Raw genomic sequence first — 225,686 nt, forward strand, 5'->3', positions numbered from 1 at the left:
AATATTCTCTGGATAAATGAGACAGCTATGTGATAAAATGCTGTATAGTCACAGTGACAAAGAGGAGAAGTGTTTACTAAAAGCGGAGTCACCACTGATTCAGTGAAGTGTCTATTTAATGACTGTCCTTTGCACTTCTGCAGACCCAACAGCAGATGGCAGAGTGCAGCAGAAAGATAAAGCTTTGCAATGTGGGAGCAGAGGATCCTTTCTCTCCTCTTCAAACATGCCGCCACGCTGCCTGAGGCCTTTTAGACGCTAAACCTTCTGAAGGCATGCTTTATTGTCACCCCCCCACAGTGAAAACAGAGCTCACAGAGAGATTACAAGCAGAGCATCGGGAATGGCTAGATAGCAATCAGCGGGAAGTGAGATTTGGGATTACATTCAATGCAAGATGATGCTGGGAGTTAAGGTGGACTGAAACGGACCACACCTGTAAAACAGGACCACACCTCGAGTTCGGGGACATTAATAGCAGAGCGCCATTAATGTGGAGGGAGCCTACAACGGTCAAAAGGAGGGCAGACAAGCCTTGCTTAGCATCACTGTTTATCTTGCAGTGCAACACCTGACACAACTGGTGAGTTGTCTGTTGCAGATGCTTATGGGTAATGATTTTTTTAATGACACTATCAGTTTCAGTATTAACACTGACATTTTGATGCTGTCTAACAAAATTTTCACGGTACAGCTTTGTTTTGTTGACATTGAAAATATTTGACTCTTATACGTTTAACATTTCAAGGTCAACTTGAATACAACGACTTGACTCTTGTACCTTAAGGTTTTCTTGTGGAATTAGGCAGGATGAACCCATAACAGCGCAGTATGACACCATAACGATAACATCTGCACATGAGTCCAACCTGTAGCGTGTGACGTTGGAAGGATGGAGACCCACATGGGCACAGGCAAATGGGCACACACACAGGTCTGAGGTCAGATTTAATACCATAATCCTGGGAATGGGAGGCAACGACACGATCCACTGAATCAGAGTGTCCCCCCGGGCTTAAAAGAAATTTCAGAGATGATCTTCAATTATATAACGCTTATGTAAGATCTTATGTGAATAAATAAATTGGGTCATTAAACCAGAAGCATACTTTACATATTCCCTAAAATGTTTGGCATCCACCATCCATCCATCCATCATTTAGCCATTGCCCTTTGCTTTCTATGTTGACGTTTCTTCATTGTAAGATGATAAATAATAATCAGTATTATAATAATATACAGGAATTATGTTAAATTTATATAGTACTTTTCAAGACACCCAAAGCACTTTACATGTCTTGCTGAAAGTTAACCTCCCCTTTCTCACTTCATACTGTACGAGGATGAAGAAAAGTCTCGCAGTGGAAGGTTGGGTCGTCTGCAGTAAGAAAGTACTATGAATGGCCAGATTTATATTGTGGCCCCAGAGTGGAACAGGAGCTATTCTCTGTCACGGAAGGAAGCCGCCACCGTAAAGGAGGGATCTCATTACACCAGCAGTGTTTTCTGTTTGAACAACAATCCTGCAACCGAGTCGTGAAAGTTCTCATAGACAAGATGATATTTGATCCTCTGGTTGAACTGTGGATTGACAGATTGACAGTTTGCCCTCAGTGTTCTTTAGCAGGCCCATCCCTCTCGGGAAATTTCAGCACCTGAGAAATACAGAAGCATTCTTTCAAAAAGTCAGGTCAGAGACACATCTCTCTTTCTGGATGAAGGCCTATTAGTTATCTAGGACAGCTTTGATGCAGCTGAATCTAAAATTAAAAATTCAACGCAGTTACTAACACAGTTCACATCATACAAAAGCAAATATTTGGCAACTGAATTAAACTGAATTAAACCGAAGTTTAATCAACATGCAACATTTTCAGACATCAGTGATAAATATGCAGAGCTATTTTCAAAGCCAGGACTGAAAGCTCTCCTAGAGACTGTAGACCAGCACAAATACATGTTATAATTTTCTTCATTGTAATATTAAAAATAATAATCGGTATTATAATAATATACAGGAATTTATGTTATATTTATATAGCAATTTTCAAGATACCCAAATATTTTTAAAGAACCAATGGGGAGGCACTTCAGCCCCCACTGTGCAGCCCCCACCTGGATGATGCCTCACAGCCATCCTGCACCAATCCACAGGAGAGTATTCACCAGTTAGATATAGGGGATGAGTAGGAGGCCGGATCTGATAGGGCCACGGTGCGCAGGTTTAGCCAGGACATCAGGGTACCACCCTTACTCTTTCAAAGGATGTCCGGGGATCTTTTATGACCTCAGGGAGTCCAGATCTCATCTGAAGGATGGTGCCAGTTTTACTGCACTGGGGCACTGGGATCCACACAGACTACAAAATGCACTAAACTGCTGGCTACACTAACACCTCACCCAGAAGCATCACTGGTTTTTCAGTCAGTCTCCCATCTAAGTACAGGCAAGGCCAAAACGTGCTTAACGTCAGACGGAGTTCCGAGGGTGAACTGCAGGTGGTATGTGTACTGACATTTTGAGATGCCAATTATCCTGCATGCGTTTTTTTTCATTGTGGTGGGAAATCAAAGCAGCTAACTAAAATGGGGAGAGTTTGTAAGCTCCACACACACAGCAGGGGTAGGATTTCAATCCCCAACCCTGGATATGAGAGACCACCATGACTGAATCATACCTAATAGACGTTATGGCATGGATTATGTTATGGATTTAGGTTATGTATCTTACCTCTTATTTGGTTTTCACCTAGGATTAGGTCCAACCTTTTTAACGTTCAATTCATGTGTCCAGGGGTGCCGTAAAGAGGGGGGAAGTTCCAAAAAAAATTTGGAGCACCATTGATTTAGTCTCATCTGAGGGCCCAATATGATACGCTTTCATGCAGCACAGAATCCCTAGCAGCAGCCCTGCATGTGTGCATTTTACACCCCTTCCCTGACTGCTGACAAAATCACAGTATGAGTCTGTATTCCAAGGGATACCCAACTATTTTCCCCAAATGCCAAATTCCATCAGCAACACAAAACCAAGGTCCACTGCACCACGTATTGGACAAAAAAATTGCAGAGCGGTGCTGGGGGTCTATGAGGCAGTCTGCATTCAATTGTATTTCAATCCAAAGTTCACCAGTTGGTGACCACTGAGCTAATAACAATGCAATGACTCACCATGACCAATGGTTTGTTTTTGAATTAATCGTTTCTGGACTTGCGAATGCTGCCTATGAAATCCATTTCGTCCAGCTTTTTGTAACAGAATAATATATGCATTCACCAACATACAGAGCAAGAAGAACATGCAAATTCCACACATCTGACAGGATTTCATTCGGCTAAGAATGGGTAGAAAATACAGAGATGTTTTCTGTTACTTGTTGCTGTGGGATAACCTGCATTTAGTCTTGACTCTGCATCCCGTTAACCCACATCCAGAGTCAAAGCCAGCTGCTTCTCACCCCCTGCAGGTCGCTGCTTTCATCCTGTTTCCAAACTGTGTGCCAAATCAGGTTTCCCACGTAGATGGTAATACTGACTGTATGCCGAGGGAGGAAGCTTTAGTCTACTAACATCACCTTTGAAAGGTGTATTTGAAAAACAGTAGAGCAAATTTCCAAAACATAATCCACAGATTACATTTTCAAGTAAATTTCTGTTGTCTTACTAATTTTCTGGAATCTAAGGAAAGTCCTTTGGTGGATTACATGACTGATTGAGTTTTGGTTCCCGACACTGTAACATATGATAAGGAAGCCTGACATTTAGGTTCTCATCAGATAAACAGTAAAAAAATGGATGGTGTGAGTTCCAGAAATTTGCTCTTCAGCTATTTGGAAAATCAGGGCTAAGCTTTTGTGTCTTTTATATAGATGCACTTTGCATGGGCTTTTTCATTTTTCTGCATAATTTTGATTATTTTCTCAGGGGTCTCTTGGGATAACATACTTGCCTTTTTCTTTATTCTCCTGCTACATAAGTAAGTGAATAAAAATTGCCCATCATATTTTAACTAAAGCTGCCTTTGATTCAAATAAAAGTGTATAGTGACGTAATATGAATACTGATGAATTACATAACAAGAGAAATGCATCTGTTGATCAAGTATGACAAGTAATACGTTGGGAAAATTGTAAAAATTGAGTGCATGTACTAGTATATAGTAACTCCGATTTCTTACCAGTGTATTTAAAGTCATTTAAACTGAGAATTCTGTGACTTTGCGTGCAGATTTAGGAATGTTATTGCTTAAAGATGCCTGCAGAGCACATCAGATATCGTCAGCATTATTTTGGTCATGAGGTCAGAAATCGGTGCAGATGTTAGTATTTCACTATTAACATGCCTGCTGTATAAGAATCTGTCTCCTCCAACTCCCCCTCATGTGATCAGAACTTTAGCAGCTCCTATGAACTTGTCGTGAATCCAGCACCGACCCTGACTCCTGATCCACTTAGCGTTCCCTCTCTTGCTGGGTCCATCCGGTCCCTACAAACCCTAGAAAAGAAGCCACACCCCTGAGCATTTTGCACCGCATCACTTTGGCTTATTAATACAGGTAGAGTACATGGCCAGACCAGGTGAGAGTCTCGCAAACACATGCAAACTGCAGACAGAGTTGGGCATCTAATTGAGTTCACAACCAAAGAAGGCTGAGGTGACCGTGAGGGGCTGAGGTGACCGGGAGGGGTTGGGGTGAACGTGGGGGGCTGAGGTGACCGGGAGGGGTTGAGGTGACCGTGAGGGGCTGAGGTGACCGGGAGGGGTTGGGGTGACCGTGGGGGGCTGAGGTGACCGTGAGGGGCTGAGGTGACCGGGAAGGCTTGAGGTGACCGTGGGGGGCTGAGGTGACCGTGGAGGGGTTGAAGTGACCGTGGCCGGCTGAGGTGACTGTGGGGGGCTGAGGTGACCGTGGGGAGCTGAGGTGACCGTGGGGAGCTGAGGTGACCGTGAGGGGCTGAGGTGACCGGGAGGGGTTGGGGTGACCGTGGGGGGCTGAGGTGACCGTGAGGGGCTGAGGGGACTGGGAGGGGTTGAGGTGACTGGGAGGGGTTGAAGTGACCATGATTCTTGCTGAGCCTCCACACCACACGGACATCAGTGCATTTAGGCAATGTAACAAATTGTCATTGTTACGTGAGGGAGGGCAAGTTTGGACAATGCCTTATGGTTTTGCTGCTGTATTTTCATATTGTGTTATATTGTGATATGCAATACTATATTATGTGTAATAACAATGTTATAAAACATTTAATATGTTTGACATGTCTTATTTAGTGTCAATGTAAAATATGGCAGTTGACATTGATTAAGGGACATGATTTGAACAAATATCCAAAAGGGTATGTGTCAGGGGAGATCTGGCAGGGAGACACAGACCCCGAGATGCTGGATGAAACGATCTTTATTAGATCTTCAAGGCTAAGGGCTTTCCGAGGGCGAGACAGGTAGAATGGTCGGGGACAGAAGGTTTGGTCAGAAGCCGGGGTGGTCAGTCCGACGGGCAGGCACAGGACACGGAGACGGAGGGGAGGGGAGACGAGAGGTCCGGGGCCTGGCAGGGAGGGCTGGACAGGAGGTTCAGGGTCGAGGGCTGGTCTGGGGAAGGAACACATGGAAGGCAGACAGGAGCGGGTAGGTTTGAGGGTAAGACAAGAGACAATGGAGGCTTGGTATTGCAATGGAACATTGGCAAATACTTCACAACCACGGATGAGTCCTTTTCTAGCTTCCCATGTAATTGGTCACCTCCGTGGATCGGCTCCCGGTGGGCGTGACAGTATGTAATTTTAATAACAGCCGGCACAGTTTACAGAAAGGAACAAAAGATTTTTAGGAAGAGGTCTGTTTAAACATAAAATTAACCAATTCACATTCTAGGGTCCTAATAAGCTCACGGTGTAAATATAGCTAACAGACCTTTTTACTGAATGCTTTGCAGTCTGTCATTATTGACTACTTAGGCCTCAAAGCAGACCTGTTGTTGCCATAGAAACAAGGCCACTTCATGCCAGATTATGAAGTATTATCGTGTTGTAGTGGGTTTTAAAAGGATATGTACTTTTTTCATCAAGGTCTAAATCAAATCCCTGTTTTGTTCCAAGAAAGCATAACCTTTGTGGTAGTAAAGCACAAAGGAGATTATGTCCCTGTGTGATCCAGTTAGGCCATTGTTTTAAATTTCACCAGTTTCCATAGCGGAGAATCTTTTTTCATTCTCTGAGGTCGCAACATGGCCAAAATGCTTTATAGGTAGTATTTTAAGTTGGCCGGGGAAGCTCTTAAGTCAAGAAGGTTTATGTTGATCTTGCGTATGCATCTTTCATAAAAGGAAGCACAATAATTACCCATTTCCTGCTCAGAAATGTAGCTGTGAATCTTTTTTTAGCATTGCAAATTCAAGTTGATAGTCGTAGGCTGGCATCCCATCCACGGTGTCCCCTGCCTCGTGCCTGGCACAGCATCCAGGCTCACCACAACCGTGTCCTGAAGCGAAGCGACGGAAATTGGATGAATGCACACATAGATGATTGTAAACTCAAGCAGAGTTTGAAATCTCTCTGGCACATAAACTCCTGTGTGAATATTAAATGGGGCATTTTATATTTACCACAAAGTAGAGTTTAGTGAAATTTTCTTATGAAACAGTTTGCTAGTGTCCAGTTTTGAGTGATGTGAGTTAGCAATCACTGATTAAAATTTCCATTAGAAAACCTAACGTCAACCACACTGGGCTACACTGAGCATTTTATGTTGTATGAACCTTATCCGCACACCTGGCATCAGTGTTGGGGGCTGACTGCTGGGATCAGACCCGGTAGCGATTAGCCGGAAACGCTAATCCTCTTTGCGGCCAGTCAGTTTATCTCACCTACGTCAAGCCCGTAACCACGGAGCCGAGTCCGACTGCAGGCCGGATCCTCGTTTTAACCAGTGCTGTAGGCACAGAAAATAAGTGTTAATTTAACGGCTGAACAAAGAAAAAAAGAGTTAACGATGATAAAATCCTGCTTGCGAGTTTGATGTGCTGTGCTAGGCAATACGGCAACTGCCTGGTTAGTGCGAATATCTGGTTTCCTTGGTCATCTGGAATCTGTAAATTCCTCATAAGGTGTGATGTTGGGCATCCGCGTGATCTTTGATGGACAGGTGTTCCTCACAGGGTGTCCTCTTGCCATGGTTCGTAGAGAAGCTCAAGCCCCCCCATACTGAATAAATGGTAGGAAGATGAATGGGGACCAGCATAAACATTACAAATATTTTGGCCAAATATGAAATAATACCTTTATTATCCATCCATCTCTTCCTCTTCTAACTGCTTATCTTGGTCGGGCTTGCAGGAAGAGGGGCTGTAGCATACCATTTATCATAATACAAATTATTATTTATAATCCCACAGAAATTAAAATATATAGTTGTGTTGGCCTACAAGCTAGAGATATAACTTTAGTTCTAAGAAATTAATTAATGAAGTTTCTAAGAAAATGGGAGATGAATTAGAAGATGGGCACGTATTCCGTTGTGTTCTGTTAGAAATACGCCAACAGCCATTTTCTATATATGAGTGATCTGCGTAGATGAACATGCAAAACAAAACAATCTATTCATTCATCTCCCAGAACTGTTTATCCAGTACAGAAGCACATGGAGGCAGGAGATTACCCAGAATGCACAGGTATTAAGACAGGGGACACCGTGGATGAGATGCCGTTTCATCTCAACAAAGACAAACCTATGTTTACCAGTTTGCCAGCAATTTTTTGTTTACAGAGGTACCTTAGTATTGTAGCAATGGGTATAGATGAGAGGACAAATGAATCAGTTTTGATGAAACAGAAACTGTTAATTAAATAATTGTGGGGTTCAGGACCAGTAGCAGAAACCCTGCAATGACTGTTGTAGTTATGATTGGATTACTGCACCGTAAACTTGATATGCGACAAAAAAGCATCTCACCAAACTAAATGCCTAGTCTGCCTCTTAAGACATATTTAACAAACACAATTACAACACAACTTATACATACCAACAGACACAATTAACGAACATCATTACAAATAGCAAACTCATTAATTTCTGAAAGAAAAAAAGATATTCCTAAACATGCATAATTAAACCCAACAACCACTGAGGCTTGTGGGAGCCCAAATTTTTATCAAATCCCTGCTCAGACTGTCCAGAACAGGAAGTGCTGCTCAGACATGCTAGCATGTAGCATCTACTACAGTATTTATTAGGGTCTCGGAAAAAGACGTAATTATACTTATGACTGTAATGGTACTGAATGGCTGGTGCACAGGGACTGGTGGGATCATTCTGGTCACAGTTTCTAGGAGTGGCCTTATTGCTCATAATGGCAGGGGAGTGGCCTGCTATTATAGCTCATAATAAAAGAGAGTGGCCTGCTGTTATAGCTCATAATGAAGGAGAGTGGCCTGCTGTTATAGCTGATAGTGTAAGGGGAGTGGCCTGCTGTTATAGCTCATAATGAAGGAGAGTGGCCTGCTATTATAGCTCATAATGAAGGAGAGTGGCCTGCTATTATAGCTCATAATGAAGGAGAGTCGCCTGCTCCTATAGCTGATAGTATAAGCGGAGTGGCCTGCTGTTATACCTCATAGTGTAAGGGGAGTGTTATAGCTGATAGTGTAAGGGGAGTGGCCTGCTGTTATAGCTGATAGTGTAAGGGGAGTGGCCTGCTGTTATAGCTGATAGTGTAAGGGGAGTGGCCTGCTGTTATAGCTGATAGTGTAAGGGGAGTGGCCTGCTATTGCAGCTCGTATTGCACGGGGGTGGCCCGCTTTTCTCGATCATGCTGTGAAGCAAGCTGCCTGTTCAAATACCTCAAACGGCGAGGGAAGAGGTCTGCTCTTATAGCTCACACTGTGAGGACAGCAGCCACAAAGCAACCGCATCAAAGCGACCACGAGAAAGCAGGGCTTGGCGCTCGGGGGAGGGGCGATGGGCACTCTGACGTTATCCTTCACTTTGATCTGCTGCAGCCACGTTTGCATTTCTTCCTCCAAAGAACTGTCTCCAGCGAGAGGCTTTGAGGGGCATTGAGGGGCTGTGGGCGCTGTCCGCCTCATTGGTCACCCACTGTCGGGGTGTCATTGCTGCAGTAATCGATGTCCGGTCCAGTGAGAGAAGCGGAGGAAAGCTTTAAAAGCTCAGGGAGTGATGATTCGTATCAGGGACGGGGGTCATTTACCACTCGGGAAAATCATTCTACTTTTGAATGCTAAACCAGCATCCCTGCCTGTATGACACAACCTCTGAACTTCGTATGACTAAACATGACACTTCATCAGCTGATTCCTTTGTGGTTTTACTGCAGAGACTAAATCTATTGAGGAACATTGGTGAGAACATTTCAAGTTATTTTTGGATAAGAAGAAATTTAGGAGGGTTATGGGCACCTAATCATCCATCCATCTATTTATCCATCTTCTAACCGCTTCCACCCTGGACGGAATACTAATCCGCTGCTGGGTCACATAATTGTCTATCTGTCCATTTTCCATATCTGCTCCTCCAGTGCAAGCCTGGAGCCTCTTCTAGTCTTTTCCCAGGAGATGCTGGCTCTTGTGCGTGTCTTTATGGGTATGCCTGTGTATTCCAGCATCTGGAATTCTGAGCGACACGCCTTGCGTTCGATTGGTTGGGTCAGGGATGAAGACCTTCCTCATGGCTCCAGCTATTGCCTACGCTGCCAGGCTCAAAATCCAAATTCGAAGAAGCCCCACAGTGTCTCCGCCCACTGCCGTCACCAGTGACTGTCGCCAAGACACACGTAGACACAGTGGGTTTTGTTCAAATGCGTGGTTTGCGCTGGTCCCCGACGAGAGCGGCTCAGCTTTCAGTCTCGTCTCTTTAAAAAGTGCCTGTTTGTTTGATCTGTAGGTCTGTCACTTAATGTCTACTTGCCGAGCTGCAGTTCCTGCTTCTCTCTTTTCGTCTAAAGTGACATATGCAGGTATTTTTCCTGAATTTATTCATGTTGAGCGCTTCTCTTTAGGGTCCAACAGCAGGATCCCTCCTTGGGCTTCATAAGCAGCCTTTCGGTTGGGTTCTTAACCACTACGCTTAATCTTTATGTTTGTTTTCTTTCTCTACTGATTTAAATCAAAATTGTATTTATTTATCCAAGGAAAAGGCATTTAACACGCAGCATGTACTGTATGTAAAATCTTAATGATGTTAGTAACGCTGGCAATCAATATTGAGTCCTGCCCCTTCTCTCTCTCTCTCTCTGTTTCCATTTCTCCCTCTCTCTCACTCCTCCTCTCTTTGCTCCTCTCTCTTATGTAGGAGTGACCGCTCCTCCAGCTGATCCTGGCTCTCCTCTCTCTCCCTGCTGCGTTCTGGCGTTTGCCCCGTGTTGAAGGACAGGCCACGGTCTCGGTGCACGGGGCTGTGCAGAGAGAGAGGGCACCCGGGCCCCATCGACTGCGTCATCACCCCGACTGCGCTGCTCCTTATTCACCATAAAGGCAAGTTCAGTGCTGACTGAGTCTGAGACCCCGCTTAGTGCGTAGCGTAAAGACAGGAATCGTTTTACCAAAAGCAGCCCGATTCTCTGCAGATTAACTTGCCTGCTGGTCTGTATGCCTTGTGCTGCATTTTTTTAAATCTGCCATTTATTTATCCAGCATTGTATGGGTGACACATTTTTCAGCAATAATTTACTGCATTTTTTTTCAGGATGCATTTTACATATTTTGCACATTTGCATATTTGACCAAAGTAATTCAAGGATCCAATGGCTTTATTTGCCACGTGCGAGGTAGACTGGGGGGGTTGCCCTGGCAGTGGCAGTTGGGTGCAGTTTATATTGCAACATGACATGGGGCACACATGCAATAGTCATATTATGAAAGGATGCGATGTATAAAAGACTTCAATAATTTTAGAATCATAAAGATTTCATCATTTAAAATACTGTTTAGGGTTTAAACGTAAAAAATAGCAGCTGATCCAAATGATACAATGTGCTTGTCTGATATACTGTAGGCCTGCAATCTTCATTCAGTAGGTTTCATGCTGGTGTTCCTCATGCACAGCAAATTGGCCTCAGTATCACACGGATTCATAAAGAAAGATAATTGTTTCATCTGTATAATGACAGAAACGCTTTACATGGCAAACAGTGTCGTTATGGACAGCGGTTGCAAAAATATCTCAGTGTGCTTTATTTGCAGAATCGTTCAGCCCTAAACAGGTATGTGTTCCTGTGACATTATTGAGGGTGTGGGGAAAGCCGTAGAGAGTGGGGGTCAGACTGGAGCTTCACAGAGAATGAAATGTGATTTTAAGTGGGGGGGAGGGGGGTCTTTTGATATTGGGGGATGTCTCTGCCATATTTTCAACACCCCGGCTTCCAGTTATTCCAGTCAGGGTTTCAGGGGGCTGGTGCTTTTCCCTGAGGATGGGGGCGAGATTCTAGTCCATCGTGGAGCACATGCACAGTTACAGTCATGCATCACATGCTATTCAGAGACAGCAGCCAGCCCAGCTGCAGGTCTGTGGCCTGTGGGGGCACGCCCCCATGGCGCGGGGAAAGCACGCGAAGTGCACGCACAGAACGGAGGCAGAAATCAAACCTGAGAAGTTAGGCGACAGTGCTACACAAAGCGCAGTTAAGATGAATGTGGGTGCATGTGGCTTAGTGCATTTGTCTGTGATCAGATGGTCACCAGTTCAAATCCCAGCAATGGGACAGTTGCTTCACTGTTGAGCCCTTGAGCTAAATCCTTAATCCCTAGCTACTCCAGGATCTGATGCTTTGGTTCCAGTAAAAGTGTCTGCTAAATGAATGTAATTCATATGTTTTTCCTGGATGCAATTTTTAGAACTGAAGGTCACGGTGGCTTAGTGGGTAGTACTGTTACTCACCAATACTCTGTGTGTGTATACATGACCGCGTGTGTCCATGTCTTTGTGTTCTGCCATTGGCATCCCGTCCAGGGTGTTCCCTGCCCTGTGCCTTGTGCTCTATGCTGCCAGGGATCAATTCCAGGTCCCTTAGGACCCTAAACACAAGAAGAAATGGATGGACTTGCATCAGTCATTATCATTATTGTTGCATTCATTTTAAGTGAACTGGCCTGTTTTGTTAGGAGAGCATAAAAATATCGGGGCAGCAGTCCCTCTTCACACTCTTGGACAGCACAGATACTTTATGTTCACATTTTCAGGAAACACCTGTAGTGTTTTTTGAGAGCATGTGGTGTCTTTGCACTGGAGACGTTAATTCAAAGAAGAATATTCTCGGGTTAAAACTGGTCTATGGTTTCTACCTAAATCTTCAAATCTTCACTCTGTATTTCTTTTCATGTCTTACTCAGTTTCTGCTGTGATATTAGTTCTATCGAAATAGACAAAATCTCCATCCACACAAAGGTAGCATTCAAACACTCCCGGCTCAGAAGAGAATTATGGCTGTGAATCATGCCTGTTTTCTGGGTGTTTCTTGGGACAGAGCTGAATTCCTGTCCTGTGTGGCTGTGTACTTCCTTCTGACAAGGAGAGCGGTTTGTGTGTCAGTAGTAATGAAGGTCACATCACTGGAAATTGACATTATTCTGTAAAAGCAAGCGCCTCGGCATCCCCTCCCTCCCTCGTCTGGTCACTAGACATAAGGGGGAGTCAGCCGTGCGACAGACCGAAGGTGGAGAATCTCTTGGCCTCCATTAAGACATTTTGAGCTGGTGGCAACGCCCCGACTAGAGCCTCCTGAATTAATATCCCTTTCCTGAAAGAGCATCGTCTCAGTTTTCCTCAACGCTACCTAGTTGCCATGGATGTGGTAAACAAAGCCCGCCGGTCATCGCGGCGTGCCAGGGTCTCATTCTGCGGCGGGCTGTTACGCCAGACAGCGCCATTTGTCACGAGAGAGCTCTCGTGATTCACCCGCTTGGCCGTGTCTACAGAGCGCTATCCATGGCATCGAAAATGGTGGGAAAGCAAGGTCGGCCGTCCACAGGGCCCCCGCATCCCAGCTCTGGAGAGATCGTTCATTATGTTTCTCTTGTGTGAGTGAAATGTATGTACGTTAAAAGTAGGGCAGCCGCAAATAAAGGGACGATGAGGCTCAGCCGTCCCTCATCCCTGGTGGCCGTGTGTGAGTTTTAAATACGATACATTGTCTCCTACAAGAAAACAAAATACTTGATCTGATTGTGAATGACCCAATGGCTATAGGTCAGCCAGTGATACAGTAGCTTTAAGTCTGACCTGTATGATGTGTCCAGCCCATTAAAAACCGTGCATAAAAGCTCCAGCTTCTCTAGATCAGTATAATTGATAAGACAATCGCATTCACACAGGTATCTACCCACCAAATGATACCTGACAAGGCAAATACACATTTCGATGTAATCTCCCCTACCACTGAAGGCCGTGTTTTCAATGCTGATGTCCTGTAGCCCAATCAAATTATTCATGCTTCAGCATATTAATGTATTAATCCATGTCAGAGCATATCCTTGTTTAATGATTTAATATGTGTGAGTCTGTCTAGTCATCAAAACTGTCCTGAAGCTTCAAAATGCCCTTCGTCGCTCTTTCATCAGAGGTTCCTGAAGTAGGGGTTGGGGGCTTCATGAGATGATTTCCAGAATCTGTTTTTGACATCTTAAAAGTCTGATAATGAATTTTGACCATAACTGCAACCGACTGATCCATCAAGTAATCAGTCTACAGTGGGAAGCCCTGCCTCCCGAATCAGTCAAATGTACTGATGGGGCCCCAGGAAAATGGGGTTCCTGACTCTCTGGCTCTGTCTTTGTTATTTTGGGGGTCGTTTGGGACTCACTACATATGACACTGTATTTTTGGCGGAGAACCTCACCATCTAAATCGGAGAGGCAAACCCCTGCAGCTTCTGAGAAGAGTGGCACGCCTGCTCCCACTGTGAGGCGAGACCTTCTGGTCTCCATGTTGAAGGATGTGCAAGATCCAATTTCTATTTTTCCTTGAAATATAGACCAAGGTTCACCCTTTTCTCTGTGAGCCTCCGTAAAGAGGTTGCCTGGCTTTTGTCCGCTGATGGAAGAGTCTTATTGAACCCTGCGAAGATCTTCGCAAACACCTCAGCTTCACCGATCAGACTTTCCCAGCAGATGACTGAGGTGTCCCTGTGCTTTGTTCATATGACAGCACGCAGAGAGCTAATGTGTCTGTGTTGAGCAACAATCCAGACAACCTAGGCCTTTTTCTACAATATTGATAAAAACATAAGACATTTACAAACGAGAGGAGGCCATTCGGCCCATCAAACTCATTTGGGGAGAACTTAACTAATAGCTCAGAGTTGTTAAAATCTTATCGAGCTCTGATTTAAAGGATCCCAAGGTTTTAGCTTGAGCTACACTAACAGGGAGACTATTCCATATGATCAATACTATGTCTTGTTTTTAGGATTTTGCGACATTCATTAAACATGTAGAAAACGAAAAATCAGGACAGCGATCTTGCTCCTATCCTGATTGTCCTACATAAAAATGACTTCACTACACAGATGTTTTGCATTTTATTCTCACATTTGAGAGTCCCATCTCATCCACAGAGTCTCAGAAAAGTCCTTTCCTAGATGTTTTCCAATGTTTCTTCTCCTGACACTGGTCATTTATTAATATCCAAATTCAAATCTTACTGTAAATACCAAATTTTATAACCACATACTTTGTTTTTAAATTCCAGGTTATTACTGTGGGAGTAAATTTAGGAGTTCTGCAAAATAGGACTGAATTCACTGGCAGTCAAGCATACAGTACATTAGCTGCAGACCTGGACAGACATCATCCTTCTCCATTTGTGATGTGTATTTCAGGCTCGGAGACTGAGGGCGGCTGAAAACATGCGTTTTATCGGTAGGCATCATGAAAGCCACCAGCTCTCAGGGCCCCTTTGCCCTCAGCTTCACCCTTCAGCCATGAAAAGAGGAGAGCAGCTATTCTGTGACATGGCGAAAGGTGTGGCAGCACTGGGTGTGGCCAGGCAGCCGCTCTGTAAGCTCCAGGATAATGACACTGCCAGGTTGGCGACAGAGAGAATGAATCCATTTTGCTTGGGCTTGGCTGCTCTGAAGGCTGAGGAGTCTCTCTGCCAAAGCGGCATGGAGTCCAGCTTGGCATCCTCTCCACCGCTGTAGCTTCTGCCAATTCAGAGAGAGCCGATTTATGCTTGCTTTTCCAATCCAGTTCTTCGGACTAGCGGATTTGGCCATTTGCATTCAAGGGTGGGAAAGGTCTACAACAATCTTTAATGCTGGACAAGTTTGTATAAATTATGCATTGTACCTGTCGGTGTGTGATTAAATGTTGACGTTCGACATTTTGTGTTGCGCAGGTGATCTCTTCCACCATGAGCGGTGGGCTCCACGTCAATGCGGCCCTGCGGACGCAGCCCTGTTCTGGGATCGCCCTGCCCAGAAATGTGGCCCCCGCCTCTCAGCCAGACGCCAGACCCCTGGGTAGCAGCATTCCCCACCCTGGTGCCCAGGCCATGCTGAGCACCAGATCCTCCTCCAACCTTTCCAAAGACCTGCTGAGAAGCTCCATGCAGAAGAACCAACGCCAGCTTCAGCACCACTCCAGCGCTTCCAGCAAGGCTGTCATTGGGTCCCGCTCGGCCCACAGCAGTCCCAGGGTCCCCAGGAAGGAGGCACTCAGGTCCAAGGATACACTGGATGTGCCCCCTTGCATCCTCTCCTACGCGGCTCCGCGAAATCTGAAGAGAGCCGCCAATAATAACTGCCAGCCAGGCCACTCTTGGCAAGAGAGGATCGATAACCACTGTCAGCAGAGGGTCGTCTCCGAAGCAGGACCCTCCAGGATGAGAAGAGGTGCCCTGCATCTCTGGCCACCCGCTGCCGATTACACACACAATCGGAACAAGTTCTTTCAGAACAACGAGTTTGGCGGCTTTGCCGATCAGGAGATGGGTGCTCTGGATGACGTGTCTGCCATCTACCCCATGCCCCGATCATACCCTCTCGAAGATGGACAGGGTAGCAATTTAGCAGGATGGAGGCAGCCATCGAATGTCAATATGGCGGCAGTGGCTCCGTTCGGTTACAGGTCTGTGCCTTTACCTGGCTTTCATGAATTATTAGCACGTGACCATTATTGTATTCATTGAATCGTATTGTGTACTAAGTAAATCGTATTACATCATGCATTGTTCTTCAAATAGTACCAATTAACCTGAAACACATATTTATGCATTTAACTCATTGATATGCATTTAATATTAAGTCCTAATAATCTGTGAATCCATTCTATAAATCCCAGGGCAGGGTCCTCAAAAGAGTCTCATTCTGTGTTTTTCAAAAGCCACTGCCTTTACGTTCATCCTTCTGTTCTCCCTGTACAGTATGTTTCTATTCCATTATTGTGTCTTTTGACTGTGGTGTCTACAATTAGCCCTTTTTTCAGCATGTATAGGAGCACCGGAATCTGGCAGGAGGGCCTGTTTGGAGGTGATGGCAATGTTTCAGATAAACAGGAAAAAAACTGCTTTGCTTTTTGCCAGCTGAGGGTGCAGATAATTGCAGATTTTATTCCAAGAAATGCATTTCCACAGATGAATCAGCTGATAGATTTATGGTGGGTGAATTAAAAGAATTAAAAGAAAACCAGTCAAAACATCAGTAAAGTACAGAGAGTTTTGCTGACTCAATTATCAGAATGACATATTAGACATGTCAGTTAATGGAGAATCCTTTCTGGGGTATTTAGGATTTAGGGTTAAATCATGTCAAGCGGTCGCCAGATGTCAAATAGGAGGCAGTTGCTTTTTGGATTGATAAATAGCTGTTTTTAAAGCCAGCCCTTCTCTCCAGCTGTGACACATTTGGTTGAGATACGTGTGATTTTTTTTCTTTTCTTCTAGGCTGCAGGTAAAGAGGGACGACTTTGCACCAATGGAAGAGCTCGGTCGAAACTCGCAGGACTTCATGGAGGTTTACTGTGAGGACCTGGGTGGGTCATTCTCCCTTCTGTTTATCACTGCAAACACCTGTGAGGGGCAGGTGCTCAAATGGGGGGGGGGTGCTGGGGTAAATATAGCCAAATGAGGGTGTCCTCACTCAGTGAATTTTGCATGAGGGACAGCCAGAACCTCAAATCAGGAGGGGGGGCCTTTCAGTTGTTTGAGCAAAAGGGATGCATGCTCAGGCATGCCCCCCCCTTGCGTCACGCTTGATTCTAAAACTGGTTTATTGGTTCAGTCTTCTTGAGACGTCTCCCACTGCTCTGAATCTCTGGTCCTCTGTGACTTACCTTCCTACTAATCCACTTCCAGTTTATGGATGCACTCCCACTCTGCAGTTAGCTACAGATTAATAATGATATAAATCAGTCTTTTTATCTTTTCCTGCTCTAAAACCCCTCAACTCAAACCCTGTTTCCTAAGGTGTGAGGTGACAGTGTTAACCAGTGTACCAATGAACTCGCCCTTAGAATGTTCCTATGCATCAGATAGATAGATAGATCGTCTTTGTGTCACTGTCTGTGACGATCCCTAGTCACTCACGTATGGTGTTCTGAAATGTTAAAGAAGAAAGGCTGCACCTACGCGTGTTTGTAACAGGCAGGGGTGTAGCTAGACACTCTGAGCCGAAATGTCGCCATGCCAATTCTTTTTTAATCTTCCAAATTTCTACGGCTAATCCAATTCAGAGTTTGATTATGACTTGAAGAAATATGGGTGCCATGTAGGCAGATTTTACTGAGGGAGCTGGCTGGGCTCACACAGCCATTCAGTCTGCCAGTCTGCTGTAGGACGCTTAGTGGCTCAGCCACTCTGTACTGCTGTACTGGTAGTACTGCTGTACTGGTAGTACTGTTGTAAATAGGCTCTATACACACATGTCTTCCAGATTCTCGTATAGCGGCAAATCAGCATCCAGTTTCTAAATGCCTGTCAAAAAGCCGAACGACAAGGCTCTCTTTTATACTCTTTAATCTTCTCGTTATCTGTGTTTTAACAATAGTGCCATACTCCTTTGTCAGAGTCACCCCAATACACCATCAAATGGGTTTATTCTCTTTTCCCTCTTATTAAGTGTTTTAAGTTACGAAATGTACTTTCACCCCAGAAATGTCTCAGTCCCGTATGTTTAAATCTGTTTTCCTGATACACGCTCTTTCCCTACTGAAATCCAGCGTCGCCGCTTCACGCCACGTCTGCGCTAATGAATAATTTTTTTAATCAAAGTGTGACACCAAGTTCACAAGCATAGAAAATAAAGATACCCCACTTGATCTTAAAAGACTCATTCCAGTAATTTATAGCTTAATAGTTCTCATGCCTTTTGACACAACATGGCGGGATAGTGGAACACTGATCAATGGAAGCAGTAATGAACTTAAAATAATTCGGTCATGATACTTTATTCCTCACCATGCAAATATATGGCATACTGTCTAAGGGAAATACATCACAGACGTTGTGTGCATAGAGCCAATAAGCAGAGATCTCTCGATTGGATATTGTATCAATATTCGTTTTCCGATTTCATATGTATTGCGACTTTTAATGGTTTTTGCTGATAATCAGGTCTACATTTAAAGATAATGGTTGTAACTGTGCACATATTTGTCTCGTGCAGTTTGGTTACATCATTTTCTGGTCATAAAGATAATTAAATGCATTAATACATTTCTATTCTTTTTTTTTTTACCCTGGCAAAAGTTGCAGATGGTTGTACTCATGGCCAGGGGTCCGTTACCTTCATAGAATCCAAAGTTTGCTCAGATTTAAATTAAGATGGTGCTGCAATAATCTCTGTTTACTCATTCATGATAGCATTACAGACTCACGCATGTCAGTCCCTTAACATAATGCGCGTGCAACTGGGCAAATATGTTATCAGTAACAAATATGACCAACGTAATTACAAAAAAAATCTATTTTTAACTATCACAGTGGTCTAAAAATGGCCACCTTCAAGAATTGTCATTTGAGACTGGCTCGGTTTGCCCCCCACCCTTACATAATAGTTTGTCGCTGAGGTTGTGCCACATTTTTGTCTTTGCAGCACAGGAAACAATGAGCATCATTCAAGAAACCCAACATGCATACAAACATGATATATAATCCAGTTGTTAAAGCTGTACGGCTGTAAAAAAGTATTTCCGATGACAGATAACCAAAACCAACCGTTTATAGTTTCTGAATGAAACCAGTTTCTAAATGTCACTGTGCTATATGGTTAAAGGAAGCTCACATTTTCTGTAATCTCAGACAAATCACTGCAGTATTTTCCAAAGGATTTATTAAAATCCTTCTTAGAAATTCCAAGTTACATCTGCCAGGAAATAGCCTGCCATTTTGAGAATGACGTAGTAATCCATAACCACACTGATGTGCCTCTATCTGATGAGGTTAATGACATTTCCAGGGATTAAACACTTAAACCTGCTTACACCATCCAAATGCTGTCCGTAAAAGTCCAGGTAGCTGATCTGGAATTTGCACGTTTTTTTTATTCCATTCACATTCCACATTCGGTGGAAAACAAGCAATGCTAATATTAGTGACAGTACCTCGTGTAGATGCTGCTATCTCCTGTGTTTCTGATGACATCATACTGTACTTCATGGCCTGAGAGGGAACCATACAAAAAAATCAGCCGCTTGCTTTGATTTAAGTGCTTTATTGAGAAAGAGACGATCAGTCCTATACTTACAGTATGGCCCTATGACCGTGAACTCGAGGCTCTAATGTCTGAAGGCTTCTTCTCCTCAATGGTGACCATAAACTGGAGAATTTTATCCACAAATCACCCCTCCCTGTCCTCAGGAGTGCAGACAATTTTATAAGTGCTTCTTTCCTCCAATCATGATTTTTCCTCGTAGACGCAATCTGTTAAAAATTGAAAATAAGTGACCATCAGACAGGAGATATCTCTATAGTCTTTCTTAGATACATACAGAAATGGAAATCTTCCTTCTTCATTGGTTCACTCAGTTTCGTCTCGCTCCAGTACACCTTTGGCCTCAAAGCTTGTCATGAAGTTAAACATTAAATTCAGAACACTGGGACCAAACTGAGGCTTGCTGCAGTGATTTGCTGATCTCCAGAGCCTGAGCTCCATGTGGGAAAGTGGACCCACCAAGGCTGTGTCTGAATTCAGGGGCTGCATCCTTCAAGTTACACGGGCTACAGAGGTGCAGCCATTACAGGCTGTGTTTTTCAAATGTCAAACAGAAAGCGCTGTCAAAAAGGACCACCTGGCCTATGGATAATATCCTATTTGCGTCACCAGCTGTTCCCACGCTTACCCCTGAGTCACAAAGCACCACCTCTATTGCCCAACTGGGACACATCCACTTTACCTCTGTTCATGGATTCTTGGGATATTTAGGGCTGTGAAGGATCCATCAGGTAGATCATTTGCGACTCGGCCAAAGAAGGACGGATTTCTAGCCATATTTGAAGGAGCCTTCAAAATGGGCCTTGTCGTGCCGCTGTTATTAGAATGCAGGTTTAGAAAATGCAGCCCCTGAATTTGGACATAGTCTATGTCGAATCTTACCTTGAGATACTTCCCGGTCTTGCTAGCAGCACGTACTGTAACACAAACTGTGTTCATTGGGCTCCTGTTTCCTGTCTGCAACATCAAGTTTTTTTTTCTGCAGCAATTCCGCGTCGTACGACTTCTGGCCGCTACTCTGGCTGCGCAGCAGCGTAGCGTGTGTATGAAAGTTGCATTTATATAGTGCTTTTCAAGAGACCCAAAGGCAATGAGGAGCCACCACCACTATGTAGCCCCCACCTGGATGATGTGACGCCAGCAATTCTGCACCAGTACACTCATCACACAGTAGCTAAGGTGGTGAAGGGGCAGTAGAGAATTAACCAATTAGATATAGGGGTACTCCGGGTACTCCGGTTTCCCCCCACAGCCCAAAAACATGCTGAGGCTAATTGGAGTTGCTAAATTGCCCGTAGGTGTGCATGTGTGAGTGACTGGTGTGTGAGTGTGTCCTGCGATGGGCTGGCCCCCCATCCTGGGTTGTTCCCTGCCTTGTGCCCATTGCTTCCGGGATAGGCTCCAGACCCCCCGTGACCCAGTAGGATAAGCAGATGCACGGGGCACAAGGCAAGGGACACTTTTGAATGGGACGACACAGGACACACACACAAATGCACACAATATAATGGGCTATTTAAAGCGGCAGATTTGGCTAACTAAACATGTTTTTGGGCTGTTTGAGATTGCTTGAGTACCCAGAGGAAACCAGCACGTGGAGAGTAAGCAAACGCCATGCACAGTCAGCAGTGGTTAGCCTATATATTTGATGTAAAATTTCCAGCCATCTGTAAAATACTTTGCTATCTCTTTCAGATGAATGTTATCATGACATTAGCTTGGTCTGTCATAGTTTCTTTTGCTTAAATGTGTATTTTTGTAAGCGTGGAAACAGCTGGAAAATCAGAATCAAACTCTGATTTGGATTAGCCATAGAAATTTGGAAGTTTAAAAATGAATTGGCAAGGCGGACAGAGTGATGTGATGAAATGTGACATTTTTTAAACATGGTAATCATTAATAGAGATCCCTGGCTGATCTCCGCCTCTGTTCCCATCCATTGCCAGCTGCCTTGTTGCAGTTTACGTGGCTTTTCTGTTTGGGATGTTGTGGCAAAACAGTTTTGGATCTTTCACCTGTCCTTATGCTGGCGCTGCCCAGAACAGCCAGATTGTACGGATCGTCTGCTCGTGGGGTCGGCCTGAAGATCATTCAGAAGATGTCGTTGTATCTGCTAAGCTGTCGTGTTTTTTCAGCTCATGTTAAGTACAGTAACAACACACAAGCACTGCAATAAATCACTCACACACTAAAAGTGAACAGTTTTAATTGGACGAAGTCAAGACTAACTGTGGATTTTTCTTCACTCGCCCGTAAGACTTCAACAGAGTAGTTAGCAAAAGGAGACACGTTGAAAAGCCACCTTTCAGTTTCTCTCTGTCACTGATAAGTGCCTCCGCCAAAGCCGGTCGTCCTCTAAGTCTTAAAGTCAGCCATTTGAAGTTAAGTGAAGCAGTCCCAGCGTTCCCAGAATCTCGTAGAGATTTCAGCAGCTCGTGCCATAAGGTGCCATTTGATGAAATGAGCAGAGATCGAGTCGCTTTAATTACCTGCGATGCAACGCGCGCTGCGATCAGCGCTTGTGCATAATGCAAGTTGGTGGAAAATACTCCAGGGAACTGCTCAGAAGAAGCCTTCTTGCCTGTTAATTAAGTCATATTATACAGAAAGCCAGTAAGTGGGCAATTAATTAATATGCTATTAATAGTGCTGAAGTATGGGCTATAGGTTGATCAGGATTATGAGGCCATTCATGGGCGCGTACAGACTATTTATTTACAGGGTGAGGGGATCGGATTATCGCCAGCGCAACACAGCGGCCCGAATCTGCTGCCTTGCATTCAGAATGGCACAACATTGCATTTTCCTTCATCGGCGTTGTGTGTCTTTCAGCTGGCTAGAGAAATCTTTCCGTATTCGCTGGAGTCTCTGTGCATCCAGGAATCGGCCTTGTTCCCTAGTGCCAGATGCGGAAGTGAGGTTATTGCACCCCCCTCCCCACCCTCCACACACAAACCGCCAGTAGGTGGCTCCAGATGGGGGCTCAGCCCAGGGAGACTCTCTGACATCGTGTAGGAAGCTGTTCCACTCGCAGCTGTGCTTTCCCTGCTCTGCCTTGGCCCAACCACAGCCTAGGAGAGACCTGAGATGTGTGGGAAAGCACAACAAAAACACACTAGACACCTTCTTCCCTACTGACCCAGAGAGAGCGAGAGAGAGAGAGAGAAAGAGAGAGAGATGAGCCAGGTCTCTCCTTGCCACCAAATCCATTTCCATTTTCCCTCATTGCAGCAGCCAAAGAAGAACCAACACAGACAAAAAGCTTCTGTACGTACTTTGCTTACCTCAGTTTCTAGCAAATGAAAAATAAAATCCAGCCAATTTGGGGGGGCAACAGTCAAACTGCTTGCCTCAGGCTTCCAGGGAATCAGTTTTGAATCCAGACCTGGCTCTTGATGCCCCCCCACCCCCCCCCCAAGAAACGCCGCTCAGGTATCTCGCATATACTGTATGTGATGGGGTTTCACTGGCATCTTGACAGTGATGTGCCTTCCTTTAATTAGTGTGTCATGCTTCCTGGGGCTGCATTTGTTGGAAGCAACGGGAGAAACAGAAGAAGGACCAGCGAACGAAGGAGACCCCAGGGGAGGAGCTGGATTTAATATGAAATTTTTCAGTACGAGTATCCAGTGGGGGCTTGTAACCACCTGGTAACCATCTTACACTGTGACGGGATGTGAAACCCCAGAAAGGACAGTTGTCAGGGAGCAATAAGTCAAAACAGGAAAAAGCGATCAAGAAAGTCAGCGGACTTCAGCTGAGCTGCGTTCTCCACACGGTTACATGTATGTATCGTAAGCTGAAGAAAATGATTTTGACGCATAATTTATTATTTTTAACACTTGGGATCTCTGATTATATTTACAGGCCCTCGCTGTTTGGAACCAAAGCTCAGGAGTAAGGAGAAAATATACAGTAGAGTAAGGGGGGAAAAAGCAAATGGGCTGATGTGCATGATTTTCACCATGGCTCACGGTGAAATTTATGTGGCTTGCAGCTATCAATCACGCCACGTGCTGGACTCTGTAAGAGAGGCTGTAATCCGCCCGGAGACATTGTTTTATTGTGAGAACAAAGTACAGGGGGATGTTATTGCAATAAAATTATAATCAGAGAGTAAGGTCAAAATATCCATACTACACATTAAATAATTTTTTCACTGTTAATAAGTCATTCATATATGAGAAAAAAGCTTGTGATTTAATGTATAGTATCTATTTTAGCTGCTTTTACATCATAATAAAATATGGACAGGGAGTCATATATTCAAATTGTAATGAGCTTATTACAAACCAGCCAAAGTTACTGTTTCAGAAGAAGACCATTGTAGTATTAATTATAATTAATTAATGAAAAACAGTGAGCATGAGTAAAGATACTTCTATTCAGAAGTATATTTGAAAGTATTTGAATAAATTTATTTTCGAGCAGTCAGTCAGATGCCCTGAGGACCTGTGCGTTCCTCTGCAGCTAAAGTATTGCAAAATATTATTTCTCTTCCCTTTACATGGTTGACAAGCTTGCAGAGATACGGAAGCGTCTGAGGAAACACAGTGTGTGAGGCAGGGCTGCCGAAGCAGCACGTTGGTGCGTCTGCGCTCGATCTTTGTCAAGCCTGACCCTAAAGGGGAAAATGCACTCGTAGTGATCCAAGCTGTGGAGTTTTTGCTATCTTTAGCTGACGTAGGAAAACGTACATAGATAGATAGATAGATAGATAGATAGATAGATAGATAGATAGATAGATAGATAGATAGATAGATAGATAGAAGAACAGAGCCACTGAGGATTCATCCATCCATCCATCCATCATCTTCTACCCCAAAAGGATAGGGCCTGTATGGGATAGTTCAGTACAGGACACACATATACTGTATAATACGTGGAATTTATGGGCTTCACTTTCCATCCCAACTTGTCATTAAACAGTGGAATGTAATCTGAGCACCTGCCGGAAGACCGAAGAAATGGCAGTGAACTTGAAAGCTTTGAGGACACAGCAGGGGTCAGCAGGCAAACGCAGAGCCCTACTGGTGTGAAACCCCATTGCTGCCCACTGAGCCACTACCCAGTTTAGACATTTTCCAAGTATACAGTATGCCATAATAATATAATCAGGAGTTTATTGTATCTATGGATGGAAAACAGTCTTTACATCTGTGGACAGAGGCCAGTACAGTAGCATCACTCCACCAAGATCCAGGGCTATTTAACTCAGAAACATCCTCTCATCAATACAGCTTACAGTATATAGGCATTTGTAGAAAATCAGGACAGTTCCTTCATATTATTGCAATGATGGAAATAGATATATATTATTTAGCATTTAGGTGTAGATAAATTAATTTATAAAATATTATCTGTTTTTTCACTAACAAACCTGCGGTTACCATGCAGTGTCTGATGCTGGTTGCCTGGTTTCCATGGAACATATTACTGCACTGAGGCATTGTGGGATACTCCTGAGACTGCTGTGAGAGGAATACCAAGAAAGGTGCTCTGTTAGGGGGCCGTCTGGAAAGAACAAAACTGCGCTTCAGCATCCAAATAACCAGGCAAGCACGAGGCCGTCAAACCAGGGCGACTAGCATAACGTAGCAAAGCAGAAATAAAATGGTGGTAAAATGCAGCTTTGATTCCTCAGTAGGAGAGTCAGTGACAAGACGGTAACCCAACAGGGTCATTTTACATCCAAGGTAAACATCGTGCTGCTCCCCAGTGTTTTCCACCTAATAGACTTGTTTGCTCTCAGATTAACCGTTACCACCAGTGCTTAATTTGTCAATCATAAGATGTAAGAACACATACTGTAAAATACAGTGCTGAAATCATACTTTGTATTTTTAAGAATAAATTTGTATAAGTGTGACAGTGCCCTAGGCTATAGACTAGGATAGCCTATGCATTTATCCACCCCTATAAGTCACACCCCGACATGAGAGGTAAATGAGAATCATGGGATTTGAACCAGCATCCTTCTGTTTACAGGCCAGCATCCCAACCCACTGAGTCACACACTACCCTCACAAATCCGGGAATGGTCTGTATTATTTTCCCCAAAGGACTGCAGATCATTTGCAAAACAAATAAAATAAATTGTTTTGTTTTATGTAATAGCTTACAAATAAGCCATTTTCACCAAGAAAGGTGAGAATTTGGCGCACAAATGTTTGGTTTAATGACTAGAAATTTCGTTTCAAGAACAGCACATTTTTTTCTAGGAATGTTAAAATTAAAGTTGCTGACTAAAAGGAGGCAATTGCTATGACTGCTTTATTGCACTTCTAGAACTTTTTAATTGCAATTTTTAGCTAGTTTAAGGCTAGTTTAAGTAATTATTTCTTTCCTGAAATACATAGCATTTTATTTATATTTTCCTTCCTAACAACTATGGCTGTGCAGAGATCTTTGTGTTTCTTAATAATTAGCTGAACAGGCACAATTTTTATGAATCTGAACAAAGGCTTGGATTGTTAGGCCAGGTGATTATATTTCCCTAGAAAAGAAAAGACACCTGGTATAATCCTCGTCATAAAGCACGGTAAGAAAACTGTTTTTTTTTTCTGTATCTGTTTTGAGCTTCAGTTGTGCAAAAATTAAATATTAAGTCATTCTGAACACAATTATTAGCAAAAGCCACCATGTACTGTATGGGACTGGGCTCACATACTTACACAGTATCAGCCATTTACTGACACCAGTTTGCCTAGCTGCATGGATATGGACCTCAGGAGGTAACCAGCACAGCAGGAGAAAACACACACAGCTACAGCTCTTCTGATTGCGAGTTCTGTACTCCACTCATCCATCCATCTTCCATCTTCTCATCCCGGACAGGGTCTCGGGGGGGCTGGGGCTTATCCTGGGCAACACAGGGCATAAAAACGGGGGCACAATCTGGATGGGATACTAGTGCAAAGTAGGATACATGCACTCACATGCACAATCTGACACTATGGGCAGTTTAGAAACACCAGTTAGCCTAACTGCATGTCTTACGACTGGGACGAAAGCAGAGTAGCCAGAGAACAGCAGTAACACAGAGGGGTGGCGAACATGCAAACACTCTGAATCTGTCACACTTCCTCAGTCACCCTCTGTGCTTTGAACTTACTTTAGTATTTCTTGCCAATTTGTAGATGCGCTTGTAGGAAGTTTATTTATTAGCATTATTTGCTTTGGTGTGGTTGGGGTGACAGGCCTACCCAGATGTCACCATGTGACTTTATTCTGGCTATGGGATTAAGAAATAAAAACGATTTAAAAACAGCCCTTCTGGCCCCAGAGCAAAGGGAACATGGGGAAACGTGGCTTTGGGTCTGGGGCGACATGCGGTTGACATCAGGCACCAGGCCGGCACTCAGGAAACACACCGCTAGGATTCATCAGGTACGGCTCAGTTAACAGCCTCTTCGCCTGAATTTGTACATGTTTTCATGGCTCTCATGCATTTATGTTTAAGGGGAAAACATCAATTTTGTGCCATATTGTTTTTCATTGATGTTTAGTGCCATTGCCACAGTGACTGGAAAGATTCTAAGGTTCATCATTCAAGAAAAAAGAGTTATGCATACAAAAAAACGGAAATTATTATTTTATGTGTTAATATATGCTTATGTGCAGCTTCTGGTCATGCTGAAATCCATCTATTACAGAGTATCAGAATTCAATTAAACACGCTAATAGGATGTTAATGAGAATTTGATGTATCCTTTCGGTCCTGTAGCATGAACAGCATAAGATAGAAGGTCCTGGCACTGAATCAGTGGGAACAGGCTAATGGCTAATGAGTGTCTCAATTTGACATCCATATTTGCATCCCGTCATATTCAGGGCCATAACAAAGCATTCGACCCCTTCCTAATTCCCTCATTCCCTACAGTAATTCTTATCCATAATATTTGTTTCTGATCTCCAAACTGATCTCCAAACTTATCTCCAAACTGACATACATAAGACAGCCTGAGTAATTACAGCGTAGAATTTTTAAATGATCATGTGATTCATTGGAGTAAAAAAAAATTGACCAACACCCATCGCACCCATGTGACAAAGAAATTGCCCCCCCCCCCCCCAAAAAAAAAAAAAAAACTTAATGCTTGGTTGTGTTACCTTTAGCAGAAAGAAATGCACTCGAACACCTGCGGTCAGAGGGGATCAGAGTTTGGCATCGCTGTGGGGAAACTTTGGCTCCCATCTGGAAAGAATTGCACTAATTCAGCCACACTGGACGTTTTGCGAATATGAAGTACAATGGCTGGCTGGGGGGGGGTTGTGATGATGCAGAGGTTAGCATCCTGCACTTTAGCTCAGCCTCATAAGCCTTTCGTTACCAGCAGAGATGGCAGGTAGTTTCATATCTTTATGCTCTTTGAAATTAAGAAATTCTATCTCTGATGGGTTTTGACCTAGATATTTGTATAAAATGTTATATTGGTGAATCTTAATTTATTGGCTAATGTGCTGACCTAATTTAACTCGAAAAGTCGGTTTTTAATGCGTCCTGGAGTGTAAATATGGTGTGAGTGCTTGTTATTCCGATTCATTCTGGGTTTCCTTTGCCGAATGGCTGTTGTGAACTTTTAACACACTCTGCAGTAAATACAGGGCTTTCACGCGGAGGATCAGACTCTCGGCCCAGCCTTCGCTGTCCTGGCTTCAGGCAGCTCCAGTTAAAGAGGACCACCTTGGCCTGCTACAATAGCTCCTCAGTGCTCCCAAACTTTAACCTCATTCCAGGGAGGACAAAGGGGGGCGGTGGGGGGGCTACACCATATCGGCCGGACGTCCCTGGTCCTGAAGAAAAGTTTCTGGGCATGGGGCCGACTCTCCCCGGACTGAAGCATCTCCACGGTCTGGAGAACGGGGCAGGGGGAGCGCCATGCACACCACCATGTCTGGCCAATTCTATCTGTTGAGTAAAGCTGCACTCGATGACTAAACTGCTCCGGAATAATAAAATTGCCTGAAAAACGATATTGCGGCAAGGGCTGTCACCGCGTCAAGCAAAATCAATGAATGAGCACTCTGGCAGCGCCTGGGAAATACGACCAGCCTCTGTGTAGGCTTGGGCGTAGCAAGTGTAGGATGCACGGTACGGCGTCTCATCTACGCCACGAGGGTGCCGTCGTGGAGGTCGAGGGAGAAGTCGCTGGGGATGGGGGCAGAGGGAAAACGATTAATGGGCAGGGATTGACCAGGAGGAGAGGAACGAGAAATCAAACTGAATTCATTCAGGAAAAACGCAGAACCTTATGGAAGAGATTCCGGCGTGGGCCTTCCTTTAGGGAGATGTGTAACACGGTTATGGGTCAGGTGATGATGTGTAAACCCAACTGTGGGATGTGTTACATTACATACCTTCTTTGTTTTTGTGATGTAATGTTTTTTTTTTGTTTGGGGGGGGGGGTGGATTGGAAAGTGTTCTGTAACCGTTACAGGCCAGCAGGCCAGACAATGAGTTTTTGTGTGTCTGTGAGTGTGTGTGTCTGTGTGCGAGTTTGTGTGTCTGTGTGTGTGTGTGTGTATGTCCGTGCGTTTGTGTGTCTATGCGTGTGTGTGTGTGTGTCCGCGCATTTGTGTGTCTGTATGTGTGTGTGTGTCTCTGTGTGCGAGTTTGTGTGTCTGTGCGTGTGTGTGTGTGTCTGTGCATGTGGGTGTGTGTTGTCTGTATGTGCGTGTGTCTGTGCGCTCAGGTGTGTGTCTGTGCATGGGGGTGTGTCTGTGCATGCATGTGTGTGTCTGTGCACTCAGATGTGTGTCTCTGTGGGCGTGTGTGTGTCTCTGCGCTCGGCTGTGTGTATGTCCGCGCGTTTGCGTGTCTGTGCGCGCGTTTGTGTGTCTGCGTGTGTATGTGTGTCTGTGTGTAAGTTTGTGTGTCTGCACTCAGGTGTGTGTCTGTGCGTGGGGGTGTGTCTGTGCATGTGTGTGTCTGTGCGTGTGGGTGAGTGTCTGTGCGTGCATGTGTGTGTGTCTGTGCGCGCATGTTTCCACACGTTGTGCTGTGAGTCAATAGCTCGAAAGGTGGATGGAGAACAAAGGGATTGACACGGAGGGTGGGAGAATACAAGGGCACATTGCCCCCTGCAAGACTTTCAGTTTTTACACAAGGTTTGCAATTTATCACCCGCCCCTTAGGTTTCATACATTATGCTAAGACACAGTGAAGCATCTTTAAATAGAAGGAAGAAAGAGCGAGCGAGAGTGAGAGAGAAAGAACGAGAGAGAGAGCGAGAGAGGGAGCGAGGGTGGGCGGGTTGTAAGGGGGAGGTATTGTTGCAGCGTCTGGCTCTGCTGTCACTCGCCTGCTGCACGATTCAGCAGCAGGAGGGTCTGTTGAAGGGAGGAGGGAAAGAGAGTGAAGGAGAGAAAGAAAGAGAGAGAGAGAGAGAAAGCAGGAGATAGTGAGGCTGGGCTGCACTGAGGCAGCGGCAGCAGACAGACAGGAGCGGAGAGAGGAGTGCAGGGAAGACTGGATTTACAACAAATACCACCCCCTCAGCAAAGAAGGATTACTGCTTTTCTGTCACTGCAAATCCAGCCTCCTTTTTCGTTTTCCTGTAATATCTGCATCCTGACAAGGGAGAGAGGAGCCTGGGAGAATCAGAGCACTGCCACTGACTGTGTCTGGCCTCCTTCACTGATGCTTTTAAACGGTTCCCTGCAGGAGGGATGCTCGGGGCTAGCGTGAAAGGCAGAAGCATGGAGCTGAAGGCGGAGCAGGAGAGCAACGGCAACACGTACAGCCAGGCGGACACCAAAGGACCAGGAATGGCGGCCAAGAGAGGCAAGCAGGGTGTCCCCCAGGGCCCCCCGCGCAGCGAGCTGCGTGTCTTCCGGGGCGGGAGCTCCGAGGGCCGCCTGCCGGTGCCCTCCAACCTCCGTAAGCAGAGGTCGCTCACCAACCTGGCCATCCTCACCGACGCCGAGAAGAAGATGCACCTCTATGAGAACAAGTGGTGCGATGACATGGCCAAGCCGGGTGGTGCCCACCTCAAGGCGGGCAAGGCCAAGCCGGCAGGCGGGGGCGGGGCGGCACCGCTCTCGCGCAACCTGTCCAAGTCAGAGCACTCGCTCTTCCAGGGCAAGCCCAAGCCCTTCAGCCCGCTGGCGGCGCCCTCGGTCCCTGGCAAGCAGAGTCGCATCCCTCGTGGACCCTATGCCGAAGTCAAGCCGCTCAGCAAGGCGCCCGATGACAGCAAGTCGGACGACGAGATCCTGTCCTGCAAGGCTAAGGCTAACGGCAAAAAGCCGGATGGCCCCTCAGGGGAATCGGGGGCCAAGGGCCAGGGGGAGGAAGGCGAGAAGCCCTTCCTGAAGGTGGACCCGGAGTTGGTGGTGACTGTGTTGGGGGACCTGGAACAGCTACTCTTCAGCCAGATGCTGGGTGAGTAACTCGTCCGCCTGTCTTGAGGCTCCGCCCCCTGCCCAGCCCCTCCATGGGCATGCGCCGTGGGCAGCAGCACAGCCTCGCCGTCTTGGTGATTGTACACCCCCCCCACCCCCATTTCTGCCATGCAGTCACCCCTCCTACCTTCCGTTCCTGCTCGGCCAACCTCTGTCCCACTGTGCGACCCGGTCCGTTTTAAAACGTCTCCCGCCGCCTTATCGCACATACCGGTGCAGCAATGTTTTGTGCTGCCGATTGCAGGAGCACAACGGGACTCGTTTCACTCCCGCGCCTTGCGCTTCTGCATACCGGCCGCGGCGCCGGCTGCAGAGGCAGAGGATGCGCTTGGCTCAGTTGCAGCAGCAGAAGGACCCTCAAGCCTCTGTGGGGTTGGTGCCGGCATCGGCACACATCTTTAGGGCTGCCGGTACTGTGGCTGCTCCCACGCCTGCGCCGCGACCAAAATAGAAGCGGCTCCGTTAATCGGGGCGTGCCGATCGCACCTCTTTTCACTACAATGACTGACGTTTTCAGACACCCTCCCCCTCGCCACCACCGTGGTCTTCAGTGCTTCGCCTGTCCTTCTGTCTCCGGGCTCTGGCCAAAGAGCAGGGGAGACATCTGTCAGACCTTCTTGTCAGCTAGCAGGTACAAAAGCATTTCAAGGGTCTTTTTCTAATACTCGTATTGCAGCTTTATGCTCTGTCTGGCTCGGAATGAGCTCCAGACTCCCCCACCCCAACCCTGATCAGGATAAACAGTTAGAATATCAAAGGATGGATGGACGAATAGAATCAGTCTTTTGTTGCTATGGTATTTACTCATCGCTAATGCTAACGCTAATGATAATGCTAGACTGATGACACCAGTGGCAATGCAGCGCCAGTCACTGCTTCCAAATTACTCCCCCTGCACAAACTGCAGCTTCTGCAGCAGGTCTGTTGCAAGAGAGCGGATGCCTGAATGACGATCTGCCTTCGAATTTTCATGCTGCATCTTTCTTGGCATCGAAGCAACACGCGGATTACTGAGCAGAGTGTTTTCCTTTGGCCTTTGTGTCCAGAAAATGGACCATTCCATGCCGCCTAAGCAGGATGGGTCGGCGATTGCTGCCTCAATGTCTGACTTCAGTTTTAACACTCTTAGTCTCTTTATTTTTCTCCTTATTCAAATAGCTCGTTCTTGCTCCGAGCCTGATCTGTCTGTGTACAAAGGGTCCTTTAAGTGCAAAATGGCTCTCAGCAGGTGTTCAAGGAGCTCTGGTTTTATGTACAAGATCATTTTAGCACAGAAGTGTTCATCCTTTTAGCACTTGTACCGTGCTGACAGGTTTCTGAATTCTTATAATATGTCCAATAGACCTGTTATATTTTATTCTCAAAGAAAGTTCATGCTTCTAGAGTCATTTTAGTGTCTTTTTGCACAAAGCAATTATATGTCGATTTTGCTCTTTGTTTTGGATAGTGCATTGAGGCTGTGGTCAAGGCTATGGGATGAGAAAAACATGTCTGTCAATAAGGTGAAGCCCAGACTTTGATTTTAGATGACAGAGATACGCTGTATTTGCATGGACTGTCAAGGACAGTAGGTGAGTCAGTGACTGGCACTGTGGCCTAACACCTCTGCCGTCTGTTGGTTAATTTCTATGCCCTGCTCTGCGTGTGCAGTGTGCATTTTCCCTACCGGATACTCCAGATTCCTCCCTCAGTCCATTCGCATGCAGCTAGGTGAAGCAGGGCTGCTGTCTAGCTCTTTGTGTGTGAGTGTGTACCTGCTCTGGAATGCTCTCCCATGCAGGGCTCCTCCTGCCTTATGCCTCCTTCTCCTGCCTCATGCTTCCTCCTGCCTCATGCTGCCTCATGCCTCCTTCTCCTGCCTCATGCTTCCTCCTGCCTCATGCCTCCTCCTGCCTCATGCCTCCTTCTCCTGCCTCATGCTTCCTCCTGCCTCCTCCTGCCTCCAGCTGCCTCATGCCTCCTGCTGCCTCATGCCTCCTTCTGCCTCATGCCTCCTGCTTCCTCATGCCTCCTCCTGCCTCCAGCTGCCTCATGCCTCCAGCTGCCTCATGCCTCCTCCTGCCTCATTCCCCCTTCCTGGGATCAGTTCCACTCTCTACATGTCTCTACCAGGTGGAAAATGGATAAAATTAAGGGGAGCCTTAAGTCACTATAATCTGTAAAACTTTTGAGGATTTTATGAAAGAAGCAACTCAGCAAATGAATCACATCAAACAAAAATGTGCTAAGTTGCCAGATTATGTCCAGAAACATCACAAACTGCTGCTTTCAATCCTAAAAATATCATATATATGAGAAAAAAATGGGAGCAGGAGTGCATCCACAATACTGCTCTGAGAACAGGCAGCTTATAGGGGAATAGAGCTAAGAGATGGATGGGTGGATGAATGAATGAATGAATGAATGAATCTTTATTTATATAGCACTATTTTAACCACAGCGTTTACAAACTGCTTTACCTACATTTAAGAGAAAGAAATTGCAATACACATAACAATAAGCACAGAAAAAAATAAAAATAGATTCAGCTTTAAAATATAATAAAATATAATAAATCCTGTTAATAAAATACCACCAAATGTGGGACTTTAACCACCCACATTCTCAGTGGGGAAATTTAGGCCACGATTCTAGTCTCTGCCTAGGGAACCATCCACTCTGGTCCTTGTGCAAGGGGACTCAAACCCCTGCTACACTGGGACCCAAACCCAGTGTCCTCTGGGGGAGCCACCCACGGTGGATGTCGACCATGAAGGGACAAAAACCCTCCTACTGCATGTGGTACGCAATACTCCAAGCTTCATTACCACTCGCATCAGACCACGCTCTTTGGTATCTGTAGGGGTCACCATCTCTGCAATATGAAGAAGCTGTGTTTTGTTGGCCACCCCCCCCCCCCCCCCAAGTCACACGCAGTCACCCTAACCCCATGCACTTCCCCTCCTGCTCGAAAACGAAATGGTGCATCATTTTCTCACCACTGATTAATTCCCTGTTGAAACCGCAAGTGTTTCCATTCTCAGCGACAAGCGAAGGTATCATTGAACACCTTAAGAACATCCAGAGAGACGTTCAACATCTGAGAGTTTTACACTGAATTCTTAAAGTCTTACTGTGGCTGAGCTTGCAAATCATATTAGTGCTTTAAACATTGGTCATGCTTAATAGCTGTTTACAGTCAGGTATTCCTGTTCCACCATGCTGGGGGACCTTTGTGTTTTAAACAGATGCTGTGAATTTTGCATTATAAAACCCTTCTGACGTATAGTAAATTGTCATTAAATGAAATTCCCATCATTTTCAAGACAAAATGATTTGAATGCAGTTTGAGACTCAGTGGCTTCTGAGAGACTGGTCACTCACTCACAGATGCGTTTTCATGATGAATATTCATTCAGAAGAAGTTGCAGTAGAATTAAATTTAGCTCCCCCTTATTTCTATCTTGCTTAGTGTATCTATGCACTAGTGTCTCGTTAAATGCCCCCATCTTACGGCGGTAGCATACTCCTTTAGCGTGTCACAGGCATCTCATAGCTGAGGAATTATGGGATCTCTCCCTCCCTCATACTCTGTGATTTCATCGTACAGTCCAATAACCTGCAACTAGGGTAACTGTTGTCTTTAATTGGCCTGTAGTGTGTGGTCTTCTGAATTTGGGTTTTTTTAGTGTTTCATGCGACAGGTCAATGCGACATGTAGGTCATCCACAAAGACAAAAGACAGATTACTAGGTGCATGCACTGTAGCAGTTACTCGATGGACACCTGCCTCGCCCCCCCCCCTCCCACCCCCCACCATGATTTAAAAATCAGTTGCTCTGTAATGCAATTGCTAGTGGTACTCATGTTTCTGCGACAGAGCCGAGGTTATTTTATCGTAATTTAATTTAGGATAAATTAATTTCAGATACTTCACCAAAGGTTACAATGGGGAAGGAGTCCCCTGAATTAATGGGTAACACTTTACCTGATGGGGCACAAATTCTTAGTAACAACTCAGTTACTATTGAAGTCAAGCCATGAACAAACCGGAAGCCATCTTTGTTTGTTTTTCTCCTGTATTTTTCGTTTACATATTACACATTAATGATGAACAAACATGGGATCAGTATTTCACTTGTGTTATTCATCATTTGTTTCTTCAGTAGTTCACAAAGGTTTGCAGAATTAATAGATATGGTATCTCAAGTGACTGCTTGAGATAAAACGTTTCACAATTCATTAATGGGTTCAGTATGTTAAGACTTAGTTTGTGGTTGATTAATACATAAGTAATAGCATAATAGTATATTGTTTGTGCCCTGTCAGTATGTCAAGTATTTCAGTGTTACCAACATAGATACTAAGCGAGAGCAGCTCATTGCTGCTCCTGGAGACCCTCCACCCTGCAGAGCTTTGCTTCAACATGCCGGGCTCTAATACTGAGATGCTACTGAAGGGTCTGATTCTCTGTATCAGGTGTGTTAAATTAAGGCTGCAGCTAAGCTCTGTGGGGGGGGGATGGATCTCCAGGAGCAGGGCTGGGCATCCCTGCACTAACCTAACAAGCAATATGCAACATTATTCAGAACTGATAACCAGTTTGTGAACTTTACTCTTAGTCTATTTTAAGATGGTGACCTACTTTCCCTGAATAGAAGGCTTTTTCTTCTTTAAATTGAAAATGCTACATTCATTTTTATATTGATCCTTTCTACACTCCTGCCCAAATCCATATTGTATAGCGAGCTTCTTCACGAAACGGAGCTATAGCTAAAAGCTTTTTTTAACACTAGGAAGCATTAGTTATTAGACATAGTGTTTTGTCATGCAATGTACTATTCAGGCTATGTGAGAAAAAATCAGACAGAGGACGTTAAATGTTTGCACACATCTGTAATGTAAGAATGTAACTTCTGCAATTAAATTTGGAATATTCCAAGAGTGAAGCTGAAACACTGAATGAATCAAAGTGTTTGAAAATTAACATCTACATTGTTCTGAGGAGTAATGAGACTCACGAGTCTTAGCAGGCTGGGTATGACTCAATAACACCGCTAGAAATGTTGGAACATGGTGTGTTACACGTTCAGCTTCACTTACAGTCACAAGCAAGCAAAGAGCCCCTAGTAGAGGCCGTGCATGACTTACCGTAGAGCGTATTGTTTTGGTTGACAACCAACTGAAACAAATTTGCACTTGAATAACAGATGAAATCCCATATGAATTTAAAATCTGGCTAATTAACTGCACCGCACCAGCACTACAAAAACTAAAAGGAACTACAGTTGTTTATGATAACTGCCTTAATTACCTAATTACTGAAAAACGCTGCATTTCAAGAAAACTGACTCAGTGAAATCTTCTCATGATAAGTATCCCTGGTAGGCATCTTTAAGTGAAGCAGTAAACGCTGAGACGAATCTCTAGCTCAAAACTGGAGGCTTGTTTTTGTCAAGACATCCCAGCCAAAAATGTTTAATTGCACTGCATGTGTGGTAAAGCATTTAAACTGTACACATGCTTCAATATTACAGTTGTCTATAGATCTTGAATCTTAATCTTGAAATTATCTTGAAATACTTTCACTTTTTCCTGAATGCATAGATGCAAATACATAGAACTGTGTCAAACTTTTCTTTCTCTTCATGCTTGTCCCCAATAATCCATTGTCCAAAACGTCCAAAATGTTTAATTAAATTCATTAAATCGCATTTATATCCTTATTGTCATAGATATCAGTTTTCATCATATTCAGTCATATGCAATCACATGCAATCACAGTCTGCTCCAGTTTTTTTTGTTTCCATGGAAGTACAGTTAAAGTTAGGCCAGTATTTAAACTGCAGTCTCCAGAACACTGCAAGCCATGTAGTCTGATGGTAAAGGGATGAAAATGCCAGCTTTAGCTATGTATGTATTAAATTGACATCCATCAGTTTAATCCAGCAGTGGATGTCTCTGCCTGCAGTGGCCGTATTTATGTGGTAAGAAGACTGATCGTCTTTGCAGTGTCACTTTTCATACAGACACCAGGGATCATTTTTGAAGGTCAGTCGGTAGCCTTGTGGCTACGCTGCACTCGGCCTTTTTGCATCTCTAACCCTTTTTTGGCATTTATTGTGTAATAATCCAAATTACGTGGATCATGCACAGATGCGCAGCTCGCCGCCGTGAGAGAAATGTACTCACACACTGAGACTGTTCCATGTGGGTTTCAAAGCAATTATTGCAGAGAAGAAACTTAATGAGACCCTTCAGATTATGTAATATTGCAGCTGAAGTCAGTGTGTTTATTCTTCCTGTGTTTTTTTTGTTTACATAGTGACACTTTCTTGTGCAGGTCAGACAGAAAAATCAATGTCCTAATTTACAGCACGACAAAATAGGCGTACCAGCATCCCATGCTGACTCCTGGGAATTGAGAGACATATAGTGGGTCAAGGGCAAGACGTATAAATCAAATTTGTGCTGTAAAGAGCCAGACCATGCATGAGCTTGCACTGATGGGATGGGATTGTTTCAGTTCTGTTTTGGCCTCTGCCTTGCAGCCTTTATCTATTTGAACGTCATCAAGCAATAATTAAGCTAAAACTGTGAATGGGTTTCCTGTTGTTGAAAGTCGAATGCGTGACATGTTACACAGTGAGACCACCAGGTTTGGGTTTATATTAATGCTTTGAGAGATTTCACATAACCTGTCTTGAACCATGCATTTTCAGGAGGCTACTCCATCTGATTTTCATGGGGGATGCATGTTACATCACATTGGTGTATTTGCTTATGAATAAAACACCTTTAGGAGCAGCGTAGCTTATAAAATCATGGATAACTGAAATGAGTTCCTTCAAAGAGTTTATTCAATTACATTTTTAGTGTATAGCATCCCCTTTTATATATAAAAACAACATATATCTATATATATAGAAAAACAAAGAGCAAAGCTAGTGTCTCTGGAGCGAGTGGACGTACTGTAAGGGCCTTGCTAAGTGCTGAAACTACTCTGGCCGGCAGAGGATTTAAACCTTCTGATTAGAGAAGTGGAGTGGAGAGCCAGAGAGCTGCAGACTGACCCGTTAATACACTACAGCCCCAACACGCAGCAGAGGCAGCTTGCTAGAGTCCCTTGTTTCTCAAACTATAAGTACATTATTATGTAAAACAATGAAAGGACAATTATGAGTTTCTATAGGAAAAACTGTGGGTACAATCTGCCACACGCTGTGCAGCTGGACTATCTGCTAAAGCTGTCCTTTCAGAATAAGTGTTACAGAAATAACATTTCTACTAGAGCTACTATTTCAAAATGGGATTTTTTTTTTTTTAAATCAAAAGCTATGCACGTTTTTTCTTCATGCTAGAAAAGGACCCTCCTTGTTTCCTAACTCATACGTTGTTAGCACTTAAGTAAGGAAATGAGAGTGAATTTATTCGTCATCTCACAAGGACTTCCAAAATGACATCACTATGCACTGGCACAAAGCAGAAGAGGGGACCTACACCATTACTTCATATGTTTTGCTAACACACTGGGACAGTGTTACTAAATAACAGCATACTGGAGAGGCAGGATTAGATGTTAAAGGTCATGTTATGCAGGCACATTTGACGGGCAAATCCCTGACCTCGCTCTCCCCATCATGATGTTCCCCTACTCAAGCATGTCAGTGTCTCCAGTCATCCACAGAGGTGAATAGTTGAGCTCCAAAAAGTACAAATCCAGACCATGATTTTGTTTCAACCAACCAGTTGAGCATAAAGAGTCACAGTACTCAAGTACAAGTACTCAACCGGTCATCCATTGCACTTCAAATAGCCATGCCTTCTGTCCAGTTTGTACCGAAATACCAAGCCTTGAAAGTAGACCTATATGCTCTAGCTTTTATTCCTTAATTGGGTAACTCGTTCACTCCTAAAATGCTAATTAGGTGTTATCTTTATCTGATACAATGCATCAAGGCACAGTCAGATCTACGTTGGCACTAGAATCTCAGATCATAAAAAACCTGTCATATTCAGTCAAGTCAAATTACAGTGAGAAACATATATCATATTTGTTGAGACCTCCATGGTGGACCATCAATATTTAAAGCTTTTTCTGGTAGTCGATTTATTTATAGAAGAATTACCTAACAGGCTCCCAGAAATGAAGTCTTGCAGTGGTCCTCTTTGTTTAAGTGCATTTCTCTATAGGACAGCTGTTCGTTGGCTTTGCCCCAGGTTTCAAAATCACATGCTGTGGATGGGAAGGTTTGGTATGCCTCTGTGGTGGTAGATGGTATATAATGTGCATTTTTGGGTCATGCTTATAGCATCGCAGAACGAAGAGAAAAGAATTTCAGATCTGAGCTCCGTAATACAGTAATTTTCCTGCTCTATATAAGACTCATGTGTCCATGGCAACAGCATTGCATCAAATTAGGTTTGGAATGTGACTATACCTAGGCCTCTGTGAGCCGGATGGTTGCATACAATACCTGATTAGCATAGACTGCATTGTGTATCATGGTACTCCGGGTGTTGGGTCTGGGATGGAATATGTAACAGAATGGAATATGTTATGGAATTTTGCACAGAATGGAATATGTCAGTTTATCCAGGTCATGGTGCATTCAGAGCATGCTGTCATATCATCGCTACACTCCAAACGTGCCAAGTCATGCTTCCCATGCTCTTTAGTGGGGGGGGGGAGGTCGTGTTTTGCTTAGGTCAGGGGTGTCCAACTCCAGCCCTGTGTAGCTTAGCTCTTTCCCTCTTCCATCACAAACATTTCAGCTTAAGAGCTGTGTGGTAATTAGCACAAGGAGTTTGGGGAAACCCAAAAATGTGTGGGACTCCGGCCCCCCAGGTCTGGAATCTGACACCCCTGACCTAGGATGTATCTAAATTAATTTTGGGTGTATTGCATGAATTTACATCTTTTCCTGATTAAAGGACATTGATTTATTGATGTTATATGGCACATATTTGATGGCAATGTCAGGAAAACCTTCATTAAGAATTGCTAGTGAATGATGCCTGAACTAAATGTAGCGCATGAAGGAAACTGCTTTTGATACTTGAGACATTTACTTCTTCATACATCTGCTGAAGTTAGTGCCCTTGCCCAAAGTTCTGTTAAAGTTGTACACCACGTGTCAGAATAATTCAAAACAACTGCAAAACAAAGGTCAGAGATAATAATTTTCCACTGGAGGCAGCTGTGTGAAAGAGGGACAGGTTTCAGATGTTGTGGATGTTTGGTCAATAGTTAACATTTCACTGCTGCCTTCTCTGTTCTGTTGGCCCGGTTCTGATGGTAAAGCTTGACTTGGGAGCTGGCACTGTGCTTTTGGCTGTGGGGTGACAGCTTTGAACTGGTACTGGTCCAAGCAAGCTAACCTCACATGGGGCTTGCAATAACTCCACCAAAACCCCAAGTCTTAATCCAAAATGTGATGAAAAAACAGACACTCCTTTGTCTCCAAGACTTCTTTTTAATCGCTGGCCGACTCAGTGATTTGAAGAAAATAATCCCTTTTTCAAAAGAGTTATCTTTTAAGGTAATTATTTTAAATCGTGTGAGGTTTTTATAAAGGAGTTACTATGTATGCTGAACTGGGATTCCCGTCCAAAATGTCATGAAAGGTCATTTTCTTTCTCTGCTTATGGAACTGGACATTTGCTGGACCAATTATGAACTGCGTACCATGCTGTAACACGAGGGGAGTAGTTCCACTTTGGGAATTAAATTACTTGAAGATTTAATTCATCCAATGAAATATCCCACCCATGTCATTCCATTACATACGCTTGAAGCTGATTTCTCTGTCTTTAAAGACCGGGGTCTTTTCTATAAGTATTTATCGCAAGTACGCTGACGCTGTCTACAACTGCAGCTTTTACTGCTGCTTATTTTCTGAATATACAGTACGATAAAAAATGTATAGCGTCAGTCATGTCTTTGCTGATATATCCTGGAAACCAGAACTGTTTTGTATTGTTTCTTTGCTGTGGCTTGTGTTCGCAGGGACAATGATCAACAGCTGCCTTATTAGTGACTGTAGCACAGCAGGGGACATAGTCACATGTGGATCCGCCCCCGTACCTATCCTGAGGGTGATGTGCTGTGACAGAATTGCTGGATTCACAGAACTACTTACTAGGTTTTCTGTAGCTTTGCACATTGGCCACAGCGTGTGTCTGATGACGGGAGCTGAACGTTCCCGCGAGGCTGCAGCCGGTACTGCAGGTGTAGCTGCAGCCATATGGCGGTCCTCACTGCGGATTTTCCCCAAGCTGCCGCGCAGGGTGAGCGGTGGGGCGCTTTAATTCGCCTTGTCTGAGAAGTGGGCTTTAGCAGGAACCGTGATTCAGGTCATCTCTTCTCTCAGGAGGGAGCAGCGATGTGCTCTTGACACTCCTCTCATCTCAACACTATCTGTGCTTGCATACAGTGTATTCAGAACTAATTGTTGGTGATTGGCAAGTATCGCTCCAAGAATCAGAACATGACTCATTACGGAAGTCCCCTTCAGGTGCTTGCTTTTATGGAATGATGATGATGATGCTGATGAAGACGATTTATATTGAGTGCACAACAGAAAACTAATACACCCACATTTACTTATTTTTCTATAGCAACTTATTTTGCATGGTTACATCAACTCTAATATGTTCAAACAACCAAACATTTGCATAAAGCCCACAAATCTCATGATCAGCCGGGGCCTGATTTGTAACTTTAGCTGTGGGTGTGCCCCCATTATGGTTTCAGGGCAGCTTGCATTTTAATAGCCCTTGAAAACTATGAGATAATTGGTGAAATCACTGGTTTTAACATGCAAGTTGGATTGACAGCTCACGCGCTGTGACTTTTGGCACTGGAATTTTCCACCCCTGTTCCGTTTTCCACTCCCTGTTCCAGTTCCGTGCTATAAACTCTGTTTGTTCTTTATCATGTTACTTGTAAGACCTTAAAAGAACTCTTTAAAATTTAATTGCTGACTTAGAAACCTGTCTCTTCATATTATTTCTCCTTGAAAGAATATACACCGAGTGAAATTAAGCAAAATAATTTATTACACAGAAATGTTAATTGACAAAACTCCATCTATCATTCATCTTCGTAACTACTGTTCCCGTGAAGCGCTGTAGGCCAGGAGCATCCTGCATAGGGTGCCAGCCTGTTTAAGGGTCCAGGCACACAGTCGTACAAACACCAGTTCTGTGGTGCTTTTCCACTGCCACCAAGAACCGAGTCGTACCTGAGCCATACAGCAAAACTTGCAGTTTTCCTTTGGAGAACCAAAGCAAGCTGGAACCGTCCTGTGACTAGTTTCTCTTCATGGTACAGCTCAGTTCCTGTATGGCAGTGGAAAAGCGGCCATATTTTGGACTACAGGAGAAAACCGATGCAATCGTGGGGAGCATATGGGAGCTTGGCACACATGTAGCTGGGGGCAAGAACAGCGCACCCCAGAGATGGGAGCTGCAATGGACACGGTTACGCCACCATCACCCCCACTAATAATGGCACACAAAGACATTATTTTTTTGGGTTAAGTGCTAATTCCTCCTGCCAAATAGGGAAGACTTTAAATATCCAATATCCAATTTTACTCAATGTAATCAAATGATTTTATACATTCAGCAAGCCCGATATATCCTTTTCATCATCAAAGTATAGAAACACCCAAGTATGTAGAAAAAATTGATTTATGTCATTTTATGTTATTTTAATGCTCATTAACACATTACCTCATGTGTTTCCTCACCCTTCATAGCTTTATACTGCAAACACAGAGGCATCAGTTTCAGTGATGGGGCCAGGTTCCCTATGTACTGCAGCAGAGTCCAGGCTTTTCAGGCTGACCGTGTCTAGCCGCTCTTAAGAGAGTTTCTGTGACTGAAAAAGACCATATTCTTCGAAATACACCAGTGCAAGCATTCAATTTAAAACTGAAATGATAACTCTTCTCACTTTATTAAGTTACTAAGTCGAATATGCTGCATCCTCCGTAAAGCTTTAAAACTTGCAAATCACTTGTTCATGCAGCATCAAACAACAGTAATTTGATGCTAATATTTAGTATTAGGTTTTTTTGTCTTGCATTTGGTTACTATTTAATAATTTCCTGTTTGTGTGTTATTTTCAGGCTTAAAATCATACAATTTTTCAGTTTTTCAGGAAGTACTTTTGATTAAGTTATGTGACCTAACACCATTTCCCAGTGAGGAGTTGTAACACAAAAGGGTGCAGAAAAGCTATTTTTGGCTTTTTATAGTACTGGCTCATGTATGTACAAAAGATTATTCGAATAAAATCGGATGAACCTTTATGAATACTTGCGTGGCTTAAAATGTGTGTGAAGTTACTCCCTTAAAGAATCACAGCTGTAGCTTGCTTAATGTACTGTAAGGCTGTTTTATGTTGAGTGAGCAAATAGACTGAGTGCATTAGCTTTGCATTCTTGTCAGAGTGCCTGCTTTTCTCTTTTTATTTCCTCTGGCCTTCACAGCCAGAGCCCCTGAGGTGATTGTCACAGAGGACTGGGCTCTCAGACCAGATGTGGATGAAGTTATCCATGTTCTTTTTGCCTGCCACTGAAAACAAGCATTTTTTTTTTATTTAGAATTTTAAGTAGGATTCGCGTTTCAAAATTCACATCCCACTGTGCCGAGGGCCAGGGCATGAGCCAGGAAACACTAGAGGGAAGATAATTCCCAGCTGGCTTGGGAACACCTGAGATTCCTCCAGAAGACACTGTAGTCTGTCACCTTGGAGAGAGAAGCTTGGAATGCCCTCCTAGATATGCTGCTACAGCTATCGTCTCCAGGGGAAATGGGCTGTTTATCAATATGTGTACTTGACCATACCTGTGTTTTCGTGTACCTGCTTTACGTAATCTTCCATTGCCGAAGACCAGTTCTGATACTAAAAACAGACGTACGGAGGACAGTAAAAATTCTCAGAATGTCGTTCTTGTCCCGCTCAGAATTTGAAGGACACTCTGGTAGTATCCTCGCCAAACCAGACCAATCACAGGATTCTTTGCACTCTAAGTTCACTTTCGGGAGGCACGTTAGCAAGACCAAGTCTTTCCAGGACCACAAATACAATCTTTGCGTTCTTGGTATTGAGAAATACCCATGGACTGATGATGGAACATGAACGTCAGAATTCTCAGATTTTAGAAACCGTTTGCTAAGTCACTAAAAATGAAAATAAGCTTTGAGATGTCACCGTTTATGAACTGTTCCTCCCTCTAAAGGTATGGTGATGTGGGTTGACTGGGGTAACTAAGACAGCACCCCCTGTTGTTCCCCACTAAGGAGGGACAAAGAGATTCTCCTTAGAGCAGGACCTGCAGGAGTCACAGTGGAAATGGGGTTCATTTAACACCCATCATCTAAGACAGCAAAACAACAGTGAACATTTTGAGTGTTTGGCTACGAAAGCTCTTCGAAACCTTCCCTGGACACTTTCTGTTGCAGCTGTTCTAGTGCCTGCTAATTTTCTGAATGAAAGCTTTAAAGACGTAACTTAGGGCAGGTGATGCCAATTGTGGAGCAACTGTGATGATTTCAACTTTTAATCCTCTCTCCAATCCTAAGTCGCCTTTGTAGATTAGCTTTTACACTCATTAGTATAGTAGCTGGTTTGGTAGAGCGTCCAGGGAAGGGTGCAGGATTTAGGCTCACGAGAAACTAAAGAGACCCATTTCACAAGGACCTTCGCCCTGTGAATACTGCTCTGCAGAATTTCGAGTTCCACGTCAATCTGTTCCCATTTCGTTATCCTGTGAAGTAGACATTGCCTGTATTTACAGAACGATGTGACTGCGATGCAAATATCTTATCTCAAATGTTTTGCTTTCCCCTCTTATTTGTGTCATTTCTTCACTGAAGTTCTAGTATTTTTTGGCAAAATGCTGAATGAGCTCAGCTAGGTCATTTTTAGCAACATAGCCTCACACTTCTGTGACTCTGATTTTTGTCCCTGGATGTGGGTGTTTTCACATTTTCCCGGTTTGCATGTAGGGTTCCCGTTTGGGCATTCTGATCTCTCCAAAACCATGTGGTTAGTCTTTCTAAATTGCCCTTAGGGTGGGATAGTGTGTTCTCCTTCTGACAGGCATCCCAGAAAGAGCATCCTCCACCTTGTGCTGGTTGCTTCCTGGGCTTGGCTCCAAGCTCACCATGACCTTATTTTAGAGAATGAATGGGGGTGACATGTACTTATTTTGTTAACCACTGCCCACCATCAGATTACAGTTAGCTCACCCCTATACTTGACCAGAAATACTTGACCAGAGACGAGCGAAAGGAAGAAAACATACTGATATTCAGCCCAGCTTGGGTGTCTGCAGGTGTCTGAGATCCTTCTCTCTGCCATAAATCTGTGTTAGGAGTTCATTTATGCACCAGTGATTAGTGAATCCCGAGGGCCTGAAAACTGGAGAGTCCTGCATGCGTTAATCATCTTTCACGTTGGTCAGCCAAATGCCACATGTCACTGTGGCTGAATTCAGCTACTCCCCACTCAGGGGTCTCAGATAGATGACCATTGGGCCCCTCATTCCGCTCTCCTCAGCCCACCGATGTTGAATTCCAGATGTCTAGACAGAATGGGGGCAGGTGACCCCTCATTCGTGGTCACCCCCCCCAGCCCACTCCCCAATACATATAATGGTCTCTGAGTCTCAGGATAGACAGAATGCAGACCGATGAAGAGGACGGCAGCTTTCAGTGAGATTTCACTAGTGCTGCACAGCCGTCCTGAATTTAATAAACCGAAGAGCCAATCGGACCACTAGAATAAGAAAAAGGTTTAAGCATGTCGAGTAAGAAAAATCCAATGACTATGATAAAATGTGAAGGTTCACTTGCTTCCAAATGGAGGCCCATCTAACCGTCTTCCAACCAGTAACCAGTTATCCAGTATAATGTGTGTCTGTGAGTGGGCAGCATAGGAGAGAGGGCAGAGGAACATCCCGAATGAGCCAAAGTCACGCACCCCATTATTCACAGTATTAATAGAATAGCTCACTGCCCTCCCTCCCACCCCTATAAGTGGCCGCACTGTGAATTCTCATTGTGTGACTGTGACCCTGCAGCGTTGTGAGAGCGGGCGTGCAGGCTGCATATCATTAGGTAAGACATAACAGTGATCATTATCTGTAAAAAAAAATGTTCCAAAACAGTGACCAGGTATAGTGTTTGGATTAAAGATAATTGCATGAAGCATGTTAAATATAAGTGCAGGCTAAGCTTCTAGTAACGGGTTAGATTAGGCTACAGACTCACACCTGAGTAATTTACAGACCCTGGCTACAGTCCTGGCTGTATCTGAGCATAACCCTTTTACATCCATTGTCATTCTTTACTGTCTCGGAGTGCAGCAGCTGCTTTCCATGGGTCTAATAGTTTTCCCGATTCACTTTTCTCTCTGCTTTCACTGTAAATTCAACTCTCTCTTTGTCTCTTTGTCTCCCCATCTGTGCTGTAATGAATTCCGCGCTCTTAAATCGCCTTCTCAGCAATGGGACACGTCTTCCTGCTGCTCTGAGGACGGTCCCCATTGGACCCCTTGGTCATCACCGCAGGCAGTAAGAATGCAGGCCAATCTGAAAACTCGTGTCTCACCGTGGCCCCGCCCAGCCTCCCCGCTGATTTAGCCAGCCAATGGTAATTCATCACTCCTTGGTGAGCGGAAAATTGACCGTGACTGACACAGAAAGCCTGCATACTTAATGCCCTCTGGATCCCGGGGGTGCGGGGAGATCCAGGGATTGGACAGGGTGTTAAGCAGTCTTTCACATCCACTGAAGTCAGTTGTTTTAACTGCTTAACATTGTTTAACTATGTCTGTTAAAGCGGTTAGCTACGGTCGGGATTAGCCAACCAGGGAGAAATGTATAGAAATTACTCCTTTTTCCGTTTCTTTTACTACTATAAGGTAGGACATCTGTATAGCTAATATTGTAATGCTGATCTCCTTTAGTGGTGTGTAAGTGGCTAAGACCATGGTATCACACCTCCAGGGTTTCCGGTTCAATCCTTAGAGCTGTGTGGGTATGTATTCTTTGTCTGTTTTTGTGCTCCAGTTTCCTACTGCAATCATACATTTTATGTGGTTCATTTTATTTAAATTGTTTGTGATGGACTGGCATCCCGTCCACGGTGTCCCCAGTCCTGTGATGGACTGGCATACCCTCCATAGTGTCCCCTGTCCTGTGAAGGACTGGCATCCCGTCCACGGTGTCCCCTGTCCTGTGCCCTGTGATGGACTGGCATCCCCTCCACGGTGTCCCAAGTCCTGTGATGGACTGGCATCCCGTCCACGGTGTCCCCTGTCCTGTGCCCTGTGATGGACTGGCATCCCCTCCACAGTGTCCCCTGTCCTGTGATGGACTGGCATCCCCTCCACAGTGTCCCCTGTCCTGTGATGGACTGGCATCCCATCCATGGTGTCCCCTGTCCTTTGATGGACTGGCATCCCATCCATGGTGTCCCCTGTCCTGTGCCCTGTGATGGACTGGCATCCCGTCCATGGTGTCCCCTGCATTGTGTCTCGTGTTGACTGGATAAGCCACTTTGGAAGACAGACAGTCGCCTTTGTACAAACCGAAATCTCAATCTGTTCTCATCTTCGTTGTGCTGATAATGCAACTACATTGGACACAAACAAGCACATTGTATCAAAAACTTTTTGAATTCGAAAGGCAAGGTTGAATGAGACATTTCACATGAAACAAACCCATAGTAGTACAAAATAGACTTATATCCATGTTTCACACTGGCTTGCTTTTATGGACCATAAAAATGGGACACTTTGTCCTGCCTGTTAGATTTTAAATTAAAACTCATAGCTATATTCTATGGTTGCTTAAAAAAAATAACCAATCTTTCTATACCTCCCATCTGTAAGCGTAGAATGGTAGAAAAGAACTGAGGACTCAATCCCCTGGAGTGGAACAATTGAAATGATCAGCTGAGTGTTTATGGTCTTTCAATGGCTGCAGAACGAATCGGGCATTTCTGCTCACACCTGACACAGAACGTGAGGCTCCAGCTCCCCGGATGTTCTCTGGCCAGCTGGGTTTTCTGCCGGTGGCTGATATCTCCCCAGTAACCATCATCATTGCAGTTCATCATCCCTTGATAGCTGCTACTCTCTGTCCTCCAGTCTCCACCCTGGGGTTACAGATGGGCCCACCTACCGCTCCAGCACCAGCCGCAGCCCCTGTCTAACAGCAAGGAAGCTGACGGGGAACAAGGCCAGACTGGTTACAACTAATCAGACTCCTCATGTGTGAGCTAATTGATCCCTCTTATATCAATGTCACTTACTAACAGCCCAATGGCACCTCATGATTTATGAGGCAGCCCCGAGTTATGGCAGCAACTAAACAGCCACGCCTAATAAAGCAGAATCACAGCTTTGAGATCATGGTGTGGTGGAGGGCGGGGCGCTTGTGGATGATGATGATGATGATGATGATGTAATCCAAACTTGCCCAGTAAAGGATCCAGTTGCAGCCAACTGCATGAGAACTGCCTTAATGGACACGAGTCTGCAGGGTCACTGTGCACAATATTGGATAAAAGCATCATTTGGAAAGAAACAATATTTTCCTCAAGGTGATGTGGGACAATTTAGCCTCCAGTTTCTCTCTCACCTGTGCAGAAATGAAGAGATGATTCATTTATCCCGACAAGATTAAGGAACTACGTGAACTTTTTTTTTTCCGAAAGAAGCCAAGCGTAAGGAACATTTTTACCATGGACCATTAAACTTCGGTCAGTGCTCAGTAATTGTGAATGTGTTCTTCTCGCTCAGATTACAGTTTTTATCGGGGTTTGCATTACAGGATAGCTGGGTTCCTTCTCTGGACCTGAACCTTTGACCTTTTGTGCAGTTTCATCGCTTTCTTGCTCCCTGCCGCTCTGAGCTTTTTTTCTCATTTTCTAAATGAGCGAAAGAGAAATAATCGGAAGTTAACCCTTTCTTTGGCTGGATATTTTACGTCTTGAGTATCTCACCCAGTTTTTGTCTCAATAATATAAGGATTAAAAGTAAAGCTGAAGCAATCTCAGCCCGAACTCCACTAACCCTTTGTGGGCCAACATTCCAGACGTGTCACCATGCCCACAATTCCCTCACAATTTCCTCAGAATTTCCTCAAGCGCCTTGCAGACTTGCCTGCGGTGGGACCTGTGATTGTTTCGGCTGCCCCATATTTAGGCACCATGGACACTGAGGCTGGGAAGCACCCTGTTCTGCGTTGTGTGCATCTCTCATTTTCATCACGTTGCTGCTTTTACTGAATTGTGTCAAGGTGCAATTCCAGAGGCCCCGGAATGAGCTGCACCAGAAATGCAAGCGTTACCAGGGCAGAACTGCCTGCATCCCTTTGTCGGTAAAAAGTGCATCCCCCCTCCCCCGCCCGCTCAGCAGGGACAGCAGGTGGCCGCATTATTCACAAGTCCATGGCACTGGAGATCTAGGAAGGAAGTGGGGGGGGGGGGGCATGCAATCATGCTCATTGACTCCTCCCTCCAGACTGCAAACAGTGGCCAAGGCATTGGTCGTGTTTGCATGGTGTTTAAATGCACCATTCTTTGCCCAATACTAGAATGTATCCTACGCGTATTTATAGATATAAATATGCATGCAGTTTATTATTATTATTGCTGTTATCGTTGTTGTCGTCCTCGTTGTTGTTGTTCCATCTCGACTGTTCAAAATATGTTGTCTCCGTTGTGGGTTCCTATTTAAGTTTTCATATAATTATATTTACATTATGCTTATATTTAAATTACATTTACAGCAGTTACTCCACGGCTAAAGCACCCAAATCATTTCCTTGACATCCTTTCTTCTCCATGGATGAATTACACTGAAAGTGTGGCTGTGATGTTGAATGTTGCGTGTCAGTCAGGCCCATTTTCTAACTGGCAAAGGAAAGCTTTCAGCACTATACTCTGTTGCATTAGTCTTCTGTCCAACCAAAAGACTTTGAATTTTTTGCCAGTGTCACGGTATAATTGTCCATCCGTCCATCTTCCATTACAGGCTCATTGTAAAGGCAGTGTATTGAAAAAAATTCCCATAGAGTTCCTTCGCTTTTTATGGTCTCATTTTTTCCCTGAAATTCCCTTTTGTCAGGCATAATTATCATAATCATCACAGCAGTATTAGTTGCCCTTTATATGCATTTTATACACACATATGAACATTTCAGGTTCGTAAGACTAGAAAGATTCTAAGGTAGATAAATACAAATTTTTATAACTTTAAATGCGTTTCTACTGGCTGGTCTCCCATGTAATCTGAGGGCTGTTAGCCATCCATATTCTAACCAGTTATCCTTGGAGTTGGGGGTGGGGAGGCTGATGCAGGTCCCAGGCAGCACATGGCACAAGGCTGGGGTACACCCTCAACAGCCTGGGGTACACCCTGAACAGCCTGGGGTACACCCTCAACAGAACGCCAATACCACACAGATGGGATTCGAACCCTGGAGATGTGAGGCAACAGTGCTGAGCACTAAGTCATAAATCGGGGGTGGTAAATTAAATTTGGTTTATTTTGGTTGCTAATACAGACATGACTATTGGTCAGATGATGAATATTGAGTATGAGAATCAACCCTCTGAATGGTCCCTTCCACAGATCCAGAGTCTCAGAGAAAGCGCACTGTGCAGAATGTCCTCGACCTCAGACAGAACTTGGAAGATACCATGTCCAGTCTCCGGGGGTCACAGCTCAGCCAAAGGTGAGTTGAATATTTTGCTTTAAACGTCATGCAGAAAGCTGCTGCTGCTGCCATTTTCTGTCCTACCCACCGATTTTGTTAAACCCATCTGTGCTCCATTGATGAAATAGCATTTTAATTCTCTCATCCCATCGCTGTTTCCCATGGGCCTGCATGCCATCCCTCCTGGAACGATTTTTAAAGATACCTGCTAAAGCAATTCGAGTTAAGTTCACTCCTCAGAGCATATTTTGTGACGGACCTGTTTCTGCAGCATGCCATCTGCTGCCCTTGCAACTTAGCACCTGCATACACTTGTGACACACTGCTGCACATCTAAGGATGCATTTCAAGAAATGTAAATAGACCTGCCAGTAAAGCAGCAAAGCAATACTGTAGCACAGTGTTTCTCAATCAGGTCAACCTGCAGTCAGTCCGTGTTTTTGCTCCCTCCCAGCCCTGAGCTGAGAGGGGTCAAAAATGTGCACTATCTGCGGGTCCCCCGGGACCAAGTTGGAAAACACTGTAGCGAACTGAAAATATATTTAGTAACATGGGCATTCGCAATAGCTATAAGTCAATAATAAGTTAATGAATTCATTAGTTCTGAAGGTATGCTGTAGGATTTGTAAAGGAAAAACAACTAATCTGACAGCAAAGCAGTTCGTCATGGTCAGTTTTCTACATTTAGTTGATATAATACCTTCATAACCGGATTCATTTTCTGATTGATAAATGTCATACATTTTTCTGTTTCTACATTGCAAATGGAAAGATTTCACTTCAGAAAAACATTTTATTTCTGCAGAGTTCTATTTGTTGTTTTGTATATAGTATCCTTTGCGTTGGTTGACCTTTTTCTGCCCGGAAACTTGAGGTACTAAGTAAATCCACAGTGCTGGGCTTTACCAGAGCTGTGTTTGAGCTTTGGGTCCAGCGCCGTGTGTCTTATCGAGAAGGAGTGCTGTTTACATTAAGACACGCGAGGCTGGTAGCATCTATACCATTAACCCAGCCTGTATGTGCTGTCTGCCTGCGCTCTCACTCCAGCGCACGCAAAGTCACTCTGAATTATTCATTGGTGTGAATGTTTGACTGCAGATGTGTTCCTCCTGTTTTGCTGCTGGTTAAACCCTGAATGGTGTGTTGTATTGTAAAGAAACCCTCACCACTCTATTATAGTAAAGCCATTAGACAGAGGCCGTGTTGAGGCACATACTGTATGCCGTAGGCCCCACAATCCCCTTCCTGCCTCTTTCCAAGTCACAGAGCAGGTTTGGCCTGGCCAGAGTCACCAGCCTGTATCGCAGGTGGATCCTCCCTTTGATCTTCAGGCTGGACCTCCAATGCCGTCCTCTGTGATTCCTGCAGCTCGATACGCAGCGGCTCCCCGCCACATGGTGCTGCTCCCTCATCAGACCAGCCAGCTTAGGAGACCAACAGGCCCCCCAGAAGTACCGCTAATCTACCCCCAACTCACTGATTGCTCTCTTTGGCCCTGCGTCCTGCATCCCCCTCCCCCCCCAAAGGGCAGCTCTTGGCAGTTACCCCCATCCTGTCGAGACCCTCCAGGTTAACACAGGCTGCCAAAAATGATCCTCTGGCCCTATTTGCTGAGAGATCATTATATTGAGACACTGGGTGACCCTTCCTCTTCATAAAGGTCTAAATATACTTAAGTCAGACATATGCACTAAATATCCCTGTTTGGGTCCCACTAATACCCAGCTAGGACATCGTAAAATATCACTGTTTTTTAGAGAATGTTAATGTCATAGATATGAAGATATCAATTTTTCTGTCTTTATGGGATGAGGTGGTACCTCCATGTAAGCAGTATGTCGATTTTTGGTCCCCCATGCTTAGATTACTTAGAGCATTTACTGCATTGGGATCTCCTGTATACCAAACATGGTTCTTTCTGATGGACAAATATGTCCTAATTAAATGGTTTAGGATACAGGGCAACTATTCACTAAGTGGCCAAACGTATGTGGACACCAGCCTGCACCTCATTCTGAAACCAAGGATATTAATATGGAGTTAGACTGCTCTTTGTTGCTCTTAATTGTATCCACTCTTCTGGGAAGGCTTCCTGTAAGATGCTGAAATGTTCCAGATGGCATTTGCTGTCCTTCAGGTCGGCTACGGATCTTAGGTGTCCGACCACTTTGCACCAGGACATGTTCCTACACATTTACACTTTGCAGTCACGTCACTTGCTGTTGAGCAGAGCAGCTCTAGCAGGGCATAAATGCAGCCAACTGACTTGCTGGCTAGATGGCATCTTATGATGGTGACAAGCGGAAAGTCACTAACCTTTTCTGTAATGAGTCAGTTCTTTTAATTAATATAGAAGTTAATGATGTACTTTTGGCCATATGGTGTAGATTAGATTTTTGCTGTCCATTTTTAACTATAGGTGTTTGAATCCAGGATGACGAAGCCCAGTTATTGAGGGTAGAACTCCATTTACTCATATTTACATTGTGATGTACACCACAAATCTACGCTACTGTATATACCTGCAATGTCAGAAACAAGTCGTGAATCCACATGAACGCTTATGGTGACCTGACTCTGCTTCATGAGAAGGACAAAGGCCCCTCCTACTGTAAATCTCAGAGGAACTGCTGTAACTTCAGACATCAGCAGGTTTGACTGGGCTGGTTTGGGTGCTACTTGGGTGGGGGGGGGGTGGTTCCTGAAAATACAGGGACTTCGGGTGCCTTATCTGTCGCCATGGTTGCGTATCAGTGGCAGGTGGTGTCCTTCCTGTATAACCTGGATTAGCGATGGCGTGGTCACAAGGTCACCCCCCGTGAGAGAAGTGACCACCAAGTGACCAGCCGATATTTCCCAAACAAATGGCATGATGTGAAAACTGCTTTGTGCTGCGCCTCTGATAAATGGATAAAATGTAATTGTATTTGTTTATCTGATTTTATCCAACAAGACTGACGCTGGGGGGAGGGGGTCACTATTTACGTGTCTTACAAAGGATATAACCCGAAAATCCCTATTAAGCTGGACAGATCAATTACAGGTTGATCGAACTGAGATATATGTTTCAAATAGGGAGATATTGGGGCATTTATTTTGTGCTAAGATCTTACATGCTTTTCATTGAGGAAGATCGTGTGTTTGCAGTAAGCTCATTGGCCTCAGGTTAGGGACAGTCCTATTGAGGTTAGGGATTTTTCAAAGACTTTGCTCTCCCTGCAATGCGATGGCTTTCGTTGGCTAAAGGTGACCACTATGAGCCCAGAGTGCTTGTCCTTAAATAAATTCTGCTTAAATCTAGAACAAAAATGCTGGAGACAATTATTTATTGTTTTTCTCAAGCACTGGAAGTGAGATACATTATGACGTATCTGGGTTCTGTTCTGTTCTCAGTCACTTAGCTATGAATGATAATTTAGACGTGGATAAAGATCTGCGGAAAATTACGTACTTCACATAAAAAATGAGAAGTTAGCAGTGCTGAAAATGTTGTTTTTAATTCTCTAGAGATTTCTGGCAGAAGAGGTGGGTTTTTCAGATGTATATGTTAGACTGAAGTGATTTTTGTGGCTGATCACAGACTCGCTCCCCGCATGTTGAAAGGAGATGCCCCCCTCCCCCATCTAACGCCCGCGTTCTGTATCGCCGCAGCTGCCTGGAGAGCAGTGTGGGTTACGACAGCGACGAGACCAACGCCCGCAGCATCTCCAGCATGTCCAACCGCTCGTCACCGCTCTCGTGGCGCTACGGCCAATCCAGCCCACGCCTGCAGGCGGGCGATGCCCCCTCCTCTACTGGAGGGGGTTACCATGGCGGTTCAGGGGCGGGGCAGTATGCCTCCCACACCATGCCCATGCGCAGCCCCAGCCGACTCAGCCATGTCTCCCGCATCGAGCTCGTCGAGAACCTGGACACCGACGATGGCGTGAAGGCCGGCTACCTCAGTGACAGTGACCTGCTGAGCAAAAGCCTGCATGACGAAGATGATGATGACCTGGCCAATGGGTGAGGGACCCCCCCTTCTGTCTGACTACATATACAGATGCTCCTCTACTTACGATGGAGATATGTTCCGAACGGCCGTTCGTAACTTGAACTGTTCGCGAGTCATTATTCAACATCATTATAAGGGTATACGCAAGTACAAAGACCTAGGATGCTGGGAGTACGCAGGCTACGCTGCTGCGCGACGGGAGTAGGGGCCAGAAGTCATACTGGGTGGAATTGGCGCGCAGAAGTAAAATAGATGTTGTGGACAGGAAACGGGAGCCCAAGGAACATAATTTGGACTTGCAGTCCTCTTCGTTCGTATGTCTGAAAGTTCGTAAGTTGAAAGATCGTAGGTAGAGGAGCGTCTGTACACTACAGTATATCAATGTATTCAGTACATATTACCTCTTCCAAACGCTTTGCTTCATTTCTGCAACCGCCCTGTCAGTCGCATGACCCGAGGAGGTGGGAAATCTGTCTTTTTCCAAGCATATCAGACATAACAGATGCAGCGGAATTGTGCTTCTGTGAGGAGAGGGAAGATGGAACACTATTAACCTACGCTAAGCTACACATACGTGGTTTTAGTAATTTCACGCCCTCTAAAAACCTGTCAGTCACAGTTGCTATCAAATGAAGCAAAAAAAATGGATCTTATCTGAGCATAACCAGACATAACATGCTGTTGTTTGGGTACAGTGGGAAAAAAATTCTTTAGACCAGTGTTTCCCAATCTGGTACTCAGAGACCCACAGACAATCCACGTTTTTGCTTTCTCCAAGGAAGCAAAAATGTGAACTGTCTGGCAGGGAGCTCAGAGGGGGTAAAAACCTGGACTGACTGTGGGTCCCCAAGGACCAGATTGGGAAACATTGCCTTAAACTGTACTACACTAAACACACACTATGTACATGTACCAGAGGAGTGCTGTGTGTGATCAGAAGGTCCCAGGTTCCAATCCCATGCCTGATAAGTAATTTTGGTATTTGTCACATTATATCTATCAGGTTTTACATATTTTTATGGTGAGGGGGATTATGTCAAGGTTGTCCCAGCATGAAACCTACGCAGGTCCAGCTCTGATGGGGAGATTTCTGCAAGTCTTGCTTTCTTATTGCTCCAGACAGATGAAGGCAGATGTTTCAGAGTAAAGCTGAGATCCCCTTCAGTTTCTGAGGATGGATCTTCCGTACATTTCTTGGTTTTGCACTGCCGTTACTGGGATGATGCTTGTAGTGTTTCCGCGGTGGACCCTCGAAGGTGAAAAATGACCTTGGAAATGATGACAGCTGACATTTGAAAGTACCCCAGGATTGGTGGCCGAGCTTATTAATAAACACATGTACTTGAGGTGCCAACTGACAGCCTGTTAATGCACTTAAGCAGCCCATCATCATAACCTACAAAGATAATCTCGGGCCGGAGGAGGGCAGACCGTAAGCTCATTCCCAGCCCTGCCCCCCCCCCCCCCCCACAGGGAATTTTCCTGCTCGCTTTGTTTGGAAATGTGACCAACCTTCGATCGGCGTGCCCAGAGGGTAATATTCTTCCTTTCTAAGGCATAAAATGCAGACGGATGATGTGAGAAGGCAGGCTCCTGGGATTTCCTTTGTGGTAAATTCTGGAAAAAAAAAAAATGGAAGCAAAGTCTGCTCTTTCCTAGATGATATCAGCGTCATATCGGGTCACAGGGACGCATGACCAGTAAGAGGCTGTCATGTGAGAGTTGGGGGCCGTGCGCATTCCACTTCAGAAGCAGGGATGCTCCTGACCTCCCCAGTTCCAGAGAAGGCTTGATTGGAGACAAGCAGCAGTGAGCTTCCTGGCCAAACTGTGGAAATGATCCCATAGGCATTGTTTGTTACAAGGTGCAGCATTGTAGTCCCTCAATGTGTGTCCTTCATAGTCATCACTGTAGTATGGGGGTGGGATGTGGGAATGTCAGAATGTTGACAGTACTGTAGCTCCACAGCATGCTGTACCACATCATTCAGCTCCTCAGCTGATGGCCACAGCGGCCCCAGATGTCTGTCTTGTTCTTTAGCTTGCTTTCCCATCCATCCGTGCCTGTGAAATAGCACCTCACATTTATACATTCAGTTGCTGATGCTTTATTGATACATTCATCTTTCACAAGCACTGACAGTTCAGGGTCATGGTGGACCTGGAGCTTATCCCAGGAGGTACAGGCTATGAGGCAGGGACACCCTGGATGGGATGCCAGTCTATCGCAGGGCACAGGGCTGGGGTATATCATGGATGGGATCGCAGGTCTTTGCTGTGGCCCATAGCCAGCTGTAGATGGGAACAATTAGTTTTCATTTGGTTAGTGATAATAAAAATGAAAGAAACTAATCCTATGGCCTGAACTAAACATCACCTGTGAAAGTGGCAAGCTAATGCATTCTTTCTTTGTTGCGAACCTCAGCGGTGCTCAGTCACGGTAACCGTCAACGACTCCGAGTGGCCCTGAGCAAGATCTGTCCTGGGTGGTGGGTTCCTCGTTGACCCGGACCAGTCCTTTGAGGTTGTGCTTGTCGTGGCTTTGCAGCTCTGTGTGAAGCTTTCTAAAAAACCTGCAGTTTAGCTCTTGTCCTGACAAAGGGGCCACGTCGGGGGAGAAAGACGAAGATCAGAGGATGAGAGAGAACAAGATGTAGATTTAGGCTGCTTCAGTCTTCAGAGCCGTCATCCTGACAGTGTAATCTCCACACACAAGTAAAATGATGCGTATTTAATGGAAATGTCAACCAGGGTGAAAGTGTAATACTCTAAATCCTTTAGATTTAGTGTTGCAAAGATGTGAAGACACACTTCTGGTCATTATGGATGTCTGCTGAGCTAAATGGAAGCACAGGCCTAGATCACTGTCCATTCAGCCGTCACACTCAACGTTATGAAAACTTAGAACTGAAGTGGGAGAATGTGTCCATTTTCCAAATTGAGTGTGACGCAATTGCAGATGGGCTGGCGAACCGCTGATGTTTGGCCAAACTGCTGAAGGACATCTGATAGCTTTGTAGCTCCCCAGGCAGGAGAAATTGATAATTCACTGCAGCTCTTCAAGGGCACGGAGGAACCAAGGCTTAACTGTTCATTAGACAGCAGCAGTATATGCAAGATCAGTCGCAGATGATATCTGGGGTGTCCTAGAACAATTGAACGATCTAGAGCACATTATTCCATTTTCTTTCATGTCAGACGAAAAGCAGGGCCCACCATGCCATCTTAGGACCCCCCTTCAGTGCTCAGCACTTGGCGCCTTTGTGTCAATGGGGTTTTGGAGTTACCATGGATACCATGTTAGCGTCAGGTCACCTGCTGTTCACCGCTTGAGTTGTTAGTCTCCACAGAGAGGTCGCCTTAGGTGAAAGAAACTTTGCTCTTCACAGAAGAACTGCAGAATTTCTGGGAGGACTGACAAGGTTCAACCCAGGAATTGACCATATTTATACCAGGGTTGAGGGTTGATTGCTGATCGTGTCTTTGCCCCTGTGTCTTTTCTCCAGGTAACCCTGTTCCCTTCCCCAGCCCAAAATATGTGGCTGTACTGGTTTCTTTAAGTCGTTTGTCGTGTGTGCACACTGGAATGGACGGATATCCCTTCACGAGTCTCCCTTTGTGTGTCTGTGACGATGCACTTTGTGACCCTGCATTGGACAAGCAGTTTTGAAAGATAACATGACTACAGTTGCATTGCCTGAGTGTTTCTGATAAAGCAATCTTGTAAATTAACTACTGCTGATACACAGAAATTAACCTGAACGGGGATTAAATGCAAGAGATGGATGTTATTTCAAATGCTGACCATTTATGGCTAACCTAATGCTATTGTGAATCAAAAATAGTGGTCATTTTTACAGAAAATGGCATATTAATCCGTAATAATTCATGTTTGTTTAACGCGGCCATTGCACTGTACAATGTTCTCCATTAAATGATGTCACGCAGATCGACAAGAGAATTGGGCACATAGCCAAACTCACTTTGTCCTGTGTGTCTGGTGTCATCTGATGAAAGCAAGCAGAAACCTGCATGTAGCAGCAAGATCGTTTTTAAAGTCTGCTTGGGATCATAGGCCTGGGAAAGGGAAAAAAACCTTTGAAATGTAAGCCTGCTCTCTTACTACTAGAGATGGATCATTTTCCCAAGCTCCTCCTGCGTTTCCATAGAAACAATAGAACTGAGTGTGTGATTGGTTGCAACATGGCGACTGCAGATTTGCAGTAGTACTTGTAATGTGCCAGACTCCACTGACTGAAGTCATGTGACTCCATGCAAATGACCATTGTTCTGATTTTCTGAGGTGAACCTGTTAGCACTCAGGAACATGAAACATAACTGGATAAAACCTGAAAGACCATTGATTTGTCAGGCTGTTTGTTGGAAAGACAACCTTGCTTGTAATTTTGAGATGACTCACCTTGTCCATGACTTGGGCAAATTGGTCTCTTTCACCATAATTAATAATAATAATACAGCGTGTGTTTTTAAATTGTTAGAGAGGAGAAAATGTTTGTCATGCTCATTGGGGTGGAACATTTGATAATCAGTCATTTTCCATGAAGCCTCTCTTCTTGCTGAATGTAGAAATCTTTGGATTAGGCTCGGCGGAGAATTTCCATGCCCTGCAGTAGAAATGATGCAACATGGGGCTAAATTCTTGCAGCAGATGCAACATCTCATGTCTTCCTCTTGGGCCTAAGCTGACCTGCATCGTGGCTTTTGTCTGATTGGTGTGAAGCGAGCTTCTTCTCTTTCCAACAATTATGAAGGCGTGCAATTTAGTTACATTTCAACATGAGGAAATAAGCTTCATGCACCTTGATTACCACTATTGGATCATTTATTTGTATCATTTATGAGCGAAAACAACTGAAATGCTTTCCGCAAAATGAAATGGGGGCAGCCATATTTCCAGCACAGTAATGGCCATGCCACTTCCCCCCCCCCCTTTAGAACGCGCACTGGGGTGCCTATGTTAGCCAGCGCTCACGGCCCTCGGCGGGAGCGGTAATAATGAAGATCTCTCTCTGCGAGACGCTTTCACAGCTGGCCGCACGCGACAGCGCTGGCGGAGGAGAGACCCGCCACCACCGCATGCAGCCCGGGCTGCGTTGCCACGGCAACCCTCTCCTCAGAACCACAGTGGGGTGAGGCGCAGTACGTGTCTGCGTCTTTGTGTGTACGTGTGTGAGTGTGTGTGCGCACGTGCGTGTGTTTGCACGGAGAGGTCCGCTGAAGCACATTCGCCGACACAATGGCGGAACGTCTTAAATGTTAGTGGCAAAAGCATTTTGCATCGACAGGAAACAATAACAGCAACGTGTGATGCATGTTCACAGGTGTCGATTACAGCAGAGCGGTGAGGTGGCTTGGGTGCTCATACCTCCAGGATGTAATTAATATATGACCAAAGGACATTGCCGAGTGACACATATGCATCAAAATAATGGCAATGACTAAACGAATGCTAACGCTCGTCTCCACACCCCTCTACGGAACTGAGGGTTCTTTTGTTAGTTTGATGGAGATGTAAATAAATGAATACAGAATGTCCACTAACAGGAAAGACGCTGTGGTGCCACTGCCCACCCCTAAGAAAAGTACCATGCGAATGCAGGTAGGGGTGTGGGCTGTCCTCTGTCCTTTGTTTAAGGTGAGTGTTTTTCAGAGCAGAGTCACAGGACGGTTAATGTTGGCGTTGAGCATCCGGCGAGAAAATGCCTGATCTGGCAGGTCTGTCTCTGGGGCCCCTGGTGCCTGTCCAGGGTCTAATCTAAGCCCTCCATCACCATCAGCTCTATTAAAGGTCACCCTGGTGGTTTCTGGAAAGACAGATGGCAGGTCGTGGTCTCTTGTGAGGATCATTTGTTTGCAAATTTGTGGGAAGTGTGCAATTCTGCATCTTTTGCAGGCCCATACTGTAGGTGGCGCGGTGCCACTGTGAAACAGGAGCGTCTCGTGAGGATCCCTGTAAGCGTCAAGGCTGATCTCTGCCTGACAACTGAGGCTGGGCTTCTTTTGTTCTGCGCGGCCATCAAAGTCCAAGATGTCATGCTAATTAGCGACGCGCTACGCTGCTTAGAATAGGCGCTCATCCACAGTGACTCCTGCCTCAAAAGCCAAGATTGGCCGCCTCCCTCTGACCAAAGGGCTGGAGGTGATGAGCAATACGACGGCTCTCTTTTGTCAGATATTCCCCGGAAATCCACTGAAAGCTCGGCTGGCTTAATTACCCCAAAGCAAACAGTGAGGATCCTCGACAAGAATCAGGCCAGTCAGTCACACTCCTTGCGGAGGTGCTCAATCAGTCTTCCCTCAACTGGCTTGGGTGATGGGTAACAGAAGCCATTTAATTAGTAGGTGCCTTCTGGGAAAGGGAGTCAATCAAAGTAGCTGCCCCTGGACATTACATAGGATCCCAGTTTGGGCCAACATTAAAATCCAAGGAGAACTGAAATAGCTGATACCATAAAAAGAAGAGTGGCAAAGGAAACAGCCGCTGCATTTGTTTGATACAAAAGAAGCATTTGACTCCCGTTGTCCTGAATGGAGAAATCTGTCAAAATGTAATGAATCCGTAGCTGGTCACGTTTAGTGTTCTGATGACTTACGCCAAATCACAAAGCTTATCTGGCATTCACAGTGTTTCTTATCCAGCACATGATCCACCATCATGTACATATGATTCCAATTTCACCTTCATAAACATTCCATTTGCATCTTTTCATAGCAGCAGATTTTCCTGTCTAAGCTGGAATTAGACACCTAGAAAGACTGGGATCACCCCGTCATTTACTCTGTATATTATAATGCAGAATGTTTCTGCGAAGGCTCCGCTCCTGTAAACAGACCCGAGAGAGAATCGGAAGAGGCTTCGACGTGGAAATCTGAAATATTACTGGGATTTTAGGTGTGACCGAGAAATTCTTCTCTGTTTCCCAACCCGGTCCTCAAGGACTCACAGACGGTCTACGTCTTTGCTCCCTCCTAGCTCCCACAGTCCACATTTCTGCTACCAGCTGGGAGGGAGCAATAACATGTACTGTCTGCAGGTCCCCAAGGACTGGGTTGGGAAACACTGGTCTATAGACTTCTAATGCAAATCAAGACAGAATTGTCTCGAGTTCATGTCAGGGGCTGAATTTTTTTTCCTGGATCCTTTGCATAATAGACCATCAGGTGATTAATAAAATTTACATATTAATTTATTCATTTATGTAATTCTTGGCTGGTACTGCAATTTAAAACAAAAGGTCAATCTCACTCCCTGGGGCACCACTGTCACTACTGTAACACTGAATTCTGAGTGCCCAGCATATTTACATTATAAATGACATTGTACAGTATGTGGACCTTAACATTTAAGGTACTTCAGAGCACACAGGGCAGGATGATGACTCACATCCTCATGCCTGGGGATTTGAATCCCACCTCTGCTCTGTGTCTCTTTGGTTCCCTCTCATACTTAAACCTCAGACTGTCAGACTAAGCGATTGTGAAGAATTGTAAATACTGGTGACCTCCTGGTTCTTAAGGCGTTATGAAAACTTTCTTTATGTCTTGTAAACCACAGAAGCTGCACTCAGAGTTATGCTGTGGTGCTGCATTATGGTGGAGAAAGCTTCCATCCATCCACATGGGAGGTGGTGCACTTAACACATCTGCAGGCAATGTGCTGGGCCTCCCCTGGTCGGGTCCTCGGAAACCATGACCATGGCCGTGACTCAGCAGCTCATCAGTAATGCTTGCCTTTTCCCTTCTTGAAAGCCATGCTGGTTTATATCAGGACAACTCAAAGCTCTGTCTGGCATTTCAGTTTTTATTTATGAACTGGAACAAGAAGCAAAACTTTGCTAGAGTAATTAAAAGTAAGGCCACACAAAAGGGCTTAATGGAAGCTGCCTGTTCAGTGCATTAAGAGATGAAGTTTCTTTAAGAAACAATCTGAAAGGAGTTCTGTGGTGTCGTCCGTTTGTCTTGTGGCCTTGTGTGACCTGATTCCTTTCACAGCACCTGCCCAAAGCTGCAAGTTGCAGCCCTTGCTTTATACATAATCATTTTCTAGCTCAGCAGAGAGGGAAAGTGCATCTAACAGGATGAGAGTCAAGCACATGGCTCGCACATGCTAGCTGTGTCTTCGTGGCAGTTCTCAGCCGGGTTACCGTTGTTTTCTATGAAAACAGTACACTGAAATTTTCATCGAAATTAAAGGACAGCTTCTTAGTTTGACAGCATGCGTTCTTTGTTTATGCAACTACAAACAAACAGTTGAGGATAAAATCTGAAATAGCTAATTTCTCCTCCTGTAAACCTGCAATCTATGTCAGTGTTTGCCGTGTTTATTGCAGGAGGTGTGTGAGCTTTCCGACGCTACGGATGTTTTCCCTGCAAGCCGACCGCACACCTGCTTCATTCTAGTCCCTGGGCTGTTTAATCAGTGGGAAAGTGATCACCTCTATCTGGCTGTTAAATATTTGCTGTTCGTTAAATATTACTCTTCAGCAGATCTTATTCGCTATAGACACAAAATGACATGACAGATGTTTCAGGGCACAATGAAAGTTTTTTTTTATCAGTTCTTACACATTAATTTGTGCAAATAACAAAGATAAGATGAATGACAAGAATGTTGTTGGCCTTAAACAGATCTTCTGGCTAAATAACATTAATGAAGAGCAATTTCTTAAGATATTAAGCGAAAACATTTAAACACCCATAATGCAAACAGGGCATCTGGTAAATGGGGCAGAAATTGTTGTTTATAAATACATACTTTTTCGCAGGAGTAACCGTTGATACACTCAGCTGCTAGTATACTCTGCGATTAGTATACTCAGTCGTTAGTATACTCGGCGGTTATTATACTTGGCTGTTTATATACTCACATGTTCATACACTCAGCTTTTAATATACTCAGAGTCACTCCCTGCAATAGACTGACTGCTGCCTCTTAGAGACACACATAGCCACACACACAAGTTAGCGATGTTAATTACCTAAATACTCTTCAAAGTGGAGTTTCTTAAAATGAATGATAAACTGTCTGGTTAGAAGTTTTTTATTTTTCTCAGTATGTGAATAAAGCATTTATAAGGAGGAACCCAAAGAAGCAGAAAAGGACATGTGTGTTGATTTTAGGTCAGTGTTATAAAGCAAACATATATAAGTATATCTGCTTAATGACCTGTAAGAAGCCCTATCAAACTCACGTTTTCCCCTTATTTTAAGTTATAAGGAACGGGGAAACCATGGATCGGATATGGGAAGCTGATGAGGGAAGGTGAGGGAGCTGAATCACTGATATCGTTCTCCAGCATCTATAAAAGGGAAATGGGTTTAATGAGGCCTCCTGTTTTTACTTATATAGCTCAGAGGTCTCCTAGACCACCTTAGTAACTGTGTAAGGGCTCTCAACAAATTACCCATTTCCTGCCCACAGTATCGCACACATGGTGGAGGCCAGCGAGGTGTTGTGTTCCTCACCTCACGTTCCTGACCCCAAAATGATTCACGCCGTTGCCATTTTACCTGCTTTTCGTTGAGTCTTATTGTCTTATTGCAGCCTTCATTTATCTCGGCACACCACTGACGCCTGTAAACACTTCCTTCTTCTCTTCAACCTCCTTGTGCCCCCCTGTGGTCAAACAGTGAAACTACACCTGCAATGTTTTATCACGTCTAGTCCTCGGGATTAACAACTATGACCACAGAGAGTTGTACACATACAAACATGTGTGTGTGAGACCTTAAGTCAGTAATGTAGATTTGCGAATTTTTGAGTCTTTATTTCTATGCCAGAGGGAGTTCTGTGTCTCGTGTATCTCATTGAAATTATTATACAAGTGCAGCAAACAGGCAGACAGGGAAACATTTAAGTTTAAAGTTTAACTTAGAGCTAAACCGTACTCATGGGTATTCCTTCCCGATTCCTATTTTATTGCAATAAATGCAACCCCACCCTATTCGGCACAAAAACAGACAGAAGTGATCTGAATGGAGAAGCGATTTGGCAACTTCCTAAAAAAATGCAGAATAAGCTTTAAAGAGCCTGATCCCTTCATATGCCTGCAAGCTCAAAAAGACACACATACACACAAATGCATACACAGATACATACATCACTCTGTCCGAGGCATGTGCCCCCACCCCGGTCATATCTATCAGATGCACTGCATAGATTTATCAGTGTTTATGTTGCCAGCCATCTGGGATGTAATCTGTTATTTTTATAAGCTTCCATCCGTCTTGCAGCGACGTAACTGCCATATTTTATGGGCTTTGATAAGAATTCACTTCCCTTCCTGATTCATGGTGTTGATGTTTTATTTGAGCATCGCATTGACTTCAATTCTTATTGATTCTTTTTGCGGAAGTATTTTGGATCTGTAGGCTTAATATAGTCTGCTGTCCGTGGGGTTATCAGGGTATGGGGTCAGTGCAGATGGTTGGGATAACAGGAGATCTACTTCTCTGCATCTGCTCTTGTGCAGTTCTCTGCAAGCTGGATTTCGTGCAGAATGTCCACCCATTTTCCATAACCACTGACACGGTAGGGGACACCCTGAACAGAATGCTGGTCCAGTAGTCAATGCAGGCCACCACTGGACCTTACTGCATGTTTGTGGACTGTGCAAGCCAGAATGCTGAAGGAAATTTATACAAAGAGTGGGACGAACATGCAAAGTCTTCAGACAAGTACGAGGCCAGAAATCAATCCCCAAACCCTGGAGCTTGATACAGTCATCTTACCCAATGAACCGTCGCGTTGCTTAAAACATCATTGAATAGGAAATAAATTAATCATTGATTGGTACCCTGATGTCCTGGCTAAAACTGCACATTGTGGCCCTATCAAATCCAGCCTCCTAATCATCCCTTATGTCTAACTGGTTAATTCTCTCCTGTCCCTTCACCACCTTAGCTACTGTGTGGTCAGTGTACTGGTGCAGAATGGCTGTGAGGCATCATCCAGGTAGGGGCTGCACAGTGGGGGCTGAAGTGGCTCCCGATTGGCTCTGTAAAGTGCTCTGGGTGTCTTGGAAAGTGCTGTATAAAACTGTAACATTCATTCATTCTAAAAAAAACATTAATAACAATCATTTAACATAATATTCTTACCTATTTTTTTGTGCTTGAATGAGGATGGTTTCATCTGGCCTCAGCATCTCTCTGTCGACTGGCGACAGCATAGAGCAAAGAAGCATGAAATCAGTTGCATTTTTGGCCCTAACATTAAAAAAATCTAGATGGGAGGAGAAGGCATTATTATCTTTTCTTGCGGAATGCATGAAACCGATTACGTGCCCGGTTCCACTTCAGCAGGCCTGACCCAGTAGCTTTTGGGATCAGTTTTCCCTTAACTTGCAAATGCAAACTCACATTTAAATAGTGAGGCAAACAGCACTCATGTGTTGAGCCAGAAATGAATTTCAGCCATTATTTATAAAGCAATTTTCACTGTAAAGTTGCTGTCTGCAATTCTGGGTCTTTAAAAAGTTAATGGTCTTAGAGAAAAAAGTCCATCTTCCATATACTTCAGAGTTTTCACTACACTCAAATCACTTTTTCAGTCAGTGAGCGGTAACATAATGAAACAGACCTACTGGAATTCTGGGTGACAGGTTTCATGCAGTGGGATTCAAAATACAAAACTGAACTATAAAATTCTGAAGGGTCCATCTTCACCAGATATTTCTCCGGAAATATAAATTTGAGGTCAGAGTACTTTTACAGAGAAAACATTCGTCTTCTCTGGCTTGGCAAAGGACATCAGTGCTATTGAAGTTACAGGCCACGTCAGATGCTTTCAACGCACCACCAGGGTCTGCCTTTGGACGCCTGGGCAGCTCATCTTTGCATTACCTTTCCTGGCCGGATCGCCCCCCTCCAGGGGGACCACCAGGCTAATGCAGCTCCACGAAACACAAACCTGTGCTCCTGTCCCATAGACCACGCCCTGATTACAATAGTAATGTAGTAAAGTACAATATAACCCACTGTCCCCTGTCTCTTGATCCAGAACTACAAAACAAAACTGAAGATTCCTAATTTGTGGGTCCATACACAGGACCTCAGTAAATGTTCACTATGGTTGGTGGAGATCAGCTTGCTTTGGCTTTTCTTAATTTACGAATGAATCGCTGCTGATTTTACCCTTTGATTTCTTTTTTTTTGGAGAAGATGCAGTCATGTGGTCAGGATGTTAGGACAGATTCTCATAAACACCGTCATCCCACTCTCCATTCGGTATGTGATTGTGGGAGGCCCTCCTGCTTGGTATTCTGGTCTATATATACATATAGACATTGCTGTTATGTGACGGGCCTGTCAAAGGGCAACCTACAGCAAGAGGTGTTCCAGGAGAAAAGTAAAAGAGGAAATGACATCACAGCCTGGTGGAGCAGGACAGAGGTAGCAGGTAGATCTTCCTTATAAAGGGATACTGTCAATCAAACGACAAAATGCACTAAGAATCCCAGCCTTTTTTGGCTGTGCCTTGTCCAGCCTGGAGGCTTCAGAGCATCTTTTCAAATGGTAAATATGCTTCTCCAGCAGAGTTTGCTACTCTTTCTCTCTCTCATCCATCTTCTAAGGTCCAACCCACTTATAAAGTACGCAATCATTTGGGGGGGGGGGTTTGGAGGCTTTCCCAGGCACAATACAGGACACACACACACGCACCGTCATACATTTTAGGGAATTTTAGAGATGCCTTTTATCCCAACCGCATGTCTTTGGACTATGAAAGGAAAATGGAGGACCTGGAGGAAACCAGTGTAACGCGGAGAGAGCATATACAGGTCAGGGCATGAGGCAGTGAGACTTCCCACTGGGTAACCCTGAGTGTGGCTGCTTTTCCCATGGATGTCCTTGAGATCAAGCAAGATCATCAGCGAATGACTGTCACATTCAACTACTGTGGTCTGACATTAAGATTATTGCACATGGGACGATCCCAGACGACTCTGTAGGGTTAGAGAACCAACAGAAAACTAGCTGTAACATCATCCTCGCTGATCCTTCAAACATGATCATGCTGGAGCAGAGGAAGTCAGTGATACATGGCTTTGGGGGAGATTTTCAAGCTGGAGTAACTGTACACAATTTCCTGGTGAGGGGATGCCTTCCAGAAACTAATATCATTGGATGTTTTTGATTTAGAACGATCCACAGATGTCAAAGAACCAATAAACGAAGGTGTAGCAAAAATGAACAAATCGATGTTCAGCAAAAAATGATAACAATAGAGGAAACAGCGAGTGGGCAAATATGAGAACAGCAGTTAGTCTGCAGCAGGCAGATACATTCTTGGTGAGCTGATGTTGTTACAACGACCCTCGTCTGCGAGAGGAACACCCTTTATTGGAACATCTGGTGTTATTTCCATCACCAGTCCCGAAGGCTGTTATATGTTTCAGTCAGAGCGGCAGACAAACAATCGTAGGTCCATCACAGCGAGCCGACCGCAAATATTGACAGAACGGCCAACGGTTAGGAGTTTGCATGCAGGTTTGGCTGCTCACGTTTCTGCGCACAGATGGAAATAGGTCAGTGTGTTTGTGTGCTGGGACATGATTCACATTCTGAGCTGGAGGAAGGAAGTCACCCAACTGAACTTACTGGGAAATTGAAGTTAGTTTAGAAAACGTCCTCTTTTTGTAATGATAATCTTTTTTTTATAATTTTTTAAAAAATGATTGGCTGCTTTTTGAAAAAAAAAATGATTAAAATAACATCTTTTTTCCTACAGAGAAGGTCCAAATTTGTTTGGAATATTATTAAAAATACATGTGACTGGTCAGCTAGTAGACATCTGCAACATCTGCAGCATCAGTGCATTACGTTTGTTTTGGCTTCAGACTGAATACTTAATTAGTAAGTTGTGTTTTTTCCAGTAGGCACTTTTCCGGAACACTCCCGAAAATAAGATTCATGTGCCTCTCTAAAACAGTTTTTGTGCTTTTATGCTAAAGAAGTTAAAGAAAACAGAGTAATAGTCAGTGTTTGCGTTGGTATTGGCTCACAGTATTTGTTGATTTTTCAGGATGGAGATGGATATAGACGGTATTATAGAGTGATCAAAAAATAAATTATCCAGCATTTGCTTATATGATGCTTTTGTCTTCCTGCCCATTGTCTGGGCTGCTTAACTTGAAATCCTTTAATTTTATTTGTGAAATAAAATTCCGTCCGCTACTGACATTTTCAAATTTTTCTGTCCCGTCTTTGCGATTGGCTGCTTTCCCTACTTTAGTCCTTCATGTTACCTTCTCCCTCCCCCTCCTCACTCCCCCCTCCGCCCCTCAAGTGCTGTTTCCTTGGTAATTTCAGAGTCTGTGAGTTTGCTTAGGCATCATGTAAGACTATGGAGTGGATTTATCTGAACATCGCAGCGGCTGCATTTTTAAGTGCTGGGTAACAGTCAGTGATATTTCCGCAACAGGCTCATAACAGTATGTTATGGGTTCAAGTCCTAGGAAGAGTATTCCTTACTATAAGCAAAATCCCCTTATGATCCGAGGACGTACATGTGAGAGCGCTGTTATACTTAAGTGTGCTCTTTCTGGGTTATCTAAGCCCAGTTCAGCTATGGAACCATTGCATCCAAAAGTTACCGTTGGTTTGTTAAACTACTCACCTCTAGCACAACCTAACAGCTCAAAGTTAGTGGTGTGACTGTAAAAATGTCCTCCCTGTAAACAACTTCATAGACACAGAGCCTGCTGGTTCGACCCAGGATTTCTTGTTTAGCCGGATAACTTACTGGATTTAAGGTAGTCTGGGCTAAATGTAAGTGAACGGAGATAAAGTCCATTTAGCCCAAACTACCTTAAATCCAACAAGTTATCCTGCTAAGAAGAAAATCCTGCTTCATGGAACACCCCCTCTGGAAGACACTGGACCTGAAATGCTGCTCTTCCATTAAACATGTAGACTGGTATTATTTTTCTGTATTAATATCTAATTTCCCCTTGCAGAGTTGAGCAGAAACCCCAAATAGCCCACTGAGTGCTTGTCTATTGGGGGAGGTGTGTTCTGCAGTATCAATAGCTGTATTCTGCATCTCTGTCAGGGTTGAATGGTTAGTGTTGGTACTGCCAGTGCCTTGATCGGGCATGCCTGTCACACACTCTGGCCATCCACACCTGGCATGGGCGGGCAACAGAGGAGTTTTCAATAACCTTCTTGTTTCTGAATCGCAGAGCTGATGGTTCAAGGGAGAGGGCAGCGAATGCATTACTTCCTTAATATTAATTCCCGGTCAGAAGAGCCAGCTTGTTCCTTGTTGTGAATGCGCCCTTATTGTTTTGTGGGTCTCTTCAAAATGCGTATAATCTCTGTATGGTTACAATGACGAGGCTGTGGACGGAGGCGCCAGCTGACAACAGTGCTGCGATTTATTTCCCACAAACCCCTCGTACAGTGAAAGCGTTGGCACAAATTAAAATCAAGTTTGTAAAACGTGCCGGCGCAGTACATCAAAATTCATGCCAGACAATAATAATAATGGGGGGAAAAATACGAACGAATTTTAAGATTTCCAAGATTAAACAAACAAAAAAAAGAACGTGTAAACCGCAATAAAATTTAATTCAAAAGAACACTGGAAGAATGGGGGAGAAGGGAGGGAGAAAATATAGGAAATATACCTTGTGTTGACTATAAGCATGACTCGGCACTGTTGTGCGGACACGCTGCATTGCATTGGGTTTTACAGCTGGATGCGATCAGTAGAAGGAAGTGTAGAGGGGAGGCACATTCGGGGGTGTCGCCTATAGTCTCTCTCTACATGGGGGAGAGTGGGCTGCGGATCTGATTTTTTTTTATCCAGCTTATTTGAATGGAGCAGAGCATGGTAGCGTAGTGGGGAAACGTGTGCTGTTCCGGGCAGATCCGTAGCATGCTCTCCCCATGAGCGGACCAAGCAACGGGAGGATGAGCGGACGCGTCCTCGGTGGGAAAATGCTGCAGCTGCCGGCTCAGAGAGCCGGGAGGACGGTGCACTACATTTCAAGGTAAATCGGGGGAGGGAGGTACACCGCAGGAAAACGCGCTGATCGCCGCAGCTGAATCAGGGGGAGGGGGGGAGCCGGTGTAGGTGTACATGAATTGGCTTTATTGTAAACCCCGATTAAGTTAATCATTTAAGGTAGCAGGATGAGTATACGAATATGGTGGGTTTCGTACAGTAAAATGATGCTGCTGTATCCGCACCTTAGGCTGCTTTGTGTAGAGCCGGGAAGAGGATGCGCTGCACGGGCTTCGTTATTGAAGCTTATTACATCTCAGCTCGGACAGTTTACAGAAACGGAGTGTGGGGCACCTCATGGATTAGACGGAGTCTCTTTTAATGGGGGTAATGTGTGACTGGCTATATGGGAACAATTTACAACCCTGGAGAGTCACGGAAGAGTGAGCGTCCGTGAGATGAAGGTAAATCACGGTGGGGATGCGGTGGGTCAGGAGAAACGTGTGGGCAAGAAAAGCGGAGCGATCCTATTGTTTTGGGAAAAGTACTGTGCAGACAAAGAGATGGACAGGACTGTTTTAAAGAGCAACCGGTATCCATCCCCAACGTGACAGGGGAAAAGTATATTGTACTCTGATTATTTTTTGTTAAGTCATAACACCTAGTGTATTGTTTCTGCAATAATTAAAAAATAAGCATTTGTCATATTACCAAAGTCGTATTTAATTAAGAAAACCCAAACACTCAATGTACCCAAAGATGTCTTAACAAACCAGAAAGCGTGCCGTTCATGTTATTTATGACTGAGAATCTGCAGAACCGTACGAACTAGTATCATTTTAAAGGGAATTTGTAAATAATAAATATGGAGAGACATTCTTGGACAGGTATTCTTATTAAGGTAGCCTGAAGTAGCTGTAGACGTCGGAGACATCATACAGTGATATGTTTCTGACTATAATTGTGCAGTGTGACTCAGATTACCTTGTCCCACTAGAAAGTGAGAGATGTTTCACTCACCATAGGGACCAGCAGTAAGGAGACCACACAGGATGTTTGATGGCTTTTCTCCTCAAGCTATTGGCTTGTCTTTTGAAGGAGAAAAAAAAAACCCTGCGAACAGAGTGTTTGTGTAAGTCTGCTAGCTGGAGGATGGGCACGAGCCCTGGGAATGAGCAACAAGTGGAGCGATGGAGTAAGCGATGCCACAGCGTGTCCGTAATGAGAGGCCGTTTCATATGATAAGTATATTTTTCAAGTTAAGTTGCAAAATATTTGATTTCTGGCCAATGTATATGATGATTGCATTTTATGACCAGGCGTGAAGCAAAATCAGATTGTTTTTAATCAAGTTATAATAAAACTCATATGTAATAGGATACTTGTTATAATGACATATGTTATGAGAAAATGGCTCTAAATTCTCCTCGCCATGCATGCTGATGCTGATGTCCCAGAGTTTGATTGACAGCACTATGCTGCGATGACACAAGCTCAGCAATGCATCAATCCCATAGTAGAACCGCCTTTCTTCAGTCGAACCTGTTTTCTGGTTTGAAAGCGGCCCTTACGGACCTCTATCCGCTGCGGGTTCGTGGTTTTGCCTCCTGAGCCACAGCTCACGCTAGAGGGATTTAGTCACGCCTTTTAAAAGCAAGTGATGTCGACCAGCAGACCCGGGCAATGAGCGAAACGCCACGATCCTGTTTCACTGCAAGGTGTCCGCCTTCCCCCTGCTAAGGAGAGCCATCGAGAAAGGCCCCTGTTGGTCTGTGAGCATGCTAACTCCTTCTGTCAGATAACAGAAGCCTCAGGAACCATCCTGCTCACAGGTAAAGATGACACTATCCTGCCAGAGCCTGGTCCCCGTGGGTCAGCCTTGTATACATTTTACAAAATGTCAACACTTAAAACTTGAAACATTGAAACATCATCTGGGTTTAAGCTAATCCCCGAATTATCGCTTAAAGAAAGCAGTTGAGTTTGAGCAGATACCAGAATAACCCATCACCCTTGAAAACACACATCTCCGCCCCACAGTAATTATTAACAGACATCTGTTAGATATTAACCTTGAGTTCTGTCACTGGTTGTTAAAGTCAAAGAATGGAAGTTGACTCTATAGACTCTCTAGTCTCAAGAAATAATATAACCCCGGTACTGACTTCCCCAGTCCATGTTTTGGTTTAAAGTGGCCCATGATTTCTGATATTTTTACTTTTTTGCTAACATGACTGTTATTCTTTAGGGCTTTTAGAAAGAGGACTGAACAGGAGTTTAGAAGGTCTTGTAGTAAATCAATGAAGATGCCTTCCTGCATGGAGCTGAAGTAGGGAGGTAAGGAGGGACTGTTGATGAGACAACAGGAGCAGAGGAAGTCGAGGAGAGTTGCACCATCTTCAAAGTCACAGAGATGGTGAAGTGAAGTACCAGCTGTTAATTTACCTAGTGTTCCATATTTCACAGAAGTCGTTAGGAAGCCAGCATTTAATACGAGATACCACCTGAGAATTTCAAAAATTGGATTCCGGTCAGATATATGAAGCCCGGACTTATACGTTTTATTTTTTAAAGTAGAATATATTATATGTGCACTTTCAAAGAGCCTAGATTTTGAAATCCTGTTTCCTAACTGTCCTGATTTTTTTTAAAAGTTGGAGTGAATACCTATCCTGAGTTTTTTGTAATACATATATGTTTCACATATTCTCCAATCTTAATTGAAGTCCACATGCATAAGGTCTTGACGATCTAATCACCCAAAGATAAGAACTGGTCGCCTGCCTTTGCAAATATTAGTTTTGTACCGACATTTTTAATCATCTTGAACTCAGTCGGAACATGATTACTTTTCTTTTTGTTTCTTTTTGTAGAGAGAATCAAGAGAGTTCAAATGCATTTCTATTTTTGCTTGCCAGCGTTTTAGTGGATGGAGAAATTATCTAACGGAGAAGTTAATGCATTCCGTGTGTTACATCAAGACTGCAGGACTTCCCTGACAGTTCCTGGTTAATTACGGGGTGCTGGCTGTGGTCGTCTCCTGTAGAGCAGCCCTTTGTTGCTGATGCTGATTTCCTGCAGCAGTGTGGGGCAAGAGTTTGAGGGCACTAAGCCACAGGGTCAGCCTTTCCCGACCTGCCCCACCCTAGTAATGAGAAATGAAGGTCCAGTGCGTTTTTCAAGGTCAGGGGAGCCGGTTGTGTCACTGTTGAAGATTTGGACTTAGAACCTGAAGGCTGCTGGCTCTGGTCCCAGAAGAGGCCCTACAGTAATTCCACTGAGTGAGGTACATAGTCCGGGAACGTTTCCAGGTCTGAAAATGGATAAAATTTAAGTCACATTGGACACAAGCCGGGTCTAACTTAATACAAGATATGCTTAATTGAGGTCTGGGTCACGGTCGTTGTTCTTTTTCCACCATGTGTCTGTTAAAAGTCATAAACACAATTTTGAAGGTGGCACAACTGAAAAATAATTACGACAATCAAATGTCAAATTTTGCACTGGGGGGGGGGGGGGGGGGGGGGGACACAGGGGAGGGACGGTTCTTTGTATAGTGAGCAAGGCAGGATCGCTCCCATTATAGTCTATTAATGTGTGTAGATCAGGCCGCCCAGCTGCGAGCAGAGGCACGCCAGGGTAGACCGGAGAGGTCTGACAGCTGCTTTCAGTTTGTGCTGAAACCGTGGAGGACTGTAGAGAGTTTAATGCCCCCCCCACCCCCATCCTGCGCCCCTCATCTTTCAAACCAAAACATTTTCCCAGTGTCTGAAGTTCGAATCGATAGCACGCATGCAACGTCAACCGTCGAGTCTGGAGTCCAGCCACTGACAACAGGAACCCGGAGCCCAAGGCTGTCTGGCTGTTGGGTTTCTCCATGCTCTACCTTTTCTTCTCCTCCCCCCACCCAGTCCTGTGGAATTAACCATCGCCCCCCCCCCTTCCTTGTCAAACATCATTCTCTCGAGGCTTGAATTCTTCAGTATTGCTGCAGCTTCCTGTTTCTCGCCAGCTTTGTGTATAATGAGCTCCTCAGTGAATATGCACTTATTCACCTGCGTCTTTCTTGTCTTTATGGTAGAGATAATTGACACTTCATTTCCTCTAAATGGTTCCTTTAAACACTTTCCCAAGTACTTTCCTGTCTGATCTATTAAAACTTGCCTTCGTCATTGGTTTTAAAGTCATTTGACTTCATGTCAACTGTAAAGACGTGCGAGTCAAGCATGACCAGTGAAGAACAGGCTTCCATACTGCAATACCCAGTCCTAAGCTAAGCTAAGCAATACAAGAAAATATACTCCATAACCCAGCACAGTAACCCTGTCACATAACTGCTAAACGTTAGCAAGTCCAGACCCTTGTTGAATTACATTTCTGCTCAATAGTCTCCATAGACAATGTTCTAGGGAAGAAAGATGCACAGATATGTAACCAACATCAGGCTTTGAAAAGTCCCCGCAAGGCTGACTCACAATGAAAACTAATGCTAACGCCAATGTACATTATGTCAATGAGAATAAACTCTCTTGGCAGTGCTTGTTGGATTATGAACATCATTGATGACATTCATTTAAATTCTCTGAACACATAATTGCTGACCACGAGCCTGTTCTCATTTACGTGCTTTAGAAGACGAAGTAAACATTCAGATACACAGACACAGATCTCAAGCCAGAAACCAAAGATCTGTTTTATTTCAATGGAATATGACTGGTCTGTTCTTATCCTTGCACCACTCACTAGAGTTGCATTGTCAGTTATTTTAACAATATTCCGTTATGTTAGCTTTCCAAGAAAATGGCTTTTTTACTATTTTGGATCTGATTAATAAAGACACACTAATAACTTTGATAAAGCTATATGCTGTGATTTTAATAATGCTATGGACTCCTTTACGGCGATAACATTCTTCGCGACTTCTTTTTACATCATGTGCTTTGTGTTGGAGGCACAAAGCTTTTATAGTAGTCGGTGAGTTATCGTGGGCCATATAGCTACAGCAATAACCCTCTAGATGGAAAAAATGACTGTGTTGGAAAGATGTAGTATGGCTTGCTTACCGGGTCAAGCGACGTGGGGGAGGGATCCATGTAGTAAAAGGCCAGTGAAGGTGGCACATGTATACGAGCTTCCGGCTAATTACATCAGAGTCTGGGCTTATTAACTTGACCAGTATAAAAGGAATAGCTGCATACTGAAGGTGTTATGGAATGGGGTGTTGAGAGAGGGTGATTTAAGATAATGCTTCTTGTACTCTTTTGATATTGTACTGGTTTCTCATCCAGTGGGTCCACCGCCATGTGCCCTCATCTCACTATGACCAGCATATTTATCAGTTATGGATGAATAGTGTTATTCTGAGTTTCTTTGTCCGGCTGTTTCAAGTAAGGCACATCAGATTCCATTGTGGAGTCCTTGCTGATGTAGACTTCTGCTGGAATGGCATGTAGGATCAAGACCAGCTCTAGTTTGAGATATAATCTAATGTAGTCCTTCAGGCACAGACAAGAGCTAGTAATCACAGCATTTGCTCCAGGCCAGCTTTTGCGGGATGGGGGGAGATGTTGCTTTGGTTTGTCTGGGACACTTGCCAAGATGTGGACAAGACTGCTGAAGCAGAATTTGCCTCGTCAGTCATCACGCTACTGGAGTCATCACGTCCATTTAAAGCCATATGAAGGTGTTTAGCCTTCGTCAGCAGTCAAATCAGACAGTGGGTGGAGCTTCATAATTGCACATGAGAAATCTATTGGTCAATGCTTTTTCTTGAGAAAGGTCATCTGACGTGAGATTTGAAGGTGGTCCTTTTGTTGGCCCCTCCCACACCGGTTGCCTGTACCTAAATGTCACTCAGTGTTTAATTTGCAAGCAATGGTTCCGGTCTTTGAGCACACAGTGGTTTCTTTGCATTTTCTTTAAATTTAATGCCTGAATGCTTGCACGCTGGAAGGTCCGGCGTCATGGCAATCTGTTTCCTCAGTGACTTGCACAGCAAGTCGTCTAGCAGCACATATTGCAACCCATCTGTCCATTCATCTATGGCTGCTCCGCCCCTCCAAATTTCAGCCCACCAATTAGCTGTAGCGGCTGATTTTCATTGTGAGTCTCTCGGAAAGAAAAACAACACTTCAGAGACTACAAGTGAGTTAAGCCTCACCGCCAGATCAGTGCTGCCAGAATTACTCAAACCTCCTCGTTACTTTGTACAACTGGGTGGGACAAACGAGGCATCAGACACTGTAGGAGGAGGGCAGCTTAGTAAGGGGTAAGGGGACACGCAAACCTAGTTTGGCCATATTGGGGTTAAACACGTGCAAACTGGGTAAAATTTCCATTACATCTGTTTCTGGTTCTGCAAGGGTTTCCCGGCTTTAAAAAAACGTTTTTTTTTTTTGGCGAAAAGCAAATCCTGGGGCTGCTGGTGATGGGGGGGCTTCTGCTGAATTGGCAGATTATAATCAGGTGGGTTTCTTAGCTTGACACATCCATATCAATTGATTGGAAACAGCTTTCATCTGTGTGCAGAATGACTTAAGGCAGTTTTTCCTTCTGCTTTAAGGTGAAGGTCTGCCAGTGAACACAAGTGTAACTTTTACGTATTGAGCTGCTATAGAAACTGTACAGTACAGGTAATGCACTTTATTTGTTTGCTAGGACTAAATTTCCTGAAAAGGAAGCCTAAGCCTCTGTGCCGGTGGTCAGTCTGAGTCCAGGCCACGGCAGAATAGTCACCGTATGGGGCCCCTAAGCGTGGTGCTTAACCCCCAGCTCCAGAGGCATTGCTTGCTGGCTGAGCCTGTGCTATGCGCCACCCCACCCCCAAGCTTGCTCTCATCTGCATGTGTGTCTCATGAAGGGCAGGGTGGAGCCAACAAAGAAAGTGATCCAATGTACCTAGATGCGTAGTTATGCAAATGGGAATAAAGGATCATTAATATCACTTTATCTTTGAAATTTTAGGAAACCTGATGACATTGACTCTATACTAAGGTGACCAGAAAATCCTTGTCAGAAAGGACACTTTGAACTACTTCATGTTTTACAAATGAAAACTGAAAGGCTCCTGTACTTGACTTATTAGTTCAGTTCTTCTTGTGCTTTAACTGGTTTGTTTCCTTGATTGAAAGACTCATTCATATTAACATTAGTAACACATGCATGATTATAGGAGACTGACCAATCAGCACACAGCAAGAATTCAGTGCTTAAGTCAAATCCAGGTCCTTTTGATTGAAATGGTTGCTTACAAATCCTGTTCCAAATGCCCTCCCTGACATGTTTATCTGGTCACCCTACCCTATACTATACCCGATCCATCTTCCGTAACTGCTTATCCAGTATAGGGTCACAGAAGGCATGAGGTCTGATCTCGGAAACACAGGACCCAAAGCTCAGGAAGCCCCTGGATGGAGGGCGAGTATGAGATGACAGTTTGCATAACTGCATGTCTTTGGATTGCAGTGGGGAAGCCATGCAGAGACAGGGAGAACATGCAAACTCACATGGATATGCCACATCTCCTACCCTGGAGACGGAGCCTGCAGTGATAAGTCATCATGGGATCCGGGCTACTTTATAAATATATTGTTTTGGGGGTGGATTAAAGGAAGGCCCCAAGGCAGTGCATAGCTTCCAAACCACATGTGTGCACCAAGGTGACCCCCACCCAAAGAGTCCATCCTCACCTCTCGGGGGTCCTGCCACCTCATTGTTCCAGAGCAGCTGTTCTTTGTCGTTTCCTCGACACAAACCCGGCTGAGACCCCTCTGTCCTCTGCTCCTTTCGCCCCGAGCCGGTCCACTGGGGCGAGTGAGTGCTGTCACAGACCAGCGGTGCCGCTCTGCCGCTGTTGTGCCCCGGCCGCGCCAACCCGAAAGCAGTGGATGACAGTGTGGCGTATGGAATCCTGAGAGCAGCCCGGTTTCATTAGCATCACGCTGCGGTGGCCCATCATCACCGCCGTCCCGCTCGCTGCTTACGGCTGGATCACCTCCAGTTATCCTTGTAAGATTGGTGTTAGCGCCGCACTATGTAAACGTGGGCCACCCACACCCCCCCCCCCCCCCACTTTCCCACTGGCGGCTCCAGCACTCACACGTAATACAGTAACAATGACGCTCTGTGGGGAAATTCTCTTCCCGCCGATCCCCTTCTTGCTCTCCATGACACGCCGACATATATGTAGCTGGGAGCAAATTTGGCAGCGAAGGGCAGCCATGCTTATGAAACTGGGGGTTAAAAGCCAGGCTCCTACCGGCAGCCTTCTGACCACAAGCACAGAGGCTCCTCCCGCTGAGCTACATGCCCCGACAGGCATGATGTCTCACTGAGATCCGACAGACACCATCATCCAAAGTGACCTGCAGACCTCTCAAGTTTCACTGGCATATTTCGGTTAGTTACTGTAACATGTTCCAAGGACAGTGTTTGGTAAGGGGTCCAATGCTAGTTACCCCCTGGGGGTCTTTTTGATGCTGTTGCCATGTAAGATCTGCTTTGGTTGGGAAGTTGGACTGATCCATGTGGCGTGGAGATGGGGGGGCTTGTTTGTGGTATCTTAACAAACTGAGGCAGAGGAATGAACACAAAAGTCACAGAGGCGACATCAGGCAGGGAACATGCTGGATTCCAGCCGACAAGGACGCAGTGTGTGGTCTGGGCTGGCCGAGGTGTGAGAGCGAAAACAGAAGAGCGTGTTGTATCATTAGTAAACAGCTTCTGCTAAATGGAGGGCTTGTCACACTACATCGCCCCCCCCCCCCCCCAAACGCCCATGGCGTACCCCAACCTGAAGGACAGATTCCTGGGCCACTTTCCCACTTGGTCTCCCCTTGTCTGAGCAGTGGTACGCTCTGCTGTGAAATGGCTGCCAGGCCAGCTCTCACTGGGGGAGGGGGAATCACTGTGGAGTTCGCAGGTTAAGCCAGCGGCCCCCTGCCAACCTTTCATTCCATTTTTTTATGAAAACTCCACCGTTGCATTTACACGTCTGGCTTCTTTCTGCTTTCGCGTAAATCTGCTTTCCCTTTTAACCTTTTAGATGAGAAGCCACAAGAGCGAACGGGTGTGTTGCTCCAAGATAGTTTCCCGAAAAAACAGAAACGGTTCCCAGAAAAGTGGTCAAGGTTGCAGACACCATGGGCTGATCGCAATACAAACCTAGTGTTCACTCTGCGCTTCGCTCACGGTGTTATAAACGATGAACACCGAACCGTTTTCCCGCTCAGTCCCTCGGCGGGTGTGACGGTGCTGTCCCAGGAAGCCGCTCTTAGCTTATCGTTGCTTCCACTACCACTCTGAAGGCTGAGGGGAGGTGTTAAGTCTTGCTGTCATTATGAGGACACACTGACAGCTCCTGTCTGAGAACCAACTGGAAATTCCATCCATCTTCCTGTCGCTTATCTAATATTTGGCAGGAGATGGAGCAAGATTGACGTTCACCCAGGAAGGATGAATGGATGAATGAATGTCTGAATGAGTGAGTGAATGAACGTCACGTTTATATAGCACTTTCCAAGGTACGCAAAGCGCTTTGTAGAATGGGGAGCCCCTTCAACCACCACCACTGTGCAGCCCCCAGCTGGATGATGTGACGGAAGCCATCCTGGACCACTACACTCACCACACAGAAACTAAGGTGGTGAAGGGGCAGGAGACAATTAACCAGTTAGATATAGGGGATGATTAAGAGGCCGGATTTGATAGGGACACCAGGGTAGCAGTTTCGCAGTGTTAGCCAGGACATCAGGGTACCACCCCTACTCTTTCAAAAGATGCCCAGGGGTCTTGTATGACCTCAGAGTCAAGTCCAGAACTTGGTTTTACGTCTCCTGAAGGACGACACAGTGTCCCCATCATTGCACTGGAGGTTTGGAATCCACCCAGACCACAGGGTCGGCTAACCAACCCCTAGAACGGCAGTCCATCTTGGCACGAACACATGGTACTAAACAGGGCATTTCTACAGGCTCAAATTGGCTAAAATCTCTGCATTCGATTCTGTCACACCTCTTTTTTTTAGTTAGAGATGACTTGAGACTGGATGGGGTGTGGGGCTGCACGGGTAGGGTCCTGCAGTGGTTTTATTGAGGCCTCCGAGCCTGTTGTCCCCTGTGGTGGATGAAGTGTTATGCCCTATTAGTACAGCTCACGGCGCTGGCTATCAGTGTTGGCACAATGCTGATCCCTCCCATCCCAGGTGAGCGAATCTGCTTGTAGGTTCACACATGCCTGTTTTTATTTTTGGGTCTGAACACCCGCTGGGCTGCAGTCTTACACGCCTGCCAGCCGGTGTCAAAGCAGGCAGCAGCCACTGAGCACCGAAGCCCTGAAGATGGGGGAGGAATTTTCAGAAATTTGCTTTTTGCAGTTCAGGGCTATGTCCTATTTACATAACTGATAAGAGTGTGTAACAAACTGTGTGTAATATCCGCAGCATTACTTTATCAGGCACCGTGTGGAATACATCACATTTAATGGCCCGTAATAAGGCCATATTCTAATTTAATGCCACGAGTGAATATTGAGTCACTGATCATACCAAATAATGGTCAAATAAAACATCAAGTATGAGTTTAGGAGAAGCCTAGTTGCGTATGCAATGGTCTGTCTAAGACATAGTAAATAGGAATGTGCAGTTGCGTTGTGAATAATAGGTTTGCATGTGACTGCATGGGTGAGGCGACACTAGAGCTCATCACCAAATGGCTTGATCAGTTAAATCATAATAATGTTTTTGTCATACTTATTTCCACTAGTCATCCTTAATGAGCGCTTAAAAAATGCAAAAAAAGAGGTTCTACATGAAAATGTATGACATATATCAACACAATGGATCTATTAATTTTTCTCTTTAATTATATTTCCAAGGGTGGTATTTTTTCAGGAGAATTTCAACCATCCCTTATTCCAAGATGCACATATTCCTTCTGTACTGTTTTATTCGATTGAGTAATTGCTAAAATAAACTGTCTTACATCATTTTAGCCCACTGTTGAACATTAAATCTTAAATCCCCACTGGAAAGTTCATGTGGGTGGTATGCCCGCTGTCTCGTCTGTTAAAGACTGAGAAATCTTTTTTTTTTACCACGTGTTTGTGTGTTTCAGTTTGGATAAGACTGTACAAGCACTCGTGGGGGGGGGGGGGGGGGGTGCGCTGTAGGGTGACGTACTTATTTTGAACTGATTTATTGAAGATGGATTAAACTATAATCAGTGAAAGATGCAGTGGTTGCCCCACAGTCACACACCAGGATTATGGGGTCGATTCTAACCCCCAGCACTGTGTGTGTGAGTGTGTGTGTGACATGGATTTTCTCCCGATTCTACTTCTAAATGTCTGCCCTGAAAACCGGTATAGGGTGTGTTGTGTGGAAAGTGGATGTGCAGAAGATGCTTTGGGCATTAGCGCAGGCTAATCAGAATGCGAGCACGATCCATTATGATGGCAGAAAATCAATGAACTACATGTTGCATTACTGCCGTATGTAGCAGCTTTCAGGGCCCTGTGTATGTATTTCCCAGTGGATGGCGTTGTTGCCCCCCCCCCCCCCCCCCCCCCCCCCATGGCTGGGGGTTTGACCCCACCCCTGATCTCTGTATGTAGGGGCGTTATGTGGGTTTTCATTTGGTACTCCAGTTTTCCCCTACAGTTATGTGAACTGCCCTGTGTGTGTCTTGTGATGGACTGGTTAAATTCCCACTGTGCCATTTATAAGCAGTGAAATGTAATTAAAAACACTTCAGGCCAGCAGGGGGCATAACAGTTAATGACATGGACTTATAATCTAAATATTACATGTTCCTATATTTGCTTGCGTAAACCAGCCTCTAGCTGCTCTGTGTATGTGGTAGCCTTCTTCTCTCCAAATTATTGCTCCTGCATGAATCCTTGTCTCTAAATCGGCCGTGGTGTGTGAGTGTGTTCCTCGTGCTTCAATGCCATCGCTTGCCACACAGTCGCTGTTGAGTGGACGATACTGTGAGGGATCGCCTGCTGTTTTTAGTGCAGAATAGCTGTTAGTGTGATGTCATTCTGTATGCCAAAAGAATGCACACAGTTATGCAATGTCCTGCAACAATCATTATGGACCGTGAATGGATGGTTGTTGTACAGGAGACGTTAGAGACTTTCTACTTGTCACCATCAGAGGATGCCATCTTTCCAACATTTTACCCCTGCTAGAGCTACCTTATATAACCATAAGTGAAGGAGAGAACGTCTGGGAACAAGTTCATTTGTGAAGTGGTCAGGGACATATGCTCCCTGAAAGAGGCCTGATCACCCAGCATCGATACCCACCCTGCATGGCAGCAAATCCTCCCAACAATGTTCCAGCATCTAATGGAAAGCCTTCCCGGAAGAGCGGAGCCTATTACAGCAAAGGACAGACCAACTTCATATTAATATCCTTGGTTTCGTAATGAGATGTTGGTCAGGCTGGTATCCGCATACTTTTGGCCTTATAGTGTTTGTCAAAACCAGAGGTTGAAGCAGATACTGAAATGCAGAGCTGCGATGCAGTTACTGGGGTAAAATAAATCCTCAATTCAGCACCATAGCGTGGCTGAGTGCTCTCTGAAGGGAAAGTGTGGCCAGTGTGACGAGAAAGATGGGGGAATTGAAGCGTATAGTTTGCTAGGAGCAGCGTATTGTGGCAACAAAACAAAACCACACATCTTACAGCGCTATGCATATTACCAAATGGAGTGTCTGACCGCGTCACTCGCCAGATTCGGGTAACACGCTATGGTCCAAAACCTACTACAGACGGGTACTTTTTCCAGATCTTGGAGTCATGTGATCCACGTCCTGAGATTACCCTGAAAACCATACCTCACCCCCCCACCAACAACAACATCCTAGGTTACGTTTGTTTGCATGTTCTAGTGAATGAATGACACTTTCCATCGCGAAGGTCTGTAAGTTCCTTCAGCTGCCCCCCGAAACATTCAAAAAGCAAGAGAATCTTCTCCAGAAGAGTAGCTAATTTAAGTTTCACTTGAATCATAGAGGTATCCATCCATCCATTTCTTTATTTTCCAGTAACATATTCAGATTGGGGGTTTGGGAGGGGTGGGGGGTGGAGCAAAGCATGGAGCACAGACCACAAGGCAGGGGTTCACCCTGGACATTGTAGGGTAGGGTATCAGTGCACCCTAAAATACCCAAGAGGGTACAGGATGGATGGATAAAAAGATTAAACAATTTCTACATCTAAATATGTAATGTGAACGCACAGAGCAAGAACTGACTGCAGCAAAATATGGAACTTAATTTTATTACGTTATTCCTGACAACACTGTGACCACATCCCTCAATGCTGTGCTGGCAGTAGTTTGGGAACCATTGTATGAAATGGATGTGGAAGCGCGAGAAGACAGGGGCAATCAGCCCTCAAAAGTCCTTCCAAAACCTCTCTGCTCTTACGTGTCCTGGTGGCCTTTTGTGTCTTAAAGTTACCAGCTTGCAATTGGCTGACGTACATTTTATTTGATTGGCCAGAATTTTGATTTGATTGGCCATCGCTCATGATGACTGTATGAGAGGTGAACCACAAGGCATTGCATGACAGTAAATCCTCTCCTCTGTTTTCCCATAACCAATTATCCCGCGCAGGTTTGTGGTGAATCTGGACCCTATCCCTGGAAGTACAGGGCATAAGGCAGGAGACATTCTGCCAGGGATTCCAGGTCCTCACAGGACATACACTCACAAACTGTGGATCATTTTGTGTCACCATTCCTCATAAACCTTATGTGGACCCGCAAATCCACAACGCTGGAGGTGTAAGGCCACAAAGCTACCGACCAAAACCGCACTAAGGAAACTGTGGAATTATAAAACGAAATGGAATAGTCACATGGATAGCGGAGTTTAAACGTGCAGACGGCATAAAATAAATCAAATTCAATTGACAGGCACAAAGGTGAACATCTAATCAAAGTCAAAGTCAACTTTATTGTCATCTCTGCTATATACTGTACAGGTACATAGAGAGACGAGATGACATGGCTCCAGTTTTTTTTTCAGTGCAGACGAGAGAAAGATATGTAACAAATAGGCACGTGGTAAACAAAGTAAATAAATATAAGGTATACAAAAAAATATACTATACTTATACAATATACTATAATGAGCATCATTCCTTGTAGTAGTACCTCTGACTTTTGTTGAAGAAAAAGACATCTTGCTGTTTTGTAATTCATTAAATCACCTTCTACCTGGTTGATGGGTGATAAGGCTCATGTTAAAGGGTTATGCTGTCAAGGATGCTTTTTGCATCCCAAAGTTGCCGGCTTGTTTTGTCTTAGGTGGATGACATATTTTTTTCCTTGTGTTGTTGCTTGTTGTGCTAACCAGTTGCTGGATGAGTATCTGTAGAGTAAATGTTCTTGGGGAGAATTTGATGCATACCAAAGATGTTGAAACCCCACCAAAGTGCCCCTTATATGTCCCGCAGAAGCTGTGCTCTAACCGAAATCCCCCTCCCCACTGATTTTTCCAGCTGGGATGAAAGCAGCTCCATCAGCAGTGGACTGAGCGACGGCTCCGACAACCTCAGTTCCGAGGAATTCAACGCCAGCTCCTCACTGAACTCGCTGCCCACCACGCCGGTCGGTTCTCGCCGCAACTCCTCCGTCGTGGTGAGCGAGTAACGCCGCTGTCGTAGCCGCTCGCCGCCGTGGGGCCGGGGGGCAGCCGCTGACTCAGACACTTCAACAGCTTTTAAATCGCTAAGGAAGAAACCGATAGCATGCATTTCATCTCTGAGTGTGTGCAGAGGGGTTGGGATGAGTTCCTGGTGCCACATACTGGGGAGGGGGCGTTGGACAGGGGAAACATCAGAGGTCAAGCCCCTCTACTCACCTGTGACTGATTCAGAGCACCCGGAATGTAAGCTGCTCCGGTTGCCTTTCCTGATGCACCCCAGTAAATCCCCCCATAGCATCCTCTGGGGGGGATTCCATTTTACACAGACTGGGGAGCATAATGAGCTCCCTGGGCCCAGCACACGCTACGGCACAGCCTGTGATGCAATGTGGAGATAATTAATTATATGGGAACACAATGCAGCTCCATCAGGGGTGTCTTTAGGGCAAAGGACAGGCTGTGAGGTTGTGGCAAGGGCTGTAGCTCATCCCTGGGTTATCTTCACCAAAATCACTGCTCTGGTAAAACCCTGCCTTCGCTGTGGAAACACCCCCCATCTACAAGTCACTTGACTATTTTCCTCTGTACTGTGCTTCATGGCTCAGTGCTGAGACTCAAACACAGCATCAGTGATACATCTACATGCATGACTCACAGGGTCTGCTAGGGTCACTGTGACTCAGCCTGGTGCCACGTGATCAGAAACGTCACACTTGACCGCTAAATTTGAAAACACAGGAAAACTTCAATAACTAATAGGGAATGTTATCATGATTACCACTAACAAACACATCTCTACGCAGGAAAAACAGCCACAATAGACCAACAAGTGACAGAATAGAAACAGGCACTTAAATACACTGCTAAGAAGCCTAGACAGTGGACAGGTGAGAACCATAACAAATCAACTGATCATTAAGGGCACAGAGCAACAAGGAACAGGTGGGGTAGTTACAGGCACAGAGAGGTCAATTAACAGATGGGGGAAAAGGATCAAACACTATGGAAAACCTAGACTAGGACAGCCAAATAAACATGGATCAAGGACAAAAACAAGGACTTGTAACAGAAATACCGATACAAACGCTAAACCAGGAGAACACAAAACCAACAAAATTTAAATAAGCAGTTGAGGCTGACTCAGCCTGCCCAGCCTCAAGCCCGCAACCAAAAAAGGGGAATTGGGAATGGTGACCATCCTCTTAGCCTGGTAAGACACGCAGCGGTCCAGGGTGCAGACAAAATATACTGGAGACTTAAGGCTACAAGACAGGGGAGGGAACAGGATGGCCAGCGACACCTGCTGGTCAAACAGGGACAAAACATACGTGAGAGGGCCATATGGATGCCGATCCTGACACCCACAATGAAAATGGTGTCCAGCCTCCTGCTGACGTTGCCACTTCTGCAGAGGACCCTCAGCTGCTGAGGCGGCCCCTGCAACAGCCACACAGCTCTGCCATGGCAACCGCATTTTTCAGGAATACCGGGGCAGGGATGATGAAGGATGGCAGTGGGCTGAGTTTAGCCATGTGACCTAATGAAATGCTTTTGACGAGGCTCTGAGTGCCCTCTGACGGAATGTGGATAAGGTAGGACGGGGCACTCTGGGGTCTCTCTGGAGTCGAGCCATTTGTTCTTTTGGTTTGTCTTTTTTAATTCATCGATGGACTTTGGCTGTGACCTTGACCACAGTTTACACCTTGCCTTTAGCAAACAAACCCACTCTTTTTTTTCTATAATGTTAGTATGCCCGGGGGGGTTCGGCAGCCAGTTCACCTTGGACCCCCTGAGGTTTTGGTTGCTCTCCTCCATTGTCATCTGGCTTGCTCTCTTTCTTTCATTTCTTTGTCTTTCCTTTTCCCTCTTTTTGTATTGTTCTATGTTAATAATACTGTGATGTATCACAGACACCCATGTAAAGCACATTGGAGCGACTGTTGTGAAAGGCACTATATATATATATATATATATATATATATATATATATATATATATATATATATATATATATATATAACAAAAAAATTTATTAAATCGTAGCATTCAGGTCCAGATCTGTATTTGCGCATCTTGCACTAGTTAGCCTTGATTGAGTCATTTATCAAATTAACTGCTCCATTTAAATTGCATTAATACAAGCGCTTAAACCAAACAATGGGTTGCCAGTCCCAGGATTAAAAATCATGTTTAATCGGTGCTGTAAGTTGCCAGATTCAGGATCGAAGATATTAATTTAGACATATTTAGACAGTTTGTCAGTCACAGCCCTGAAATGTTTAGCGTGTTTCACAGCTGAGTCATATTTTAAACTGTTTTCATTCATTCATTTCCCGTCTTCTGACTTCTGTTATACGTTATTTCATGTCTTCTTCTTGAGTTGTTCTGACAGCGCTAAAGCGCTTTTAATTGTCGATGTCAGTTAGGAGTACCAATCACTATTTTTGGAATTTTTTTTTGTCAGAGCGATTTGTCACAAAGCAGAGACCCTAGAGCATGAGTAATAATTAGCTCCATGCTGGGCTGTAAATGCGAATGGGCAGCTAGCAAAATCCATGTCAGAAAATGTGTAGGGGCACATAGAGGAGAGGGTAGTCCTACCAGCGTTTAATGTTTCGTCTTCAGGCAGAAAAACAGATAATAATAATAATAATAGCATGTAATGAAATATGGTAGCAGTTTGACTGATGCTGTGATTTACTGGTGGTCAGTTTTTAGATCATTTCCAAACTGCAGTAGACAAATGCGTCTTTATTCCCCTGCCCCCCCCCCCCCCCCCCATCCTCAGCTGCGTACAGATGCAGAGAAGCGCTCCCTGGTTGAGAGCGGCCTGTCCTGGTACAGCGAGGATGGCAAGGGCCACCGTAAGCCGGGGGCTGGGGGCTACGACACGGGCAGCCTCAAGACGGAGTCTGCCAGCAAGTGGAGGAAGTCCCGCCCCCTGGACACGGCTGGCGAGGACGCCGGAGGGAAGGCGGAGCTGAAGAAGCCGCAGAGCCTGGGCCGGCCCGGGGGCTTCAAGAAGGGCCGCAACCCCCCAGTGGGGGTCACCTCCCCCATCACCCACACCTCCCAGAGTGTGCTCAAAGTGGCAGGTAAGATCCCCCACCTTGTGTTTCCTCTGAGCGTACGTCCAGGAACGCAGGCTGCCGATTGGTCAGCTACCACCAGAAATGTTAATGCCCAGCGGAATGTTCCGGCCTCGCGAGGAGGCTGCTTCACCCAGCGAGCCGGACCCCAAGCGGGCCTTCGGGTTTGGCACCACCACGCTGCAGCTGCAGACAGCTCCAGTGAAAGCTGCGGCACATTTAACCCCCGCAGCCCACGCACTTCCTGCCAGCTGAACACGAAAGCCACTCAGTCTGTTTGTCCAAACACCTCGCTTTCCTGTGGAAAGTGTGTTTATCACAGACAGCTCCGTAGCCTTCAAATGATGTCTCAGCAGTGCCCCCTTTAAATTCGGACCTGGCTGTTTGAGAGACGCTATCGCTACCTGTTACTTATTTTTCTGTCAAAGAAAACACCCGTTTGGTGACTACAGATCTCAGCTGTAGAGCTACTCTGATGTTTCTCCGGCACCATGGAAACGGACTCACCCAGTCGCACAGCTTCAATGACGGGCTGCTAATAAACTGATAAACTACTGTACAGTTTAGAATATTTCCTCCGTAGCTATCAGGGTACCCCTCCCTCGCTTTCCATGGCTGTCAATAACCTGCTTCCGGCACCAGCCCGGAAAACCTTCCCATCCGATAAGTACACATGGTGAATGGAATACTACCTCTACAGAGAGCTTCCCCGCCATTGGATCAGACTGAGCTTTTAGCATTTTTATGAATGAGCCACAGAAGACATCATGCTGCAAGCTCCGCCTCCTCCCCGGGGACAGCCAGTTTTGTTAAATTTAAGAGGCACTGACATCAGCGTGAGCTATAGTACCATGTCGCCGTTTATTTCTATCTACTTTTTTCTTTTATCAAAGAAATTTATGCTTGGCTTTGAATTTACATGCTGAAATAATCCAAACACAGCTGATTGATATTATTGCCAAATGATGTTGTTAATTATAATTTATTCATAGGGAATTGTTATTAAGGTTTATCTGTTTTCATGGACATTTGATGTGAAAGGGACAGTATGCAATGCAAGAGAAGATGTGGCTGTAAAAAGCAGGTTGTTCTTCTCTAGTGTGGGCTTTGAATGTAATTGTAAGTAGAAATTAATTATTTAAACCCCAATCAGGAATGGTTGCTATAATTATGGTCGAGGTGTTATCATGTCTTCATCGCTGTGGGGAGGGTCGACGAATCATCTGGGAGGGAGATGTTATAGCTGTGGAGTGGGGGGGGGGGGGGGCTGGGGATGGACCAGGTGGCCCTGGTCAGCATGTAGGGGATGATCTGGACGCTTGATGGTACGGTCCCTTGGCACGGAATGAGGTATCAGCATGGTCGTTTGTTTTTTCTGAGTGGCGTGGCTTAACCCCCCAGGCGGGGGTGAGCGTTGGGGGCACGGATGCCTTGACTAGGGCATGGTCACAGGCTGTTCCTACGGTGCAGCCTGCTGCTCTGTGTCCACTGCGGTCACTGGGTTGTGGCTCGGGGTCATTGGTCTGGGGGTAGGGGGGAATGGACGGGGGGGGGCTGCCGTGTCTTCTACTCCAGCAGGGCTCCCATTGGCTGCAGGTGGGGGGTAGGGGAGGGGTGCCGTGTCCTCTGCTCCAGCATTGGCTGGAAGTTCTCGGGTGATGATGAGGAAGGCTGTGAAGGTGCCCTGGCCAGTTCCCTGCATGCCACTTCTCTAGCAGTCCAGCCATCCATACAGATGCCCCCTCCCCCCCCAACACTGGCTCACTGGCCGGCGGCCCCCACTGCTTAGAGACTGGTGAGGCTTTTTTTGGCGTTCCTGGAAGGCAGATCTGAATTCACTGTCCCTCCTGACCTGCTGTGTATGTAGATGATGGCTTATTTTACGGAGGAGGACTTATAATTGGCTATTGTTTTCCAAAGTAGGACATATCCACTGTATGTACACTACTGCGCCAAATGAGGTTTAAAAGATCTTCATGTCACCCCAGCATTTGCACTTACCGTCCAATACACCCCTATAGTTTCTCACTCGACGACACCTCGTGTGGTTAATCGATAACTCATTGACTTTTTTAAGCAATTAAATTGCTTAATTAATTAAGTGAGGTGGTTTAAATGTATCAGATACACGGAATAGCTGAGGTACCCATGAGGAGAGGTGTCCATCCAACGAGATATCAGGAACGATTTGGAGGACAAAAGAAATTCTTGTTAGTTTTTATTGTGTTACTTTTAATTTGCACATGTGCTAATGTTAGACTGTGTTTTTTTCTTTTGGTTCACTTACTACCCAAGATGAACAGCTTTAATGTCTTTTGCTGCCTAAGACTTTTACTGAGTACTGCAGTCACTCATATACCTTAGAAACCTACAAGGACACTAAGAATCTTAGTTTTCTTCCTTCAGTAGTGTTTTCTCACTGATAGTGAATTTCTTGTAGCTTTTTATAGAAGTTTTCATTCATTAGTTTTCTAGCTATGTTACATTGATATTAAATATCCTTTACGGAAACAGTGAGGCAGTTTGCTTCTTGAGTTCTTACATGAAAGCTTGACATCACTGGGTGTGGTTCACGGTAACTGTAATGTCAGCTGTCCAGACCTTGGAAAAAAAATCTATTTTTGGTTTCCTGGGAAAATCTGAATTACCAAATAATTAAAGGAGGAATGAAATGGGTCCTGGCGATAATTAAGGTTCTGACTGAGCCCCCATGTCCGTGTGGCCCCTGCCTACAGCTCCAAAGAGTGACCCGAAGGCGGTGGACAAGGCCAAGATGGCGGTGAAGGGGGCAGGCCTGCAGCGGTCCTGCTCAGACGCGGGGAAGGAGCGCGGAGAGCCCCGCAAGCCGCCCACAGGGCTGAGCCGCCACCCCACCGCCACGTCCTTCGGCTACAAGAAGCCCCCCCCAGCCACGGGCACCGCCACGGTGATGACAGCGGGGGGCGTCACCATCTCCAGCGGCTCGGCCACCGTGGGCAAGACGCCCAAGTCTTCAGGCATCCCTATCAAGCCCATGGCAGGAGGGGGGGGCCGGTGGCAGCTGCGGGGGGGGCGGGGGGCGCAAGAACAGCCTGGACGTGTCCAATTGCGAGCAGGGATTCTTCTCACCCAGCTCCCGCAACAACATCCAGTATCGCAGCCTCCCCCGGCCCGCCAAGTCCAGCGCCATGAGCCTGACCGGTCGACCCCCAGCCCGGCCCGTCAGCAGTAGCATCGACCCCAGCCTCCTCAGCCTGAAGCCGGCCCCTGTCCCTGCCCCCTCCCCCACCACTGGGGGACCCAAGCAGAAGGACCTGTGCAAGCCTACCAGCCGGGCGGCACTGGGCCCCGTCAACCAGACTGATCGCGAGAAGGAGAAGGCCAAAGCCAAAGCTGTGGCATCTGACTCGGAGGACCGGGTTCAAAAGCCAGACTCCGCCCAGATGGCAGGGGAGGGCGGACTCAAACAATTGGGCCTGCGCCACTCCAGTGGGAGCAAGTACTCTGAGCTGTCTTCTCCCACGACTCCCAGGTATGCCCCCCCTTCACTTACATCCTCCTCTGTCTGTCCATGTGAGCCATCCTCCGCCATCCATGATTGACCTTCAGGGTCCTAGAACCAGATGGCCTTAGACACAGCCAGCCTTTCTAGAATAGCTCCTAAGCTCACACCCTGTGGTGGCCTGACTCATCAGGCGTGAGCACCTCGGGCCAAAAACGAAACCCTTGTCTTAAATATTAGTGCCCTAGACAGAGCAGCTGTACTGCAGTTTCAGACATTACTGGAAAAAAGTAACCAAAAATCCCTTCCTTTCAGAAATACTTTGTAAAAGAATCAATTTCCGAGAAAGACACTTAAAAACCAGCCGGTTATCAGCACAAAATGTGCATCCAAGTAGCCGGTGAAGCACCTTGAACCAGATGCGGAGATGCAAAGCTGCTAGCTTTCGGACACTCCAGTGGAAGTTCATGAGCTGATGTCCATTGAAAGTTAATAAAATACACATTTTCACTGAGGCGGATAAATTTAACCAATAAGAATATCGACCTGCCTCATGTCTTTAAATGTTCTCTTCAGAAATAAATAGGAGTGGAGGATTATGGCAGTGAGTGTCCTTTTCATGTGGCTCCTGTAGTCGGTCAGCCTCTCGCAGTTCCACTCGAGGAGCTCCTTGGACAGATTCCCCGGCCTGGTTTATTCTGAGGAACCTGTATTTTTCTGTAGCTCTCTTTATATCTTCCTACTCACCAGCCCTGCATTTTCCATTTTCTTCTCTGTTGTTCAGCTTTAAAAAAATAATCTGAATGTTTCAGTGCCCATTAACCCTTCCTAGAGAATAGCATGTAGACTCCTGTCTCAATGGACCTTAACTTACATAAATGGTTGGAAGTTGGATGAATAGAAGTGATGGGTAATGATGCCATTTATCAATATACTGACATATTTTCAGGGTGATCAATAGGAAGTTAACATATACTGTAACTAGTAGTACTGGGAATGATGGTTACTTCTGAAAAAGGGTGTCCATAATTTGGCAAATGTTACGAAGAATGTTTTCGCTCCAAGCCACACTGCTTTCAACCTGCCGCATTCATTATTAGCCGGTTAAGGATCATATAAGCCTGATTAAGGCAGGGATGGAATGAAAACCTTCTGGCAGAGGGTCCTCTAGGATCAGGACTGAGAGTTGCCGTTCTTGGCCCTACGTACGGTTCTCCTTCTTCCTTACCTACCTTGCGGCCGGCTGCTGGCTCCTTCCAGCCCCCACTCTCATTACGCTCTCGTGTGACCCTCAGGCTGCTCTGCAGTAAGTCCCTGGGGAGGCCACCCAGCCTGGCCCACCTGGACAAGGTGAACTCCAACAGCCTGGACTCCTGCGTGAGCCTGCACGACCTACCGCCCAAGGTGCCGCCCTTCTCCAAGCTGCAGGACCTCGCCGACTCGGTGCCGCCCCCCCGGCTCACCCCCAGCCCTGCCCCCGTGCTCCACATCGACTCCCCCAGCTGCTTTTCGGGACAGGCCCTCAGCGTGGGCGGCTCACCCCTGCTCTACCCCAAGCTGTCGGGCTTTCACCGCAGCATGGAGTCCCTGCCCCTCCAAATGAGCGTCCCGTCCAGCCCGGCCCCCACCAGCGACCGCGAACACGAAAGGACCTCGGCGGTCTGGAGTACCGGCAGCAGGGCCTCTCTCACGCTCCCCGAAAGGTGTGTGTCTCCGGTCCATGGGCCAGTTTTCTGATGCATCATAAATTAGCCCCCTATTGGGCTGACATGGTATTACATGTCTCCCCTCCTCTTAACAGGCCTATTGCCTTCAGGCAATGTAAACAGACTCTTCCAGTCTCAACTCCCATGATTCATTGCAGCAACAAACAGCAGGGTTAAAACAAATCATGTGGAGATGTAGTAGTGACATTCTACCTGTCCTCCAAAGGCTTCCGGCCAGATTTAAATCCCTTTGTTCCACTTGTCGTGCTGTGACAGCTCCGGTGAGTGTCCCACGCTTTCCAGAACCTGCTGCAGCGTGTGCAGTGCCACTAGCACCATCTGTTGGCAGGACAGAGAAATGCATTTTTCTTTGCGTACAAATAGATGAAAGAGAAAGAGGCGTTTACCATTCAGGATCTTTAAACTGGGGAAGAAAGACAATTAATTGGCACTAAAAAAATAACCGTTTTTTTTTATTACATTTAAGTGAACACATCAGAGGCAGGATCTCTGCATCTGCTTCCTACGTGTTGATACAGCTGCAAATTCTGGTGTATCAGAAAGTGCTTTATGGGGAATGCAGTCCTGTGCACGGTGATCAGAAAGGTCTTCTTAAAAACGAGGCTCTACCTCATGACATCCAGCTCCCTGGGCGCCCCAACAGGTGGCTGCCCTTCGCGGACAGCTTTCTCTACAAAAAGAGCAAGTTGAGGGAGGCGTAAAAAGACAATTTCCCCACGGGGATCAATAAAAGTATCATTTGTTATTGTTATTCTTATTATTCTTATTATTATTATTATTTTCAGAGAGAATAAAAAGCACGAGGTCAGTTGAGTTTTAGTCCCTAAATCTATCCCCTTGGTATGTGGGCTGATCCCCCCCAGGAGATTCCCAGCCCTGTGCTTCGTGGGATTAATCATGCAGACCCATAAACAGATTAACGCATGAGGATCAGACATCAATCAATGCCAGATTCATTCATATACAAAGTCATTGTCAATGGTGTGGCTGTTGCAGAGCTTGTAATGGGAGCAAATATTAAACAGTCCTTGTTGTCCGGTAGCTTGTATATGTGCATTTAAATTCTCCAGCACTTCCCTTCTGTTATTACCTGACGCCATTAGTTAGATAAAGTGTCTTCCTTGCTGTCATAATCTGCTTTTTCACAAATGCTCTGCCTGTTTACAGGAATATTTCCATTACACAAGGTGAACTGAAATATGTTCACAGAAATAACGCATAAAATACCTATTTATGCTCCTTAATAGATGGGTCTTAATCGCCTCCATATTTTGCCCTGTGGCTGTAATTGACTTAACCAACGTGGCGTACGGGATGAGACAGAAGGTTAATGGTTCCTATAATTTTATTCGGGAGACCAACAATGTTACTCTTTCCTTTCTAGTGGACAAAGAGACAGGAACACTTTGCCCAAGAAAGGACTAAGGTGAGGCGTTTGCCACTGAAGTACATGGGTAACTCTAATGTAGCCTTGCAGTTAAAATAATAATGTCTGCCCCCCCCCCCCCCTCCTCCAACTCGCAGTCGCTATAGTTCTGGTCAGGCCGAGGAAGACGGAAAGGAGAGACGCCACTCGCACACCATCGTGAGCATGACTGACTCGGGGACACCCCCGCAGCTGCCTTCCCCTACCTCTACCCCTCCGGCCACCTCAGGCAAAGCTCCCCTCACCAATGTGGGTGAGTGCCCCCCCGCCCCGCCGTAGCGCATGCCTGACATAGCTCCAGTAGCTGGCTCCTGTCGAGGTCACGGAAAATAAGACACCTGATACAGTGAGAAACCCTTTGAAAAGTCTGAGTCTTCATGCCAGATGTACTTCCTGCTGTGATGGTCACATGACCAGCTTCTGAGTCTGATTGGTGTAGCTTTGCCATGTGACCCAAGCAACCTTTATATTCAAGTATTTTCTATTCCTTCATAAGTAAGGACAAATGTAGACATCACTCTTTGGCTTAAAAAAAAACAAAACATATGATATGTGTTTTATTTGATCCAGTATTTAATGTGATTGATAATATTACAAATTTTCGCTGAACCAGGCCCAGGGTGTCTGATTTACGGTTAGTGGCGCTGACTCCCCATGCGTCTACAACCTCATGACCCTGTTCCCTCCCACCCCTCCACAGTGGCCCCCACCCCCAGTGCCGGCACGCCCCGCATGACTCGCTCCAACAGCATCCCCACCCAAGAAGCCGCCTTCGATCTGTACGCAGCACAGCCTCTGGGGAGCCCCGTCTCGCTGGTGGACCGCCCCAAAAGCATGATCCGCTCAGGCTCCTTCCGCGAGCCCGGGGACGACGGTAAACAGGCGGCCTTCCCTCCCGGGAGACCCCCATCCTCTCCGGATTCCCCCTCCCCTTTCTGTCTCTGCCTTCCCCACCATAAGCTTGCAGTGAATCTCCTATTCTAATGCTGCAGAAGTGTACAAATTCATGGATGGATGGATGGATGGATGGATGGATGGATGGATGGATGGATGGATGGATGGAAGAAAAGGCCCCCCTTCTTGGCACACCATGGCATGGAGTAGACAGCACGGCTGTTTGTGGTGTTTTCCCAAATTTTTCATCATCCTTCTCTCTTCAGCTGCCCCCAGTGCCTCCGTGTCAGTCCCCTATGGCGTCGGCTCTCCTGCGATTTTGTTCATTATCTTGACATATTTTACTTCCCTACCTATTTACAGGCCTCAAACTCAATGTCACAAACTCTCCGATTAACAAGCCATCGGCTAAACCATATGTTCCTCTGCCCTTTGTTTTCGTCATTTAAGTGCAGTACAGCTCTATAGACATACCCACACCTTAATCTACATGCTTATGAACATTTCAGCCGTGACCGATCCTTTTATGTGTATTTTTGATATCAGCTGGGCTTTGGGATATATACATATGTCATAAGCAAATATATTGGCTAAGTAGTTTATATAATTAAAATGTTTTAAATCAGAGAAAGCAAAAGCATCTGTACCTGACAGGATACAAGATGAATGGGATGATTCAAGTGCGAAAACGAAAAACAGAAAATTGTTTTATCTTCATGTTTAAACTGAAACATGTCTGATGAGTTTTTTTTTTATGCATTTGGTTGCGGAAGATATATTATGTCTTATTTTCATTTCATGCTTTCTGTCCTTTTTAATTAGCGCACAGATCTTGTCTAACTCCGTACGCCTCCGCCAAATCGTGTTGAGCAGTCTGGAGACTTGTTATGAAACGCTAAGCTTTTTTATTTCTCTCTCTGTCTCGCTTTGCAGTTCACGGCTCCGTGCTCTCCCTGGCTTCCAGCGCCTCTTCAAACTACTCCTCGGTGAGCTGAGCTCCCTGTCGCCTCCCGGAGGCGCTCCGGCTACCCCCCCCCCCCGGAGGCTGCCCTCCACAGCCGAGTGCCGGCAGCTCTGTCGTTTCGTTGTGGCGGCTGTATTTCCTTACTGGTGTAGAATGTCTCGCGTCTCGGGCAACCTGGCGAAATCCGGAACTTTCGTGCGTGTAAAATTACCGATTTGTCGACTCTGTGTGCTCAGGTGCATAATGAATCCACACTAGATAAATGGTGCTTATTTTACGATTTATGGAGGCGCAGATGCTGCCTGCACCCCTCTGCACTTAACCGCACTTCATGTTTAGCCTCGTTTAGGGCAGTAAACCTCCTGCAAGATATAAACTTGCCTTGATTGACTGGGTATTCGGCTATAGTGTTAATAAATAAATGTGTGCGATTTCCCAAGAGCGCACACAAACATACATGCAGAAATGAGCTTCCTGGGAAATGTGTGAATTGGTTAAAAAAAAGCTCTCGTTTTCTTTAAGAAGTTATTTTAGCACAAGGAAGCTGTGGTCCCCGTCCTTAACTGTACCCCCGTGACTTTCTAGCTTTGCGCACCCTGATCTCAGTGCTGCTCCCCTCCCCTCCCCCGAATCTACCTCCTGACCCCCTTATCTTCTGTCTGCTGTTCTTCCGCTCTCTCACTCTCTCCTTTATCTGTCCTTCATGCTCTCCTAGGCGGAAGAGAGGATACAGGGCGAGGTAAGCCTCTTCCTGTCCCTCTTCCCTTTTTGTTCCCCCTCCTCACTCTCCCCCAAGCTGTCACCAAAGAGCCCACATGTCCTACACAGACTGTCAGAACTTCATAATGTAGCTGCACCAGTTTAACATTAATTACATTAAGTTTAAATAAGTTCTTCTCAACCTGATCTTCTGGAACCCCAAGACGGTTAAGTTTTTGCTCCTTCAGAGCCCCCTGCCCAACAATCCATGTTGTATCTGGGTGGGAGCAAAAACATGAACCGTCTAGGGGGTCCTGAGGACTGGTTTATGAAACACTAGTTTTGCCTGTGGATGATACAGGCAAGGATTGTGAGGAACTTGTAATTCCGTTCATTTAGAAATAGAAGACAGTTGTTGGTTTTTTTTTTTTAAACATAAGTGTTTATTTTCACAGCTGTTATGAAAAGCGCAGCACATGTGGTATCGATTTTACGTGCTGATGTGAAACACACATACTCTTGAAGTGCCACTCTCAGCTCCATGACATAATGTTGACGTGTCGTATGAAGGTAGCTGTAGATCATTAGCCAGCAGACATGGCTGTGACTCCTCTGGGCCAGTGTAGATCTTTTCCATATGGCAGATCCTGTGCAGGGTGTGATTCATACCAAACGTCTTTCTGAGTTATTACGGTGTTGTTAAATAGACCACTGCTATCGCACTTTCCAGCGTATACAGAGAAGGCGAGTCCCAGCCGGTAAAACTCCTCTGTTCCCTTTTCTCTTGCAGCAAATCCGAAAGCTCCGGCGAGAGCTGGAGTCATCGCAGGAGAAGGTGGCCTGCCTCACTACTCAGCTCTCCGCGAACGTAGGTGTCCCAGCGAAAGCCCAGTCCATTCCAGGGCCATAACCCCAAACACACGGCCCCCACCTGACCCGGTGGCAGCCCCCCGTGAGCCCGGCCTACACAGGTTACAAATAGCTCCCAAATGTAAAATGTTATTTTCTCAGATGCCAGACACTTTGAATATGTGGACATACTCCACTATTCTACTGGATGTCCGTAAGTGGAGAGAGTTGTATTATTTTTGGCATCATTTCTTTTGTTGTTTGGCCATTTCTGCTTTAAACTGGAGTCATTTCTATAAGTTTTTGCACTGAGTAACTACATCAGGTGGTTCTAATTAAAAACCGGTAAAAATGTGATAAATAAGTGTTTTTTTTTCTGTGTCACGCCTGTCTGCCCATTTTTGATTGATGCAGGGAGGTGTCGTCAATGACATCAGTCACAAGTGTAAGACTTCATTTTGTGGGCTAATGACTCACTGTAGCTGTGGAGCCCTTGCAGAAACTACAGTTACACTGCCATCTGCTGCTGTCAAACAGTACTGTACAGTACTTTTGCGTACAGTTATACTACATGGACAAAAGCATTGGGACACACCTCGCATTTGGGAAAGAATGGATCATTCTGAAGAGCTCAGTGAATTTAAGTGCTACTGTCATAGGATGCCACCTTCGCAATGCGTCAAGCATCAGTGCCTGACCTCACAAATGCTCTTCTGGATGAATGGGCAAAACCTTCCCCAGACATCCTCCAAAATCTTGTAGAAATCCTTCCTAGAAGAGAGGCAGCTGTTATATCTGCAAAGGGGGGACCAGCTCCGTATTGATGCCTATGGATTTCGAATGCCATAAAAGTTCCTGTGGGTGTAATGGCCTGGAGTCCCAATGCTTTTGTCCATATAGTGTATGTGCGTTTGGATCCATGAGTTTCACTTCACTGACCTGGGACTTTTTTTGGCGCAGCAAAACTTCAGCAAGATTCCCATTGTGTGATACTAGCATGAATGATAGTATTAGAGGATGCTGTACTGCTGGTATGGCATGGTAGGCTGGTGCCTGCAGCCAGGCCTTGAGCAAGTTACTGTGCTTAACAAGACTGATGATGATGGAGCAGGATACGGAGAGCAAGTGGAGGCCCTGGTGATGTCTGTCTGCACAGTGTCTGCACAGTGTCTGCACAGGGTGTGCACAGGGTCTGCACAGTGTCTGCACAAGGTGTGCACAGGGTCTGCACAGGGTGTGCACAGTGTCTGCACAAGGTGTGCACAGGGTCTGCACAGTGTCTGCACAAGGTGTGCACAGTGTCTGCACAGGGTGTGCACAGGGTCTGCACAGTGTCTGCACAGGGTGTGCACAGGGTCTGCCACGAAAACTGTGCAAATTGTACCGACATTCAGCCAGACAGAAGCAGAGCAACTTCATACAGAATAGTAATTTTGGAATTTTTTTTTTTTTTTTTTTTTTTTTTTACGAAATTTATTTATGCCCCAAATTTGTGCTCTCAAAAGAAAGAAAATAAACGTGTTAAAGAACATTTAGTAAAGTCCCTGCGTTAGGAAAATTGTTGTGCCGCGGTAAGAACTGTGGGATGTCTTACAAATTCTTTTTTAAATGTGGAAGCAGAAACCACTGTTTGTGTTTTGCTGAAGGTATCGACCCAAAGCTCGATTTAGCAGGACAGGCTTTGAGTCTGGCGAATACACACTGAGGCGCCCAGGGGGTTGAGATGGTGAGATGATGAAACACGAGGTTCGACAGCTGCCACAGGCGGGACATTGATTTTGGGGCTCTGGCACGTCAGGGACAAACAGGCGACGTGTTTACAGATTCCTTAAGGGTTGGGTTAGTTTTGTGTTCCTCTGCCATGGAGTCAGTTTGCAAGACAATGCGGGGGACTAAGCTTCTTAACGCATGTCTGGAAATTAATATTTACACTCTTTAATCTTAAAGTTTGGAGCAGTCAATCAACAAATTGCATTCATTTAAATACAAACGTAAAACTTGTTGTAAATTATTGAGATGTCTCAAAATCTCAAAGCTGTGGCAATAAAACTGAATATTCTGCTAAAAGATGCCTTGTTTAATCAAACTGACTCCGTGTTTATGATTCAAAGCTAATACTGCAGTTATTATTTTCATGAGCTAAACATTTTAATGTGCTTCAAAATATCATAAACACATTGTTTAATTAATTATGAGTTTACACCTCTCTTAGATCTCTTAGAGCGCAGTTATAAAATTCATCCATTTTTCATAAATCATTATGCCTCACCGGGTCTCAGTGTTAACATGGAGTCTTTCTCAGGAAGTGCAGGGTAGAAGGGAGGGAAAACCCAGATGGGATTCCAGTCCATGACACTCAGGAACCGCTCAAGGACACCAGGAACCCAAATCGGAGTGGGACCATCAGTACTGATTGTTTGCCTTTGATCCAGGCTTAAATAGTGGGCTCTGGTGCTGCTGTGAGTCTGAGCCAAACCTTATCATTTCCATGTTTCTTTAGCCCCTTTGATATTAGCTGAATGTCGTCAATGCTAAATGCTTTGGCGAAGAAGGCAATTTGTCTACTGAACAGTTGTCTGACCTAACCACCAGATGGTGCCAGTCTTGTTTTTACTTAAGTATGAAGTTGTGCTTATTAATAAGTGTCATCAAGTACATGTCCACTCCCGTCCACCCATTTTCCAAACCGCTTATCTTGCTGGGTCACGGGGGGTCCGGAGCCTATCCTGGAAGCAATGGGCACGAGGCAGGGAACAACCCAGGATGGGGCACCATCCCATCACAGGGCACACTCACGCCTATGGGAAATGTTAGTAACTCCAGTTACTTCAACATGTTTTTGAGGAACACCAGAGTGCCTAAAGGAAACCCCACAGCCATACTGTAGAGAGAGTATGCAAACTCCACACACATGGAGCCATGGTGGAGATCGCAACCCTGGTCCCAAAGATACGAGGCAACGATACTAACCACTGCACCATCATCCCACCCCTGGTTGTCTTTATAGCTTTTAATAATTAATCAGGCTGAACACAAATGCTGTAGCAGTCGAAAGCGAAGTTTGGAATGCAGGTGCAGGGTCTGATCGTTTATCCATCGCCCTAGGAGCTAAGGGCCTTGCTTAGACCTAACTATTCTGCCGTGAACAGGGTTGAATGAGGAACCTTCTGATCGAAGAGGTCTAACCCTCTGAGCCACACACAGCCCCCCAAAACGTTTTATTGAAGCCAGAATGAAGCTGCTTGGTTCTACTGGGGCTCGAACCCAGCGTGTAAAGCAGATGTGATACCCACTACACTATAGAACCCACTCAGCAATGATCTGGAAAGCCCCCACAATTAAATGTTTATCACTGCAGACAGGGCAGAATAAAACTGAATAACAGAGATGCTTGTTTTTTGTATCTGTCCAGTTTGAAGCCGTGTCTTTTTCTGTATTCCTTGCTGGGAAAGACATTCCCAGTTTATCATTTCTCTATACAATGACCACAGGCAGCATTTAAATCTGTAGCTTGTCTCCTGCAAGCTGAGTGAATATCGTTGTTCACTGAGTTACTGGGGTAATTTAATGACAGAGAAGCAATATTTTGAAGACCCTGTCTATAGTAAATGATTTTTTCTTACATCCTACAAGTATATCTTCAGTTGATTGGTCTCAGCTCTAATACTGAAGCTCTGCTTTCTAGAGTATTTCGGTACCTGGTAGAAGTAGCATGTTGCTGTATTATATATCTGCTCCATCCTTCTCCTCCCTTCATCATTCTTCTCGACACCCACCCAGCCTCCCCAGTAGCAGCGCAACTGACCTGTGCCCTTGCTTTTCCGTCTCTCCAGGCCAACCTGGTGGCTGCCTTCGAGCAGAGCCTCGCCCTCATGACATCACGCCTGCAGAGCCTCTCCTTCAGTGCTGAGCAGAAGGTGGGTGACAGAGATGGAATCCTACTTGAACTCGAGTGCATTACTCATCGTCCTCGTACCGTCTTAGGAACCCCACAGCACAAAACTCCACCTGGGACTGGATGCCAGTCCAGTTGTCGGTTAATAGCATGTCTGTGTCGGAACTCCACACAGGAAAACTCCAAACACAGCAGAAACCGAACCCACAGTTCCAAAGGTGAATTAACAATGGGCTGTACAATTAACCAGAAGGTGAATTCATGTACTGCAAAACATTAACATTTTAGCCATCATAAGCTTCTCCAAAGGCTTTAACCATATTGGTATAAAAAGTGTTTCAATAGCTGGTGACAAGGCCTTAGGTCTGGAGTCAAGTTAGCTTCAGTCTGTATAACTAATCAGTCTCCAGTGAGCTCTGCGGTTTCCAGAACGTGGAGGTAGCCAGATTTTTGGAGAGTAAATGATGGTTATTCTTCTTGGGGCTTTGAGGTTTCGTATGTCAGTGGGAAGCTTAGGAACCGGAGTATTTATGTCAAAGGATCATAATCTGCTAGTCAGATTGGCTCACCGATGTCTCTGAACTTTGGTGGACATCTCAGAAGTTAACTTCTGTATCTTGAGAGACAGATTGTAGAACCGGGGTCTGTATAGTGTGGTCCAGAGAACATTAACGATTCATCTTAATCAGTGTTCAGCTGCCTAAACTCTGTGGGTTTCAGCAGCAGTTTGTAACACTGGAAGTGGCTACAGAGTTATAAGATCTGCTCTTTCCCCATCTATGTGTATTTGTTCACATTGAAGTAGGTCAGCACAGTGAGAAGACATACACCCCCCCCCCCCAAAACCTCTTCCTGACTTATACTGTAATACTCACGGAAAATGTTTACAGAGTTATACATCTCAAGGGCAAGTTCTGTAAAAGCTGTAGCCGCAATGATTATGTAACAAAATCAGAGGCACGCTTCCCTGTACTTGTGTTCATGTGTACTTGTTTGACATCATCTTCCATTGCCAAAGACCAGTTCCAATACTCAAGAACAGAATTTCAGCGGATGGAAAAAATCCCTGAATGGCATTATTGCCCTGGGCCAAATATCAAGGCCAAATATCAGTTGCATCCTCGCCAAATGAGACCAATCCCATGATTCATTGCGGCCCTTAGTTTTGTTCTTGGGAAGCACGTTAGTAAGACGGGTTTCGACAAGACCACAAGTCCTATTTTTACATTCTTTTTAGATCTTCCTTTTGTGACGAATCAAACAGACCCAGAAATTGTAGAAACATCCTACACACCATTTCATCGTACCATTAGCAATTTATGGCATTCCAGTTCCCTCCAATCCAGGATACCAGCCAGTCTATGATGTCATAAAGTGATCTATTGAAGCTTGCCTTTATTGCTGAAGCTAGGAACAGCTTCAGGCTTTTGAAAATCAGGTTGCCTCGCATGCCGAATGGGGAGTAATGAGGCGTCTCCATTGACATGCACATTTCAGGACTCTGAGCTGATGGACCTGCGAGAGACAATTGAGATACTGAAGACCAAGAATACAGAAGCCCAGGCCATTATTCAGGGGGCTTTGAACAACCCGGATAATGCCCCCAAAGGTAATGCCATTTGACCGTGAAAACCAAAAGCTACAGGCAAAAATACAGTGTTTGACACCCATTTGAAGTTAAGGATGAAGTTAATGGTGTCTCAATCAAACTGGGAGCTTTTAATTGCCAGTAAACCTCCTCCCATGAGGCCTTCAGCATTGAGTAGTGCATTGAATCCAGTAATAATATGTTAGCGTTGATGAAATGTAGTCCCGTGTTTCCAAATGGTCTTCTAATATATGGATAGTTTCTTCATTTTAAGAGCAAATGTCTTCTCTTATTTCTTTTCTATTGGGTTATACCCTGTAATATTTCACACTTTAAATATTGCACTAAAAATTAAAGTTACCCTGAAACATAAACGTTCCCTGACTTACGGTGGGATTAGGTGCCGATGAACTCATCATAAGTGGAATATATTGTGAGTCAAATATGAATATGATATGATAACCACAGGAAAAACAAAACTGAGTACAATGCATTGTAACCACTGTATGAGATGTGTACGTTCGCGATAGCTACAGGTGCAGTAAGTGTGGCTGGCCGGATACGACCATTGCCCGGTATCAGTAGAAAGCACCGTATGACATAGAAAGTCCCAGAACAGAGCAGAATTCAAAGTTTGATGACTACTGAATGTGCATCGCGATCGCATCATTGTAACGTTGAAATATCGTAAGTCCAGCCATCGTAAAGCGAGGAGCATCTTTTCTGTTGTTTTAAACAGTAATACAGTTTAACAGAGGTATTACTTGGTAATAATCACTTAACAGATTCATTTATAGATTGGAGGAGTACATGAATTATTTGTATGATACCTATGTGGTCCACTATCCAACCAATTCTCCTTGAATGCAGTAGAATGTTTATGGACGAAGCAATAAGGCCCAACGACTTGTGCAGGCATCTGCAATGCATCCATATCTTTGACCTTGTCTGAAATGCATCCATATGTTTGGCCTTGTATCTATACAGAGCTACGGATCAAGCGGCAGAACTCCTCAGAGAGCATCTCCAGCCTCAACAGTATAACAAGCCACTCCAGCGTGGGCAGTTGCAAGGACACAGACGCAAAGAAGAAGAAGAAAAAGAGCTGGGTGAGAGAGCAGGGTCTCATGTTCAGAGGACTCTGGGGGAGAGGGTCATGCCACCTGCTCTCACTATCTTTAACTTTTGATAATCAAGTTAAGCTACAGTAGAGAGCTAGGCGACGATTCACACTTGTCCTGTTGAGTCAACTCTACAGAGTTTTTTTGTAATATACACTGTCAAACCTCACTTTTATTAGGAATGACAGTAGCAGTCAGTGGAACCATGGCTAAAAAAACAAAAATACTACAAAAAAATTCTAAAACATAAACGCTTCCTTCCACATCCAGCCAATAAAAGCACCATCCAATGTCAAGGACTGCTAATGATCGTCGGGTCGAGTTTCATTATGCTGAACATCTGAGGTCCTTTTGCATTGCATTTAAAGTTTTCAGAGTATTCAGTTGCTGTCCTCGCCGAGTGTTAAAATCTGGGAACATTTTAAATGCTGATCTAGTGAATCACTGGTATAACCAAGACTATGACGAGGCCCCATGCCGTCGTGAGGAGGCCCGATACCGTCGTGGCGAGGCCCGATACCGTCGTGGCGAGGCCCGATGCCGTCGTGAGGAGGCCTGATGCCGTCGTGAGGAGGCCCGATGCCGTCGTGAGGAGGCCCGATGCCGTCGTGGCGAGGCCCCATGCCGTCGTGAGGAGGCCCGATGCCGTCGTGAGGAGGCCCGATGCCGTCGTGGCGAGGCCCGATGCCGTCGTGAGGAGGCCCGATGCCGTCGTGAGGAGGCCCGATGCCGTCGTGGCGAGGCCCGATGCCGTCGTGAGGAGGCCCGATGCCGTCGTGAGGAGGCCCGATGCCGTCGTAGCGAGGCCCGATGCCGTCGTGAGGAGGCCCGATGCCGTCGTGGCGAGGCCCGATGCCGTCGTGGCGAGGCCCCATGCCGTCGTGAGGAGGCCCGATGCCGTCGTGGCGAGGCCCGATACCGTCGTGGCGAGGCCCGATGCCGTCGTGGCGAGGCCCGATGCCGTCGTGAGGAGGCCCGATGCTGTCATGAGGAGGCCCGATGCCGTCGTGGCGAGGCCCGATGCCGTCGTGGCGAGGCCCGATGCCGTCGTGAGGAGGCCCGATACCGTCGTGGCGAGGCCCGATGCCGTCGTGAGGAGGCCCCATGCCGTCGTGAGGAGGCCCCATGCCGTCGTGAGGAGGCCCCATGCCGTCGTGATGAGGCCTGAGCTGATATTTTAGTGAGGAGGGGCTAAAGGATCAAGCTTGGCTTTCTGTGGCGAAAACTTCAATGTGTCTGGTGACCCACCAAAGCTGCTTATCTTGTTTCTTTGTGTTTTTGTCTGTCTTTGGTAAACATTCCAAGCCTGACATTAAGTATGACACTGATCTCTCTCCCACGCCTACCTTGCTCTTTATTTCAGGTGTTTGAGGTAAGTATCTGGCTTTGCCAAGCTGTGACCTCACCCTCTCCTCTCTGCTCAGCCCAGTCTTACATGCTTTCCCCCAATGAGTCATACTTGGGTACCTTCAGAAAAGCTGCATTGGTGACCGCCTTGCATCAGCATTTCCACCTTTTCATTCACATAGGTTGGAACAATAAGGCATGCTAACATGCTAACCGTTCTGTAAGCAGCTTAAGAATTTAACACAACTTTTTTGTTTGTCTGTGTCTTCTTGTCCTCATGCAAATTCATTCAAGTCCCATGTTCTTCTTTACTAAGAACCTACTGTGAATGAAGGGGGTCTTCGTGTATTTGTCCGCTTTTATATTTTTTCTGTTTTCCCATTGAGGGACTGAAGTAAGGTCTTAATGCCCATCTGGAGCCTTGTCACATGTAAGGCCATGCAGATGCCTGAGAAAAGCATCACGCAAAAGGATAAATTTCCTAAAGCCATTTAACCTTAACAAAATATAATAAATCCCAGTGTAACTACTTCCTGCCATATAAATTCCAATAACTCTTAAATATTAATATTATACAGGTATGATGTCGATTTCCATCAGATAGGGAGGTTGAGAAGCAGCCCTTTCACAAGAGAGGAGATGATTAGAGTACGGCTGTTATAGAAGCGCTGACCACTGCTTTTTCCCAGATGTACTCAGAGGTACTGGGTTCCAGAACTTCCCCCTCTGATGGATTGCATTTATATAGAACTTTTCTACTCTTACAAGCACTCAAAGCACTTTATGCCTCACATTCACCCATCCACACACAACATTCATACACCGGTGGCAGAGGCTGCCATGCAAGGCGCCAACCTGCGCACCAGGGGTAATTTGGGGTTCAGTGTCTTGCTTAAGGACACTTTGATGGGGTCAGGAGGAACTAGGGCTCAAACCTACAACCCTCTGGTTGCTGAACAATAGCACTACCTCCTGCACCACCATCTTCCCCAATAATCATTATGATCAATCAAGTTTAATAAAATAATAATATTATTGATGATAATAATAAATATATTTGATTGGGTTGGAAATATGAAAAATAATGAAATATAATTATTAATTAATGAATCCAGCATCTGTATGCTCTAGATCATGTGATCAACTGATAGCTATTTAGTTTCCGTTCTGATATGCTGACATTCAGTTTATCTGAGCCTCTGTTCTAATGTCCTCCACAGTCCAAAAACATGCTAAGGTGTATTGACCTGGATGGATGGATGGATGGATGGATACACTAATGTCTCAGTCCTACTAAGATTAAACCTAAACAAACATTAACATTTTCAGCACTTTTAGTAAGGAGACTATTTTCATCCAAACTGGCAGGTAAACCAAGATTCTGGATCTGGCCAATAGCATAGAAGTATCAGAATGATCCTCCACAGGCCCCACAGATGGCCCTGCCACACAGCAGCAGCACCTCCTGGAATTGCCTGCGTATTTGTTGCATCCTAAAAGTGGGGGCGTGGCTTTCCCTTCCTCTCTCCCACACACCCATAAAAGTGACCTGACTGTACTCAGTCACATCACAATATGACCACACTGCTGAGAATTTGCTGTTTGCTCTTGCATAGAAATTTCAAGTGTGGTAGTGTCATGCAGTGCGTGAATTTAGTGGAATTTGTTTGGAGGGGAGGCCTTTGATGCACTGCAATCATTTTTTTTGCTAATGTAGCAGCATTATCTGTGCCTGAAATTCTTCAGTCTGCTGGATATACTGGCTTTGTTCTAATCGGGCATTTTAATTATCTGGTCCTTTTTACTGTGATAGCACTTTTAATTTATTTAATCGCTTTATGGAATTCAGTCACAATATTAAAATCGAACGCATCGGTTCCGTTTAATCTGCGGACTCGTTACAACTGTCAAATCCTTCATGAATTTTTTTAATGTAATTTCCTGATATATTTAGTCAATGCTTTGTTGTTCTATGCCTTTAAATAGATAGTCAACAGTTATTTAAACAGATATTGCAGTTTTAATTTATTCTGGTCCGTTAAACATTTACACAATATTGACCGCAGGATATTTTATTAAGGGGAGGGGAGAGCTACAGCTGTGTTTTAATGATCAGATTTGGTTTATCATAATTGAAAATGTATAACTCCTTATGATCCATTAAATAAGATGTGCACGGCTTATCAAAACTGTGCAATTCAATAAATGGTTATTTAAACAAGAGAGCAGCTGGAGTAAAAGAATAAATTCAGTGTATATAGCGGGCAAACTGGATGCCCGTGTCTTGTGACATACTGTACATACAACCTCTGATCCTTCAGCTGAGGAGCTCCTTCAACAAAGCATTCAACATCAAGAAAGGCCCTAAATCTGCAACCTCATACTCGGACATCGAGGAGATCGCCACTCCTGACTCCTCCGCCCCGTCGTCCCCCAAGTTGTCCCACGACGGCGTGGAAAACACCCCCATGTCCCTCAAATCGTCCACCTCAGCTTCATCCTCGGTGTAAGTTACCCAGAATTCCACTGACTGATCGGCCGTCGATCCAGGAGCAGGGCGTGGGGAGGCCCCCCATACATTTCTCAGCGGATCTCCTGAAACTTCTCCGCAGCATCTTCGAGGGCAACGAGGAGGTGGAGAACGACGAGAAGGTGGTGTCAGACCTGCGCTCAGAGCTGTGGGAGAAGGAAAGGAAGCTGACCGACATTCGCCTGGAGGCCCTGAACTCTGCCCACCAGCTGGAGCAGCTTCAGGAGGCCATGACCAATATGCAGGTCTGTGGTATTAAGAGCCGCTCAATGCAGGACCAGAAGCTCTATCCCACAATGCAATGCTCCAGTCATAATCAGAAATTATATTGCTTTTTTTTGTCATTTATCAGAGGCCTTGAATTTAAACTCCGCGATGATACGTTAGGCTTTCGTCTCTTTGCCTTTTGCCTGCAGATGACTGTAGAGAATCTGAAAGCTGAGAACGACCAGCTAAAAATAGGCCCGCCAAGTACTGGCCCTTCCAGCTCTACTTCCCAGCCCTCCGGACTGATGTCACTGGTGACATCATCGCAAAGGCAGTCCATGTCGGCGTCTGTCATGAAATCTTTCAGCCTGAGCCAGAGTGGGGAGCCAGGTAAGGAGTTAATGTCCCATGAAACTGTGTGCAGACGTACAAAACTTTAAACAAGCGTGTCTTTCCTGTCAGGGATTTTGCATAATAGTTAAACAAGAGGGTTGGCGATACTTATTTTCAATTTCCATTGTTTTCTATTCTTACATGCTGTAACAAATAGCCATGGACCTTGTGACTGAGTAAAAAATTCACCACTGACCTGCACCTCGTCCTCCTTCTCCGTTTCTGTACCACATCAGACATCGCTAAGACGGATGCGACTGGCCTGCTCCCCAATCGAGAGGAGACCCGCCTTCGAGTGGTCGTCCACATGACTGATCAACGGGTGCTCAAAGATGCAAGTGGCTCATTCCTCACTCTTTATCGGGATGTTTGCAAAATTCAGCATTTGTGCTTTGCATTGTCTTACCAGACAGGAAGGACGGTAATGCTAAATAAGACCGGATCAGCACCTAAAGAAAGGAACTGCTGTTTGTGCAAATGTTGGCTCTCCATCAGTGACTGCAACAGCCGTTTTTCTGAGTCATCTGCTCACCTATACAGATCTGAATCTGTGCACTTTTATCACGAGCATGCTGTAGATTAGTTTAGGTTTTTATTTTTTGGATGTAAAACAATATTTATGGCCAGACTGACAACATCGTCAACGATTACACGATGAACAAAAATGAGTTTGGCACCAAGATTCAAATCCTTGTGCCGTTATACTACTCAGCTTCGTCAGTTTAAGTCCATTAAATATTAATTTGCATAATTTGTGAATTACAGTTGAAATTAAAGGATAAAATGCTCCCATTTCTTTCTCCTGAGACTTACAGTTTGGTATCAATTTAATGTCCTGTTATCTCATTGGCCAGACAGTGCTGTCTGTAGCACTGTTGTGTCATGTGCAAAGATATTTTACAGCTTCAGAGGTAATCAGAGGCTGTGTTGCCTCTCTTCCTGCAGGAGGTGAAGCAGCAGAACTTCTTCATAGGGTTTGTGAAGGCCAGCAGTAGGATGGACTGGGCGCTGCTGGATACAGCCGTCAGCCAAGCCTTCAAGGTGAGTCTCGGCACAGAAGGACGCCCGGACCCCAGCAAACCCGGCCCAGTGGCGACAGCAGCGGACTCACGCACTCCTCTTTCTTTTTCTAGGACTACGTTAGCAAGGTGGATCCGACCACAAGCCTGGGCTTGTCCACAGACTCCATCTACAGTTACCAAGTGAACCACAGCAAGAGGGTGCTTGGTACCGAAGCCCCTGAGCTCCCTCCCTTCCGCACCCTCAGCAAGGGCCCCGGCTCTGTCACTGTGGTCTTCAAAGGTGAATACAATCAAGGCTTCCTTGCCATTGCAGTTCATTGCTGATCATATGACCGTTTGGCCTTTAAGCAAGGTGCTGAACCGCATGCACTCTGAGGGACGCACGCACTCCGCGGACTCTGCTGTCTGACCTTAAGCTTCCCTCGCTTATACTTAAGTAAATGCTTCTCGTGGTTGCTTGGTGCTCATTTTTTTGTACGGGTCACCTGTCAGGGCTGGCTCTGAATTATCTGTTGGGCCTGGAGGAGTGTGTGAAGGAGTGATTGCCTCATTTGAACATTAACACTACAGCACTAATAACATTTTGGAGGTGTAGACCTCTTGTTGACAAGGAGTTTGAGTATATTCTATTTACATTCAGAGTAATAAAGTTAAAGTTAAAAAACAAACTGCCAGACAGGAATGCATAATTTATTCATTTCAATCTATCATATTCATTGTAGGCATGGTGGTGCAGTGCTTAGCACTGTTGCCTCACACCTCTGGGACCCGGGTTCGAGTCTCCGCCTGGGTCACATGTGTGTGGAGTTTGCATGTTCTCCCCATGTTGTCGTGGGGTTTCCTCCGGGTACTCCGGTTTCCCCCCACAGTCCAAAAACATGCGGAGGCTAATTGGACTTGCTAAATTGCCCATAGGTGTGCCTGTGTGAGTGAATGGTGTGTGAATGTGCCCTGCGATGGGCTGGCCCCCCATCCAGGGTTGTTCCCTGCCTCGTGCCCATTGCTTCCGCGATAGGCTCCGGACCCCCCGCGACCCAGTAGAATAAGCGGTTTGGAAAATGGATGGATGGATTTCTATACAGCTATTTAAAATAGCTATAATTTACATTTTAAAAAATGTTCTATGCAGCTTTTTATGTCAAACTAACTCATAAATACGATTTACATACATGGCAATGAATTAAGTTAAAATGGACGGCAGAGATAATTGTTTATATCAGATCACGTAAAATGGTAAAAATTGGGTAGGAGAGAATATAAAAACTCATTTGAATGTTTATTTCAGTTAATTTACCTTTATCAATAAAATATCGACTAGTCTCAAAAACACACAAAATACAGTAATAGTCATGTCACCTTCCCTGGGCAGTGTCTTGGAGTTAAAAACTACAATTAACAATCAACTGTTGTGATATATGTGTGAAGTATTCTATCCAGCAAAGTGGCTAATGTAGCTATTTAGCTAACAGGTACTAATGTAACAAGGCTGTCCTGTACTGCTGTATTACCTTGAATTGAAAATGTTCAGCGGACTCAAATATGTCATTGTCAATGTTCGTTATAAAGAAAGCCCCTCCCTCTTCTTTTTCAGCCACCAATAAGAAGTAAGCATGACCTGTGTGTAGGCCATAATTGGATGAAACTCGTTGTGAGCTACAGCTAGCCAGTGCTATACTGGGGTCGCTACCCCCTGTTTTTCGATTCTGCATTCTGATGCAGGATGTTTGCGTTTCTTTACCTCCTACTTTCCCCACCTTTTCTTCATTAATTATTTGAAAAAGATATTTGAAAAAATCAAGGTTTGTCCATCTTTCAGCCTATTTTTCAGCTGAACTTGGCAGGGGGGCCGGGGACCAATCCTAGACAACACAAGACACAATGCAGCTTGTTGTAATGCAGGTCTACAACTAAATTGTCATAATAATAATAATAATAATAATAATGGAGGCACTTTATTGTAGGGCTATTTAAATCACAGTCCTCACGGTCCAAACACTTTTACAGCCCTCCTTCACCTCTCAACCAGGTGTGGATCCTCTGTGCCCAATCAGAATTAATAATTATTAACCTAACTACATGGGAGAACTGAAAACAAGGCCTGGATTTGGAATCGAGGGCCAGATCTGAAGAGCCCTGCTTTATTGATCCCCGTGGGGAAATTTTCTTCTTGTCTACCCCATTAACACGCATGTAAATCAGAGCAAGCTTGCCATAGACCACATTCCATTGAGTGGGAGTTAAGGGTCGTGCTCAAAAGCCATTCTACCATAGCAGGGCTCAAACCAGCAATCTTCTGATTGTGGGCACAGAGGCTCAGCCTACCGAGCCACATGAATTACCCCATAAGTTGTGGTGTTATTATTAAAATAATAATGTTTTTAAGGAACATCCCCATCTGCAGTCTCCCTTTGTCAGTCTGATGGGCAAAGGCATGGAGCTCGGAGCTTTTTCAGGGGGCTTTTGGTTTGCCCCCTTTAAGTCAGGCTAATGTGCAGCGTCAACTGGACCCCCCCCCCCCCCCCCCCAACACCCTCCCCTTGGCCTGCCCTAGACCCCTTTCCTGCTTGTCGTGCAGTGCTGTGCATCCAGCCTGGCCTCAGCAAAAGATCCTTTTCTACACCTGTAACCCAAGTCAGCCTCCAAACTGGGTTTCTCTGCCAGTGCTGTACTGAAAGAAACGTATTCCCAACATTAACTTTGTTGTTTAATTATCAAGAATATGGTTCTCAGAGGAACACAGGTGCTGGAAAATGCATTGTTTAATTAGAAAGGTACCTTAATAAAGAATAGAAGTGAACGAGTAATTATATTCATAGCTAAGGTAGTAGCTTTCTTACACGTAATCGAATAAAGAAGCCTCTCTCAAGCTTATTTAGCATAAAGATCCCAGTTCCTGTTGGACGGTGGGAGAACAACACACAAAAGTGGCCAAGAGCTACAGGAACCTGGGACCAGGTTCCAGAAGTTCGGTGTGAAAGCGCCTTACAGCTACAGCTGGGCGTACGGCCAGAGTCAGAGAACTCAGACAGGTGCAGGCATACGAAGCCAGCACTGCTGCACTGCGGTGGCCCACAGGGTGGAGCTGGGAACCTGGGATGCGAACAGAGGGACTGAGGAACACCCAGGGCCGTCTGGGAAACACTATATTACTGCGGGCATGAATGTCAGTTAGCCAAAGGCAGATACCAAGCACCCAGCCCCTGGGGGGGATGAAATGTCACACTTTCCCCCCCCCCCCCCCCCCCCAATCAAGCATTGGTGTTATTATTAGAGCAGGCAAATTTATTCATAGGAAAAATCCAGTATGATATACCAACAAATACCTACAAGATCATATGGATCATATGATATGCATTTAGTACATGGTGCCAAGCTTTGAAGGCCAGGTACAGATGATGGTGGCCCGATGCCTAGTGCCTCCAGGGTTGGCGTTGACTTGCTCCTGCCCCGTGAAGGTTTGCGGAGTTTGCATGTTCTGCCCAGGTGGGACAGCTTTGCTCCGGGTACTCCGGTTTCCTCCCACAGTCCAACGGCTGGTATATTTGAATTGCCCATTAACCCATGGGATTGTGTGCATCTGTGCCCTGCTGTGCCATCCAGAGCATCCCCTGCTTGTGCCCTGGGATGCCTGGGATGTACTCCAGACCTCCCCTTGCAACCCGGTACTGTTTAGAAGTGGTTAGAAGATGGATAGATAAGCAGAGAATATTGTTGTTGGCTCCCTCTCGTGTTATAATGAAGAAAATATTATAATTTTTATGCTGACTATTAGACATGCCACCAGTAAAAGCATCTGGTCATTGTCACCACAGGAGTTGACCATAAGCTTGAAATTCAAGCAAGTGCATCTAATACCCGTGTTGATCTTCTCGGGTTGTAAATAATTTTCTGTTCCCTCGGTGACTGGATGGATGTTAGACCCTGTCCCTGTTTCTCTCCTCTTGGGATCCAGGTTTGAAAGAGAAGTGTGTTGACAACCTGGTGTTTGAGACGCTCATCCCCAAGCCCATGATGCAGCACTACATCAGTCTCCTGCTCAAGCACCGGCGCCTCATCATGTCAGGCCCAAGTGGAACCGGAAAGACCTACCTCAGCTCCCGACTGGCCGAGTACCTGGTGGAGCGCAGCGGCCGTGAGGTCACAGAGGGAATCGTGGTCACCTACAACATGCACCGGCAGTCTTGCAAGGTCAGCTGGGAAACTTTTCTTCTCTTTTATTTTTTTATGTTGTTTCCAGGTTTGCGTTCTGAATGCAACTCCTTGAAGACAGAGCTTGGTCCGCTTTAATTTGAAACTCTTTTTGTTGATAGTCCTCTAGGGAATGTTTCACTTTTGTTCGTTTTTCTAGGATCTTCAGCTATACCTGTCCAACCTGGCCAATCAAATAGATCGGGAGACCAGCACAGGAGACGTTCCATTGGTTATCCTACTGGATGACATTAGCGATGCTGTGTCCATCAGTGAGCTGGTCAATGGTGCCCTCACCTGCAAATACCACAAATGGTGGGTTATAATCATCTGGTTATGATGCTGAATGATGTTAAAGCATGAAAAAAAAAAAAATTGGTGCTCACTTGCTTTGCCAGTTACCTCTGCCTTCTGATTATTCAGCGTTCAATCTCTCTATCTTGTTTTCTGTTTAGTCCATATATCATTGGAACAACCAACCAACCGGTAAAGATGACGCCCAATCATGGGCTGCACCTCAGTTTCAGGTGAGAATCACTTATGTCGTTCCTATGCGAAATCTTTCATATTCTCATTAGCTAAAGATCCACATTTTAATGACTGACATCTGCTATCTTGCAGGCCCGCTGTAAGTGCACCTTTCCGGGCGATGAAAAGTTTCTGCTTTTACGTTGCTGAGCATTTGTGGAGTTTTCCAAAAGTCTTGGGATGATTTTTGTATTTCATTTATGAATTACTACCCAACTTGCTGATTACACAGTACCATCTCTCCAGACCTCTAGGATGCTAAAGAGGATGTACGCAGTATAGTGTTAATATTATTTTATTTTATATTATATTACTGTGTCCTTTTAAACCAGGATGGTGACCTTCTCCAACAACGTGGAACCTGCCAATGGCTTCCTGGTGCGCTACCTGCACAGAAAGCTGATGGAGGCAGAGAACGAGAGCAGCGTTGGTTCTGAGGATCTGCTGAGGGTGCTGGACTGGGTGCCCAAGCTTTGGTACCACCTGCACACCTTCCTGGAGAAGCACAGCACCTCTGATTTCCTCATTGGTATGTCAACATTCACACGTGTCCATGTATACCAAACAAGTCAGCTAGTCCTATGTATTACTTTATGAGGAGCAGTTGTTTCCACAGTGTGATAAATACCTGTTATGTTGACCTTGTGGAGACCATGTTTTGGGTAAGGTTAGGACTGGGTAGGTGTTAAGATTGCCATTGTTGAGGTTAAGGTTTTCCCCTTAGAAATGAATGGATGGTCCCCAGAAAGGTATGAAAACAAACATGGATGCTTGTGTCTCGTACTGCCTGTAGGACCATGCTTCTTCTTATCCTGTCCTGTCACTGTGGAAGAGTTTCGGTCCTGGTTCATTGACCTTTGGAATCACTCAATCATTCCCTACTTACAGGAGGGCGCTAAGGATGGCATTAAGGTGAGTGATGTCGCCGATATCACTGTACTCCTCCAGTAAAGGTGTGAACATCTTGGAGAATGTTCTGAGCTATGTACAGGTTTTATCTGCATTTGAGGGAATCCAAAGGCATTAAGTTGGACATTGCTTACTGTGAGGAATGTGACTGTGGAGCACTTGCTGGAGATGGAGGTCCATGGCAGTGTCCCCGTTTGCAGGTCCATGGACAGAAGGCAGTGTGGGAGGACCCAGTAGAATGGGTGCGGGGCACCCTACCCTGGCCTTCCGCCCAACAAGACCAGGCTAAGCTCTTCCATCTCCCGCCTCCTAGCCTGGGTCCAGATAGCCCAGGTCAACCCACCGAAGAAAGACCCAAGGAGACTCCACCCAGCTCCCTGGAGTCTGACCCACTGGTGAGTCTCTCTTTGAACTCCATCTAAACCAGGACATCTGAACTAACTTTATTCTTTCCCCTAAAAGTGAGCACACAGCCCTCGTCCGTGGGAGCATCGCATTATTAATGCTCCATTTACTTGGATAAGAACTTTAAGGGCTCATGAATGTTTATCTGCTAGATTTCATTCAGAACCATTCAGAACCATTGCCCAAACTTGGTTGTAACTCATCTCACCTTATTTTCATTCATATAATTTGATACATTTTTATCCCACTATACATAAATGAATAGTATATAATAGTATGTCATTCAACGGCATTCCTCTGTGTGTCTGCCTCAGAATTTCAGGGCTGACGAGGGAACACTCAGAAGTCTATTGTAAGTAGGTCAGAGAAAGCTGTTTGGGTTAGATGGGTGAAACAGGTGCTGAAACACCGGCAGCCCCCCCCCCCTTCCCACCAACTGGCCCTCCCCCCAGTCCTGTACATAAAAAGCACCATTATTTTTATCCGTTACAGATGGCAATGCTGTTGAAACTGCAGGAAGCAGCCAACTACATTGAGTCTCCCGAACAAGAAATGGCCACAGACCCAAGTCTACATTCAACACTTTGAACACCGATGTTCTCCAAAAGACTGGATTCTTTTAAAGGCTAAAGCTGTTATTTTGAGGACAAGTAAAAAAAAAATCTCAGACATAGTCTGATCTATTAGAACTCAAATATAGTACTGTTAGGAAAAAAAGCAAACTTAAACAAAGTTTAAAGAACCGAAAATAACTATTTGTACTGTCCTTTTAAAATTTTATTTACTCTAAAGGTGCATGGCAATCGTTACAACATATACAAAAAAGAACTTTTGAACTTTTGTTATTTTCCTCAGAGAAAATTGTATTAGAGGTTTTATCAACTGAAGAAAACTATCTGAGCTGGGAACCTTCACTGATAGACTGCTGCTCACCGTGCCACTTAAGGAAATAGGTGCTGATTGGAGTTTTTGCAGTATTCTTACACGTTATTGGCTTTCACAGCTCGTGGACAGAAACAGCACATATAAAAAGTGAAGGCACATTATTGCTGATTGTAGGTGATGCGATCAGATGATGCTCATGCTCGGTGCATTAGCACGACGATCTGAAAAATATCCTAGCGAATTTTAAGTGACCAGTTTCTAAGATCTAGACGGACCACGGATCCAAGTTATTGATTTCCAGGCAAGAAGGGATTGCAAATGGCATATGTTAAAACGCAGTGCTGTCGTCACATTTTTTTCCAGTGTGATTCTGCAGTGTAGACTTTTGGGTGTTGAAGTAGCCAGATTAATGCCATCTTTTGGTCAGGTGTGGTGAAGGCTAAGCTGCAAGCATATGCAATTTTCAATTAATACACCTGACAAACCCTGGTGCTTAAAATACGCCTTAATATATCCAATTACTGTAGGTTTTCTTTGAGGTTCAGCTACACCTCAGTTTTCTTCAGTTTCAAAACTGATTGACAGCTCAGTTTTCTAGAAACATGTATTGTGTAATGTTAATCTACAAGTACTTTAATAAGTCGGGTGGACACATTGCCTTCAGATGTATGTGGGATGATGTGGAAGAATTGCACTTTAATTTATTTTCTACTTTGACTCTTATGTGTTTGATTGTCTGTGTCTTTGAGGGCAAACGTACAAGATGTACAGTTCTTTAAAAAAAAAGACTAGTAACTGATGCGCATTTCTTTCACCTAAACTGCAGGGGGCAGTATGCATGACTTACTCATGCATGTCAGTTCTCACTTTTATGTATTGCGTTAGCACTTACCAAATGCTCACACCACAGTTTGCAAACTGCCCTCCATTCTGAAATTGTAGCCCTAAAACATGAATAGTTATGATGCCTCTTATGCTTTGGCTAATACTGCATATTATACACTTTTAGATGTTTTGTGTTTTTTATTGTAATGGAGAAAATGCCATCTATAAGTGAGACACGCACACAGAAATGCGCAGTGATGTCTTTAAACTATCTACCTTAATATAGGCAAAAAAATATGAACAGTCATTTCATTATGATGCTAAGCTACCTTTGACAATACTGTGTTTTCCTGAAGAGCGTTCAGCATCAGAGGATGCGTTTCCACATATGACAGTCAAGCAATGATAAATATGAACATGAATATCTATTTTTTTTTCTTCGATTCTTTCTGACCTTATTTCCTATAGGCTGGTAAGGAAAGCCTTCTATTGTCATGCAGATGTTGAATAGGGCATGTTAAAAGTGCACTGAGGTGCTGCAGAATATGTTGCCAAAATCCACTCTGGCGTTTCACCGTCGGCAGATTCTGCAAAATTCAGTCACTGTGTTTTTACCTAGAGGATTTGCACTTGTGGCACCCACACTGAGTTTATGGTGCAGATATTTATGTACTTAACCAAATCATATATTGCTTTCTTGCATTGAGGCTTTGTAGCAAAACACTAATAGGAATGTAAGTGTAAGTGTCGGCTATAATTCCGTATTTTATATAGCATCAAACTCACTTGGGGATGCCCAAGAACAACCTAGAGTCAATGGAGAAAGAGTTCTGGGGTGAACTGATTTGCATGCTGCCACCGTGACCCTCAGCAGAAAAATCAGGCTGACGATGTCATGTTACCCGTATCGTTCTTGATTTTAATTGGTGCTATCAAACTATGCCTATCTTGATGTCGCAATTCCTCATTATAAGAATCTAAGGCCTGATTTCCTCCTACGATTGGCAGAAACGAGTCCTTAGAGCCACCGGAGAAAGAAATTAAACTGCTGGAGTGACTGACTCTATGTCCTCTGTTGACTTTCCAGGGATCTTAAATCAATGCTGCCCATCAGTGTCACACATTGACAGCTGTGAATGGTGCTATTTCCTTGTTAAAAAAAATCAAGCAGCCCTGTGATTCCTCTCTAATTAATGTATTTTTTTTAATTCAGAAGCTGTAAATAATAAGCATTATTGTAAGTTCCCACCCTGCCGAATACTGTAGTAGAGAGATACAAACAGGAAAACATGGGCACAGAAATAGCAAAGACACATCACAGACCACTGATAGGCGATCGCTTCTCATTCATGCAGTCTCCTGCTGCTTGGCAGCCTGAATAAGACAAACTTCTCCACCAAGAAAGATGTGTGTTGTTAATTTCACAGTCACAGGTGCATAAGTCCACTTTTGAGAGTCTTAAAATGAAATTGTATGCAAGTCCATGAAAAATGACAATGGGGTAACTAATGGTAAATAAGGGTCAAATGGGCCATTTTGCAGAAAATTCTTTCAGTGTTGTTTTAATTTTCATATTTTTTTCTGCTACTATCCTCAAATACAAAATTAGAAAATACATTTCCATGTATTCCTAGGTGTACATATAACCAACATGGAAAGGCATAGGGAATACAAAAAGGAAGATATGTTTTAAATTTAAATTTACTTTCTAAATTTAAATGAGCATTAAAAAATGGCATTCTTGTGCTGTAGATTGAATCCTTTGCTTTTCCGTTGTGTATGTACTGTAGGGTTATTACACACATAGACCACAGCTGTTCCAGAAGTAAATGGACATTTAAAAATGCTTGTCAATGATACCTTCTAACAAAGTAGGACTAGCTTTACTTATGCACTGTATATCGCTTAGTGAAGCTTTTGAAATCACCTCCCTTGGTGACATCAGAGGGAAACTGGAGAGAAAATATCAGAATTAACCCATATTCAGAGACAAAGATGCTTCATAATCCAGGTGTATAAGGAAGTCTTGCTAAAGTTAAATAAGAACACGTTCATTCAGTTACATCAAATTTAACGTAATTGGTACTACTTTCAGTTTGAGGATGATATGTCAAATTAACAAAACATTTAGTGGTTAGTTAAAAAATTAACAACGGAAATTAATTTATCATATTGAACATGCCTTAGGGATGCAGACACTTGAGGCGGTGGTCTTGGTCAGGTTGTCCTCCCTGGGTGAAATTCTGATTGTTGTTCTACCTGTTCCTGTGTGGGTGCCGTGCTGTGCTGTGCCGTACCATGCTAAAACAGCTATCCTGTGTTCCGTGACTCTACAGCAACTTCTGTTGGCTTCAGCAAGCACCGCAAAAGTTGTACTGTTTTTCTGCGGCCCTCAGATTGTCAGGCAGGACCACGTCAGTGGGTGTTTCTAAAGGGGTTGATTGCAAGCTTGTTTTCCATTTAATGATATCCATACTGACTGGGGTGAGTCTTTCCAGATTTATTCTTTAGTTTGCCATGCACGTCTTTCAGACCAAAATATCGAGGACCCGTGGCCTTATCTACCTTTTGTGAGTGGAACCTGTGACTCTTCTGCTCAAAGTTCTGCTAAGGTTGTAGTGACTGATTCCCTGGAAAACTGGTGTAGGAAGTACAAGCTAAAAACTCTGGGCCTTGTTTATAGTTTTCTGCAGATTTTGTTTTAAATTGATGCAAAATCCCCAGGAGACACATATCATTGATGACTACGGCCATTATTATGATGCACTACATTCAAAACTGTAGTAAGAGATATTCATTGATACATTCCTGATGTGTCTTTGTGCATTGGGAGCTCACCTTTCCAGGCATATTTTTCTCACATAAAAAAATTTAAAAAATGAGTTTTAAAATTGGGAGCAAACTAATGCATTCTCATCTAATCAAATCCATACATACTTGTGCATTTTTCTTTAAATTTTTACTTATATATAAATAAGGTCCCTGGTGCTTTTCTATCCGTAAGGTGATCGATATCATAGCGGGTGGCAACATTTGCGTGTGTTGATTTGAGCTTTTGTGTTAGCTGTTAGGTTTTGGTAAAACTCTAAATTTTGACCCTTCAGGAACATAAGACGGATTGACTGTAAGGCCATCACATTATTTACGTATGAGGGCAGTTATGCTTTAAAAAGTGTTATCTGCCAGGCCTGATGTAAAAATTGTTGCCTTCTGTGAAAGGCCTTAAAATATCGTTGTTTTTTTTTTGGTTTTTTTTGCTTTTGCTTGGGAAACTAGCAGGGCAGAGGGAAAGTGCTTATAGCTAATTCTTCACTCCGAGGCCAAGACAGGTTGCTGCGCAGTCACACAATCACGCAAGTTGTTTTGGATTTATTTTCACTTTATTATTTTTATTTTTTATTTTTTTGGTAATGAGGGTTAACTAATGTAACAGGAAAATTCGATGGCGTTGTTGTTGTGAATGCATGTCACCGTGGGTGTTAGCAAAGCCTTTTACTGGTCGAAAAATGTTTTCCGTGCAATTTATAAATTATATATATTCTTCTCCCTCTAAGAGACAAACCCTTTTCCCTCTAAACAGTCCTTTGTAAGACTTTTTTTAATTATTATTTTGTACAGGATATAAAAATTGTAAACAATGTACATATTTAATGTGTCCACAGCAACAACTGTTGGAGAAAAAAAAATAAATACCTACATGAAGATTACACTCTGTTCTTGAATGTTGAGGAAGCCTGTATACAAATGGGTTGCATTGAGGCATGTTTTTAAAATTACAAATCCATCTGTCTAACATTGCTCATTTGTCTCAATAAAGCCATGACATAGAGTCAATCCATTTTTTTCCTCAGTTTTTTGAGTATACTTTGACAGTATAAAATGTACAAATTACAAATTTTGATTCCACTATTAATTAGTTTAGTTCTTCCCTATTACATCCTTCCGTAATGTATGATAGGTATTTTTGTTGGTGATAGTAATATCTATAAATTATTTCTAATTAATAAGGGTTACGAAACAGTACCTGGCTCTTTTACTAAAAGAGAATCAAAGACATCCTCTGGTTGTTCATGATTTTGTTGATTAGCAGCTGCTGTGTGTTTGACAGATTCAGCCTCCCCCTGGGACCTGAAACACCCCCACCACCTTTACTCACAACGCTACAAGCTGTTCTGACGTACACTAGTTGGTATGTGACGTCATGGCTTATGATGACTCAAGGTCAGATATAGATGATGACAATGTGGCCCAGTGGTAACACCTAATATACCCCTAAAGCGCCTGTGGCAGGACGGTGGGGAAAAGGCAGTGACTTCCAGCAAAAACAAGTATTTCTTTATACCCTCGGACAATTAAACTAGTCTTAACCTTAAATCATGATAAACAGCGTGATTTCTGACCCAACCTTGCGTCTACAGCCGACTTATTCGCTATCTTCCAAATACGTACATTACAAACATAATAGGCTATTCAAACATAGGTGGTCATGTGACGGGGCTTATAATAATATGCCTATTATTATTATTATTATTATTATTATTATTATTATTATTATTATTATTATTATTATAACAATAATAACAATAATAATGATAATAATAATAATTCATTTTACAGCAAGTGTTATACTTAAACAAGAATACAGACGAAATACCTTCCCGCCCTTAAGGTGAGAAGTCCGTACGAGTGAAAGAGGTGCTTTACCTGAATATTTTAATGGATAAAGCTGAGAAAAATTAAGACTTGAAAAAAGTGACTGTTTAAAAACTTTAATAACAGAAGTACTAGTGGCGTCTCACATGATTTCAACATACAAATCTAAAGAGAAAAGCGCACTTTTTACTTATTATGAACAGTAAAAAAAAAAAAAGTTTCATCCACTACACCAAACGAATAGTTTATACAAAACACAAAAACGTCGTCAGATTAATAGAAAAGATGATTAATATCATTGATATTGGGCTCCGACATATACAGTAAGACATAAAAGAGGCGGAGCCCGCATACCCAGCGCCTTCCCTGTTGCTATATAAAGTTCATTTCCCTAGTCGAAGATATTTATTCCACATCACCAAAGACTCCCTGGGATAAACGAGGATCATGCCGGCCAAACCTGCTCCAATAAAGAAGGGAAAGAAAGCCCCGGCTGCTAAGCCTGCTCCCGCCCCCGAGCCCGCTCCGGAACCCGCCCCCGCCCCGGAGCCGGCCCCAGCGCCGGCCCCGGCCGAGGCTGCTCCGGCTGAACCAGCTCCGGCCGAAGCCGCCCCGGCCCCGGCGCCTGCGGAAGCCCCCCCCGCCGAAGCGGCACCGCCTGAGCCTGCTCCCCCAGCGGCTGAGGCGAAAGCGCCCACGCCCCCTCCGCCAGCAGGTAAAGCGCTCTATGAAATCATCGCGTTTTATCAATGATGCTGCTATACAGGGCAAAATAATTAACAACCACAGCAATTATTCATTTGCCATTTTTTATCTTTCTAAACTTCACTCCCCAAACAGCAGAAATTATATGCCAATACCTGTGCCTGTCAATTAAAATATTTATCAGTAAGAAGCCTGCCACTGAGACAGATGCTCAGAAAGAAGTTTTATTGGGACATTATCAAACATGTAAATATTCAAGTCACTTTGGGTTTATTTCTCCATTTTATTTTAACAAGGTTAATTACAACACTAAAAGAGCTTTCTTTTTCTGCCCAACGGTGATATATAAGGTATATATTCAGGGACTCACATAACAGGTACGCAACTATAAATTCACAGTTTAAAGATAAAATGCGCATTAACTTATTGTCGTAACAGCGGAGACACGCATAAAATAAGTGCGCTTTTGCGTTTCAACCTTTACACAGCGAAAGCGTACTTTCGTAATAGTTCCGTCAATCCCTGTATAATGTATGTATATATCTATATATAGAAAATAATATAGATGACAGACGCTACTCACCGGTTTTAGTCGTTTCTGTTCTCAAATATCACGAAGACGTACGTACAGTATGATTTGGCGTGACATTTACGCACAATCCATCGCCGCTACTGCTGCTTTTGCGAAGGACTTTCGCACTCATGGGTATCGGCATTTTGAGGGGGAGAAAAAGATGTTTTTTTTTTAAAAAAAGGTTTTTTTTCCCGGTGGTTTTTTAAAAAGTTTTCGTTTCCCATTTGTAAGCATATTACAGACGGTGCTAAGCTGGATGTAGACCATAATGAAACTGGGGGATAGTCTGAACCATTCAATTGAGCGGTTCCAACTACATAAGTTGCTAACGAGCTTTTGGGAACCATAGCGCTGGTTAGATATTGGAGCTGAGAAGATCTGAAATGGGACCAATGTCCAGATATATATATATATATTGTCTTCTGTGTGTGTGTGTGTGTGTGTGTGTGTGTGTGTGTGAAATGTATTAAATATGTGTGTGTGTGTGTGTGTGTGTATATATATATATATATATATATATATATATATAGAAACTGTGATCTATTGTTGTTGTTGTCATTAAAATCTGTTTATTTTTGTTTGATGTCTAGTTCCAACAAGTGAACCACTTAACTTGACTGTAGAAGATGTCACCGACGTGTCCGTTACGCTCAAGTGGAGGCCACCAGAGACTATCGGGGAAGATGGCCTAGATGGATACACTGTGGAGTACTGCAAAGACCAAAGTACGTTCACTGCGACCTGTTTACTGCGAACATGCGTAATAACCGACATTGCCATGAAGTGTATGGCTCAGACTGAGGCACCAAACACTAAATGTTACACACAGCATTGTATTTTAGGACAGAGATGCCGTGGGTGCATTCTGTAAATCCTAAGTCTTATGTATGTCCTTTGTATGTTTTATCAGCTACTCAGGAATATAGATCTCTATGACTCCAAAGTGTCTGTGTCAGAAATATTCAGATTTTTGCCCTCGTTAGGTCATTCCTCCGGTATTTGTTTCCTATATACACAGGTCGCACGTGTCCGCCGTAGCAAAATAACTGTGAAAAGTAACACGAGAAGCAAATGAGGCATTAATTATTACTACATGAATGTTTTTTTTAAAACCTTGTGTTTGCTGTAACCACCATGGTCGTATATACTAAGTTACGATGTTAATGGAGAGTGCAGTAAAGTGTACGCATTTGTTCCTGTTTGTCCTGTGTGTGTGAGTGTACTTGCATTTTTTAAATATTAAACAGAATTTTCCATCAAATACGTATTGAGTAATTAATGTGCTATTTGGCTTTGCTGAGGTTTAGCCTAAGGCTAAGTCTGCATTTGCCACTTTTCGGTTTGACGTTCGCCCCCGTCTGTCCTGCAGCTACCGACTGGGTGGTCTCCAACACGGAGCTCATTGCCTCCTGTCGCTACACTGCGAAGAACCTCGCCACTGGGGACATCCTGCACTTCCGCGTCGTCGCGGTGAACCCGGGGGGTCGCAGCCCACCTGCTGCGCTGGCCGATCCTGTAAAAGTGCATGAGGTGGTGGGTAAGTGCTTTGGGAGGGGTGCCGTGAAGCTCCTGGTATGACTGAAAGTTGTTGGGCAGGAGCTGCTTGCATCTTCTCTGGAACCAGCTGTCCAGAACCATGTCAGCATGGCGCAATTATTCAAAACAGACCTACTGTATCTGCTGATGCAATAGCATATATAATAACAATAATAATAAAAATAATAATAATATGGATATGAATAATTGCCCTAATAAATACCCCATCCTGGAGTATTTCCTGCCTTGCACCTGTAACTTACCAAATGGGCTCAGGATACCCATGACGCTACATAGGACAAGTGGATCTGGAAAATGGATGGATGGAATTTGAATAATGAATTTATTTAAAAGGAATACATTTAAAAGGAAGTGCTCTGGCGGTTATCCATGAAGCGATGAGCCCTTTTTTGGTGCTAGCAGTAAATAGGGCTTTAGTCTGGCTCAGCAGACCTTGTTTTCTGTAAGCTAGCACTCGGAGGCTGTGGTGAATGGCCTTTGGCTCATACTGCTTATTTGAATGAGGCCGCCAGCTGTGAGGAGATGAATCTCTTTGACACTTCCTGGCAGATGCGCTTCTTAGCATTTATTTGCAGGCCTGTTAACTTTAGAGAGTTACCCACCTTACTCAGAAGTGTCGTCTGTAAATACAGTGCATGTGTGTGCAAATCAATTATTTTGCAACTAAAATTCAGTGGTGGGTTTGTGGTTCATGCAATGGGTGTTATTAATAAGAAGGAAAGGTATGAAATAAGATTCAGACAGCCTTGAATGTGGTGATTTAACAAAATTAAGAACTCCGATCTAAGATATATGATAGACTGTCTCGCATGTGATGGAGAGTTTTCTGTTTCTGCGCAACGGTGAGCCCGGGGGCTGTCCCAAGAAATATACTGCATGCACATATTTCAGGAAAAATGGTTTTAATGACCTTTGTTTTTTCATGTATAACTAACTAAGTTATCTTTTTATTTTCCAACACAAGAAACGTTTTATGGTAATTTCCACAGCTGGATCTGTTTATATATATTTTTTTTTATTTGGTAGGACCCGTTTGTCCAAAGTGATGTACATGTGAGGTAAATTATAAAGAACCGACTGTAGAGGAGTCAGCTAGACGTAATGGACTAAGCTTCCAGTGAAGTAGCATAGTATCAAGAGTAATGTTACCAGTGACACCAGTTTTTAAAGAACAGCAGTAAAGTCTCTCATGGGATCTGAACCAATGGCCATGTGGCTCTGTGTTGCCGTCTTTAACCGAGCATTTCTGCTGCCTGTCTAGCTGAGCCCCCCCAGGAATAACACCTGAGAACTGTTTAGTCCTGCTTGGCCCTGTGCCAATATCCCCATGTTTACACTTGCCCGCAAAAGCTAAACATATTTTACTTTAAGCTGTTTCCTCTGGAAGAACTACCCAGGCGTTTTTGCAAATGCTAAGAAAGCACCCTGAAAAGTATCCTATTAACGGGGATTAGGTAGGATGGACTGTGCGCTGTGCTGGGCCCCCTGTGACAGGGCACCGCCTGCATTGGCGTCGCCCTGCTCACTCCCCAAAAGAGCGATGGTGACAAATGCGTGTGGAGTTATGCTGGAGGCTGGCCAGGTCGGCGGGAAGCCGCGCGTCTCGCGTGTTGAGTAATCCCTGTAATGCTCCTACACAAGTGTGAAGTTCTCCTCAGAAGGTCTCAGGGTCATATTTTAAGTCGACAGAAAGTGTCAAGTCAGGACACTCTCCAGAGTATATTTAAAATGTTGTGTTTAATTGCCGAGCGAGAGAAGCATGAGGCTGATAGGAATAAATCATGGGATATTACTGCTAGTTGTACTAAACAGGACCTCATTGATGGAAATACTGAAACAATGGGAAGAATAGGCAGGGATAGTGTGTCTGGCTCTTATTGGCAGAGTGATTCCTCCATAGGGCCCTTGAGCGAGGTCCTTAACTCCAATTTCTCCTTGCTCCTTACACGTCACTTTGCATAAAAATGCCTGCTAAACGAATGTATAAGTACGAAAATTTCACAGCGCTCTCAACGCAGAGAGAAAAACACTAGGAAAGGTTATCCTGAACATGTCAGCTAGAAGTAATTAAACTACATTAGATGGAAGACGCAAAACTCCTAGACACAATAAACGTCTGTGAACTCAAACTGCATGAGCGATTGAAGAGTAGCTTAATGCATGATGCTACAAAGTGCTGCTTTTAATGTTCGTTTCTCTGGTAATTGGGTTCTGAATCCTGGATCACATGGGGTACGATTTAGCAAATGAAATTGTCACATTACACATTATACCCACATAGTACTTTGGCCGGTGATACTTCGGAATTGTCAGTTAAGATAAATTACGAATGATCCCAGGGAGAAATGTTGATACATACAGCAGCAATATACATAAAATGCAGTGCAAAACGAGAGAAACTGTTGTTGTTGAGATGTGTGAAGCCTTGTATCTTAGCTGCAGTATTAGCCCTTTGCCATGTTTCCAGAAGCAACTGCTGGTGGATATATTGAGAGCCACCGGGCGAGGGCTCAGTCAATGTGCCACTCTTAGCACGAGCAGTCAATCCAGACATTTCTATAGGCTATGCTGCTGTGAAATATATTCAAATATGTTAATTGTACAGTTTTTAGTAGGAATAGAACAAAGTCTGAAAAATCAGTTGCATATGTGTTAAACACTGTTAAATATCTTGAGATTCTTTTACACAATCAAGAAATACTGACTGACATCCTGTCTAGGGTCCCATGACGTCTTTTGTATGCTGGCTTAAATCAGACATTATGCCAAAAAGCAATCATTTCATTTTGCTATGGATGAAAATGACCCATCCATCCATCCATTTTCCAAACCACTTATCCTATTGGGTCGCGGGGGGTCCGGAGCCTATCCCAGAAGCAATGGGCACGAGGCAGGGAACAACCCAGGATGGGGGGCCAGCCCATCGCAGGGCACACTCACACACCATTCACTCACACATTCACACCTATGGGCAATTTAGCGACTCCAATTAGCCTCAGCATGTTTTTGGACTGTGGGGGGAAACCGGAGTACCCGGAGGAAACCCCACGACGACATGGGGAGAACATGCAAACTCCACACACATGTGACCCAGGCAGAGACTCGAACCCGGGTCCCAGAGGTGTGAGGCAACAGTGCTAACCACTGCACCACCATGCCGCCCCTGAAAATGACCCATATCATTCAAATCTACTTCAAATAGTCAAACGGCGTAAAGGAAAACCACCTTTCCCATCACAGCCAATGATTTCAGAAATTATACGTTTGTAACTACAAACTGGCTTCTATTTTTATGCATGTGCAAAAATATACCTCTTGTGCTTCACAGATCGCCCTAAAATCCACCTGCCCCGGTTCCTGAGGACAAGGTTTGTCCAAAGTGTTGGGGAGAAGATCAACCTCGTAATCCCATTTCAAGTAAGTGCCCTCCAGTACTAGAGTGTCAAATTAGGGTAATACTCAAATAACAAGTCAGTTTTTACGCTATACGGTTGTTCTGTGCTGGGTTCGACTGAGGGAGTAAGAATTACGATATTCTTGTGACACAGGGTTAATAAAACACCTTGAATCTTGAGGTTCAGTGGTTCCGATACAGATCTGGCGACTGCACTTTGAGTTCATAAAGAGAAAAAAACGTAACGGAAATGCATTTCCTGCTGTGACAGTTCTTCGTTTTATCTGAAGGGCAAACCCAAACCTCAGGTGACCTGGACCAAGGATGGCAAGCCCTTGGATCCAAAGAAGGTCAATGTACGTAGCACCGAAAGGGACAGCATCTTGTTCATCCGCAAGGCTGAGAGAGATGACTCTGGCAACTATGAGATGTGTGTGAAGGTTGATAGCTTTGAAGACAAGGCCATCGTCATTCTTCAAATTATTGGTAAGCAAAGGGTGAATATTACGTATTTGTTAGGGATGGGCATGATGAAGGACGGACGATTTATGTCGTAGCTCGCAAAACAGGACTTCATTAAAACTCAGAATGACCATAAGAAACATACCAGAGAAGTCAAAAACAAAGTAGGTAAATGGCAAACGTAAAGCAGGGAGCACCGCAAGAACAACCATAGCAAAAGGCAGCAAATACATGACAATAACAGTTACAGACACACAATGCCCAACTAAGAAACAAAAGCAAGGGCAGGCGCATATATATACACAGATAATGAGGGTAAGAAAAGGGACAGGTGTGGACCAATTACAATCAACCAAACAATAGGGTTTTTAATAACAAGACACAGGTGAGGGTCATAGACACGAAGGACCCAAACACTGGGGAAGGAGTGATCAGCGACAGCTGCTGGTTAGGTAGGGATGGATCCTGACAACATCATTTCATTTCAGGATACTGGAAATAGTTGGTATGTCAGTGGGTGTTTCTTATTGGTGTTATTCAGAGCTGCCTGGTCCACCAAGCAGCATCAAGTTAGTGGATACCTGGGGTTTCAATGCTGCCCTGGAATGGACCCCACCAAAGGACAGTGGAAATACAACAATCACTGGCTACACAATTCAGAAGGCTGACAAAAAGACTGGGGTAGGTGTGAATAGATTTTTACACTATTTGCTCCCATAAACATTCAGCATTCCAGTCATCTCAACGACGAGATTTGTGAAGTATTTTAAGTGCACTGATTCTCAACTAGAGGCCTGTGGGGTCAGTTTTATTGCATCGCGGACTGTGTGTCTTTTTTTCTAATGTTGAGCTTTTTCGTTTTTTAAAAGTGAATGAAGGTAGGTCCTTAGGCTAAGCCAGTTGATAACAACTGCTGTACTGCAACTGTGACAGTGTGGGGAGGAGGGATGTCACTGTGTCAGAGTTCGTTAAGTCTTATGGAGTCGTGGGGTGTTTCTCAATATGCGTACTTGACCGTACTTGTGTTCTCACGTACCCATTTAACGTCATCTTCTGACACATTCCATTACTGAAGACAAGTCCCAATACTAAGAACAGAGGATGGTAAAAATCCCCAGATATCATTCTTGCCTCGCTCCAAATATCAAGGATACATCGGATACATCCCCAACGAACAAGACCAATCCCAAGATTCATTGGGTCCAAGTTTGTTCTTGCGAGGCGAATCTTGCCAAGACCACAAGTACGATGTTTGTGTTCTTGATACTGAGAAACACCCACAATAATGTCTTTTAGACTGTTTGAATGCTGTTCTTCTATTATATATATATATATATATATATATATATATATATATATATATATATATATAAATGCACAAATCTTAGCATGTTGTTTTGGAATTCAGAAAGTTAATAATATCTCCAATTTGACTATGCATTATTGCTTGAGGTACTTATTTAAGCTGCTTCCTTCCTGTTCTAGGAATGGTTCACCGTCCTGGAGCACTACCACAGGACGAATGCCACCATCTCCGACCTTATCATGGGCAACTCGTACTTTTTCAGGGTTTTTTCAGAGAACAAGTGTGGTAGAAGTGATTCAGCTGCTGTGACAAAGAATCTGGCCAATATTCAGAAAACTGGTGAGCAGCAGCCACCCCACCACTAGCCGCTTCTCAGAACGACCCGGAAAGCTCAGTCACGCTAAATGTAGTTCACCGTTGAGAAAAAACAAAACATATACTGTGGTTTAATTTTCCAAGCAAATAGAATGGAGGGTTTGGTCTTGCCCAGAGTGTAACTTGTCTTAACATAATGCATTCAGATATAAAGCAAATATAATAGCTGCAATAGGTCACAAGCAAAAAAAGCATTCCTTCGCCTTTTGACTTCTAGAATATTTCTAGCCTTAGAATACTCAAATGACGCGTTTTCAGTTTTTGTCAACTGAACGCTGGCTGGCTCAAATGATCATGTTTGCCTCTTGTCTCAGCCCCGACCTGTGTGCTTTTTTTTTCACAGGTATAGTCCACAAACCTCCTGAGTTTAAAGAGCACGTTTTCAGTGAGGCTCCTCGTTTCACAACAGCGCTGTCTGACAGAAGCGCCACCGTCGGATTCTCTGTCAAGCTGCTTTGCTCCGTTCGGGGATTTCCCAAGGTAAACCACTCAAGATTGCCCAACTGTGGAGGGGAAAAAGCTGCTCCCTTTTACCAAAAAATTACCCGTAACATCCAAACATAACTTGAAGTGCATTTGTACAGTACCAGTGAAAAATCTGGACATACCTGCTGTATATGCGTGTCTATATTTTAATTATGTTATTCACCTTTGTAGTGAAAGATCTCGAGGCATAATAAATATCAAACACTGCAACGACCAAGAAAGTGGTCAACATATCAAAATGTACTCGATTTTTAGACTTCAAAATGGCTGCCTTTTGTTTCGATGGCAGCTTCTAGAAGCAGCCTACAATGCTTCTCCAGCAGTTCTGAAGGAGTTTCCACGAATTCTGGTCACAAGTTGGCTATCTTGCTCTTACTCTTTGATCAAATTCATCCCATACCAGCTCTATAGGGATTCGGTCAGGGGACTGCGGGGGCCAGGTTGTCTGTTACAGATACATACATAGTACCAGGTACCCTTATGGTATTTATCTTGTTGAAAAACAAATGATTTTAATAGGAGTGTCCAGACATTTCTGTATATATATTTTGGGAATAAATTTGCTAAGCCCTGCTTAAGCACCAGTTAAGTGTTTTGCTTAGTATTTTAGTAGGTATTCATGGATGCAGCATGCCTGTTTGCTGCCACATTAACCTGGCAGCAGTACTGCATTCCTTTCCATCTATGAAGTCCCAGTCTGGTGTTACGATACTGTGTAACCGAGCTGCTGAATTGCGATCAAAGCAACCAAGTAGTTAGCAAACATGCTGCTGCTGTTTGCTGGGCCTCCATTGTGCCCCCAAACCCCATGGTGAAGTGGGTAAGGGGCAGAGTCAACCTCAGGCTTTGTGATAATGGGGAGGGGGACACAGACACAGGATTATCATCTCCACTAAGCTCACGTAAGGCCCCTTTGAGCAGTTTTCTTTTATTAATTGACCCAAATTATTTTGCGTTCGCTGTTCTAACCAATGGGGGGCAGGCACACCCAGCGCAAGCTCTGACATGGAGTTGAGTTAGCTACCAAACTTAATTTATTCTGCTCAGATTTACATATAATGTTAACTTGGGAATTGTCAACATGTTCTCGGTTTGCTGCAAAGCGAAATTCTAGAAAGGAGCTGCGTTCCAAAATCCTGATTGGTCAAAAAAATTTAAAGCCGTCTGTTTATGCTGAGTACGGTAAAAGATGATCTAAGCTCTTGCAACCTGGCAAAATTGCCGTGCATCACGTTCATGAAGATAAGATGTAAATATAGAAAGGCGGAAATGATTAATAGAAAATATGTACACTGAGCACAGTAAAGGCTAAACGGGGAGTGTTATCGTTGCTTAAAATAACCCTTTTCATGAGTTATCACAGTGAAAAGTCACCATGCTGGGTAGTGTACTGACTTGGTACAGTATATCGATATATTTTCAAAAGAGGTATAGGATGAGACAATGTTATACGTTTCATTTCATTAACAAAAATATTTATTTATATATATATATATAGACAGTTTAGAGGATACAAAATATTTCCCAATATTTCTTTTATATGAAGGATAGTACCTTAAAATGTGGGTGTTTTCGGTTGTTAAATGCAGTTTGAATGGTTGTCAGGCTTCTGTTCTCAGTGCCATTTGCCAAATAGGTTTCAGATTTTTTGTTTCCTCCTGTTTTGAGAGCAGTCTTCTAATCTGAGGGGATGGTCTGTTGGTGATATAGTGCAGTGCAAGGATTTTATATCAATTTTATAATCTGAGGGGATGGTCTATTGGTGATATAGTGCAGTGTAAGGATTTTATATCAATCTTATAATCTGAGGGGAGCGTCTATTGGTGATATAGTGCAGTGTGAGGCTTTTATGCCGTAGGCTAACTGTTCTATTTAACCCAGGGCTCTCGATCCTCCACTTCTGGAGAGCTGCTAACCAGTAGGTTCTGTATTCTAACTGACTTCTGGTGAGCTGCACTTGTTCCTGGTATTTACCTAGGACCTGGCTTCAAGTTTCCACCATGGCTCCATGTGTGTGGAGTTTGCATGTTCTCCTCATGTCATTGTGGGGTTTCCTCCGGGTACTCCGGTTTCCCCCCACAGTCCAGAAACACGCTGAGGATAACTGGAGTTGCCAAATTGCCCATAGGTGTGCATGTGTGAGTGACTGTTGTGTGATTGTGCCCTGTGTTGGGTTGGCCCCCCATCCTGGGTTGTTCTCTGCCTCATACTCATAGCCTCCAGGTTAGGTTCTGGACCCCTGCAACCCTGAATAGGACAAGCACTTTTACAAGATGGATGGATGGATGGATGTTTGTAATAAAGAAACTCTACACCAAGGGTCACCAACATCATGCCCATGGGCACCAGGATGCCCTCAAGAACCACATGAGTCGCCCACGGACCTGTTAATAATAGCACAACTCACCTGTGAGCAGCCTCTAAAATTTAATTTTATCCTGTTGCTATTCCTCTTTAATCATATTTGCATTCATATAGATTTGAAAATGACAATATAAAAAAAAGCATTTAAATCATGTTCATTATACATGAAGTTTTTAGATAAATTTAGGAGAGCTTTTCAAACTTCAGCCCTTCATATGGTTCAGTACCCACAAAGTAGCTCTCAGTTTCAAAAAGGTTGGTGACCCTTGCTCTACACTGAATAGTTGCAGTTGTGTATTTGCAAATAGGGAAAGAAACCCTGTATTTGCATCTGACTGCAGATTGACATCATTGACACCAGCAAATGATGCGCAGATGAAGCCATAAAACCACTTAAAATTCAGAATGGCCCAAAAAATGTACATTCACTTCAAAAAGGAATGACATTGCAGGTTTTTTACACTCTTTAAAAATTCCGTAAGTCAATCCTGCAGCTCCAAATGGCGATGACATCATAATCGTGGGGGGGTGTGGGCGGGCTTAATGATTTCCATTACGCCACTGGTTCTAACCACTTGAGACCATGAGCTGTTTGCAGATCCTTAATATACTTTATATTGGCCTTTGAACCATTTTTTTTTATTATTTGAATTGAATATTCTTGGGCTGAGGTCACGGGCCCCACATGCTGAAATGCGATGCCTTTGGAATGGAATATGAGTGACCACCTCTGTCCTGCTACCTACGACATCTGTGACGGCTTCGGCTTAAACACGTCTGAAACCTGACCACCCTCGGGTTTCTTAGTTCCATGGCTTGGTTTTCACTGTAAGATCAGCTCTTTATCTTGGCGCATTTACTCACAAGTTGGTTGGGGGTGGGGGTTTACTGGTACCCAAGGGTCTTATTGAAGTAGTCATAGCTGGTGCCTGAGTCCATGGGTGGATGTGGAATTAAACGGAAAGGAATATAAAGGCCGGTCATTTTCTAAGCGTTAAATTATTTAGGCTTAGCACGTCATCCAGGCAGTGCTGGAAAGCCATGGAGTGCAACACGGGGGCAGCAAAGTCGAAACCCTGACGAGCAGCAGAATGTATTAGTTTTCAGTTAATTCCAGCAGTGACTGATTTATGTGATGATTTAGACAGTAATCAAATAACTGAAAGGCAGTGCGAGCCTATCCAAGACTGGGCCCTCATGGGCAAATAAATCTAACAACTCAAATCAAGCTTTCTGCTGCCAGTTCAGTTGCATAAGTTCTGTGCAATTAGTCAGAATAATGTGCATGAGGATGAACGTGACACAGAAATGTGTCCTGAAGGGATGATGAAGCATGTTTAGCGCTGGTAGTACCTTTGCAGTCCACCAGGGAGACCCAGTCAGCACCACGCCTTGATGGCAGGTTTCAGTTCATTCAGTTATAATAAATATACAATACAGACTGTTCTGTTTAAACTACTCTGCGTAAATTTGCTGCAGGATTCCCAAAATTCCATTTATGGCATTTGCTTGAGTCTGTTCGCTGTGTGGCTTTTGAAGGTACGGAAGCATAGTGCTGTGATCAGAGTGTTATAGCTGAAGTAACTGAGATAGATTGGGAGTGCATCCCCCACAGAAGCACCTCATCCCGTTTTCATTCTGTGTGCATCTACAAAGCAGCTGGAGACATGGAGAAGGCTGGCTTTCTTGTTAATAGACTTGTAAGTGGTTGGTGGACAACTAACACTAATGGAAGAAGGACATGTGCTTCCACTGGTAATGCTGTATGGCTTGCTGGGTTTGGATGCCATGGACCCTGGTTCAAATCCCAATGCCAGCAGAGTCATTTCAGGATTTGGTTCCTTAGAAGCACTTTCTCACCTTGCCTTCTCAAAAATAAAATTGTACATTACTATGGATATAATTCTCTGACAAATAAGAGAATATCCATCCATTTTCTACAAGCCATCTTTATAACATCATGGTAAGTATTCTGTGCCTTGGACCGGATGCCAGTTCATCACAACCCTACATGAACCGTGACTCTCAAAATTTTGGGGAGACATTCGTCGCTGTAAATGAAAACCTTGCTGATGTATACGGGTTACTGTCAAAATGTTTGCACAAGAGGAAGCAGGAAGGGTCTCGTTAGCTGTGTCACTGGCACTAACAGTGCGAAGAATGTGTAGGTTAGTGGAGCGGCTGTCATGCCTCCAGCCGGGGCGATGGAACGGATTGACTTTCCCTCCGCAGTGATAGTGTCTCGGTAGACAATATAAGAAAGTTGGGGGGAGGGGTGCAGCAAGTCGCGAGCGGCTTGAATGTGTGAAATTCCAGGCTGGGTGTCCGTCGGAGGACAGCCATGCCTCACCACCCAATTTGTCTGTTACATGAACCCAAGGAAAGTGTGGCTAGATACGCACAGCTTTCACAGGAAGACATAGCTTAGGATTCTGCAGATACCTACCGCACTCGAAATGCATTTAGTGAGCAAGGTTTTGTTGTTGTTGGTGACCTTTTGTGGTAAAGCAGACTCCAGACTGTCAGACCAGCTCAGGGTTCAGCACATCGCAAAGAGGAACTTTCCTTTGTCTCATCCGGAGGAGCGATAAACTTCACACGCCAGTCTCAGCTTCTCATCTCATGCTTCCTTGCAGCCTAAGATTGAGTGGATGAAGAACAAGATCATCATTGGCGAGGATCCCAAGTTCAGGCAGTTGAACCACCAAGGCGTATGCTCCCTGGAGATCCGCAAGCCCGGCAATTTTGATACCGGCGTCTACACCTGCAGGGCCATCAACCCTCTGGGAGAGGCGTCTGTGGCCTGCAAGCTGGAGATGAAACGTAAGTCTGTGGTTCTGCTCCGCCCCCATGAAGGAGGTGTGCAATATTTGACTGGAACCACGAAGGATACATGGATTCTGCCACCCATCAGCCATAATGCTTATCTAATGCAAGGCCACGGTTATGTCTTAAGTGACATAGGGCACAAGACTGGGGGTACCTGGGACAGGACGCCAGTAGGCACACACTCATACATTAACTGCAATTCACACACTTGTGTTTTTGGACTGTAGGAGAAAACCCTCTGAAATATGGGAAAAAGGAAAGTGTCACACTCACACATCCCAGGGCATAAATTTTCACTTTCCGGGGTGATTTGGGAAAAGTCATTTATATTCATGAGAGATACGCTAACTGATTGGCCAGTGAACGTGCTCTCATCGACATGTTCTACCTGATTGGCTGGTGGACGTGCTCCCATCGACATAAACCTGTTGTCACGCCCAACACTCCTTAAAGAATCAAAGCAGATCAGTCTTGATACCTTTATGCAACCTTTCATAAACAACTATTGACATTTTTTCAAGTCTTAGAAGTACTGAATTTCTTTAAGTCATTATCTATATTAAATTCGGTGCATTTCCACTCTTTTTCTAAAAAGTCCAACTTTATTCATGAATAAAAACGTGGAGACGCCATTATTCAAAAAGGAATCCATCTGGTGTAAGAGGCTCATCTAATTAATGACTGTGAATTTTAAGCATTTGAACCCAATCACAGTACAATCTGTCTTGCTTATCATAGGCTAATAGTAGTCTGACTTGTGTGTTTGGTAGTTAGCAATTAGCATGGCTTCTCAGGCATTCTGAAAAAAGGCATTCACTGGCCAATCAGGTAGCTTCTTTCATGATTATTAATGAGTTTCCCCACACCCTCAGGTCAGGCTTTGAACCCTCAGTTCTGGAGGTATACAGCTACAGTGCTAGCCATTTAGCCACCATGCTAATACAGCAAAATATTTCACAGACTTTCTGAGATGCCCCAGTCTTATTGTTCCAAGTCTAATAATAAATATGTGATACATGCGTCTTTGAATCAGTTAATTATCATGTACTGTCATTTCAAGAGAAGGTCAAGAGAAAATGGTTATAAATATACTGCCATGTAAATTGTTGTTTAAATGAAAATAAATGTAGTGTTATTGGTGCTTTTACTTCTTAATTCATTTTGATCTGTTGTTTGTGTATAGTTGATAACCTGAGTAATATACCTTAATTCCTAGTATCTATTCCATGTCTTCATTAATCAAATCTATTTTTCTTCAACAGAGGTTGTTGCTCCATAAAATCGAGGTGGCATTCATCTACACACAGGTCAGCAGCAGCTCCACATCTCATGGGTCGACACAAAGCAGTTCTAAAATTCATCAAATGTGATTAAAAATGCGTTGTGATATCAGCTTTTTCTGTAGCAAGGGCCTTGAAGTCATTGCCAATCATCAAGAAGTTCCACTTATATTACAGCATATGACATGTAACACTTATTACTGATGTTCAAAATGGTGGTTTCCTGTGACAGCTGCATATGTACATCATTATATGTGCAGTGCTGTAGCATGTGTCAAGCAATGGATAGATGGGGCTGTGAAAATATGTTTCTGTGGTGGGGGGGACCAGAATCCAAGACAAATTTCCTTGTTCAGACACATCTTAATCGGCTAATTACCTGGTTTAGTGGAGTTTAAGCAAGGAAATCTGCAAACTGTGTTGCATTCTGGCCCTTTGGGTACCAAAATTTGAGAACCCTGAGGTGGACCATCTGTCTGCCCTGTGACATGACCTTACATGGTAGGACACTAAATTGAGGAAATGCAGCCTCTCTCATGCACAGTTTGCAAATGCCAGGGAGGGGGGCCATAAATTATCCCCGATGTGAGCCGGTCAGTTTGGCAACGTCATCACATTTCCCTGACTCAGCAGTGGGGGCTCCGTAAGAGCAGGCTTGGGCCTGGAGGTTTATTTCCAGGATGCTCATTAGCATATTTTATCTGTCACAAATCCTGAGATGAAGTGTGTGCTGTTCCCCTCCAGGTGCTGACCTCATAACTCTGTTATGATAGAAGGCAGATTTCAACTTCCATGCAGTTTCTTTGTTTTTTGTGTGAAAACACTTGGACCAGTTTATCTTTATCTTAAAAATTAAGTGTTTTATTGACAGATAAAGGGAAACCACTGTATTACAATTATACCTGTCGTTTGTGGGATCACCCGGTTCACCTCTCAACATGTCTTGCAGTGTTAAACCAGGACCAGCAGGATTCGAGAACCAACAGAGACGGGTGAGAAATCTGAATTAATATCCAGAGTTCAGATCTTTGTTGCCTGAGAAAAACAAAGACCATAAATGCAAATGCAAAACCCACAAACCCAGCACAGAATCAGACCTACTGTCTTCTAGTTGGTTGAATCTGGTTTTGCCTAATAAATGAAAGGAAGTTGACTGAAATAGCAACAGTTGACTGAAATAGCAACAGTTGCTATGCGAAGAACGTGAGAAAAAGCCTGTCAGTAGTGTGTCTGTGCTGGTGCAGGGCACATCTGCGCCCCACTTTGCACGGAATCTCTGTGACTCTCAGGCAAGTCAGTCACATGACGACTTCCCACCATGACTTAACGAATCACTGTGAGGGGGCGTGAAAAGTGACATTTTCTGCCAGGCAGCTGGTGACACACTGCAGCAATTTTCCACTAGTACAACAGCAAGTGTAGCAGGGAGGGGCCAACTTGACCTTCAGTTTTTTAAAAATGGCACCTGAACTGGCATTCTTGACCCCTCACTTCTGCTCCTTAGGAAAACCCTCAGGGTGGACGATGACATTCTTCCCATCCATGGCAACCATCAAGATCTGATCTCTGAAGGCCATGTGGATATGAACCCCAGTACCTGTCTGCACACAAAGCAAAACATATTTTTGTAAAAAAAAAAAAAAAAAAAAACGTAACCATCTGTGTGTTACTTTTCCTGTAAGTGTCCTATATTCTATCAGTTGAACATGCCTGTACTCAATAAATAACAGAATCACGTGAAACGTGTGTGATGGTTTTGCTGCTTATTTTTGCTACTTAGCTTGTAAACATTAAAGTACATGACTGTACAGACTTCGTTGTTTAATGTGATACGTCTGAAGGGCATTAGCATTTTTACTGGCGTAGCATTAAGCGGCACCCCACAGACATAATTAACACGTATCTGCGCCTTCCCACTTTCTTACAGCATGTCTGTATGCTAACCATATAATGCCCTAATACTTAAACTGGCAACTATTTCTGACATTCATTAGCTGAAATCAAAAACAGTAAAATTTTTATGAAATAGAATCACATTATTAATATAACTGAGAAAGCCATTCCTGATGATATAAGAAGCAGCTACAGACATTTAAAAATTCCACCTAAGGATATTTACTACATAAACTACATTTTACTGAGATGTTGCATTTCATCATCCCAGTTCTTCCTCTTAGGACTTCCTTTCTGTTTTAGTAATAAAATGCATCTGTAATGCTTGTGTGCACTGCCCTGTGCTCTGAATTAATAGTGAATTTACAGAGTAATTGCTTGTTACACCAGTATGTCTGTGGTAGATGTATGCAATCATAGTTTCCGTGTTCTGGTCAGTGAAGTGATCACTTTGAATTTAGACTTAACATGAAGTATGCTTTGCACGCGATTGCCGATTCCTGCTCACTTCTGTAGGGGGAAGAAATGCTAAAAAACAACATGACTTCAAGTACCTCAGATGGAGTGTAATTCACCAGTACTCGGTAGTCAAAACAGAAACAATAGTACATAGTTTTTTGAAGCCTTTGTTCTGAATTCCCTTCACTGACCACATACCATTGTGTGTGTCTTCCTAGGTAAGCTACAAGCTAACTATGTTCATTTAGTGATTAAGCAACTATGAGTGACAGATGGAAAAGTAATATATTAGGTGTCTGGAGAAGGGACAGTTATTCTAAGCTATTCTATCTTGTCCTCCACATAGTTTGAGCCGCATTCCCTGGAGGTTGTAGTAGAGAGGGCCGAGCCACTTGTTTCAGCGGAAAGAATGCTAGGCTGAAACCCACCTCATTTTGACAGGCATATCTGTCCATTGTGCGAGAGAGGAAGCACTGAAATGCAAGGTAAACCACAATGAAAACTTAATGCTCGACCAATGGCATGAAGATGCAGCTTTTTTATACTTCCGAGCCGTTTCTAGGAAATGCTCAGCTACAAAAATGGCAGGTAACCACAAATTCTCTAAAACTAAGAGGCAGGCTCAAGCAGAAACCACGCATGACGAAGTGACAGATGATGCGTCGTAAAAATGATTCTGACGGTTATATGTGAGTACCATTATTTTCTTATTGTCTTCAAAACAAAATGGTATTCTCGTTATATTCTCTGCTATATACATTGTTATATTTTATATTTGAGGGTTATATTACAATTTTTCTCAACTGATCTGGGACATTTCCTGAAACATTTTTAAATGTTTAAAACTGTGGGTGCACTTCAAGACACGTATTGTTTAAAGTTCATGAAAGTCCAGTTTACAATCGCATTGTTAGTGGTGCACCAATGTGTAAATTTTGATTTCTGTTAAGATACTGATATACAAGAGGCCTGTATTTTTTTCTAACATCGCTGACCCTGAAAACTGCTAAATTACTATTTAAATCTAAGACAGTCAAAATGGTCCGCACTTCCTGCCCATTCTTACTCAGTGACAGTGATTACTCATCAGTAATCACTCTTGTTTTTGTGGCTAACAGGATGCTACTTTTGTGAAAGAGACCTTAGTACTGTACAAGAAGTAGACCTTCCATGTTGCAGTAGGTGATTACTTGCATGAGATTAGGCTTTCAGCCCTCTAATGTTTATTACTTTGTGAGAAATTTTAGTGTAATGGTCCCACAACTAGGGCCATGGGAACCAGGGAGGGGGTAATGTTGTCCCCTTCAGCACCAAACTCTCTGCTACACCATTGCTCACAACACAGTGCAGTGAATAGGAAGTATTAAAGTATTAAATTCAATTTAATTACACAGCACTGCATAGTAAAAGTGCATAAATGTACCAAAACTATGTGGAGCAGAGTTTCACCTGTGTAATGTGGATTCACTCCCCCTCACTGGGCATCATCCTTCCTGTTAGTCTAAGATGCGAGAAACTCCCCTTTAAAAATTAAATTCAGAGTTAATCCGACAAGCAGATTATCAGTTTGAGAGTACATAATCCATTTAGTTTAATTTTTCCAGTTGTAGACAATGCTGCTTAATTATTTTCATAAATACGTTTAAACATTTTTGGGAATTAAGGGAATTTTCTGTTCATTAATAGAATTTTTTAACACTGTTTGCAAGGCAAATGAAAAAAACCGTAACCACCCCCTGAATGGAGAATACTAAAAAATAACACTGCATGTAAAATATTTAAGCATTCTTAAAAACTGAGTACTTTCCATGTGTTCCGTGTTGTATTGAATGATTTCCTCTATGTGCTATTTTCTATGTGCTATTTTAACACATATTCTTATCCTACAGTTTTCATTGCATTGGTCACCTCTGCTCGAGAGACGGGTAAGAGTCTATTGACTTTACACTGTAATATGTAGTTCCTGTAATTTACCCAAGGAAGATATGTACTGTGAAATATCATAGTAAAACTGTAAACTTGCTTGACAGTTTTACTATGTACTTTCACAGTTTGACCCATAATTATTTCATAGTTCAACCATGAAATTTGACAGTGAATTAGGACTTTTCATGGTTCTACTGTGAAATCTACAGTCGAACTGTAAACTTTCTGCCTGTGAAGTTTACCAGTTTGCAGTTAAACTGTGGACAGTACATTCTACTCTGAGCTACTGTACTGTCAAACTGTTCATGGTATCACGATTCATGGTTCTACTGTGAACCTTATGGTGAGGGTCACCATCAACTTAATAGTCCCTGTAACAGTGAAGTTGCTATATGTATTGGCAATGTCCTGCTTACCTTAAAATAAACCCTAAATGAACTGTAAAAGAAAAAAACAAACAGAAAACATCGCATAAAATAATCAAACTTTAATTTAAAGTAGCATGAAATGTACTTGCGAGAAGTTAAAAGCTAAGAAAATCTACATTCACTGGTCACTATACTAGGTTCACCTGTTCAACTGCTCATTGAAGCAAAAATATCATCAATCAATCAGATGTTAGCAGCACTGTGTATGAAATCATGCAGATGCGGGTCAGGAGCTTCAGTTAAGGCTCTAATTAAGTTCAAATTAAGGCTGTCACTATCAATAATATGAGTAATCGAGTAATCTACTGATTAATCAGATGATTCATCGAGTAATCGTTTATAATGTAATGTAACACCACTGGGCTTAAGCAATCATGTACCAGCATGAGACAAAAACTAATTAGAGGAAATCCCAAGGGACTGAGCGCAACACCTTCCCGGGGTGAGCTGTTGGGTCTAATGCTCCTTCTTCACCGCATTACAGTACAGCAATTTCAAACGCTTTTCAAATTACAGTACTGTGCAGTACTGTACAAATTACTGAACTGTGTGAATATTTCAGATTTGGTGATCGGTGGTCATTGTTGACTACAAAATGTGTCCTCTGCATTTAACCCATATGTGACATAGCAAGGGGCAGCTAATTCAGCACTCAGGGAGCAGTACCTTGCTCAAGGTACCTTAGAGGTGCCTTGCTGGTAAAGCCAGCAATCTTTAAATTACAAAGGCGCTTCTCTAACCATTAAGCATTTGTAAGTGAATGGTGTGTGAGTGAATGGTGTGTAAGTGAATGGTGTGTAAGTAAATGGTGTATGAGTGATGGTGTGTGAGTCAGTGGTGAGTGAGAGTGCCCTGCTGCCCTGCAATGGATTGACGCTCCATCCTGTGTTGTCCCCTCCCTTGCGCTCATAGCCTCGGGCTCCAGACCCCCCACCACCCTGAATAGAACAAGTGGATATAGAAACTAGATGGATAGAAGCCTCACTAATCAGCAGTAAACACTCTTTGATTCAAGATTGTTTCTTATAGTGAATTCTCCTTCCAGTTTGCTTATATATTATATTGAAAATATCATTATGTACATCCAGTACCTACAAAGGCAGAGTTTATTCCTCACCAAAAGTGTGACTCTGAAGTGTGAAATTCGGGACGGCTCTGAAAAGTGAAATATAGACGGCACAGAGATAGTTGGAACGTTACCAAGCACAGGTCTGGAGAGATAAAAATTCTTCTGCTATTCAGTCATTAACAGAAAGGCACTCCTGTAAAGCACAGTACGGAAAGACAAACATACTGCATATCTTGACACGAGTAACGAATTCTTGATAAGTTTCAGGAATCTTTCTGAATCTATGAAACTCTTCTGAATTAGTGCAGAATTAGAATCTGTTTGCCTGCCAACAGTTATTATGTTTGTTAATATCACACATTGTAAAATTCTCTTATTATCCCCTTTTATCTTCATGTCCTCAATGTTCTGTCTTCTGCAATCTCCAGCCCATCCAAAAGCAGTACTGACTGTGGAATCTAGATGGACAGAGATCTTCCCCAGTGAGAGTGTAACTCTGAGGTGTGACCTTCAGGGTGGCTCTGCTGAATGGGAGTATAAATGGTACAAAGATCAGCAGGAAATTAGCAAATACAAGACTGGAGACAAATACAGAATCCCCTCTGTTACTCAGTCAGACACTGGACAGTACACCTGCAGAGGGCAGCATCTAAAAAGAACTGTGTTGTCAGAAATGAGTGATGGCACTTCAGTTACTGTTTCAGGTAGGACATTTTTATGAATCATTACAGGTATTTCACATATAGTTATGGTGTATTAGTGTCCTCTAAGGCAATGTTTCTCAGCCTTTTTTTATCTTGTGTTCTGGAAAATTTGTTTGCCACTTGCACAGGCTATGATGTTGTTTCTCTTGTATGTGTTTGCAATGATGACAAGACTTGCCAGTGTTTATTAATATAAAGATAATGTAGTTCGGTTACACGCAGAACACGACTCAAACAAGGCTTCACTCCACTATGTCCGCCAACACTTAGTTTCCCTCAGATAATGACATTGCTCTTAAAACAGAAGGTGAATGTTTATGGACATCAAAAGTAAATCTGGCAAATGGCTTTGAAATCACAAACCTTGCAATTATTAAACATGCACTTAGTAACTGAAAATACCCTCATTTAAAGGTATTAGCCTTCTGATGTTACAAATTACCAAGTTTTTATAGTAAATATTTTAAAATTAAATGAAACAGGCAGAAATCCTGTTGGTTTCTATTTAACATCTTTAATATAGACCTAATTAATGTATATTGATATAAATAGCACTGTGTCATCATGTATCTCGTTTTGAAAAAATATTTGTATTGCTTAGAAATTCGATACAGGCTACTGTCTAGCCCTGGTTTTAGCAAAGTCATATTTTTCTATGCTTTTCAAATTATTTGTGTGCCCCCCCCCCCCCCCTTGGATGGATGGATGGATGGATGGATGGATTTATGTAATCTCCTTTTATCAATATATCTTTAGCCTTTAATTCTGTCTTGTATCATCTCCAGCCCTTCCAAAAGCAGTTCTGACTTTGGAGACTGGATGGACGGAGATCTTCATCACTGAGAGTGTGACTCTGAGGTGTGACCTTCAGGGTGGCTCTGCTGAGTGGGAGTATAAATGGTACAAAGATCAGCAGGAAGTTCCCAAATATGAGGCTGGAGACAAATACAGAATTCCCTCTGTTACTCAGTCAGACACTGGACAGTACACCTGCAGAGGGCAGTATAGAAGGAGAACAGTGTTATCAAAAATGAGTGATGACATTTCAGTTACTGTTTCAGGTAGGACATTTTTATGAATCATTACAGGTATTTCACATGTAGTTATGATGTATTAGTGTCCTCTAAGGCAATATTTCTCAGTCTTTTTTTATCCTGTGTTCTGGAAAACTTGTTTGCCACTTGCACAGGGTATGATGTTGTTTCTCTTGTATGCGTTTGCAATGATGACAAGACTTGCCAGTGTTTATTAATATAAAGATAATGTAGTTCGGTTACACGCAGAACACGACTCAAACAAGGCTTCACTCCGCTATGTCCGCCAACACTTTGTTATCCTCGGATAATGACATTGCTCTTAAAACAGAAGGTGAATGTTTATGGACATCAAAAGTAAATCTGGCAAATGGCTTTGAAATCACAAACCTTGCAATTATTAAACATGCACTTAGTAACTGAAAATACCCTCATTTAAAGGTATTAGCCTTCTGATGTTACAAATTACCAAGTTTTTATAGTAAATATTTTAAAATTAAATGAAACAGGCAGAAATCCTGTTGGTTTCTATTTAACATCTTTAATATAGACCTAATTAATGTATATTGATATAAATAGCACTGTATCATCATGTATCTCGTTTTGAAAAAATATTTGTATTGCTTAGAAATTCGATACAGGCTACTGTCTAGCCCTGGTTTTAGCAAAGTCATATTTTTCTATGCTTTTCAAATTATTTGTGTGCCCCCCCCCCCCCCCCCTTGGATGGATGGATGGATGGATGGATGGATTTATGTAATCTCCTTTTATCAATATATCTTTAGCCTTTAATTCTGTCTTGTATCATCTCCAGCCCTTCCAAAAGCAGTTCTGACTTTGGAGACTGGATGGACGGAGATCTTCATCACTGAGAGTGTGACTCTGAGGTGTGACCTTCAGGGTGGCTCTGCTGAGTGGGAGTATAAATGGTACAAAGATCAGCAGGAAGTTCCCAAATATGAGGCTGGAGACAAATACAGAATTCCCTCTGTTACTCAGTCAGACACTGGACAGTACACCTGCAGAGGGCAGTATAGAAGGAGAACAGTGTTATCAAAAATGAGTGATGACATTTCAGTTTCTGTTTCAGGTAGGACATTTTTATGAATCATTACAGGTATTTCACATGTAGTTATGGTGTATTAGTGTCCTCTAAGGCAATATTTCTCAGTCTTTTTTTATCCTGTGTTCTGGAAAACTTGTTTGCCACTTGCACAGGCTATGATGTTGTTTCTCTTGTATGCGTTTGCAATGATGACAAGACTTGCCAGTGTTTATTAATATAAAGATAATGTAGTTCGGTTACACGCAGAACACGACTCAAACAAGGCTTCACTCCGCTATGTCCGCCAACACTTTGTTATCCTCGGATAATGACATTGCTCTTAAAACAGAAGGTGAATGTTTATGGACATCAAAAGTAAATCTGGCAAATGGCTTTGAAATCACAAACCTTGCAATTATTAAACATGCACTTAGTAACTGAAAATACCCTCATTTAAAGGTATTAGCCTTCTGATGTTACAAATTACCAAGTTTTTATAGTAAATATTTTAAAATTAAATGAAACAGGCAGAAATCCTGTTGGTTTCTATTTAACATCTTTAATATAGACCTAATTAACGTATATTGATATAAATAGCACTGTGTCATCATGTATCTCGTTTTGAAAAAATATTTGTATTGCTTAGAAATTCGATACAGGCTACTGTCCAGCCCTGGTTTTAGCAAAGTCATATTTTTCTATTCTTTTCAAATTATTTGTGTGCCCCCCCCCCCTTGGATGGATGGATGGATGGATGGATGGATGGATGGATGGATGGATTTATGTAATCTCCTTTTATCAATATATCTTTAGCCTTTAATTCTGTCTTGTTTCATCTCCAGCCCTTCCAAAAGCAGTTCTGACTTTGGAGACTGGATGGACGGAGATCTTCATCACTGAGAGTGTGACTCTGAGGTGTGACCTTCAGGGTGGCTCTGCTGAGTGGGAGTATAAATGGTACAAAGATCAGCAGGAAGTTTCCAAATATGAGGCTGGAGACAAATACAGAATCCTCTCTGTTACTCAGTCAGACACTGGACAGTACACCTGCAGAGGGCAGTATAGAAGGAGAACAGTGTTATCAAAAATGAGTGATGACATTTCAGTTTCTGTTTCAGGTAGGACATTTTTATGAATCATTACAGGTATTTCACATGTAGTTATGGTGTATTAGTGTCCTCTAAGGCAATATTTCTCAGTCTTTTTTTATCCTGTGTTCTGGAAAACTTGTTTGCCACTTGCACAGGCTATGATGTTGTTTCTCTTGTATGCGTTTGCAATGATGACAAGACTTGCCAGTGTTTATTAATATAAAGATAATGTAGTTCGATTACACGCAGAACACGACTCAAACAAGGCTTCACTCCGCTATGTCCGCCAACACTTTGTTATCCTCGGATAATGACATTGCTCTTAAAACAGAAGGTGAATGTTTATGGACATCAAAAGTAAATCTACCAAATGGCTTTGAAATCAAAAGCCTTGCAAATATTAAACGTGCACTTAGTAACTGAAAATACCCTCATTTAAAGGTATTAGCCTTCTGATGTTACAAATTACAAAGTTTTTACAGTAACAATGTTTTAAAATTAAATGAACCAGGCAGAAATCCTTTTGGTTTCTATTTAACATCATTACTATAGACCTAATTAACATCCATCCATCCATCCATTTTCCAAACCGCTTATCCTACTGGGTCGTGAGGGGTCTGGAGCCTATGCCGGAGGCAATGGGCACAAGGCAGGGAACAACCCAGGATAGGGGGCCAGCCTATCGCAGGGCACACTCACACACCATTCTCTCTCACATGCACTCCTATGGGCAATCTAGCAAGTCCAATTAGCCTCAGCATGTTTTTGGACTGTGGGGGGGAAACCGGAGTACCCGGAGGAAACCCCACAACAACATGGGGAGAACATGCAAACTCTACACACATGTAACCCAGGCGGAGACTCGGACCCGGGTCCCAGAGGTGTGAGGCAACGGTGCTAAACATTGCACCACCATGCCGCCCCCTTATTAACGTATATTGATATAAAAAGCACTGTGTCATCATGTATCTCGGTTTGAAAAAATATTTGTATTTCTTAGAAATTCGATACAGGCTACTGTCCAGCCCTGGTTTTAGCAAAGTCATATTTTTCTATGCTTTTCAAATTAATTGTGTGCCCCCCCTTGGATGGATGGATGGATGGATGGATGGATTTATGTAATCTCCTTTTATCAATATATCTTTAGCCTTTAATTCTGTCTTGTATCATCTCCAGCCCTTCCAAAAGCAGTTCTGACTTTGGAAACTGGATGGACGGAGATCTTCATCACAGAGAATGTGACTCTGAGGTGTGACCTTCAGGGTGGCTCTGCTGAGTGGGAGTATAAATGGTACAAAGATCAGCAGGAAGTTCCCAAATATGAAGCTGGAGACAAATACAGAATCCTCTCTGTTACTCAGTCAGACACTGGACAGTACACCTGCAGAGGGCAGTATAGAAGGCGAACAGTGATGTCAGAAATGAGTGATGGCACTTCAGTTACAATATTAGGTAAGACTTTATGAGTCTTTACAGGTGTAACACATGTAGTTATATTCTATTAATGCCGCTGTCCTCCCATCCACGGTGTCCTACTGTATGTCTAGTGCCCCTTAATGGACTGTCCTCCCATCCATGGTGTCCTATGCCTAGTGCCCCTTACTCCCCATGATATCGGGCTCCTGGCATCCTGTACTGGATTACTGTTATGGAAGATCGAGGGCAGTTTACTCATTTAATCCTTAGCCATTTAATCTGTCCTCTAACGTCTCCAGCCATCCCGACGGCAATGCTGAGCCTGGAATCTGGATGGACAGAGATCTTCACCAATGAAAGTGTATCTCTGAGATGTGACCTTCAGGGAGGCCCTACACAGTGGGAATTTAAATGGTACAGAGATGGACAGGAGATTCCTTCATATGGACCTGGAGACAAATACACAATCACCAAAGCTACTCTGTCAGACCATGGAGACTACACCTGTAGGGGGCAGTATCGAGAGAGAAGGAGTGTACAGTCTGTAGGCAGCAGGGTGCTGACACTTACAGTCTTTGGTAGGAAATTTTAATTAACCTTTAAATATATAACATTTTAATGTTCTTCATTGGGACATGAATGTCTTCTTTTTGAGGTGCAATGCAAGGATTCAACCAAAACTGGACTTCAGGGTATCAGGTTTAACTTCCTTATCTCTTTGTTTAAAAGACACCCCAGGCATTTCACTGAAACAGGATCCTCCTGGACACATCTACAGAGGAGAACATCTTAGCCTGACCTGTAGTGTTCAGGGGGTTTCTAAAGGCTGGGAGTATTTATGGTACAAAGGCCCAGAGAGAACAGCACTGGCCAACACTAACAGCAGCACCAGCGACGGGTCTAATTACACCATCAGCTCTGCCGCTTTGTCCCACAATGGAGAGTACTGGTGTCGAGCCCGAAGAGGGAGAGACCAGTACTATACCGAGTACAGTAAACCAGTAAAGTTAACCATATTTGGTAAAATACTGCATACATTTTCAAAATTGCCCTAATTTGCCAGTTGCCAAAATTCTCATGCAATTGTCGTTTCTAATTGTGCCTAACTTTCTCCTTTTTGCCCTAATAATTACAGATGTCCCTGAAGCAGTACTAACCCTGCAGACTGCATGGGCAGAGATTTTCATTACTGAAGGACGGACTATGAGGTGTAAAATTGAGAATGGCTCTACAGCGTGGGAGTATAAATGGTACAGAGATGGACAGGAAATCCCCAAATATGTGGCTGGAGATAAATACACAATCCTCTCTGCTGGTCCATTAGATTCTGGAAGATACTCCTGTAGAGGGCAGTATCGAAGGCCAACAGTATTGTCCAACTTGAGCAATGAGCTCTCAATTCAAGTTTCAGGTAAGGAATTAGCATAACATGCATGCATCACATGGGTTATTATTTGCATGACTTGCAACAGTTGTCAGCAAACACTTTACCTGGCAAAAAAACTTAAATCAATCTTAATTCTTTATTTACATGCTTTAGAGACTGTTCCAGATTCCAAATTGAATCAGTATCCCTCCACTGAAGAGATCTACACGGAAGATCACGTCACCCTGAGCTGTAAGGTTGGGGTGGATTCTGCAGGCTGGGAGTATCTGTGGTACAAAGGCCCAGAGAAAGCAGCACTGGCCAACACTGACAGCAGCACCAACGACGGGTCTAATTACACCATCAGCTCTGCCGCTTTGTCCCACAATGGAGAGTACTGGTGTCGAGCCCAAAGAGGGAGCCATCCGTTCTACACCAGCTTCAGTGATTCTCTGATGCTCAATATGTCAAGTAATCTGGCTTTACTAAAATTATAGACAGGAGTATAATGAGTGGCATCCTAACATATTTGTCACTCCGAATAATTTCATATAGCTTTATGTTCTATTTCCTATTTTTAGTCCGTCCCAAAGCCTCGCTGATTTTGGAGACTGGCTGGACAGAGATGTTCAGCACGACCCACTTGATGCTGAGGTGTGAGGTTCCTGAAAGCTCTGCTAAGTGGAACTACACATGGTACAGAGATGGGCAGCAGGTCCCAGAGGAACATACAGGAGAGAGATACACAGTGACCGACGGGAGCAGTCAGTACACCTGCAGAGGAAATACAACCGATAGGCCGTTTTACACAAGGATGAGTGAGGTTCTTTCACTTGGCAAGATCTGTAAGTCTCACTGATTTTGTACATTAAACATACAAAGAAACAAACTACAGACCAATAATGAGTTAGGCGTCTATTTGTGAATTTAAGTTCCTCCCGTGTCAAGAAATGTATTCAGTCATCTCACTGTGCATTTCGAGCCAAAACAAAGTAACTGAAAATCACAAGATGAATACACATCATAAAATACCCATGATTTCCTGCAATTTGTAGTGTAGACTAAGGGTTTCCAATGCTATGTTATTTCAGTTTTAAGTAACTTATAATAATACAATAAATTACAAGTTTACATATCCATATCCACTTGAGTTACTTCAATTTATGTTTTGCTGTTTGCAAAAAAGTCAAGGCATCAGGATTCCAACGAAGAGAATCTAGGAATGCGGCGTCTGAAACTGTTGCCTTGTTTCTCAGCTTAATTCCCCAAATAATGAACTACTCTGAATTTTACAAAGTGAATAGAGCAAAGTCATTCTCTGACATCTGCCACATGGTTTCACGTTGTCCCTCTCAGATGAAATAGTTCCTTCGAAGCCCTTCCCACAGCTCCGCCCCCGTTTTGTTTGCCCGTGACGCTGTTTGCCGCCATGTCTGTAGGACGGCCTGCACTCACATATTTATAAATCTGTTTCCTCATTAGTGCTAAAGAGGAAGATGCTTCTGTCCGTCTCCGGACTCCTCCTATTCAGTCCCCTTGTCATTATTCTTGGGTGTTTTTGCTTGAAGAGGAACCGTAAGTCATTGGTCTTTATTTACGATTCTTTTACGGTGCAGTTTTACTCATATTGAGTATTACCATTCAGTATTCTAAATCAAGTTTATATAAGTATAATACATTATTTAAAACCTAATGCTGAGATGAAAGCCAGTTACTGAAGGTATGAAATCCAGAAAGTGTCTGCACTTTCACACACGCCATTATGTCAACAGGTAAAGAGGTTCCACCACCGAAAGAAGAGCTTTTCTTATCCAAAACAATAAATGGAGGTATGAATTTAAAGACAATTTTTTACATTTTGTCACCCTTCAAGATACATTACATTACAGAATCTTCAAAGGGTACTGCCAATGTCACATGCTTTCTTAATGCTTTATGCTTTTCAAGATGCTACACAGACTGTGAGAAACGCATTCAGTTGGTCATCAATGAAATATTCTAACATTTTCATGGATTTTCATATCAACAAATAATTGTAAGACTGTGGAAGAGTTTATCTGTACACGAGAAATATATAAGCAACTGCAAAATGTGCAAATGGCAAACACCCCAACATAGGGTGGCCAGATGTCAAGTGGACACGTTGAGAAATGACAGGATTTGTAAACTACCATTTCAATTAAAAAGACTTTGGATTTCACTTAAGCACTGAGTTCATCCTATATGCTGATTGGTCAGTCTTCTATAATCACACATGCGTCACTAATGTTAATGTGAAACAGTTTGATGAGTCTTTCAATCAAGGACACCATATAGTTAAAGCGCAAGAAGAACTGAACTAGCCAAACAGAGGAGCTTTTCAATTTGAAAGCAGTTTGTAAAATCTAAAATAGCTTAAAGTGTCCTCCCTTACATGGATTATCTGGCCACACTATCCTAAAAATAACTTCATGTTTTTATTTCCTATTAGATGATGACAATTTGAATGGAAGGGCAGATTCCCCTCTGAATTTGTCATGCGAAAGTAACGATATTGGAGGAAATCAATTCTGTACGTAATTCATATGATTCTACATGAGCGCACGTGTGTGTGTGTGTGTGTGTGTGTGTAGCTTCTCGCTCATAGCAAGTCCAGTTTTATGCAGTCATACATACTTGATGTCTTGAAATTTAAGGCGTCTCTTCTCCCTCCTTCATTCATTATTTTCATTTCGTTCATTATTTTGTATGAACAGGCAGTCATCCGGAGGAAGGCGAGGCGTTATACGTATCTCCAGAGAACCTGCTTTCATTTAAAGGTAACTTACCTGCAGATGTGTTGGGCTGAATCGCCAGTCCAGTCCCTGAATGCTTTCATTGGCTTATTTTGCCACAGCTGATACAGCCAATCCAGCGCTGCCGTCCTGTGAGACTTAAAGGGCCACCATGAACTTGAACTGCCTAGAAGCATCAAGGGAAAATGAAGAATCTGCCTGCCTGGTATACAGGGTGAATATTAAACTGGGACACTTAGGTTTTATACTCTATATATTTATATCTAGTATGACAACAAATCGATAAAAACTAAATGCGGTTTTCTGTGATTAATTGCAATTACTCAAACCCCTAATATTCTCACAATTATATGCTTACAGCTTACAACTTAAATATTTACAAATTGAATACCTACACTGATATAGAATTAAGAAAATTAAGTACATGGGTCATTTCCACATGAAATTTCTATAATTTATAATATTAGTTTGACGGCAGACTTACGGAGTTGAACTAAACTAACCAAAAATTGAGCAAAGATATGCATCTTATTGTCACGATCGGGTACAAGCAGACGGGCGATCGTGCGGGTAAGGAGCAGGCAGGCAAGCGGGATACGGGGAAAACGGGGTTTTATTTGGGGAAACCGGAGCAGGACGGGAAACAGGCATTGACAACATCAATGACGGACAAAGGACTCGGGTAAGACATGGACTGAAATACACAGGACTGATTGAAAATAAGCAGACACAGCTGGGTACAATCCGGGAAACACACGTGGGTAAGCAGGGGGCGTGGCACACAGGAGGAGCCGACGAGCAGGGCATGACACTTATCATACAAAATGATTGTTTATTCTGGGTGACTTGCAATAAAGTTGAAAGATTTAAAAAATAGGGGACGGCATGGTGATGCAGTGGTTAGCACTGTTGCCTCACACCTCTGGGACCCGGGTTCAACTCTCCGCTTGGGTCACATGTGTGTGGAGTTTGCATGTTTTCCCCATGTCGTCATGGGGATTTAAAAAATATCTAATCTGGTTTGATTTGATTTTTTGCTGCCTATTTTGGGAAAATTATTTTTTAAAAAGACCCATCAAATCAAAGTCATTTTCTTATGCCACATTTTCTCCCGTCCTGTTTTTCGGCTTTTATATTTCAGTATGAATTCTGATGACTATTGCTGAACAAAAACTCAATTTTCTGTTTAATAACTTTATTTAGCTCTTTAACGTCCTAGACATATTAGTGAAATATGCTCACACACTATCATTTTTATTTTTTTTTTTTATATTGTGTCTTTGGAATTGCTGGTACAAAGAAGCTCTTCTTTACACAACAATATTTATCTCCCTTCTCAATAAATGACATTAAATTAAGAAACAATGAAAACTGTATACACTGGTCACTTTAAAGTATTGACCAGCTTGTACTTAATCGTGTGAGATAAAACAGCAGCAAATGGTGGATCTCCGTCGAATCTGTGATGCCCTGATGGAAGGCCAGCGTACACTGGCAGGAGACAATCAGCACCATGTTCACACGCTATAAAAACACAGTCCGAGTCAAGTCTCAAGTCTCCATTGTCTTTCCAATTTGACATTAATATTTATCAAAAGTGTAACTGCCTATGTGTTTTCTATTAGTAACTTATGTGATTAAATGGGAATCATCATTTGAACAGTTCAAAAACTGCATGTCCCATAGTTCCTTGGGCTTATATATATTTTCAAAGTAATCGTTATTTCAAATGCCTTTGAAACAATAAAATTTTCCTTCTAATGTAGATTTTAAAACTAATACTTTCTCAAAAATAACATTTTGATGAAGACATCCCTTGAGCAGAACAGATAAACTTTACTTAGTGTGAACAGTTACAAACATACCCCAAAGGGGTCCAAACGTAGCAACAACAATCAACTATGTACACACACACACACACACACACACACACACACACACTGGTGTGTCATTATGTCTTTGTGGGGACTCTCCATTCATTTCATTGGGGAAAACTCTAGCACCAACATGAACACCCTAACCCCTACCCAGCCCTGACCTTAACCATAAGTAACCAAACAAAATACGAGGCTTTTAGCTTTGATTTTTGATTGCATTCACAGATCTTTGTGTCGTCCCTCTACAACATCAAAATAACAGGTTTTATCACATTGTGGATATTTGGTCCCCAAAATATAATATAAATATAATCCACAAACACACACCAAGTGAAACCTTTCCCGGTATGATTCACTAAAAAGCTCACAGTATATGCCAATGTTGACCTACAAAAAGGAAGGAGAAGCCTTTCAATGACTCTTTCAGCTATAAAAAACTTGCCATTCGGCATGTTTATTACATTATCATTTTTATAAGTCTAGCAATATTGTCCACAGGGACTTAAACATGCTTTGTTGAAAATTACTGCAGACGTTTTAACCAAGTTAATTTAACCAATTAACTGTCTGAAGGACAAGCCTTGGAACTTAACTACAAGACATTACAATTTCCTTGGAAATGGGCTCTCCATGACAGTTTCTCAGGAAGTACCGAAAGAACCTACCAGTTGGTGCTAAATTCTCCTGATATGTGATTTTAGCAAATTTCATTGCCAACAAAATCGCAAAATGCGTGCATCTTACAGAAATCTTCACTTTCATCAATTTTCACTTTAGTCATTTTAAATCTTTTCAAATGCAGGACTAAAACACTGCAGAAGTAATAAGATACTGTTTTACATACACAGACTTCATGTGCCCTTGTCATAATATTGTATGCAAGGTGTGGAGGCGAATTCACAGATGCATTGTGTTAAACGTCCAGAAGAGGGCAGCATGGCTCCGCCTGCAGGCTGCACATCCTGTATTGACACACAGTGGATTCCAAGATGTGTAGCAGGTTCTGCTGATCGTGTGAAGAAGGGTTGCTCGGCCTCAGCACTCCAGCTGAACTGGGTTATAGGCAGAATCTCTGATGTTGTCCAGTTGATGGAGTAGCAAGAGACCCAACGATGGTTACTAATCAGATTATGGGCTCATGGTAGCGAGGATGGAGGTGTTTGTAATGTACAACAGAATGACACTGGCATACAGACTGATCTTACGATGGTATGACTTTGATTGCATGCCTGAGATACGTCACATTGCCAGATGTTCCATGAAAAGTTCGAACAGTAGTGAGGATAACTGGAGCCCTTTTGAATGCCTCCTCGCAGCTGAAATGGTGTTAATATAAGTCCATTGATTATAACAAATGCAGCAGGTTAATTGCATAATACTTTAATCCAGTTTATGGAATTTAAAGTTATCAAGGGAGGTTAAGAGGCAGGACCAATCTACCTTATCAAATGCCTTTTTAGCACCAAGGGTTGCTATGATGAAAGGTGGATCGTTTGGAGCGGTGTTATTTTAATATAAATTGATCCGGTTAAATAATCTTAGAGTGTTTTCTGCATAATGCCTTCTGTCATAACCTGCCTCTGCTCGTCCCCGTATGGCCAGCAGAGGGCACTCATGGCCATTCTGAGTCCATCTGTTTTGTTAGTCCTGGATAATAATACACACTTGTCCTTCATGTAAGCCCCATTGGAGTCATACATGTCTTACCCTGCCCTGTGTTCCCCAGTCCTGTTGTTAGTCCGACCCCCCTGCAGGTTCATGTAAGGACCAACCTGCTGCTGTAGTCTCTCTTTATTTCCCCTTTCCTCCCTCAAAGTCTACACATGAGGATTCCTTATTTCTTCCTGCTCCTTCAGAGGTGAGACCTCCCCATAACGAAGCAAGTTTTTTATGATGAAACTACAGATTCCAGTCTGACTGATAAAGTCTGGATTATGATTTTATGTCTTTTTCAATTAATGATATGGGATAGTAGGTGAATTGAGTGGGGTCTTTGTTGGTTTTGGGATGAGTGTAATGTAGGTCGCGTTCATATGATGAGGTATAATGAGAGTTATTTGGTGAATTTCAGATTAAACTGATATATTGTGGTCTAGGAGTTTATGTGATGGATTTTAATAGAAGTATGTGAGATGTGATAGAAACTGTGAAAGTGAAAGGTAGTGAGGTGTCCCAGACCTCTTGTCCCAGGTGTGATAAGTCATATGAGATCCATATGTTTTTGATTAAGTTATTTATCATGTACTGTTATTTCATGCGAAGATCAAGAAAAATCAACTTCCCTTCTGCATGTTCTGGTTGCTTCCTGTTTTGCCAAATAACTGAAAGGAAGTTGAAAAATATAGTGATGGTTGCTATGGGAACATCTTGAAAGCAAAAACTCTAGCAGTAAATATATGTTACCATGCCAATTGTTTAACTGAAAACAAATTCAGCATTCTGCATGAGTTTAATATTTATTTTAACCATATATTACAGTGTATAGTTGAAAACCTATGTAATTTTCCCTAATTCCTTGTATCTATTCCATGCCTTAATTAAATCCACTTTTCTTCAACAGAGGTTGTTGCTCCATAAAATTAAGGTAGCATTTGTCATGTCCTACCTTCCTGATCTCCCCCTAGGGTGACCTTAATGAGCCACGCCTGTTGCTTGTTTTGTCTTACCTCTCATTTCAGCCCTCGTGTGGATCACTCCAGCTGCCTCCCATTTGCTCCCTCATTAGTCCTGTATAAAAGTGCTTCCTAGTTCTGTGCTCCCTGGTCCTGTCACTGACATCATTACGCTAAAAAGGATGGTGGCTCCGCATCACATGGGGCCTCACAAAGCAGTTCCAAGATTTGTCAAATGTGATTAAAAAAATGCATTATGATATCAGATTTTTCTGTAGCAAGGGTCTTGAAGTCATTGCTAATCATCAATAAGTTCCACCTATATTACAGTATATGACATGTAGCACTTATTACTGATGTTCAAAATGGTGGTTTCCTGTGACAGCTGCATATGTACGTCATTATATATACAGACAAGCAGCGCTGTAGCATGTGTCACACAATGGTTAGATAGAGGCTGTGAATTTGTGTTTGTGTGTGTGTGTGTGTGTGTGTGTGTATGTGGGAGGGGAAATCACCATAAAAGATAAGACAAAAGATGATGTGTTTGTTGATGCCCTACAAGGTGCCAGGTCAATAATTCTCAATTATGATAAAAGGATAATTCATGTTCCATGAAGGTTCCAGAGTTCAGTTCAATTCAATTTATTTTGATATAACGCCTTTCACAATAGAGTCATCCCATGGTGCTTTACATGGGTGTGTTTTGATACATTACATCATTAGGGAGAGTAATATAGAACTGGATAAAGTAAGGTAATAAAACAGAGAAAGCCAGATGAAAACAGAGGAGAGGAACCAAAAACTCCGAAGTAAGGAGAGACAAAGAAAACACTGAGGTCAACTGGCTGCCCAGCCCCCCTTGGCATACTAACATTACAGAAAACAGAAAGGAGTGGCCTTGCTTGCTAAAAGATTAGGTGTAAGTTGTGATTAAGAATCTAGACAAAATGCATCAATGAGGCCTGTATCCACATTTGGCCTGTGTAGGGTGGCCAAGGTCCATCAATCAGTCTGTTCTCCACAATGGCACTGAAGGCTGCACCCACAATGATACAGTTCGTAGGTCCCATTCAGGATGTCACCCCTCCATAGGACTGAACCAGGACTCCAGCTCAGATGGTGCTCACACCGGGCACCACGCAGACATATGGGAAGGCAGAGAGCACGGATGGGTTAGGGTTAGGGTTAGGGTTAGGGTTAGGGTCAGGACATGCTTTGACACATAAATGGACAAGCATCGTAGATAAAAATGGCATGTACAGCAGCACCAACAGCCATAGGTATGGTGTTGCAGGTAAGCTAAACTGAAGTAATACGTCTTCAGTCGAGATTTAAAGACTGAGACCGAATCGGCATCCCAAACAAAGGCTGGTAAACCATTCCACAATACAGGGGCCCAATAGCAGAATGCTTTACTGCCCACTGTCACTTTATTTATATGTGAAACAAGGAGGAAACCTGTATTCTGATCTGAAGTCATTTTGTCAGGTAGGCAGGAGATCGACCTTTAAGTGCCTGATAGGAGAACATTGAAGTCAGCTCTAAACCGAACAGGTTCAAAGACCATAAATGCAAAACCAGATAGTCCTGCACTGAGCCATATCTGATCTCTTCTGCTTTCTCTGGTTGGTTTGTGGTTTTGGCACGTAACTAAAACTGAGTTCACTGAAACTGCAATGGTTGCTGTATGAAAAACCTGTCAGTTGTGCCCCTATGCTAGTGCATCACACCTTGTGCAAATCTGAACCTTATTTTGCACAACGTGTAACCCTTGGATGCCAGATGCATGCATGCCGTCTGCGCAGCAACCCCCAAATGGCACAGAGTGGCATGTACACAGTTTGGTGGTGTTCATGCAAGAATGCCATTTAATGGTCACGCTGTGCTGGTCGTACCATCTAGATCAGGTAGCATAGCATGCCACACATGAAGGGGAGCATGCACTAATCCAGAGCTCCAAGTGTTACCGATACATACAGTACATCAGGAGGCTCACACACATGTAAGACACTGCCCGCCATCTTCTTCCCTCTCCCAGGAGGCTGAGCAACACAGCTAGAGCGCAAATGTGGGCTCGATTGCTGTGAAAGGGGCAATACCCAAATTGACTTTACATGTTCCCCCCTAGGAAGACAAAGGCTGGTCTCAGCCTTACACTTAATAGACCCTCACACATGAAAAAGTTGGAAAACTTTCCGACCTAGGGCATGAGGAATAAGGATAGACTACACAGCACATTCCACAGAGCTAGGTGACATAACACAACAGACTTGTACAAGCATCATGTAAGACACCTTTTCACATTTTTTTTCTGTCATCCTTGAAAGCTATATGAAATCCTGCTCATCTCCACCCTCTTCCAACAAGTCTACTCCAGTGTATTCCCATGGTTTCTGGGGTCGCATGGGAACCATGAGCCCCACAGGCTTTCTGTGGCTTGGTACAGTGAGCTGGCAGAGGTTGCAGGATATTACAAATGTCATTATATCAGATGCCATCTTTAGCCAAAAGAACCTGAGCTTTCATTGTGCCAGAGTCTCGGCGACTCCCAAGTGACCTGCAGTGGGGTGGTCATGATAATGCTTCAGCAGCGGCCCCCTAATTGTTGTTGTAGCATATAGCTTCAGCTGCTTCATGGGGTGCAGTCCGAACTGAGCTTTTGGGTCAAGGTTGTATAGAAGTCCATCCTGTACGACGTAATGAGGAGGATGCTGCTCATCTCCACCCTGTTCCAGTGTCTTACACATAGCACACAGTGGTTTTCATGTCTTAGAGTCATCCAGCTGGAGCCTTCTCAAGTGGAACCGATGCCACGGCAGCACTGGGGACAGTGGTGCCCCGTCGCTGGGTAGCGGGTTACAGGAAATTGCATCTGGCACCTTATTTTTGACTCAAGGCTTATGAACAATGCTGAATTCAAATCCTGTAGATGGAGGAACCATCTGGAAGTCGACCCTAAGGGTTTGGTCAAGACATCAGCCATGTCAGACTACCATAGTCTATGAAGATGGTTACATGTACACCTTCTATATACAGCCTGAAGTACTCCAGTGCCAAGATGACAGCGAAAGACTCCTTTTCAGGTGATGAGTATGATTTTTCCAATTTGTGCAGAGCACAGTGGGTACCGGCAACATCTCTGCATCAGGGAAGCACCAAGTCCAGCATCACAAGCATCAGTGAATAGAAAATTGAGAACTGAAGTCGAGGAATCTGAGCACTGGTGTAGACGTCAGACAGTTCTAAATCCATAGCCATTTGGCAGTTACTGTCCCAGGCAAAAGGCACATCACTCCTGTTAGTTCGAACAGAGGATCAGTATGGAGTGCGTAGTCTTCAAATAAACCGACGGTAGTAACTTGTGAGCCCCAAGAACTGCCTGACCTCTCTAATGATGAAAGGGATTTTAAATTCTGTCACCACTTTGACTTTTGATGGGTCAGGAAAATTGCCCTTGTGGGTGACATGGTATCTAAGCAACAGCAACTCAGGGCAGAACTGATACTTGGTAAATTTGAGGGACAGGCCAGCTGAGCAGAGCCGAGTAAGAACTACCCCTGGGTCAGAAAGATGCTGTTCAAATTTTGGAGAAGCAATTACAATGTCATCAAGGTACACAGCACAGCTCTAGTAGATGAGCCCTGCAAGGAGAGTATTCATAAACTTCTGAAATGTTGTTGGTGCATTGCTCAACCCAAAGGGAAGAACTCGGAACTGGAATAGGCCACAATGTGAAATGAAGGAAGTTTTGGGTCTTGAATTTTTTTTTCTACTGCCACCTGCCAGTAACCATGGTGGAAATGACCTTCCCTCTAGCCAAGAAATCCAGCAATTCATAAATCCTGGGAAGGGGGTATGAGTCACTCGTTGTGATCTGATATAGTCCCCTGTAGTCAGTTCACCGCAAGGCTTTTTCCACAATAGCCACTGATGCAAGGTGCGGAGGAAGCCTCAATTATTCCCTCCTCAAGCATTTTTTTTATCTGCTCTTCAATTATCTGCTATTTGGTGGGTGAAGTGTGGTAGGGAGGGAGACTGATGGGCTTTGCGTCGCCAGTATCAATTACATGTTCTGCCAGCGATGTTCAGCCCAGATGACAATCAAACAAAACACCAAACTCCTCAAGCAGCTCCAGAAGCTGTGCCTTCTGCTCTGTCTTCAGAGAATCTTCTACTACTTTTCTACCGATGACGATGTGATGTGTCTTCAGGTTCCAACCATGGAGGGCCATCGGTGGGCATAAGCGGGTCAGTCAAGACACTATAATGGTCATTATAACGGAGTGTGGGTATTAATCATCGCAGTCCTAGATGGGATATGGATATTCATTGAAGCTCGTTGCATGAAGTCCATCGCTAGAATCAATGGAGAGAACAGATATTGATTAATGACAAACCTATGGTAGAAATGTTCCCCCTGGAATCCTATGGTTAGCTATACAATGCCTAGTGGGTCGCAGGACGCCCTAACTGTATTGGAGGAGTTATCCAAGGCTGCAGTTTGGTAGTGTTGGTGTCACTCTGCTGGACAAGGTTAGCTCACACAGCAGAAAGAGAAGCAGCAGTGTCGAGGGTGGCATCAATGGCTTTGTTTTTGAAATTTCACCTAACTCTGGATGGGGTGTTCCGTGGTGCGTCAGAGGCAACATCCTCCACTTGTCCAATAAAAGGTTCACTAAAGGGGTCTGCAGGACCTGGATGAGGCCCATCAGTTTCTTAGAAGGAGGAGTTCCTCAGTAGGACATCCTCCCTCCCCTGAAGTTTCCCCTCATTCGGCTGAAAGATCTACCTCTGCCAGCTCCACCAGGATCTGGTTCTCTCACAGAGGCGGAGGCCATTTAATCAGATGGTTCCGATGTATGACCGATGGGCGCCCCACTCCCTACTGGGGCAGGTTCAAAAGGTGAAACCGGGTAGAAAACAATTGAAGCATCAAGTGTCAGCAGGGGGTCTGTTCTTTCTTTGGACCAAAGAACTATGGCAGCTACTGTGGCCGAGAGCAGAGTGCAATTCATGGGCACATAGGAGACGGTCAGTTACTGAAGGAATGGGTGCCATAAAGTGTCATTTTGTATCTTTCCAGAGTTTGATTGCTTAAAATATCAATCTGCTCCCACTCTGGGGGAGGGTTTCTAAGTTAATCAAATTCACTGAGCATGTGGGCCACAAATGTAGGTAGAGGCTCCTCAGCTGTTTGAACTCATAATTCACTGCTGATTATCTAATGGCGGAAAGACAGTTTTGAAAAGATCACAGAACTGTACCCATGTAGCAATGTGTGTCCTTAGAACAGTGAACCATTTATGTGGCTCTTTCAATAGGAAATGTGGTAGTTCAAGGAAGAGCTGAGCATCAGTCAAGTCAAGGGAAGATTGGTCCCACTGTTCAAACAACACAGGGAATAATACTAAGACACTTAGCAGACCTACAAAACACAGTAGCATGACACAATGACTGACTGGGGAAATGAACAAAATGCCGGCACTTAAATATCAGTAACAAGGACTAACAAAATGCAGGTGTGAATCAACGAAACAACCAATCAACAAGGGCACAGGGCAACCAGACACTGGTGAAGGAACTAACACTAATGAACAAAGAAGTAAGGAACTAGAGACCTGAAACTAAGGAAACACAGGGAAATACTACACTGGGAAAATAAACAAGAAAACAAAGTACAATATAAAATTGGAACAGAAGACAAGGAGAGCAAATAACCCATTGAACCATGCGGAAAGCCAGGGAATATGGTCAGCACAATGGGGCTGAATGACAAGAGACAGGATGGCCAGCGCCACCTGCTGGCCAAACAGGGAGAAGACGTGGAGGGCGGGGACAGACAGGTGCTGACCCTTACAGGGTGATTTCACCATTAGATTTGTGAGTGACCCCCATTGCTCTAGGCACTGTCTGACTCTGCTTTTGCAAAAAAAGATGCATGTCGCTTTGGATAAAAGCATCTGTTAAATGAATAAATATATCTCCATACAGTCTGGTGCAAATCCCTGCAGACTGTAGCCAAGAGGGGCAAGCCACTCTTTTAATGGAAAGAGTGCTATGCTGTAAGCCATCTTACTTTCACATGCATATCTGTCTATTGTATCAGAAGCACCAAAATGCATGGTCCTTTTTAGCCTTAATAAAAACGTCATTCTCGACTTGTGAAACAAGGATGCAGCTTCTTCCTGCTTCCGAAGTGTTTCTAGGAAACACTCAGCTACAAAAACAGTGGGTAGCCACAAAATCTCTGACAGTATGAGGCAGCATCAAACAGACAGAAACCACATATGGACCAGAACAAATTAAACATGTTTCTAAAGAACATATGTGAGTAACATCATTTTCTTCTAATGGTGTCTTACATGAAATAACTGTGTGTTCATTTTTTTCTTTTAGATGTTGCTTTATTTTATATTTGACATAGGACTGAATGATTAATAATTTTTAATCGCAATCTCAATTAATACACCTATACAATCTCATTCTAGGGCTGAACTGTGATCTCATTTTATACACCTACATGATCTCGTTCTTTCGTGACACCGATTCTGCCTTGTTTGCATTAGCAGGGAGATCCATTGCATCAAAACAAGCAATGACAGTTGATGAGCTTGCTGGTGCAGATTAGTGCAATAACGTTACATAGTTTATTATTTTATTCTGTAGAAAACAATGCTCAATCTGTGGACCATAGTTAATAACGAATTGTAAATTGTAAATGTGGTCGGCCAGAATCCCTCATCCTCCATTAAGTAAAATGGACGATTGTCCAGTGCAGTCATCTCCATTAGTTCAGTTGTTGTATCTGTAGCCCTGCTGCTGATCCCCTGATACGGATCCCCTGAAGGGATCTGTGCAAAAAAGTTAAATGCTCATGCTATGCCATGCATTCCTGCTAATATCTTGTGTGCACCACTTGCTTCTGCGTGTGCAGCTGATAGTTTCATGTGCTCACCCACCCGAAACTTCTGCTTTATATTTAGTTTTCCAGCTGCATTATCTTACAAGAAAATCAAGCAACACGCCGGGCTGTTCCAGATTTCCTTACATTTCTTTATGTTTTAATTTTTATTTCAGTGTTTATGGACTCAGATCTATAAAACTAAATAGCTGCCACTCATTTATAGTCATTGGTAGTGAATGGACACAGTGCAATTATTAATAAGAATATCAGGTTTATACCCAACTGGGTACCGGAAGTGGCAGCTAAAGCATACTGGCCGCACGAAAGTTTCAGGTGCGGATTTTCTGACATGAGGCTTGCACGGGAAACGATAGGGTGTACGTGTTAAGGTTTTTGGCACCCCAGAGAGAAAAAAATCGTATTGTCTTTGCAGCGCCGAGCTAAACTAGGCATGGTAAAGGATGTGACATTTTGTTTCAAGACAGTGATGGTGCAGTGGTATTAATAAAGAATAGACCAGACGTCTGCAACCTTTTTTTAATGCAATTATTTATAATTTTCTGATAAATGACAGAAAAAAACAAAAACAGACAACAAACACATACCATACACCCCCTCCCCACAACAAATTCCCATTGGCAAAAAAGCACTAAAACAAAAAAACAAGAAAACGAAAAGGGGGCAACAGGCACATGTTCTAAGAATTATGCTGCAGAATCTGGAAAGAGTATGAAGGGGTGATAATCAGCATAAACCTCATCTGTCTGGGGTTTCCTTTCTCATCCATAAACTGCAGTATTGGATCCATATTCTGATAAAGCTTTCAGTGCTGCCTGACAGATCATATCTTACCCTCTCACCATGGAGAACTCCCAAGAGTTCCCTTAAGCACATTTTAAAAGAGGGGCCACAGTCTGCTTTCCACAGTTTCAGAATACACCTCTTGGCGATCACCATACCATATACCAAGACTGGACCAATGTTATGATCAGTATACTCCAGTGCAGTTGAATATCTAAACTACACCTTTTCAGGGTCCAGCGACAAATTGATGTTAAATACATCAGAGAACCATTAAAATATGGAACAACAAAAATCCCTAAGTTTAGGGCATAACCAGGAGTGGTGTGCAAGGGTGGTCTCTGCCTCCATACATTGATGGCACATAGGTGACAGATCTGGACAAAATCTATGCAATCTAACTTTGGCATAGTGCAGTCTGTGCACAACCTTAAATTGAATAAGCTGTAATCTGGAATTAATAGAACGGGTTTTAATTCCACCGAGAGTATTAGTCCAAATGTCACTGTCATAATATCTTAATATCCAACTCTGTTTCCCATGTACTTCTTATTTCCTCTGTAGACACCTTCAGGTTCTGCAACCTTTTTAAAGCAAAGGGTCATTTTATCCTAAATGTCTGACGCAAGATTTACAAAAAGCTCTCAGTTTTACATCACTCAGATGTGTAACAGCGCAAAGGTGACTATTATCACGATATCGTTCAGTTCTGCAGCGATAGTCTCACACCCTCACCCCTTCTTTCTGAGTAAAGTTCGTTTGACACTGGAGTCGTTTGGCCTTCACTCTCCACTTCACTACCATAACTGTGCTGACCCAGCAGGGCAAAATGTGCTCACCACTCCGAACTCAGGCGGCTAATATGTAAACCAGAGAAAAAATTGTAATTTTACAAAGACCTGGGAAGGTGTGGTGACAATTTACCACAAAAGCATATGAAAGAATTGGCAATCCCAATATACTTTGAAGCCTACATCGAATTTAGGGCACTGAATAAAACTCCGGAAAGAATACTGTTTGACCGGAGACGTACTCTCGTAGAGAATGACTTTGAGGAAGATGTAAATTACGCAGTCAAGAGATCACAGAAGATTGCGACGCACCTCATTCACATATACCTTAAGAAATATCTAAACAAAAAATAATATTAACCTATAAATAAATTAGTTATATTTATGAAAGTATTACCATAATATGTTAAGAGATGAAAATGTGAATGCGTCTATCGTTCCGAGAAAAGCTGCAGCCTCGTGCTCAAAGAGTCACTCGGCTCGCGAGCCGCAGGTTGCCGACCCCTGCTATAGGCTTAATGTTAATAAGAAATGTCAAATATAGTTTGGCTTTAAAATATATATTTCAAATCAGTTTTAGTTTTGTACCTTGACAGTTAGTATTGGTGAAATTAGAAGCACAAAGTGGAATAAATGAATATTGTAGCTTAATATTAGACTAATATTTGCTTGTGGTCAAATAATCAGCAAGGTTATCGCTGTAAGCATATGAACATGACAAAAGTTCCTGGTTCCAGAAAAAGGTTCTGGTTCCAGAAAAAAGTTCCAGCAGTGTGAAAGTGCCTGATGTTATAAAATGTACCAATACTTAAAAAAAACTTGGTTGCTTATCTCCACCCACACCGTAACTGAATGGCTGAGCTATGTGAATTTGCAGGTCAATGAATTTGATGCAAAATCACTTTGCGAAAGCACTCTGCCCGCTCATGTATTTCACGTTTCTTGCATCTTTTCGCTTCACTTCGCTCCCCTCACCAAAGACAACAAAGGGACTACAAATTGTACATGATGATTCCAGATTGGGGGGGCGGCACGTAACAAATACTGTTTCAAAATTAAATAATTTTGTCAATGAATATATCAATGCCATTTTTCTATTGTTTAAATCTAAGAGCCAAAATGCTCCACACTGGAAATTCTATTACTCCTGTTAGTCTAAGATGTGAGAAAGTTCCCTTTCAAAATTCATCTGAAAAGCATCTTATAAATTAAGCAGACATCACAACTATACCATATCACTGCAGTTTATGCAATATATGCTTTGAGAAATTCCCACTGTTGGTTGGACTATTTTGCATGTGATGATTTACATAGTGCCCTGCGATGGGCTGGCCCCCCATCCTGGGTTGTTCCCTGCCTGCTGCCCATTGCTTCTGGGATAGGCTCCGGACCCCCCGCGACCCAGTAGGATAAGCGGTTTAGAAAATGGATGGATGGATGGATGGATGGATGATTTACATAATGAATTCAGCTGAGGCTAAAAGTTTACATACATGTAAGCCAAACGTATCATTAGCCTGAATCATTTGGGGCTAAGGTCCCAAATGAATCCAAATGAGCCCCATATAATATGTTTAGCTCAGGGTTTAACAACCAGGCTCTCAGTTTCGTATGCACATTTCTGCCTGAACTGTGGATGCATACGTGTATTTGAGAGCAAATAAACCATTTTGATCATCAACACATATGCAATTGTCCATTTTGCTAATTGTAGATATTGGTGCTTTGATTTTCATAAATGTATTTAACGAATGAATGAGAAATTGCTGTTCAGTTTGCCCCAAAGGCATGGACATTTTTGAACACTGTTTTCGAAGCAAATGAAAAAAAAAAAATTATTAAAAGTATTAAAAATATTTAAGCATTCTTAACTGAGTACTTCACATGTGTTCCGTGTTGTATTGAATGATTTCCTCTATGTGCTATTTTCTAAACACATATTCTTGTCCTACAGTTTTCATTGCATTGGTCACCTCTGCTCAAGAGACGGGTAAGAGTCTATGGACTTTACACTGTAATATGTAGCTTCCGATATTCATAGTTAAAAGAGTTCCACATTGTCTCTCACACAGCATGCACCCTACTGCTGAGATTTATAGCGGATGGATTAGAAAAGACGAGCAACACACAGTGAAATTCAAATTATATATAAAAGAAATGATACCAAGACAAATTACTTTAACTGTTTGAAGCTTAAAAACCGCCTTGTTTATAAATAATACATTCATAGCTGTAGTCGCTGCACTTTCCTTCAGTCTTACATAGACCTAAACTAGAGCACGGTATTACTAATGACAATTTACAGTTTTACACTTTCCGTAAAGAGTATCACTTACTGTAAATGGAAAAGTAGTATGAGATCGTCATACATGGTGCGCTTTGATGCCGTAATATCAATTCTTACATTAATACGCAGGTAAAGTGATGCCCGTGTGCAGGGCGAGCGAATAGGAAGCAGGGGATTAGAGTCAGGTACACGGAGATCCAAAACAAGGGGTTTTAATACCGGCAGAGCACAACACAGCGAAACACGTCTATGACAGGACTGGGGAAACATACTGGAACGCAGACTAAATACACATGATTGACGGACGGAAATGCAGAACAGTTGAGACAATCAGGTAACGAGGGGGGCGTGTTAAATACATGAGGTAACGAGAGTCCAGAGAGTCCTGAGAGAGTCTGAGTATCTCTAAGGTCACTCTGTTAGGCTGAGCAATGACTGTAACTGGGCCGTTGCTGCGCAGGTCAGGGTGTCACCCTGTCAGTCTTAGTTGCTCACCTTCTAGTGAAATGATACAGACGAATGATTGTGTTTCAGTGTCATGTGACCTAGAGCCAATGGGGACACAAGCATTTGACCACCATTCTTACGTTACTGAATAAATAGGCAGTTTGCTGAATGTTTGCCGGCTCACATCTTACCTCATCTTCTGTCTGCTTGTCAACACACACTTCTTGCTGTTTATGTATGATAAATGATTCTGGGTTAAAAAAACATTATTAAAGCAAATAGAAGCCTCTGTAATCAGCAGCTTTTTTCTCATACCAGAAACTCCTTCCAATTTCCTTAAATGTTACATTGAAAATATTGATTATTGTCATGTATATGCAGCCCCCCCAAAGGCAGAGCTGATGTTAGAGTCTGGAGGGACAGACATCTTCATCGGTGAAAGCGTGACTCTGAAGTGTCAGGTTCGGGATGGCTCTAAAGATTGGAAATATAAATGGCACAAAGATGGTCAGAATTTTACCAAGTACAGGACTGGAGAGACATACAAAATTTCTTTTGCTACTCTGTTGGACACAGCAAGTTACTCCTGTAAAGGACGGAACCGAAACATTTTTTCTGACATGAGTAATGATCTCTTGATAAGCGTTTCAGGTAGGGATATTTCTGAATCTATAAAACTCTTCTATATGTCTCAGTGTAGTCTGAAATTAGTATCTGTTTGCCTGCCAACAATTATTGTTTGTTAATATCACACATTATAAAATTCTCTTATTATCCCCTTTTATCTTCATGTGCTCAATGATCTACTCCATCTTCTGACATCTCCAGCCCATCCAAAAGCAGTACTGACCCTGGAGTCCAATTGGACAGAGATCTTCATCTCTGAGAGTGTGACTCTGAGGTGTGACCTTCAGGGTGGCTCTGTTGAGTGGGAGTATAAATGGTACAAAGATCAGCAGGAAATTTCCAAATCTGAAGCTGGAGACAAATACAAAATCCTCTCTGTTGCTCAGTCAGACACTGGACAGTACACCTGCAGAGGGCAGTATAGAAGGAGAACAGTGATGTCAAAAATGAGTGATGACATTTCAGTTACTGTTTCAGGTAGGACATTTTTATGAATCATTACAGGTATTTCACATGTAGTTATGATGTATTAGTGTCCTCTAAGGCAATGTTTCTCAGTCTTTTTTTATCCTGTGTTCTGGAAAATTTGTTTGCCACTTGCACAGGCTATGATGTTCTTTCTCTTGTATGCGTTTGCAATGATGACAAGACTTGCCAGTGTTTATTAATATAAAGATAATGTAGTTCGGTTACACGCAGAACACGACTCAAACAAGGCTTCACTCCGCTATGTCCGCCAACACTTTGTTATCCTCGGATAATGACATTGCTCTTAAAACAGAAGGTGAATGTTTATGGACATCAAAAGTAAATCTGGCAAATGGCTTTGAAATCACAAACCTTGCAACTATTAAACATGCACTTAGTAACTGAAAATACCCTCATTTAAAGGTATTAGCCTTCTGATGTTACAAATTACAAAGTTTTTACAGTAACAATATTTTAAAATTACAGTAAATGAAACAGGCAGAAATCCTTTTGGTTTCTATTTAACATCTTTAATATAGACCTAATTAACATATATTGATATAAATAGCACTGTGTCATCATGTATCTTGTTTTGAAAAAATATTTGTATTGCTTAGAAATTCGATACAGGCTACTGTCCAGCCCTGGTTTTAGCAAAGTCATATTTTTCAATGCTTTTCAAATTAATTGTGTGCCCCTCCCCCCCACCTTGGGCCTGGCTGAAGCCCTCTAGTGGGCCACAGCCCCCTGGTCGAGAATCACTGCTCTAATGGACTGCCTTCCCCTCCACTGCATCCTTTGACTTGCACCTATTGGTGTCGGGTCACTGTGATCCAGTACTGGATAACCGGTTTGGATGGATGGATGGATTTATGTAATCTCCTTTTATCAATATATCTTTAGCCTTTTATTCTGTCTTGTATCATCTCCAGCCCTTCCAAAAGCAGTTCTGACTTTGGAGACTGGATGGACGGAGATCTTCATCACTGAGAATGTGACTCTGAGGTGTGACCTTCAGGGTGGCTCTGCTGAGTGGGAGTATAAATGGTACAAAGATCAGCAGGAAGTTTCCAAATATGAGGCTGGAAACAAATACAGAATACTCTCTGTTACTCAGTCAGACACTGGGGGTTACGCCTGTAGGGGGCAGTATCGACGGAGAACTAACGTGTCATCTGAAATAAGCACTACACTTGCAATTCAAGTTTCAGGTAGGCTTTCTTCACGACTCTTTACAGGCCTATCACATTCAACCATTTTGTATTACTTAGTACAGCATTAGTTTGTATTTTCATGCCGTAGGTAGCAAAATATTTTTGCTTTAATATCTCACACTATTAACTGTCAGATTACGTCCCTTTTGTCTTCATGTGCTCAATGTTCTGTTCCATCTTCTGACATCTGCAGCCATTCCAAAAGCAGTACTGACCCTGCAGTCCAATTGGACAGAGATCTTCATCTCTGAGAGTGTGACTCTGAGGTGTGACCTTCAGGGTGGCTCTGCTGAGTGGGAGTATAAATGGTACAAAGATCAGCAGGAAGTTCCCAAATATGAAGCTGGAGACAAATACAGAATCCTCTCTGTTACTCAGTCAGACACTGGACAGTACACCTGCAGAGGGCAGTATAGAAGGCGAACAGTGATGTCAGAAATGAGTGATGGCACTTCAGTTACAATATTAGGTAAGACTTTATGAGTCTTTACAGGTGTAACACATGTAGTTATATTCTATTAATGCCGCTGTCCTCCCATCCACGGTGTCCTACTGTATGTCTAGTGCCCCTTAATGGACTGTCCTCCCATCCATGGTGTCCTATGCCTAGTGCCCCTTACTCCCCATGATATCGGGCTCCTGGCATCCTGTACTGGATTACTGTTATGGAAGATCGAAGGCGGTTTGCTCATTTAATCTTTAGCCTTTTAATCTGTCCTCTAACGTCTCCAGCCATCCCGACGGCAATGATGAGCCTGGAATCTGGATGGACAGAGATATTCACCAATGAAAGTGTATCTCTGAGATGTGACCTTCAGGGAGGCCCTACACAGTGGGAATATAAATGGTACAGAGATGGACAGGAGATTCCTTCATATGGACCTGGAGACAAATACACAATCACCAAAGCTACTCTGTCAGACCATGGAGACTACACCTGTAGGGGGCAGTATCGAGAGAGAAGGAGTGTGCTGTCTGTAGGCAGCAGGGTGCTGACACTTAGAGTCTTTGGTAGGAAATTTTAATTAACCGTTAAATATATAATATTTTAATGTTCTTCAGTGGGACATGAATGTCTTCTTTTTGAGGTGCAATGCTAGGACTCAACCAAAACTGGACTTCAGGGTATTAGGTTTAACTTCCTTATCTCTTTGTTTAAAAGACACCCCAGGCATTTCACTGAAACAGGATCCTCCTGGACACATCTACAGAGGAGAACATCTTAGCCTGACCTGTAGTGTTCAGGGGGTTTCTAAAGGCTGGGAGTATTTATGGTACAAAGGCCCAGAGAGAGCAGCACTGGCCAACACTAACAGCAGCACCAGCGACGGGTCTAATTACACCATCAGCTCTGCCGCTTTGTCCCACAATGGAGAGTACTGGTGTCGAGCCCGAAGAGGGAGAGACCAGTACTATACCGAGTACAGTAAACCAGTAAAGTTAACCATATTTGGTAAAATACTGCATACATTTTCAAAATTGCTCTAATTTGCCAGTTGCCAAAATTCTCATGCAATTGTCGTTTCTAATTGTGCCTAACTTTCTCCTTTTTGCCCTAATAATTACAGATGTCCCTGAAGCAGTACTAACCCTGCAGACTGCATGGGCAGAGATTTTCATTACTGAAAGACTGACTATGAGGTGTGAAATTGAGAAGGGCTCTACAGCGTGGGAGTATAAATGGTACAGAGATGGACAGGAAATCCCCAAATATGTGGCTGGAGATAAATACACAATCCTCTCTGCTGGTGCATTAGATTCTGGAAGATACTCCTGTAGAGGGCAGTATCGAAGGCCAACAGTATTGTCCAACTTGAGCAATGAGCTCTCAATTCAAGTATTAGGTAAGGAATTAGCATAACATACATGCATCACATGGGTTATTATTTGCATGACTTGCAACAGTTGTCAGCAAACACTTTACCTGGCAAAAAAAACTTAAATCAATCTTAATTCTTTATTTACATGCTTTAGAGACTGTTCCAGATTCCAAATTGAATCAGTATCCCTCCACTGAAGAGATCTACACGGAAGATCACGTCACCCTGAGCTGTAAGGTTGGGGTGGATTCTGCAGGCTGGGAGTATCTGTGGTACAAAGGCCCAGAGAGAGCAGCACTGGCCAACACTGACAGCAGCACCAACGACGGGTCTAATTACACCATCAGCTCTGCCGCTTTGTCCCACAATGGAGAGTACTGGTGTCGAGCCCAAAGAGGGAGCCATCCGTTCTACACCAGCTTCAGTGATTCTCTGATGCTCAATATGTCAGGTAATCTGGCTTTACTAAAATTATAGACAGGAGCATAATGAGTGGCATCCTAACATATGTATCATTCCGAATAATTTCATATAGCATTATGTTCTATTTCCCATTTTTAGTCCGTCCCAAAGCCTCGCTGATTTTGGAGACTGGCTGGACAGAGATGTTCAGCACGACCCACTTGATGCTGAGGTGTGAGGTTCCTGAAAGCTCTGCTGAGTGGAACTACACATGGTACAGAGATGGACAGCAGGTCCCAGAGGAACATACAGGAGAGAGATACACAGTGACCGACGGGAGCGGTCTGTACACCTGCAGAGGAAATACAACCGATAGGCCGTTTTACACAAGGATGAGTGAGGCTCTTTCACTTGGCAAGATCTGTAAGTCTCACTGATTTTGTACATTAAACATACAAAGAAACAAACTACAGACCAATAATGAGTTAAGCATCTATTTGTGAATTTAAGTTCCTCCCGTGTCAAGAAATGTAAAAGCCAAATGTAAAAGCCAAAAACAATGTAACTGAAAATCACAAAATGAATATACCTCATAAAATACCCACGATTCCCTGCAATTTGTAGTGTAGACTAAGGGTTTCCAATGCTATGTTATTTCAATTTTAAGTAACTGAACATAATAATACAATAAATTATAAGTTTACATATCCATATTCACTTGAGTTAGTTCAATTTATGTTTTGCTATTTGCAAAAAAGTCAAGGGATCAGGATTCCAACAGAGAGAATCTAGGAATGCGGCATCCGTAACTGTTGCCTTGATTCTCAGCTTAATTCCCCAAATAGTGAACTACTCTGAATTTTACAAAGTGAATAGAGCAAAGTCATTCTCTTACATCTGCCACATGGTTTCACGTTGTCCCTCTCAGATGAAATAGGCCCTTCGAAGCCCTTCCCACAGCTCCGCCCCCGTTTTGTTTGCCCGTGACGCTGTTGGCCGCCGTGTCTGCAGGACGGCCTGCACTCACATATTTATAAATCTGTTTCCTCATTAGTGCTAAAGAGGAAGATGCTTCTGTCCGTCTCCGGACTCCTCCTATTCAGTCCCCTTGTCATTATTCTTGGGTGTTTTTGCTTGAAGAGGAACCGTAAGTCATTGGTCTTTATTTACGATTCTTTTACGGTGCAGTTTTACTCATATTGAGTATTACCATTCAGTATTCTAAATGAAGTTTATATAAGTATAATACATTATTTAAAACCTAATGCTGAGACGAAAGCCAGTTACTGAAGGTATGAAATCCAGAAAGTGTCTGCACTTTCACACACGCCATTATGTCAACAGGTAAAGAGGTTCCACCACCGAAAGAAGAGCTTTACTTACCCAAAACAATATTTGGTGGTAAGGATCGTCACTGACACATTACAGCTAGAGTGGCATTACATTGTTAGAGCGACATTACATTTTCTATTGTAAGGCAGCCCACTTACCTTAAAGACCTCACATAACTTTATCCTCCAATATAGTTTTACCATAACTATCATTTTATGGAAAAGCTCACTTACAATAAGACTCAATGGGAGCAGCTGATCATCTCTTTTGGCAAGAGCATCAAAATCTGTTGACAGCTTAGCTGTAGGGATGTATAAGGCACAGCCCAAGTAGGGGTCATTCATCAAAGACCTGAGATGTGGCTTTTTTACATTGTAAAACTAATACTTTCTCAAAAATAACATTCTGATGAAGACATCCCTTGAGCAGAAAAGGTAAACTTTACTTAGTGTGAACAGTTACAAACATACCCCAAAGGGGTCCAAACGTAGCAACAACAATCAACTATGTGCACACGTGTGTGTGTGTGTGTGTGTGTGTGTGTGTGGCTGTAGTTTGTCCTACCCTGCAATGGAATCTTCGAATTGATATCACACAAATTTTTCATTTTTTTTGTGTTTTAAAAATCATCAACATACTATGCATCCTGTGACAAAAAGAATGCGACCAAACAAGAATGATCAATGATATTTTCTACCATGATTGTAGGTTCTCATATCTCCAAATGATTGTAATGCTGGAAACAACAGTTCATCTATACACTAGTAAATGTGAATGCAACTTATAGCAATACATAGCAACTGCAGAGTGTGCAAATGGTATATATTCTAACAACAGCTTCATGCTTTTATTTCCCATTAGATGATGACAACTTGGATGGAACAGCAGACTCTGCTATGTATTTTATACCTGAAAGTAGCGGTATTGAAGGAAATAAACTCCGTACGTAATTCATACGATTCCACGTGAGCACATTCGTGCGTGTGTGTATTTCATGTGATTCTACGTGAGCGCATGTGTGTGTGCGTAATTAATACGATTCTACGTGAGCGCATGTGTGTGTGCGTAATTAATACGATTCTACTTGAGCGCATGTGTGTGTGCGTAATTAATACGATTCTACGTGAGCACACTCGTGCGTGTGCGTATTTCATGCGATTCTACGTGAGCGCGTGTGTGTGTGCGTAATTAATACGATTCTACGTGAGCGCGTGTGTGTGTGCGTAATTAATACGATTCTACGTGAGCGCATGTGTGTGTGCGTAATTAATACGATTCTACGTGAGCGCACATGTGTGTGCAGCTTTTTGCTCATAGCAAGTCAAGTTTTATGCAGCCATATATACTTGGTGTCTTCAAATTTAAGGCGTCTCTTCTCTCTCCTTATATTCATTATTTTGTATGAACAGGCAGTCATCCGGAGGAAGGCGAGGCGTTATACATATCTTCAAAGAAACTATCATCATTTAAAGGTAACTTATGTGCAGATATGTTAGGCCAGGGGTCTTCAACTCCGGTCATGGGGAGCTACTGTCCAGTAGGTTTTCTATCCTACTTGGTTTCTGGTAAATACTGGGAACAGGGCTGGCTCATCAGAAGCCAGGGAGGATGGAAAACCCACTGGATAGTTATCATAGTAGCTCTCCAGGACCGAAGTTAGAGAGTCCTATGTTAGGCTGAATTGTCGCTCCAGTCCCTGAACGCATTCATTGGTTCATTTTGCTACAACAGGTACAGCCAATCCAGCGCCACCATGCCCTGAGATTTAAATCGCCACCCTGAAACTCACACCTGGTGCTTCGAAGCTTTAAGCGAAAACGAAGAATCTAGCCGCCTCCTCACTCCCGACACGCTGTCGGCGGTCTGTTAGCTTACTGTCCAGTATATCCCAGACCTTGACATGCACCATCACATAGTTTACTGTATGTCGGGGTGGTCATAATGTTTTGGCTCATAAGTGTGCATACTGTACTGTGCAAAAGTCTTAGGGAGTCCAAGAAAATTATGTTTAAATGATCTTCATGTTGAAATTTAACAAATTAATGGAATGGCTGAGGCGCCCATGAGCAGAGGTTTGGGAACTGAAGTGATCTGGCCATCCAACAAGATAGCAGCGAATTTTTGGAGAACAGAAGAACTCCTTATTCGTTTTTACTCTGTTACTGTTATTTTGGATATTTTTAATGTTAAATTGTTTTGTTTTGCACAAATACACATTTATTACCCAGATATGTAGCTTTAAACATTTCCTTTGAATTTTGCATAGTACTGTATGTAAATAGTCTTTCACAGAATTGGTTGCGGGATCCCCTACTGGTGTGGAGGTCCTAAGCGACAGCTTATATCGCTTGTACTACTTAGAAATGGACCAAAGAATGTGCGACTGCTTAATAGATACAAATTTATATATTTTTACTGAGGCAAGAAGTTAAAATTGTTGCTTCTGAAGACTTACCATATTTGCATGTATCATAATGTTCCTTTTATTATTCCAGTGTAATGTATTGAAATAAAATCATGTTATTATTTAAAATAAAGCAGATAATCTGATATTAAGTATGCAGTAGCGTCCGGGTCCAGGGACAGAGCTTCAGTTCTGTTTAAGCAGCACTTGTTGATTGCTTTGGTTGAGCGTCTCTCTAGCGGGTAAAATGAGGCACACCATGATGTCATACCCTATGGCTCCCCACACCATGATGTCATACCCTATGGCTCCCCACACAAAGATGTCATACCCTATGGCTCCCCATACCATGATGTCATAGCCTATGGCTCCCCACACAATGATGTCATACCCTATGGCTCCCCACACCATGATGTCATAGCCAATGGCTCCCCACACCATGATGTCATACCCTATGGCTCCCCACACAATGATGTCATACCCTATGGCTCCCCACACCATGATGTCATAGCCTATGGCTCCCCACATCATGATATCATACCCTATGACTCCCCACACCATGATGTCATACCCTATGGCTCCCCACACAATGATGTCATACCCTATGGCTCCCCATACCATGATGTCATAGCCTATGGCTCCCCACACAATGATGTCATACCCTATGGCTCCCCACACCATGATGTCATAGCCTATGGCTCCCCACACCATGATGTCATACCCTATGGCTCCCCACACAATGATGTCATACCCTATGGCTCCCCACACCATGATGTCATAGCCTATGGCTCCCCACATCATGATATCATACCCTATGACTCCCCACACCATGAAGCCAGGAGTAACGCCGGTGTGTCTCTCCACAACATTGGCAGGATTGGTCCTCTCCCCTATGTGCTACCATCAGCAGCTTTACTCCCTTAGCTGTCTGAGGAAGGCCTGGATGTTACAGTCCTCTCAAACTGGTGTGCTGTGGAGTCCATCCTCACAAGCAGCATAACATCCTGGCAACTGCTCAATGCAGGATTTACAAGCACTAGAGTCACATGACATCACAGAGCACCACCTGCATGCTACTCTCAGGAGGTAACATTTATTTATTCCTGCACAATGTTCTATTTGTGCACAGCTAATTCTGCGTGTACTTGTTTTTATGTGTACTGAGTAATGCAACTCCGCCACATGCCACAAGAGGGCAGTCAATCCGTGCACATCAACGGTAACCATGGTTTCCTTATTACACGAACCTGAAAACGGGAAAAAACTCATAAAAATGTAGTGTCCTACTCAAGCAATATAGTATATTTTCTTTTTGCTCAGTGCCTATGGAAAAAGTTTTCAAAACTTTTCAAATACTAATTCAAAGTGTTTTCCGTTAAGTAGCAAGTAATAATCTGCGCAGATTTCCGAAGTAACCACATTGTACTTATTCTGGCTCTAACTCTCTAATCACAGGCACATATTAGTATTAAAAACTCCCATCAGAAAATACGGTCTTTCCTTTAGTAATCCTGATGCCTGAACATAATCAGGTTTCATATTAACACCGGGGGTGGACGGGTGTTTCGGGGACAGGGGTGCGACGCCGCGTGGCATTATATGGAGATTGTATTTTAATTCGTAAACTATTGCCGCTATAGTTACAATAGATAAAATGACATTCACATTTCCGTTTTTACTGATATCCATTTTCACTAATATGGCAGCTTCAGTCTGGCGATACCCTGCATCATGTACGCTGAATTTGCGGGAATTATTAACATTATGCGCAATTCACAAGACTGGAGGTGTTGACGACCAGATTCGGCACAATAAAGGCAAAGACCCGCTGATAGAGTAAGGAGATCTTCCCCAAACTGCATGCGTCCCTCTGCTTCAGCTGATGATGGTCTTTTCACCAAAATGCAGGGCTGGCACCTCTCTCATGCTCATGCAAGAAACCTTACGACAAATCTGTATTATTCTATTATAGACCTAAAATTAGCTACATCGAAAGCGTTGGGGTAGTTTGCAAACTCTACAGACTATTTACAAGGTAATAAAACTCTTACATACATATAAATATGTGTAAATACGTGACGCCAGCCAGCTGACCGAAGTAGGCAAGCTTGTAAAAGCAGTCTATGTCAGATCTCCTTTGACCAAATAGTAGGGATGGACGATACTACAGTCGAACCTCGTTACTACGTACAAGACGGGATATCAAAAACATGTACGTTATAAGCATAGAACGTTGTAACCACTTAGTGCAAGATGGATGAAACAACTCACGAAATATACATGTAAATGATAAAACTTCAATGGAACAGACCCTTAAATTGACTACAAAACGAACACATTATTACTTGTTAAATAATTCAACAAAGCTCATTTGGATCCTTGAAATTTTCCTTAAATTACTCACGATTACTTAGTGCCGGCCGGCGATACACGGCAACGAAAATACACAACGGGTGGTCAAAATGGATTTTTAAAATAAACATTCGCATCCAAATTGGCATTTGGCCTGAAAATATTAATGATATTAAATCATAAAATCCTTTACTTCCATTATTATTCTGCATTCACAATTACCGGCATGACCGGTATTTCACAAGGTTTAATAAACAAAGAATACGCACGCAACACTTAACAAGCCATTACTACGCAGTCCAGTAACGGTCGGTCAAGGCAAATCATTTAACGCGGGAAGTTACAACGCAATAGACAAATGTGCATTGTCGGGCGAAGATCGGGTAGATACAGGTAGATGTAGCGACACAAGTTGTGGTGGGCGGGGAGAGCGCTGTACGTTGTAACGATGGTTAGTTTTCGTATTTTCTCTAGAAATTTGGACGTTGTATCGAAGTTTACGCTGTAAGGGTGTACGCTGTAAACAATGGCTGCTATTGGAATAATACATATGCTAAAAAGGGGAATTAGGAACCTGTACGTTGAAAAGGTGAAAACGTTGTATCCGGGGTACGTAGTAACGAGGTTCGACTGTACTGGTTTTCTTTTTGATGTGATACCAAGTAATACTAAGGTTGGCATCCTGATGTTTGGTGCGTCTCCGCCTGGGTCACATGTGTGTGGAGTTTGCATGTTCTCCCCATGTCGTCGTGGGGTTTCCTCCGGGTACTCCGGTTTCCCCCCCAGTCAAAAGACATGCTGAGGCCAACTGGACTTGCTAAATTGCCCGTAGGTGTGCATGTGTGAGTGACTGGTGTGAGTGTGCCCTGCGATGGGCTGGCCCCCCATCCTGGGTTGTTCCCTGCCTCGTGCCCATTGCTTCCGGGATAGGCTCCGGACCCCCCGCGACCCAGTAGGATAAGCGGTTTGGAAAATGGATGGATGGATGGATGAATTGAAAAGCATTATAATGCTACACAGGCTGTCTATCATTGATTCCGTTTTGTAGGTTTTGATTGAAAATCATGGTTGTCTGCCGCTCCACTGACTTGTTACTTACGATCGACTATCAAATAAAATGTTTTTTCTGCCTTAGGAACCAGACTTTCACTTCATGCTCCATGATTTTTAAAATTTTTTTCTTGGCATTTTACTCAATGATCACTTTTCATTTAGATAAACAAGCGAGGAGAATAATTTTTATTTTCAATTTACATTTCTTTAAGTCTGGAAAGAATCGAGGTGGGTTCAGTAGCCTCTGCATGCGTGCTAAATTTCACATTGAGTGTTTAATGTAAAGGAAGGTTGCTGGGGAGCTGCTGAACCTTGATGGCGTGTGATGGAATAATCCTGATTATATGGAACTGAATGTCATCTCCTGGAAACACGTGCAGCTGTTGTGCATGATGGGGATTCATCTGAGAAATTACATATATATAGTGTATATATAGTTTCCTCTTCAGTCTCCCTCTATTAATTTCTGGGTTATAGGCGAACATGTGCGGTGCTCTCTACTGCCACCCCAGGTCGTAAAGTTTAGATTTTTCATTACAGTTATAGACATTATTAGTGAGATTGCCGTTTTGTCGAAACCTAACTGCAAAACTTAATTTAGATTTTTTTAACGATAGCAATAAAAAAACGATATACGAGCATAAGATTTTTTTGACGGCTCACTTCTCATCAAATGCACCAACCTCCCCGTTTTTACTGGAGTTAGGATTGGTATGTATGCAAGTAGCCATGAAAATATTTTGGTTTAGTGTTAAAGTATCTGTATCGGGGCTGGCTAGCAGGGACAGTCACTGGTGGGGGCTCAAGTCCGAAACTGCACAAGTGCTACACCACTGTATGCAATCTAAATTCTTCTTTGATAGTTTCACAGGGGTCAGAGAGGCCGGTGCAAGTATAAATGGAACAGTCTCCATGGGAAATAAGGTATCTGGACCGCTACCCTGCCAACATACCTCCCACAGATAAAGTATGTACAATCGGCATAAAATGTTCCCAAAGTAGGTTATACACACACAGAGCCAAACACCCTTTGGTTTGCTTTTATTTCCATTTGATTAATGGTTCATTTGGAATAAGAACAAAAAGGAGGGGAAAAAAAACACATTTTCCAAAGTTTTATAGGGTTAAGAAACAGTCTTGTAACATTCCTTCGATAATACCACACAGCCAGCTTTGACTTTTTAAATTAAAATTTAAATACGGAGATAAAGAACGTTACACTTTCAAGGCATTTAATGCATGAAATAAAAAGTAAATTCAAAGTATGTGTTACAAAGGAGGTTTCCCAGGCTACAAACTCCTTTTTTTGCTTAGAAAGGACCAGTACAGTTTATTCCGGAACTTGGAAGTCCCAAGTGGCACTGCGAGCAAAGCCGTCGACAGGCACAAAAGCACCTTCAAAGGCTTCAAAGGCACCAAAGCCTGAGCGAGAGAGTGTGTTTGGGGGGGGGGGTCACTGTCCAGAACATGATTGATGATTTCAGTTGTTAGAGCAGAGTTAATACCACCACCCCTCAAACAAAAAAAATTTAAAAAAAATCACACGGCGGTGAAACACTAGATGGAAAACTGTTCAGATGCAGCCATAACTTTAAGACCAACCCAATGACTTCTCTTAAATTCATTTCCCGTAATTGAATTTATTTTAAAAGCATCTTCCATATGTCAGGCTCTAAGTCTTCACCACGTCTTACAAAATATTTGAAGTATTTTTTGCTGTAATATTTTTCCATGAGTGAAAATGCCGTTTGTTATTCATATAGTGCTATCAACACTCTACTCACACAAATTTTTGCACAATAAAAGCCTGCAGCATAAATTGCAGTGCATAGTGTTTCAGCACTATCTGTATTTAAAAATAACCCAACAAAAAGCAGGAAGAAAAATGGCAAAACTAAATAGAGAAAGTCCACCAGGCACAATTCATCTCCACCTGTACCCCCGGTATGATATCGAGCTGCCAGAGATCCTTCAGCCAAATCAAACTCCAAATGACCTTTGCCCTTCAGCAGGCTAACACATGCTGTAAAAGAAAAACATTAACCTGGTTCCTCAAAGCCTGCTTCTGGTCTGTGGGATGTGCCTAGCAGTACCTCCCCCCTTACCTTCTACATTAAAAGTTACTCTTTTTAAAAAGGGACGATAAAAGCTCCTCATTTATTCCAGTTATGTCCTTGGTAGTGTAAAATGTTTTATGCCAGATAAGAGATGCCCCTCACCCCACCACCCCCACCTGACCTTAGCACCAGGCTTGCACGTCACAGCCAATGGTGAGAGGTGAACCTCACAAACCGTGCAAAGGACAACATATGCAACGGATAAACCAAAATGACAAATACAAGTACAATTTTTTGACAAATATATTACCTTTCGAGTCTGAGAAACGGTAACTATCTAAAATTTGTGCAGAAGCAATATTTCAGACGCATTCCATCTGTAGTAGGTTTCATGAATAACCTGTAAGCGTTTTTTTTTTACTCAACTGTCATTAACTCAAACAGATAGGAAATGTTCTAGATGCATCTACATGCTTGTATTGCTTTATGTAATGGTTGCAAACAATGACCCTAAAGATACCTCCGGCACCTGATCTCACTACTTCCCATCCCATACGGCCAACTGAGACTCTGAGCGTGCGACGCATTTCCCTAGGCCACAAGCCAATGTCGCATCAACTCCACAAACACGCATTGCAGGCCGGGCCTTCGATTGCTGCGGGCCTCTGCATGCATGAGAAAAACATGGCGTCTCCCCTTGTTAGGGCTTCATCTGTCGTTCCTGCATCTCTCCTCAGCCTTGATGTCCTTGCAGCCTGCCAGGGAATAGGCACTCTCGGTAACCCTGCCTTGATAGCACCGCATGCCCCAAAGGCCTCCCATTTCCTCTACTGGCTCGTCGGAAGAGAGTCCCAGGAGGTCATCGACGGACATGTAGCCCCTGATGGGGCAGCCCTTGCTCTGCCACGAGCCTGTGGGCACTGGAGACGCCTCCCGCTCCGGCAGGTCCAGCATGTCAAACGACTCTGAGGAAAGGATGCTGTCCTTGCTGACGGCCCGACTCGGACGAGTCAGGGGCTTGAGACAGAGCCCGGAGGCTAGTCGGTCCAGCGAACCGAAGTCCTGAGGACGCGGACTCGAGAACTTGCCGTCCCTCTTCAGGATGCCCTTGCGCTGTATGGGATTGGCAGGGCAGCTGGGTGGCTGAGGATCCGGGTCCGAGGTGGTGTTCTCAGGAGAAGAGGAGCTGTAGCCCGATTCCTGCTCCAAAGAGTTCTTGAGGATGCCCTTGCGAGGGAGAGCAAAGCTGGGCGGAGGAGATGGAGGGGGTCCCGTCCCAGGCTTTACAACCTCACCCTCCGCGTTCTGGGGTTCGCCAATAGACTTATGCTTCAGGCTTCCCCTCTTCTTCAGGATCCCCTTGAAGGGCCGAGCAGGGGCCCCATCCTGCCTCATCTGGGAAATGTTATTCTCCTTGCGCGACCTCCTGAGGGAGCGCTGCCTGACAAAGTCGCCACCACCCTGTGGCCGGAGCAGGCAGCGCACCTTGGAGCCATTCTCAAGCAGCGGCCGAGAATTCCTGCGCAGCCAGCTGGCGATGCCAGCCAGCCCTCCTCCTTCATGAGGTGTCTTCACGCTTCCTTGGTGCGCTACTGGCTCACCCTGATCGACCACTGGGCCTTGGTAGCCCCAGTTTAGCCACCAGTGTCCAGCGATCTCCTCCAGCGTAGCCCGGCGGTCAGGGTTCACCATTAGCATCCAGCGGATAAGACCAGAGGCTTCTGCAAATGCACGGATATTAAGCATTAAGCAACAAGGAAACGCCCTGTTAAAATCCGCCCATAGCTATCTGGAAGGTATTGGTGCTGAGCTGTTCTGCAAACAAGTCGCAGTACATTACAACCCTACAAAGCAATTCAAGCTGTCTGTCAACATTCCCCCGGCACACAAAAGCCCCAGAGACGCGGGACTCCAGGGGACAACTAGCTTAAACCTTTTTTTCGGGATGAAAATGTTTGTATTTCTTTTTAAAAACAAACCACAAAACATAACAAAACCCTCTTGGGCAAATGCGTCGTCATCAGCATGGCTACACTTCCTTAAAGTCCACCACTGGGTTCTGAGCCTGCTCTTTAAATTGCAACTATTTTAAACTGCACCCAAGTGCCACAAGTAATGCCTTTTTTGTGAACAGACTGATCTTAAATCTGTTCCGTACATGCGAGGGGTCATGGTTTAAGTGGAGATGGTCACGGTTTGACACGTCCCCAAACCAAGGTTTATTAATAACCTGTTTGGTACTTTGTAGCCTATTGCGTTATGTATCTGATGAAACCCCAAGCACAAAGCATATGTCATTGCACTGATGCTGATGAGAGTGATGTCAGTCTCTGTCTGGGGAGTGGCTGTCTGGTTAAAAGGTGATGAATGCGGAGCAGCTGCCAAACAGGCTGGCTGTCCTCTGAAGTAGCTGCAGCAGGCTTTCCAGTGGCTTTTATTAAACCATAATTTATACTGGACTGTAACTGGCCATCTTGTGGTTTTTTTTTTTTCGTGGAGAAAATAAATGTCTTAAATTGACCCGCTGTGGAATTAAATCCAGTAAAGAAATTCTAAATTAATAAAATATAAGTCAATACTGGTATGTTTTGGTCAGATTTTAATAACTCGATAGTAAACCTGTTTCTGCTGCAGAAATTCCCATTTCAAAATTAGCTTAACTAGTTTTAAACCATAGCTATGCTAATGACAGAGTAATTGTCCTAATTCTGGTACTGATACCAGTAGCAGTAACAAAAACAATGACATAAACAGTAATATCTGTAAACGGCAGCATAATGCTGTGAAGGTCATGAGCGGACTAGCACTGCACGTACCGGAAGGCTTCAAAGGCTTGCGGTAATTTCCCGTGCTGATCTGTCGGACCAGGTTCCTGTAGTCCTGTCCGTCGAAGGGCATTGATCCATGCACCATGGTGTAGAGCAGCACACCCAGGGACCAGCTGTCTACCTCGGGCCCCTTATACGGGCGACCGTTCACGATCTCCGGAGAAGCGTAAAGCGGGCTTCCACAGAAGGTCTGCAGGTACTTATCTCCACAGAACAGGTTCGAGAGCCCGAAATCTGCAATCTGCAAGGCAACGGGGCTCTGCTTAAGACAGGTCTGAGGAACGATCCAAGCCCACCATCCACTGAGGACTGAGGACACAATACAGGCATCACTACACCCTCACCATGCTAAAATAGATACAGAAAGTCACCTCACAAATGAATTAAATTAGCAAGAAAGTACAATGTAAAAGGGAGACACAAACGAGCAAGGTGCATGGACCAATACAGTGAGGAGACAAGGAGAACAGGGGCTATGAATTAGCCTACTATCGATTAAACCCAGCATGACATCTTCAGAAGAGACTCAACATGAAATCAGATACAGGCTTGAAGATGTTATATTTGTCCTCACCTTCACATTCCCATGTTCATCCAAGAGGATGTTCTCCAGCTTCAGGTCCCTGTGCACGATGCCGTTCTGGAGAAATAACAGAGACAGAGTCAGCATTTACCCCGCAGGGTCCAGCCTCACCATCTCTGCAGTATCCACCTCATTCCCACCCCCCCACGACGGTCTTGCTGACTGCTCAGCTCTAGGGCTGCAACAAAGGATTTCAGACCTCTAACAATGATGAGGCCAGCTGCATGCACATAGCACACAGGTCTTCCAGCACTTTAACAGATTTAGAGGGGTGAGGCTAGTTGGAGGCAGACAAGAATCAACACGCTTATTTGGTGGCTTGGTATTAAGACGGCTGCTGACTTGGAAAAGAAATAGTAAAAAAAAAAATGGAACTGCAGAGAGATAAAATCTGAGCTAAAAATTCAGGTTTTCAGCGGAGGGGTGGGCCAGTCATGGCCCAAGGCCTATAATGACCTTTACACACCCTTCGGTTATTTCACGTCTGCCATGAATTTGTGATGTCTGGATGTCTGGGGCCGAATTAGGCTAAGAGTGCCTGACGGGAAGGTAATCCTGGAATTCCTTCAATTGTTCAGTGCCCTTTTAGGGGGAGGGGGGTTAGGGGGAAATGCTTGGCATACCAGAGGAATTTGTAAGGAGCTTAAAATTTACCAAGTGACATGCTACTCAGGGACATTTAAAGACCACTTACTCAAAGAGATGGATACTCTTAAGTATCATTATACAACAAAAAGGATTATTTCACCAAAATTCTGCCCATCCCTTAAGGAAAATGTGCCTCAGAAAAAATAAAATGAGAATAATGGATTATAATTTCATTAGTCTGGCACAGCTTTCATCAAAGCAATTCAGCACTGGGGCCCAATACATAACAGAAGGGCATCACTGGCTTGGGGAGCACAGTAATGGCAGAGGGACAGACGTGGGACCACGGGATCTGAACCAGCAACCTCCCGGGCACAGATACAGACTCCCTATGGGGTGCATTACCTGGTGGCAGTAGTGCACTGCAGACACTATTTGCCGGAAGAAGTGGCGTGCTTCGTGTTCTGGAAGCTTCTGACGCTCGCTGATGTAGTCATATAGGTCCCCCCGACTGGCATACTCCATCACAATGACAATCTTGTCTTTGTTCTCAAACACTGGGGTAAAACACATAGCAAGGAAAGTGTCGGCATGGACAGTATCATAATAATACAGTATACCATGGTATTTTGAAATCTTACGTTTACCATTTGCCAAAATATCATGAGAAACCACCCCCCCAAACATTTAACAACACCGGAAGTGTGTTACTTTGGAAAATATCGTCAACTGTATACCATGGTATAATATCTAAACAGTATGTCGGTATGAAAATTTAGATACCACCGAAGGCCGTGGGAGACAATGTCCAATTTACAGCGCCTGAGTCATGAGGGTCCTCTCCGCGAGACACTCATTTACTCCTGTGCTTCATCTGGACAATTCGTTCCAGTTAGCCAAGCCGCTAACTTGCTAACTTTTCATGACCTGTTTTTCTGCGGTATGTGTCTGGACTTCGATCACTTACTGTTCATCAATTATTGTTCTTTATTTTGAAGCTATTTTTGCATCATAAACTGGCCCTTATTGCTAACATTATTATATTTGCATAATTAGTGGTATTCATGCATAAAGCGATAACACACTAGTTTACCGCAGTGTTTGTACACTCTGTTGCTGTTTAATGCGCTTATTGCAGGCTTTGCATATGCCCTTAGGCGGCTGTTTTGCCCAAATGCCCAGTTTACACCGACGATTACCTGAGTCCTGTTTACACAACACAACTAGCCACCAAGTCACATAAAAGCAGATATGACAAGTGATACTGTGCTCCATCCTGCAAGACGCCTGCAAACATTTCGGTAACTGGCCACCATACACACATTTATTTCCATCTAGGTTTGCTTTCCGCTTAACACCAGTGCCGGTACCAGTGGCCCACTTTAAAAAAACCACACCAGACCAGTTTTCTGCTGGCTGGCATGAGGAAGCGTTTAAAGCTTCAGAGAGCAAGCTTGAATCTTTATGACAATGAACCTTCTCTTTGGAGAAGCCAACCACAAGCACGCAAACAAGCTGCCTTGAGGTCAGCAGAGAATGATGCAGAAACCACAAAAAAAAAAAAAACTACAGAACATGACCGCGGCACCCCCTCCCTTCCTCATCTTCCATCCATTCATCGACACTCCACACACTAGTCAGGAGTAATCGATTGCAGACGTACCTTCATAGATGCCAATGATGTGTGGGTGGTTGATGGAGGACATTATTTCGATCTCTCTGCGTATGTGCGTCAGATCCTGCTCGTCTGTGATCTTCTCCTTTCTTATTGATTTGATGGCCACCTTAGAGAGGAACAGTCAGGAATGAGTATATTGTACTGGACTTTCACATTAAACCCTCTGCTAGAATCGCAGAAAAGCTGAAATGCTATTCCTATTATTTCTTATGGTAAAATGGCTATTCCAGATTAACATATACAACCAACACTAAATGGAAAAGGATTAAAAACATTAATCTGTGGGTGCGTAGGAGAGACACAGTCATGCGTCACAGTGTTCACAGGCAGGCAGTACACTCAGGCGGGCGTGTTCACACAGCTGTGCGAGGCCTGCTTCACACAGCTGAAATTCCAGATTCATCGGCAAATGCGTCAACAGGGAACAAAGCAGGTAGCAGAGGGGGCTAGCAGGAGTGATGACAACAGACCAGGCAGTAACTCAATCCAGGGGAATGCAACTCTAGTTTTCCTGTAAATGTCAGGGACACCCCTAATCTTAGTCTTCGGTGTCAAGTTTTCCCCATAAGGTATCGTAGGTTACGAACAATCGAGATCGTAATACGACACAAGGTGTAATTATTAAGTTATTTATTCCAGAAACATGCTGCGATTTCATAACACTAGCTACCTTAATTGCCATGTTGGAGAATATTAATTGACTGAAGCAGCGATTCTGAGATCAGACTACCCACTGTGAGCCAATTCATTTCATATTTGGGATTTGAAAACATGATTAAACATTCTTAATGGGCCAGTTAGGAAGTACAATAACAATCCGTACAAGATTTAGTAGTTTACCGACGCACCGCGGATAGCTTTCACTTGGCCGCGTGTCACGGCAAATTACGGTCTCTGTATTCCCCCAAATGCCAGTATTTCAATGTTTTCGGGAGTTCCACAATGCTATCAATAGAAGTGCGGGGGACTTCCAGAACTCCCAAGAGAATGAAGAGCAATTCCCAGTGTCAGTTCAGCTTCCTTTCCAGACGCACATTTCCTCACTGCTTGCTGTTGTCGGAGTACGGTTATCCACCCAACCTTGATTACACAGAAAACAGCTTTATTCTTAGAAACACCTCAGCACGTGACTGAAGAGTCAAACAGAAACTGGCTCTTGCCTGTATACACAATAGGGTTGCGTGCGTGGCAAATGTGGTTACACAGGCACAGTAACTACTGCTCAGTTCATTTCACACCGCAAAACTGTACAATCAAAGTGCAAATCAGAATCAAAGATGTGCTTTTACAGGTAGTTACTACACAACATTCTATAATCATATACTAAAATTTCCATCTGCAGCTGTCCTTAAAAACTCATTGATGGGCAAAACATTACCAAAGTCAATACAAAGTGGTTTACATGCTAATTGTTCTTAATTAATTTCTTCAAAATAGAGGCTTTAATACAAATGAACGCAAACATCAACTACAAAAATGACAATCTTGTACTTAACATTTACAATCAACAGTTAATTGATTAACAATTTCGTCAACAAAAACCAAACAATGTCACCTCAAACATTTCAAAATGATATATTATGCAACTGGTGTTGCACAGGCTTTTCAAAATGAAATTGCACAACATTTAATTATTTTTAATAATTTTAATTGCGTAAAACCGTTGAGAGAAATGAAACAAACATTAGTTGGGAAACTCTAAGATCAACTAACCGACAAACTATCATAGTTTTGTGTGCTTGGTGTCCCTAATTGGTGATCCATAAATACCAGGCAACAGTACTAATCTAGTTTTAATACAGAATATGTATATTTATTGTTAAATCAGTAACACTTTGCCGACCAGATTAGCCCTCTTGGAGGGACTGCCAATACAGCTACGGGGTCACTGGCTGCATCTTCTCTAGACCTGGAACCGCTGATAGCAGCCCAGAACCAAAGGAGGAGCCTCCCAACATCTGCTTCTGCAGCCTGACACATAGCACTGCCTCGCGTGATAAAGCTGCCCACCTCAAACTGCTGTGATCACTTGCCATAACTAGCTCAGTTTAAGGGAGAAAAAAAAATTGGAACGTCTCTCAAGCATCGAACCTACTATGAACCAAAAGTTAAGGCAGGACCATTTTTGCTTATGATAAAACTCCATTTGACATTTATACCTGCCATATAACATGTCACATATCATAGTTACAATTTTATCTCATCAGTGGTATCAGTACCTGACCCAAAAAAACACAGATATGGAAGTTAATGGTCACCAAGCTTTTCATTCCTGTCTACATGCCCTCAAAAATGGACTAAGGCAGGAAGACTAAAAAAAACAAAAATCATTAAAGGAAATTCCTTACTTGGATTGGATAACTTGACACTCATTTTTAATTCACTATTTGCTTTACCTGTGATAGGTATAAAATCTTGGGAACAGTCATACACTTATAAGATCTTAAATCAAAAGAATCCCTCAGGGTTTCAGTGAAGTTACAGAAATTCCCGTCTGTGGTTCTTTAATGGTCTTTGTTGTAGCAAGTTTCTTTCTAGGGGATTCTGTGAAGCTGAAATAAACAGACTATCCTACCACAAAGCGTGCCACCATCCATCCAGGTATTATGTAACTGCATCTTACCATTTTACCAGTTCCCAGCAGAACAAAATAATTGACTACACATGGCTGAATTGTTCACCTCTTTGGCGTAAATAACGTGTCACTTTTTAAGTATAAAGATGAGCAATGGTTTAGCTACTGAAAGGATCCATTTCAGGTTGGCCAGAACCAGTTGTTTCTGAATGTCAGACGCATCTGACTAATATGCATCTTTTTATTCATCAAAAGATTTCACAGATCTACTGAATCATCATTTCTAGTGTTTTTCCAAATAAGACATCATCCTAAGTTGCCAAGTTTCATTCACCACTTAATAACGTTCGCAAAGAGATAAATATGAAGCTCTCTCTTTTTCTTCCGACCAACAGAAGAGGAATCTGATGGGAGTTAGTGTAGTAGAGTTAGTTAACTTCAATGCACTGCCTTAAATGAAATGTTATACATATGTATCATTGAAAATATATTTTTCTCCACAGTTTAAAACCACAACCAAGGACCCCATGCTGGGCTTTTCAGCTAAACTCCACAGCCTTTTATCACAGAAACCGTCCTTCATTCCACACAGGCCTGTGAAAGGCGGGACCCGGAAGTTTTTCATTGGCTACCCTGAACAATCACATTCAAGCTTCTGAAAGCTTTTCCTTGAAGTCCATTAGCTTGGCGGAACCTTGTTAAAAAAAAAAAAAAAAAAAAAAAAAAAAAACAGCTGAGGTTCACTGAAGGAAAACACATGACCTCACATCCCAAAGCGCGATGTTACTCCCATCCTGTGCCACATACGTGCGAGAAATGCTTGGTAGCAGTTGTTAGTTTCTGGCCATTTTAAAGGCAGCAAAAGAGAGCCACTAATAGTTGCACAGAAAGTCACCAATTGCACTAAAGTGTACTGGAGGCTTTAAGGTGCTATGCGTGCTGCTGTACCCCTTGCCAGAGAATGTGATATGACCTTCACCGTGTAGCTTCAGGCAGCCTGATGCACCCCGGTCCTGTGGGCATGACGTTTCCCACCCAGTATATACTGTACTTGTATATGGATGGGATGACAAAGTTCACCAAAATGCTGCAGTACAACATTTATTTAAATGGGCAAAAGGGTGCAAGTTACTCTTGATGGGCATTTATTTAGAAAAAAATAATAATTCAAATGCTTAGGAAAATTATTTTTAAACTATTAACTAAATTTCATGCTGCACGTCTTACCTGAAGTTGACTTTTAACGTGTGAACAGCACTGCAAACACTCAGAGAGCCAGAAACCAAAACGGTCATCTAACAACCCCCCCCCAGAATGGAGACAGGACAGTTTTTGTTCTCCATCATGGTGCCTTACAGTTGTGTGAATATATTACGCTGACTTGACCCCTTGCCAGCAAAGGGCTATATTCATGACAAGAGTATATTTATATATAAAAAAAACAGATTAAATAAACCAAAAGGAAGAAACTACATACATAAAAATTTTATATCACAAGCAGTTAAAACATTGTAAATGAAACGCTTAAGATTAGCTTTTGGTTAAAAAAAAAAAAAAAGAAGTACAATTTTAAAAAGTCTCTGGCTTCAAAACCCTTTAAAAGACTCAGTAAAATGGCATCTTCGCCTAAGGGAGTTAATACAACAAAAGGTGTTCAATAGATAAAGGACAGAGGTGAGGTGGATCTTCACTGGCAAGTAAAAAACATGTGAGTCAGACTGGAACGCCCAACACAACACCTCAGCCTGGGCTCCTGAAACCAAACGTCCCTTTTATCTTATCGTATACCCTCCTGAAAATCTCCCTCTGGCTGACAGTGATGCGCGGTACATCTGGCTGCGCTGTACTTTTATTGCATCCCTATTGTGACCCCCCCCATCCCGCGATAAACCTTAGACTCTTACAAAGGGGATTATTGATAGTATTATAAAGGGATCTTTGTCTCCCGGGTGATTTGATGGGTCAGAACGTTATCATAAAGATTTCTATATTATTGTAAAGAGCACAAACATGGCCAAAGTGCAGGATCAGTTTCAAAGGGAGTGTGGGGGAACGAGATTATTAAACTGCGGACTCCCTGTAGACTGATACAGTATAAATATTAAGTAGCACTTCCTTGGAGAAGACGACCCGCATACATGAGGTTTAATTGCCATTATCTTACACCGACATTGAATTTACATCTTGGCTCCTTTCGATTTCTTTTTGCTACCTTTTCTAAAGCAGTCCGTCTTGTCAGTTTCATAAGAATTACATTTTTAAAGAAAACATACACAGAACAAAAGCAAACGCGGTTAATAATGGTTACGCAAGTTCTTTTCTGCAGGCTACGCGATCTCATCAGACTGGAAAAGCAAACTGTGTGTAACAACAAAGCCAGAACGGCAGCTGACTTATTTAGCCGCAAATGTCAGACGGACACTCTCTTTGTTATGTTATCCGACGCATGTGAATATTAATAGCCACTTATTTTGCTGATGCCCAGTCAGCCCCCTGAGACACATCCAATCAAAAACTGTAACTAATGTATTAATCAAAAACAACCTGTTAAAACAATTACTCTATAAAATACATAACATACGTAAATGTATACTATATTTAGTGTTTTTCTTTTTAAACAATACGGTTTATTTGATAGTCATTAATATGTTCTAGCAGTGTATTGCTATAACTGCATGATCGCACGCAGGAGTCACGCGGGGGGAGCAGCAGTACGAGCGCCTTTGCTTGGTCCATCTGCAGCATTAACATGTAACCATGAAGAAGCACAAAGCAGGCACTTCTTACCACTCTCCCCGAGCGCTCCACCGCCTTCTTCACTGTCCCGTATGTGCCCTTCCCCAGGGTCTGCAGGAAGTCGTAGCGGTGCTTGAGGTTGTGCTTGTGATGGTGCCTCTTGACCGCCTGCCGCTTCGCCGGCTTCTGTACCGCGGGCTCGGCGGCGGGCGGCCCCCTCGGAGCCCGGAGTTGCGCCAGGTAATCGGACACTATCGAAGATCGCCCGGCAGCCTGCAAATCGCGGCGCTCCATAACAGCGGCTTTTCCCTGGTTACTCAGCCCAGCATTTACACTTAAGATCCGCACGAAAGCTGCGCTCTCCTCCTCTCGGTTTGTTTAGCCTCGCTTCCCCAAACCAGGAACTTAACATCCACCAGTAGCGACGCTGCCAGGTTGGCTGTCCTGCTGTTTTATTACAAATTTGCCGGCCTCCGGTGACGATTTGCTGCTTTCCTCATGGGCGTGGTGTCCGGGAATTAAAAAAAGTTTACTTTCTTTTTCTTAGAAATAACGAGAAGTATTAGTTATATGCACTCGCAGGATTTGCTGTTTACGCACAATACATGTCTTTAATCAAATCGTTTATCTGAATCCTATAATCGGGTGAATCGCATGTGTATTCAGCTATTTAGGGAAGCATTTTCCTATTTATCGTTGTCTGTGGACAGGTCGGTCGTACCAGTTAAATGTACAGCATGGTCCCAGTATGTCCCATGAATGAGCATTTAGTACAACTAATTTGTCCTTTATTACAGAAGTTTAAATAATTTAATTAAAAAAAAACACACATTTTGAAGTCTCCACTACAACCTTTAAGGTCAAAGATTAGATAACACTGAGTCTGGGAAAAAAAGAGCCTATCTTTTCCTCTTTTATTTTATCTACACAAAAGTTAGTGTTTTCTTTTTGATTCTGAATGCAAAATAGCCCATGGTACATTTAAAAAACGACTTATAAATAGATATTTCATTTATTAATGTTTACTAAATTCGGGGACTTTATCTTGTAAATGTATGCATTGGCCTATAGTTTTGTAATGTCATGCTGTTATTTGACACAAAGATAATGAGTTTCTGTCATGCCTACTGCTAATGTTCAGTGTATGTTATACCATTATGTCCCACAAGGAAATGCAAGTCATAAAATTCCCCTACAACCCCCCCCCCCCCCCAACCCCCACCCCAATGTCAATATGAATATACAAGAGCACAAACTTTGAGTGCGAGGCTGAAAATTACCTAATCTGAACTATGTGTTAAGAAATAAGTGGATCTGTTACTTTTACAAATAAGAACCTGAAATTCTGCTTATCAGACAATGGATGAATGTCATTCTTCATTCTCTGTTTACTGGAAACGACTGTGAACTTCAAGAAAGCTGCAGATTCAATTTCTTGAAAGTTATAGTAGAAAGATAAGCTACATTGATATTTAAATAATGAGATTGTGAGGACCTTATGAAGCTTGTTTTTTAACCAGGTTCAGTCTTTGTTTCATCATACAACATTTGCAGTTTACCTTGAGATGTGTCTGCGAGGCATCGGTTTGAACTGTGAAGGTCGAGTTATTTGCCAGTTTCTGAGCAGTAGAAGCAGTAACTACTGGGCTGCTTTTTCTGAGACAGTCTTCATTACAGCTGTTTTCACCATACAGCTTGATGATTTTTGTGAGTGAACTTTAAGAAAACCGAACTTCTTCATATGTACTGGATTGAATGAATGTTTTTCAGCAGCAGTTAGCGATGTTGTTTCCTTCACACAGAGGGGTCCATTGATGCGTGTGAAGTGAGGTACTCTGGCTTCCTCTGAAGTGAAAATGAGTCAGAATCCCAAAAGTTACTATGCAAAGTAAAGGTTTGTTTCTTCTTAACATTAAAACTGAGAATTTTTACTTGGAAGACATTTGAACAGAACACTTTCGTAGGAGAGATGAAAACGTACAAGTTCACAGATACCAAGGATATTTACCAGAGGTGCTCAGTTTTAGCAGACAGGCAGCCCCCCGGCTACAAGAGAGACCCATCCCTAGGGTTGTATGAAGTCTAATTAGTAGGTAAGTCAGAACAGGTACATACGGTCCTTATTTAGCGTCAGTTAGTGAAATGTTTCTCTTAGTATACAGTACATAGGCCTATTTTACCTTTCTATGCATACTAAAGAAACACTTCTGAGTACACTAAAACGTCTTAAACACAAGCTAATAATAATAATAAGAATATATACCTATTAGTAATGCGGCTAATAATAATAATAATAACAATAATAACAATAATAATAATAATAGGACTGCTGCCTCACACCTCTGGGACCTGGGTTCGAGTCTCCGCCTGGGTCACATGTGTGTGGAGTTTGCATGTTTTCCCCATGTCGTCATGGGGTTTCCTCCGGGTACTCCGGTTTCCCCCTACAGTCCAAAGACATGTTACTATACAAGGTAATTGAACTAGTGCCCATTGATTCCGGGATAGGCTCCCCCTGCAACCCAGTAGGATAAGCAGTTTGGAAAATGGTTGGATGGATAATAATAAGGAGAAAAATATATACCTATTATTAATATGCCTGATAATAAAAATAATACAGTATTAATAATAAAAGTAACTACATACAGTTATGTAGGCCTATGGGGGGGGGGTAGAAAGAGAGAGAGAGAGAATCTGTGTGTATGTATAGCCTACAGCGTGGTTAAAAAGACAAACTAACATTAAAGAAACTGTTCTTAGAACGGTTTCGATAGAAAAAAGGGAAAAACGTCATGATTAAAGGTGAATCTTAACATTAATATCTTGCATACCGGAGGGGGCATTGGTGAGGTAACATTATGATATTAATAAGTGGATGACGAACCGCTGAGCCGCACGATCTTTTTATGAGCGTCACGGCTTATGTGCCTGCGTTCGTTATTATGAACCATTGTATTTAACTCAGACGTTTAATACAATAGGCTTTACGGCAGTCTATTCGAGTACGAGTTGTCCGGATTTAACCCGGAGACGGAGTGTATCCTGCCGTAATGCACTTTATGAATAGACTTTTGTAAAATCTTTAGATTCTGATATTTATCAACGTTGAAGTAAAGAATGTGAGCTTTCCAACATATTCATACTTAATTATCCTTAACTTTAATTGTCAGATAAAACTGAAGACGTTGGTTAAATCTTTCGCATTTACTTTATTAAACTGGAATGAAGATATGTTGCAATGTTAGAATAAAACATCCTTCAGTAAATGTAGGCCGACATATTTTATTACCTTTGTGAATAATAATATAGATTATTTACCTAATAGTGGCTTAGTTTGGAACACCCCCATACTCCGCGAAGCCTAGAATTTCTCACCTCCTGATTAGATTGTTGAATGTTGTACATTATAGTTGACCACTAGATGGCAGCCTAACCAAACATTCACATTTTTACTCTTATTGCAATACTTCATGATACAGTGAGACTCGGGTAATTTCTAACTTAAAAAGAAACTTTGATATTTGTTATTTTCTTTCACATATCTAAAACAGTTTACACTATACATAGATTGACATAATAATTATAGAAAATGAACAATGATCTACCATACTTATAAGCCAACAGTGGTTTTCCACTTAAAGAAACGAAAGTGTTATGTTATTCAAGTAAATCTCTATTTGAAAACGGATTCATTCGTACGGAGGTATGGAGATTCGACGCCCACTTGTGTGTGTGAAGTTTGCATCTTCTCGCTAAGTGGCGCCGTTTTCCTAGTGTAGTGGGAAAACACACAGTTAGACTAAATGGAATCAAAATTGTTCATGGCGTGTTTTTGTATGCATATTCAGATTATTAATTACTGGCATTCTTTCCAGGGTGTGCCCTATGTTACCGGAGTAGCTCTCTGCGAGTTTACACAGGTTGAGGGGTTGGAAGATGGATGGGTGTAAGCATGTTGTTATTGTTGTATACAACAACTACATTACCCAGAAATCAGTGGGGCAGGCTGTTCATTGCCACCTATCAGATATCCTTCGCCCAGGCGTACGCTGAGGATTGTTTGTTTCAGTGTGATGGGCGGGTTTCTCTCTTAATGTCATGTCCATCCACCGCGGCATTTGCGGGAGAACTACTGCAGCTCTGAGGGACCTTCTGCGGCGACCTGGTCCGTGAAATGCGGCTGCGCGGGCGGGAAGTTGGGGGAACTGCACGGCGCGCGGCTTAAGGGGAGCGGAGCCGCCTCGAGAAGCCGTCTGGCGAAGCCTCGTCGCCCGCCGGCTTTCGGGATACTTTCGGCGAGCTGGATGTCTGTTGGCAGAGCTATGCGGCTTGCTAGGTAGCTGGACGGCTAGCTAATTAGCTAGCTAGTGTGTTTGTATATATATATTTATGCTTTTTTTTCTTTCATTCAAAGTCAAATTAACGTTCTTGCCGAGGAAAGGCGCCGCATCCCGGCTTAGTCGCGCTAACCAGAGCAGCCCGACTCCGCGTGTAGCAGCTAGTTAGCCGCCGCTCCGTTTACGCAGCGAGTCGCTGCCTTTCCCCGGTCCGACGGCGGACGGTGCGTCCTGGGGGGGATGCTTTTAGGCATGTTTGTTGGGTGACTCTCACTGTTTCGGATGGTTTTTCTTTAAAGCGCCGACTTACTTTCTTCCCCTCCTTGTTTTTGTCGGTCTTCACGTTTGGTGCGCAGGATGTTTACAGTGGATGCTGAGATCCGTACGGGGGCCGCGTAACCAGGGCCCCGGCGTCGCTTTGGGCTCTGGTACTGGTGGCAGTTGACGCTAACTGGGGTGCCCGACAGTTATCGTCTCTTCTTTTCCTTATCTCTCCACAGTGAGAGTCTAAGCTGACATTATTTGCACGGTGTCCGGCAACGTGCGGGGCGGGTGGACTTTACTATGCTGTCAGCTGGCTAACGGTAAACGCAGAAGCGCTCTTTCTTGCACTTGGAGGCGGCCGGACACCTTTATCGCCCATAAATAAAGCTGCAATTTGGGCCGGACTCGTGTCGAAAGGCTACTAGCTAACGGGTATAACGTGTCACGCCGTAGTGGGTGTGTGTGTGTGTGTGTGTGTGTTAGAGGCAGGGCGTCCGCGGCTCGGGCATGGAGGGTGGGGGTAATCCACAGAGAGCCAGCCCTCTAACGAGAGAACTGACCCGGACCTTTAGTGTGTATAACAAGCACTCGGTGCTGCTGAAAAAGAACCTGAAAGAGACAGACTCATTTTTCCGAGAGATCCGGCAGAACTACAGCAATGCCTGCGCGGCGTCTGCCGCCGGCTCCGAGATGCTGGAGGTGGAAGCAGGTAGGGGCGCCTCATCCCGCCGCCGTCCCGAGCATCCCCGAGCTCCCCCCCCCCCTCCAGGGCTGCCAGATCTCACGCATCTGGCGTGACACCGAAGCTTTCAGATTCTCATGCATGAATTCGTACGGGAATCTATATTGTCCCATTATAAACCCAAAATAGCTATATCAGAAGCGTTGGGGTAGTTTGCAAACCCTACAGACTGTTTACAAGGTAATAAAACTCTTACATACATGTAAATGAATGTATACCAAACTTGGCAACCCTGCCCCTCCTCCTCGCCTGGCACGGGATAGCCCTTGTGTACCAGAACTGTTTTGCACAGTCATCCTGCCTCCCTTTAGGTTATTAATTTGCCTGCAATCTCCCGCATAGTTTATAAATACTGTCCGAGAGAGAGCACGTGCAGAATCTGAAGGGTTCGGGCCGGAGAGGCCGCACTAAAAGGCCCAGCTATCAGAAATGACGCACAATGAATCCCGGGGAGGATGGTGGTACGAATGAGCGATGTGCATAAAGCACAACTTTGTATTTGCTGCTTTGGTAGAATAGCGCATTAAGACGAATGAGGGCTGAATCTCCGGCTGGTATCTGTGTGTTTTTTTTTTTTTTTTTGGTGGGGGAAGGGGTCACAATGATCTGCCTCACGTTTTTGTGATCTATCGCGGTTAAGTCCGTTTATTTTATAGACCACGAGAACCGATGCTGACAAAGTAAGAGGGAAAAATAACGCCAACTAGGGGAAGGTGGGATTTTCGTCCTATCAGACCAGCTGAAGACATTTGTATTAAAAGAGATTTACAGGGAAACTTCTCGGCAGATTAAGGCAGCTACATGGGAGGTTGCTCAACATTGTTAAAACCTGTGCGAAATTGTACAATTTGCCATTGTTAGAACTGCTGTTTTGAAATTTGAGGACAAAAAAAAATCCTTCAGTCACATGCACTACTAACAGCACAAAGATCTCAAAACATTGTTTTATTATATTTTACAAACCAGTAGGGTTGCTGTGTTCATTTTGAGTAGGTCACACGTTTGAGGCACAATGTAAGCGTTGTATTCCCATCCATATATTTTAAGAAACACACACTTTGATTTTTTTATAAATGTATCCTTTTCATAGAATATGGAAGTCCCTGATAAATTTGTCCCACCTTATTAGAATTTAGAATTTAGTGATTAATTGTCATTGTTAACATGCCACAGCACACAGTGCACAACAACGAAGTGTGTCCTCTGCATTTAATCCATATGTGACATCGTGACATAGCAGGGGGCAGCTAATTCAGCACCCAGGGAGCAGTGCTTGGGGGCGGTGCCTTGCTCAGGGTACCTCAGTGGCGCCTTCCTGGTCAGGGATTCATTGGTGAACAGTACACTACATACGTTAAACTGTTGGAACCTGCAATCTTTCAATTACAAGTGCGCTTCCCTAACCATCAAGCCACCACTGCCCACAATATATTTATGCAAACTGCATAAACAATTTAAGGTTCGTAGTCTACTGTTCGCCAATGAATCTTGTGGGAAACGGCTTTCAGCATGGACTTGCACAGCTACTGTTTATCATCACAACAAACAGATGTCGTTTGAAAACCGTTAAACGTTTGGCCACTTATATGTTGCCATAAACAAATGGGAAAGGTGCGGCTCGTAAGGATACAGTGCAACTGTACGAATCAATTTGAAGAGGTTGGCGGTAGCACAGAGCGTCATGGGGGGAAATGCATTTTTAAAGCTGATATGAATGCATGCAATTTTGCCTTTGAATTTGGGGTGGGGGGTGTATGGTTATTTTAGTGTTTCATTCATTCACCACAGCATGCAAAAGAGCTGGGAATCTCCCAACCCCAAGTACAAATTAGTTCCAGTGGGTGTGAACTAACTATCACGCAACTGAGACCGACTTGATGTTGTTATTGGCCAGAAAGAACTTGGTGTCTTTTATACCAGCGGAACCTAGTTTTATGATATTCTAGGAAATTACTGATAGCAGTGCAGCTTGTAGGCATCGTAAATAGTTTGGACCATGTGAGACTTCTGTGGAGATTCTTTAATGATACAATGTATGGGGATTAATTTCTGTACAGCTAACAGAGAACTGAACAGTGTCTTTCTCACTTGATGTGCAAAGGGTCTTATTTGATGATTGAAAATGGCCATGTTCTAATTATAAATTAAATTATTTGGTGGAAATCCATTATTCTCATAGACTAGGTCTTTCACCCCTCCACCCCCCACCCCAAAAAAAAGAAAAAGCATCACTGCATAATTGTAATTAATGCAAAATGCATCTGTTTCGATTAGTAAGATTTTGTCAGCTTAATAAGCGTAATTTGTTTATTTTTCTGTAATATCCGTTCTGCATACTCCTATGTGGCAATGCACTTGCACTGTGATAAAACAAATAAACTGTGTGTGGCCGTGCATGGTCCACACACACGTGGGTCAGTCCGTGCCAAATCAACCAATGTCCAGAAAAGTTCCATTATTCTCAGGTGATAACTGGAGAATAACAGGAGAGTGTGGGGGTGTCAGTGGCTTGTGAACCTGCCCCCACCAATTCATCACGGCACACTGGTCTAACTGGTTCTCACTAGCACATTATTTTGTTAGGGTCGTCACTTTAATTATCTTGCCGAAAGAGATTTTTTTTTCCCATGTGACTCAGACAGTGGTTTTTGATTTTGATGCTGAACAAGCTGATACTCGAGTCCATTCTCAAAGCCAGAGCAGAACACTAGGTGCGTCAAGAAAGCGCAGTTCTCTTCTGTAGCTGTAGCTAGTTCCCACCGGTGTTTTTGATTATCAGACTCGTCAAGCTGTTGTGCTATGCAAGCTCTATCCTCGAAGAGTTAACCTGCTGACTTGATACCTTTAGGGGTCTGGAAGGGTGTCACTAAATGTCAGCAATCAGAGTTGCTCAGGGTGCAATAAAATGTGACTTTGGAAGGAAATGAAGGTTTATAAATAAAATGTGTTGAGCTGCACTGCTTAGTAGCAAGATGTACCTGGACTGCCTGGCATTTTCATTTTTTTTTTTATTTTTATTGGAGAAGTGATATCTGTTTGTGGCGTAGATGGCCCATGCTGAGATTCAGAAGGGACAGGGTGAAGAGTGAAAAAAGCAGAGGGGACAGGTCACAAAGGAGGCTTTTTGTCAGCTGGGATGCCCAATGCACATTTCTGTCGTGGAAGCCCTAAATAGCAGTGTGATCAACCCATGCCCTTCCTGGGCACCAGATGATGTCAGTTGCTGGGTCATCAGTTTTAACTAACTTGTGCTGTAGAAATTGCTTCAAACCTGGATAAACGGATTGCAGGACATGTGTGCTAAAGACACTGTTGCTATGTCAGGGTTTGTCTTGATTAGGAAATCGTATGTTTACAAGCAGAAGCATTCATACACACAGCTTCTGAATATCATGTTAAAATCCCCTTTCGAACACCAGTGTTGCAAAGTTCCGTTTCATTAAAAGTTTGCTGCAGTAGCTTCTGGTGAAATTTCTATTTCTGGGTAATCAGTCAGAAATGTTTCTTAACTCTGTCTGCTAATGTCTTGTATTTTATGAGCGTCTTCACATCAGTCCAGGGGGTAGAGCACTTAGAAATAAATTGCAATAAATACCCAGTCAAGAACAGTGGAAATTAATTTAGCTGGCACACACAAAACTAAGACTTTATGATGCCATATTTCTGCATCAAACACATGGAATGAAGGCATGTGGTAAAGCTGGTGTGAACAAGAGCTTGTTTAAGTTGTAGAACATTCAAAAACAAAAATTTTTCATTGCTCATTTTTCCCCTCGACAGTGCCTTGCTTTTAACTGAAAGGCTTCATTTGCACCAAACAAGTTTAGGAGAGGATGATTGCTGCTTGGCTGAAAGGTTTTCATTAGAGTTGATAGTTGGTTGCTGCCACGAAAACAACAGTCTGGAATTTAGCAAAACTTGTGGGTAATCTTTACTGGTTAGAGGTCTGTGGGTATCCACTATTGAGAGAAACATCGTTGTAATAAGGTAGTAGCCATCATCTATTATTAAAACCTAACCAAGTCGAAAGTCTTATTTTGGTCGTCCGTGAATTGTTTTGGTCTTTTGAACGGGTAGCAAGAGTCTAAAGGTAACAGTGTACCAGAGGCTTCTGACTGTCCACAGGTCTCTGTTAACACTCCTGGGCGTGTACAGTCATCCCAATGTGACCCCTGGAAAGCCCCCAGCCATAGGCAGACTCTGTGTGATGTCATTATCCAGCAGCGGTTCAGTTTAATAGAGTTAAGTCGTAGTTGACGGTCCCTCAAAAGAACATCTATAGATTAAGATAATGTCTGTCGTCCTCTACTCAGCATAATGGCATTTTGGTCTACATGTGGTCAGTCTTTGATGGGCGGTGCCCATGAATGTGCCATTCTTACAGATGCCGGTCGGGTAGCTGCTGCTGAGCGCCTCCTGCCCATTCTGCCCGTGACGCCTTCCCTCTGCCCCCAGGTCAGCTGAGCTGCATTTCCTTCCCCCGCCATGAGGAGGAGTACCTGCAATCCAGCGTGGGCAGCACGCCCCTTATCGTCGTACTGGGGCAGGACTGCGCCTCCCGTTATCAGCTGCTCAACACCCTCCTGGGGGAGCGACTTCTGCCGGCGGGGCCGGGGGACGGCAGCGTTCCCTGCGGGGAGGGAGGCGCCTGCAAACATCGCAAGCTGCGCTTCACGCATGGCCGCCAGACACGCCTCAGTCTGGCGCTGCCCGGCCAGTATGAGCTGGTGCACCAGCTGGCAGCGCACCGTGGCCGCTGGGACACAGTGCCCCGGGAGGACCTGGAGATCCAGGAAGAGTGTGAGGACCCTGCCCAGCGCCTGGCCGAGCTGGAGATCACGCTGCATCACGGCCTGCTGCAGGTATGTGCCGCAGCACGCAGGCTCTAACGCAGAGGTAGCTTTGAGAGAAGCCCGTCGTTCATCTTTGTCTCACTGCCTGTGGTCTGTCTTGTACAATGATTGGTTTTGCCATATCTCCTACTTTGTTCTGCTAGCTAAGTGACGTGTAGCAAATCTCATTGCGGCAACTAATTATTTAATTCTTTAATCATACGGGATATACATTTTTTTTGTTGGAAAGCCGTGTCCCAATCAATGCGTCTGGAATGCATTATAGAAGCTTTATATTGCATTTCCATTAAAGTATATTGTGTCCTTTTAGGCAGCAGCTGAAGGGGACATTGTGATTCTGGCTTGTTCAGTACCTACTGTTTATGACAGAGTGCAGCATTTTCTGGTGTTTTGTGGTGTCTGAGAGCTTGCCAGGATGCACTTGCACTTCCGGACAGGCCTGATTTGCCGTAAAGCTTGATTTTGATCTGTTTCTACTGTGGAAATGCCTAATAATACAAAACAGAACCAGTTCTCACTCCCTTGATATTCGGGGAGTCCCTTCTGTCAATATTAAGAGTGACAAACGGCTGCCACTAGGAGACTTGTGCAGACCTGGTTACTGCCAGTTTTGGAGAAGTTAGAGATGGTTCTGGTTTTTGTAATTAAAAAAAAAAAAAGTGAGCAGAGAGCGGATTTCCCAAAGGTCTTTCTGACTGCTTGTCTGTTAGGTGCTTGCTGGAAGGTTTAGCTGATGAAACGGGGCTGCTTTGACCTCTATAGTCACATGAAGTGTTATGTAAATGCCCAGTTAGGCTACCGCTAACATGAAGTGGCAGGGAATCGATGGAGCTTCGCACCTTGGACCAATAATTTGCTCGGTCTGCTACCTCCAGACATGTTAGGAGGTCTGTCCCCTGTGGTTTGAGATCCCACCCCCCTCCAGAATTCCCTTGTTCTCTTGAAGTTTGTCGTGAGCCTTGTGGGCAGTGGCTTTCTCTGTTTACAAATGCGGCACAGCACGGGTAATTATAGGGCAGGCCCTGAGGACAGAGATGGGCCACAAATCAGAGCAATGTCTAAAACCTATGAGAGTCACAAGGGACGGGCATGCATGATGTGGCCACCCAGGCTCTCAGCGGCCAGAGAGGCTGTTGGATGCTCACTCCTAATTCTCACAAGACATTGACGAACTGTCAAAATCCAGTATAGGTTCTCACCTTGAACTGATCTAGTTATTTTTAACAGAACCACTACAGGAGCATCAAAGTTAGAGGGACAGTCATGCAAACGCAGCCCATGTGCAGCACCTAGGCTGGTAAACAGAGGTTTAGACAGAATATACCGGAAGTTTATTGACCTCGATTTGCCAACTTCAATGTATGAGAATATCCTGTGTGAGAATATCCTGTGTGAGAATATCCTGTTTCAGAAAAAACACTCAATCTGTTCAGTTCTGATCTCATGCATCATTGGAAAGTCAAGAGTTTCTTAGTTTGAGCCTTTAGTTAATCCCCCCTTTTGTCAGCGTACCTGTCTTGTTGGTCATCATTGTCCTCTATTGATCTGCTTTGTCCACACAGACCTCTGTACTAGATAGATGAAATTATGTGGCTAAGCAGGCCAGCTTATGCGTGTGAGCCACAGGCTGTGGTGGGCTGGCGGGCAGTCACTGTCACATGCGTGGTGGTAGTAGGCTGCCCGGCTAATCCCTGAAAACAATGCCAGTGCTCATATGTGCCCTGGGGAGTCTAACCCCCTCACCAAGCAGCTGGGGTCACAACTGCGCAGGCAAGGCCACTGTCTGCTGCATTTCACATGATGCGCAGCTGTGGCTTTGCCCGGATGCTGTGGGGGTTGGTGCTGCAGCGGCGATTAATTCGGTCTAGCTTCTGCGATCCAGCCTCAGAACATGAAGCTGAATATGCCATATAGGACGGCCACTAACGGCTATTTTTCTATGGATTAATCTATTTATTGATTGCTTGATTAAATGATTAATTTCCCTCCAGAAAATCACATTGACTGTTGTCAAAATATAGTTAACAAAGTGTATGTCATTGCAGGGCTTGAGATAATGGACGCTGTACGGGCACCATACAGACATTATTCTCACTCATAATTGGGGGATGTCCCAGGTTCCTCTTCCTGTGCTTGCAGAAACTAAGTATGCAGCGTACCTTTGCTGGAATTCTTGAAAGATTTCGAGAGTCGTGGATGAACGTGAGATGTACGGAGATGCTGCCCACGTAAAGCTCCTTTTCCAGAAAACCGTCTTCCAACCTGTTTCTGGTTTTCTGACAACAGTCCTTGACGAAGTCCGATAAACTTGTGATGCCTTAAGTGGCGTATTATGCATAACTGCCATTGTGTTTGCACTGGATGTATTTGTGCAGTGCTGGGCTTTTGTTGTGTGGGTTCTTGTAAATTACTCAGACGCAATTTTAAATGGTGTTAGTTATTGGTCTTCGATGTTTTTTTTATAGTATAGGGTGGCTAAGACATGCCCTTCTTTTTATTAGTCATTCATATCTGCATTCATGTTTGTTTTGAGTACTATTGTGGGAAGAGTTAACTATGAGCACCGCTGGCCCGGGTTTAGCGGAAGCATGGCTGTCTGTAAATGACCGAAATTGTGACATTATTTTTGTATAATGTGAAATCATGACAGCGTGTTATCTGTCTTGACTTTACTGATGAAGGTCTTCATGTCACAGCCAGTGGAGTTGGAAGGAGATTTCAAGGGGGGTGGTGGTGGTCAAATCTTTGGGGGCGGGTTAGGGTCCAGAGTCCACCATCTGAGTAGCCCTGATAACTGGTAGATTTACATAAGTGGAACTGCAGAGAACAATCTTTGGGGGTGGGGTGGGTGTATTTTCGGGCTGTATTTTTGTCATCCCCCCCCCACCCCCACCGGGCCTCATAGGTCAGAGCCCCATAGAGTCTTGTATGAGCCATGCACCTCATTCAGGACTCGCTTTCTTCACCAGATGAGGCACCTCCCACGCCCCTGCCACCCCCACTGTTGTCTGTCATGGTTATTGTGCAGGTTGCTCTGATCAGGAAAGAGAGCTTGGAACCTGGGCCTGATTTTTATCGTGGATAGAACTCGTTTTCTCACCACTATTGACTGCTTCGGTAGTGTTCCTTGGTTCTACCATCTGAAATTGGAGCCCCTCTTGGACCATCTTACCCAAGGGGGGGCTGGGGGTTGAGTAATGACAGTCTGGCTGTTGCAAAATATACGGCATAAGACTGTATAGTTTTACAAATGGATTTGATTGTGTTTCACTTGCTTTAGTGTTTCCAAAACTGTTGTATACATTAATACGTTAAGACAGGTACTTGGGGAAAAATGTAATTTAGGGAATGTATAGTGAGAAGCAGATTACATTGACTGTCTGATAGCAAATAGTGTAATAATCTATTCTGTGTTGCGTTGCTGATTGGCCATTCCACAATGATGCTGAGAGCAGGCGGAGTCAGTGACCCAGTTTGCGGGGCGGCAACTGATTTTGTTTTTGGGATGAGTGTGTGTCGGTTTGCATAGACTTTGGGGTCATGACAGCCCCCACACGTAAATGTGGAAAGGCAGCAGGAGAAGGATAAGCTATTTTATTTTAGGGTTTGAGCTGGCTACACCACGTCCCAGTGTGGAAAAACAATACGACACAGCTTAAAGTAAACCGAAAGGGACTTGTAGACATTTAATCAATACTGCAGACCTCTTGTCAGCTAACTGGCACTCTCCTTTCTGAGGACATTGTGCCCCTCCCCCAGACAACCAGCATTTTTAACATTTAAACTTTTTGGTTAAAACACTAATCATATGTAATTAATTCCAACTTGGATCTTGGAACTAGTCTTAAAGAAACGTTTAGCAACAGTTTTTTTTTTTTTTTTTTTTTTTTTTTTTTATGGTTTTGTACTATTTCTCTATAAATTCATAGTTTGTGCATAGGAGGCTATATAGTTATTTTAGCTGTAATACTTTTAATTAGTATGGATGAACTCAAAGTATTTGTAGCTCATATCACACAAATCTTTGACTTGACAGATGTGCATTAAAGGGGACAAAAGCAGCTTTATTAAGGTATTTTAATGAAATAATTTGCCCTGAATTTTGTTTACACCCTGACTGCATTGTTCAGTTTTATTGCCCTCAGTGAGAATATGAAAAGATTTCTGAGTGTTTGTGTCATTCAAGGGCCCTTTGAAGCTCTTGCACTTTCCTCTTTCACTTCCTGCTTTCCCCGACATGGAACTCGCCTGGAGAGGGAGCCGCACGTTTCTCTGTCGCCCTGAAGCCTCAGTGGCTGCCTCACTGCAGACTGTTGCAGGTGATCCTCCTTTTGGAAACAAAAAGCCAGATTTCGTTATCGTTTGGTTTGGTGCTGGGTAGAGAAATGCAAGATGATCCAGAGCATGTGTTTATAGTTTATGGAGACGGTGGAGATGGCTTCCTGCGTGTGGGACATCACAGATTATTAAATAGCCAAACATGAAGGCATATCACTATGTGCACCGCATGCTACAGTAGAATTAGACTTCTAAGTGAATTCAGCTGGTATTAGCAAGAACTGGAATGTGAACGGGAGGGGGAGGCTTTAGTTTGGCCAGATCAGACCAGCTGCCCTCGCAGCCCTGTGCTGAATTCGGGAGGCTTGTGCAAAGTGGGACCAAACCGTTTTTAGAAGTGTGTGGTTGAGCGCATTAGCCTGCTAATTGTGCTCACCGGCCTGCTTTTTGTCTAGCGTACCTGGAGCTTCAGTGTCAAACCTGATGAGGCCTGCCTGAAAGCGAGACCGTCTCAGGCTTGAAGAGAATGTCCGAACTGGACGTCTGTGTCATGGACACGGCCGTTTCCCCCTCCTGGAGCGTAGTCTTTGTGTTCCAGCTTCGCCCGTTTTCGCTTTCGCTCAGCGCTAAGTGGCAACCTGCCCCTTTTCTAATGAAAGTTGCCTGCAGTGTTGGTGTCTTGGAGACGGGACTGACTGTTTCCTTTGTGAATCTGGATGAGTCATCTCTCCTTCTCCATCTCTCTCTCTCTCTCGCTCATGTGCCCTCCCTCCTTTTCGCTCTTCAACTTCACTCGCAAGTACTGGTTACAGAGTTCTGTCCAATCGACAACTCCAGACTTGGTCTCTCAAAAACCGCATCACACCTGTCCAGTTGCTCTGTTGAATTAGTGGAAATTTCTATCAGGTGATCAAACTCACGATTTTATGAATTCAAGCTGTTGATGAAAGACGTTTTCTCAAGTAGCTGTAACATCCAGATACCTTCCCAGATAAAAACCCAAGTCGTACAGGATAGCATAAGCTGCTCATGTGATGTTGTATATAACGTCTTTGCTGGAAGACGAACACCAGGTAGTATAATCTATGGAAAAGCAAGTGCATCCTCTAAGATCTAAGATCCCTGTCTTGTTTCTTATGCTGCTAAGTTTGGGCTACATGTTGAGTACAGCCCACTGTACTGGACATGATGGCTAGATTAGCACTGCAGTGTTCTGGAGCTTCTAAGTATAGAAAAGCTGAGCTGTAGTTTGTATAAAACGAATGTAATGGTATCTTAAACTGTATAGATGTATGAAATGTGGCCTGAATGACCAGTGAGAAGACTTCCTGCTTCCATGGGATAGTAACAGAGCTTCCTGTCACAACCCCCCACAGGAGTGTAAGATCCTGGTGGTGCCGTGCCCCACGGTGCAGCCCATCGAGGACGCCCTGGAGGACTGTCAGCGCGACGTGGTTCCCATTCTCCTCTATGCTGTCAGCCAGGAGCTGCTCTCGGCTGGGCATATCGCAGAGCTGAATGCTATACGGCAGGCGCTCTCCTTCCCCGTCTGCTTCGTCCGCGTGCCGGCTGAGCCCGGTGAGCCGGCCACAGAGCGCAGTGAGCGGGAGCGCAGCCCCCTGCACCGGCAGCTGCTCTCCATGGGCTTCATCAGCTCCCCAGCAGGGAACTGCTCCTGCGGCGCCCCCTCCCAGGGTCCGCACCTCTCGGCCAGGCCCCAGAGCGCCCTGGGCGAGTCCTTCGAGCGGCTGCACCGCCTCCTGGTGCCTTTCGCCCGGCAGGTGCTGCAGTACCAGCAAGTGGAGGCCACCAGCATCCTGAACGCATTACACTGTCGCTGCCTGGACCTCTTCATCAACCAGGTAGGCATGGCCAGCAGTAAATAAGAGGCTGGCAAGGGCAGCATGGTGTGTGGGGATGGGGGGTGGGGGTCAGGGAGCAGCCAGAGGCTCGCATCCCCTCCAGGGATCTCGGCAGCTCACGCCATCAGGCCTGTGCTCTCAAGATCCAAGGCCTACAGTGGTTCTGTTGTTGTCCTGCTGAGGGCGCTACAGAGCAGCTTTACTATAGCATCTGATGAATTAATTAATGATCTGCCTGTAGAATAAGTGATCCACAGCGCTTGGAAAACTGCCTGATTTGGTTAAGTCTGACATGCAGTTACAGCCCTTGTTCTTTAATTTAAATGTAGGCCTGGAATACTCCTCAGCAAAATCTTTAAAAAACTAATCACGGATGGAATCGCCGAAGAAATATTGTGAAATATCTTGTGACCCCCCCCCCCCCCCCCGATTAAGCTGGTTATTTGCATTTCCGGTTTGCTGAGCTGGCAGGCAGGCTAAATTAACGTGGGGCCGTCTGCTACCCGCTGTGTTGCTCAGAACCAGGAGAAGGCAGCATCACTGCTTCTCCCCCCCCAGGCTTTTGACATGCAGCGAGACCTTCAAATCACGCCCCGCCGCCTGGAGTATACGCGTGAGAAGGAGGGAGAGCTCTACTCCTCCCTCATGGCCATCGCCAACCGCAAGCAGGAGGAGATGAAGGAGATGATCGTGGAGACGCTGAGCAGCATGAAGGAACAGCTGCTGGAGGATGCCGCCAACCTGGAATTCACAGGTGACGCAAGCCGGGCCGCAGCTCCCGCTGGGGCATGCTGGGACCTGTAGTCCATAGCTCCTGAGGTCCTACTGTGTTTTTGGATAAGCGCAGAACTTTGGAAGCTGTGAATTTTGTGGGCCTGCTCGGTTTGAACCAGGCGGAATCCTTTAAATACTAAGGTGCTTGTAGGCAGACAGTGAGCATGTGGATTGTGTTTTGTGTGCAGACTAGAGAATATCTAAGCAAGAACCTGATGCTGCCTGGGCGCCTTTCACGTGCTGCAGGTCATTCAGCCTGGCTGCCGGTGTATTCAATTCAATTCAGTTTTATTTATATAGCAGTCATTGTCACAAAGCACTTTACATTTAACCAGCCAGAACCCCACCAAGCAAGCCTGAGGCGACAATAGGTGTAATAGGTTTTGTTGTCATTTGGATTAATAAGGTTTTCAAATGCTTTAAGTCCAAACTGTTATGGTACCGAGAAGCTTATTAACTCTCAGCATTATTTATATAAAGAGGCAATTTCTTATTTCTCCAAATACAAAATCCACCCAAATACAGCTGCCGATTGCTTTCATTGCTTCAGAATAATGCGGAACCGTATCTGCATCTTAAAATTTTCTAAATTCAGGCAAATTTACTGAACACTGAAGGGCTTTACCAATGTATCAATGTACAAAACCCATTTGTAACTGTGTGCCCCCCCCTCCCTCCAATTAGGTGTGGGGGCAGAAGCCATTGAAAGCATATAGTATACTGTAGTCATATGACCTGACCAGCAAGTTGGAGAAATGCTGTTAGTTTCTCAGATTGTCTCCTAGAATCATGTGATTAATGTCACGACACACCATTAATTTAATGCAGCCTCACTGTTTGTCTGATGGGCCTTTCGACCGGACAGGCTGAAGGTCCCTTTTGCGATAGGCCCTGCTGCCTGCACTGAATGTACCTTTGTGCCTGTTTGCAGTGTAACATAGTATGTTTCTTGGGAATACATTGTTAAATGTCGATGCACAGCATTACTAATTGCTTTTTTCCTGTAGCAGTTGGTTTGTGAGCATTTGTGGCTCTCAGTGGCTGTGTCCTGCCTACGTAGGGGTCTGCCAGTCTGAAGCAGTTTCCAGGTTTTAGTTTAAGCAATGTTTTGTTTGCCCACCAAAACAGCAACGACCAACGAGAATAACTTTCTTTTGAAATTATAGTGTCGTCTTTAGTTGGCGTGGCTCAGTAAGATGAAACCTTTGCCTCAAATCAAAAACTCTTGTCGAGCAACATGCTTTGCTGAACTTGCTGCCTGCCACTCACACACACGGACACAAAGGAGTGTTTACCTTTAAAAGTAATATTACATAGGTATGAAGAACAGAAACTCGCATAAACGCAAGGCTTAGTGTTTCCTCAATGAACACATTTGGTCCTGAAAGAAAACAAGCCCATCTGTTTGCTTTAATGTCCTGTGCCTAAACCTGTCAGATGAGCCCTGCTTGATTTGCAGTGAATAGCAGGCTGACTCGCTAGTAAATCTTCTCCAGAGAGAACACAGACCCTTTTAGGGAATCATCAGCTTGCTATTATGCAACAAGTGACTTTAAGTTAGATCAGCAGACGGTGGCTGGGGGAGTGCGATCCCATTCAGGTGTGTGTGTGTGTGTGTGTGTGTGTGTGTGTGTGTGTGTGTGTGTGTGTGTGTGTGTGTGTGTGTGTGTGTGTGTGTGTGTGTGTGTGTGTGTGTGTGTGTGTGTGTGTCTGCTGGAGGAGGAGGATCTTCCTGTGTTTGGGTGCATTTTAAGCAGGGTGGGGAAGTGGGTTTTTATTCAGCACTCCCCACCCTTGTTGGGTCCTCCTCTGCTACTCCAGGCTGTCCTCCATATGAGTATTTGGCCAGTGTCACCGTCTGATTCTTACTAACATGCTACTCTGAGTGTTGTGTGGGTTCTTCATTAAAGGTACCTTATCAGAAGTAACTTTTGCACTTTGTGAGTGTGTGTGAGTGTCTGCACGTGTGTGTGAGTGTCTGCGTGTGTAATGTTCCTGTGAATATTGAAATCCAGCTATACAAGTTGTGCTGTGTTGTAATGGGGTAATTGTCATAGCTAAGCATGGTGTCTGCAGACTGCCTTAACTGTTAGAATCACCACTCCTTGCAAGCCAACCCTCCCACGCCTGTCGTCCCCCCCCCCCCCCCCATGTCAAACTTCTCCGATGTCACTGGGTAGAACCATCCATCCTACCATAAACCACGTTAGGTTATGAATGAAGGATTGGCGCCATTCTGATGTTTTCCTGTTTCTTTGGGTTTTTTTTTTTTATTCCACCCTTATGGTTCTCATGTTACCATAGTTACAAAGGGCTCTGTCACAGGTGGGCTCACAAGAATGAACCGTGTTTCCCAATAGGCCGTTTTGGGGTCTTCCTTTTTAGATTAGGAAATATTTGTCTTTGTAAACCTTTTCCATTCTTGACGGCCATTTATTATAGTTGTCAGTTATTTATTTCTGGGATCTGCTCACGTGCGCCTGCTCTTTGCTCCCCCTAACACCTGTGAGCATGTAGGTGCCACACAGAACATTTCTGGGAACTTTAGCTGAGTGTAACTTGCACGTTGGTTGACTTCTGTTAGTCTTCGGAATTACCCTGTAACCAGCCTTGGGGGGGAGGGGCTTTCACAGGTAAATCCTTTGGTGGCTGTTCTGCTTTTTCAGGTCTGAATGTTTGTGTGCTGCGTTCCCCTCTCTCTCCCCCCCCTCCCTCCCGCAGATATCATTGTGACACCCAATGGTGAGCCAGTCACCTCCCGGGATATCAAATCCTGCATCCAGCAGATCCAGGAACTGATTGTGGTGCGGCTGAACCAGGCAGTGGCTAACAAGCTCATCAGCTCGGTGGACTACCTCCGCGAGAGCTTCGTGGGGACCCTGGAGCGCTGCCTCAGCAGCTTGGAGTCCAACCTGGACTCCTCTGTGCACAACATCACCTCCAATCATCTCAAGCAGGTGAGAGGCTCTGTCCGCAGATCTGGGCTCATTAATCCTTCTTTTCAGTGACATGTGCCTAAATGTTCAGTAAAGATGGCAAGAAGGATGTGAGTTTTTGCCTCTTTCTGAAAGTTCTGCAGACAGTAGAAGTTTCCATCGGCACCACCTGTAGTCCTACAACTTTCCATCTCTCCCTAGAAATAAAATTACTGAAACCATCCCCCACCTCTGGTGGTAGAAGGCCACAGAGCCACTTTTTCCGATCAAGCCCTAAACCACTGAGCGCTAAAGCTGCAAAGGACTCAAGCTCCGGATCTGCTAGGGGCACAAAAACAGCACAGGAATGTCTTGTTGCTTTCCTCGATTAAAATTCTTGAATTGTGCTTTTAGCGTGAGTTAAAAAGCTTTAGAGGATTGGGTCACACTGGGAGATGTTGGTCACAGTCGGGTTTGGAAGCAGTGCGGCAGTGAAACTGTCTGCGGAGACCCGGTGGTGGCAGAAGCGCGAAGGCTACCCGTCCAGGCTGAAAGCCGCCCTTTCACCCAGGGAGACTGCAGCACACTAATTCTGCTTTTGTAAGGCTGCATGGACCCCAGAAGCGAACATGGTTTGGCGTGTGCAGTTAGGGCTTTGTGAGGTGGTGTCTGAAAATGGACCATCAGGGCAAACCAATGTCTAGGCTTATTTCAGACCCTTTAACCCTTGAGGTTTTGCTCTGGGGATGGGAGGGGGGTGGGGCTGTTAGACAGTGATGTAGGAATCAGTGCTTTTTAAATTTTTTTTTGTTTATCTATAACATGAAATTACCGCCCCTGTAAATAGCTCAGTGCTTCTCTTTCAGGTGCTTTATTCCCATTGGGTTTAAACCAGGCTGTCATTGACAGTTTATTGTAGCCCCTAATATACTATGAAAATGCTTTTGAGCAAAGAGCACAATCACGTAAGATGGCCGCCACGGTGATACTGGCTGTTTGTTCATGCTGCAGCCCTTAACCTCTGAAACTGCGTAGTTCCCTGTTAGTTCCCCGCTTACGAGTGTCTCCGCACCTCTCTCAGATCCTCAACGCCGCCTACCATGTTGAGGTTACCTTCCATTCGGGCTCGTCGGTCACGCGGTTGGTGTGGGAGCAGATTAAACAGGTAAGAGTCTGGGGCTTATCCCCAGCTAATCGCTTCTTCCCGAGGGTTCAGCCAAATTTTTTTCTACCTTCTGTGTCTTATGTGTTGATGTCTACAGAGTTTTGTCTTTGCGGCTTCTATCTACTGTCATTTCTGAGTAGCACCCAAGGCACAGGCTCAGTGGCAGCCAGCCACAGTTGATGCACAGATGTTGTTTTTCTTTGACCCTTTTACCTTTCATCTCTCACACAAGCGAAACGCCTTCTCAAAGCCCAGGCCGTATAAACCTTTTATTTGGTTATAGGTGTATATCGTAAATACCATGCTAGGTAACACTGAAGTCGAATTTCTCATTAGGAGAAGAGTTTCAAGCTGATTTTGTCATTCCTTATGCAGCAGCTAGGTTTGTTTTGATCCGATCCATGTCTGTCACTGCTAAGTCCTGTGACTGCATACAGCGGCGGTCATTTTCATCCTTGCTTCCCCGTTTCCCGCAGATCCTCCAGAGGCTGACGTGGGTGAACCCACCGGCCATTACGCCCGACTGGAAGAGGAAAGTGGCCCAGGATGCCATCGAGAGCCTGAGCGCCGCCAAACTGGCCAAGAGCATCTGCTCCCAATTCCGTACACGGCTCAACAGCTCCCACGAGGCCTTCGCTGCCTCCCTGCGGCAGGTACGGGCCCTCCACATCCACCCATAGACAAGGCAGAAGAATATTCTAGAATGTTTGAAGGTAATAGAGAGAGGGCTCTGAACTCTCTGCAGTGATTCAGACTTGACGTTTCTGTGAGGGTAAAGTTGAGGCGAGGTAGTGAATATGATTAGTGGTATGTTGTGTGTTTGTTTTTTATGTTTGTTTTTGTGTTTTTTTTATATATATAAGCAGATGTGCTGTTACTTTAACATTCATAAAGGCTGCTGTGGGCAGTCATCCCCTAAGTAAGGGGAGAGGAGGAGGAACTGTGGCATACAGGGCTATCTTTGTGAAGTTGGGGGCTTCTCGGCAGTTCAGTGCCTCAAAGGGCAGAACTGAGAGAAACAATCTGTTTCTTATTTATGCAGACATGATACCCCATGGAGGTTCCTCGGGGGTAAACCAGGAAGCTCGCGCTGCAAAAGGCCGGCCTGCTCGCCACACAGGCACCTTATTGTTAAACGGACTCTGCCAACAACATGCTGACCCTCAGCTTGGGGATGCATACATGTCCTTGTGTGGTTTTCCACTAAAACCATTATGTGAATTAGCAGACCATGCCTGAAGGTACACATGTTAAACACTGACTCTAACTAAAGTACTCCGTCAGCTTCAGCCCATGAAGCTGAAGCCCGTAGTCTTACACGGGGCAGTGTGACCTGTAATATCAAACACTTCCAATACAAGCCAAACATATATGTGCTGTGGTTCGGCTTGAATCCATCACTGAACAAATGAGAATGAGTGAGATGTCAGTCCAAAACAGGTTATTGGTTTCTACCCAGATTTAAGACGTGTAGAATAGTGATTTACAAACCAGTTCTAACCCTCCCCCCCGGTCCACATTTTTATTGCATTAACTAATTAAAAGACTGGATTAAGTGGCTCAGGAATTCCGATGATAGACTAGAAGAGAAATTTTGCCTGGCGGGGGCTGAGGCTGCATGGTCGGAGTGGACATGGTGTTTGGGGGGGGGGGGGTAATCTTGTGTCCCTAGGTCTAAGGTAATAGCCCCCCCCCCCCCCCACACCCAGCTGGAGGAGGGCCACACAGGGCGCCTGGAGCGAACGGAGGACCTGTGGCTGCGCGTGCGGAAGGACCACGCCCCCCGCCTGGCCCGCCTCTCCCTGGAGAGCCGCTCGCTGTGGGATGCACTACTGCACGGTGAGCGCCGGCGCCCCTAGCCAGCATGTCCACTAATCAGTCAATCTTTATATACAGATATGTTAAAAAAAAAAAAAAAAGTTTGTTAATTGTAGCGAAGTACAAATGTTTTTGAATAGCTTTTATTTCGATATTTCAAATGTAGTGGAAACATTACGCATTAAATTCCAAATCAAATCATTAACAAGTCTTATGTCTGTTGTATATACAGGATGCAATCTGTTTTAACAATAGTTTTCTTCCATGTGTTTCTGGTTTTTTACAATTTTAAAGCATTTGAGATCATTTTAGATGAGCATCCTATAATTTTCTGCAGTTCTTTATACGTTTTCCTTTCTTCAACTTTTTAATCAAATTACGTTGTTCTTCCGAACAGTGTTTGCAAGGCCCGTTGTACTTAGCTCGTCAGAAGGAAGTATGTGAAGCATTTGCTTCCCTTCCTTAATAAATTTGACACCTGTTTTCACAGAATGAGCTCCACACTGCTGCTGTTTTGAACACGCCTCAATGAATGAGTCAGTTACTCAACAAGCAGCGTACATGTCAGGACAGTTGGGAACTTTTCTCTGTTGCACTCCTGCTTCTACACGTAAATGATTTGCCATGCAGAAATATCACTATTACTAATAGCAGTGCTGTTTTTTAACAGGGTTTATAAAGTGTTTTACAGGCGTAAAAAAGGAATTTAAATAAGCACAGAAAAAACTAGAATCAATTATGGTTATTATTATTATTTATCATATCCAAAAACGCGGGACTTTAACCCCCACCACACCAGGGTCTCTACCCCTTCCTCGTAAGGGGCGTCTTTGGTGTAACCAAACACACAAGCAGACCTCTAACGGACCTGGGCTCTGCTCGCACACACAGCTGCTTACGCGTCACACCTGAAGCCCTGATGGTCATGCTGCTCGCCCTCGTTTCACAGCCACTGCAGTCTGTTTCCAGTGTGTGCCTGTAGAGTGGATCGCAGAGATGCTCTGTGGCCTGTCAGTGCAGTACAGAGATGCTGGTTTGGCTAACCCCAATACTGCGATTGCCACAGGCAAGCCGAAGCTGGGCCGGGAGCTGGGTCGCGGCCAGTACGGCGTGGTCTACCTCTGTGACAGCTGGGGGGGCCACTATCCCTGTGCCCTCAAGTCCGTCGTGCCTCCGGACGACAAGCACTGGAACGACCTAGCGTTGGAATTCCACTACACCCGGTGAGCCGGTGCTGCCTATGCGCTTTGCACACTTCAGCTCACCCACGGCGATTCCTGCTTGCGCCTTTATACCCCACAGCATATTAAAGGGGGGAGAGTTTGAAAATGCCCCTTCTGTTTGTGTACTGATTTGTGTTTGAACCGGAAATGAATGTTTTTGCTATATGAGTCAGGTGAGAGGCTGAAGGAGTGGATGTATGTCTGTCTGTGTTGTGGGTAGGCTGTTCACCGGTAGGATCCTGGATGAGCGAGGAGACTAGGTGTTTCTTGGAATGTATACTTGACCATCCTTCCATTTTATGTCATCTTCCATTACCGAAGACCATCTCCAATACTAAGAACAGGTGTACAAATCCGGATGTTAAAAATCCCCAGATGTCGTTCTGCCACAAATATCAAGGATGCCTCGGTTACATCATTGCCAAACTATACCAATCCCATGAGTCATTGTTCATTCTTGGGAGACAAGTTGGCAAGAGCATTCTTGCCAAGAGCAGAAGTACGGTCTTTGCATTCTTGCCATTGAGAAACGCTCTTTATTAAGCAAAGCTCCATGTGTCAGCATGAGGAGAACGGCCATCGTCATTTTGTCCCACCAGGTCCCTGCCGAAGCACGAGCGGCTAGTGGACCTGCACGGCTCCATCATCGACCACTCGTACGGAGGTGGATCCAGCATCGCCGTGCTGCTCATCATGGAGCGGCTCCAGCGGGACCTCTACACGGGGCTCAAGGTAGCGCCAACGGCCGGCGGCGGCTGGGCTTTCAGGAGAAAGGTCGCAGTGCACCGGTCCGCCTCACAGGCTATGACATTATTACCTGCTTGTATTCACATCGCAGTTGTTTTAATATTGTGAGGAATCTGTGATTCACCCTCCCAGCTAAGCAACAACGTAATTTTGTAAAAGTATTATTAAACCAGGATGGTGCCTCGGCTCAGCGATTAGCCCTGTCCCCTTGGTCCTTCTCGGTTGGGGGGTCTTATCCCCACTAGGATCCCCCCCCCCTCAGCATGAGTCATCACTCTGTCCAAAGGCTAGGTGCGTGTGTGTGTGTGGGGTGTGTGTACGCCCTGCGAGCGACTGGAATCCCTCTGCATTTTGTCATCTGCCAACCCCATATCGTGTTTGTTAGCGATGGATGAATATTACTAAGATGGCATCATAGACAAACCATTCCGTGCCCCACCAACCACGCATGACACGAGTATGCAGCCTTCAAATAGGCTCTCGACTTCGTAAGAAGGCTTGCTTTGTTTAACAAACAGGGATAGAAACTAATTATTTACCACCCAGTTAATTAAATAACAAACCAAAGAAAATGCAGCCACTGGCAACGTATCACTAAAGCACCCTGATGAATGCAGTGCATGTGCCTTTTAGTGTAAAAGATATTTCCAGATAGAGCCTTGTGAGCAGACACTTGCGGGAGGGCTGTGCTGGGTTCAGGCTTGACGTGTGGCCATGGCGGGTTGAGGTTGAGGGCTCACACGTGGCCGAATGCTGGCGTCGGCCTCTCCAGCGGGGAGGAGTACTTGTGTGATGCCCCCCGCCTGTGTATTTTAGGCCGGGCTCTCCTTACGCGAACGGCTGCAGATCGCCCTGGACGTCGTGGAGGGGATCCGCTTCTTGCACAGTCAGGGCCTCCTACACCGTGACATCAAACTGAAGAATGTTCTGGTGAGTCTGACCTCTGACCTTTGACCCTGGGTGGGGGTCATCTCATATCAGCCCAGGACAGATTCCGCCTCATGCTTGTAGAGATGCTTTGAAGCTTTCCACCTTTATTCAGCTGCTTTTCTCCCATCATCTTTCTTTCTATGTAAAATTTTGCACGTGCTGCTGTTTGTTAGCTGGACAAACAGAACCGTGCCAAGATCACCGACCTGGGTTTCTGCAAGCCAGAGGCCATGATGTCTGGCAGTATTGTGGGGACTCCTATTCACATGGCGCCAGAGCTGTTCACAGGTTAGCCTGTCGGCTGTTACTGTTCTGTATGGCTGCATTGTAAGCTGGATCACAAACAAGGAGTCTAATTGCCTGTCGACTTAATTCTTTTTATATGGTTGTTTTACAGCAAAGCTTTTCCTCCCAAGTACAGCCGTTGGCTGCTTGTACCGTTTCTTAAAACCTCAAATTAATGTTAGTTTGTTTGTCTTCTTTCCAGGAAAGTATGACAATTCTGTAGACGTTTATGCCTTCGGGATCTTGTTCTGGTACCTGTGCACTGGCTCCGTCAAGCTGCCCGAAGCCTTCGAGAAGTGTTCAAGCAAGGATCAGCTCTGGAACAACGTGAAGAAAGGTGAGCCGTGCCGAGGCGTCTACGCCGGTCCGGGCGCGATCGACAGCCGCCTTCTGAGTCATGCTGCTGTAAGCGGCAGAATTTTCCACTCGCTATGGCCTCCAGGCGGCTTGGCTGTTAGTGTCTCTATTGACAAGATACAAATCTGTAAAAACCTATGGGAGAGATTCATGATAGCACTGTCAATCATTGCTCAGACCCGCCTCATATAGATTGCCTTGGTTCTTATTGGCTTAAACTGGTGATTGACATTGCATTACGTCCTCCCCCCTCTTATCTGAAATGAATGAGTGCTGCTATTAAATAATACCTGGCGTCTCAGGTTTATGAGTGGGTGCAGGGTAGGGTTTCGGCCAAAGGTTCGCTCATATGCCCCCCCCCCACTTCGCCATCAGGTGCCAGGCCAGAGCGCTTGGCAACCTTCGACGAGGAGTGCTGGCAGCTGATGGAGGCCTGTTGGAACGGGGACGCCTCCCAGCGGCCCCTACTGGGCATCGTGCAGCCCAGTCTGCAAAGCATCATGGTCCGTATGTGCCCCTCAAAGTCTGACGAGAAGAGCGCGGGCCTCGATGACTCCACCTGAACCTAAACGGGGCTGAACTCTCCAGAAAGGCCCATAGAAAGGAAACAGTTACAGAAAAGAATCGGCCTGGAAAGGCAAGGATGGGACTGAGGAAGCGTAACGTTCTTTTATGAGAGTTATATACACTATTTAAGAGGACCTAAGAGGTGGAAAAACCCACGACATGCACACCAATCTGTGCTTATATATATATATAGATATGTATTGCGTATTTATATATAATTCAAGCATACACTATGCTTCTATTTTAGCATGCATGCTAATGTTTGCGTTTCATAGGATTTGTTACTAGACATAAAACATTGTTTTACAAATAGTAAAATTTCAAGTATTAGGAAAAGACATTAATTTTGTTGGTATTTAAAAGCTATGTTATAAATGAATTTTTTAATAAAAAGACTTTGACAAACACCTCCTGTCTGTATTATAGTGCTTGTACTGGTGGAAAGTGTATAGTTTTGTCTCGCTGTTTTTTTTTTTTTTTTTCCTTTGATTTTCCACTATTGCTATTCAGGTGGAAAATGTCAGAATTCAATTCAAATTAAAATAGATTCTTTTCCCCTCCTTTAATGGATGCTTTTGCAGTTCAGCAGCATCAGACTCACCCCTGTTGGCTGTGTAGGTGCTGGTGACCTGTCGCTATTAGTGTTACCATTACTAATGCGTAATTCAATAATTAAAATCATAAATTTGCTCTTTGCTGATATTATGTTAGGTGACCAGTCAAGAGGGAAATTTAATTTCAGTGCTGGAAACTTGTGGATGGTTAGAGATGTTATTAGATGCACGAATATGAACATGTTATGAATGGTTTCTGGTCCCCAAAGCACTTATGAAATCAGGCAGCGAGACAGAGGTGAGGAAATTCCCTTTTGAGCTTTGGGCAACGATCATAAATTTATAATATTGGTGTCTAAAGTCCAGCAGCTTAGAAAAGATCAAGCAGATTTCTTAGCTGGTCCTACTAATCTGCGTCTTAAATGGTATCTTGCTGTCTTGCATATCTACGGTCAGGGTATACACTGGATCCTTATATATGGGTAATTCCATGCAAAGGTCACGGAGGTTTTGAGTACATGAACAGAACTTTTTTTTTTTTTTTTTAAATGTTTGTTTCACTATGTTCGTCTGTTTAAAGAAAACTGTACCACACGCTGAAATGTCTGATGTATTTTTTAACATAAGCATGTGAGTGATTTGGGGTTTGGAGGGTACTCTCAGATTAATTTTTTTTCTGAATTACTATTTCAATTGTCTCTGACATTAACCACACAAGCATTTGATTTCTATACTTTAGGACTGATTCAGGCACATCACATCCATAATGCCTATTATCCTTTATCCAGGCCAGTTTTTCAGCATTTTTTTTCCCCAAAAACATTTTCTGATCTGTGCTTCATGTCTCTCATGTTACACACACAATGCTTCCTGCAGCTTTTTTTTGTTTTAATTTCCAGTTTGCAGAAAATCTGTATCCTCCCATGAAAATCCATCCCTTTGATGTCATACTTGCATTTTATCAGCGTTAAGAGTATTTCCAACATATACATATATACGTTTAGAGTATTTGCCTATATACAAACCACAATGTTACACAGAGATGCATAAATTAGGATGACTGGGTCAGAGCACCTCCAACACAGCAAGTCTTGTGGGGTGTTACTGGGATGCAGTGGTCAGTACCGACCAAAAGTGGTCAAAGGAAGGGCCACTGGTGAACCAGCGACAGGATCATGGGAGCCCAAGGTCCACTGATGCACGTTGAGAGAGAAGGTTGGTCTGGTCAGATCCAACAGGAGAGAAACTGTAACAGATTGCTGAGAAGGTTAATGCTGGCTATGATAGAAAGGTGTCAGAAGACAGTGCGTCACAGCTTGCTGCGTGTGAAGGTGCGTAGCTGCAGACCACAGTCCCCATGCTAACCCCTGTCCATCGTGAAAGGCACCTACAATGGGCATGCGAGTGTCAGAAGTGGACCAAGGAGCAATGGAAGAAGGAGGCCTGGTCTGATGAGACACATGAGCTGTTACATCATGTGGACGACCGGGTGTGTGTGTGTCGTTTGCCTGGAGATGGTACCAGGGGTGTAGTTAGAGTTGAATGGATAAGGGGGGGCTGGGGCTGATTATTTGGGGGGGGGGGGGGTTTATGACCCTTTTTACGGAGGCTAAAGCACTGTAAAACAGGCCTGATGGCACCAGGAACACTATGGGAAGAAGGCAAACCGGCAGAGGCAGTGTGATGCTCTGGGCAATGTTCTGTTGGGCAACCTTTGGTCATGGCATTCATGTGGATGGTACTCTGACACGTACCTCCTACTTCAGTGTTTTTGCAGACCAGGTACACCCCTTCACTGTATTCCCCAGTGGCAGTGGCCTCTTTCAACAGGATAATGCACTCTGCCACACTGCAAATTGTTCAGGAATGGTTTGAGGAGCATGAAAAAAAGTTCAAGGTTTTGACTTGGCCTCCAAATTTCAATATGATTGAGTATCTGAGGGATGGGCTGGACGAGCAGGTCCAATCCATGGAGATCCCACCTTGCAACTTACAGGACTTAAAGGATCTGCTGCTAACGTCTTGGTACCAGATACAACAGGACACCTTCAGAGGTCTTGTGGAGTCCATGCCTCAGCGGGTCAGGGTTGTTTTGGCAGCACGGGGGGGACCTACACAATATTAGGCAAGTGGTTTTAATGTTATGGCTAATTGGTGTATAAATTATTTGCTGTAATCTTTGCCTCTTCATTCTCTTCATTCTGTTTGTTAAATCTCGTTGTATTTAAATCACTCATAATTAATAGAAGGAGAAAATGGTTATTAAGATTTTCCGCACTACCGCTTAGTCTCTGCTTGAAATGATTGCGTCTTGCCCTCGCATGGACTTACAACAGCTTATGAGATTGCATGGGGGGCAGGGGAAGGGGGTCCACTCTGTCAAATTTGCTGACCTGGGGAGGGGAGAGACTTGGAAAATTTTGCAGTGCCCCCCCTGACTTGAGGCCCCCCCATCTCCACTAATGCATGCCATAAAATCTTGGTTCAAACCAAATTTCCTTGTAACCAGTTTAATAAAAGTTGAGGTAAAGTATAAAAGTCAGCCTATAATATGATACAGCTCATGACGTGATGATATTTGAAGTGCCGAAATGGACCAAGAATTGTGAGACTTAACACCTATGAGCTAAATAAAGGCCCCGCAAAAAGGATTCCTGGGGGGAGGATCTGCCGTCACTGGCTGATCTGAGACTGCAGAAGAGATCCAGCCTCTCTACCGAATAAGATATATTAACACATGCAGGCTTTGTCACTTTAACTGAGTGGATATTAACAACAGTCTTAGTAGAAGTTTTGTATTTCTGAATTCCGGACATCAGTGAGCGGAGGCTCACCCCACCTTACTACACCTCATTCTCAAATTCAGAATAGAAATGACATAGCTAATACTCATATATACAACAGAAACTAGGAAATAAGAATTATTATTAAAACTGCTGTCTCATATCCATTATTATAGTTAATAATAATCATTCCCAGTGCAATTCAAGAATAATGATGGACGGATGCATATCCCAGCTATGGATATGGAGATGTTATTCTCTGCCACTAATAGTACATAGTCCAAATACATATGATTTACACCAGTGATTCTCAACTGGGGGCAGCCGCAGCCCACTAGGGGTCCTCAGCAAAGACCTTGGGGGGGGGGGGGTGCACAATAAATTTGAAAAGCATAGAAAAATACATGTTCCTTAAAATGAGACACTTATTAAAATGTTTTAATAGAAACCAATAGTATTCCTTCCTAGCTGTAAACGGCACACAGAATTCAAACCCATCATTAAGTAGCATGTAAGAGAAACTGATGAAGCAGGAAAAGCAAGAAATTATTACTTGGTTCATTACATTATAAAACATTAACAACTTTGTTTTCAATTTTAGAGCCATTTGCCAGATTTACTTTGTCCATAAACATTCACCTTCTGTTTTGAGAGCGATGTCATTATCGGAGGAAAACAATGTTGGTGGACATTGCGGAGTAAACCCTTGTTTGAGTCGTGTTGAAAAGCAATTATATCGTTTGGCTGTGTAACTGCACTACATTACATTTATATTATTAAACATTTGCAATTTGTATCATCATTGCAGAATGCATACAAGAGAAGCAATATCATAACCTATGTGGTGGGGGGCAAACATGCTTTTCTGGATACAGGGGGTCCTTGGATTTAAACAAAAAAGCTGAGATCTAGGCTACCAGGTGTCTTGGATGTTCTTCCATATGAACATTCTCCCCAACCCCCCCCTTACATTCCTCCCCAGATGGTGTGTGATAGCAGAGGTGCTGCAGATCCTGGAGAACGTTGAATGACTTGCGGATTCTGGAAGATGTTCACGCACACGGACGTCGTGCCTGTTTTCTGCAGCACTACAAGTGGCCTTGCCCAAAGTGTGAGTTGTTTGACAGGACAGAGAGTGCGCAGGTCAAGGGCTGGGGAGGCAAAAGCTCTAACCCACATTAATGTAAATAGTGTCAGTCATTTTATGTCAGTATGAAA

General features: G+C 43.9%; 5 protein-coding genes across 20 annotated transcripts; 4 read left to right on the forward strand and 1 right to left on the reverse strand.

Annotated features, from left to right (window-relative positions):
• The first annotated feature begins 452 nt into the window (after positions 1–452).
• On the forward strand, positions 453–122,219 carry LOC125747759 (neuron navigator 1-like). The gene is given in 34 exon segments (XM_049023231.1): positions 453–583; positions 10,308–10,489; positions 15,348–16,078; positions 16,893–16,981; positions 30,326–31,045; positions 50,705–50,807; positions 54,441–54,794; positions 85,268–85,406; positions 88,202–88,508; positions 91,238–91,521; positions 91,523–92,013; positions 93,279–93,686; positions 95,095–95,136; positions 95,235–95,389; positions 95,837–96,010; positions 96,964–97,016; positions 97,710–97,733; positions 98,484–98,561; positions 102,376–102,459; positions 103,935–104,046; positions 105,013–105,134; positions 108,815–108,999; positions 109,106–109,268; positions 109,440–109,620; positions 109,860–109,957; positions 110,569–110,664; positions 110,757–110,925; positions 114,598–114,833; positions 114,994–115,148; positions 115,289–115,360; positions 115,694–115,890; positions 116,155–116,273; positions 116,471–116,665; positions 117,168–122,219. Coding segments are annotated over 32 exon segments (6,417 nt in total). The 5' UTR covers positions 453–583; positions 10,308–10,489; positions 15,348–15,362; the 3' UTR covers positions 117,264–122,219.
• A 1,228-nt stretch (positions 122,220–123,447) lies between these two features.
• On the forward strand, positions 123,448–140,112 carry LOC125747765 (myosin-binding protein H-like). The gene is made up of 12 exons (XM_049023249.1): positions 123,448–123,753; positions 124,908–125,042; positions 125,687–125,854; positions 129,203–129,291; positions 129,559–129,754; positions 130,272–130,411; positions 131,216–131,375; positions 131,755–131,891; positions 136,898–137,084; positions 138,353–138,397; positions 139,320–139,362; positions 139,875–140,112. Exons 1-10 carry the CDS (start codon positions 123,486–123,488, stop codon positions 138,367–138,369), a joined length of 1,497 nt encoding a protein of 498 aa, XP_048879206.1. The 5' UTR covers positions 123,448–123,485; the 3' UTR covers positions 138,370–138,397; positions 139,320–139,362; positions 139,875–140,112.
• A 1,110-nt stretch (positions 140,113–141,222) lies between these two features.
• On the forward strand, positions 141,223–177,716 carry LOC125747760 (Fc receptor-like protein 5). Of its 16 annotated transcripts, XM_049023234.1 has the most exons (17): positions 141,252–141,411; positions 142,612–142,647; positions 144,574–144,849; positions 145,635–145,910; positions 146,698–146,770; positions 171,398–171,603; positions 171,800–172,075; positions 172,339–172,617; positions 172,769–173,059; positions 173,175–173,450; positions 173,581–173,877; positions 173,988–174,251; positions 174,883–174,975; positions 175,173–175,229; positions 176,022–176,102; positions 176,570–176,632; positions 176,892–177,716. In XM_049023234.1, exons 1-17 carry the CDS (start codon positions 141,393–141,395, stop codon positions 176,927–176,929), a joined length of 2,901 nt encoding a protein of 966 aa, XP_048879191.1. In that variant the 5' UTR covers positions 141,252–141,392; the 3' UTR covers positions 176,930–177,716. The 16 variants fall into 16 exon arrangements, 14 of the variants coding, with proteins under 14 accessions (XP_048879203.1, XP_048879202.1, XP_048879198.1 ...); XM_049023239.1 differs by lacking the exons at positions 171,398–171,603; positions 171,800–172,075; positions 172,339–172,617; ... (7 more) ...; positions 176,570–176,632; positions 176,892–177,716 and adding exons at positions 149,269–149,471; positions 149,735–150,013; positions 150,165–150,455; ... (6 more) ...; positions 153,537–153,599; positions 153,677–155,340 and having other exon boundaries at positions 141,225–141,411; XM_049023240.1 differs by lacking the exons at positions 146,698–146,770; positions 171,398–171,603; positions 171,800–172,075; ... (8 more) ...; positions 176,570–176,632; positions 176,892–177,716 and adding exons at positions 147,771–147,843; positions 149,269–149,471; positions 149,735–150,013; ... (7 more) ...; positions 153,537–153,599; positions 153,677–155,340 and having other exon boundaries at positions 141,225–141,411.
• A 4,278-nt stretch (positions 177,717–181,994) lies between these two features.
• Positions 181,995–194,467, reverse strand: nuak2 (NUAK family, SNF1-like kinase, 2). Its single transcript, XM_049023248.1, has 6 exons — positions 194,066–194,467; positions 188,689–188,809; positions 187,431–187,582; positions 186,429–186,494; positions 185,843–186,095; positions 181,995–184,747 (listed from the first exon to the last, which is right to left on the reverse strand). Exons 1-6 carry the CDS (start codon positions 194,306–194,308, stop codon positions 183,735–183,737), a joined length of 1,848 nt encoding a protein of 615 aa, XP_048879205.1. The 5' UTR covers positions 194,309–194,467; the 3' UTR covers positions 181,995–183,734.
• A 3,557-nt stretch (positions 194,468–198,024) lies between these two features.
• dstyk (dual serine/threonine and tyrosine protein kinase) lies at positions 198,025–221,538 on the forward strand. Its single transcript, XM_049023247.1, has 14 exons — positions 198,025–199,324; positions 203,813–204,219; positions 209,865–210,350; positions 210,909–211,104; positions 213,846–214,081; positions 215,121–215,204; positions 215,681–215,857; positions 216,914–217,043; positions 218,089–218,245; positions 218,845–218,977; positions 219,809–219,922; positions 220,096–220,210; positions 220,410–220,544; positions 220,940–221,538. Exons 1-14 carry the CDS (start codon positions 199,123–199,125, stop codon positions 221,125–221,127), a joined length of 2,760 nt encoding a protein of 919 aa, XP_048879204.1. The 5' UTR covers positions 198,025–199,122; the 3' UTR covers positions 221,128–221,538.
• The last annotated feature ends 4,148 nt before the right edge of the window (positions 221,539–225,686 follow it).

The sequence above is a fragment of the Brienomyrus brachyistius genome, chromosome 8, assembly GCF_023856365.1.
Source record: "Brienomyrus brachyistius isolate T26 chromosome 8, BBRACH_0.4, whole genome shotgun sequence".
In the NCBI taxonomy this organism is placed as follows: Eukaryota; Metazoa; Chordata; class Actinopteri; order Osteoglossiformes; family Mormyridae; genus Brienomyrus; species Brienomyrus brachyistius.

Bases quoted from the DNA above. Each gene is read 5' to 3' on its own strand.
- LOC125747765 (XM_049023249.1), top strand. From the start codon at position 123,486: ATGCCGGCCAAACCTGCTCCAATAAAGAAGGGAAAGAAAGCCCCGGCT. The intron at 123,754-124,907 runs GTAAAGCGCTCT...TTTGATGTCTAG, and splicing joins CACGCCCCCTCCGCCAGCAG to TTCCAACAAGTGAACCACTT. The intron at 130,412-131,215 runs GTAGGTGTGAAT...TTCCTGTTCTAG, and splicing joins AGGCTGACAAAAAGACTGGG to GAATGGTTCACCGTCCTGGA.
- LOC125747760 (XM_049023232.1), top strand. From the start codon at position 164,355: ATGGACCAGAACAAATTAAACATGTTTCTAAAGAACATAT. The intron at 164,395-168,517 runs GTGAGTAACATC...CTTGTCCTACAG, and splicing joins CATGTTTCTAAAGAACATAT to TTTTCATTGCATTGGTCACC. The intron at 173,060-173,174 runs GTAAAATACTGC...TAATAATTACAG, and splicing joins AGTAAAGTTAACCATATTTG to ATGTCCCTGAAGCAGTACTA.
- nuak2 (XM_049023248.1), bottom strand. From the start codon at position 194,308: ATGGAGCGCCGCGATTTGCAGGCTGCCGGGCGATCTTCGATAGTGTCC. The intron at 188,810-194,065 runs GTAAGAAGTGCC...TTCCTCTCTAAG, and splicing joins TGGAGCGCTCGGGGAGAGTG to GTGGCCATCAAATCAATAAG. The intron at 186,096-186,428 runs GTGAGGACAAAT...GTTGCCTTGCAG, and splicing joins ATGAACATGGGAATGTGAAG to ATTGCAGATTTCGGGCTCTC.
- dstyk (XM_049023247.1), top strand. From the start codon at position 199,123: ATGGAGGGTGGGGGTAATCCACAGAGAGCCAGCCCTCTAACGAGAGAA. The intron at 220,211-220,409 runs GTTAGCCTGTCG...TCTTCTTTCCAG, and splicing joins GGCGCCAGAGCTGTTCACAG to GAAAGTATGACAATTCTGTA. The intron at 220,545-220,939 runs GTGAGCCGTGCC...CTTCGCCATCAG, and splicing joins CTGGAACAACGTGAAGAAAG to GTGCCAGGCCAGAGCGCTTG.